Source organism: Odontesthes bonariensis, chromosome 10, assembly GCF_027942865.1.
Source record: "Odontesthes bonariensis isolate fOdoBon6 chromosome 10, fOdoBon6.hap1, whole genome shotgun sequence".
Classification (NCBI taxonomy): Eukaryota; Metazoa; Chordata; class Actinopteri; order Atheriniformes; family Atherinopsidae; genus Odontesthes; species Odontesthes bonariensis.
The window spans coordinates 29825197-30113554 of record NC_134515.1 but is presented as its reverse complement, the minus strand read 5'-3'; the positions used below and the strand labels follow the sequence as shown (position 1 = coordinate 30113554).

Genomic DNA, 288358 nt, shown 5'->3' with positions numbered 1-288358 from the left:
CTCTTGGAAATGTGCCCAGTCAGCTCCACAGACAATATATTTGGCTATGATAGGAACAATGGGCAAAGAGCCTAAATGCAATCACATGATCATATGGGGAAAAGAAAAGTCATGATGTACATTATTACCTGATGAGCAGGAACCCCTCACGAGCAGTTCTGAAGCATTATGCACGTTATGGTGAAAGAGGAGCTATATCCTCAGCAGTTCCTGAGTAAATTCCAGCCATTGTTTCAGAATAAAAATGACCTTCATACGGCCATAATGTGACACTTTGATACAGCGCAATTGTCAACTTTTAAAAGTATGTGTTTGTTTTCCGTTTATGGCTGCTGGCAACACCCTGCGTATGAAAACCTCAGCTGTTACTCGGCTATGGCTTTTTGACAATAGTTGATCAAAACAGTGAGCTGTTGTGACAGTTGTTCTTCGGGCAGATGTTACTGGCTGTGTTTGCTGTGAAAGGTGCTCTTACCTTTCCTGGAAATTTGAAAGCGGTGCTTTCATTTCCCTCTGCGGAAAGAGGGAATATTAATCCACACGGCAAACATTTTTATATTCTCACGTTACCTCTGTTGTTTCCACTTAAATCTCCTCTTCACTTTTCTACACCCCATTCTATCACAGAGCGGAATTCCGACTCATGCTGTTCCTCCGACTCAAACAGACTGCAGTCAAGACATGTCACAGCATTTTTTTTTTCCGAAAACACAACAGACTGATAACAAATTTTATTGTCGTGTACATATCTATATCTATATTGTATATATAAATGGAGGAAAACATACATTCACCTGCACTCCACCCTAATTAATCGTGCTGCATCAATTATGCCCCATCGAGACATCTGACTCATTCCAAGAAAACAGCTCTTGATACCTCTGTTGATCCAGTGAGATCTGTTTAAAGTTTACACAAACGCGCCACCCGGTGTCAAAGAAGAGTACTGCTTTCTGAGGGTTTGTTTACATCAGGAAAAAAAAAAAGTGCGTATGACATAGAAACCTCTGGATGGATGGAGCTGAGTCAAGGTGCTGGCACAACACACACACACACACACATTATAAATAAACAATAAAAACGAGCCTTTGTAAACAATCAGTGATCCTTTTTTTTTTTAAAGAAAACATTAACTAAATCAAGGATACATTTTTACAAACGAACAATGCTCAGAAAAAAAAATCTGTCTTACATAATTTTAACTTTAAGCATATGGACATCTTAAGGCGTCACAGTTTGAATGCAGTGGATTCAGCTGGATAAACAACATGACACACTTTTAGGCGCAATTTCACACAAAATTCCTGGCAATTAGTAACTACACAGCGTTCCATTTGTGAAGCAGATGTTTGGATGGAGTCAAGTGTCTCCTCTTCTTCTGTATATTCCATCTAAACTTACCGGTTCTGTCATTGACCCACTGCTCTGGAAGCTGAATGACGCTTAACAATGGGGATGTGCACAGAAATGAAAAGACTACGCAGAACCGCGTGGATACACGGAGCGCTCACTCTTGTGGTAAATCGAAGTGCGCAACATCCTCCTGCAGTAAGCATCCCGCGCGCCTCTCCATCCCACCCTCTGCCCCTCGCGCTGCCTCCTAGGAAAACGAAGCACACATGTCTTCACGAGGACGCGTCTGTGAGCAAATATCTCGGCTAGTTTCCGGATAACGTTGGAAAACAATGTTGGAAACGCACTACGCTGTAGTGGTCAAATCACGGCCGCGCGAGTTTTTTTTTTTTTTTAAAAACGACTTTTAATAAGAAAGAGGCTTTTTTTTTTTTTTTTTAACTGTTTGGAGAAAAATGACAGCAAAGTTTAACGACAATGTGTTACATAAACACCGTGCTGGAAAGAGCCCAGCAAATTGGAGCGCGTTACCAAACACCATTACAACAGCACCGCCCACCACGCACGCACTGTAACCTATATATTCATGCTGATACATGATGTCCAGAGTAGCTTGTGGATGTTTGGAAACAGTTTATCTTGGAGCAGATGAGAATACTTACTCGCTGCATGCGTCTCTTCGGTCCCGTCACTGTCACTGTCACTGCCATGACTTCCCATCAGCCACCCACCTCCCCCCCCGCCTGAGTTGTTATTGAATCCAGAGTGGTCCCCTGCCCTCCTGAAAACCCCTGTCCATCGACAATTTCACAGCAACACAAGCAGACCACGCCCACCCGCACACACCCCCGTTTCCTGATAGGACGTAACTCCGAAACGCGTCGACGGGATCACATGCTTCTGACGCATGTTTACAAACAGCAACAGAGCGGAAAGCGGGCGCGAGCGAAGCGAGAGGAGTCCCTGCGGAGAACTTCCGGTTTTGGTTGAAGCGCCATTCTGCGTCCCTTTTCGGCGGAGCGGCGTTGCTGGGGCTCGTTTACAGTGTTGCAGGCTTCAGGAAAACGCTCCGAGCTCACATCTGTGTGATGCAAATTAGACCATGAAGTGACGTCGCTGCCTGACTTCTTGAAAACAACAGACTCTGATATCTGATGTTTTTATCCAGCTGGATTCAGTCGATTGGATGATCAGTGGGCTGCCTGTTGCAACTGCTTTTGTGATGCTTTCGTTCCATGTGCCTGACCTGCCTTAATGCGGAAGTTCACTTCGATGTCACAGCTTACACCCCCCCTATTGTTTTATACTTTTAACTGTCCCCTTCCTCACCATAATATTATTGTAAAAGTCAGTGGAAATGTTTGCATCACAAAAGCATATTGAGAATAAAGTACACATATTCTGATTAAGTACAACAGTAGCCCTATGTTTATTTGCATGATAGAAAGCTTGATTTAAAAGAGATATGTTCTGCTGTTTTTCATTCAAGTTGACATCGCAACACAAGGTCCCGAAATGCCTGCAAGATTCTTTGGTCAAGACACCTTGGAGAGACAGTCCATCACACACTTCTTTCACCCTCGATTTGCACCTCTATTCACACCGACCTTTTTTAGGGCCTGGAGTGACCCACTCACTCTACTCCACCCATCTCCATAAAATACTTGAATGGTAGACAAGTTTCTTGTGTTTACCTTGAATAGGGATGGCTCAGGTGATCCTGAAACATCCCATAGTTAAGCTGCTATAGGCCTAGACTGCTGGGGGGCCTCATCTGACACACCTTTCCTCACTTTACTCTCTTTATGTATATGTGATATTATTGTGGTCATTAACTCGTGTTTCCCTGTTCCAACAGATATCCTTTGAATGGTGTTACAGTGCCGCCGTCGCGGTGGCCCCCTGCCCCCCTCCCCATCCCCCCCCCCCTTCCCCCCCCCTTTTTCTGTCTTCTCAAACCCCAGCTGGTCGAGGCGGATGGCCACCCTTCCTGAGTCTGGTTCTGCCAGAGGTTTCTTCCTGTTAAAAGGGAGTCGTTTCTCTCCACAGTCGCCTCAGGCACGCCGCTCAGGCCGGGAGATTGGACCGAAAAACAAAAAGTTTTCAGTGCAATCTGTTGGTTTTCTTAGCTAGGAAATTGTTTATGAATTGGCTCTATATGAACGAATTGGATTATTTTATGAATTATGATTATTATTAATTAATTGAATTCCAATTGGCTTGAATTGGACTTACTATCTAAGTGCCTTGAGATGACATTTGTTGTATTTGGCGCTATATAAATAAAAATGAATTGAATTGAATAGATCAATTCTGAACTATTTGCTAGTCTTCGCTCGTCTGCAGTTTGATATATCGATTCCTCCATAAAGCGTAATCTCATCAAGAATCCTGCATTAAATTGGTCCTGGTTGTTAAAACACCACACAGAGTGTCCAGCCAGTCAGTTACTTCACCAGTTTAAAATCATGTTATTATTCCTTCGTCACACGTCAGTTTCATAAACCTTTAATAGTTTCAGCCTGTTTGAATTCAATTCAATTCAATTCAGTTTTATTTATACAGCGCCTAATTACAACAAATGTCATCTCAAGGCACTTAAATAATAGTCCAATTCAAGCAAATTGGAGTTAAATTCATTGCAATCTTAATCCAATCAAATCCAATTAATTAATTTAAAAATGAATCCAATTAATTCATAAAGAGCCAATTCAAAAACAATTTTCAAGCTAAGGAAACCAACAGATTGCACCGAAACTTGTCTTCAGTCCAATCTCCCGTCCTGATGCGACTGTGGAAAGGAACGACTCCCTTTTAACAACCTCTGGCAGAACAAGACTCAGGAAGGGTGGCCATCCGCCTCCACCAGCTGGGCGTTTGAGAAGACAGAAAGCGGGGAAAAAAACCCCCCACTGTAACACCATTCAAAGGATAGCTGTTTGAACAGGGAAACACAAGTTAATGACCACAATAATGCCAAATGTACATAATTTCCATCCATCCATCCATTTTCTATAACCGCTGAATGCGTCGGTCGGGTCGCGGGGGGGCTGGAGCCTATCCCAGCGGTCATCAGGCGAGAGGCAGGGTACACCCTGGACAGGCCGCCAGTCCATCACAGGGCCACAAACAACCACACACACACTGTATATAATATCATTTGATAAATTAAACGGGGGAAAAAGAGAGTAAAGTGAGGAACGGTGTGAAGGATGAGGCCCCCCAGCAGTCTGGGCCTATGGCAGCTTAACTATGGGATGTTTCAGGATCACCTGAGCCATCCCTAACTATAAGCTTTATCAAAAAGGAAAGTTTTAAGCCTGGTCTTAAAAGTGGAAAGGGTGTCTGCTTCCCGGACAATTACTGGCAGTTTATTCCACAAGAGAGGGGCCTGATAACTGAAGGCTCTGCCTCCCATTCTACTTTTAGAAACTCTGGGAACCTCAAGTAAACCTGCAGTTTGGGAACGAAGTGCTCTGTTAGGAAAATATCTTACAATGAGATCTTTAAGATATGATGGAGCTCGGTCATTAAGAGCTTTAGATGTGAGGAGAAGAATCTTAAATTCTATTCTGAATTTAACAGGGAGCCAATGAAGAGAAGCTAAAACTGGAGAAATATGATCTCTCCTGTTAGTTCTCATCAGAACTCTGGCTGCAGCATTTTGGATCAACTGAAGGCTTTTCAGAGAATATGTGGGACAGCCCAATAATAAAGAATTACAGTCCAATCTTGAAGTAACAAATGCATGAACTAGTTTTTCTGCATCACTGAGACAGGATGTTCCTGATTTTGGCAATATTACGAAGGTGAAAGAAGGCAGTCCTAGAAACCTGTTTTGTGTCAAATGATAAATTCTGGTCAAAAATAACTCCAAGGTTCCTCACTGTAGAACTAGAAGCCAAGGAAATACAATCTAGAGCAGTGGTTCCCAAACCTTTTGTGGCCAAGGCACACCAAAGGACAAGTAAAAATCTCAAGGCGCACCTATTGTGCAAAATAGCCCTTATAACACGTGTTATCACTCATATCATGTAAAATATCTGTAAATGTGCATAATTATCTACTAATGCAAAATAAAATGTGACAAAGACAACTACATTACTCAAATTGCCTGATTTTAAATTCATTTAAATGATTTTATTTGTTTCTCTTTATATTATTTTATGTATTTTTAATGCTTTTTGCACTCCCTGCTGCAATGCTTTTATTTTATGTAAAGCACTTAGAACTGTTTGTACATGAAATGTGCTATACAAATAAATTTGATTTGATTTTGATTTAATTAAATACTAATTAACGAAATATTTCAAAAATAAATTTGAAACTTTATCAAATTAGGCTTCATCAAAGCAGCAACACATTCATTTAAACCAACCAAATGACAAAATTAAAAATGAGGCAAAGGAAACTAAGCAGAAATTCAGCAGACAGAACTGTCAATGCCAGGAAGCTGCATTGTCCATGGTCCTAAACTACAAATTATCAATGCAACATTTCAGCAAACAGCATGGAAACATGTGCTATTGTAAATATTTTGCCTACTTACAAATTAGTGAGATACATGTGCCTGTTAGATTTCTTTAATCCTCGGTGGCACTGATTACACATCCCTAAAATACACGACAACAGGGCAACTTGTAAAGTGAATATTTCACCAAAGGGAGGAAATACTACCAACATGCTAGCCTGGGAATTCCCATGCTGCTTTACGCGCGATTTCATTCACACAGCAAAGGCAGCCTGGAAACCACCGCCCTTATTTTTGCCTGAGTCAGGGAACCAAGGGGGGGGGGGTCAGCAAGACGATGACAACGTCTATGCGCGACACCGAAGCTTGTAGAGTGTTAATCCAACATGGCAGCGGACACAACGTTATCGTTCGATGCAGCTTTAGAAAGTGTTTTAAGTAGCTTAGAACGCAAGTTTACTTTTAAAAAAGAGCAACGTTTGGTGTTGATAGATTTCAATGCCTTCTTCCTCGTCGAATTTCTGTCACTCTACATACGTCATCTGGTATAAGTGATACAATTGGCTATGAATCGCGCGCAAAGCAGCATAGGAAGAACCAGACGCCATTTGATAGACATTCGTAGCGCCCAATAAACAGCTCTAGGCATTTGTAAACCACGCCTCAAATACGAGAAAATGCACACCTAGTTCCCAGACCACCATCTCATCGAGATGTGGACGCGTCAGCCAGGCTACCAACATGCAATAACTATGAATGAATGATTAACGTTGGTGAATCTGAACCCAGCAACGTTAGCAATGTTAGCATGTCCTCGGCTAACACTGCAGGTACTAACTAACTAACAAACACTGCCTATCATGTTAGCGCCATTTGCCTCATTGTAAAACCTGCTGTTAGTAATGGTTAAGGTTAAATGAATGCCTTCTCAGGCATTACATTTAGATGAAATCATGAGAGACAGAGCCTGACTGGCTCAGAGCCAGAGGCTGGTGGTACTACCCCCAGTTCACGTCTACCTCCAGCTTCTCCTTTCACCAGAGCAGGGAAGAGTTAAATTACCCAGGCCATGATAGACTAATGTGGACCTCACCGTTGTTGGGTTTGTGAGGTCATGACTCGTGTTACTTCTAAACTAAACAAAGTTAATGATAATCGACCGGTTTGTTGTCCTTTTTCTCCAAATGAGAATCGATAAGGGAACCGACAAACCGTTAAAGGTGATAGAGAATGGTTGAATGGGCCATTAATCCTTGTTCTGTGATGTGATATGTAGCCCAAAAAAAACTGGTTGGGTCTGTAATGGCTCAGAACCTCCCTAAAAGGCTCTCTGAAACAGCTATGTTACTATGCTGGGTTTAGAATGCGTCTTTTTCCCTTATTGGCGTCGTTTCAGAGCTTATCTGGCAACCTCATTATGAAATGCAGGTAGGTGTTGGCTCTATTCGGTTGCCATTGCTTGATTGGCTGCCCTTGTGCTCACTGAAAACAGAGCTATAGAGTAACACACTGACTGGAAAGAAAGCTCATCAGAATCAGAATTCGTTTTATTGCCATTGTTAGTGAACAGTGTTTACTAACTAGGAATTTGCTGCGACGTAAGGTGCAAACATGTAACATAGGATATAATAATAAAAAATAAAGAATAAAAATATATGAATATAAAATGTACAAGGTGTGTACAACAATACACAGTATCCAATATACAGAGCAACAAAAGTGCAGCTTCATTAGTGCAATTTTAATCATGGTAAAGTGACTGGGGCAGGTTACGAGGTGATTATGAAGTGTTCATAAGTCCAACTACAAGGGGGAAAAACTGTTTATGTGACGGGAGCTTCTTGTCCGAATGGACCGAAGCTTACTGCCCGAGGGGAGTGGAGCAAATAGTCCATGAAGGGTCAGCTGTGATCCAACCTGCTCGCCCCATAGTCCTGGACACGTGCAGCCGATCACCTTCTCAGCGGAGCGCACAGCTCGCTGCAGTCTGTGTCTGTCCCTGTCGGAACTGACCATCTAATGAGCTGCTCGGAATCGTGCAAGGTTTGTGAAACTGTACTCTGTACCGGGGATGTACCGGGGATGCTGTTAAAAATAAATAAAAGCCATTGATTGTGAACATTGCTTTCCGGGGGAAGAATATGTAACGATCGTAGTCCGCTTTCATAGCCTTGGAAGGCACACCTGTTTCTTGCCAAAGGGGCGTGTCTGATGGCTGTGGACTTGGGTGTGTGTGTGTGTGTGTGTGGGGGGGGGGGGGGGGCGATTGCTGAAAAAGTGACGTCACTTTTTCACAAAAACGGATTGGGGGATATTCTGGGGGCTATTCAAAATGGGGAGTTCTTGAAACAGAGGTTCTGACACTTGCTGGAACTTCGTGTGTACTTCCCACAGCGGGGAGACTCAGGACTAACACCAAAAACGTGAAAAAGACGATTTTGATTCTCTATCCCCTTTAAGCAGAATCGAAAATGGAATTGGAATCTTAAAAATCTTATCAATTCCCATCCCTATTGGCAGACTTGTAGTCAAGACCGCCTAAACCGAGACCAAGACACTACCAAGACCAGAGGGTATCAAGACCAAGACCAAGACGAGACCAAGGCCAAGACAGACTGAGTCAAGACCAAGACAAAGTCGAGACGAGACCGAGACCAAGACAAAAAAAAAAACAAAAAAAACAGCTAGTGAACTAGTGTTACACCATAACTTGCATCAATTGAATAAAAGCAGCATACTGGGGTAAGAGGTTCAGTTCTTCAATTCAATTTAAGAAGGTATTATTTCAACTACAGACAGAACAATGCAGAGATTTGTTCTCCAAGTACCTACAACATAAGGGGAAAATAATCTGTAAGTCATCTGTTTCTATTCAACCACAACAAACTACTGTATCTTACAAATGCAGTAATTTTAAATCTATTAATGAGTGCAGGTCTTTACATACAAAATAACCTCATCCAATCCAGTGTGACACATTAACAGAAAATTATTTTTTCACATTGCATTAAAGCTATGGTAGGTAATCCTAGAGAGCTAGCAAGAGAGCTAGCAAGATTCGAAAGTGTCCCCTCCTCTAAGCTCCACCCCCCCCTCCCCATTCCGTCAGTGCTTCATCCAAAACCGGTGGAACCGCATGCGCACATGGAGCAGGGAGCCGGCAGAGGGGGGCGTAGGCAGAAAGCAGAGGCATCTGATTGGTTTTTTGTAGGCGACCAATCCGAGATCAGCGGGACGCTGATCTCGGATTGGTCAGCTTTTTCTCAGTCCTGCAGCTGCCACAGAGGTCTGATTATTTTCGTCCCTTTTTCTAAATACATCTTGTATAGATTTCTCTCAGGATAGACGGACCATTTCACCCAGTATTACAAAATGTGTTTCTGAACAGGATTACCAACCATGTCTTTAAGCCTCCTTATGTGTCAGCCAGCAATCAGACACAGGTAATGACAAGAAATGAAAGAAAAATATATACATATTCAAAAAAGTCTAAAGTTACTATACAATAGAATTGTGTCCCATAGTAGAAGATAGAAAGAAAAAGATAGATAAATACATTACTCTATCGATCCATCCATCCATCCATCCACCTATCTACCTATCTAATAATAACATGCTGTTGTTACTCCACACGCTGGACTGGTTACAGTTAACACAGGACAAGACGCCTAACCACCATAACCACGTCAAACATGATTGTACATTTTGTAGAATGGGTGTCAGTTGCAATTATGCTCAGGTCAACTCAAACTCAAGATTCATGACGAGACAGTGGTAGAGGAGTTGCGGCGTGTGAATCAAACTCGTTGCAAGGAGTTTCGAGCTGTTGCTAAACAATCAACATGTCAAATTGTACTTTCTCCTTTATAAGTGTCTCTGGTTTTAGGACGTTTTTACCTCACAGCTTTTAAGACACAATGTCAGTCGAAAACAGCTGCTCTGATATCTGGCTTCATCGGCGAGAATGCCGCTAGTGCTAACCTAGCAATGTCGAGGCACCCATGGCTCATCCTTCCTTGCGTGTCAGCAACAATATTATGCCAAAATCAACAACAAACCACATGGTACCAGGCCTTAAAGTGCTCACTGACACGGTTTTGATGTACAGTGTTTCGACTCAATGAATTCGCCAAAATGTCTAACGTTGGTGAAAACTGTTAAGTAGCAAAGAGCCACTGATAAGTTAACTACCTGTACTTAGCATTTAGTTCTACTCTCAGCCAAAAATGTTTCAGTAAGTCTGCAAAGAACTGAAGCTTGCAAAAAAATATCCGTCCCTAAATAATTTATACCGCGCGTGTAAGAAGAGCATGTCATGATAAATAATACTAGCACATGCATGATCTGGTCATGTGAGATTGGTACGGATAAAGAGTTTGGAGCCAGTACCGACTAGCTAGCTTACCTCTCCGGGTGTCTCCGCTCCAGGTGTCTGGTGAACGTTGATGTGGTCCCGGCCCAGCTGTTTCGGTGAGAGACACTTTGCAAAACTGCAAATGTCTTTATGGTCCGTAAATGCAAATTTGATGATGCCGGAATTTCCTGGCATTATTGTTAGGCTACTAGGTCTGACTGAGACTGAGCTACAACGTCAAGTTTTGCACTGGCTCTACACTTGCGTCTTTTGATTGGATGAGCGCCAGTTTCTTAATCACAACAAAATACATGCATGTCATTGATTGGTTGCATTTGAAAGGCGTGAAAGGTGAAATAATTTAATGTTGCATTATCGAATGTTATGTTTTGTATCATGGACATTATTTGTTGCAAATCTCCCGAGACCAAGACAGTGAGACCAAGACAAGACCGAGGGATCCGAGACCAAGACAAGACCAAGACCAAAGACGGTCGAGACTGTGACAAGACCGAGAACACGTAAAAGTGGTCTCGAGACCTCGAGACTATATACTATAGTGTATGACTTCAGCGTTCGATTAATTTGTGCGCACGCCTGTGGAACACGGAAGTTGAGAAAGGTAAGTGCGCTGTTTTTGAAATCTCAAAATGTATCATGTCTGTGTTAGCTAATGGTATGGTTAGCCCCAGGGTTGAATTGTATTGCTACTGACACCACGGCCAATTCGGTAAAAAGTATTTTGATACACATTAAGAGCCTCAGGAAAGGTTAAAAGCTTGCCCGATAGAGCCCGCTTTCATGGAAATCAGCGCAATTGGAAAACTTTGCGTAGCGGGCAGGAAAATTTCTCGCGTTTTTCCCTTTGGCCAACTTTCCTTGGTCTCCAACAGATGGGATATGATTGTAAAACAGCCGGAATTCTCCTTTAAGGAAGGGAAACAGGGAGAAAAGGCTGAGCTGTGCCAAAGGACCAACCCATTCTCAAAGAAAAACGTGTGATAGCTACGTTGGTCCACAAGGGAAAACGTGGTATTGTCACAATTTGGCACCTAAAATTGTGACAATACCACATTTTATTTGGCCTATTCATTTGCATTGCTCCATAGCAACCAGGTCATGTGACTATCAAGTTTCCTACAGCTAAAAAAAGAAAATGGCCGACTGTCGACTTTTTTCCTGTGAAAAACATAACATTTTAAGAAAGCATTTGTATACACAATTTTGGGGGCCAAATTGTAACAACACCACGTTTTCCCTTGTGGACCAACATAGCTGTCACATGTTTTGCTGTGAGACTGGCCTTGAAATGGCACGAGAAGTGGACTGAAAATCAGTGGCAGCAGGTCTGATGGAGGGATGAATCTTCCCCAGAGCCTGGAGCTCAACATTACTGAAGCCGGGTGGGATCCAGTCCAGTGTGGGAAGCTGGAGAACTATTGATAAGGACTAGGGCTGGGTAATGATTAAAACTTTGAATCTCATTAATCACAAGATTTCCCTGATTAATCGCGATTAATCGCATTTGTATGCCTGGAATAGGAGCCCAAATCGAGTCGAGTTAAAGAAGAAGAAGAGATGTCCGGGATGCAGAGCAGGAACAAACCTTGAGGAAAAGAAGGAGGAAATTCATAAAATGAAAATGGCCGAGTAAAAGTTTCGTACCCTTCTCCAGGTTTGGTGGAGCCGCCGATTACTTTCTTTTCCTGTTCCGCAGCAGACAGCAGCAGACTTTTACAAAATAAAAGCCTGTGAGCAACAGACTTTAACAAAATAAAAGCCTGTGAGTAACAGACTTTTACAATAATAAAATGAAAAAAAATGTAAAAAAAAAACAAAAAAACTGTGTTAATGCGCGATAAAATATTTATCGGTTTTAAGTAATTAACGAGTTAACACGCCCAGCCCTATTTTTATTTTTTAAACAAAAGGGTTTGGATCGTAGGCGCAGGACCAACTCTTTGTTAAAGCATTTTATTGATTCCTTATCATATAGAGTGCCCTGTAAAGAGTGGAACAAAGCATCCTTCCCTGTGGTCACATATGACGTATATTGTCAAACAATAATAATAATATTAGACCCAATAATTTCTTACCAAACCCCAAAGAGATACCCAAGAGCATAGGAATGAGTTTAACATTGGAGGGGGGCAGATATCGGAAACCTGATAGATATAAAATCATTTTTGGGTGGGACAAATGCGCCTGTCTCCAATGTTGGTGGGGGGGGACTCCCCCCGCCCCGCCCCCCTGGTTGCTAGGGAGACACCCATCATTATGTCCTTTGATGTGGGCAGATTGTGGGTGGAGCTACATGTTCAGAACGTGATGTCACAAGGCGTCCTTTGATGACATCAGATGTGAATATAGGGTACATTCCAGAATGCATGAATGTTAAATTCATTTCTGTTCTGACTGTGAATCAGACGGCGTATCTTCACCAAAATCCACCTATAGTATTTAGCCAAGAGCTTAAACGAGCTACAACTAAAAATGTGTCTGCTTAAATGGTTTCAAGGGCATAAACCCGTTCAGGAAAACGACAATAAGGGACCCAAGAATCTTTTTTCCAAACTCTGTTCTGTTCGTGAAGAAACACGAGAAATAGATCTAAAGAATGGCGCCCTGGCTCAGCAAAAGGATCAAATCAACACTAAGCTGGAAGATACCGAGTATCTACAGGAGAGATACAAAGAACTCAAAGCCGAGAGAAAGGCTGCGAGTGACGTAAACAAGCACTTGAAAAAGCGAGTCAAGCACTTAACTGAGAAATATCGGGCTCAAGCAGCTTTGGAGGAGAAATATCGGATGGAACAGGAGGGAAAAGACAACTTAGTCCAAAACAACACCGCTCTCCAGAGAGAAATCGCTGCTCTCGACTTAAAGCTAAAGGCTTTCGCCGCTTTGGACGAGGAACGCAGGAAACTGAAAATGGAGAACAAAACCCTGACCCAGCAAAAAAATCAACTGCAAAGGCAGGTTCAGGAACTTCAGAAGGAAACATTAAAAGGAGATCACCTGAGAGAGGAGTGTGAGAAAAAAAGGAGGGAGAACCAGTCTTTACGCCACCGCAACGCAGATCTGGGGCAAACGCTTCAGAACTTACAAAGTAAACTTAAGTTTGAAGACACGATGAGGCTCCAGTATTCAGCCGTGAAAGTTAAAAAAAATGCTATACTGAATTCCAACCACAAACTCCAGTTACAAATCCAGGCACTCAAGGGGCAGTGTGAGAGTGTAAAACCCTGGATTGACGAAGTTAACATGAACAAACGTCAGCTGGATGCCGCTTGTGGTAAAAGGGCCGAGCTGGTGGCCGAATACGAGAAGCTCGACAACGAGCTCAACCAAATTAAAACCTTCCACAGCCAGAGTCACGAAATCCAGTCCGCCGCCATGATCGTTCACACCGAGAATCTTTGCCTCTCGCAGAAAATTCAGAAACTCCACAAAGAACTCATGAATTTTAAAAGCACGGAAGACAGCGAAGGAAGGAAAGAGACAAAAGACAGCGAGGACTCTAACAATGGGCTTCAGCCGCACCGTGAAATGATGAAACCGGACCCGACTCTCCCGTGTGTCCAGGGGGCCAACAGGGAGCCTGCTGAACCTATCCAAGGACCTCCAGGGAGGCCAACGAGAACCTTACAACGTGCTCCTCATCATTCCCAACCACCATTTAAAAGTCATTCTGTCTGAGAGTACCTCTACTCTCTAAACATAATCATTTAGGTTTAATACTTATGCATATGCAATTCTTAAGTATCTATTTATATCAGTATCTGCTGATGCTCCAAGTATGCCCCACAGTTGTGACTTTCTTATATTTTCATGATGTTTTATCTCTATTGGCCCTACTACGAATGAGTACGGTTCAAATGGGATATAGTGAGACTGAAAATATTTGAAATCCAAATGTGGGTTGAGTTCTTGGAGCTCGTGCATAGGAATTGTAACATAGATAACTTAAAAGACTTAAAAGTATGTACTGAATATGCATAAGAATTCAAATAAATAAGGAGGAACACCGCAACAACTGTTCAACGAAGCAAGATCTCGTAAAAAAAAAACTAAAATAATTGAGGCCCAACAGGTGCTACTCAAAGCAATAAATGAACACAACCAAAGGAAAAACTAACTTTGAATAATTAATACCAGTCTTACATTCGCCGATGAAAAAACGAACAAGCAAAAACCTGCATAGATCAAAAATACACAGAGTAGCCTCTCTAAAACTAAATAAAATCTGAATAAAATAAAAAACAAAAAGACTAACTATGAGTGTGTGTGAGTTTTGTATAGAGGATTAGACTAATCTCCAGGTACAAACAGAGGAAAGCTATAACAAACTAAACAAGTATCAAGTGGTGCAGGCTGAGAAGCAATTGGACCAAATATATGAATTAAATAAAAGAAAATCAAACATAAATTAGAAATTGAGTTGGTGATTCTTTTTTTCTGTGTATGCAATATGTTTATGTATAGCATTGGCCTGTTGGTCAATTGATCCAGATTGAACTAAGTTCCGAACTGATAAATAGACCTTGCAGATTGGGATTGTACTAACTGCATGTCATAAGCACTGTCAATTGCTTTGTTTTGACTACTCCTTGTTTTAATTTATCTTTTACGGTTTCCAAACAGAATACAAGCAAAACGTGTCTCGGACTTCTGGAAACTGCACATAGCACGCCTATAGAAGACATGTGACTGCCGACTGACAGCTTGTTAATGCACTTTCTATAGGTCACATTAAATGACTTCAACCTTAAATACTTGAGGTACCCCAGTTTCAAATAGTTATGCAGAGGAAAGATTGCTGCTTATATTATGCAACAAACCATTTTTTAAAAAAGGAGTATAATCACAGTAATGTTCAAGCCAACCGACAGTTGATTTGGTGAGTGAAAACCACGTTTTGATTTTTCCATCTCATAAGTAAACTCTGTGAATTCTGCATTTACTGCCATTCCTCTATTTTATTATTTCAACAAGTAATGTTAAGGATGCTTTACCCATTCCACTTAAGAGTCTATATGTATTAATGAATTGTTTAAGCTTTTCATTGGTTCCTTCTCATATAGAGTGCCCTGTAAAGAGTGGAACAAAGCATCCTTCCCTGTGCTCACATATGACGTATATTGTCAAACAATAATAATAATAATATTAGACCCAATAATTTCTTACCAAACCCCAAAGAGATACCCAAGAGCATAGGAATGTGTTTAACATTGGAGGAGGGCAGATATCGGAAACCTGACAGATATAAAATCATTTTTGGGTGGGACAAATGCGCCTGTCTCCAATCTTGGTGGAGGGGACTCCCCCCGCCCCGCGGTTGCTATGGAGACACCCATCATTATGTCCTTTGATTTGGGAAGATTGTGGGTGGAGCTACATGTTCAGAACGTGATGTCACAAGGCGTCCTTTGATGACATCAGATTTGAATTTAGGGTACATTCTAGAATGCATGAAAGTTAAAGTAATTTCTGTTCCGACTTTGAATCAGAAGACATATCTTCACTGCATACTCTGCACAGAGCTTACAATACTGACCAATATCCAACTATAGTATTTAGCCAAAAGCTTAAACAAGCCACAACTAAAAATGTTTCAGCTTAAAAGGTTTCAAGGGCATAAACCCGTTCAGGAAAACGATAATAAGGGACCCAAGAATCTTTTTTCCAAACTCTGTTCTGTTCGTGAAGAAACTCGAGAAATAGATCAAAAGAATGGCGCCCTGGCTCAGCAAAAGGATCAAATCAACACTAAGCTGGAAAATACCGAGTATCTACAGGAGAGATACAAAGAACTCAAAGCCGAGAGAAAGGCTGCGAGTGACGTAAACAAGCACTTGAAAAAGCGAGTCAAGCACTTAACTGAGAAATATCGGGCTCAAGCAGCTTTGGAGGAGAAATATCGGATGGAACAGGAGGGAAAAGACAACTTAGTCCAAAACAACACCGCTCTCCAGAGAGAAATCGCTGCTCTCGACTTAAAGCTAAAGGCTTTCGCCGCTTTGGACGAGGAACGCAGGAAACTGAAAATGGAGAACAAAACCCTGACCCAGCAAAAAAATCAACTGCAAAGACAGGTTCAGGAACTTCAGAAGGCAACTTTAAAAGGAGATCGCCTGAAGGAGGAGTTTGAGAAAAAGGAGAGGGAGAACCAGTCTTTACGCCTGAGCAACAAAGTTCTGGGGCAAACGCTTCAGAACTTACAAAGTAAACTTAAGTTTGAAGACACGATGAGGCTCCAGTATTCAGCCGTGAAAGCTGAAAAAAAGGCTATGCTGGATTACAACTACAAACTCCAATTAAAAATCCAGGAACTCAAGGGGCAGTATGAAAGTGCTAAACCCTGGATTGACGAATTTAATATGCACAAACGTCAGCTGGATGCCGCTTGTGTTAAAAGGGCCAAGCTTTTGGCCGAATACGAGAAGCTCGACAACGAGCTCAACCAAATTAAAACCTTCCACAGCCAGAGTCACGAAATCCAATCTATCGCCATGATCGTTCACACCGAGAATCTTTGCCTCTCGCAGAAAATTCAGAAACTCCACAAAGAAGTGGTGAATTTTAAAAGCATGGAGGACAGCGAAGGAAGGAAAGAGACAAAAGACAGTGAGGACTCTAACAATGGGCTTCAGCCGCACCGTGAAATGATGAAACCGGACCCAACTCTCCCGTGTGTCCAGGGGGCCAACAGGGAGCCTGCTGAACCTATCCAAGGACCTCCAGGGAGGTCAACGAGAACCTTACAACGTGCTCCTCATCATTCCCAACCACCATTTAAAAGTCATTCTGTCTGAGAGTACCTCTACTCTCTAAACATAATCATTTAGGATTATTACTTATGCATATGCAATTCTTAAGTATCTATTTATATCAGTATGTGCTGATGCTCCTAATATTCCCTTTAGTTGTGAATTTCTTGTATTTTCATGATGTTTTATCTCTATTGGCCCTACTACGAATGAGTGCGGTCCAAATGAGACATAGTCAGACTGAAAATATTTGAAATCAAAATGTCGGTTTAGTTCTTGGAGCTCGTGCATAGGAATTGTAACAAAGATAACTTAAAAGACTTAAAAGTGTGTATAGAATTTGCATGAGAATTCAAATAGATAAGGAGGAACACTGTAACTGTTCAACGAAGCAAGATCTCATAAAAACTAAAATAATTGAGGCCCAACAGGTGCTACTCAAAGCAATAAATGAACACAACCAAAGGAAAAACTAACTTTGAGTAATTAACACCAATCTTACATTCGCAGATGAGAAAACGAACAAGCAAAAAGCTGCATAGAGCAAAAATACACAGAGAGTAGCCTCTCTAAAACTAAATAAAATCTGAATAAAATAAAAAACAAAAACACTAACTATGAGTGTGTGTGAGTTTTGCATAGAGGATTAGACTAATCTCCAGGTACAAACAGAGGAAAGCTATAACAAACTAAACAAGTATCAAGTGGTGCAGGCTGAGAAGCAATTGGACCAAATATATGAATTAAATAAAAAACATTTGATTAAACTTAAATTAGAAATCGAGTTGGTGATTCTTTTTTTCTGTGTATGCAATATGTTACTGTATAGCATCATGGTCAATTGTTCCAGATTGAACTAAGTTCCAAACTGATAAATAGACCTCAGTGCCACCTGTAAAAGCTGCCGTCGGCAGATTTTCAAAATTCCGAGTCTAAAGTCGGAAAATTCGAACTGATACAACTTTCAGGTCCCTCCCCCAACCCCTCCCCCTCTGTGGACGAGGTTGTGCACGTGAGTTCACACCAGTGTGAGCGTACACAAGCTGGGGCAGACTCACGCTCAGCAGCGTGTGCACAAGCTGTGATTGACAGGTAGGATTCCTCCACCCTAACTTGATTGGTTAAAAACAGCCGGGAGCGCTCGGTTTTTGCAAGCATGATTACAGGCTTCAGAGGGAGCTACAGATTTCGTTATTTTTCCTAAACAGCCTATTTAATATTCTACTTCCAGAATCCCATGACAGTTCAAGCTAATATGACTAAAAAAAAGTTGCCGACCGCAGCTTTAACGTAATTGGTTAAAAACAGCCGGGAGCGCTCGATTTTTGCAAGCACGATTACAGGCTTTAGAGGGAGCTACAGAATTTGGGATTTTTCCTAAACAGCCTATTTAATATTCTACTTCCAGAATCCCATGACAGTTCAAGCTAATATGACCAAAAAAAAGTTTCCGACGGCAGCTTTAAAGGAAAACGCCGGAAAGTTTCAAATTTACTATTTTCCCTGGTACATGTTCCCCAAAATCGATTTCTCACCTTGTTTACATTTGTCAGCCCGAGAGAGTAACATTTGCAAATGTTTGAAATTCAAGTTATACCGCTCTGGTTCTCCCTCCCTAGCGCCGCCATGTTCACTCAACATGACGTAAGAAATGCAAACATTTTTTCTACAGCAATGGAAGACACTTACGAACTGTTTTGGTCTGACTTGGACCCGGAGATAGAATGCGAAGTTTTGCCTGAGTCCGAGTCAGATCATGATCAGCCTCTCGATCCAAGTTATGTTAGCTTAGGCATCAGCCGAGATGATCGGATAAGGCTAAAAATAAGGATGGACAAGTGGCTGTCGCAGCAGCCGCGACACCGCCGCCAAATGCTAACGACTCACCGGTTGTATCCACGAGCCGTGAGGCGTTTCCGGACCCCATGCACAACCTTGTGTACCGTTTCCAGGCCTACCGGCAGGTGACCTACTTTCTCCATGGGAGACTTGGGAAGCGCTTCCGAAGAGTGATTCCCTCCTGTGTGGTGTGGGCGATCAGGGATAAATATGAGTCGCAGGACGGGACCTACAAGGGTTTCCTTCACGCCGACGAGGCAGTTGTAGACTATCACTACAGATATTTGTGAACATACATGTTGAAATAAAAATAATTTCTAATTCTACTATATACAGGTAGTATTCAATCATTCAATCATTGTGTATTTGTGTGAGAAATCGATTTTGGGGGACAGGTGTCAGGGAAAATAGGAAAATTGAAATTTTCCAACGTTTTCCTTTAAGTATCCATTTATATATGTTTGTTCTGATGCTCCTAATATTCCCTTTAGTTGTGAATTTCTTGTATTTTCATGATGTTTTTATCTCTATTGGCCCTACTATGAATGAGTGCGGTCCAAATGAGACAAAGTCAGACTGAAAATATTTGAAATCAAAATGTGGGTTGAGTTCTTGGAGCTCGTGCATAGGAATTGTAACATAGATAACGTAAAAGACTTAAAAGTATGTACTGAATTTGCATGAGAATTCAAATAAATAAGGAGGAACACGGCAACTGTTTAACAAAGCAAGATCTCGTAAAAACTAAAATAATTGAGGCCCAACAGGTGCTACTCAAAACAATAAATAAACACAACTAAAGGAAATGCTAACTTTGGTGTGACAGATGAGGCCCTCCAGCAGTCTAGGCCTATAGCAGCTTAACTATGGGATGTTTCAGGATCACCTGAGTCCCTAACTATAAGCTTTATAAAAAAGGAAAGTTAAAAGTGGAAAGGGCGTCTGCTTCCCGGACATTTACTGGCAGCTTATTCCACAAGAAAGGGGCCTGATAACTGAAGGCTCTGCCTCCCATTCTACTTTTAGAAACTCTGGGAACCTCAAGTAAACCTGCAGTTTGGGAACGAAGTGCTCTGTTAGGAAAATATCTTACAATGAGATCTTTAAGATATGATGGAGCTCGGTCATTAAGAGCTTTATATGTGAGGAGAAGAATCTTAGGCTACAGCTACACGGAAACGAAACAAGTTTTTTTTTTTAAATCCCTTGCGACCACACGGCAACGCTGCTGTAAAGACTCAGGTCCAGACGAAAACGGATGAAAACGATGAAACGATGCAGTACACACGCCACTGTGTCACGCCACGCTGTGAGACAATAGAGAACTCTCACAGTGTCAAGGTTTGACTGACGCAAAAACGTTTTCGCTGTAATAATGGAAACGAAACGACCTCGTTTTCAAACTTTCCCACTCTGGAACCCGTTCTCAAAAACTATCGTTTTGGGGTAGTGGGAATGCCGGCTCCGTGTGGCCGCGACAGCGAAACGATAAGAAAAAGTATCGTGTGAGATATACGATCGGGTGTTGTGGCTAGGTGAAGGGTGTTTAGCAAACGTTTGCTGACTACCCTCGAACATACACCATAAGGGCCATTTCAGACCAGGGCGGCAAAGCGTGGCGGAACGGAAGCGATTTTCACCGGCGGAGGTGAAAATACATGGAAACAGATCTGTCCTTGCACACCGACGCGGCGGTAGTCGGGCGGTAGTGGTGCGGAGACGCCTCCGTCCCGCGCTGCTTTTGGAAAATAGAACTCGAGCGGAATTTGGCCGGCGGCGGCCGGCGGTGTCCTGTTGAAATGAATGGGGAATGCAGACAGGGCTGGAGCAGAACTACCGCGGCCGCGGACTGTCCGGTGTGAAAAGCCAAGTTGAACACACCGCCTGATAACCGGCGTAAAGGCTCTAGCATGGTTGCCGCGTCTGCTCGCGCGAGCGGTGTTGATGACGTCACGAGTTCGTGCCCTCCATAGGACCCTATATAGTGGCGCAAGTCGTTGCGCGCCAGTAGTTGCAATTTTCTCAGTCACAGAGGTGGTGCTGCTACGTGAAGGTTACCTCTACTCTACAACCACAAAAGTGGAGAAGAAAACAATGCCGCCGTCAAGAGCAGGAATACTGTAATTAATGATACTGCTGCAGTTTTCGGATCATTTTAATTTTTTAATTCAGTTAAAAGAGGTGAAGGTTTGAAGCCCCCGGCATCAACAGAGTCTCTGCCCTCTTCTTTGCCTTCACGTATCTGTCCCGTAGCTTCTTCCACACATTCTTACAGAACTCTCCCTCTTTCCCCAAAGTTCTGCCAATCTCTGTGAGCTCATACGTGCTCCCTGTGCTGTTTCACTGCAGTTTCGTACAGCTGCCTGTACAAACGCACCTCCTCACTGAGCCGGTCTCACATCGGTCCATCCGGTTCGTTGTGCTCGGCGCCGCCAAGTTACAAAAATCGACTGGTGCACGACAACGCGCAGCGCCGTCTTTTTAAGGGAAGCGCCAGGCCTGAAACGTCATTTTGACGTCACGGTCCACCACCGCCGTGACAGACGCGGCAACCATGCTACCGCCTTAAGACTGCCGTCGTTTCACTGCCGTCGTTTCGCTGCCGCCACGCCACGCTCTGGTCTGAAATCGGCCTTATGTATCTGTCAATTCGAACACAGTTTTGACTTCAAATCTGTCGTGACACGTCAGTTTATCACGAGTGTAATGCTTGGCTTTTGAACCATGAGATGTGTGCTCTCTGTCTGCACCAGGTTCACTTTCACTGGCCAGCACATCAAGCGCTCACGTCCAGACATCCCGGACCAGGGATGCTGCCTGCCAGACTGAGCCCATTGTCACTAGGACTGCAGCCACACCGAAGAATGTTGTCTTTCTCTATATTGGAATGCTTTGCAGGTGAAATGTTTTACCTTGTAGTTGTTGAAAGTTTTTGTTGTCTGAAATGTCATAATTGAGCCGGGTTTTTCCAGCACTATAAGGCACAAAACACCTAGACCAGGTCCCCTGAAAAGATTGTCTTGTAAATGTAATTCCTATTTGATTTACCAAAAAATGTATACTTTTAGGGGGTTTTCAGATCATAGTTCCTATGAAACTTCACAATATATGAAAAGCTTTTTCCAAAATGTTTTATACCTTCTTTCAAAAATGTTGTTTTATTTGTTACTACCATTAAAAGCAGCATTTAAATGTTTCAACATGTTATGTAAATCTCAGCTAATAACACTTTTCCTGATGCTTGAAATCAGATTTAAAAAAAGTAATGAGAATAGCTTTTATAGCATTTTGGAAAAGAGCTTTTCATATGCTCTCCCATAATGATGCATGTGTCTCTACCAGCTAACCCCCACCACCATGACAAATGAAAATTCTGTGGGAAACACCGTTTACACATTGTTTCTTGTACTTTCAGACTGTACTTGGCAGCGATCCACTTTAATGAAAATGCAAACCGACCACAGGCCCAGACAGCAGACGGTGTACCTCTCTTCAAAATCTCCTTTCCCAAATCCAAGAAGGGAGAGTGCAGTCAAACGTCAAATGACTAAGCCAACCTTTGGTAAGACCTCAAAAGTTCAAGAATTCAAGTCCAACTACTTTTGCCTTTATCAAATTTACTGAGGTTAATTCCAACAAATAGGAATACAAAAAATGTGAGAAATAGAAATCTAAACAAACATAAATATATATAGAACAAATCTAAATATATAAATAAACATTGAAATGTACAAATGACTAACTGAAATATACAAATGTTGTGCGTGTACAGTGTGTATGAATGTTCTGTGTGAAAAGAGTATGTGGATGTCCTGATGGACCTAATTTTTCACACGCGAGGCAGTCTAAACCCGGTGCAGTGTCCTTCATCATCGGGATACTCGGCACGGATACGCAGGACCACACAGGCAGGAATGACCACTCTGATCCGGCGACCCAAAAAGCCCCAGCACCACGCCACGAACTGCCTGTAGGCCAAATACCTGAAGCGCCTGGAAGAACATATAGAAAAAAACGACACTTGCAGAGAATGTTGTTGTTCTTCTGTTATTGCTATGTTGTACATATTTACATATTCCTATGGATTATTCTTGATTGTGTTTTAATAATGTCTTGTAAATAAATATACAAAAACTCTTCATACTGTCTGCATAGTTGAATTATCAGGCTCTATTGGGTGGGTGTACTGTAAACTCTATGTATGTGGCTATGAGTGATTATTTTACAGCGCTTACCGATGCGTTCTTCTCAGGCGTAAACTGCCACAATGGTGCCTGTAGACTCGCCCAGCGGTTTGTAGCGAATATACATTGAGACAGACCGGCTAAACCCCCTGGATGATCCAGCATACATGCTGGCTCTTCTGCCACTTCTCCTAGTAGTGCTAAGACCAAATAAAGATTAGAACTAGACATGGTAAGTGTCATTTCAGGAACAGGTGGATCCAAATGTTTACAGTGTTACCTGAGGGATCTCCATGCAGCATCTATTCTCCCTTTCTGTGGGCATTATCTCGCAAATTCCACATTGACACCTATTATTAAAAAAAAAAAGGCAGTGTAATGATATTCTGTTTTCAGGTAATGCCGGCAAATGTAACAATGAAACATCTTTAGTGGCAAGTAAATGAGTTAACAGGTGAGCATGGAGAATAATTACATGCTGGTCAGAATACTATCATGTTTTTTGCATACCATAGGCTACTGTATAACTACATGGGCAACGCACAGCTGGCTGTTCCCAGTGAAGACGGGCTACTAAAAAGGTGTACACAGAAATCTGTAGCATAAGTTTCACTTCGTGTAGTTACACTTTGGATCCAGCACCTGGTCAGGATATGATGAGGTATGTTTTTTTTGTATATTATAGCATGTAAACCTTTTTGTCAAGAAAACTTGGTTATAAATCGCTCCCCTTATGTCAACACTGGGTGGAGATTCATTTGCCAAACAGGACATGGTTTGTGGGGGTAATTACAATTGCAATTTTCATGAAATTACCCACCGCCGGCGTTTATTACAGTTGTTTTTCATAACATGTTGGCAATGTGTACTATGGGAAATACTTTGGCAGTATTACTGTTGTACAATGCAAGGCGACATTGAGAAAGTTACTTGGTGTAGAGACTGGAGATGCCAGCAGCCATACTCACTAATGTTAGCACTGCAAATACGTGCCCACATTACAAAATAAGTCGGGAACTTATTAGCCTGGCTGACGCGTCCACAATCTCGATGAGATGGTGGTCTGGGAACTAGGTGTGCATTTTCTCGTATTTGAGGCGTGGTTTACGAATGCCTAGAGCCGTTTATTGGGCGCTACGAATGTCTATCAAATGACGTCAGGTTCTTCCCATGCTGCTTTGCGCGCGATTCATAGCCAATTGTATCACTTATACCAGATGACGACAGAAATTCGACGAGGAAGAAGAAAAAATGGAAAATAAAAGTAAACTTGCGCTCTAAGCTACTTAAATTAACAACAAAGTAGGCCTATATGCTATATTCTACATGATTTTTTATGTTGTAGAGTTGTGAATTTATTTTAATAATGGAGAAATTGAGCAGCCTTGCTTTGTTGTCTACAGTAGTAGATCAACCCTCATCTTACTTTGAAGCTCCAAGCTCCCAGAAGTGACGTCAACGAAGCTTTAGCAGCAGAAAAGCTATCAGGCTTGTGTTGATGATAATAATAAACTCCTGGACTATGTACAAACTTCCAAATGCATCGTTTTGTGAGTACAGACCGTATTTGTACAACTGTAGAAGTTTGGTGTCATGACATGTGATTTTAGTGTGGTAATTTTGGAGATACTGCCAGGATCCGTTAGCGCTTGTACTAAGCTATTCGGGACAACTCGGTAACTCAGCTGATGTTCAGCCAATATCGGAAAAACTTTGGGTGGGCTACTTGGCTGGACAGGCCCGCCGCTCCGGATACGCAGAGTACGCAGAGTGCGTAGGGCCCCAAGTACCTGGCGGGGGCCCCCAAAATTAAGGTTGTAAAAAAATGTCATGATAGTTATTATATTATTACACGAAAGAAATTATATAAATTAGTCATGAACAGGCCCACCGTTTTTCTTAATTCTGTGCCCTACTCGATTCGGGCAAATTAGATGTGTTTACCTTATCTATAACAACCCCCCCCCCCCCCCCCCTTCCTGAAATGGTACAGTCTTCAAAGTTACCGCATCGAAGGTGGTGGAGCATCCTCCTACCTGACGTTTTCCGAGTTATGCACGTTAACAGTGAAGAAGATTTAGAATGTCAAGTAAAAGACCACATGATTCTGGCGCTGACAAAAGAAAGAAAAGAAAAGGGAGAGATGACGCTAGTGCATCCCTTGCCGGTAAGTCCCCCCCCCGTTCTGTGATTGGTTCCCAAACTCTAGCAAAAATAAGGGCGGTGGTTTCCAGGCTGATTTTGCAGTGAGAATGAAATCGAGCGCAAAGCAGCATGGGAATTCCCAGGCTAGGAACTTATACGTTTTGTAAGCAAAAATAATATTTTAGGTAGTTCTGATGTAGTGACTACAATTTCTGCTCTAATTAGGCTAAGCGACTGCTATATCTGCGCACCTCAGTGGTTCGGACCGACCTAACCATAAACGTTTCCAGACATAACATTTCAAACTCACCATTCTGAGACGTTTTGCTGAAGGCGCTGCTGATCTGCAGTTTGTTGCTGAACTGCCTGCGCCTCGGCTTCAGGGTCCGATTCCGGGTCGAAGGCGAACGCACAATGGTTTACTCACCTGCCATTTCTATTTTTTTTTTTTTTTTTTTCCTATTAGCAGGCAGCTAACATGCGCAGAGCCAAAACAGAGGATCAGACACGCCCCCATTCAGCCATGACACACCCCTCGCGCTCCTCCTTGCTTCTCATTAGGAAAACAGGGCACTGGAGAGAGCCCTGAAATGCTGCTTTCTTCTAAGAGGCCAAATCTGCATTTTCCGGGTGAATTTTGAGAACGCCTGGGGGTACAACATCCTGAAGCCTCCGAAAGCCCATTTAAAGTGCCGCTACTATACCATGCCATGGGAACTTTAAGATGTTGTGGGTTGCTTTGCGGATTTGACTTCGATAGCAACAAAACTTGCGCTAACTTTTACTTCCATGATAAGCAAGGTTGCTTATCATGGAAGTAAAAGTTAGCGCAAGTTTCGTTGCTATCAGTTTTAGTGCACCCACAAGTTCATGTAGTCCCACAGTGTCTGATCTTCCCCGCCTTTCATCACTGTTGAACAGAATAGGTTGAGAATAAGTTAAGAATGAAAAATAAGTGTAGCCTATTGATCATAGATGGTACGGTTATGTACTGTGCATAGGAGAGAAATAATGGGAGAGAAAACAATAGCATGGCGATATTACAATAGCCTAACATGCGCCCTACATTTTTTGTAAAAGCAATCTTATCGGATTGTATTGGGTGCGTGATATAACAAATTGGATCACTGAGATGGTGGCTCTTGGGAGGTAGGGGGCTCACTTCATACTGTATGTTGGTTGATTAATACTATATGAATATATACTTAACACTATATTGATGTTCTATTCTGGTCTGTATGTTCTTTGTATTACATGTTTAATAGCTGAAGAATGCAAAAGAAAATGGAAGAATCTCAGGGACTGTTACAGAAGGGATAGACAGAAACAGAGAGAGCAGAAAAGGAGCGGGTCTGCAGCAGGTGGGGCCCGGCCATGGCAGTTTGCTGAGATTATGGGTTTTCTCGACCCTTTTATGGAGGAGCGTCCCACCTCCTCTAATCTCTGTGCCATGGCCGGGCCTAGCCAGGAGGAACAGGTAGAGGAACAGGAGGAGGATGATGAGGAAGATGATGAGGAGCAGGAGCAGGCTCAGACGCAGGCTCAGTCCCAGGGTCAGTCGAGTTCTAGCGGAGGGGCAAAGAAGAGGCAGAAAACCCAGGCTGAGGTCCAGGACAGTCTGCTGAAGGTCCTGGAAAAGATAAGTAACCGGCCCCTGCAGCCGGTCCAGCCCCCCCTCCCCCGCCACCTCCAGAGGATGCAGACTCACTGATTTTCAGGAGCCTGGTGGTGGAGTTCAAAACATTGTCTGTCCCCACCAGGCAGCAACTGAAACTCGAAATCCACAGACTTGTGTTTGAGGCACAGCAGAGGGAGGATCCCTGGGGTGAGAGGGCCGGGGTGCAGCTGACAACACTGTGAGGGGTGTTAGCACTGCGAGGGTAAATAAGCTTACTGTCAGCTACACCTTGGTACGGGGTACCTCTCCCTCAGCTTATGGTTGCTACAGGGCTTTCCCTGTACTTATGTTTAGCTCAGAGGTTCCCTGAGTCAGCCTTTCTGCTAGCCAGAGTATTGTCATTTTTTTCTTGCATTTAACACTTGTTGATATGTAATAAAGTATTATATAGTTGTATATAAAAACGTATCAGTGTGTGTTTTTTGTATAAGATAGGCCTATATGAGTACAATGCAGCAATGCAGTTTTGTGACTATCCTATATTCAGTTTCACTGTGTCAGCATCCAGTCAAGTCAAGGCAAAGGTTACAAAGGTTATGAAAGATCTTGTTAAACACATGCAAAAGTATGTGAGGTAATGCTTTTAAATTACCTTGTGGCAGACAACAAAAGCCTAATTTTAAACTTCACCACACTTAAAGACTAAAATGCCAGGTTTTCTATGTGATGTGTAATAACAATGTAGGCAAAGTGATAAGTAAGTAAGTATTGTAGTGCTCTCAACACTGACGGCATAATTCACTTTCTTATATGTGTTCTGTTATCTGTTATGTTGTTGGTTCATCGTCTTTAATGTTATGATGCATTTAATAGTTGCGGTCTCTTTAAGAGATCCGGTGACGTTTCATGATACCAGCTGTTCTGTTGATGCGCGAGCTGTCAGTTGGAACTGTCAGTTTTTGTCAGTTGGAACTGTGAGTTTTAGTCAGTTAATAAACGCGACTCACAGAGTCTTAATGTGAGAAGTTTTCGGCTCATCTTTTCGCCTAAAGGCAACTTCCACACTGGTGACCCCGACGTTTGTTTACTGGACGTATCCAGATCGCCATGACCGCAAACGCTGTGTCTCTCAAGCTTCCCGAATTCTGGGAATCGTCTTCTTCTGCCTGGTTCGCTCATACTGAGGCACAGTTTGCCTTGCGTCAGATAACGGCCGACTCCACAGTATGCCCTTTATTATTATCCCACAGTGGGGAAATTCATGCGTCGCAGCAGCAACATACACACAGCTTGTGCAAAAAGTAGACATACATACAGACACATAATCAGGAAGTTAAAACTATATAAGGGGGGTAATAAAATATGGATGTTATATAAAAATAGAGATATTCCTGTCTAAATAAATGCGTTAGTAAAAGGGCTTAAAAAAAATTTTAATTTAAAAACCCAGAGGTAGTGCAGTGTTAGCAGCATCATACAAATAAGAAAAAGACTAAAAATAGTAATAAATAAATTAAATTAAGAATTAAATTAAGAAGAGGTGATCACAGTTGGCTATCGCAACACTGGTGGGTTATATTATTGAATTTGATGGAAATATTGCTTTTTTCGGCATTTGGTGGCTCTGAAAAGAGCCGTTTGGTGCTGGATGCTGGACATCACGTAGTAGGCTGCCATGAAACTGCTCCTTCGTTGGAGAAGTAGTCAACGAATTTCTCCCGTGTCCGGATGGCCTCGCGAGTCGCATTGTTGCTGCCCACTCGACGAAATGGAAAGAAGCCAGAGGGATCGGTGTCTCCCGAGGTGGACAGTCCAGTTTGTGGCTGCCTCCTGGTGATGTTGCGCCGCAAGAAATTGTGCAGCACACAGGTTGCCTTCACACAGGTCTCGGCGTTTGCAGGACTGACCCCAATGACTCCTCTGTACAAACGCCACTGGGTTGTGAGAATACCAAATGTATTCTCAACGATCAGCCTTGCACGGGAGAGCCTGTAGTTAAACACCCTGTGGCTGCCAACTTGCCTCCCCGGGAAAGGCCGCATGAGGTTGCGCCGGAGTGGAAATGCCTCATCCCCCACGAAGGCGTATGGCTGCGTCCCAATCCTCTCCACTCCTGGCAGCACCGCATCCTCTGGCAGTCCCAGTGCCCCGTCGCGCATCATCTGGCCAAAGATCGAGTTGGCTAGAACGCCACCGTCACTCGTCCTGCCATAACCCCCCACATCCACCACACGGAACCGGTACTCGGCGTCCACAACAGCAAGGAGGACAATGGAGTAGTTGTGCTTGTTGTTGTAGTAAAGCGACCCAGACTTGTTCGGCGCCTTGATCACTACGTGTTTCCCATCAATGGACCCCACGCAATTTGGGAAGTTCCACCGTGCTTGCGCCCACACGGTAGCTGTCCGCTATGGTGCAGAAGGAGTCTCCGGTAGCCAAGAAGCGCAGGCAGATGGCCAGACGCTCAGCAGGTGGAATGGGCTGCCTGTAATTCGTCCGCTGCATCGTGATCACCGGGCCAATCTTCGCCAGCAAGACATCGAACTGGTCCCGGTCCAGTCTGAAGTAGCGCTGGAACCTCTCGCCATTCAGACGCAGCTCTTGAACGAGGCGGTGGAACTCCCTATGCTGTTCACGGCCAGCGAAGAGGGGGTGCACCCACACCCGGCGGCGACGACGTCTGTCCAAAAGCAGCACAGCGCAGCAAATAGCGATATCCAGATCATCCATCTTCACAGGATGAGAAAACCTGATAAGCGACGGTATTTATAGAACCTATCTTCACTTGTTTTGAGGCGGGAATGTATTTTACTGGTCAGACGGGTGAAGTAGAGAGCAAATGAAAATTGTTACGTTTTGTTTTTGTTTTGAAGCGGGAATGTTTTTTTGCTCTCCAGTCCACCTCTCTGACCAATGGAATTTATTTCAGCAGCATCAATAGGTCAAGCCCCATGCATGCTTTATTTTAAAGTTGATGATCTTGTGTCTGCAGTGTCCTTCCGTCCAAAGCCGCAATTAATAAAAGAAATACAGATGGCCTACGTTCATCTCTCTATTTATGTTATCTATTTAATGAATCGCTCAATCAAGACGATCGGCTAATTGTTTTAACATCACACTTCGGTACTTCAATGTCCCATCGTCCATCACGTTCAACATTAGTACATGAATATTTTGTGTGAGCTTATTTCTTTATTGATCACGGGCCATGTAGAAAAGCGTGCGGCCCCTTTAAGTAAAAATAGCTGGGAAAATTCGATTTCTATGTCATAGTCGCCTTGAATTGCTAGACTCGCTGCGAGTGAAGCGATTCTTTGTCGCTCGCTGACGCCTTGTCGCGGCCGGTGTATTCGCCCGGTCCAAATGAAAATCGATAAGGGAACCGACAAAGAACCGAATCGTTAAAGGTGATAGAGAATGGTTGAATGGGGCATTAATCCTTGTTCTGTGATGTGATATGTAGCCCAAAAAAAATTGGTTGGGTCTGTAATGGCTCAGAACCTCCCTAAAAGGCTCTCTGAAACAGCTATGTTACTATGCTGGGTTTAGAATGCGTCTTTTTCCCTTATTGGCGTCGTTTCAGAGCTTATCTGGCAACCTCATTATGAAATGCAGGTAGGTGTTGGCGCTATTTGGTTGCCGTTGCTTGATTGGCTGCCCTTGCGCTCACTGAAAACAGAGCTATAGAGTAATACACTGAATGGAAAGAAAGCTCATCAGAATCAGAATTCATTTTATTGCCATTGTTAGTGAGCAGTGTTTACTAACTAGGAATTTGCTGCGGCGTAAGGTGCAAACATGTAACATAGGATATAATAATAAAAAATAAAGAATAAAAATATATGAATATAAAATGTACAAGGTGTGTACAACAATACAGAGTATCCAATATACAGAGCAACAAAAGTGCAGCTTCATTAGTGCAATTTTAATGATGGTAAAGTGACTGGGGCGGGTTACGAGGTGATTATTAAGTGTTCATAAGTCCAACTGCAAAGGGGAAAAACTGTTTATGTGACGGGAGGTTCTGGTCCGAATGGACCGAAGCTTCCTGCCCGAGGGGAGTGGAGCAAATAGTCCATGAAGGGTCAGCTGTGATCCGACCTGCTCGCCCCATAGTCCTGGAGACGTGCAGCCGATCACCTTCTCAGCGGAGCGCACAGCTCGCTGCAGTCTGTGTCTGTGTCTGTCGGAACTGACCATCTAATGAGCTGCTCGGAATCGTGCAAGGTTTGTGAAACTACTCCGTACCAGGGATGTACCGGGGATGCTGTTAAAAATAAATAAAAGCCATTGATCGTGAACATTGCTTTCCGGGGGAAGAATATGTAACGATCGTAGTCCGCTTTCATAGCCTTGGAAGGCACACCTGTGGAACACGGAAGCTGAGAAAGGTAAGTGCGCTGTTTTTGAAATCTCAAAATGTATCATGTCTGTGCTAGCTAACGGTATGGTTAGCCCCAGGGTTGAATTGTATTGCTACTGACACCACGGCCAATTCGGTGAAAAGTATTTTGATACACGTTAAGAGCCTCAGGAAAGGTTAAAAGCTTGCCCGATAGAGCCCGCTTTCATGGAAATCAGCGCATTTGGAAAACTTTGCAGGAAAATTTCTCGCGTTTTTCCCTTTGGCAAACTTTCCTTGGTCTCCAACAGATGGGATATGTTTGTAAAACAGCTGGAATTCTCCTTTAAGGAAGGGAAACAGGGAGAAAAGGCTGAGCTGTGCCAAAGGACCAACCCATTCTCACAGAAAAACGTGTGATAGTTACGTTGGTCAACAAGGGAAAACGTGGTATTGTCACAATTTGGCCCCTAAAATTGTGACAATACCACGCTTTATTTGGCCTATTCATTTGCATTGCTCCATAGCAACCAGGTCACGTGACTATCAAGTTTCCTTCAGCTAAAAAAAGAAAATGGCCGACTGTCGACCTTTTTTTCTGTGCAAAACATAACATTTTAAGAAAGCATTTGTATGCATTTCGATGGCATTTCAAGCAAAAACTGCATAATATTTTCATAATATTCGTTCAGAGAATGTAGACGATCTTTTGTTTATTAGTTTTGCCAAAGATTTTAGTATCTCCTTGAAAAAAACGTAACAATAAAACATTTTGTATCGTTGTTATGGTGGTTGCTATGGAGCAATGTAAATGAATAGGCCAAATAAAACGTGGTCACAATTTTGGGGGCCAAATTGTAACAACACCACGTTTTCCCTTGTGGACCAACATAGCTGTCACATGTTTTGCTGTGAGACTGGGTTGAAATGACACGAGAAGTGGACTGAAAATCAGTGGCTGCAGGTCTGATGGAGGGATGAATCTTCCCCAGAGCCTGGAGCTCAACATTACTGAAGCAGGGTGGGATCCAGTCCAGTGTGGGAAGCTGGAGAACTATTGATAAGGACTAGGGCTGGGTAATGATTAAAACTTTGAATCTAATTGATCACATGATTTCCCTGATTAATCGCGATTAATCGCATTTTTATGCCTGGAATAGGAGCCCAAATCGAGTCGAGTTAAAGAAGAAGAAGAGATGTCCGGGATGCAGAGCAGGAACAAACCTTGAGGAAAAGAAGGAGGAAAAAAAAAAAACTGTGTTAATGCGCGATAAAATATTTATCGGCGTTAAATAATTAACGGGTTAACATGCCCAGCCCTATTTTTATTTTTATTTTTTAAACAAAAGGGTTTGGATCGTAGGCGCAGGACCAACCTTTTGTTAAAGCATTTTATTGATTCCTTGTCATATAGAGTGCCCTGTAAAGAGTGGAACAAAGCATCCTTCCATGTGCTCACATATGACGTATATTGCCAAACAATAATAATAATATTAGACCCAATAATTTCTTACCTAACCCCAAAGAGATACCCAAGGGCATAGGAATGAGTTTAACATTGGAGGGGGGCAGATATCGGAAACCTGACAGATATAAAATCATTTTTGGGTGGGACAAATGCGCCTGTCTCCAATGTTGGTGGGGGGGACTCCCCCCGCCCCGCCCCCCTGGTTGCTATGGAGACACCCATCATTATGTCCTTTGATGTGGGCAGATTGTGGGTGGAGCTACATGTTCAGAACGTGATGTCACAAGGCGTCCTTTGATGACATCAGATGTGAATATAGGGTACATTCCAGCATGCATGAATGTTAAATTCATTTCTGTTCTGACTGTGAATCAGACGGCGTATCGTCACCAAAATCCACCTATAGTATTTAGCCAAGAGCTTAAACGAGCTACAACTAAAAATGTGTCTGCTTAAATGGTTTCAAGGGCATAAACCCGTTCAGGAAAACGACAAAAAGGGACCCAAGAATCTTTTTTCCAAACTCTGTTCTGTTCGTGAAGAAACACGAGAAATAGATCAAAAGAATGGCGCCCTGGCTTTGCAAAAGGATCAAATCAACACTAAGCTGGAAAATACCGAGTATCTACAGGAGAGATACAAAGAACTCAAAGCCGAGAGAAAGGCTGCGAGTGACGTAAACAAGCACTTGAAAAAGCGAGTCAAGCACTTAACTGAGAAATATCGGGCTCAAGCAGCTTTGGAGGAGAAATATCGGATGGAACAGGAGGGAAAAGACAACTTAGTCCAAAACAACACCGCTCTCCAGAGAGAAATCGCTGCTCTCGACTTAAAGCTAAAGGCTTTCGCCGCTTTGGACGAGGAACGCAGGAAACTGAAAATGGAGAACAAAACCCTGACCCACCAAAAAAATCAACTGCAAAGGCAGGTTCAGGAACTTCAGAAGGAAACATTAAAAGGAGATCGCCTGAGAGAGGAGTGTGAGAAAAAAAGGAGGGAGAACCAGTCTTTACGCCACCGCAACGCAGATCTGGGGCAAACGCTTCAGAACTTACACAGTAAACTTAAGTTTGAAGACACGATGAGGCTCCAGTATTCAGCCGTGAAAGTTAAAAAAAATGCTATACTGAATTCCAACCACAAACTCCAGTTACAAATCCAGGAACTCAAGGGGCAGTGTGAGAGTGTAAAACCCTGGATTGACGAAGTTAACATGAACAAACGTCAGCTGGATGCCGCTTGTGGTAAAAGGGCCGAGCTGGTCGCCGAATACGAGAAGCTCGACAACGAGCTCAACCAAATTAAAACCTTCCACAGCCAGAGTCACGAAATCCAGTCCGCCGCCATGATCGTTCACACCGAGAATCTTTGCCTCTCGCAGAAAATTCAGAAACTCCACAAAGAACTCATGAATTTTAAAAGCACGGAAGACAGCGAAGGAAGGAAAGAGACAAAAGACAGCGAGGACTCTAACAATGGGCTTCAGCCGCACCGTGAAATGATGAAACCGGACCCGACTCTCCCGTGTGTCCAGGGGGCCAACAGGGAGCCTGCTGAACCTATCCAAGGACCTCCAGGGAGGCCAACGAGAAACTTACAACGTGCTCCTCATCATTCCCAACCACCATTTAAAAGTCATTCTGTCTGAGAGTACCTCTACTCTCTAAACATAATCATTTAGGTTTAATACTTATGCATATGCAATTCTTAAGTATCTATTTATATCAGTATGTGCTGATGCTCCAAGTATTCCCCACAGTTGTGACTTTCTTGTATTTTCATGATGTTTTATCTCTATTGGCCCTACTACGAATGAGTACGGTTCAAATGGGATATAGTCAGACTGAAAATATTTGAAATCCAAATGTGGGTTGAGTTCTTGGAGCTCGTGCATAGGAATTGTAACATAGATAACTTAAAAGACTTAAAAGTATGTACTGAATATGCATGAGAATTCAAATAAATAAGGAGGAACACTGTAACTGTTCAACGAAACAAGATCTCGTAAAAAAAACCAAAATAATTGAGGCCCAACAGGTGCTACTCAAAGCAATAAATGAACACAACCAAAGGAAAAACTAACTTTGAATAATTAATACCAGTCTTACATTCGCCGATGAGAAAACGAACAAGCAAAAACCTGCATAGAGCAAAAATACAGAGAGTAGCCTCTCTAAAACTAAATAAAATCTGAATAAAATAAAAAACAAAAAGACTAACTATGAGTGTGTGTGAGTTTTGTATAGAGGATTAGACTAATCTCCAGGTACAAACAGAGGAAAGCTATAACAAACTAAACAAGTATCAACTGGTGCAGGCTGAGAAGCAATTGGACCAAATATGTGAATTAAATAAAAGAAAATCAAACATAAATTAGAAATTGAGTTGGTGATTCTTTTTTTCTGTGTATGCAATATGTTTATGTATAGCATTGGCCTGTTGGTCAATTGATCCAGATTGAACTAAGTTCCAAACTGATAAATAGACCTTGCAGATTGGGATTGTACTAACTGCATGTTATAAGCACTGTCAATTGCTTTGTTTTGACTACTCCTTGTTTTAATTTATCTTTTACGGTTTCCAAACAGAATACAAGCAAAACGTGTCTCGGACTTCTGGAAACTGCACATAGCACGTCTATAGAAGACATGCGACTGCCGACTGACAGCTTGTTAATGCACTTTCTATAGGTCACATTAAATGACTTCAACCTTACATACTTGAGGTACCCCAGTTTCAAATAGTTATGCACAGGAAAGATTGCTCCTTATATTATGCAACAAACCATTTTTTAAAAAAGGAGTATAATCACAGTAATGTTGAAGCCAACCGACAGTTGATTTGGTGAGTGAAAACCACGTTTTGATTTTTCCATCTCATAAGTAAACTCTGTGAACTCTGCATTTACTGCCATTCCTCTATTTTATTATTTCAACAGGTAATGTTAAGGATGCTTTACCCATTCCAATTAAGAGTCTATATGTATTAATGAATTGTTTAAGCTTTTCATTGGTTCTTTATCATATAGAGTGCCCTGTAAAGAGTGGAACAAAGCATCCTTCCCTGTGGTCACATATGACGTATATTGTCAAACAATAATAATAATATTAGACCCAATAATTTCTTACCAAACCCCAAAGAGATACCCAAGGGCATAGGAATGAGTTTAACATTGGAGGAGGGCAGATATCGGAAACCTGACAGATATAAAATCATTTTTGGGTGGGACAAATGCGCCTCTCTCCAATGTTGGCGGGGGTGACGTCCCCTCGCCCCGCCCCACGGTTGAGAATTCAAATAAACAAGGAGGAACACCGCAACTGTTTAACGAAGCAAGATCTCGTAAAAACAAAAATAATTGAGGCCCAACAGGTGCTACTCAAAGCAATAAATGAACACAACTAAAGGAAAAACTAACTTTGAGTAATTAATACCAATCTTACATTCGCAGATGAGAAAACGAACAAGCAAAAACCTGCATAGAGCAAAAATACACAGAGAGTAGCCTCTCTAAAACTAAATAAAATCTGAATAAAATAAAAAACAAAAAGACTAACTATGAGTGTGTGTGAGTTTTGTATAGAGGATTAGACTAATCTCTAGGTACAAACAGAGGAAAGCTATAATAAACTAAACAAGTATCAACTAGTGCAGGCTGAGAAGCAATTGGACCAAATATGTGAATTAAATAAAAGAAAATCAAACATAAATTAGAAATTGAGTTGGTGATTCTTTTTTTCTGTGTATGCAATATGTTACTGTATAGCATAGGCCTGTTGGTCATTTGATCCAGATTGAACTAAGTTCCAAACTGATAAATAGACCTCAGTGCCACCTGTTAAAGAGGAACTCCGGGGCATTTGAAGCGCAATCCCATTGCTAGAGGTTGTCAAATACTGATAGTAGGACACAGACAGGTGCAAATCTGCGCTCCCTGTGTGGAGATCGCGCTGTTCGCGCAGCCTGTCATGCGAGGCTAATACGTGGTGGCTAAGGGGCAAGTGCTAACCCTTCCACGTAAAACAACAACTTACACACTGCAGAAATGTCACACCACTTTATAACCCATCCGACAATAAAGTCACAAGCCTTACCATCAAAACCATATGCATGGTTCTCACATTACTGGCATGGGGACGTTACAAAACAACTTTATAAACAGCATGTCACTTACCTCTTGTTTGTATGCTCGCGCATGTGAAAGCCCAAAAGAGTCGATGGAGAATAATCCCATATACAAAGCAATTATATTCTCTAGAAAAACTGCGTTCAAGTATTTAAAACATTACAACAATATTACTGGGCATGTATTGTTGTAATGTTTTAAATACTTGAACGGAGTTCAAACTAGATAAGAATGACATTTGTTAACCTCTAAAGAGCCCAATAGGATTATATTGAAGTGTGACTCCACTGTGCCCCCTATATCATTTAAACAGCTATATCTCCTTGAAACATCATCCGATCTGCACCGTATTTTTTGTGCATCATTACGGAGCAGCGCTTGACACGTTGGCGTGGTACATTTCTGCCGTCGCTAAACCCCGCCCCCACAAAACAGCAAGTGAAGGTAACTCCTGTCTGGAAGGTGAGATATCGCTCCAACTTTGAACACGTGCCACTGGTGTCGTACTGTCGTGGACTGAAGGCGATTTGGGAGATTCGTCGCACGCTCCGCCCAGTGGATGGGCGCGGGAGACGCGTGACGGCGTCGATGACCACCTCGCAGTCAGGCGGTCGCGAGGCCAGAGCTGTGCTTGACTGCGAGGGCCAATATCACTGCTCGCAGTTTTAATCTGATACTGATTTCATGCCGACATGTTCTCAACCCTAATTATGAAAAGAAATAATTTGGTCCTTACCAGGTCCTAAAATGAGGCCAATACTACCTCAATTGAACACAAAAAGACATTGCACGGTGCCATTATTCATTTTACAAAAACTGTATGTAAAAAAGTAAATACAACCCATGATGTGAAATCTTGTCTAACCGCTTTTAGCTGCAATAACCTGAAAGAAAAAAATGTATGTAAGACATTATCAGTCTCTCACATCAGTGACGAGGAGTTTCCCTCCAGTGTTCTTTATAATGTTGCCTCAGTTTATTGGGGCATTTATTTATGCACAGCCCTTTAAGGTCGCACCACAGCATTTGAATCAGGTTGAGGTCTGGGCTTTGCAACAACTTGATTCTTTTCTTTTTCAGCCATTCATCAAAGCAAATCTTTCTTTTGAAAAGCAGCAAGAAATAAAGTATGAATTAGACGTGTTTCCATGACTGCTTTTGAGTATCCAGAAGGTGGGGATGTAGCATATATTCTTTCTATCCTAGTAGAAGAGGTGGTTGAGACATTACAACAAATACTGTGGTGGACATCCACAAGAGAAAAATGGAGGAAGCTCCTCTTTAGAAAAAGCTTTAATATCTGTGATGCCGGTCACTTACATCCGTTTCTGTTTGCCGGAGATCAGAAACAGCTGGTCAATAACATCATTTGTAATCTTTGCCAGGTCAAAGTTTTTTAATACCTGAAATGTGTCACAGCTATGGAATAGCCCAGAGCTCCAGAGTTGTGAAACGCTTTGACGTCGCCGCTAAGGCTGTCACGTCAAAACGTTTTATTCTAAAATGTCATCATGGAAAATGTAAAACAAGCCTTGATAAAGAAGTTCTTTTACTTCTTTTTATACTGTTGGGTAGATTATTCTGCAACAATGAACTGTATTTGATAAAATCAAAGAGTTATGACATTGTAGAAATGTGCTGAAGTCCTAATGAGGGTTCATCCATGGCAGCATGACAGCAGCGACCATCTGCTGACCTCCTTGACAACAACAACAACAACAACAGAGAAACAATTATTATCACAGCTGCAAAGTCATGTTGAAATAAAAAGATGGCAATAGGTGTTGCTTTGAAGGAATTAAAGCTGCCGTCGGCAACTTTTTTTAAGTCATATTAGCTTGAACTGTCATGGGATTCTGGAAGTAGAATATTAAATATAGCCTGACTACGTCATACTCACAATTCTAGTCAGAATGTGAGTCTGATACCGCTCAATAGAGTTTTGGGTATGGGGCATGTTTCAACCAAACCAGGAGAAAAAATGCCTCTTCGCTCAATTGGATAGACCTACAACCAATCAGAGCAACGTAGTATGTGACATAGATTAAGCGACACACACTTGTTGTAGGAAGGACGGCAAAAACATCTTTTCTATCGATAAGAGCCTTTATCGCGTTCCTCTGTTCGGCTTTCAAAATGAATGCAATGTGGAGATCCTGTAGAACAGACTCGATGGCAGAATCTACACACCCTAGCTCTCCAGCGGCAGCCATGTTTGTTTCAAACAAAGTCAAACCAAGCGCTCTTTAGTTACGTAGTCGATAATGTCCCTGTTGATCATCTGTCCATTATCGTATGAAGCCCGCCCTGGCAATCTGATTGGGTCGACCAATTCCATGTCGGGCATAATGATTTCCCAACTGAGCAGAGCCAGACCGAACTTCCAGACCAAAACTTTTATGGGCGGGGCTAAGTTCGGCTGGCACCCAGGCTATATTAAATAGGCTGTTTAGGAAAAATCCCGAATTCTCTAGCTCCCTCTAAAGCCTGTAATCGTGCTTGCAAAAATCAAGCGCTCCCGGCTGTTTTTAACCAATTACGTTAGGGTGGAGGAATCGCTACCTGTCAATCACAGCTTGTGCACACGCTGCTGAGTGTGAGTCTGCCCCAGCTTGTGTGCGCGCACACTGGTGTGAACTCACGTGCACAACCTCGTCCACAGAGGGGGAGGGGTTTGGGGGGCGATTCGGAGCTTGGTAGAGGTTGGGGGAGGGACCTGAAAGTTGTATCAGTTCGAATTTTCCCACTTTAGACTCGGAATTTTGAAAACACTAATGATGACACTGGCTGTGGTGTGGTTTGATTTGTCCGAGATGGCGGCGGGGCGAGCAGGTAGGTGTAAAGCGAGCAAGCAGAGTAAGGGCGTATTCACACCTACCTCGTTTGGTCCGCACCAAACGACCAAACGGACCAGATTTTCGTTGGTTCGGACCTTTTGGGATGGTCTGAATACAAACCACCGAACTCTGGTCCGGACCAAACAAGCGGACCGAGACCGAGCTGAAAGGTCGGACTCGGTCCGGATCAGACGAACCCTGGTGCGGATCTTTTGGAGGTGTGAAAGCAGACCGGACCTAATCCCAGACTTTTTGCTTTTTTGTACCTCGGGAGCATCCGTCGTTTGTCTGCTGCTAGGTAACAGAACAGAGCGTCGTTCTTCTAATTACTAGACCGGCTGTGGTAAAGCTAACGAAAGACCGAAAATAATATTTCTAGACCGAAAATGAGTAGGGGACAAACTTGGGCCGAAGAGGAGACCCGTGCTCTTGTGGACGTTTGGGCAGATACGTCTTGCTTGAAGAGCCCGAATTGTCTCAGCTTGAGCACACATCAGCGTTATCCTCCGTAGCCGCCTTGCCCTTTGTCGTCGTTGTTGATAAATTACTTGTACAGCAGCATAATAATTACACAGTTGTGAAAATAGCAAAACGTTGAAAAAACATATAGTTTTGATTATATTAAAAGCAATAACGGCACGGAAAGCGTCCATGACTACATTCACTTTTGAACTTAGCACTTTGTGTTGCGCGTGTCGATTCTGACCAAGCCGAACGACTTCAGGGCGCGTGGCTTTATTGACATATTTTGGTCCGTTTACTGAAAGCGAACCGCACCAAAATGAAAAAAAAAAGGTTCGGACCAAATCAAGTGAACTATCGGACTTTCCTGGTCTGAATACGCCCTAGAATGCAGGTTGTAATCCGGACACAGTCGGAAGAGGAAAGGTTACACTGGGGAACACAGGTAAAGGAACAAGAAGGTTTTACTCGTAACACTGAGACACACTTGTGAGCCTGATTACCAACAGAGACTGTAAGACAATCTGGTGAAGTCTGGAGCTCCTGTAGGTCCTTAAGAGGCCAGCTCTTACACTGCCCTGGACTTCCTGGATTCCTGCTCAGCCCCGCCTGGAACTCAGAACACAACCACCATACCCAAACCAATCATGCAATCATGGCAAAATGCACTAAAAATCTTCTTCAAAACTCCACAGGCACATAAACCTAATATCAAATTAGTGGAAGTTCGGCAGCTGTTGGACAGATGACCTCACGATTGACTTTAAAATGTTTTGGTTTACAGGGGAGTTCTATCAAGTCCTATCGCTGCTAAATAAGCCCAAGTCACCGCCACCGTGCTCGACAGTTGGTGTGAGGTGTTTTTGCTGATATGCTGCGTTTGGTTTTCACAAAACATGCTGCTAAGCGTTATGACCGAACATTTCCGCTTCAGTCTTGTCTGTCACTAAGCCATGCTAAGTTCCAAACAAGCCATACTTGTTCAGTCTTTTTCTAACTGAACTGTCAGGAACTTTAATGTTTAACGTGCTAACTGAGGCCTCTAGAGTCTGAAATTTAGTTCTTTTTGGTGTATTTTATTTCACTAGACCAGGACTGTACATGCATTATATTTTGTGAAAATGCGAGTTGGAACAGTTGAATGCATTTTGAGTCATAAATCTTGAAATCAAAAAAACTTTTATTATTGTTATTGTTGTTGTTTTCTACCAACACATCATTTTATGCAACATCAGCTGTTTTAACAACATCACATTGGGAACAGGATCTTTAACTGATCATAATGAGAACAGCTTGTAAATGACAGATAACATAACAGGTTATAGCAATATGGGTAATAGTGGTCTCTGTGCAGTAATGGTGAACATGCCCGTTGCCCTTTTAAATGCATATGCATATGACATCACCAGAATCAGCCTGTGTACTTTATGTTATTGTTAAAGTTTTCCTGCAAGGCATCCATGGAGAGTGACTTATTGCCCTGTTATCTTTATAGATATATCTCAACCCCTCATGTCACATGAGCTAGACCAATAAGCTTATCAGGTGAATGAGCCACGGTCATCTCAACTATGGTGTCCTCTATCATTGACCACACCTCCATAAACAGAAAGAGCGTAAAGCTGGTAAAGATTGCTTATCTGGTTGTACTCTGTTGAAATACACTTAATGTGATTCAAATCGCCCAGGATCATGTATGACGACTTACATCGGCACCATCACACACTCAACTGGTGCTGTAACATGCTGTAATAAATCTAGAATTTTTTCTGGAATATGTAAGTCATATCTGTCAAATGAAGCAAAGGTTTGCTCTTACTTTAGCTCTTTAAGTTTCTTGAGTTTGATTTTACAGTTTGCCCCTACGGTCACAGCAGGGGGCATCCTAACCCAACAAAATCAAACAGACTTAACTTTCCTATCTATTCTGCATGTTTGTCTTTATGTGTAGTTTAGAATGGCTGCAATGACCAACTGAATGTTGTCCATTTGAAAGTGGGAAACGTTTCAACAGTATTTTGAAATGCTTATGCTTTTTTTTAGCCTCATATATTGGACCTACAGTCCAGTGTTATTATTGCCATATGTCTTCAATGTCAAGTTTTATAAGTTATAGCTACACAGCAATCAACTCGCAGCACTTTTACTACAAGTTAAATAAAGGGTGTAATATGCCTTCGGTGAATAGTTGCATCACTGGAAACAAGAGACAATGTTTTCCAGATCTTTTCCCTTCGCAGATGTTGGTAATTGACAACGACAGCACAGAGAAATGTACAGGAAACAGACGGGGTATCAATTCAAGTTTCCATTGTTATTTGTTGTTGAGGTGTCTATGGAGACAAACTGTGAAAATCCATTCAGACGTTCATAAGTACTTTTCAGAAAAAAAAAAAAATGTCTGTACTGTCAGTCGCTTAATTCAAATGAAATATAGGTGACTCAAAAAGTACGATACAGTCAGATGACCAGGATAAGCAGCAGTTTAAGACTGATGTTGACATCATTTTTCTTAATGTACTGATATCTATATTTTCATTTGTTTATTTTGCCTTGGATAAGGTTGTCGGATTGGACTGTAACATGCACAACGTGTCTGTTCACTCCCTCATGTGTGTGCAGGGGATTAACCAGTGGGGCCCCATGTTTGTCTTAAGGAGGACACCTCCCTGAATGGGGATTCCAGCTTTAAAGCTGCAAAGTGTATTCCCAATGATTTTTTTTTTTTCAAAGACTAAGTTAAAGCATGTTAGATTTATCTCCTGTTGACATACATTCTCCTGGATGATGGATGCAGACTGTTGAGCTCATGCAAAGGGTGTCGCATGAAAAATAAAAGACTTTGCACTGATAAATGTTAGAAATGTAATGAATTCCAGCAAGTTCGAGTGGGGCACATTTCTGAAACTTTCGCTTGTCACTTTTAGAAACCCATTTATTGTATTCAAACTTCAAAAAGTAATGAGTCGATTGTTTCTGCTATAGGTGCAGCAGCTTTGTAGAGTTGAGTTAACTGATTCCAAGTTAGGAGCTAATGATACAAACAGACAGCCAATCACTCATTGTAATCACAGATCTCAGAAATTAAACATTAGAATGCAGCGTGTGGCTCAAGTTATCATGTTGCAACTATTTCCTACTCAAGTTGCTGGTGGGATGCGATCTTTATTTGATATGGAAACAGGTAACCTTCGTGTTTTTTTTTCTGGTGATGCTTTAAGTAAAGCTGTCCGTTTTTTAAGGGTGTGGAAGACTGATATTTACCTCTGTGATTTGAATGTATGCTCATACATGAGCTTTGGTGCTCTTCATTAGAAGAGCTAACTATTTTCCTCAGATTTTTGTAACAACCAAAAACTAAGCTACAAATGGGCATGGTGTTTTTATGTCGCCAACCAACCTCTCCAAGCTCCTTGTAAGTGTTTTGGAATGCTTTTGAGATGTGGACATTACTTAAATGAATGCATTTTTACAGAGCCAATACCTGCTAAGATAAATGTGATGTAACTGACAGTTAAAGGAAGATTTATATGTTGCCAATATATCACCATTGCAGGTTTGCACTTCATTGTGACCCAATGTTTCAAATGTATGCAGGTGCAGGAATAAAAACCTGATGAACTCTGTTTTGAACACCATCTCATTTTTCCAGTAACCCTTTCATGAACCTGAACATTTGGCAGTGTTAAACTTTCATTATACGTTCAACATGCCATGCCATCCACACCTTTTAACCTCAGGGTCTCATTTGGTCTCTTGTGTGCTCTCCTTTACCTCCCACACAGCCATTCCATCTAACACTATCGTACCATCAATGAGTTAATAAGTGGGGGCTGCTTTGGCAATAAGAGGGAAAACATGACGTATTTGGCAGCTGTGACATGCTGAGGGGGGAGCCTCCCCACAATAAAAACAACCAGCTGAGTTTTGTCCATAATCCCAGATTCCACTTCATATACACTACTCTTGGCTAGACGGAGGAGTAGAAGGGTGTGGGAGCCAAGGTCTGGATGAGACGGAGGACAAGGAGGGGAGCAGGCTGGAGCTTATGGACTTATGTGACACTGAAGAAAAGCTGTGAAAGGGGAGAGTTTTGTTGATATTCTGCAGGGGCGCAGAGGCCATTGAGTGGACAATTTAATAGGAAAGTTCAACCAAATTAGAAGTAATAATAAACAAGTAATAATAAACAAGTATTCATTTATGACCAGTAATACAAGGTCATATCTTTCTCTTACCCAGATAATTTAGTTTTTACCTAGCGACAATGTTAAATCATCCACATCATCAATAGTTTTCAAAGGCAGTTGTTCCAATAAAAGACATGTTCACAACAAAATGCCTGTTGGCCTGTTAGCCCATGGCCAGATACTATTAACAGTTACATGGGAAAATATGACTGCCTGAGAAATGTTTACATATCCTTAAGAAGCAATAGAAAGTTCAACTCGTGCACTCACATGCAGTTTTATTCTGTCTGTAAAATGTAACAACACTGCAGGTCAGGTAGGTTGCAGATAACAGGGATGCATGCTATCGTGTATACATAATGCAAAGTCCACTTTCACTGAGACTTTACCTTTTAGATCTGCAACATGCAGCAGTCAACCCATCTCATATTGTAACTGACAATATTCAACTCAATACATTCGTGTCTGTGGTACGTGCTTAATGTGATGGCTTGACTTTGTGACTACTTATGTAAACAAGCACCTTTCTACAGCAATGATAAACGGCCATTGAGGTATTATTTTCCTCACAGACTGTGGAATGAGACAGGGCAGGGTAGGAATCCCCACAGGACTTGATCTTGAAGAAAAAAAGAGTAGGTGTTAATGAACTGGAACTAAAAAGTACATTGACAGATGAATTCTTGAATACATCAGTCTAAATACATTATGAATACATAGGTCATTTCTGTATGTGTATGAACATGACATGGTGTTTGGCTCATCAACATGTCCAGAGCTGTTTATTAAAGACAGCTGGGGGATGTTTTCGCTGCCACACCCACGGAGAGAAAGACAAAACAGTGTGAATGATGTCATTACTACCGCTTATGCAAACCAGCTGTGCAACCTTTTGGCTTGAGTGGGATTTAAATTCTGTTTTGTGTGTCAGGGAACAGATGCATGTATGCGTGTGTGTAAGCTTGCATGTGTACGTGTGTCTGTGTGTAAAAACCTCAGTGCTCTTTCCACTCCCTTTTATGATGATTGATGATGTTTCGTTTTCTCGATAAAATGAGGTTGAACAATCGTAAGACATTTCTTGTCTTTATTGGTTTTCAATTCAATTTACACTGTAAGGCGGCTAGTAACATTAAACATTGATGTTGGAATGAAAGCAAAGAACAGATACTAAATTGCTCAAAAGGAGAAACCCTTTCAAAGCATCCTGCTTGTATTTGTTTATGTTTTTCTGTTGCAGTTATCTAAAGTCTTTCTTTGTAATATCAGTTATGTCAACAAAAAGTGAGAAAAAAAATAAATCCCAGACTTATTATAGTCCTTGAGTACATTTCATCATAATATGGCTAAGATCAAACATTGTTAAAGGTGCCACAAATGCATTTCTAAGTACAGTTATGAAATGAAAATATATAGCACATAGAATGAACATAGCAAGTGTATCTACATAGAATAAAAACAAGACAAGCATTTTCAGTGTACTGAAATGATAATAACTGGCAAATGGACAAATGGAAAGAAAGAGCTGGCAGTGAAAGTTTCTTAGTCAAACAGTCAACTTTGTGACACGTTGGTAGATTCCTCCTTTTCTGATAAAAATAGTGTGAAGCTTCAATTCTCCTTCTTCTTCACCATCACAATTGGTTGCAGTTCAATAAGCCTTCAACTAATTTTTACAAAACTGTACAGTTTTCATGGCTAATGTCACATGCACATTCACACTCATTATTCAAGCAGTCAAAGTCTTTCTCTCATTATCAAGTACTCATACGTACAGTACATTATGTAAGAGCAGGTTAGATGCATGTGTTAATATATACAGCCTATGCATAACAGAGATTTAAGTACATGTAAACTCATACATATAGCACAAGCACACATATTTGCACACCTACAGTTAGGCACACTCAGAATTAGAGCCCAATGCATTTTCTGACAAGTATGTCGACAGATTACAAGGTAGCGGGATGTCTTTTGTCTCTGTCTGTTTTGGCTTTACATTAACTAAGGAACAAGTCTATTTATGTGCTTATGTTGTATTTAGTAGTGGAGGAAGCTTAAAACCAGATGACATGCAGAGACTCTGCAGGGTTTGACAGCACATTGCTGTGACTTCAGAGGCTGCAGTCATCCCAGGAGCCAGTGCTGATTAACACTAAAAACACCCTCCTCACACCCAGAACTGCCAATCTCCTCTCTGGTCTCCAGCCTGACTGCCATCAACAACCCAGGGACTTAGCCTTCGTCATCATCAACGTCTTTCATCTCTGTGAATATTGTCATCATCAGGCAAGTTTTCCCGATGTTTGTTGTGACACGCAGCCAAAGTAGGAGTCAAGAGGCCTGTAACAACAGAGTGTGGATGTAAAGGAGATTGTTATAATCTCTGATGTCCACTTTGCTGTGGCCTCTATGGCTGGGCAGGATTGGATTTAAAAAAAAATCTTTGTATAGACCTGTATGCATGTGTATGGATGAGTGTGTTTGTGGGAGGATATTCCTGGAGTTACTGAGGGACTTTTTCACAGCTCTGTGTCTGCTGTCTTGGCGGTAGAGTGACCATTGGTAGGGGGAGGAGTCTGCGTCTTGGCTGCCTCAGGGGACTCTCCATTTACACTGGGTTTCTCCTGGGTTTCAGGAGGGGGGCTGAGAGGGGCCACAGATAAAAGGGTGTTACCCTGATTCTCTTGATCCACTGGATTGACCTCCTCTGCCTGCAAATTTACCACAAGAAACATTGAATTAAAAGAAAAGAAAGTTTCAGCCAGGTATATTTTAGTGAGGTTTAAGTGAGTTTCACAGTACTGAGCAGCGGCGGTTCTTTCATAGGGGCGATTTGTGCGACGCACTACCAAACACGGAGGTTTTTTTTTTTTGTTTTTTTTTATCTAGTTGCTAAGGCGGGACTGATCTACTGTAGGCAAACTGGTTGTATATGTCATTGTCCAATCAGATTAAGGTCGCGCCTGGTGTTGCCACGCCCATTTGGGGCGATTTCTGTCATGGTCGAATTTGCGCCAGAAATCTGCCATTGACATTAATGGTACGTCAGTTTTTTTTCAAAAATCATGCTCCCAATACATTTTCTATTAGGCTTTATGTGCACGCACAAACGACGCACAACGTGCTTTCGTCATATGTCTGTTGCGCGGGACCATGAACATTCTACGAAGAAGATGGTGAGTGTCGAGTGCAACAATACGGTAGTGTTTCTGAAAGAAGTAAACTTTAGTTGTCGTACTAATGCGGAGAAGGAAGTTTGGAAGAATTTTGCAGGATTTTGGAGCTAGCCTTGCGAGGCAAAGATGAAACCCAGGGCTCCACCAACCCTGGTATTTTTCGAGGTAGCATTTGATGTAGCTAAATAACTTAACCTTTTGTGCCCTGTCATTGACTTGTAATGATTTAAATCTTTTATATAATGTTGACAATAATAGCAGAATGTATAATGACACATTCATTGTTAATGGTGCAGTATTATATTTAAAAAAGAGAGAAATCTCACATAAGTAAGCTGCACTTAACCATGTTTGACAATTGTTTATGCTTTTCTAAGTCATATTTTCCAAAACTTCAATAAACACTTGATTTGGATTTATATGCTGTCATTTTAATTACAATCTTCAGAATGAAAATTGAATGAATCTTATCATTAAGAGCTTATGTGTTTACTTATTTCATAGACTCCTGGAACAATATGAGGAAAATAAATAAATAATGGTTAAGGTGTAATATTAACTGATTGGCAAATTATGCAAAAAATAACAAAAAAATATTAAAAATTATTTCAATAATTTATGCTACCTACACAAATATACCTCAGTCCTATAGACTTTTATGGTACTTATGGACATAACGGGGGGAAATTGCAGTCACTTTGGTTATTTGGCAGACCAAATAACCCCTCGACTCTGCGTTGTGTTTATTTAAGGAAGACAAGGAGTTTCTGGACGATTGGACATTTTATTTCCTGCGTGGGAACATAACAGGTTTGCATCAGTGCAATCGGTTCAGCTTCGCACAGCACACTCTGATGCAGCTTTCACAGACTGGAAATTGCACTACCTAAAAAAAACGTCAGGAGCCGCCACTGGTACTGAGACTGAACTGCTGGCTCTGTTGATTGGTCCATTCTTGTACTTATACTTGAGACAATCAAGTGCAGCTTTTGATAATGTCAACCACTCACTTCTGGGAAGGTATATCTGAAAATAGCCTTGGAATGGTTTTCACAAACCAACATGGTCTCTCACCTCAAACTTTTATCAATTATGGAATCCCTCAGGGACAGATACGAGGGACAGTACTATTTTCTCCAAGCTTCCACTCAGTCAAATTATTCAGAAACGTAAAACTTAATTCCACTGTTATGCTGATGACACGTGCCTATACACTCAAGTCAAACTTCTCCAGTGTCAGAAAATAATAAATCGATAGATAGAACTATAAAAAAATGATCAACCTACATATTGAAAAATTAACATCGTCAAATTTTTAAGATTAAACGCAGATAAAACTGAGATCCTTGTTGTTTTTGGATAATCAGCATCATCCAGTCTTCCCTTGGTCCATTATTAGCTCATGTTAAATCCAGTGTGAGGAACTTGGGTGTTCTTGTTGATATTGATCCCACTTTTGAGAAACACTTAAAAAAAATTGCCAGTTTTTCAGCTGTGTTTTTTTTATGTTTTTTATGCAGTGTTCAACTGACAGTGGGACCATTGCTAGGACTGCTTGTTAGGATGGATACTTTATGTGTTTTTCAAATACAAGAGAGGACTCTTTCTTAGCCTGAGAAGGAGGTGACTTGAAATGCATCTTTAACTTTGAGAAAAACTTTTTAGCTTTGACTGCTAATATGCTAATGTCAGCAATAGCTTGACTGCCTTAAGATATAAGTTAAGTTTTAAAGAGTTTGGAACGTTGTTGTTTTTAGGTAACTTAACTCCTTAAATCCCACCAGTGATAACAATGTCTAATAATTAGTAAGACAATACATATGCAAAATGTTATGTAAGCTCTCTCTCTTTTCAGCTATGAGTGATGAATAATCTACTCAACTTGATATGAAGAGTTGAAGTGTTGTTCAGCTCTTCTCTATGAGGTTCACGATTCTCTTTAAACTGGGCAATTTAACTTTCAATGATTTGGATGCAGTCCATTTCACTGTGTAGGAATTTACTGGTTGTTCCCACCTGAAGATTAAAGGGGACCAAGCACTGTTAGGGTTGTTAGGGCTCCTTGGCTATGGAATGCTCTTTTTAGAGAGAAGAGGATTTTTCCTGAGAACCTCTCCAAAAAAAGCCATACTTTTTCAGTCTTTTCCTAAGTGTACAGTCGCACACTTTAACATTTAAGATGCTAACTGAGGCTTGTAGAGTCTGAGATGTAGCTCTTTTTTGCAGTTTCTTTCAGTATCTGAGCATTTGATGTTGGGGTGAACTTGGTGGGATATCTACATCTGGAAAAATTGGCACCTGCCTTGAATGTTTTCCACTTGTGAATCATTTTTTTCTTTCTTTAGAATGATGGACTCCAAATTATTTGGAAATGGCGTCATAACCCTTTCGAGATTGATGGGCAGCAGTAATGGCTTCTATAAGATCATTGCAGATGTATTTTTTCTTTGCTATTGCTTTAATATACACCTGAATACTCTGGAACACCAAACTGACAAAACTTCTGTATCTGTATGGGTGCTCACACCAGCTGGGTATCAATACATTTGAATGCATTTGATTAGCAGCACCTGGCTGCTACTTTCCCAGTTCATTTCTATGGAAGCAGTTGGATGTCTAGAGTTTTCCACATCCTGCTTTTTGGCCTGGACATTGTTTGATGAATAGTGTAATATATAATGTCCTGTTGCTCTACTGAGATTGTATTTTTTTCTAATTGCAATAGGTTATTTTCATTATGTCCTGTTATGTAAAATCTTAGCATAAAAGCAAGGAGTACTTTTCTTTTTCACTGGATTTTATGTACTAAAATTGATAGTCTCATCGGGGTTCAAATTCAACATTTCATCTCTTGTTGAAGTAATGCACATAGAAACCCATTCATTGACAGACAGATCCACTAACCCAGTGTGTTTCCCATATTATCTATTAACTCATACAAACACCCACTCTTATGTGGTTTCTATCATGGGATTTTGTGAATGTTGCAGAGAAACAGCTGTGTCTGGCTAGTAGATGAAACAGTGGGTTTTGCAATCCATAGGGCGTGGGTCTGTGGATTACGCACACTCTCTTCTTTGCACATTTTCTCTGATGGCTGTCCAGCAGCATCTCTGAATTAAAACACTGGCAGGCATTCACTTAATAGGAAGTGGTGCTGTTTTGATTTAATATGTGCTAATGCATGAACTTTACCCATCAAAATTCATTCAGATAGATTGAGAACCTGTAATAAATGCACAATGGAAAAAAGCATTTCATGATAAGACACCCCGACAGGTGATATGGGAAGAAATTCAATTTAAATTTGTAAATGAAACAGAAAGATTACACATGAGCAAACGAGAAACCTTGCTGACACTAATATGCTCCGCATAATGCACTGTAGTACCTGCAGGGGAAAATGCAAAATTATTTCCAACTTATTGTACTGCTGAGTGAACATGTAAACCAGATTAGACCCACAGCGGAAACACAGAGGACAACAAATTTGAACAGGAAGTGTAAAACTATGCTTACCAGCATCGCTCCCTTGGCGTTAGGCCTGCGCTGGAATTTGAAGTATCCCACCGTGATTGCAATGGCAGCAAGCAGACCAGTGACCAGTATTGCCACAAATACAGAAGAGCCTGATGATGATGGAGTCTCAGTCTTTGTCACACCCAACTACAAGAAAGTTCAAGAGATGGGGTTGTGGACAAAAGAATACAAATTATTCCATCCATCCATCATCTTCCGCTTCTCCGGGAGTCGGGTCGCGGGGGCAGCAGCTTAAGCAGAGAAACCCAGACGTCCCTGTCCCCGGCCACTTTTATATATTTCTAAATAAATTGTGAGTTGTAGAGACTAATCTACTCATGATCTTGAGAATGAACGGTAGTGCATTCTTTCTTATGACATTTATTCAACAAAAACATTCCAGAGCTGCAGGTTGGTGGTTAAAACTACTGATGTGTGTCATATTAACTGCTGGAACAGTATACAATGAAAAATATGGTGTACTGTTGAGAATTAGTGTACATCTATAAATGAGTTAAGACAGGCAATAAGAGTTGCATGTCTATGGCTTACCTTGTCTTTCAAATGTTCGCTCTGGAGGGCTTCAGCCAGTGTACCCAACTCAGCTGCAAGTGCAACAAAGTTTTATAATTACATCATTTCTAATGATACAATCATTGCCACATAATAATGCATGATTAAATATAATCCATGAAGAGATAAAACAAGTGCAAATACATACTATAATATAATGAATGCCATCAATACTCACCATCTTTGCTGGCCACTAACACTGTGTTGCCCTCTTGGAAAATGTCTAGATTACAGCTTTCCAAGGGGCACCAGCCTGCAGGATTCTCTTGAATAATACGCTTTGTTTCCTCCTATAAGTAAACAATTACATTTAAAAGGGTAATGTTCAAAACATGCTCCTGTATATTTACAATATCTGGGGCAAGTTAACACTGATCTTTAACTCAAAAGCATAAACAATTTTTAACCTTTTCCTTCATTTACAGACATTTACAGGGTGACAATCAGATGTGTGTTTCTGTATTAGCCACACAGGCCTTTGTTTTCCAAAATGCAGTTAAATGGAAAACTTGCTGACCACACCTTATTTTTCCCATCTCAGTCATGACTTATGATATCACCTCCTTGCACAACAGCACGCTCGTCATTTTTCTGTAATGTAATCCAGTAGGCTCTCAGAAACCCCTGAAGACCACTGTGAGCAAATTCCAAATTCTCAGTTAGTTGGAAGTCAGCCCACAGCTGGACTCTACCAACACTGAAGCTCTAGGATCTTTCAGACAAGGAGCAAGAAACACAGAAGGGCGGAACTCAAGCTGCAAAATTACTCCCATGGAATTCACTCTGATCTTCATCTTCTACTTGTGAGCGATGGCGTCCTGCATTGCCTCAAGCCCTTCTTTGACATCACATGTAGCACATGCATAAAGCTGATTATTGGTATTTTGCATTGCTTTGCTTTGCACGTTTCAAGTTAACTGTCACTTGAATATGAGAATTGGCAGTATATGTTATACTATAACAGTATATAAGTATAAAAGTGTCCATGTATATGTCCATGTTAAGTTTCAGTTTGAGTTGGACATGTGACCTCTGCAGATGGTCCTGGCTTTGCTTTTTTTGATTTTTGTAACCTGAGGGCAGATTTGAAAAACAGGATGAGCTGCAGGGAAGAGTGTGCAAACAGGTTTGTCTCTACAGGCATGGGTACAACCCATCAAACCCAAGAAGATACGATTAAAACGATTGTATATCTTACAAAAACAGTTGTAGTTTGAACTGAGTTGCTATGTTTGTTTATGCATATTGTACTTTCTCTACGACTTCTCTATTCCTGTGTTGTCAGGGCACCATTTTTTAATAATTCTAACAATTCTGGCATTGTGTTGACTCTACAATTGCTGACATAAATTTTGACACGCGCCAGCCCTTGCTACAGGGGGTGAATGGTGAGCAGTCACATGCGGCGCCCTCAACTGGAGGCATGCGTGTTACATGACCTCAAGACCAACAAATCTTACCTGTTTTTATCAAAGTTACATTCAGTTAATAAAACAACAACACTTATCTTGGTCATAGTTAGAAAACAATCATGGTTAGGTCTAAAGCACTTTTTTTACAACCTGACTGTCGCCTTCTTGGATGTGATTTGTTTAGTTTTAGGCTGTAATGTGACTCCACTAGGGTTAGAAATCAAAACTAGGGTGAACAAGCAATCCCGGATAGAACTAAAAAACATAAATTTTTGGACATAATTGTAATCGCAGGTTTTACACTACACATACAGTTGCCGTAATGACCACTTAGGGTAGTATACTCAAAATATCATCTATATTCCGTAAGGATGCCATGGTAGTAATTAGGAAAATTGTCCTTTTTAGAACAGATTTATATCCTTAATATGATCTTGTTAAAGTCCTATGTATCTAAAATTGCCATGCAATTCCCGGGGAGCTTTGTGTTTGGCAAGTGACCTAAACCTTTATGTTACAGCAGCCCCATAAAGTCATGCATTTTTAGTGACATGACATTTATGCTTAAAGTATCATCAAATTTTTGGTGACTTGATCATTTTAGATAAGGAAATTATACTGGAGCTTACAAGGTAGCAATGAGACATCAAACTATTGTTTTGCTTTGAAGAGTTATGTGTGTCTATTAAAGTCTATCTGTAACATCAGCACCCAGCTAATTAAACCACAAACATTTATCTTGACAGACCTCAGAGCAAAAGCAGAAACATCAGCCATCTTCTTTTAATGTCTTAAACCAGGAGCTCAAGATCTACAACATCCAATAAATGTGTGAGAAAAGATCTACCTTTGTCAGTACCACATTTCAAACTACAGCTCTTTAAAACATTTATATCCTCTTCCTTTTAGTGGAATCAGAAACTTCCTCTGGGCACAAGTGGAAGAGGCTCAGATAAAGGTCTTGGTAGGAGGAAAATTACTCCAGAAAAGAAACTGGAACCAGTTCTCTTCTCTCATTTCACTGTTTGACTGAATATTTTCATGACAAAAACTGCAGCTGTTGGTAGCTTGATATTGCCTGTGGTTGGTCAGGAAGTAAGGGAACGTAAAGGGGTTGTAAAAGATGGACAGACTTGCACTCACACAGTCATCTGTTTTCATTACAGCCTTGACAGCGCTGCTTTCTGGGACATCCTCTTTTCCAACACACTTCACATCAGGCTGTGAAGACACAAAGCAGATCATACTGTGTAACTTATGACCATAGCACAAGTCATCCATTGTAAACACTTGTCCCATCGAAGTGAAACACAGAAATATGAATTAAAAATGGCTGATTTTCTGTTCATTTTTTATTTTTGATCATGTGGTAATAGCGTGCTGCTAACTAAGAAGTGGAGCACTATCTGAAAATGACTCAATCAAGTACTTACCACAACAGTTTTAACAATGAGGGGCTCAACCTGAACTGGAACAGGTGCAGTCTCTTTATCGTCTACAGCAACGGGGGCAGTCGTGCCCTCTGAAGGGGTAGCTTGTAACGAGTTATCATTTGGAGCAGCGGAAGGCGTACTAGGTTCTCCACTGCCTGCAACAATCAGAGGGTCACCTGCATCTGGGGCAGCAGTGACAACGGGAGCAGCAGCTGAAGCAGAGGCTGCAGTAGCGTCTGCAGCATCTGCAGCGTCTGCGGCGTCTGCAGCGTCAGCAGCATCTGCAGCGTCTGCAGCGTCTGCAGCATCTGCAGCGTCTGCAGCATCTGCAGCGTCTGCAGCATCTGTCACTGTGAACACAATGCAAGGACAACACTCGTCACTGCAGCCCACAATAGTTTCCTTTTATATGGAGCAATACGATGTAGAATAAAAAAACAAAATGATCTCAGTGCTTTTGTCAAATCTCACTGCGCATTTATCAATGCTCCTACCAGCAGTGACGCCTGCAGCCGGTGAAGCTGATGCATCTGTTGGGTCATCTTGACACACCACCTTACCTGCAAGACAGAAGAAGCAAATGAAATAAAGACTTTAATTCTGTGAGTGTTGCTCTTTGTTGCAGCTCTGCACCTTGTGTTTTATGATGTGCTACATGAGTATAGACAGGAAGTGTAATGTTGCCATTACTAACGTTACAATCTCATCCTTGATTCATATATAAGGTTTTTTTTAAATTGAAATCTGTATTTATTTACTTGATACAAGATTGATATAATCTTGCTGTGACACTGACCTGAGAAAGATGATATTTTCTAAATGCGGTCCGAAACAACTGGGTGCTAAGGAACTATTATTGCCTTAGTTTGCGTTGCAGTCTCTGCGGCTGTCACGTCCATGGGGTTTTCCCCATGTTTTTAGTTCTGTGTTTCATCATGTTTTAGGTTATTTCACGTCTTAGTTTTTAAGTTCATGTTTAGTTAAGTTTTGCCATTGTTTTTTCCTCAGTCCCCATGTTCTGGTCATTAGTTCAGCCCACGTCACCTGTTCATGGTCTTCAGCTGCACCCATTTACCAATCACCCTGTTCAGTATTTAGTTTCCAGGTTTCCTCTTTCAGTTGTGAATTCCTACCCCGATTACACCATTCTCCTTTCATGCTATGCCACGGCTATCCTAGTTAAGTACGCTCACGCCATGTCAAGCCAAGGCTTTTGTTTTTTGTCACAGTCTTACTCATGAATTATTTTTCCACAGTCTAGTTTTGTTATCCGGCTCAGCCACGCCTTTTGTTGACTCTGTTTTGATAAATAAACAAAGTTTGCTTTTTACCTCTGAAGTCCGCATCCGTGTCCTGCCACCCCTGAGTGACAGCGGCAGCTTCATCTGTCACAGTGTTGGGTTTTAGTTTTGAATTGATTGGTTTCTTGTTTTTTTTTGTTTTACAGTTTATGGTCCAGACGAAAAACGCAGAAATTCCCACAAAAGTTAAAATTTTCATGCCAGGCCAGTAGATGACAATATTGTCAACATTAACAGCGCACGAGAACAGCACCAAAACAGTAGTTTGTGCAACAGGAAGATGAGAAAGACAAATGCATCTTTAAGAAATCTCAGTCTTTCTGACTAAAACACTGAGATTTTTCTGTGAGCTTGAAACTTGAAGATCTGCAAAAGCACCACTGACACATCCAAATTAAATCCAAAAGCAATGCTAAAATTCAATTCAGCGACTGGGAAAATGCAACACACCGAATACCCATCAAACCAAAAGCAACACACTTAGGTTCTTAACTTCATGCCTAAAGCTTGGCACTATGATCCTATATGTCAGGATGCAAGGTGTTTCTTTTGTTCTACCCAGTGTGAATGCAGCCTGCAGAGCCCTGGGGCAAGCACCTAACAATCTGAACAACCTGAATGCATTTAATGTCATTTTACTCATAGATAGAGAGGAAGTTGGAATCCATTTTTTTTTTTTTTTAACTGAATAATCATTAAATCCCATCTAGGCTGCTGTTCTTTTGTAACAATGAACACTATCTTAAGCATGCTCTCAGTGAAACTATTGCAGTAATGAGGTCAGGGCAGAGGGTAGGTTTGAACAGCTTGTCATGGTGATTCAAACCTCATGCACCACCTAATTTGGCACTAGTTCTCAAGGGCACAGAGTAATTAGTAGCCACATATGAGCTTATCCTCACTGTCGGCTGTCTATGCAAAGCAACAGCCTGGTCAAAAGTGTATGACCTCCTGACCACGCATTCATTTTCTGCCAGAGATTCTGTTTCCGCAGTAATTTCTGGGTTCATTTAGGTGGGGTGAAGACGTGGGAAGATTAAAAAGCATTTCCTGAAGATCAAAAATCATGTCTTCATTTGAACTGAGGAAAGCATTTCCTGAGTACATGTGAATAACTTTGACCCCTTTTGAACTCTGTTGATCTCACAGACAGATAGCATTATTATACAGCTTTGTTCACTTTAATTGGTGTTGTTTTATTACAGCCACACATATACACAGAGAACTCTTTCTAGTAGAGCCACACCCATGCAGAATAGCTGTGGCAGCCTCAGTATCAGTATCTGCATCGTCATCTCTAAACACTCGCCACCACATGGAATAAATCCAATGTAATGTGTAAACAGAGGTACGTACAACCAAAACTTTTCTGCTGTTAAAGAAAAATGTGTTTGACTCACCTCTACCATGATTTAGTTAATCACCAGATACGTTTATGAAAGTGCAGTGGAATCAGATGTTTAGAGTAAGTTCGCAATCCCATAAACACAATTGACTTAAACACACTCTGGATTTCATTTCAAGCTCAGTGTGGAACCGTAGAACCACAAACAAAAGGTAGGGTTTCAACCATTCTTCCAAGAGGCCACCATGATATGTATGTCCACCACTGTGGATCAGTTTATGAAACGTATGGTTTTCTCCTCAAGCGTGTTCTACCTGAACACTGGAAACAACATACTAAACATTATCCGAAGTGTTTGATGCGCAGCTGGTTTACTGACAGAGGTGGGCATAATACGTTGGTTTATTTGATTGGGCAATAATGTGGGAGATTCATGGAGACTTTGTAGCTTGTTTATGGAAAGAATTGATAATAATAATGACAGAATATGAGCATTTTCTGATGTTTTCGCTCCTGCCACTTGCGGTGGTGGTACTTTGCAGGTCGCCATTATGGGTATGGTAACCTGTATGGTCATATTAGCCGCATTCGGACTGTAGGAACCTTTGGCAGTTCCTATAACCTTTTAATCCACGGGGCCGTTTTCACCCACATTCGGACTTGCAGGATTTGAAGACTTGCCGCTCTCAGGATAGATAGAATCTTTTGAAAGTTTTAACAGCTCTGTCTGAGCCACTGGTATTGACTGAAATACAATATCTACAATTAAATTACATTTCTTATTAAAATATCAGCTGTTGCACAATGCTTACATGTGGAAATCATGTCCAATATGTCAGACATTTATACACAGGAGCACTCCCCCATTGTGGACACCTCAGACAGCTGTGTGAAAAATCTCACTGTATTCCCAGCTAACACTCCCCTCCCAAGCATCAACATGAACCCATAGAACCTCCAGTCTCAACACAAACACTGAGAAACATACATACTGTAGCACATCTCCATCATAAACACAGTCTTGGCCGCTCTCCGCAGAGTTTCTTGTGGGGTCATAGAGCGGAAAGCCAAAGCTGTGCATTATGTAACCTCTGGGTTCAAGTAAATCTTGCTCTTCACACTCTTCACTACATCAAGTTGATTTCCTGTCCTGGGTGTCCTCCTTGAAGCTTTTTCGCCTGGGTGTTCTATTTTTTGATGAGCTGTGTAACCATGCCAGATGTTAAGAACTAAATCGTAACTTAAAAAGCAATTGTAGGGTAAAACAATGGCAGAGACCTAATGTGCACATGGCAAATAAAATTTGTCACATGATTTAGGCGTCTTACGTCACAAGGCACGTCTGCGGATACATTTAAAGAAGATTCACGGAACCAAAATGAGCTAAATCGCTGGTTTCGATAAGCTGACAGAACTGTAGCTCAGTTGATACTTAGCTTTTAACGGCGTGATGAACAACTCCAGACTTCAGTTACACTGTCAGCATGGTAGATATCAGGTCAAAAATAAAGTCTACATAACCCCTGGGGGTATTGTTAAGAATTTCCCATCTGACTGTAGTGGATAATATAGAGAAATTGATTACAGTAAGAACAACTGAAGTGACACAAGGCACATCATCATTCATTATGTTGGGAATAGCTCTGTGCCGGGAGGTGAATCATCTGTGTCCTCTGCAGACAGAGCCGAGGGCAGATGAGCTCAAGAAAGGAGGCCATGTCTGATCGTTAGTTCGTATACTGATATTGTTATAAAAGCCAGAAGCAAATTTTTTTAACAAGCCCTCCTCCTCTACGGGGAGAACCTTCCACCTCCTCTGAAACGCACAAACAGATCCAACAACATCATTTTACGGACACTGGTCTACAATCACACAGCTAAAGAATACAGAGCACATCACTCCCTCTGGAGGGAGTACAGTCAACAAGTTTGAAATATTGATACTACCAGAGGCCCACATGGGAGGACACACACATTTTACCAGTTATTAAAATCAAAGTAAAGCAAATTCAGAGATTTGAATAGAAGCCTATTATGCATTTTCCACAACGAAGACTTTAAACATGTAAATTGAGAAATGTGTTTTATTGTATTGTGAGGTTGGAATGTAAAACAGTTTTTCAGAAATCTTCTGCTTAGAATCCAGACCTAGACAGGTCTAAAACCACTAACAGTGAGATTGTGTGTATGTGTTATACACACAACACTTGAACTTTATTAATTGTCTTAGGACAACGCATTAGCCTCTAAATAGCTATTAGCTAACCAACTCTTCTACCTTCATCACGGAAACGCGTCTCTCCTCGATGCCAGAATTTTCAGAAGCTACTTACCGTCTATTTAAACTGAAGAGAAATACTGAGAACAAGTAGTAATGCAGATCTGGCAACACACCAGCAGCGGCACATTGAGGAGGACCCCATACTGACTGAGGGAGCCAAAGTTTCAGAAGTAACTACAGGCAGTCGATGCTCTGGGGTTTTAAAAAGAGAACTGGGTGTCAGTAGAAGAGGTTAGCATTTTGTTAATCTTGAGATCACGACAGAAAAAGCGACAATGGCGGTTTCATAGATGGTATGTGAGGCCCCTAAACCAAGCACGTCGTGACAATGGGGAATGTGTCTCACTCGAGGTATGCTAATTATTTTAATAAATATTATCAAAGGGGCTGAGGCCATTTCTTGTTGAATTTGTTTTTCTGGACCCTGATCTAGCTTAAAATAAGTGAACTTACAAAAATCTTTTGTTGTCATATAACTGTTAGCAGCTGCACCCAGACTCTGTGCATGTGTGTATGTGTGCTTCAGTGCTCTCGCAGTTAGTTATTTACTATATTCTTGGGCCACTTATCTTTCACAGCTTTCTTCACTCTGTCTCTCAAGTGTAACTTCTCATTGTGGCTGCCATTCCTGCTTTTGAATCTAGGGTGAGGAAGAAGCAGGAAATTGCAGCAAAAACAAACACTGTCACACCTGATTAAATGGCTGCATTTGAAGAGTGTGGGCAGGAGACAGAGGTTCTTTACTTATAACGTATGGTATTTGAGGATGAGGCCTGCTTCCTCCCTGGGGAGACTGGGGTGGTGGCCTTAAGAGGCGTGGGGGAAGATTGTAGCAGCTGCAGTAAGTTTCCTCAGGGAGCTCTTTCCTTCTCTGCATATGGGCTGTACTGTGAACTCATGAAAAAGAAGAAAAGTTTCAGCCCTACATCTAGGGACTTCATTTAACCTCCACCCTGACTGCAGGGACAACACCTTGGCTGTCATAATAAGCCACACCCTTGTTCCATTAGTTATCCAGATGTCCACAGAGGACCTCAAAATCTGCCTTACTCCTTCCTGCCATATTCCCTATTCAAAGAAATGCTACATTGCTACTTCAGTGCAGACATAAAATTATAGAAATGAAAAAAGATCTTGTCCTATAGTCTTATTCTCATATACTTAAACTGTACATACAGTATTTCAAAATCACTATAATCCAGCAGGTACTCGGCTGAATGCACTGGCAGATGACATATTCTCCAGCAGGACAGTAGTAGCAGAAGTTCCTTGTAGTTGCAAGGCAGTCCATTTTACTACTATTCTGTTGCAATTGGGAAATTCCTCTAAAAACTTAATCCCAAGAACACACCACTCAAAGGCCTGAACATGAGCACTATTTTTGTTTCTGCACGGATGGGTGGCAAATGTTGATTTTTTTTTTTCCCATCCTGCCCACACCCTTCATGTTTTCAAACAAAACACGAGATAGTTTTGAGGAAATAATGAAAAAAATGAATCAACAGCATTGGAATGGTATCCATGCACATCCTATCACAGGATGTGGCTGTCACAGCACGTGGCACACCGTGACCTCAGAGGCAAACATGCTGGGTAGCAGAGATAACACACGTCACCGGGGTCACACTCCTGAGGTGGGATTAAAATCACAATGACTATCATGGGATACAATGCAGAGACTGTCCTCTGATGGAAAAATTTGACTTAACTGAATTATACAGAATTTCTATTTTACCCAGACCTCATTTTTCCTCTGTTTTCTCTCTATCTATGCCACAAGGCTGAGAGCAGCCTTGGAGGAGAGAGCAAAAAATGAAAACATTACATTATGATTGATATCAGCTACTGACTACTGTTTTTATTCTGTCTCTAATTTACTCATTAAAATAGTTTCAGTGGGGCAGTGACACCGAAAACCTGTTTGGTAAACAGTCTGTCCATTTTCTAAGTAGATTAGGAACTGGTAAAACTAGCTGCCTCAAGAAGCTGCCCATTGCCCTACTCTCAGTTACACCAACAGATGTCCACGGACTAATTCCAGCTGCTGTTTTAAAATACCGTGTGGGGGAAAGAGGTTGTACAAAGACATTGAAACCTTTGGCCCTAAGCAATCTAGCTCTGAGACAAAGGAGCCAAAGTGGGATGAGATGATAGAAACATGAAAACAACAATCTGATAACCTTCCACATATTACTGACAACTGCAGTATCTCTGGAAAAGAAAGCACTTGCACGGAAATACTGAGATGTACACATACACAAATGAATAAGGAGTCCAAACTCAGGACCTTAAAGAATGGCAAAAGGGCACAATGTTGTGTTTTCAATTAGGATGTATAAAGTCTGCCTTCAACAAAAGGGAATTTATTGGGCATTAATTACCAGGAGCCATTATTCTGGCAGTCAAAAGGCCCCAGTGAAGGCTCATTAAATGTTTTTATTTCCCTGGGTAAACAGTATAACCCTGTAAGGACAGCCCAGCCCAGTTATCCAACACAGATTATGTTCTTTTTGTGTGCTTTCTGTTTGCTGTCAAATCATAATCAAACTGGAGCGTGGAGCATACTTAAGTTTTAGTTTTGAACCACTGTGAAAACAAACAAGGATGCCACAAGAAGACAAGGAGGGCGTTGTGAGGTCACTTTTTGAGAATTCACTATAATCTCAAGGCTGTTAATTAGCTGACCTTAAAGGCAATTTGATTCTGAGCAGAGGTATTTGATTTAGTGTTCATCAACCTCGGTGCGGCTTGTAGCAGTAAATGTTTTGGGGATGAAGATGAAGGAGAAACAGAAGGATGATGATGGTAAAACCCAACAGCTGTAAAATTGCAGCAGGGTGCCAGGGAAATAAGGAACAACAAGCTCACCAGAACAGCAGTAATTGGAAATGGAAGATTTGAATGCGAGCATGTCTTCTGCTTTTCATTAGGATTTTTTTACAAGACAAATATTGTTGCTAGACGATCTATTTCACAAGTCAAGCCCTTTTCCTGGATGATCAGTTAGTCAATGGCGACAGTGCTTTTTGTTTTCCTAACGTTTCTTTATGTGTTTTCTTTGGAAAAGAGTTGGCATCAGATGGAGATAATTCAAAAAAAGAAAAACAAATTCTACACTTTCCTTGTCTCCTTGCTTGTTTGAATATTCTAGTTTAAGCTGAGCGACCAGGCCTTCACACGCAGAACTCACTAAAGTAAATGGCGTCTTGACGCAGGCTCTGGGGTTAATTACTTTTTTTGCTCACTTCGCTTCCCAGCCATTACTTTGGGCCCAAGTGGACACACACCCTTGCCTGACATAAGACCACTATCTGCCAAGGCTTATATAAAAGACCCACACCCTCCAGATGACGTGATTCAAACTTCAGCATCACAACTTGGGATTGCAAGAATGCCGATCAATAGCTGGGGGCCATAAGAAAGAGACTGGCAATATTCTGTCTATGTTTTCTTTGGCTGGGTGAGGTTGCTACCTGAGAGGCAAAGTTTCAACCTTGTGTGCACAGCAGCATATCACTGCTGATTTTTGGTCCCACTGCAGCATAAAACTGGATTTTTAATTTTTATAATTTCCTTGCCAGAATTCAGAATTCTTTGCCAGTTCTTTTGCATTCAATCAATCTTCATGTGTGACATGCAAAGGGTATCTACTGGGCTTTGATGCTTTTGCACAGAAATTCCAGAATCTTCCAACCATGAGAGGAAATCTTGATTTAATGTGGTCTTTTCAAACAGCAGTTGTCACAGCTTATTCTGCTGTGCCTGAGGCTCTGACTTAGCAACAGGAGGAGTCATTGTAGATGACAAGCTGAAATAAGCGAGACAAGATGTTTTTCCCCTTCGCCGGAGCAGATTTAAAGCTCGGGTTTTCCCCTGAAATCTTGAGAGAGAGAGACTGCCTATAACATACTCTAAGAGGCGTTGAATGACATCACCTAACTCTAGAAAAGCATGCCTATTGCAGAGCTGCATATTTGCACGCCTGCATAACTACTGAACGACAGCCATGGGAGGTTGGAATTTACACCAAATGTCCTTACTGGAGAGTCAGAATTATTGACCTAAATGTGGCAAAGCTGTCTCAACAAAGGTTCTTTTTTCCATCTCTCTGTCTGCTTTATTGCAATCTACACCACTCAATAAGCCAAAACATCAAAAATAACTTTGTCTGTCAGCAATGTGGCGACGTGCGCCTGCGCAGATTTGTGATAAACATCGATTGAGATGTAGATGTAGAAGTTTCATGAATTTCGTAGAAGTCATTTAAATTCTAATTTTATCGTGGAGACTTAGGTCGCATTGCAAAAAACGCTTAGTGAAGTGGCCCAAATTGGAATTGAAAAAGTCAGATTCCAGATTACTTGTGTTGTTCACACTGTAATGAAACAAAATCCGATCCAAGTCACATATGAGCAAAAAAAAAATTGGATTTGGGCCAAATTTCACATGCAGTCTGAACATAACCTAAGAGCTCTTAAAGTGGCATTTGGCTTTGAAAAAGTTGAATCGTTCATATTCTGCTGGAGCAGAATATAAGATATGCAGCAGCTGCAGATAAGACATGTTCCAGTACATCCTCCTGCTCCCATCAGGGCTAAATGTTTTTTCCCCTCCAGAACCACTTTCAGGAGGTCCTCACCAATGCTGACCAGGAGCATTTTGCTAGACTTGTTGTTTTGAAAACACACTGCCCCACTTGTTTGACTCTAGCTCTTGGGGCAGTATTTCCTTCATCTGTGTATTTTCTACCCGGAAAATGTAAGCATGGACATCGCACTAACAATACCATATACTATCTGACTTAAATATGACACATATCAAAAAGAAAAAAATAGTTTCAGTCAGGCTTTTCTTTTGTGCCTTTATTGGTCTCTCACTGCAAATAATAATGATAAAGTTTAGATTGATCCATAACAGTTCCACAGACGTGGAGATGTGCAACAGGGCACAATCTGCATTTATCAGAATGGTTTGACAAAGACTCTTCTTCATTTAGATCAAAACAACCATAAAGAAGCATGAAACATTCCATCTTTCTGTCTTTGAATGACTATTGACGTCATCAGACCACTTATCTGACCCATATACAGTACCACAGCAACCGCATAGGCCTATATTGTGAAAAGCAATCAATAAGGCAACAGATGTCTCTTGTGACTTGGCTAGTTGAGGGGAGGCCGTGTAAACCATATCTAAACAACCACCATAATAGCAACACAAGCACGCAGATTATCAACACAGAATGTTATAGCTGGTAGGATGAAGACACAGTGAGCCAGTGCATTTAGGTAGGAGATGTTCAGTTTTTGGTTTCCTGTAGTAATTGTGACTTTTTAAAATCAGGCCACAGTGCCAGTTGTCCACAAGTGTCAACAATGTATCAATGTATGCTAAGATGGATGAATAAAATCACAGTTGGACTGTTTGTACAACTTAAAATAGAATTTTTTTAAAGGTTTTTCTTGGGCACAAGTAGCCTTTGTTCAACAGTGGTGGACAGAGAGAGTGGGCTGCGTTAAGGAACTACAGCCTCTGAACATTAGGCACCTGCTCAACCACTTGTGCTACATGGCATCCCTAAAAGGCAATTTTTATCAAATTTACAGTACAGTCCAAAAAGTCTTAGGCCACTCCCCATTTCTTTATACTTTGCTTCCAAGGAGCCAGACTGTTTTGTAATCTTTTAAAATGCTCTTGATTAATAGTTCTACAGGCTTTTTGAAGGTCTTTCAAGGCTTTTCTTTGGACATTGGCTACTTTTTCACTCATTGTCCCTGGTCATTTTCAGAGGAATGTGTTCTCTTGTTTGTCAAGCCACTTAACACTGACCTATGAAACATAAAAAAGGCACCCGACTGAGGGGATGAACCAGTGTTGTGTCTAAGCGTAGCAAGGACCTGACACAGGACCTGAGAGATGCTTCTGGATCTTCAGTTGGTCCATCTACTATTCTACTATTCATGCCTCGTGAGAAATGGGAGGGTGGCTGTCAAGAAGCCTTTCTTCAGAAAGGGAAACATGGAGAAAAGGCTGAGATATCCCAAATAACACAAGAACTGGACTGAAACCAGATGCAATAGATCTTATGGAGGTCAGACCTGAAGCAGCGTGGACAGAGAACAGAACAGAAGGTAGCTGACAAGCAAATAGGAAGTCCTGAGAACTGTTTCTGAAGACTGATTATAGAAATGCTTATAGAAGAGTTCAATATATAAAGAAATGAGGGGCGGCTCAAGACATTTGCTCAGTAATGTTGATGTAAATACCAGGCTGTGGTAATATGCAGATTGGACAACAGACAAAGGGGTCTTGGTTTTAGAATTAAATGAATTATCAAGGTAATCCAATATTCACATATTCTTGGAGAAGAGGCTGAAAAAAGACAAAACTCAGGTCCAATCTGTTCTAGAGATCTACAGAGATCTATACTCTTAATATACAGTCTGACAGTAGTTTTGTCATAATATTTGTTCCATATCAACAAGTCTGTTGTCTGTTTTTTCACACTGAAAGAGGTATTTGCTCTCCCCAACATTTATTTTAGTGTTTTACCTGATTAAAAAGCTTTTGAGTGAAAGTTTTATTCAACATCTTTTTTCCTCGTACAAACTAGGTTAAAAAAGTACAGGAGGAGTTGTATGCTGTATGAATCATAAGGGCCATTGAGGCCAGTTTGTGATTTGTGATAATCGGCTGCATAAATGCAAAAAGGCCTTGACTTGATGGGGAGTACCCAAAGTAATTAGATTTTCATGTAAATCTAATTACCATCTGTTACGCGGCTGCTGCAGAGGGTTTGCGGTATGCCATTTTATTGCACAAACTATGAACATGTTCTGCCGTCTCATGATCTTTTCCCTTTTAAAGTAAACCCTTAGTTATTTCCACCAGCCTGGATTACTCCTCCTAGTCCTCCCAAGGTCAGTCCAAATATTTACTGCCCATGTGCCCGTAGATGGGGCCATTACAGCTCTGCAGAAGTCGTTACAAAAGCCTGAACTAGAACTAGTCCCACTTTACTACTGGTGAGCGCCATCCAAGCCACACATCACCCTACAATTAGCATCAGGCCTCAGACTGATTTGGGCTGGATTGCCCATTGAGCACACACACACACACACACACACACACACACACACAAGAGAGCGCACATTTACCGTTGCAGATCAGTACAGAGCACTTTTAAAGGAACTATTTTTGCTCTGTGTTGAATTCACATGTGTTATGTGGTCCGTCTGTGATATGTAGCACCAAAGCAGCTCACACACACACTCACATGGGCATGAAATATTTTTCTAGTTAAGTGGAGAAACAATTCAACAGATCACATTTTGCCAGAAGCATGAAATAAGCTATTTTTAACATGAAAATACAAACACATTCAGGGATACATAAATGTACATATATATCAATAGATATATGTTATGGCTGGGATTTTATGTGTCCAGCTTATATTTGATATGCATTCCAACTCCATTTTGCACATTGCATACATACAACGGAATATAGAACATAATGATTCCTGCAACGGAGCAGATCCTTTGTGTGCAGCCACCCCACCGCTGAGCATGCTTCTATGCATCTGTGTACAAACACATCAAAGCTAGTACTTCTACAAGAGTGTTAGCTATTACTACATGAAACTAAATCTTAGTTACTACGCCACAATTTTAGGAAGTTTCACAAAACAACAAAGAACTAATGAAAGAATTAAAATCTACATAGGCCTACAACATAAAACCCCATCTGGACGGATTAAAGATGTAAAGCAGTCTATACTATAATTGATTAGAAGTGTACTCACTGTTAAGCAACAGAGCGCAGAGCACCAGAACTCCAGCCATGCTTCTGCAAAGCCCATTCATTCTCCACATGGATGCAGCCATCCTCTCTGCTGAGTCTCAGCGCAGATGGCGGGAACTTGTGTGAAACTGAAAAAGTTTGGGAGCTGAAGGCGAGCTGGACGGTCGGGGGAGTTGGAGGTTTCCTGTGAGGTCTGAGTGAGCGGGACAGACAAGAAGGATAAAGCCTGGCTTGTGTTCTGTGTCTCTTTATACGACCCCACTCCTTCAGCCTCTCTCTGCGCTTTCCACACCCCTTTTCTAACTGCCTCCTGTTAACCCATTTCCCCCAAAGCAACCGCCCCTGCTTCCTTCCTCAGTCCTGTTTGTGGGTTAACGGCAGCAGCTTTTTGTTTGTTTTAGTTCTGTTCCCTGAAAATGTTGGCACTCATTTCACAAAAGTTTGTGCATTAGTGGCACTCGTGGCAGTCATTTTCATCCTCAACTTGTCCAGACCACAGCTGGGTTAAATTTTACTTTGACAGAATTTACAAGATGCTGTTTGAAAAGCTCAGTGCTTCCAAACTTTGCTTAAGTATGATACACTTGGTAAACAGAAAGAGTTCCTCCTCGCTGCAAAATGTTGTGCACTTGCGTAGCTGAGAGGCCAGTTAAAGCTCATAGCGTCACACAAAGCTTGGCTGCAGTTTTTGTGTGTCCCTGGACGGAAGGCTGGTGGCCAATAGTGAGTCATCCATTGAGCCGCACAAGTACACACACATGCTTATAGTAAATGCACTATAACACATGCTGTAACACCCATGCACTGACCTCATAGACGAATCACACGTGTTATCAGCAGAAAATGACAAGCTGTTGCCCTGGTGTGTTGCTGGAGTGTGATGAGGGGCGTTCACTGGGCATGTTCACAAGGACATATGCTGTTCCAAAGATTCAGGCAGGCCACATCTGGAAGCACTGCAGTCCCTCTGCTAGGTTTCTGAGGCCCGCCTGGAGACTCGCTTGTCAAACAATGCAACCATATGAGGATGAACTGAGCCAAGATCAGGCTGGTGTCTACAAGTACAGTAAGTTTTGTGGCCAGATGCTTTCTAAAACACACATGGAATCACATCAGTGCTTCATAAAACCGGAGCTGTGATTACAAAGCTTTGCTGTGTTTGATCTGGGATGAAAAATACTTCAAAGTTTAAATACAATGTTTGAAAGTATTACTTCCTTTGAAATATTTGCACTTAAATAAATGGAAAAATGCCAAATTGTCAGCTAGCAGCTTTTTGTTGTGTATGAACTGAGACTTAACATGATAAGATCTCATTCACCAGCAGTATGGGTGGCCAAAGTTTTTGGACAATCATTAGAATAAATATTGAAATCACTGAAACTCAGTACAAATGTATCATTGATGCCTCTCTGTCTCAAACAACTTTCTCAGCTCCACCTGGGGGAGCCTGACTTGCTCTCAGGCCACCTGGGACACATGACCAGATTTATGAACTTCACACAGCATCTTGGAGAATAAACTTAGCCACTCTACAGAGAAAACATGTTTCAGACATCTGTATTATTAATCTTGCTCCTTTCATCATAACCCAAAATATTTGGTCATAGATGAGGAGAGGGACGTAGATCGGCAGGTAAAGTTAGAGCTTCACCTTTTGCCTCGGCTCTTACTTCTCCACTAAGGTATTTTATTTGACTTGGTTAAAATAAAAAGGCTCATCTGCATACCAGCCACATCATTGTCAGATGCAAACCACTCAATTGAACGCCAGTGGCTCTCCTCTAATGGTGCCGGAAGGACAACACATTAGCCCTCCTCTCCAAAGTTGTGTCCTGAAATCACGTCCATGAAAATCATGAGCAGCCAGGTTTACTGTCCAACAGCCTGGACCAGACTGAAATGTTCTGAAATATCATTTACCGGAGAGGGTGAGGAGTGTGTCGACCCAGTAACTGACACACCACCATCACCTCGGTTTGTTAGTCCAGAAGCAATGTCCCAGATGTCCATAGAAAAAAACATACCAATGTTACACCAGAACCGTTACGATGTTTTCACAAACAGACGTAGTAAGAAAACCAGAGAAACGTGCTTTACGGCTTTGGTTGGTGGTCACGACCTTATTTGTTTTTGCGAGTTGAAGCCTGTATCTGTTGACACAATCCAGTTATTACAGTGGGATTCTTTGACCTTTCCTATCTTACATTGAACTATTTTGATTTAAATGCACAAAGAATCTCTGTGTAGTGAGGAGGGTGGGGGCTGGTATTGCCAGGACATCACGAGGATCAGCACATGGTAGCAGGGACTCTGACCCTCTGGGACATGTTTTTTTTTTTTTTTTTTTTTTGGGGGGGGGTCTTTTTTTTGGAGAATTTCATCAAGCACAGAAACAAAAACAACCTCCCATAACACAACTGAGGTACCTATTGTTAACTTGTCAATCAGCAGAGGATGATTCTGATTCTCTGAGCTGGTGAGTAGCTGCTCCAACATCTTGGGTTCTGTATTTCAACTTTGCTCTTCACAAAAGGAATCAAATTCTTCTTCTTCTCTTTATTCCTTTGCAGCTCAAGTAAACAGCCAAATTTTTGTGAATTCTTGTAACCAGGGGACGATGTATTTCTGTGAGGAAGGCAGAACAGTGAACTAGTTGCCAAACATGCAGCTAGATGACATCGTTGGATGGTCCAACTATGTTATTGTAGGTTTGATTTTTGCTTGCTTAAATACTCTTAAATAATTGCTGGAAAAAAGTCAACCTTCACATCCAAAATGATAAATGTACGGCATTTATAAAACACTTTTCTAGTCTTTTGGCTACTCAAAGTGTTTTTACACTACAAGCGCACTAACTTACAAATATATACAGCACTTCTTAGTATAGTCTCTTCTACAGTGTCACAGTCCAAGCAGTACTTTTTTTTCTTCAGTCAAACACACCAATGAATGTATTGAACCTTCATCGTCCCCTATCTACGCCCCCCCCCAATTCAGTAGTTCCTAGTCTTTCACCATGATTCAAGCAACGATTGCCTAACAACTATAACATTTTGTTTTTATTCCAAAGAGGGTAACTTTAAAAGAGAGGTTTAAGAGGATAACTTTTTTACTTCTCAATTTGTTTTACTTCACTAAATTCTTAAAGCCTAAACCCAAATCCTTTGATTCGATTTTTTCTTCTTCACTGTTGGACTTTGCGGCGTTGTGTTGTTTAGAATAATATTTTCTAAACAACAATAATAATATTTCCTTGTGGTAGCATGTGTAAAGCTGATGAGAGTGTACTGTCTAAACGCTGTCATCGTGTTCTGAGGTCACTGGGAAGGCAGCTGTGAAAAATAGTGATAATAATTCCTGTGAGCTGAAAGGCTTTCCTGCTTTTCTTTTGACTGATGGAACTTATATGTGTTTGAAGAGTTCAAGTGCAGAGCGACCTTTTTAGAGAGGTCTAAAACCACTGACAAGTAAGGTTGAGGAAACAAAGAGAAGTCCTCCCTTTCTGTATGTTGACAGTGTCAGTTCTTCCCAATTCAGTCCATCTATCACCACTTTAAATCTGACTTCGGTTTCCTGCTATTCTCCTCACACATGATGTATCCTAATAGCCCAGGCCTGACCTGCTCTGTCCCGAAGTGTGCAGGCAAACCCAGTGATGACAAATGTGGAAATGTGGTGCAATTTTGATGGTCTGCCTTCAGTGTCTGTTACATAAGTCTGTGTGAAACAGGACCACCTTGGTCAAATGTTTTTCTCGTTGTAAGGCATGTGCAGCACCAGACGGATGTTTCTTATCAAGGGAGCTTTGCAACAAAAGCAACATAGGAAGGCAGCAATACAGTTAAGCACAACAGACAGGCCTCTGATAGAATACTCTGGAGAGTTGTTCGTTGAAAAAAAATTATCTAAAACTTCCTGGAAAACTGTCCTACTTCACTCAGTGTGGAATGTGATTCTCTCTTCACGTACAACACCAAGGGAAAAGGTCATCCAGGGTTCAGACCATTTAGAGTTAAGTACCAGTCTGGGGCTGAAAAGTGAGGCCAAGACTTGAACTGCCATTAGAGACTAGCTGCAGTAGTGAGTCAATCCCCATCGACCTTATGCTAAAATGCTTTACATTATAGCGGAAAGAAGCGTTTTTACACTTTGTTTTGAGCTCTACAGCTAATTTGTCCCTTCTATATTTTGTATATTTGTATCATGCGTTGCATCATTGTTTGCAGGGGTTCCTCTGAGTAATAGATGAGCTACATAGTGGACATGTATGGTTCTTGCTCAGATCCATCTCTCCTGGTTGCACTACAAAAAGTGTTTAGTGACTTGTGCCCTCTAGATGGAGGCATTGTCATGTGAACCCCATACCATGCGTGTAAAATGCCCCCCTCCACCGGTGACACATCCTGAGCTAAGCAGACTCCCAGAGAAACAGAAAGAGACAAGAAACAGAGACCATCAACCTCCTTCACTCCATTTTCTGGGGGGAAAAAACAAAAATAATTTCTGTGTAAATACAGTTTTCACAAAAAAAAAAAATCTATTTAATGTGCTGTGAACAAGTGCAATTTTGTCAACACTCACCCCAGTTTGGGTGATAACTTAATTCCTTTGCTTGATGCTTAACCTCTCCACCAAGTTTCATGAAATTTGTTTTTGTAGCTTTTACATGATCTGGGAAGCAAACAGATACACAATGAGAATCATGCACATCCGCCTCAGCCCTCGTCTTAATTTGAGGAAAAAGTCTCGAAAAAATCTTGTTTATAGTTCTTTAAAAAATGTATCCCTCTCTGGCTCTCTTGTGTATTTCTGATATGCATGACCTCTTTACTAAGAGGTCTGAGCTGCTGCACAGCTTTGAGCGCCAAACTTCACCCCCTCCCTTGACTCTCCTTCTTACTCTCTGTTGTCTTGATCCCATGCAGATGTTCTTTTTTAGCACTCCCCTCTGAAGAGAACCTCCTCCTATTGTTCATAAAGTGTGTCTTGTGGTCCTCGTTGACCCAACCCAATGCACGAAGCACGAAGCTGTTCCACGAGCATGAGAATCCAAGAAGTTGGAAAGTTGTCAACATCCTTTCAGGGAGAAAACTCTCTTAGTACCACTCATTGTGTCTTTACACACATTCTGTTGTCTCCTCGTTGTTCCCAGCTTCTTTATGCCCCCCCCCCCCCTTTTTCTTTTTCAAAAGGGCATACTCTACAGGCATGTAACTAGCCCTAATTGGCTCTGATTGGGAGACATCTTGAAGTGATTTATGCACAAGGACGAGAGGGTTGTGAGAGTTGGGAGCGTGTTGGCCTCTCAGAGATTTTAAATCATGACCCCAGGAGCTTTAAATCCCAGATCCACATTTTCTTTCATATTAATGCATGATCATGCAGAAGAAAGAACCCGCAGGTAAGGAGGCCAAATGATGTAATACTTCAAAAAGCATATCACAGCTCACATCTCACCTCCGTCGCAATTTATTTTGTTATGTCGAGCCTCAAAGTATGTGAATATTCTGACATTTATTTACCATAATTGGAAAGATCAAACAATGCAAAGAGGTAGGAGTGAAAAATTAAAGAAAAGGCTCTAGGTTTTTTTCTCCATGAAATGTATTTGTTTTGGTTTTAGAATTTAATCCACCCTTTCAGATGGTTCATTTTTCAGCATCATGGTTTCATCCATGACAATAACCGGACAGAGGAGAAAAAACCAAAAACCTTTCATCTGCATGATAGCGGCAGCGCTCCACACTACTGGCATCCTGTGAGTAGATAACAAACTGTATGTGTTCAGGCAGCACATGGTCAGATAAGGCCTGAAGGATTCATTTATTAGAGTTAGGCTTCTCAGATGCCTCTAATTACATGTATCTAGTTGATTAATCTCCAGGGAACATTCACATAAATCAAACTGTCACCAGGGAAGGTGTTTTTTTTTTTTCTGTATAAACCTGATCATTCTTATCAATAGCAATATTTTTTTTTTTTGCAAAGTTACTCCACTAATACCATCATTAAGTTAAGTCACTTCAAAAAGTTTGTTGAAAGAGATACTTAAGATTTAATTTGGGATCTGCCCCCCCCCCCCCCCCCTAACAAATTAATAATGGAGAATTATTGACAGTTTGGTCACTTTACAATTATCTGTTCTACTTTCCTTCTACAAGAACTTACGCCCAACTAAGGGATAGCATGCGGTGAACCATTAGATGGCACTAAAAGACCAGGCTATTAAAACTATCTCATGCTGGCCAGAAAGACAATGTGTATAACTCAACTGTGCTCTCTTGTGGCACAAGAAAGAACTAAACATCCCTCATTGCTGATACATTTCCTTTTTTTCTAGCCACATGAAACACGGAGTATACTTGACGTAACATGAGTAGATCAGCAAGGCATGAATTAACTTAAAGAGAAGACAGAAGATACATTACCCTTTCTATATGGAGAACCTTGGAGAACCGAAACTAAGCCATAGGGGAAAAGGAAATTGGCAAATAAAAGAAATACTCAGAGTGAATGCCTTCAGGATCAGACTGGAGAGCCTCCAGGCTTTGTGATGCAGACCCTTTCATTCAATAACCCACCATAAAATTCCTGGTTCATTATCTCGGCATGGTGATGCGTGCATCAGGTGGCGTGTGCATGGATAGTGTTCCTGCATATGTGTGTTTTGAAGGAGAAAACTGCACACCTCACCCCAGTTGTTCTCTGAAGTGTTGCTCTGGGCTCGTCAGGAGACGCTCAGGTCCTCTGCATCAAATATTAATTTCACAGAAACTTCTAAGCCTTAAATAATTCTCAAAGAAGTGTGCCGAAAGTGAGGCCTTGTTATCCAAAGCACGTGTCGATCCGGACACTCCCTTGGATTCAAGGGAGTGCGAGGAGGGGGACAAAAGGGGGAGGGTTAAATCTATTGTATGTGTCTGTAAGTGATGGATAGCTTTCAAAGGTATCAACTGGATATACAGTGGTACAACAGGCCATGTTACTCACAGATGTCTTAGAATAAACCAGAATTAGTTATTGACTGATATTTTCAATTGATTTGGAGGACTTTATTTCAAGGTATTTGAAAACCTACATTTGTTCAGGCTCAGCCCTGTCAGTCTGATAAAAACCATCACCAGATCTCATCTGATCTGACCCTGCTCTCATCCAGGGTTTTATTCCAACCACTGTTACACCATACCGGATGGATGATCTCGCACTCATTACCACAACCATATCTGTGTCCCTGGCTGAACAAGTCTGTCCCCGCTGGTGCGCGTGTGGCAGGTGGTTCATTGACTTGGCCCCCGCCCCAGTCCTCTGCCCCGGCGTACTGATAAGAGCTCAGCGTGGAAAATCAGACAGCGGTGCCCTGGCCTTTCAGACGCGAGCAGGAGAAAATGAGCCATGAAGGAAATCGGAGGTGATTATCTTTATTATCATCCAAGGGAGTAACCGTGGAAACAGCAACCTGTGTGTGTGTGTGTGTGTAGAGGGAGGGTGGATGCACAAGCTGTTCCAGCAGCTTGCTGATTGGCCCATACAAGCAGCAATGGTAATTAGCATCTGCATATGCAAACTAGCACTCCAGCTTGGGAAATTTGGCAAGTATTTCTCACCTGCATCATGTGCCCGAAATCAGCAGGGAAGTTCAGTTAGTGTCACTGTGTAGGTGTGTGTGTGGGCGCAAAGGGTGAACAGACACACACATACAAAATCAAATTATGTGTGTTCTGTGACTTTATATTCATAACATAACCCTGTTCCTGGGTGCACGTGTGTATTTTAATGTGGCTGTTTCTTTGCATAGCTGAAAACTGCTTACGCCTGCAATTTTTGGAAGCCCATTTGGTATGGAAGTGCCTGGGGGCAGTGGGTCGAATGGATGCCAGCCAAACACCTTATGGTTGTGCAGTGCCAAGAGATGATGAGACCACACAACAGGAGGCTGTCAGCAGGGCTGCTGAGAGAACCTCATTGCAGTCCCAGGGAGCAGGGACAAGTCACGTCCAGAGAAAGGACGCCGAGCGCCGGCTCCGTCTGTTAAGAGGCAAAGTCACTGTGTTTAGAAGAGTGGAAGAACTTGTTAGCAAATGTTCCCAATGATACACCTGTCGAGGAGGAAAACAACTAACATGCACTTTTCGCATTGTCATGGGAACTTCTATCTCATAAGTTTGTACACTTACGGCTAAAATTCAGGTCTCTGACCTGCAAACCATGGTTTCGTTTCGTTTTATTCAATTTCTACCCTAAATCTTTAAATTGAGATCTGGACTCTTTGCCGACCATATCATTGAGCTGGTGTGTTTCCTAAAGAAAAATTTGAACACTGTGGCAAAATGCATTATCATCCTGACAAAATGACTTAGTCATCATCAAATGTACTGTTGATTGATGGAATGAAAAAAGTGACCACATTTTCATTGTGCACCTGCACATTTATTGTAGAGGTAATTACTGCCATCTCCCCAGGTCCTTTATCTGACATCAACCGCCAGACCATCAATGATTGTGGAAATTAGCTTGTTTTCTTCAGGCAGTTGCCATGTTTCATTGGACCTGGAACAAATACAAAGTTCCACCATCATCTCCTTGCCCAATGCTGATTCGCAAGTCATCACAGAATATCACTTTCTCCCAATCTTCCACAGGATATGATAAGTTGTTTCCATAGCCTACTGGAACCTCGTTTTCTTCTTTTGAGGTCTAAGTTAGATTTTACGTTTAGCTTCTCTGGCTGGAAATTCCATTTCCTCCAGCCTGTGTCCTGCTGTTTGGTCTCAAAATTGTTTTTCACATCTTATGTTGTGCATTTTCTACACTTTGCTGAATTACTTTTTTGAAAGAGGTTTATGATTCTTTCCATTGTTTTCATACTGACAGCTCCTTCGTTGGGGCCATGCTTCCAGTCAATTAGCCAGGTGTAAAAGCTTGTTATGGTCTACAAGCGCTCAATTTTAACTTCAGGCTCATTTGCATTTCAACTTGTGTTTGTATTTGTTTTTCAAATGCAAATTGAAAGGTGATTCCAGTTTTTTTTCCCCCTTTGATTATATGATTCCATATTTTTTTCCTCAACTGGATCTGAAAAGAAAAATACAAATTTTTTATTTCAAGCAATTTTATTAAATTGCTTTATTAAAAGACCAGAGTTCAACAGTTAACTGAGATAGTTTGTATCATATCTATAACTTATTTAGTTTTTAAAAAAAAAAAAAAAAAAAAAAAAAACTGAATGAAAATCCTCCAGAGGCGACTCCAGAATGTTTTTTTTTTTGCAAGGGGTACTATAAATAAATGACATGATGAGTACTTATTTTTTAAACCTGGACTCACCCTTTCTGTCTTCCTTTAATGTTCAGACATTCACTTTATTTTCAGTCAGAGTGTACTGACATACTAGATTCATTGACAGAGCCATGCCACAAAAATAAACTATTGTCTCCACAATGTTAGAATAAAAAATAAAAATAAAGAAAAAACTCCATTGCTGTTTCTGAAAAGAATCCTCAAGTTACAACCTGTGACCTTCTCACAAACATCTCAGGGACAAACTGGAAACAAAGACATTTAAATACAATAAGGATCACTGTCTGACAAAGTAAAAGATTGTTTCATTGTGAAAATAATACCCGTCCATTCTTTGACATAAGGTTGAAATCACCCCTGCCATCCTCCTTTGCTCACTCACATTAATTAATTCAGAATTTGCCTTGTAATCCTTGCTAGGAATTCTACCCAGAACGAATGGGATGTCAGCTTTACGCAACTACTTGTAAAGGCATTATAGGGCGTTAAGTCCCGCATGGATTTGAATTGGTCTCAGCAGTACAGGATTAGAAGCAGCAGGGATTAGACCTTCCCTGGAGAAATACAGGAATAGGGATGGCCGAGGAACTCGAGATATAGAATACATGTTGTTTGGTTCACTCTCTGCACCAGGAAGTTAACCAGTAAAGTTAACACCACCACTGAACCTAAAAAATTTGTGTTAGATGCCTTTTCATTAGCGTCACGTGCATGTTGTCAACTTCCCTGAAAAATATTGTGTCTTCAATATACTGTCAATTATCTATTACCGGTAGGTATTCCTGTCGTTCAAAAAGGTGGTATGGTAGCAAGAATTAATTTTCTAAGAGAATAAATGTTGAAAAGAAACAGCAAGCTAGTTTCACTCTGAGCTGACATTAACATGGGAACAACTCTCGATTTGTTCACTATCTTTAAAGACAATTGGATTACAAAAAAAGTGGACAGATATTAAAAAATATGAGCTGATGCATCACTTATCTTCGATCGCTGCCCTCTGTGGGATCGCTAACCTTAGGGCCATTTCATTCTAGCAAAGCACACTGACCCACGCCTCCAATAACAACCTAATGGGATTGCAGACATAGTGTTAGTGTAGAGAAGCTGAGCCCAGTCTAAGCAAGGAGACTTGCACGAAGACAAATGACGGCAATTCAGCACGTTTTAGCTGCTAGCTATAGTGAGAGAGCTTTGGGAGTGAATGGGAGGGAGATGGCTTGCGTTTCTCTTAATGCCCAACCTGTATTGTTGCATTGGTGGTGGTCATTGTGGTTCAAAAAAGGCTTTAGTTCTCAGTGATAACTTTTTAAACTGCAATTGGAGAAGAAGAGCAAAATACTGATTGAGATGAAAGCACATACACAGCGGTCATCAGAGCTAGCACTAGTGGCATAGCAACATAGCAATTAAAAGATGCAACATCCATGATCTTTACATTAAATTGGAAAAAAACATATATTCTCAAATATGCATTCGTTTTAAACTTGGTAGATAGTTGGAAAATACTACAGACGATGTTATGTCACAAACATATGTTTTATAGCGGAAATATCTTCTAAAGTTAGCATGCTAATTTGTGAACCTGTAAATCTGTGTACCACGTTCTCTTCAAAATGGCACAGTGAGTCAATGGCATTTAGTCTGCCCTCAATTCAACTGGAGAGGAAGATGAAGTGCTGCTGCCCAAAGAGCACCTCTTATATATACAATTGCAACTTCTTGTCAATCATGTTGCAGAACCAGTAGCTTACTCAGTTAGTGACACAGTATATACAACAATGACTCAAGCTATTGGCAAGCAAGAAGCTTGTAAAAGTAAGATGATGGGAGATGTGTTGGTTGGTAAGTTTTGAGACTGCACTCTCTTGCCTCACTTATTTTTTTCTGACACAATGTTTATAATGTCCTCTCTCCATCAAGCGACGCAAAGAATTTGGAGGCCAGGTCCCCTCAGCAGGCCAAAATCATGTATTTATTCAATTATTTCTCTTTTAGTTTTATTATGTGACAAAAATAAAACTAAGTAAATGAAACTTAGAAGTCTTCAAATACTAGTGTAACATTAAACTTGCTTCTCTACTGCAGGTCAAACAGGTCATTGAAATGGTTCAAAAAAGCCCTTTCGAAGATGTTTCCCATGACACCTTTTCTAAAGACCCTCAGGCTTCAGCCACTCTAACTTTCTGTTGTTTAAATATTATAGCTTAGAGATAATTCAAAATATCTCCAATGACTCCAGTATCATTCTTTGTTCCTTAAAGGGACTGTGAGGACTAATAGGCATAAATGTACTTTAATGGGCGCAGCTATTGTTTTACTAGCGCAATGCATGCTGGGTTGATGACATAAATTTGTTGCTTTGTGCCCTGAGTCATCCCACTAGACGCACGTGTAGAAAGCCCCCATAATAGCCCCGGATAACAACAACATGGCAGCTATGAACTAACAGTGCAATAGTACGCGTTCATTCATTCATTCGTCTTAAAGTACTGGTGAAATAAAGACATATAATGCCTTATTTAGTGGCTGTATTGTCAATGCCCTGTTCTCTCCCATTATATGGATATACGCGGATCTCGAGTAATCTAAATATTGTCCGAAGGACACAGACTTTCACCAATAGTGAGTAGATGAACGTATTTTATGCCAGAAATAAGGTCCAGGTTAAAAAAAAACGAACTTCCCCTTTAAGAGCTACACCAGCAGGAGCTTACCCAAGTTGGACAGGTCTGAAGGTAGAGACCTAACAAAGAGCAATCCACTTCTCCAGCTAGTGACGTCACTACCCAGACAGGATTGCGACGTAACTACAAGTGAAATATTTTTTATAATTTTATACAAACTAAGAGATTTTGAGAGATTTTAATATTGTTCATGTTCAGCTGGTACAGACATTGATCAGATAGGACAATAACGTCTTGATTAGCCGGGGTTCCTTTTAACATTGTTGAATTTGTACACAGGCATTCATACACCAATTAATCCCAGCATTAAAACCACTGGCAGCCAAAGTGATTAATGCTGCTCATCTTGTGACATGTTGTGCTGGGAATACTTGTATCCTGCCATTGACATGGATATCTTTTTGAAACTTTACACCGACATGAACATTTAGCAGACTATTATTAAATGATTAGTACTACAGTATTAAAAGATGTTAAGATTTGAGAGTCACTCTTCTCGGATTGCCTTAAATAGAGGAACCCCCCCCACCCATAAATAAGGACTTTGGTTCTATTCCATTTTTAACCAGCAAAGTTTATTTATATATAACAACAGTACAAAGTGAATCCTTGGCTTGCAAAATAGGTGTGCTTCATATTTACAATAGGTACACAATAATATATTATAATAACAAAATCAAAGCAAATAAAAAAAACAAGAGAACAACCTTTTTTTAAATACTTTAAGTTTCTTACAATTTTCACAACACTTTTATAAAACAAGAACAGACAGCCATTATTATTATAATTATTATTATTATTATCATCATCATCTTAATCATCATCATTGCCAGTAATTACTATTTTACAGTACTCCAGTGTCTACAAAGGGTTTTTACAATGTGTTTGAAATGGAAGGATACTCGTTTTATATTGAAACTAATACACTGACGGGATTTCGGTTCTTCTGTCTGATGCCATAAAGCAAGCAAACAAATGAACAAACAGAAAAAATAAGGTAATGCTTTCATTTGGAGAAGGAATGACATGTGCCAATCAACCTCACAACACCGTCAGTTTGGCAACACGTTTTCACTGGAAGCAAACAACGTGCACAAAGCGACTTCAATTATGCATGAGCTGCATCTGAAATGATGTGTTTAGGAACATCTCCTCACATATCACACAACTGGTTGTCAAATGGAATTCTGCACTGCAGAAAGAAACTTTCCTCTTCGTTCAAAATGAGTATACAGCATGGAAACAGAAGCAACCGATTACTTACAAATAAAACAATGAAAAAAAAATCTCTTTCACAAAAAGGTGCATTCAACTGTGATTTAAGACATTTACAAATGGAAGAACTGCTGTCGGACGAAAATTATGGTTCGGATCAATACGGAACACAAGGCATAACTAAAGCATGAATCAAAATGCATGCAAAAATCTCGCTCGAGACAAAGAGAAACATCCCGATATAAATGATCTCTGAGTGAAAAATCAAAAGCCATACTTAACCAGTTTGTGTGCCTGATTTTGTTCATCACACTCCTGTATAAAGGGGAGCTCATCTAACAGTTGGAAGGACTATCAAACATGTAGTTCATTCCTTGGAAGAGGAAAAGGCATTAAGGTCCCGTTAAAATGACAAAAAGCATTACTCCATACAAGCAATGTGAGGTATGAGGAGGATACAATTCTATTTGCTGAAACTGGGAAGACGCCTTAATCGAAAGGAAGAAGCTTTATGTTTTGCTAATGTGCTGTATATGTGCATCACTGTGTACCTAAATATGTTTATTCGAAGATTAAGGAGTGAACAGAGGTGCAATGCATTCACAAAAGATGAAAAAAAAAACAAAACACTGAAGACCTCAACTCATAACCATCGTGTATCTTGAAGTTATATTAGAAGATATCTCAAACGTGAAATCAGGGGAAAACTATGTCATATTTTTAAAAAATAAGTCTTATTAACTAATAGGATGGAACGACACGAATTTTCAGAGTGTGTCCTGCTTTTTTTTTATTAATTGAGGAGGCACCTCTTCCCTTTCCGCTAACCAAAGGTCAGATATTGCAGAGGGTCTAATTAAACTGGAGGCACAAGGGGAAAGAATGTGAGACAAAAATATTACATCAGCCGAAAAGCTGCAGGTGCATTTAATTGTTCTAAAAACAACAACAAGTTTTGAGGTTTAATCTGAACACAGAAGCCTGGTGCGCTTAAAGTTTGGTGTGATTGACCCTTTCTGTGGCTATTCTGACATCCACTGCATTCACTAATCCACTTGACCCAAAGTCAGAATTATGAGATAAGATCCCCATTTTCACTCTTTTTTGTGGGCACTGCGCTTCTTCTGCAAGCAGGTGCTTTTTCGGATGAAGAAACAAATTCCAGCTCCTCTTTCCCACTTCTGCCCCCGTTGGCCAGACACAGTAATAGCGTGTTGATCCTCACCTCGCCTGACATTTCTCCGTGCCTGTTAGTTTGATGTTTTCTCCTGATCACACTGTGCACACAACTGACTCAGATCAAAGAGCAGCTTCAAAGCTGGAGCAGGAAACTTGAGCTAAAGGGGTTCTCTCTCATTCTACCCCTCCATCGCTCCTCATTTCTCTTCAAAAGGCTCGGGAAAGCCGAGCACTGGGCAAGGCAATGTCTGCCTCAGCCAGGCCGAACCCTCGTCACCTTTCTTTTTACTTTATGCCACAGTTCCCAGCTGAGTGCCGGTGCCAGGTATCACAGAGAAACCACAGGGCCCTGTGGCACAGGAAGGACTGTGTCCTTGCCGAGAACACGTAAGATCAGGGACACTAAGCCGGTGGGTATCTAAGGCCACAGAGAAAAGAAGCACCTTTCACCCACCTTTTCCATGCTCTCACCACACACAATTGCAATATGCTGTACTTTAAAACTACCTATTTTCAAGTACTTGATGTAAACAACAAGCGAACATATGTCTTGGAAGAAAATGAAATCACCTATCGACAGGACGGAATCTACAGTTTGTTGACATCCAGCAAAGGTCTGGAAGCTTCTATTAGCCTTTTAGTTTCTGAATGGTTGAAGTCATGAGATACATCCACACAGCATGAAACATACTTGTGGTTTGTCAACATCTGTTTTATGTTTTCTTCCCATCCTCAGTTCCCTTTTCTCCTGCTTATGTTTCGTACCTTTCACACCTTTCAAAACTCAGCATTCCAGTTTTTTTCCCAGCTTCAACTTGAACCAGCTACACACTCAAAATGTGTCCTCTGTAAAGCATAAACCGATTTAGACACATTAATGAACAGTTTGAAACACAAGGATCTTTTGGCACTTAGTCAAACTATATCCACACAGTTTTCTCCTCATCTGGGCTAAAATATAGGTGGTACTGGGATAAAATCTTCCTTCAACTGCAGTAACATCTCAGCTGGCTAACTAAAGCACACATGACTCATTGGCACTTGATAAAATCACAAATGGAGCCTTAAGCACTCTTGATGTGCGATAGCATGCATGCGGTACACATAAAAGTTGATCAGGATCCCTAAAAGATGCACATAGTGGGAATGTTATGGGAGTTTAAGCCCACAGAACCCAACCACTTTCACCTGGGTTCAACTAGCTGCTACTATGTCTGTACACAGCGTTCTTAGCAGGCTGCAGAGTTACAGCAGTGACAGGCACCATGCAGATGCTCACTCTCCTGTTGCAGAAATTATTTAGGCGAAACAAGTTGGAAGGATTGGAGCCAGAATGGACAAAATCGAGTTCTTCACAGGAAAATCTACTGCAAATATCTATGAAGCTCAGTTCAACTGAGCCAATGTTTGTTGCAAAACTCAAAAAGACAAACATACAAACAAATTTAAAAAGAAAAAGTACATTCACATATACTGATTGGCAATTATCGACTGGTACACACACAGATGATCTAACTGCTGAAGGAAGCCTTTGACACCAGAGTGATGCTGAACTGTAGTCACCTCCTAAATACACTATGGACTTCATCTCCATCATCCTCAGTTTAGGTGCAAGCATGCTGGCCGAACTGTGACCACAAGAGGAGTCCCATCGACTCTCATGATGATTTCCTGTACACTTCAGATGAAATACAGAACAGGGGCTTGTCCATGCTGTGCGAAGCATCAGTCCATGGAGGGAAGGAGTATGAGAAGACATGGACCATGACCTGTTACACCACCAAATTGCCCTGATGTAGTGTCAAACAAAAACAATCGTTGTTTGGGATGACTGGTGGATATTTTCTGACTGCAACTGATAATATTCAAATGTACAGAGTAGAAAAATAAAATCTCAGCTGTCCAACATGAAATCTGCCTCCCCCCCCTCCTCTATTTCACACTCAGATGAGAGTTGTGACTTAGTGGAGACTAAATCTGTTTCTCCATTTGCTCTCACAGTCCTCAATATGACACACACTCATGCACACCCACACATGTGAACACCCACACGACATACAGTTTCCTGCCAAACTGAGAAAATGTCCTTTGAGAAAAACTACAAAAACAAAACAAAGCCATGTTGTTGCTTTCTTTGCTGATTTCTCTTATATATACCAAAGTCATTTCCAGCCGCGGAGCCTCTGTCTCAGTCCGGGTGCCCTTCGCTGGCACCATCGTAAAAGAAGGTGGGAGAATTACAAACTAAAGCAGTTGTATTTTTGTCCGACTGTGGATAAAGAGGTCCCAGGTCTGGATCGTGGTTGCAGTTCCCACGCTGAGGGGTAAGCAACGACCTTTTCGCAAGGTCCTGTTTCTCTCTTTCTCTCTCTATCTAAGTAGAGGTCACCCTCAGCTCTCCAGAGACATGGCAGAGATGAGCTGCTCCACCTTGTAGGACAACCTCTGCTTCCTCGCCTGCTCATCCTGCTCCAGGGCTGCAGTGATCTGTGCAAAACAAAAATTAAAAAAACTGTGGTCAAATACCACCTGTAAAAATAAAAAAGTCCCAGATCAGGTAGCAATGAATAGAAAATGGTCTGCTTCCGAACGCCATTGTAGAGCAGAGTATTGTTTTTTTAGGCTTTTATGTGGACATCCCATGAAAGAGAAAGCAACGTATTGCCTCTGTCTGTTAAAACATTCAGATATACTTGTGCATTAGTTCATTTTTGTTTTATCTTCTGAGCCCCATCTTTTAAATTTGGCATTTGTCAAGTTGTGTTCAAAAGACATTCAGACAGGCTTTCCTCTTTGTTCTCTCATCTAGCGTCTGCATTGTCAGGATGCGTCTGCGTTAGTGTGACACCAACATACATAGAAAGGGCCCTTCATACTAATAGAAACCGAAACACTAATGCCTTCATTTCCTTTGATATGGATCCATGTGTTAAAATGCTGCAGCCCATTTCGACACAGGGTTTCTGAATTGCTTGTGTGTATTTGTTTGCTCCCTTAGACTACACCAGAATGGTATGCTTTACTAAATAATTGATATTTCAAAACAAAATAATTCATTGAGCCATCTTTTGCAATATGTAATTCTGAGGTGCTACATAAAATATAAATTCGGGGGAAAAGTGTCAACTAAAATGTTCTTTTCATTCATGTCAAGTCTTATTCAGAGTTACTGAATTCATTTTCTTTGGCTTCTTGCTCATATTCAGGCTGACTCAGAGGTGAATGCGCTGGGTATTCAGCCATGTGAAATAAGATTCCAAACTGTAGGGAGCAGAAATGCTCAGTTTCAAGAAAACTGTGAACTGTGTGGGGAAGAACAGTTCATCACTTCACATTAAGCCAAATAGCAAGATTACCCATCAGACAAACTGAAAATAAAATAAGAGAGAGTTTTCTAAAGATTTGAACATGTTTTCTTCTGGTTATTAATGTTAGACTTATTTATAACATCACACATTTACTTTTCTAATGAAAAATATTCTCTATAATCTTAAAACTAATAACTGTTAGCAAGCAAAGCTAACTTTGGTTTTGCTAGCTTAGCTGTGAAACTAAATTGTTAACGTTAGCTTTTTGGTGCTAAAATTGCTATGGCAGAAGTTACACTTATTTTGGTGATTGAGTAACAAGCATAATGCATAGAGAGTGCGCCGTTTTCTTTTTGGTGATGTTGCAGGAAGCTCCGAATAGAGAATTGTCTTAAAAGAAAAGTTTCCTTTAATGACAGTCCCTGAACAGGGAACAGGGGGAAGGGAGTTGGAGCTTCTCAAAGTCAAGGAAGGATCCTTTATGTCTGGGTTTCTAAGATGCTGTGTCATAAAATCTTGCCAAAGGGTTGTTCTGATGTCAGTGATCTTTTGAAGGACTTAATCCTCCTTTTGGAGAAATTTCATGGATGCTTCTGTGTATCCTTAGTGTTTTCAAAGCACCCACTTTCATTGTTTTATTTGTAAGTAATCGGTTGCTTCTGATTCCATGCTGTGTACTCATATTTTGCATGTTAAGTAGCCTACAAAGCAGATGGAAGATGCACCGAGATTGGAGCAAAATTTATTAAAATCTTTTGTTTGTATGTTTTATCTCTATTAGTTGCCAAGCTAAAGTTATTAGCATTGTCATTTATTTCCATAAAAAGACAGAGAAGTATATATTATGCCTGTTGGGTAGCCAGCTAATGGCTACAAACTATTTAACAGTCTATTAAGCTGAGCTATTTTACTTTTTTTTTTTCCCCCTATTTAAGCTATTTAACTTTTATAAGAAGCATCCTTGACTTTGAGAAGCACCCTGTTGGACACCATATCTGAGTATGATGGTTTGTACAGCTTTACATCACTGCACATAAAGTGCATTGTAAATTTTTCTGCTTTTAGGCAAACCATCATGTCTCAGGTGAAGGGAGTCTCTCTTGCTCAACCAAATAGGACTACACTCTTACATTTTAAGAGTTTAATCTTGATGGGTTGATAGCCCTACCATGTTTTTACAGCATGCTTTGAAAATTGTGCCTGGAAAAAATACCAGGAACTGTCTTTTTTAGCAGAGCAGTCCTTTATATGCTGCCTGATCTGATGAAGAAGAAAGTGTCTGTCTGCCCACCTACCCTCTTCCACTCATCTGCTTAAGTGCTCTTAAGGCTGGCAGCTACAGTCATAACGTATCCTCCTCCTCGTCATGCCCGATTGTAATCTATTATTAATCTGTAGCCCTTTATGCAGGTGCAGCTCCTGCCGCTATCTCCCAAATCCATTTAAGTAGGCTGCAGCTCTGGCCTGGTTAGTCTGACACACACTCTTTGTGAAGGGCTGAGCAAGAATGTAGACCATTAATTGTGCTAGATGATGTTTTTCGCACTGCACTCTGCCGGATACTGCAGGACTGATGGCCCGCAATGTATTTGCAAATGTCTCTATGAATGTGTGCATCAGACAATGACGGCTGCAGAGGCAGCAAAAGAGCATGTATAAGATTCACTGGAGCAAAGGGGAAGCTGACTGGATAATGAGTAAAAAGAGAAGGAATATACAGGAGTGAGGGAGAGAGACAATAAGAGACAGAAAGAGAGAAAAAAAGGAGAGACACTTTGGTTGATTATAAATGTCAGGCTAAAGCTTCCCAAAGGAGGAGCTGACATTAGAACCAGAATGTCTCCATAAATGCTCTTTATCTTACCTCCCTATCTTCCTCCCTCTTTTTCTACACTTCCTTTGATGTATGTGTGTGTTGCCTGTGGTTCTGCTCATAATGCTCCTACTGTATATAACAGAAAGCCAACTCCAAGTCAGCACAGGTGAAAGGACAGCCCAACATGCTGAGAGCATCTAGACATTCGCTTTCTTCTCCTCAGCTAAGACCCGCTGCCTCTGGGCTTTTGGGGAAGCCTACTGAAGACCCTGAGCTGACCTCCCTAACTTTGGGATGAATGGCCAAGTTTCACCAAGGACATGACATTAAAGTGTGCGGCAGTCTTTTTCGTTCAAATTACAATCTGCCTGTAATTAGCGGCTGATTTACGATGGCAGCAGCTGATTACGCAATCAGTGTTCGGGACCGGTAAAATCTGCAAGTGAAGGAGCTCACGTACGTAGTTCAGCGGATAGATTTGTCTGAGGTTAGCAAGCACAGCACAGAAATCCCGCTGCACGTAAACACTTAACATTGAAGATCACTTTCCAAAAATGTTCAATTGGGACACCTGAGCAAAAATGATACAATAATATTTGTACAAACATATAAAATGGTTTCAATCCAACATACTTTAATAGAATACTGAGTAGTTCTCACCTCCATTTTTATTTGTGGCAAAATATGTGGTTATAATATTCACTACAGCTCTATGTTTTCTTTTAGTAATCTGTCCTTAACCACTTTATAGTTACTGGAAAGAAGAATCTGTTATTTACCCAAGCATACTTTGTTTTACATCTAAAGTCATTTGACCTCTGCATCTATGACCCACTTTTTAAAAGATTATTTGTATAAAACTCACATGCAGAATGTACAATTAACCACAATGATATTTATTTTAGCTATTTGTGTAATTTGCTCATAAATACACAAATGCATCAAAGTGGAAAAAAAATCGGTCCTGTTTAATTTGGGGACACCTGTAATTACAGCAAATACAGTTTAATACAACAGGTCACAGAACTGTCGGGGTTGCAAAAACAAACGCTGTCAATTTAACCAAGAGGTCAGGCAGTAGTGTCCCCTTTTCCTATCACTCTGTGAGCCAAGGCGATTTGATTTCATTCAGCACACAGCAAACAGCAGGGCATAGAGAAAGGAGTTGGTTTCCTCTCTGAGAAGTTGAAGGTGAGCGGCTCATTGTAGTTGCTTGTTCTTGTTTTATCCATCGGCCCCTGCATTACAAACTGACCTGCTGAAGATTGAACCGACAGTTGTGCTACTTGACAGCATTTTATAATATTGAAGATATATAAATACTGAAAGACTTTTTGGGGACCCGATCACTATAATCCTATAGGTAATGACTTACCACATGTTCATTTAAATGGAGATCTTTCAGATTTTCGCTTTTAGGAGAGATATGCGCCTCGATTTCTATGCCTATCATTTCTAGCTGTGCTTGACCTCGATTCAGTTCAATTCAGTTTTATTTATATTGCGCCAAATCACAAAAAACTTCACCTCAAGGCACTTCAAAGATACAGCCCAATTCCAGATAATTACAATCCAATTGTAATACAATCACAATCCAATCAATTCCAATTCAAAAAATTACAATTTCAGTTCAATTCATGCAAAGCCAAAAGTTTATGTCTAAATTTGACTTAAAAAAGAAAGAAAAAACGAAAACAAATGATGCATCAGTTCTGTACTCATATCATGGTTGTGTATCCAGGTATCACTTACCTCCTCACTGTACTTGCTGATATAAGAGTAGATCTCATTGAGAGCACTGAGCATGTTGAACTCTGTGGAATGGAGTCTGGCCTGTTCTGCCAAATAGGCATTCATGTCCTGGTCACTAATGGCTGGCAGCCGGTTGATGTCAGCGTAGTACCTGGGAAATCAGACAATATGAAACACTTTGCATCACTTACTGAGTCAATATAATCATTTAACTGAGGTCTAAATTATTTTATAGTCACATTTTTTGCACCATTATACAGCTTTTACTGACAATCGATGCCCGCTAACATTCAATCTCAAAGTGCTTTTACAGAATCTGGTTGAGGCGTGTATGTAAGAAGAAAGAGCTTTGTGAATCAATTTCCCCAAAGATCCAAGTTTTTATTATAAGATGAGACAAAAAAAGGTGTGTTGGGGGGTTTAGCATGTTGGATAAATGTCTGCTCCTACCTCTCTACCCAGCCCTTATAATTGGGAATATCTTTAGCGTAGAGCAGCTTATTTGATGGGGAGTCTTTGCCCAGGCGGTGCTCTGATGTGGAACATGAATCCATAAAGGTCTGAGCTACTACAGATAGGCAGGCGTCTGTGATGCTGCTCTTATGGATGTCAAACACAAACTGAGGGTTCTTGATCACATTCACCCAGAAACGCAACGGAAGGCTAAAAGATGGAGAAAAGGAGAACAAGTTAGGGACACACAGGAGTTCTCAGACTTTCAAAATAAGGTTGAATTTATTTACGTCTTGGTGTAGAGACCTTTCATGTTCCACTGTACTCACCAGTTGCTTTTCCACGTGTGACGTACGTCTGTATCGTAAATTCCGTGTTTGTCCGCCTGCTCATCCAGGAAGTCAAACATGTATTTGATGGCCAGGGGAAGAGTACTCCCTCGGTGGACGGTACTGAACAACGTCTCAAATAGATCGTCGACAAATTTTTGTAGTGTGCCCTGATAATGGAATGAGAGTACATGTATATAAGCAGCACATGGGCACGGAGAGATTACACTAACAGTTTGAAAACCACTAATATGACACATCTAAGACAACTGACTGTGTCCTACAGGGATGTATTATCGTGTAGAAATGTACAGGAGAATACTGATGTACCTTGGTAGCTAGCAGCCTCGTCAGATAAATCTCAGAGACCATCTTGCTGCCTCGATCTCCTTCTTTCTGGTCTCCATGTTCGTGGTTTTTCACCAAATGCCACACCTTCACACCGCTCTCTAAATCGGGGGTGATCATGGGAGCGCGTGAACGGAGGCTGTCGGGGCTCCCTGTGTAGCGGAATGAGGAGTCTGTCCAGAACAGAAAAAAGAAAGTTAAAAGTAAACGACTGTGATAACAAAATGCTTCCCTATGTTGCAGCGTCATGTGAATTTAGCATACGCACATCCATCTCCTCTGTGCTCTCTCTGCTCTGTGGAAACTGATGACTGAGAAAACTGCAGCGATGCATATTTTCTTAAAAACAGCTAAGTAATGAAAAGGAAGGGAAGTCACCGTCCTTTGTATTGTACCGATTAGTATCACTTATACAACACAAGATGTTTGACAACAAGGCTTCGATATCTTTTTGCCTTCCCTCATAAAAGACACAATTAAGTTTGAAGGCCAGAAAGAATACTGCATATTTATTCCTCTGTTTAATTCCTCTTTCTCTGTCATGAATTATGAGATAACTATTGACTTTTTATCTCTCTCATGATTTATTCTCTTTCTTACATAATCCCTGCCTTATGGTTGTGTCTGGCCTCACTTAAAAGTGCTCATCATTGTCTCTTCCCTGGGTGCCATATTGAAAACATCCCTGTCACACTCTAATCAATGTATCAAAAGATCCCCATTTTGTGAAGCACTGTATCCTTCATCTATACGCCCCGTTGTCCACTCTTGTGTTTTTGCTTCCTTTCTGCTCACTCACTCGAAATGATGCCGGTTTCAGTTTCTCTAATTAGTCAGCTGTGCTGTCTACTCAAGGCAGCCGGCATCTCTCCAGAGATTCAGGATCTGAGGATCCCAGTGAGGATATCTCTCACCTGGCTTCAAAGGCGAGCTGCACAACAAAGCATTTACTGCCATTAAAGCCCCTTATACCCTTCAAACAAGGCCAAACTGAACCTCTGGAGTGGCCACTGGGGACGGGGGGGTTGAGATCCCAAATCCTATCTTAATCCAGTCACTGCTTAAATATCCCTCTCTCCGCCTTTCATTCTATCTGCACCCCTAACCTTTTCCTAACTTCCTGAACACTATGCCGTGGCCTGCAGTTCTTTCTTTCGCTGCAGTCTCCAGCTCCTGAACACAGTCAGTCAGTAGGGGAGTGTGTTCAGGCCGATTTTAAAGCAAGATGGTGGTGCTAGGGGGGGGATTGAGTCAAGATGCTAAGTGTTGAACGTGAAATTGGTATGAATCCATCAAGCAGACGTCGAGGCGCAGCTGTGCCTGCTGTGCCAGCCCATGATTGATGAGGGCCAGGCTCATGCTAGCTGAGCGCCTCCTCACTACACCACGCACATCTACTTCCAGTGCCGGGACATCCATAACAAAAAGGATCACTTTAATAGAACTTTTTATGAGTTAAAGCTCCATTATTACATGTAACCACTATTTAGGTGTAAAACTCCACAACTTCACATTAGGCTTTTATATTAGAAAATAACTACATAATACAGAGAAGGCCCTATGTTGGCAATTACCATTATCTTTCCATCTCTACCCATAACTTCTACCATGTATTGTTTTTGACTCAGTGCTCCTCAATCTTCGAAAGATCATCTTAGATAATCTTATTAAGTTGTATTTAATAAGGCCCCATCCACACGTAGCCGGGTATCTGCTAAAACGAATATATTTTTCTACGTTTGGACCTGTCATCCACATGAAAACGCATAATAAACGAATATTTTTAAAAACTCCGGGCAAAGTGAATATTTTTGAAAACTCCGTTCATGCATTTGCGTGTAGACAGAGATAACCGGAGTTTTGCGTTTTCGAACATCACAATATGCGCCAAAACAACAACAAATCTGCTCGGACGTCAAACGTGCGACCTTTGTTTACTGAAGAAGCATGGATGCCTTGTGAACTGTGGTGGTTATTATTGTGCAGGCGCTGTTTACTGCCTTGATTTTACACGCCCAACTACTGCTCCAAGAGCACAGGCGACGGGCAACATTGCGGTCGGGGATTTACCCCCTCATAACAACTCCACGTAGGCACGTTCTTCGCCGAAATCGTCGATTTGGATCAGACCGGGACGCACTGCCAGCTGGTTTGGATGCTTATGAATATGATTGAAAACGCAGATGTTCGGTTATGTGTGGAAGGTTTTTTTTTCGAAAACAAGGTAATGTGGATACAAATTATTTTATAAACAGAGGGGGGGAAATATCCGGTTTTAAAAATACCCGGCTACGTGTGTACATAGCCTAAGTCACTTCTCTTTATTTTACACTAAATACACTGAGAATAAAGGCATTTTCCCTAGTTTCCACAGATATCCACTCTTCCCAGTATTTGTAAATAAACTTAATTGCTCGTAGGGATGAGGATGCTCTTCGCTCGTTTTCCGTGTTAGGCAGTTTAAAGGCAATGTTCACCTTCCATTCCCAATCCTGATAATTGGTCGTGCTCTCTTATCTTTTTCTGTTTGTGTGAAGTATCATTCACACAGAATAATTAGCAATCACGAGATGCCTGGTGCTGCTGCCGAGTCTGTCTGGCAAAGAACCAAATTTGTCACAAGCTACAGGCGCATCTGAAGGATGCGAGTGCTTGTGTACAAGTACTTAGTTTGCTAGTGTGGTGTGCATGCAGCCATGGCAGCTAAAGGTGTACCGCCCATCAAGTCATCTAGAAATATCATGGCCTTCAAGTCCCCATGAAATACAAGTGTTTTAAGTGTTTTTAAAAAACATAATCCTTTCCACAGTGTACATAAACAGCTATGTATGAGAATGTCAGCTAAGGGAACATCCCTTGATAAATTGTTTCTATTGGGAACACCTTGCAACGTCACAGATGCAGACGACAGGCGTCCACCATCTTGCTTCTCATTCATTATGGATGGGGTGACGCCTTACATTGCTTTGTTTTGCTATGGTAGCTTACAGTGAAAGGTTGAGAACAGTTAAACTTCTCCAAGCATCAGCGTATGCCTGACTGTGTGTCTGATCTTCTGACTCATTGTTGCTACAGTTCCAAACACCTACTGTAGAGCGTTATAACAGCCCATCTGTATGAATCCTGCCTTATTGTTGCTATTATCATTTTAGCTGTGAAAGCTTACTGTAACATTTCCACAGTTCAGCTAGCCAAACCAATGTTAGCTAAGCTTGTAGGCTAGTTTTAATGTCAGCAATGGCTTGTCTTTGCTTGTAGTGACATTAGATAACCTGTATAGAGTTTTGAACATTAATGTTTTGAGTTAACCTCCAAACCTTTTAAATCACATCAATAACAACAACATTACTGTCTAAACTGTTTAGTTTAGGCTCTTTCTTTTATTCTTTTTAGTTCAAATCTCAAGCGAGCTACAATGGCTGGTGGGTAATGTTTTTGTTTTTCTTTGTTTTTTTTAAGTGGGGCTGAATGAAGTGCTTATAAACAGTCATTGTCTTACCTGCAGTAGACAACAGTCACAGTGCTATTAATTTGAGTAATCGGAAGCTTTCCTGATAGCTCTTAGCTAAAACTAAAAGCTAATGCCCTGTAGCAACGCAGTGCATTCAGAAACTGTCCAGATTGCAACACAATGTGGCAATATGGATTGTGTTATGTTACCCATTCTGTGTAACTGCTGAGGCGAAAATGGTGCAATGTAAATATCCACAATATAACTCTCACTCAAACTGCTGTGAAATCATTCAGGTTTGAGTTGTTTTAGATGCTGAAACAAAGCTTCTCTGTTGTCCCCCTTCTAAATAGATTTTAGCTTTAGGTCAACTGTCAGGAAAGCTTCTGATTCTCCAAAAGAGAGAGTACTCTGGCCTCTGTCTATTACAGACAAGCCACTGAATACTCATAGAAGAATATGACTTTATTGTGAAGTGATGAACTGTTCTTGCCTAGACTGTTCACAGTTGCCTTTGAACTGAGTGTTTTTGCTCCCTGCGGTCTGGAATCTTAGCTAACAAAGCAGAATACTCCGTGTAGTCCACTTCATGGGGAATAACAAGGCAATTACAACACAACCTAGGACTCATCCTACACATCCTATACAGAGGTGTATACAGATTTTACATCAAATGAAACATGGTCTTAAATTCAGACCCTCCCCTCCCACGTGTTCCCTTTAATTGAAACTAAATCACAGTGGATCAGCTGCTAAAAACTGGACGGCACTTGCTCAGGCCTCAGGAGCTGACTAGTGGGAGCACCCTTGGCTTTTCAGGAGCCTTGTTGCTGTTTTTACCAGATAGTACACAAAGGCCAATGCCACTCCACTTGCTTGCCATAAAAACAAATGATGACCACATATTTGTCTCTCTTGTATTCATCACTCTCTCTATTCTTTCCACCCCTGCACCATCCAGCAGATTTGGGACCTGAACTTTAAGTCAAACTACAGAACACAGTGTTGTAGAGAGAAAACAAAAAAGCAACATACAAACCCTTCACAACCCTCTGCGAAAAAACATTGCTTCGGGGAGAGTGGATTTGGCTTCTCCGGTATGAAAACCATTTTAATGTATTTGTGTGACAAAAACAGCGGTGCACTAGCCTGGGAATTCCCATGCTGCTTTGCGCGCGATTTCATTCTCACTGCAAAGGCAGCCTGGAAACCACCGCCCTTATATTTGCCTTAGTTTGGGAACCAATCACAGAACGGGGGGGTGCAGCAAGACGATGACAACGTCTATGCGCTACACCGGAGCTTGTAGAGTGTTAATCCAACATGGCAGCGGGGACAACGTTACCGTTCGATGCAGCCTTAGAAAGTGTTTTAAGTAGCTTAGAGCGCAAGTTTACTTTTATTTTACTTTTTTTTCTTCTTCTTCCTCGTCGAATTTCAGTCGTCATCTGGTATAAGTGATACAATTGGCTATGAATCGCGCGCAAAGCAGCATGGGAAGAACCAGACGCCATTTGATAGACATTCGCAGCGCCCAATAAACGGCTCTAGGCATTCGTAAACCACGCCTCAAATACGAGAAAATGCACACCTAGTTCCCAGACCACCATCTCATCGAGATTGTGGACGCTTCAGCCAGGCTAGCGGTGCACTTGAATCCAGAAAGAATTAACAGAATAAGGATGCAAATTCATCCAGATTGGCCTCATGTTTATTTTATATGGAATTTATTTGGAATGTATATTTAATAAGGAATCAATGTATTCACTGACAAAGCCATAAGAACAAAGTAATACAAAGTAATTCTGGTCTGTGCACTCACCATATCTGCTGATGGAGGTACGTGATATGCTCGCTGAGGAAGGGATGTTGTATGATGAAGTCTGCTTTGGCACCAAAGCCACAATGGAGCGGTCTGACACCTGTGTGAAGAGACACACAATACACAAATCTTGGTATCACAAAAGATTTAGGCAATATCATACTATAATTAGAAAAGATGCATTTCAGGCAATCATTCTATTTATTCCTGAAATAATGTCTCAGCATTTCTGCCATAAAATCCAAACTACCACATAAACCACATGTATTTGTGTTTAACGTGTTCTCACCTATATTTCACACCATGAAAAATAAACAAAAAAAAACAAGATAAAGGGGTGTAAGACCCTGAGTGAACAATCCCCTGAGCAAAATAAATCTCAAAAGCCTTCATCCATATGTGTCATATCTGTGCTCCCTGTTGTTCTGTACAGCAGCCCCGTGGCTTTTTTCAGCAGAGCAAAGTGCTGTGGCTGCATGATGGCTGCACTCAACATGACTGTCATCATCATTGTCAATCCCTTCACAAACCTTAGAGACATGATGTAAGCTTTGGAGCCGGTAACAGATGCTACGGAAGGGTGAGGAAAAAGGAACAAAGCTGCCAGAAGCAGAGACAAAGAGACTACGATGGTGAATGTCTCATCTCATGTACACTTCACAACCTTAAAACAACAGGGTGTGCAGCTATAATAATAGCAATAAAGCAGCAATGAGTTGGAGTCAAAGAAGAAGAAGAAGCAAGGAGGTGTTAAAAGCTGAGACTGACTCTTCTCCTGTCTGTGGTTTGTTTTTACAAAAGGCTCTTGGTCCTGAGTATCTTGCTCCAGTCTTTACAGAGAAGGTGGGGGAAAACAAACACTTTTCATTAGAGAAGATGTCCTTAAAATTAGTTTGATAAGACGCTTCCCAGCTGAGATCTTTTCGTCAGCCTGACAGTAATTAATGAATGCTAGCACTGTTAGCAAACTAAAACATTTTGTTTCAGAAAAGACAAGACATAGGAAACAAAACTTGCAGCTCTTTGCTGAAAACCAAAACAACAAAGAGCTTGTTGGCTGGCATTTACAGCTCACCCTGAGGAGGCATTTCTGCTTCAGACCCTGCAAAGAAAAGCCGACGAGCCTCCAGTGGAGAAATCAACAAAAGGCAAATGCCAGGCTCCAAAAGCCATACCTCAAAGAAGCTATAGAAGAACAGAAAATACTTATTTTCAATTTCTTCCCACAGGAATGGGTTCTTTTCCATCTCCTGTTGGAAAATACGATGCTGGATTTTGGGATGGCCATCATGGCAGAGTTTGTGCTTGTTCTTAAGAGCCAGCCTCTTCTCATCCTCCCTCGCTCCCAAACTAATCTAGGCAGCCGTGGCCTAGTGGTTAGGGAGGTGGACTTAAGATCAGAGGGTTGCAAGTTCAAGTCCCGCCATTACCTCTCCCTACACCTCCATTCATGGCTGAAGTGCCCTTGAGCAAGGCACCTAACCCCACATTGCTCCAGGGCCTGTAACCAATACCCTGTATCTAAATAGATGTAAGTCGCTTTGGATAAAAAGCGTCAGCTAAGTGTAATGTAATCTCAGCTGCAATATTAGTTTGGGTTGCCTTCAAGCTTCTACTGGCTGTGCTGGAGAGACACTTGAGAATGGCGATGGAATTTGGAAGAATCCTCTTAAAGATGAAGCTCGTGCGGGTCTCTTGGAGAGAGATGAAAAATGGCCTTCTTAACCCCCACCCACGATTGACATCTCTGACCTCTCTCACCTCATCTGTCTCTTCTTTCCTAAATCTAATTTCTGCAGCCTCTCCATCCCATAGCCTCCTCTTGGCTGATGGAGCATAGACTGCCACTAATACACCACCAGCGTAGACTTCCCTGAAGTTTCCAGTGCTGTTCCTGTGATATATTTTCTCCTGGGAGCATGAAATAGCTTCTCAGCACCCCCTCTCCCTTTACATTTCCCTCTGTCTCTTTCTCTCTGCTTTTTATGGCTGACAGAGAAGCTGGAGCAGAGATGGTTCCTTGTGATAGCGGTAAATGATTGAAGGCGTGCAGTTTCGCCCTTCAGGGATAATCCAGTGTGGGGCTGATAGTGGGCAGGTGTGATAAGGGCTGTGGGCGCCGCCTGTGATAAGACCTTCCATTAGACAGTGGCGAGTCGACCATACAGCAGAGTGTGGTCACCCTCGATCATTCTTTCCTCAGCCCTCCCCAAACCTCCTCCCCCTCGGTATCCCATCTCTGCCGCACTCATGCTCGCATTCATGATGTCTATCGTACGATCCGTCTCCACCCGGTAACTTTGAAAAAAAATTTGTGCGTGTGTGCAGTTTTTTTTTTACAGAACTGTCAAAAAGTAAAACTGGCCATAATATTCCAGTATTTATGTTGAGTTACACACCAGTTTGCACTTCATAATGGTATTAAGAAGGGATTTAAATCAAAGAAATGCGTCATTTAAAAATCACTGAGTTTTTTTTACATCTGCAGCATCAGAGCAGTATTAACCCAAACATGTCTCCATTTAAATGCTGAACACTGTTTAATAAAGCATTACAATAAGAGTCTCCTTCCACTTAATAAACCTTTATTTTCCAACCTATAATAGATATGTATCATGATTTGAAATGGAGTGCGGTAAGACTGCCACAGCATTAGATTAATGAACACACAGCAGTGTGGTAGTATCTGTTGTGTCTGGTGCGGTTGAAAATAGCCCAAAATGCCCCAAGTGATGTCTGCAAGGTGGGTAACAGGATCTTTCTGGCAGGCTCTCCTGAAGCAGTCGTGAGTGTCTGCTCACCCCTCTTCCTTTGCCGCAGAGAAGAGGACACACAGGTCAGCAGGCAGGGGTGGAAAGTTTCAAAAGTTTACTTTTAATTTGGATGTGCTCTCAGCTTAAGTGAGAGAAGCAGAATACCTGCAATTACTGTCACTTATCTGCACATTAGGAATAACATTCCAAAAGAAAAAAAGCCTGTGTGCCCCCACAGACCGATGTGGCATACAAATATGATATGCTGGAAAAGGTACTTTGACTGTAATGAGTAAACATTTTGGAAATCGTCAGAGTAATTACTCCCACTGTGAACTGGTTAATGTATGCATGGGCCTGTTTGCAAGTTGAATCATCACAAAACAATGACAAACTTCATTTCATAACGTATTTATGAGAGATGCTCACGCTGCTGAAAAGTGACTAAGGTCTTTACGATGTCTGATTCATGTAGCTGTGGGACTCGTCAGGATCTACAATAGCCGCCAGCAGCAGGTAGGTTAATACCAGAGTGTCTCACGACAGCATATCACGGGGGAAGGAAGAGATGAAAAAAGGCGCAATGAAAAGCTTTGCTTTGACACAGAGGACGATTAATCAGCAAAGAAATATCCAAATCAGCAATCAGTCAAAATCTCTCCAATCTCAGAAATCGTTTATCTCAGTTGCTCTGTTAATAGTATGAGCACGGGGGTACACGCTGGATATCTGCACATGCATTGCGTGTATATTTGATCATGCTTCTATATTCCTCTGTCTTTATCAGAGCATGAAAGTGAAAAAAAAAAAAAAAAGCACTTATCGTGAGAAATTGTTTGTCAGAGGGGAGTTCAGTCCCATGACTGTGAATACAAAGGTGATGAATAAAGATTCTGAACTCAATTTCAGTCTGTGCATTTATGTTTTTAATTTTAGCAGAGTGGAAAGGTGTGCATTTCCATATCCAAGATGTGTAAACCATTATTTCCCATGTGGCATGGTAAACAGCCAATGGCGTATCTTTGGTAGCTGTGAGACCCATGAATTTTAATGACCCTGTGTTGTAGAAATGAGAGAATTAGCAAATACTCAAGGTGATGCTCAGAGTCACTCTGCAGATTTCAGAGCCCTTTTCACGATTTTCTCTTTTCCTCTATCCATTTTTTTTCTTCCAGCTTTTCCCCTCAGCTTAATGAGCTGTGCTCCATTGTTGTGATATGCAACCACATGTGCTGTCATAGCTGCCAATTCAGTGCCGTGGTGACACAAACACAGAGGCTCACACAAGGGGGCCACTGCCAGCTCATCAAAACAGTAATGATGCAAAAAGTGCCTGTGTTGCTCCATCTTACTGTGATCTCTTCAACTACCAACTGCCCTGTTCCTTCATATTTCCCTTCTCTTTCTCCTTTCATCACGTTACCCTGCAGCCTGCCGATATTGTCTCTGAAGTCGCACGGCCTTACAGTGCGTTCTATGCAGGGACTCTGAGTTCCTTGATCAATAGCAGTGCTCTGATCTGCTATTGAGTAAGCGAATAAGTGAAGCGGCCACACGCGTGCCACTGTGTGTTCTGTAGTGTCTCCCTTGGCTAACGATGGCAGACTGTGATGCAAAGGACTGCAAAAAAAACAACAACAGAGGAGCCCATTATGTTGTGGAAGCAAACATACTGAACTGTTTCATCAAGAGAAAAAAAACGCTGGAGAGACCGTTATGAGGTGCTTCCACACGTAAGAGGGAGAAAGGGAGAGAGGTTGAAATGAAGCCGGACAAAATGATCATTTCTTACCAGTGGGTGAGAGGAGAAAAAAAATGGCTAAAAAGGGTGAGAAAAAAAATGTAAACGAGGCCAAAGTAAAAAAAAAAAGAAAAAAAAGAAAGAAAAGTCAAGAGCAGAAGGGAGGGACAGACAAAGGGGAATCAAGCTGTGCGGTGCCAAGTCCTATCTGAAGGACACTATGATGTGCAACTCCTACATCTGTTAAGTTCCTGTGGGACAAGAGTTCAGAATGACTCTCTGTTTGCCTCCTCATTCCTTCTTTCTGCCTGTAGATGGAGCAGCTTCTCATGGCCCGATCTCTGATTCTAACCAAAGCTGCATCTCTGCCATAGCCTCTGCTCTTAAGCAGGCAGCCCAGAATCAAACCTCATGCAGCCTTTAGGCAGATGGCCCCTCTTGGCTGACTAATGAGTAATGGCTGAGCATGCAATGCAAAAAATTCACGACTTGTGGAGATGGCTGCCGTCTTATTCTCTCTTGCTTGTTTCTTTCTTTATTCCTTTTATTCTACTTCATTATTTCTCCTCAGCTTCCACTAACTCTCTCTCGATCTCCCTAATTCTCCCCAATAATTTCTCCTGAAAAATACAGAACGTGTCTTCTTCTCAGTTTTCACCCTCCTCAAGCCTTTAAACAACGAACATTTGGTGAAACTATGGGCCCTCAAATTGATGCCGGTGTTAAGATGAACAGAGAGAAAAAGAAAAGATGAGAAAAGAGAAAATGTATAGTGACACCTTCCTCCTGCAGCATCATCTTTCAAAGGAGGAGGGAAATTGCCAGCTGAGATGCAGAGAGTTCATCTCTCCTGCCACCTGTATGGTAATTGCCCTCCATTCCGTGAGCCAGTCAGATTACACCATGCACGGGCATGCAAAAGAGGGGCTGAAAATTGGCTGCCTTCAAGTCAAGAGCAGGAAACTATGTTTGCCAGTGTAGGTGGAACAATTTCCATAATAAAAGCCAGAAGATAAATTGAACTAAAATGAGACTTTTCTTGAGAAAGAAGGGTGAAGTTTGAGAGTGAATTAAGGGAAACATCACACTAAGGTTGTTCTGTGTGCTTACCTGGTAATGCAAGAGAGCGTTGAGTCTCTTCCAGTCATTTTCAATCTTTGTGGTGATGTCTTCATCCTGCAACACCACGCGAGCCATTCGTCCCTGGCGCCACTCTGATGGCACAAGTGCAAACAAACAAAAGTGTAAACAAAAGTCTATTGCAAACTATGTACCAAAGTGGTTATCATTTCTGTTTGTTTCTGTTTGGTGCAGTCAACCAAACATGTGCGTACCCAACCAATGTGTTTAAGAAGCATGTATGCTTTGAAGGAACTTTTAATCCTGATGACATGAACCAAACTCTCATTTATGTATGTTGTTGTCATGGCCGAGTGGTTAAGGCGATGGATTAGAAATCCATTGGGATTTCCCTGCACGGATACGAGTCCTGCATACAACGTTGACTTTTTGGTTTTGCCTCACCCTTTTGACTTTTACTTTACGGGCGGCCTAGACTCAGTGGTTAGAGTGGGTCGTCCAAGGTCAGTGATTTGATTCCCACTCAAAAAAGATTGATGGACCGACAGCTGGAGAGGTGGCAGTCCACCTCTTACCACAGCTGAGGTGCCCTTGAGCAAGGCACCTTTAACCCCATGCTCCCCGAGCGCTGTTATTGGCTTCCCACTGCTCCAGTGTATGGCATCTGTCTCATTGACTGTGTGACCGTGTGCATGTGCATGGGTGTTCGACAGGTGCCAACCTGGATGGGTGAAATGCGGAGGAGTCATTTCCTGTTAACATTCATGTGTACATGACAATAAAAGTAATCTTAATCTTAATTGCCTTCTACAGCTGTATGTTATCCACCAAGGCTTTCAAACACACTACTGTGAAAACGTTTTAAATTTGAATTTGTGTTTCCAAAGCGCCATCTGTAATCTTTTAAAGTGCTCTTGATCAATACTTCTCAAGGCTTTCTGGAAGTCTTTTTTTTTTCCTTTTCTTGGAACATTGGCTGCTTTTCACCCATTTCCAGACCAGTCCTTGCACCTGACCATTTTTAGGGAATTTTTTGTTTGTTGAGTCAATTAGCCATGAGCTGTGTAAGGGCACCTAACTAAAGAGATACATCGACAAGACATAGACAACTTAGCAAACGGTACCTTTAGGCACTTTGTTTCTCACAGCCTGTTTTCTTTAATAAGTCTGTTTGGCAAAAAATAATCATTTTGCACCAGCAAGGTGATTCCCAAAGAGCCTTTAGCTCAAAACTTGGCATATCTCAGCATGTTGTGGAGTTTGTCCTTCAAATTTTGGTAGGAAAGTGGCTGGCCTGAAAAGCTTTCTATAGCAGATGGACATCATCTGAAAGGGATGTTCTTAAAAAATTGGAAAAAAAACAGCAAGTTCCTGTGTCAGGTCTTTGCTGTTTTTTCCCCAATTTTTTTTACAGAGATGCATCTGGTCCCTCAGTTGATCCATCTACAGTTCACTTAAGCCTCATCAGAAATGGTCTCCATTCAAGAAGCCATTCTTAAGATAAAGGCTGAGGTATGCCAAATGATTCAAAAAGAGCCCGGACCTCAATGTTACTGAAGCAGTATGGGATCATCTTGACAGAGAACGGAACAAAAGGCAGCCAACAACCCAAAGAAAAGCTTAGGGATGTCCTTCAAGAAGCCTGAAGAATTATTCCTGAAGACTGCCTAAAGAAATGGCAGAAAGATTGTCTAAGAGGGTTCAGGCTGTGTTGAAGAATGAAGGTGAACAATACCAATCGTTGACTTTCAAGCTCATTGGGATTGTACAAACTCTGTTTTTGCATTATACCGTGTATTTTGATTTATTTTTGCATGTTGTAAAAAATTGTTGCACCCATTTATTGTTTTCCTGGTCATAGAAAAAGACATGAGTGGTGGCTTAAGACATTTACACAGCACTCTGCTTTTTTTTGCCAGCAACAGTGAATGAGCTCCTTTTCAGTCTGCACACTTCATTTTGAACATGATGATTTTGTCTTCATTTTTGTCTTCTGTTTTGGCACATAAAACATTGCTTCTTGACTTCTTGACTGGAACTGGAAAGCATTTCAGTAATGACACCAATGAGAATGATTTACTACAGGTCCAAACAACGGAATGAGAAAATGGCATTCATTGGTGAAGAACTCTTGATCATTACTAGTTCTGTTGCAAAACAGTTTAAATGTAACCTGATTCACAAAATGGCTCCAAGGTTCCAAGAATCCTGAACAGCACCACTACAAGAAACACAGATTTATCTGAACAATGGTAAGAGACAGATCTTCATGCTCAAACGCAAATGAGTAGATATGGGCAGCTGGTATCGATGGGCTTTTTCTCGCAGACAGGAAATTATACATCATAATTCAACATTCCACATGGGCAATTGTAAGATGTATATGCAGGCAAGCTGCCCACTTTAACTGCAGCATGTCACAAATGCAGCAGTTGGCCCATCATAGTCAGGAAGAAGAGAAAAGTAAAGCAGACAAGCAAGGATGAAAAAGCGAGCAATGAGAAAATTACCTCCTTTCAAAAGGGGAAAAAATAGAGAGCATGGTTAACAGGTAGAGGCAGTAAGCAGTGCTGGTGGAGGGCATTGGGTGATTGTGCGGTAATGAAATGATAATAAGGGTACTGCCAGGGGAGCAGATAACCATTGTAGGCCCCGTGCTGAGAGTGATCATTGATTTTCCCCTTGCTGACTGCGTTTTATTACTTTGTTCCTCTGCCAGATAGTCACGTGAAATTTCTGCCTGGCACAACATCATCTCAACACTGGCTGACCCACACTCAAATCTGCAGTAAAAAGACAAACTCTGAAGCGCACTCACATACTGCTTGAACACATACAGACGGTCTCACACAGATGCAATTATTTTTCAAGAGATAGCCATGTTGTGGAGAGTGGCTGGTGCGCTGATTTGCAGCAAGCAGAGGGGGCCTTTTGTTCTCTTCGCCCGTGCGAAGGGAGAGAAAATGAGAGGGACAGAGGCAAGGTATGGACAGGCGAGGATGGAAGTGGCAGACTGCGTAGGAGTGGACCCTTGTGTGAGGCTGGCAGCTCTTACCTAGGTGAGCCACGTCACTGATGTAACAACACACAAACACAAGACCGCTTCTCTATCTTAATCCACTGTGTCTTATTGGCACCACCAAGCAGCGAAAGCAGGCAGACAGAAAGATGCACCACACACTGTCAGTCAGTTTGATAGAAGGCCTGGCAGCAGCACACTGAGGCTGGCTGGCTGGCTGGCTGGAGGATAGGTTTATCACACAAATGCACTGATAATCTCGACACATCCCGCTGATACATGAATCTATTGGTGTGAAGGACTTTATACGTGCCTACTGCATCTGTGACTGCCTGAGTTGTGTGTTTACTGTACGCGCGTGTGTGTGTTTGTGTGCCGTACCAAGGTCCATGTCGACAGCACGTGGCCGCTGAGAATAGGGCATGTTCTTGTAAACAGCATCCAGTATCTTCTCCTTCACTTGGGTGATTGTGTCACAGTTCAGCACCTTCACTGGAATCTCGGGACTGTTTTCATTGTCTGGGTTCACACAGTTTAGGATCTGGAGTGTAGAAATGGGGATGAAAGGGGAAAGAAAGAAAAAGAAAATATCACAAAGGGAAGGAAGCTCGAGGTGTCCTGTTTCTGTCTGGACTTAGGACCAGCTTGAGGCTTGCTCACATTATATTTTCCTTGGAGCATAGCAGGAGCCTTGAGAAACCATTTCCGCTCTTACTAGCATCCCGGAATCTAATTTCACACCTTCGGCGGGACACCAATTTCCAGCTCTGCTGGGGTATTAGCGCGTAATGAGCCAAATTCCCAGTCAGAGCAATCAGAGCATTGTCACACCACATGCTGGTTGTGTGGGAGCTTTTTGATTTTTTTTCCAAGTGCGTGTGTGTGGGGAGTGGGGGTCTGTTTAGTGCGTTTCAATCCTCACAACCACCTACCCTGATGTTGGACCAACATGAGGTTGTAAGGACCGTTGGTTAATTTAATTCCCTCGAAAACAGGTTTATTTGCAAAAAAAGTAAAACTAAACAAGAAAGCCAAGAAATGGAGTGAATGCATGTTGTTTACCATCTAGAAGAAAAAGTGCTCGTGTCTGTGTGTATGTCCCAGCTTGGCAGCATTGTGTTTGTGTGCGTCTGTGAGCCTTTGTGCAAACTTCTGGTGTGGCTGCTGGAGTGTGACGTACCAGGGTTTTGTACTCGATCTGCTGGCGGATGAGCTTGTCTTCACTCAGGGAGTAACGGGCCTCTCCAGTGATGGCGTCGATGGGCCCCTTTTCCATCTGCTGCTTGATGGCGCAGTACAGCATGAACAGAGGCTCCCCAGCACACTCCTGTGAACACACACACACACACACACACACACACACACACAGACAAAGCCACAGATTCACACATGAGAGAACACCACAACATAAAAAAAGCAAAAAACACACCAGACTTCAGCTCTTACTGTGCACTCACACTTTTTAATTTAGAAACTTTATTAATAAGATACAAAGAAGAGATTTATATGTGTATGTGTTAACACCTACACACTCTACATGTGTTGTTTGGTGCACTGACCTTGAGGAATTTGTGAAGGAGGAAGGCGAACCAGTTTGTGAGCATCTTCTCTGCAACAGACTCTGTTCTGAAATGACAAAATATATATATATATATATATATATATAAATAAAAAATAAATAAATAAATTTAAAAAAAACAGGAGAAACAAAATGGAATTTTATCCTCTCTCTTGATGAAACCAAAACTTTCAAATCACAAAATTGCTCAATAATTCATGAGTTTGTGGGGAAAAACTTCAGGGAGATTATCTTGACATCTTGGCTTGCTGCATCCAGCCTTTGGTTTTGCTCGTGTTCTGCCTGCAACGCTGCGGTCACAGTGAGTGAACAGAGACATGGATGTGGGTGCGAACAATTGCGCGCGCGTGTGTGTGGTTGATTATTCATGTGCGGTTCAACTCAGCGGGACATCAGCAGCTGTGACAAGCCTCAGCTGTTGAGAGAGACAAGCGCTGTCACAGCCAGGTAACGCCTGATCACAGCCAAAACGATCTCTTCTCCCCCCCCCTCCTTCTCTGTCCTTCCCAGTCAATCACAGATGGAGGTACAGCTTGCTGCTGGGCTTGATTGGGCATGAAAAAAAACACAATTGCGCAGTGACCTCCCGACTATTTCTACCACAGAGCTCACGAGGGGAGCATGTATACATCTTTAATAATTCCTGCTCATATCTTTCCCCGAATGCCAGACAAATATCCAGCCTCTGCTTCATTAGCACCATCATGGAACACAAGAGAAACAAGATGCCAAGCAGCTAGGTGGGAATGGTTAACAAGCAGATGAAAGCGGTAGTTCTGTGTGGACAAGCCCCTGAGGTGAATAACAACACCACGCTCCCACATCATCTTGTAAAAAAAGGCGTCTATGTAGCCTGTCTGCCTTTTCTGTTTTACTGGTGCCCATCCGTACATCTGGCATAAAAATGCAACCTGAAAAAACACAAAGCTGCTTTGGATCAGAAAGCCATTTCTCAGGTAGCTTGCTTTTGGTCCACAACATCATCACTGTCATTACTCCTCTGAGATCGAACATAGCTGCTGCACGCACTAATCACAAGTTAACATGCCATGGTAAAGTGCCCCCCCCCCCTGACAAAGTGCTGTTTGAAAGAGTGTGACAGCTTATGATTGTCACCTACTCGCAGATGATCACATCCACACAGCTCCGTACACGGGCGTTGCCAATTTAGATGGCAATGCATTGAAAAAAATGACCCTCTTAATGTAGCAGTAAATTACTGTGATTACTCTGGTGGATATGATGGAGGGGCCTCATGGCGCACTGTGCTGAACTGCGGATTAGCAGAAATCGAAGAAGGCAGTTATTAAAGGCAAGCTAGAAGGCTTCCGTCTCCTCAATAATGCTCGGGTGATTATACCTATTCAGGCTCTGCATGGACCTGAAGGGAGATTATGACTATTATGGAGATAATTGTGTTAAGTTATGTTTTAGGGCTATAGGCAAGAGTCTAGAACCGAAGCAGAAGTACCAGAAGGATTGTCTGATTCAGGGAGGTTACAACAATTTAGTCACTGAGACGAGGAAAAGTGTCAGTCAATCTTTCCCTCTCATTAAATTGGGACACAGGGAGGCTTCTTGCAGTTTTCATTTGCAAACAGGGAGTTTTTCTTGCTGCACGACTGTTGAACACGAGTTTCATTTAGTTTTGAATGATATGTGGCAGAGTTGCGTTGATGTCTTCCATATATGGGGGGCTATTCCCCCTCAAACCGATCCGTGCTCGCAGAGAGGATGGAGAGCTGGGTGACAGCCTATTCAAAGTTTCAGCATCTGGAAGGGATGTAGATTCCTTCCTAGTTTTACATAGAAGTTGAAATTTCAACAGAACTGAAAGAGTGAGTACTTTCTTTTTCGCTTGGCTATGTAGAAATACTCAAGTTTCAAGTTTATTTATTTAACAAAGGGACAGCATATATTACTAGCATTTAAAACAAAATGCAAAATATACAAGATTGTAGCCATAAGGCTAATTTCCATCTTTAGTCCCTTGACAGGTTTGATGTTCCTTAAAAAAGAAATAAAAAAACAAGTATTGCACACAATTGTAAAGTTAAAAAGTCAAAGATATCTCACTCATTTTAAAATAAATTATACAAAATACAAATACAAAGTTCAATACAACAATAAGTTAAAGGACAACACCGTTTTTTTGACATTGGGCCCTTGATTTCACATTATAACATGATGTTCTACTCACCCCTGCTTGTTGTTGGTCATTTGGAGCTGTTCCGAAGATATTCGAGAGGCGTCTGGCTGCTCTCTTGAGATATTCGGCCATGAAACGGTTTCCTATGGGCAACGTTATACAGGCACAAACTACGCTGTTTATAATTTATTAATTACTGTACACTAGCACTGATAACGTGGAGGTGCGTCGCTTACTTAAAAAAATCCCGCTTACTGTAATTTTGAATTTTAGCCGAATGAATAAATAGGCAGCAGGTCTGTGGGCTGTCTGTGGTAGTAGCACGACGATGACGTCAGTAACACCCACTTTACGACAAAAAATCAAAATTACAGTAACCCGGATTTTTTTAAGTAAGCGACGCACCTCCACGTTATCAGTGCTAGTGTACAGTAATTAATAAATTATAAAAAGCGTAGTTTGTGCCTGTATAACGTTGCCCATAGGAAACCGTTTCATGGCCGAATATCTCAAGAGAGCAGCCAGACGCCTCTCGAATATCTTCGGAACAGCTCCAAATGACCAACAACAAGCAGGGGTGAGTAGAACATCATGTTATAATGTGAAATCAAGGGCCCAATGTCAAAAAAACTGTCTTGTCCTTTAAGAACAACTGCCAGTACCAACTATATTGGATTATGTTGACAGTATTGTTTATCCAGTAGCCAGGATTTTACCTGTTTACTAAATGAATTTAATGTTGGCAATTCTCTAATTGTGCTGGGAATTATGTTCCAGGTGTGAGAGGCTCAGGTGAGTACATATGGAAATGGAGAAAGAAAGACACACACACAGTATTCACAAACTCAACAATGTAATGCTGCACAGCTAAAAGTCTCAATTTGAAAACATCTGAAGGAGCAACAAGATCCTCAAGCCGTATTTTTACTCGATACACGCCTGAATTCATTGCGAAACTTTTTGGACAATGCCCCACATCCCTCTGTAATTGTCCTCTTTCCTCTACAAGAATTTGCCCTTCCCTACTTACAATGCACCCCACCTCCCTTTCTGCTTGTATGAGACTTGAGTGTGTTAGAAGTTAATGAAACCTATTAAGCATTTTAATAAGCTCAGCAAGTCCTGAAGAAGGAAGTCAAATAACGCCTTTTGTGCGGGGGCTTTGCTGACTCCCTCCTTAATATCTCCCCTCTTGAATGTCGGGAGGGAGAAGCACTTTGTTCTCCTACTTTTCCTTTCCTTCTTGTCCTCCTCCACTTCTTCCTTCACTTCCTTCTTTCTGTTAATTGAGTTTCATTAATGAACATCAGGATTTCATTATCCCACATGGTGTTTAAGAGGGGCCCTATCTCTGGTCTCCTAATGGTAGCTATAACGTGGGGTGGGGGTGTAGAAAGCTATATTAGCAACCAGTGAAATGTCTTTCAATGAAACTAATGCCAAACACAATACTTGCTCTCTTAATAACGCTGTACACCATTGCTCTGCATGGGCGGAAATCTCATTAGAAAAATGCTGAGAAGAAAAATAATACAAGACTGAAGAGTCCCAAGGTGATGGAGGCAATGTTCTGTGATTCCATTAAAAGAACATTATGAAGAAGATGGGTAAAGAGTGGCAAAAATTAAGAAGAAGATATAGAATACACCTTAATGTGAGAGAAAGTGGCTTCTCCTAGCTGTTTTCATGGCCGTCGTCTTAACACAACACAAGGTTAGAGAAATAATAGGCAGATAAAGAGGCCAGTGACAATGGGAATGAGGAGAGAAGGAGGCCTTGAATGGGCAATGGTTTTATTTCTCACAACGAAATAAAATCCAACATTATGCATTGATTCCACTTAGCACACTGGACCGTGAGGAAATCAAGCACAAAGCTTAGATACAGCCTTTAAAAAGCTTTTACGAGAATGAAAGGGTTTGCAAAGCTAAAATCTTTCCCCATTAAGACATGGAAACCAGGAAGCATCTGAAATCTTTAAATACCAAAGAAACTTGAGTATCTGTGAAAAACACAACGCAGCGGAGCATTGAGTGAATTTGATTCAAGGAACATGACTGACTGAAGGTATGACTTCCCTGCTGCATAAATGTAAGATACTGTATGTACGTGATATAATTTGTTTTTCCTATTTCACCTAGCAGAGTACAAGAGGCAAAATAGTATAAAGTGCATAACAAGTTATATATTCCATTGGGCATTTAAACACAACCCAATCAGCCAATGCCATGAGACATTTTCTCTGTGGCTGTTACAGAGTTAACTACTTCCCCCAATAAATGGCAGTGACTTATTTTCCACCCTGCTTACTCTGTCAAAATGCCTGTCATGCATTCATTTTGAATTCTATGATCTACTACCTCAGCCTATTCTGCTTCTTTGAGAAAAAGAGTATGAAGTTAAATTATATGGAAATTTCTTTGTGAACATTCACATTCATTTAACTACTGCAAGCGTACAGGCCATGAACTCATTCTAATCTGAGAAAATGTAGCTGCCAGATCACAGCAGACACTTGTTTTTAGCCGCCATTGTACTTAACCTATCTTTAACCCAGCAAACTAGGCAAGAGACACACATTCCCCATCACCTCCTATCAAAATCAATTCACTTTTATAAAAAAGTTAGGACTGTGTAAAGAATGAATGTGGTGACTGTAGCATCTCATATAATATTATCATTCCCATTAATGTAAAGATAGTACATTAGTGATTAAGTACTCAAATATGAAAAACATCCTTTCGGGAGATTATCTTCCCATGTGTGAGGAAAGGGACGATGTGAGAGGAATACAGACGAAGGTACGCTGGAGGCAGAGATGGTGGGGGAGAGTAATGGCAAGAGTTTACATGAACTATCTTTAACGGGGTAGCTTGGAAATTTACCTGCTAAATGCATTTACAACCTCTGTTTAATTTGCTTTATCAATATTAACTCAGCTTCCCTCCTGTCTCACAATTTCTCTTCAGTGCAGCACAGCCGTCCGCCACCCCTGAAACTCACCACAGGCTCAATTATTAAGTGTGCTTAGCTTTGCAGCAGAAGCAACATTAAGCTACCCTGGTATTGTGTCGAGCTGTAGTTTCCCTGGGAGCCATGTACACATGCTGCGTTTGCTCTCTCTAACAGCATACGTGTACACTACAGAAAGAGCAGTTATACTCAGAGTACACCTTACTATAAAACTTTACATGAATCATGCAGAGTTTTCATTATGAATACACAAAGTCTAGTTGAATTGGTGGTATTTACTTTGATTGATGCTGTAAGTCAGGTGATGTTCTATCTTTTCTACCATTAATCCCCCCAAGAAAATAACTAAATTAATATTTGCCTGGCTAGCTGAGTGCCTACCTTTTTATTTAGACTTCCATTAGTAATTAAACATATGATAATATATATAGGAAATGGATAATATACCACATCACTGTGATGAATGTGGCCAGAGTAGTTTATGTGCAGTTACCACCGTTTAAAAAAATGCTATCGAAAAAAAACTACAGTCATTGGATGTTTTAGTGAATGACTGCATTAAGCCTGTACTATTCTTTTTTAAAAAATGAAAGAAACAGTGTGTAGTTTATTTCAGTTATAAAAAGGTTGGGTGTTGAAAGCCACAGACAAGCAGGGGTGCCAACATAGATGCAGGCTAGTGCTACATTTTATGGTCTTTTCAGGGCACATGTAAGCAAAACTGGCTGCAAAATCCCTTGATAAAAAAAAAACTACACGGACACTTTGAACAAATTAAACTTTGATGACTACATAATCTACTTAAACTCATATTAGTTTGAATTACTGTTGTATCTGTGCCTATAATACCTGTGTGGCTAAATAGATTTCTCCCAAAAGAGAGCATGTTTACAAGCTAGCAAGCTTCCCTCTTGAGAAGTATTCAATGACAGCTGAGGGGAGGAGTGAGGCAATGCTCTCAAACATGGCTCAAGATTTACTTTCAGCTTGCTGTAATATGAATGAGAGAAGGAAGTGGGTTGCTTGGCTGAGAGGTCCTCCCTTTATGTTGGCACTCTCCTGAAGCCATGCTAACTTTGCCCAGGAGCTACAGTTTCACTATTAGGATTTGGAACAACATTTGGAATGACTCCTGCAGGTTTTAATGTGCTGAGATCATGAGGTTGCAGTCTTGTGTATATTGCTCCATCTGATGCTTCAACATGCTGGTGGGATATACTGTAATATCCATAACTACTAGAAAACAGAGATGAGTCTCATACAAAACAATAGCGAGTATGCCACTATCCTGTTATATACAATATGCTGTATTTGAATATGGTGAGCCAACAAAAAAGACAACTGAATAAAAAAATGACAGTAAAGCACAGCCCAGCAGCCTCTTTCTACACACAGCACAAACACAAATACTGCTTTAAGACATGTTCAATTTGCCTATCATCACAAATGTGTGTGTTTGTGCGTTGGCATATCGGTGTCAGCTGGCTGGCTTGGCTGTCAGCTTTTTTTTTTTTTTTTTTACAGGCGATGAAGACACCAACAACAGCCAAGAGCCATGTCAAATCGGTAATCCTTTAAATTCTAAACAAAAATGGGTAGTGTAATGTAAAAACTGTAGGACATTTACCCCTCCAGGCTGCAATACTGGGGACTCGGGGATTATGTACCACTGTGTTCCCAATGAGATAGGATAATGAAAACTTAGAGGTGATGTGGGGCCCTGCTGTTGTTTGAAATAACAGTTTAATGCAGGTCAAGTTAATGCTGTTTTCCTTTAGTCCACCCCACTGTCTATATGCATGGCCTTTTTTATTTGCCAGCTATTTACTCTGCCTATTAATGCGGCTTTTTCAAACACAGACAATAAAATCTGAATGAAAGTCTTTTCTGATAGTACAGCAGGTGCTTGCTGTCACTGTCTTAGCTTGTTAGTTTTGTAAACAAAACCAAAATCAAACAGAGAAAATAGGTTTTTTGGTAGGACTGCAATTTGCACATATCTTTTAGTCTAAAAATTGTTTGTCCTTCATCTAGTGTTTATATTTACAGAGTCAACAAAAGCAGCTGAGGACACTTTGGCAGTGACTTGGTGGGTGTTTAAACTTTTAATACCTCATCTCAACTCCACATGAAAACAATGTACACTGGGTACATGAAAGAGAAAAAAAAGTTAAGTTGAACCTCCTCTGAATGTTTGATAAGGAACCTGAGCCTGGAGCATAAGTTAGACTGACACTGGCATGAAGAGGCAGCAGTGAGAGAGACAGAGAAACAAAGAGAAAGCACAGCACAAAGATAGCGCTTCTGATTTGGGTAGTGCATGCCATCTATATCAGCTAACTGTAGGTGAACTATAGAACTTATTACAAGACTTAATCTAAAAGTTTGTCCACAGGGAAAATAGGAATGAAATAACATTAACAAAAGAAAAGGTGAGGAACATACAGCGCTAAATTAATCCCCATCGATCTGACAATATGCATCGACATCCTGCAGCGCTGCACTTCTTCACAAAATTTAAAATGAGGACAGCGCTTTCTGTATCTGAAGTCCTAATGTCGACGGCAGGGGCGTAGCACCAAATTTGGGGCCCCAGGAACAACCACTACCATGCATATTTGAACCAACATCGACCCTATGTTAGGCTTTTGGGACACTTGTATAGGCTAATAGTTATTATGAAAATAAATACATTTAAGACAAATATGGCTTCTATTTCACAATTATTATTTTAAATTATATAGTTTTTAATATATAGCAGTGTTGCACATTGAGGCTAGTAGCAAAATAAACCATTATAATGTAACAAGAACCCATAGCTAAAAAGAACCTGATTATTTCCCAATGCAAGCCTATACAAATGTTTGGTACAAGCAAAGGCCATTTGGCCAGGCATAGAGTAAGGCTAACTAACCAATATAAAAAGAGTTAAATATAGATGGATAGATGCATATTTTAGGCTATAGCTGTTGCTAAACAACCTATAAAGATTTATGGGCTATATTGAATTCATTACTAAATTAGATGTGAAAAATTGTCTCCAGCCTACATAAATGTGCATTGCTATAACAAGGTGCTGTCTTCTTTATTCACGAACCATACATGACATCAATATAACAATCATATCATTCTAAAGAGCTTGAGCTGAGCTTTCCGTCAGTATATAGCAATCGCCGCTGCACTGCAGAGTGGCCGAGGAAATCGTTCAAATTCGTCTAATTTTTCTATTACTGATTACTGGTATGCAGCTACTATGTTGACGGTACTTTTCTCACCGAATACGGAGCGCACACACGTGTTATACACACCGTTGGAAAGGGCAGAAACAGACCTTTCAAATGGTACCACGCAGTCACACATTCACGAAAGTGATGTAAACACAAACGTCAATTGAAACGTGTATGCGAAAACCGAGATTAAAAAAATAAATAAATAAAAAATCCCTGAAAATTACCGAGGTCCAGACCTCGCTTTCCTCATAGCTGGCTACGGCTATGGCTGGTATCACAGTGGTATGCAACGGAATGTGAATGGGATAATCAGTTACTGTAGGCTGTAATTTTGACATTTGGGCTCACCTTTCTTGGGAAAGAAATCAGTAAGCAGTTGCTTTCCTTCATTTTGTCTCTCTTGCCTTTCTTTTCTTTTCTGAAAGCCTGATTTTTGTTTTTGGATGACATCTTTCATGTGCCGGCAGCTGCGTTTAATGCCTAATAATGAAGTGAGTGAAATTTATGGCGCATGTACAATCAAAAGTCCGCCAGAGGGCAGACTAAACCAATGCGCACTGATAATGGGGGTGTCTGATATAGATTATAGCCTATTTGCAGGCTGGGATATACATTTCAACAGATGTATTTCCAGAGAACATTGGATTTTTATAAATTACCAACATATATTGATATTATTTAAAAAATGATTTTTAAAAAACGAAAGAAGAAAATTTCCCTTACGGCCCCCCCTGTAGGCTGGACCCTGTGAATCAGTCTGACTTTTCCCCCCTGTTCGACGCCGCTGGTCGACGGAATGGCATTGCATGAAAGGGACAGAACACATTAAGTAGCTCTGCAAGTTAATTTTGACTGATTTAAAAATCAGAAACTATTATAGAAAGTAAACAATATTGCCTAAGATAAAGCACGTTTTATGATGGTATACTATAAATGTTATGGTCCATGGATAGCTATGTTTTGTTAAGATCTTCTGGTTTTGTGAGGTTATTCTTGGTATATTTCTGTTCATTGCTTTTGTGAAGCTCTTGCTCTTTTTTTAATTAGACATTTGCCTTATCTCCATGTTTTGGATTCTAGTCAGCTGTATCTACATTAGAGGCCTGCGCGGGACAGAATTTACAGTCCCGCGCCCGCCCGCTCCCGCCCGCTCCCGCCCGCTCCCGCCCGCTCCCGCCCGCTCCCGCCCGCTCCCGCCCGCTCCCGCCCGCTCCCGCAAAAAGATAGGATTTTTAGTCCCGCTCCTGCCCGCACCTGTCATATTTTGTCCCGCTCCCGCCCGCAATTCCCGCATGATTCAGACGTTCACGTTACTTCTCACGGAAGTTCTTGTCATTGGCTTGAGGAAAGAAACATTATCTTAGCTGCGCACACCACTGTCCGATCCTTCACGTGGGGCACAAGCAGCTGAGGCTTTACAGCAATAAGCCTACCCAACATACCTAACAAAATCTACTGTGAATATTAAGAATAATACATTGTAAGCTACATATGTTATATGCCACTCCTCACATTTCCATTCTTGGAAGTAAAAGTATATATTTTTAGTTAATATGATTTTAAACACAGCGTGATGGAGCCCCGCCCCCTACTTTGAGTGGATTTGAGCATAAATATCTAGGCCTACAGCTCACGTTACATTGATTTAAATGCAAACAAGTGGAATGAAAACAATATGTGTTATTAATTACCCTACCTTTTCTAAACCCAGAATGTTGAAAATGTAACATGTAATCCAATTATTATTTAAGTAGGTTAACCATGCCCTGTCCCTCGTCGTTGTGCAATGCGCATCTCCTGAATAAAAGGGGAGATGGATCGCGCTTTTGAACTTCTTTTAGTTAGGCTTTATTTCTTCTCAGTTTCTGTTTCCTCTCACGATTTTAGTTGGCGGGACTGCAGCTTATCACCGCTCCCGCCCGTTCCCGCACTGGGCACTCCCCCTCCCGCCCGCGCCCGCAATGAGCTTTCAAAATGTGTCCCGCGCCGCACTGCTTTGCGTTGGGTCCCGCGGGACTCCCGCGGGAGTGCAGGGCTCTAATCTACATCTTATTCAGCGTTGATTTTTTATTCTGCAGCTAGGAAAGTTTTACTTGCCATTTCATTTTGTAGAATTTGCTTCCCTTGTGCACTCTGCTTAGCTTTGCTTCCTGCCCTTGCTTCACACCTGGTTGTAGTTACTGATTGCCTCACACCTGTTCAGTGTCAGTGTCACCTCCCTGTTGTATTTACTGTACTGTTTCCTTTCGTCTTAAAGCCTTGTTTAGACCCTTGTTTTGTTTTTCTTTAGATTACTTGCTGTATAGCATGTTTGGTTTCTGCGTTCCTGAAATTATCAAACTTTACTTTTTGTTAAACACCTGGCTGCCTCCTGTGCGCGCCTTGTTTGGGTTCCCCTTTGATCTGCTCATGACAGTAAAGGCTTTTGTTTGTTTATATTACTACAAGTTAATTCATTGCTATGGTTTCTTCTGGGCAATTTAAATGTCAAAACAGAAACATAAATAAAATTGTTTTTCTTTGTTCAATGCTTTTAAGAGTGACATTTACTGTAAATCTACTTGGAAAAGTTTAATAAACAAACCATCAAGATGCAGAAAGAAACAGCTGAACCAAGCCTTTCCCCCACTGAAGCTGATAAATGACTTGTACCTTCGCAGCAGCAGTTTGGGATGGTTCTTGCTCTCCAGGTTTCGGTCAATCAAGTCCGACAGCAGGTGTTTAAGGACATCAGTTGCATACTCCAGTCGCCCCTGCAAGGCGGTCATGATGAGGGAGGCTACGTTTCCACGGTCTCTCATGGAAAAGGAGCGCTGCATTTCCAGTGTTCGGATAAAGGTGAGCAGGAACACTTTGTTGTTGATGAGCTGACCAAACAGCTTTAAGGCCTTTTCCACATTCTGCTGGCCATGACCTGGCACCTGAGGAGGACACAAAAGAACAACACGTCTGTTACAACCCAGGACTACTTAGTCTGGTAATAATTTGAATGAATAAGACTTGAACAGTTTCCAAAATTCATTGTGACCTTGTCTCTTGCAAAATAGAATGCATCAAAATCCTCAGTAATGTTTCCCCTCAGAGAGACAAAAAACCCCAATTTTGACGGGAAACTGAGAAGATCCTCATCCAATATTTATCGGGAGTCTTTTAAAAAATGATGTGCTTTAAGTTAGCCACTTAACTTTCAAGTCAAACATGCTTTTGACTACACCAAGTAACAAAATTCAACTTTTTTAAAAAGGTTTTGACAACTAATTTGAGTGCTTCTGGCAGGAAACCCTGTCAAACAATACCAGGGTTATGCAACTTCTGTTTTACTTTAACCATTCTTAGTTGGCCTAATCTGAACAACCAATCTTCTTATTGCCCATATGAGGTCTCATCTTGGGACATTTGCAGTGAATTGACTATGGTAAACTATTGAATAGTTATTCACTACTTTGGATTTTGGCAATCCAGTTGCTGAGTTGCAGTTTTATAATCTATAGTTATATAATCTATAATTCAAGAAACCTGTCCATTACATTCCTTGATTCTTAACATCGCCAACTAATGGTGAAAAAGATTTTCCATTTTGCATTTTCATTTCATCCTACTTCTCACTGCTGCACATAATCAACAAACAAGACATGTCATTCGCTTTGAATCCCTTTATCCCTGACGGTGGCATCTTGCTGACACTCTCTGCACCCGACATGAAATAAACTCATTTCCCGAAACTACTATGGCCCCATGAAGAGGAGCAAAAAATGTTAACAGGCTAGTTTTTTCTCCTCAATGGAAGAGCCCACACTCCTGCTTGAGGAGTAGGAATTACTCACTTCATTACCCCTCATACTGCAGCCAGTGGTGGATGAAATAGCAATGTGCTGGGACCCTGTTTTCCATGAGGGAGCTTGCATGTGGGGCGTATATATGTGTGTGTACGCTGCCCAGTATGATGGACCGTGTATATGTGTGAGACCACAGTGTAGAAAGGATAACTGGCACAGTGGTATCCTTTCCCCCCTGAGCAATTTCCTGCTTATGGAACTTGCCCTACAGGGGTAATGGTGAGGGAAAGACATACTCTTCAGCTATTCCGGTCCACCCCCCCACCAGCCCCTAAGGCTGACTTCTCTTTACCCTTTCTTAATGCTTTTGCTGCTCATGTGTTTCAGTCATCTTCTTCCCAATTTCTCCCCCTTGTCTCTCCTTGCACTCTGTCCTTAGTTACCTCCAGTTCTCTGAGGACGGGATGATCCTCAATGCCGGGGAAGAGGACTCTCATGGCATATGTTCTGTAGTCCAGATAGGGGATACCTGCTCTGTCGAGGTCACTGGTAAGCTCATTGATATCTGTCTGCAACTCTGCAAAGGCTAGTAAAGAGGGAAGACAGAAAAGAAAGACCTTTTGGATGGGAAACTTGAGAAATTCATCACAGAAATAAAACAGTTCTTTAATCCCCAAGGACCAAATAAATCACGACTTTTTATCTTCAGTATATTTACTGCTGGCATGATGAAGATGACAGATAGCTCAAGACCAACTTTGTGTCAGAAAAACTCTGTATTTCACATCTCACTCCAAAAAGAAAAAAAGAGAACACTTTATCTCCCATACACACACACACACACATGCGCGCACACACATCGCCTTTTTTTTTTTTTTTACTCATTTTTATCTACAAGCCAGTAAATTGGCTGTAGTGAAGGCCCCAAAGAGAGTGTCATCTCAGTGTGAGGCTGCAGGTGAGCACTAGTTAATTGGCTCCATCCTGACGGACTCTCGTTCAGGCCCACAGCTCTGTTGCTCTGCTTGGCTGCCCTTGGGGAGGCTCCCTGCCTGTAGCCTATCACAGGAACAGCAGCAGTCCTCTAACACCCTCCTCAAAACCCTGTCAACCAGTCTTAGGTCCCAGCTCCTGGCCTCACAGCCCCCTGCAACTCAAGGGAAGTTGTGGAGGAACCCAGGGACCTATCTAATCTACCCTGCAAGGCAGGACGCTCCTGGCCAGTGCTAATGGGTAAAACATTAATCTTCTTCTTTCCCAAGGCTGCTGGTGTGATTCCGTTTGCTTACTCTGTCTGTCTGTCAACTCTTTACAGCAAATTTATGTTTTTTTCACTGCTTCATAACACTGTGAGATCTGATCAGGGGATGGCTGGAGGGGATAAATAATAAGGTCCCCTCTGGCTGATGAAATCCCCTGAACAATGTCAAACACAAACCATCTCAGTGATAGGTTTTAATGACCCTGATGATGGCACTAGGGGCAAATCAGTAGTCTATATGAACTGGATGTTTTCTTCTTTTCAGTGTTATAACTGTGGGTTCAGCTGAGGCTGTTTGTTGTAGTAGAGGGGACTCGCAGGGACGTCCACTCTTGTGAAGATTGACATTGAATGTTTTCAACTTGTGATTAATCTTTCTCGCTGTACAATGATGGACTCCAAATTGAAAATGGCCTTGTTACCCTTCCCAGATTGATGGGCACACCTGAGTGCTCCAGACCAGCAAACTGCCAGAACTTCTGCTTTTTTAGAGGTGCTCACTCTTACTGAAGATATATTAATCAAGTGCTTTTAATTAGCACCACCTGACTACTAGTTACCCTCTTCATTCCTTTTAGAAGCAGAGAGGGTGAACTTAGTTTTTCACAAGCAAAAACTATGACACAGTGCCATTCTTTTTTTTTTTTTTATGATGACCTGACACGTAAATCCTCAGACTTAGGCTGCGGCTACACGGAAACGTTTTTCACTGTAAACGATACTTTTTCTTATCGTTTCGCTGTCGCGGCCACACGGAGCCGGCGTTCCCACTACCCCAAAACGATAGTTTTTGAAAACGGGTTCCAGAGTGGGAAAGTTTGAAAACGGCCTCGTTTCGTTTCCATTGTTACAGCTAAAACGTTTTTGCGTCAGTCACACGTTGACGCTGGGAGCCAATTTTAACACTTCTCTATTGTCTCACAGCGTGGCGTGACACAGTGGCGTGTGTACTGCCTCGTTTCATCGTTTTCGTCTGGACAGCAGCGCGTTTCCGTGTGGTCGCAAGAATTTTCGAACCCGTTTTCAAAAAAAACCTCGTTTCGTTTTCGTGTAGCCGTAGCCTTAGCTGTCTTTTTCACATGACAGTACATACATAACACTTTTCTTACATTTGAGATGTAAATAAAATGTAATGTGTCCCTTGCGTGAATGAGGTTGGGGTTACTAATTACACACCTCTTATTCATTGATCAATTTGTGTCATAGCCTGTTCACAGCAAGCAAACTATAGCATTAAGCAGCAAACACTGTGTGGTTTAGTGAATGTGGGGGTCCCCTTGCAGGGTTAACTAACTGCATCTGCTGAGATGAAATACCAGGATGACTTACTGACTCGGATTCAAAGGAAATTTCACTGCATTATCTAACACAGACAGACCAGCAGTAAGTAACTTACTGTATTATTTGCAAAAATCCACATTTATGCTTGTTATGTCATTACAGTCTGCTCAATAGCAGTGCACTCTCCAGCACCCACTGAGCTGCACGTGTTATAGAACAGCCTCTAAAATTACAGTCTGTAAGTGGATATTCCAAGCGAGGAGGGCCTGTAACCGTCCTCACAGTGCAATTAGGTTGCTAGACGCCGCTGCACTTTGTCTGTATGCGCACAGTGCGACTCTGATACTAACCCTCTTTGCACTCTAGGGCAACTCGTGATTCCAGGTTGTCCATTTGCATCTGCAAGCGCTTCAGGGTGAGGTCGTTCTCACGTGACTTTCGCTTGTAGGCGATGAGGACGAGGATGACAATGATGAGGAGGAGACCGCCACCTGCTGCGATGCTAACAATGGCTGGAAGGGTCAGCAGGCTGTCAGACATGATGTGAACAGATCCGGGGGACACGTGGAGGCCACCTACTTGAACCTGCCGAGAGAAGCAAACGCATGTAATTGCAATGAAAATTCTCCGTGAAAATGCACAGAATTTTCTCATGTTTCAACTAAATCTGATAAGTGGCTTTGAGATCTGTTCTATGCCACATGATCGATGATACACAGCAATGCTTGAGCCAAGGCTTGTGTGTGTACATTCTGCCACAACCAAAGTAAATACTGTTGAAATTGATGTTGAGCGTAAACACATGGCCACCTGTGTGATGACGTTGAGAGGAAAACAGCGTGGGCCTTGTACTCAATAAGCAAGGAGAAAACTAAAAATGATTGCAACAGTTTTTGACAGAACCTTTTGACAGCTACAGCACACTCACGTTGCTCTCCCTTTGACCCCTTCCACTGAGGTGAATGAGCAATAATGAGAACACAAATAATTAAGTTGAAAGGCCAGATTCTATGAAAAACAAATCACAAACAAAAACAAAAAAAAGCCAGACAGGAACAAGGAAACTAGAACACAAAAATACTCACCAACACTTTGTATTGTCCTGTGAGGTTGGGCGGCTCACACAGCAGCTGGCTCTCCGACACAGTGACAGAGCAGGGAGTTTCTCCAATCAGTACAGTGTAGTTAAGCTTCACCCCTCCTGATGCAGGGGGAATCAGGTTTCTGCCCTGTATGTACATAAGGATGGACAGAGAGGTGTGAAATAGGGAGATAAACTCAGACACACAAATGCATATCAAAAGCAGGCATTTTTGCAAATGCAAAAAGCCAATATGTCGCCTAAATTAGATCCACTGGTTTGGGGACAGCTGCCTCAAAATATGATTCCTTACTGAGATCTGACATGGTGCGATCTTTTACAGAGCTGGGAGTGGAAAAAGCTGGCATTCTACTGAAATATATCAATATACCATAAGGCTTCCTGTACCCAAGCGATGACAAAGAAATGTCACATAAATCAGCTAAAGCTAATATCCAGAAAACATATCAATGACTGAGTAAGACAAAGAAGAAAGTGAGTACATTTCTTGCACAAGGATGTAAGAGTTCTGTAGATCCAAATGTGTGTATTTCCTATACTGTACCTTGAGAATGATTGGGGAGCCTGGTTTTTGCTCCAGGACACCATTGGGGCTGAGGGGTTCAAAATAAGGGTTTGGGTAGTAGAGGAGGTTGGTGTTGTTGTAGACCAGCAGCGCCTGGACATTGTTAAAGATGAAGCCAAACTCGTCTGCATGTTTTACTGTGTCCAGACCTGGGTGGTACTCTGCCATCAGCGAGGGAGCGAAGCAGTTCATACTGGTGGTGTTCAGCACTTTACACACCTGGGGACAACAAAGCAACAGGAGGAAAATGTTGGAGAAAATCCACTTTATGTCAAGATGCTGTGTTGTGCTGAAACATTTTATTTTTGGCTCCAAAATAAAACCCTAAATGTGACCTGATCTGTTATAAACTCATTTTTGTAGGATAGGAAATGCACTGATGACCCTACAGGGAATAAACCAGGCTAAGAATTGACACATAAAATCCACATTCTTTTCAGAGAAAGGGGTTTATTATTTTGTCACTAAATCCATCTTTATTGTCGAGGAAGCCTCTGTAAAATGAGAAATAAATCGCTGCTACTGCCTCACTGTAAAATGTTTGAGGACAACAACCACAAAGGACTGAGGCACTGCTTCTCTGTTTCCTCAGGTAAAGGCTGAGCTATGGCTCTTTTATTACTTCTTTCCAGTTTGCCTGGATTAGAGACCTGTCTTCCATCCATCCTCCCCGGCTCAGCTCTGGAGGGGAAGGGAGAGAGGATTGATTGTTGCACAGCACTCTGCTCAGAGAGTTTTTTTTTATCTCCTTTCACTCCCTCCCAGCTTTCTCTCTGGGGAAGAAACTTAATTAGAGGTAAATATCATCAAAGTTAGTGAATGCTAGCATCTACCTGTTGTCTGCTGTTGCAGAGAAAGCCAGGGAGATCGATGCAAACTCATCTGTGTAGGGTTCACCAATTGGATTTTGCCATGGTGTAAGGTGAGTTTCAGGAGCAGGTTTGGAGGGGGGAGGGGAATATTTACCTACTTTCTCTTGGATATAAACACGAGTTTGTGAGTTTTCTCTGTCAAGAGAGCTGACTCTAAATGTTAGAATCATTTGTAAAATGTACTGCATTTTAGACTGCAACTAATAATTACATTAAGTATAGATTAATCTCTAGATTGTTTCAATTGTCTGGACTCTTTAACACTGTAAATGTCTTCTACAAGTTGTTGAAATCAGAGGTTAATTTTTCAATACTTTTTTTTTGGCAAATCAACAGTGAAACCAAAAGCAACTGATTTATATTTATGGAAAACAAGGAAAACATTTCAAGAAGTTGAAACTAGATTTTTGGTATTCCTGCCTTAAAAAAAGACACTAAGTCACTAATGGGTGACTAATTTTCTGCCTATTAACTAAATCCTTACACAACACTTTATCTCTATAAAACAGGTCTACACGATTCCAGCATAGAAACCGCAGTATACATTACACGGTAACACATGTAATGGTAACAGCCTTGGCAGTCTATAAGAAACCTTCCCTGGTCTGGACGTTTTTCCTTTTACTTACTGCTTGTACAAGCAACAGCAGCAACGCATGACAAGAGCGAAAAGATAAGCCCTTTTTAGAAATAGATAGCACAGCCCGATAGCACTCCTGACACACTTTCACCAAGTTTGGGTTCTGTGAAATCACATTAACAAGTGAAAAGTTATAAAAAGAGATGAGAGTTAATGAAAATTTCATACAGGCTTTTGCCACGCATGGATGCCACTTTGCAGCGAAGCAGAAGTAATTAATACAATCTGAACAGCATTGTTCCGGAGCCACGAATAAGAGCCTTGCATACTCTTATTTGTAGATAACTGATGTTAAACACTGACTCACTGCTTTGTGAATGATTATAAAGAAATGCGTTGACTATCCCAAGGCATTAAGAATGATATTATTTCGAATAATTTTATCCACTCCATTTATCCGCAAAATTAATCATAAATGATTATCAATTATATAAGTGGACAAACAAGAAATAATTTCTGAAGCTGCATATTGTAATCCTTATGTGGGCATTTAGGTTGATGTTTGTGTTTTTTGGCCCATGTGGTGAGCATGTCATGGTGCAGGACTCTCCAACAGGAGAAATAAAACAGTCAAACAGTGTGTTCTTTAGGTGAGTATATAAGCATTGAGGGTTTAACGAAGAATAGAGCTCAGGTTAAGCTCGATATGTGCTTCTTTTTTACTGCTGGCACAGTGACATGTTCTATAGACAAGCCCAGATGCTCCGGCAGCATCCTTGTGACTGTTACATTGCAACAGCAGGACATTTGCAAGTCAACTAAAGCGCTGAATACCATCTGCTCTGCCGGAGATGGATAGTGTTTTTTGTTTTTTCTTCCCTCACTGTCCTCACATTTTCTCCTCTTTTTCTCAAATCCTCTCCCTCGCTGAATCCTGTCAGGATAGAAAACTGCTGCTATCATCATGTAGGATGTTTTTCAGGACGTGTGGCAGTGAGTCGAGTCAAGTGAGAAAATGTTGATGGGTGAATGGGATATTGGGCATAGTGAGATCTGACAAAAGAAAATGGGATATTTGGGTTCCTCGCTGGGTGGGTTAGTAAATTACTCAAATTTTAAAAACCCATTGATGGCTTTTGCACCACTTCTTTCTTTCAACGTGGTTATCAAGTATCTTTCATTAATTGAAGTGCAATTTGTTTACACTACCAAAGAATTTATGAGGATTTTTGGATTTCTCAATACCATATATAACATTTCATCCCCTAAAACAAGAACTGCATGGAAAGAGCCTTGTGTGTCTGCTAGTGCAAGTTTTTCTAAACTTCTTTGCTAAAAACAATATCGGCTGTTGAGCAAGTGATTGAAACCCATCCGTGGGTAAAACCTGTTGTCTAGTAGCCTCGGTTGGGCCATCGGAAATCAATCAGAGTAATCAGATTGATTGAACGGGCGGTCACTCCCCTCTCTGAAACCACTTCTTGGTTAACTCGAGGTGGGCGGTCTCAGCCAAGTAGAATTAGCTAACACGTGAACGGCCGTTTCCAATTGTACACACAGCATAAAATAAGGGGTTACGCCTCAAGCGTCAGCCATTCACGTGTGAAGACATTCTTGGGTAAAGACATGCGTCTCTACCTGCGCGTGTCCACCGAGCAAGGCCACTGAACAAGGCAAACCTGTCCTACTTGCCTCATCCATGTCGCTCTGGCCTCACCACCTGCTTTTAAAATGTGCCTCAATCCCACTCGCGTGGAAGGTTTCACAGAACCAAACAACACCACGAACTTAATAACCTCCGCTCTCTAAAACACACTTTACTCTGTGACACTCCCTTGTCTGTGGGGTTGTGGAATTGCCAGTCGGCGGTAAACAAAGCAGACTTCATTACGGCTTATGACAACCATCTGTCACTTGACATCCTGGCTCTCACTGAGAACTTGATTAAGCCTGAAAACAATGCTACCCCAGCTGCACTTTCGACCAACCACACATTCTCCCACACCTCTCGTACAACTGGGAGAGGTGGTGGAACGGGCCTGCTCATTTCCAACAAATGGAAATACAACCAACTGCTACCTCATGCTAAATGCAATACCTTTGAATACCATGCCATTTTGGTAAATGCACCGGTCAAAATCTACAACTCGGTGACTTTCTAGATGAACTAGACACCTTGCTCTCTTCCATCCTTGAGCATGACTGTCACATAATGGTTTTTGGTGATATGAATATCCACCTTGACAGTCCTAACTCTTCAGAATTTCTGACATTCATGCACTCGTTTCAGCTACAACTGGTTTGCAGTCCTCCGACTCATAAAGCCGGCAAAGAGCTAAATCTCAGATCCGCCACCTGCTACCAATCTGACAGCAGACACCTTTGCCTCATTCTTTTCTGACAAAGTGGTAGCTATAAACAAACACCGAACTGCCTACACCCGAAGCTTGTACCACAGAATCAGCATGCAGAAGTCCTACTGCATCTTTTTCTTCATTTACCCCTCTCGCTTGGAGCTGTGTTTCTAAACTTCTCACACATGTAGCCGTCCTACTACATGCCCGCTGGACCCTGTTCCTACCAATCTATTCCTGTCCATTGCTCCTACTGTAACTGCAGCAGTCACACATATGATTAATGCTTCACTGACATCGGGCACATTTCCTACCATATTCAAGCAAGCTCCGGTTACACCGCTGCTCAAGAAACCTTCCCTCCCACCAACTCATGTGGAGAACTATCGGCCCGTCTCTCTCCTCCCATTTCTGTCTAAAACCATTGAAAGGACGATCTTTAAGCAGGTCACTGATTACCTCTCACAAAACAACCACCATGATCCAAACCAATCTGGGTTTAAAAGTGGACACTCCACTGAAACGGCTCTGTGACAGAAGTCTTAAAAGAAGGCCGAGCAACAGCTAAGCCCTCAGTATTCATCCTGCTTGACTTATCGACTGCGTTTGACACTGTCAACCATTGTATCCTTTTGTCCATACTCTCCAGCATGGGCATCACAGGGAGAGCACACTCCTGGTTTGAATCGTACCTCACTGGTCGATCATTCAAAGTATCCTGGCTTGGTCACACTTCTGCAGCGCACCATCTCGCCACAGGGGTATCCCAAGGTTCAGTACTGGGACCTCTTCTCTTTGCCATATACACCAACTAACTGGGCCAGATCATCCGATCCCATGGATTCTAATACCAAAGTTATGCTGACGATACCCAGCTCGATGACAACCACACGGTCTCAGCACCAATCTCAGACTGTCTCTCTGACATATCGAAATGGAAGAAAGCCCATCACCTTCAACTAAACCTCTCTAAAACTGAACTGCTTGTCTTCCCAGCCAAACCAACCATACATCTCAGCATCTTCATCCAAACTGAATCCATATCCCTTGTTCCATCAAAGGTAGCTAGAAACTTGGGTGTCATTATTGATGACCAACTAACTTTTAAAGATCATGTTGCCTCCGTTGCTCGATTGTGCCGCTTTGCATTGCTAATCATAAGAAAGATCAGGCCATACCTAACCCAACATGCCACCCAGCTCCTGGTGCAAGCTATGGTCATCTCCCGCCTTGACTACTGCAACGCTCTCCTGGTCTCCCAGCCTGTGCTGTGAAACCGCTGCAGATGGTCCAGAACGCGGCGGCGTGTCTGGTTTTCGATCAGCTGAAAAGAGCACACGTCACCCCTCTGTTCATTGAACTCCACTGGCTACCCATAGCCGCCCGCATCAAATTCAAGTCACTGATGTTAGCCTACAAAGTCCTTAATGGAACGGCTCTCATCTACTTGAATGCTCTTGCAAAGGCTTATGTCACAACTCAATCACTCCGGTCGTCACAGGATTGTCATCCAGCAGTGCCTACACCCCGCTTAAGACGATCCAGACTCTTTTCATGTGTCGTTCCACGATGGTGGAATGACCTTCCGAGCACTACCAGAACAGGGAACCCTGTCTATCTTCAAGAAACTCTTGAAGACCCAGCTCTTCAGAGAGCATCTCCTATCCTAGCACTTACCTTGTACTTCCCTACTCCCTCTACTGCACTTTATCTTTCTGTACTTCCCTCTATGTCTGCACTCTATCTCTACACTGTCACCCCTGTGTCCTCTGACAGAGTCTGACTAGTGGTTTCCTTCTATGTAGCTTTTTGTTAGCTTTGATGTTAGCTGTAATGTTATGTCCTCATTTGTAAGTTGCTTTGGATAAAAGTGTATGCTAAATGCATAAACATAAACATAAAAGCAACAATTAAATAATTTTTGCAGCACAACACAATAAAACTCAATCTTTAAATTATACAAAAACACACTTTTCAATAGCCCTTCTTTTCTTTTAGGGAATGTAGTGTCAGAAACTACTCACTGTACAGCATTTATAAAGTGAATTGAGGTCAACAGAAAGAGAAAATAATTGGAATTGTGGCCTCATCTGTCTACTTCTTCTTTATCTAGTGTTGGATAGAGCAAGGCTGTTTTAAGGCAGTACCACTCCAGCCCCTGTGGCTGAATGCATTACAGTGATCTACTGTGTGGTTACAGCCCACTCAATCATTCAAAGGTCTCTGGCCAGGGTAGTGGTGAGAGAGACTGAAGGGAAGATCTGGCTGTGGAGCAGGGCATAGAAAAAATGTGAGAGGTTCATGGGGTCAAAGGTCATCTGGAGGCTAACATTTAATATGTAGTCAGTAGCTGTTCTGATGTTCCTATTGGTTAGTACAAACTGTGTTTATTTCTCTGCTTGCCTGCTACTCTGACAAACAGCTGTTCTTATACCAGTATCAAATCTATCTTGAGCAATGATCCATCATCTCGAAGGTATCTAAGCTACAGTATATAGCCAATGCCAGTGGTTTATTTTTTCTTTAAAATGTGTTCTCCGACTAAAGTGATATCCGTTTGCTCTTTGCGTTGAAATGTGCTTTGTCTTCTTCTAATACCAGAGCTCCACAGAAGAGACGTGACGAAGGAAACAATTCTAAATCTCCAGATGTATGGCATTATAAGACATGGGTAAACAGCTCTGAGCACAAAATCATCATAAACATGTAAACTTCAAGTTTTGAGCCCCCATTATTTTGAGCCCCGCCCCTCTAATCAGACAGTCTGATTGGTCTTGGTGCATCCCTGCTGTGGAGTTTCTGTGATCGGCAGAAGCCGTAAATGCACCCAATGTGCTGGTGCTGACACCGAATCGGGACATCTTAAGTGTGGCAAATGTATTAAATGAAATTTTTCTGGGACAGGTAAATGTTCTGGAGCCGGAAAATAACCCTTTAAGCCTTAATCAAGATCATGATAAATGTTTCAATTGTAAATCCGCTGACAGATACAGAGCATTTTACAAAGAAAATTGCCTTTTTTTTCCCTTCCTTTCATGGTTTCTTTGTGAATCTGTGTAGATGACACAAGGGACCGAGAGAAGAGAAGCAATTTAGTGTAGGACAGGTGATCATTTGAAGGCAGGCTGACAGACAGCAGCTCTTATTACTACAGGCTACTCTGTTGTTTACCCTCCTCCAGTGACAAAAGGAGAAAAGGGGTGGAGGAGGTTTGGGGGTGGGAATGCAGAATGTGTAATGGTAACCTTAGCATTTAAAATAAATTCATTCTCTGTGGCTGGACAATCAAGATAGTGATATAGGCTTCTTTTGGAAGGTGCTAGTTGGGGAGTTTGGAGAGACAAGGCAGGGTTGAGAGCAACAACCCTCTTTCAAAGCTTCGGAAACTAACACAACCCCCCCAACACACACACACACACACACACACACACACACACACACACACACACACACACACACACACACACACAAGCACAGAAGTCAAATCCCATTTTATTAGGGGTCTTCCCTCACACTCATGAAGGGATTTTTTCCTCTTCCTTAAACAAGAGTAAAAAAAAAACAGATCTGTTTTCTAACTTCTAATTAGGCTGCTCTTTCTGAACTCACACAGATCTTTCAGGGACACTGTAGTCTTTTGAGGAAACACTGTAGCATTAAAACTCTGCCTGCCTTTTTATAAAAGAAACGTTAACCAAACATGACACACACTTAGGACTATTTTTAGATAGATAATATCGGGGACAGGATGTTGAAAATGCAAAGAGGAAGGAGGCATGTTTTTATGGTTGCACATGTGCGTACATGTGCACTACCCTGTTCTGAAATTCTATAAATGAAACATTAGATTTAGGCACAATCTCATTTCACTCCTTGACCTAACTACTTAGCCCTAGCTCACTGGTTTTCACACAGACGCAAAGGGCTAGTGTGTCCTCATTCATTACGAGATGGAGGGATAGGGTAAAGTGACAGGGCTACATAACCCTTCAAATGGAGATTTTCCAGAAGCACACATCAAGCAGACTGTTTTGAGAAATTTCAGTACATTTCATCATACAATCAACACACACACTTTGACAACAGGAGCCCATTACATGTGTATAGCAAATTAATTCATCATAAAGAAAAAACACTGGTGTTATATAGTACTATCTATCATGTGAATAACAAATTTGCTTCACAGTCTATCTTACAGACCACAAACTGATTCACCAGGTATTAAAAATGTTTTAATTTTCTTCTATTAATCTGATATCCTGCAGACAACTGAGAAAGGATTTCTATTTCCCTAAACAGCTTTAAGACACAGTGTAATCAAGTAATCATTCCTTTCTACTTTAGCGATTTTAGAAAAAGTCATGCAATTCTAAGAAATCAAACTATCATTGTGATATACTGTATTACTATATGGTCTTAACCAATACCTACAGTAATGACTTCCTACCACCATAAAGTGACAGAAGAATTCTTCACTATTGCCAGCAACCTTGTAATATGTGTGTGGCACTGTGAGCTTAGATGCTAATAGTGTACAAATAAGAGAAATATGCAAAACCAAGGACCCCAGTTGTGAACCAGTTCTGTGTAGAATTATTTTAATTCTAAAAATACAAAAACTAACTAGGTCTAGTGTAAGTCTACCATTAGTATGCACTGCTGTTTGAGAGCAAAGCGCCCAGTGCACATTTTTCATGGATGTATGACACAGTTTGTCGTTACACTAACACCTTTTGAACTTATGTAAGTCTGCCCTTGTATCCCTAAAGAAGGTGTCAGCAAAAAAAAGGTGTTGTGAAAAGTGTGAATGGCTGAGATGCACTGTTAAGTATGCAAGTGTGCACTTGTATGAGAGGTAATTTAGGAAATAATTCATATTTGCTGTCACATGTTACATCATACTCTCTTACAAACACTACACTACACATACTATCATACTCTCTTACAAACACTACTATAGTCACACACATATACTATCATACTCTCTCACAAACACTACTATAGTCCCGCACACATACTATCATACTCTCTCACAAATACAACTATAGTCCCGCACACATACTATCATACTCTCTCACAAACACTACTATAGTCACACACATATACTATCATACTCTCTCACGAACACTACTATAGTCCCGCACACATACTATCATACTCTCTCACAAATACAACTATAGTCCCGCACACATACTATCATACTCTCTCACAAACACTACTATAGCCACACACACATACATCATACTCTCTCACAAACACTACTATAGTCCCGCACACATACTATCATACTCTCTCACAAACACTACTATAGTCCCGCACACATACTATCATACTCTCTCACAAACACTACTATAGTCCCGCACACATACTATCATACTCTCTCACAAACACTACTATAACCACAAACACATACTATCATACTCTCTCACAAACACTACTATAGTCACACACATATACTATCATACTCTCTCACAAACACTACTATAGTAAAACACACATACTATCATACTCTCTCACAAACACTACTATAGTCCCGCACACATACTATCACACTCTCTCACAAACACTACTATAGTCACGCACACATACTATCATACTCTCTCACAAACACTACTAGTCCCGCACACATACTATCATACTCTCTCACAAACACTACTATAGTAAAACACACATACTATCATACTCTCTCACAAACACTACTATAGTCAAACACACAAACTATCATACTCTCTCACAAACACTACTATAGTCCCGCACACAAACTATCATACTCTCTCACAAACACTACTATAGTCCCGCACACATACTATCATACTCTCTCACAAACACTACTATAGTCAAACACACATACTATCATACTCTCTCACAAACACTACTATAGTCCCGTACACATACTATCATACTCTCTCACAAACACTACTATAGTCCCGCACACATACTATCATACTCTCTCACAAACACTACTATAGTCACGCACACATACTATCATACTCTCTCACAAACACTACTATAGTCAAACACACATACTATCATACTCTCTCACAAACACTACTATAGTCCCGTACACATACTATCATACTCTCTCACAAACACTACTATAGTCCCGCACACATACTATCATACTCTCTCACAAACACTACTATAGTCACGCACACATACTATCATACTCTCTCACAAACACTACTATAGTCACGCACACATACTATCATACTCTCTCACAAACACTACTATAGTCACGCACACATACTATCATACTCTCTCACAAACACTACTATAGTCAAACACACATACTATCATACTCTCTCACAAACACTACTATAGTCCCGTACACATACTATCATACTCTCTCACAAACACTACTATAGTCCCGTACACATACTATCATACTCTCTCACAAACACTACTATAGTCCCGCACACATACTATCATACTCTCTCACAAACACTACTATAGTCAAACACACATACTATCATACTCTCTCACAAACACTACTATAGTCAAACACACATACTAATAAAGTTACACACACTTACTATCATACTCTCTTACAGGCTATTATGGATGGAACGACATGATAGTGAATGTATGAGAGAATGATATGCTATGTGTCCGAGTATGGTAGTATGATGTGTGAGTTTGATAGTAAGTGAACGTGACTACAGGGTTTTCACTGCTCTGTCTTCTACTATACTTCTAAGAAGCACAGCTCTACTTGTACTAAAACACATGCATCTACAAGCTGATTTTTTAATAAAATGATTTATAAGAGATGACAACATGTCATGTCATGTCCGTTTATGTAAAAGTAATTGGTGACCACTGATTACATATTAGCTTCTTAAAGGGATTTCCCATTGCATGGAGGGAATATTTAAGTCGATACACCAGTAACTCAGTTTAAAGGGCCAAGGCGACACTCTAAATTAAAGGTAAGGAGCCATACTATGGAATGAGATTAAGCCTTAGAGGTCATTGTAGCATATGACTGCATGTGTTATAGGTATTTGTTAAGGAGTCAGGAGATTATGCTGTGTTAGTACTGTGGGGTGGATACAGAATTAATTTTACACAAGATACACAGCAACCAACTAGAAACCCCTTATAGGGAACAGAGCACTATTTGCAACTGATATAATTTTCCATCCTCCTCACTCAGCGTCCTCCCCTTTCTGTCTGCCAAACCCATCCTACCCAAAACCACAGGGAGAAAATCCCATTGTCTTAATTAAACGAGGACCCCCAGGACAGCGGCTTGAATGTAATTTGTAATGATTTCCTGCAGCCAGGACTTTGATTGTACGCTGACCAAAGACTTATAACTGGTTAATCTCCTGTCAAAAGCCATCAGGAGTCTCCTTGCCCTTGATGATACACACCCTCAACATTTTCCAAACCTACACCCTACTGTCCACTGTGCACCCTACTGCCCATGTGTGGGTATACAGTCTGAAAATCTTATTTTTTTATCAGACTGTTGGTGAACTGAAACCTGAGCCAAAAAGGTGAAACTGTCAACTCCCTGTTCAATATACATTACTGTTCTCTTTGTCACTACTTACAGCTATGGTCATAAGCTGTAAATAACGTCAAAGATAACTTTATTGTGGATACAAGATAAGCTTTCTCCAAAGAGTATTTAGTTAACCTTTAAAGGTTGAGGGTTCAATTATTGCAGAGTGGCTCGGGGTAGAGCCACTGCTTCCCAGCATCTAAACAACGATAGTTTAGTTTGTGCAAATGGTTAGGATACCCCCTGGATGCCTTTCAGGTAAGTTGTTTTGGACATTTGCAACCAAAAAGAGGCTCCAGGGCATACTGAGAACATGCTGGAGAGTTTATGTCTTTCAACTGCCTTGGGAACTGGAGAGGGGTGGCGAGAGGAGAAAGCTTTGGGAGGCTCTGCTTAGACGGCTGGCTACATGACCCTGACACACATAAGTGGAAGAAAATGGATGGCTGGGCGGATGGATGGTTTAAGTCTTCAATAAATACTACACGCAGATCACTCTCACAGCCAGCACTATTACTCACATGCTCGTTGCTTAAGAAGACTGAGTTGAGGCAGAAGTTAGAGAGGTGGAGAGCGCCAGAGGGACTAAACATCACTTGGTTTGCTTGCATATCCGCATTTGGTGTGTCAACTCGAACAAAACTTGTGTATATTATCCCAAATGAGAACAGTGTACAAAATAGTAGCTACATTCAGAATTTTCTGTTGCACATGCAGCTACAGTGCATGGTGGAGAAAGATTGGTCGTACTTACATTGACAGACTCTCGGCCAGCATACTTCACTCGGATCCTGGGCTCCTGAACCACATCCAGATTGGTCCCTGTCACCATCAGAGGGGTGTGACCGCTGAAAACAAACAAACAACCACAAACAGAAAAAAAAACTTTAATTTCACAACTTTAAATAGTCAAGTTTGTCAATGTATTTTTCTGAATGTCTTTCAAATTTAGCTTTTAAAGTTGAATCTATACAAAAGAATATAAATTAGAAAAGCAAAGCAGTCCAAAAGTCAATTCTCAACTAAACTTTTGAACCTTGATGTACCTCTTCAAAATGCTCCCCATCAGATGAAAATAAATGCATTATAAATCGAATCTCATCATCAGATTCTTTTAAGGGGTAATAGCCTTTGGAGTGGAAGATGATTGAAGAGGAATTTCAACTGATTCTGCTAGCTACAATCAACTGGCATAGATCTGTACAAGAAATACCAAGACAGCTGAAGCATATTAAGAAGCAGTGGTGGTATCACAACAGTGAGGTGTACTTGAAGCAGGAATAATATAGGTCAGATTAGTATATGTTAGGCTCTCGGTCTATGTTCACTTTATTTCAACACCACTGATAGTGAGTTATTGTTGACGGACCTTTCACTGTCTGTAAGCTCTATAAATCTTTCCAGCCTGTGCCATCTGCTATAGATTCACACAGCTCATTGTTCTAGTGAACAGTATTTAATCACCACTACTTAATCTTCATCCCTCTCCGCTTTTCAATTATAGTCTGTTTTGTGTGTGTATCTGTCTGTCATAAGTGTTTAACAAAATGGTCAACACTGGGTTTCATGGGAGAATCTCAGTCTCACTGGCCACCCTCTCAAATCTATGAGAATTTTCTATCAGATCCAGACTAATTGGAAGAAAACCAAACGGTAATTGAAAGTGCAGTATTGACTCCTGTCTGCCTTTTGCCGCTGGCCTAAACTGACTGGCTCTAAAGACTTGGGTGAAGGGGAAATCCTTGACTGGGAGAGTGTGGATAAAATAACTATGGGGTGTGTTTAAGATAGGATAAGATAAGATAAAATAAGATAAGATAAGAAAAATAAGATATTTAAAGATACATTACAATACAATATGATACAATTAGATTTTATTGATCCCTCATTTGGAAATTAACCTGTCACAGGTATTGGTAGTTTATTGTTACCTTGCAATGCTCCAGTCTGGCTCAATGCGCTGGACAGTAGGGTCCTCTATGTACTCGAAGGTGAGACTCTCCCTGATTTGGGCATGATCCACGCTCACGCTGATCTGAACTGGGCCGATCCCAGACAAAGAAGGGGCAGAGTAGCACACTATCTCTGTCATGGTCCGCCTTTAAGTGGGAAAAAATTCTGACATTAATGCATTTTTTCAAAACCATATCAACAAAGAGTAAATATGTATGAGACCGTTAAACAGTGACACGAATAGATGAAAAAAGATAAACTAATGATACCTATTTAAATAGTACATTACTTAAAATATTAATTAATTTACATGAACAAAAGACACCACCTAGAGCAACAGAATATATTATGCAATTTGTTCTACCAGCCCTGTTCTGTAATTATCTGACTTAGAACATGGCGTGAACACAGGTGCACCCCTGCACACGTTACACACACACACACACACACACACACACACACACACACACACACACACACACACACACACACACACGCACGCACACACACACACACACACACACACACACACACACACACACACACACACACACACACACACACGCACACAATAACTTGTATACTTGTGTGTGCTGCTACAATATGCTTCCCCTTCCTCTACAAGACTCCATTATCTACCTGCACACCTTCTGAATTTGTCCCAATTCATTAGCAGAGAAGTGCTTGTAATAGAAACTCCCCCAGCCTCCTCTTCCCCCGTGCCAAGAAAACAGTGCAAAAGCACAAACTATCAATTAGCCCCATATCTCATTAAAGCTGGCTTGACTCCTCAGCAATACAGGCAGACTACCGTTGAAAGGCTTAAAATAGGTATCTTCAGGATTGGAAAGAGGGCATGTGGGAGCATCTCAGTTACAGAAGGAAGGATTTGTAAGGAAAAATGGAAGTAAACTGTGAGAGTGGGGTGAATAAAAATGGGTAGTTTGGGGTAAGGAGGATTGGCGAAAGCAAATGAAAAGGATAATAATGAGAAGGATAGGACTGGACGGAAAAGAAAAGAGGTTTTTCTTTAAGTAGTTTTACAAGGTTTTATTTAGTGGGTGATCAAAGCCTTATTAAGATGTACACTATTTTCTGACAGAGAGAAAGAGAAAGAGAGACTTTCCTTGGGGGAATCTCAGTAATGTCAGAAAAAAAGAAACAGAGATATATAATGACTTATTTAATGGCAACAATCCACATCATTGTTAGAACAAAAGCTTTTTTCTTCAGATTTGCTTACAACATGCCATATATCTAACATTTTGGACAGTGACGTATGTAGCAGGTTCAAAAAGTTACAGCAACTTCATGTTAAGCTAAAATATTAAGGGTAATGTTGGCGTTTCAGAATGAAAATGAAAATAGAATAGAATGAAATACAAGACAAAGCTGCAACCATGACAGAAAACAAAGACAAATGGACTCTATTGTGGTTTGTTATTTGCCTCTGTGCTTTTACTCTGCTTTATGTAGGGGACAATTGTCTTTTTTCCATCTTGAGAGAATCAGTGTAACTTCCTAATATTCATACTATACTGTATTTGGAGAGTCTTGGAACAGTGAGTTTTAAATGTATGTCCCTACTTGCACTGTACTGAACATGAACTTGACATTTCCACCAGATTGTAATGTCCAAGTATAAGGTAAGTATCTGGTAAGGAGGACCAAAACAGTCAAAATCCAAGAGAAATTAAAAAAAGCACATAAATGCCTAAATAAATAAATAAGCCAATAAATGCTTTAATGAGACACACAACCGTGCATGCTCACACTCACACTCACTCCTGGGGACAATTTAGTCACCAATTAGCCTAACATGCATGTCTTTGGACATGCCTGGGGAGAATCCATGCATACAAGGGGAGAACTGGGAAGTGAACCTGGAACCCTCTTCCTGGGGGGTGACGGTGTTAACCACCACACATTGCACCATAACCATAACCCATATATAAATAAATAAAATACATATATAAAAAAAAGTATTTAATTATAAAAAGTGTAAAATAAAAACAAAAACAATATTATATTTAGGAAAATATTAAGGTGAAAATAGCAAAGAAAAAAATACATTAATTAATATATAAATATATTAATAAGAAATAATTAAATCAACAAATGGAGTAAAAAAACTAAATTACAAAAATTCAATAAATAGGAGTATTCAATTAAAGTCTAATCAATGTAGTTAAAAAATAAAGCAGATAAATCTATTTTAAATTTTACAAATGACTTATTGTCTGAATTAAGTGTTTATTTTATTTTTGCAGCATTTATCGGCATATTTCTTGATTAAGCCATGAATTCATTTTTGCTATATTTATTTTGGATTAAGGCCGTTTTGTCCTTCTATAAAAAAAACAGTGTAATACTGAGTATCCAGTGGTAAACAGAAACCCAATAAAGCTGGTGGTAGCAAATAAGAATTTAGTACCTAAATTGCACATCTACAGTATAAATAGGTGCAAGAGGGAAGTATCAAAGTCTCACCCAAAGAACTCGCATGTCTGGTTTCCAAACTGAACGGTCACACTGCTGCCGGCGCCAAGGTTTTCTCCCAATATGGTCACTTTAGTGCCTCCAGACTCTGGACCTCTGTCAGGGGACAGGCCTGTGACTGTCGGAGTCTACAAAACAGAAACCGATGCAGAGAAACAGAGAAGGTTAGACAGACCTGTGAGCAATCTAAAGGAAAAGAGGAGAAACAGAGGGAAGGGACAATGAGTGAGACCAACAGGCAGACTAAAAGATGAATACTGTCGAGAGTAAACAAGGAAGCATCCCTGTGGTAACACTTGACAACTTCATGTATTATCACAGATCCCAAGCAAATTAGAGTTATTCATGTTGCCAGGCTGATGGTAGTGGAGCGCAGTGCTAGTGGGAGAGAAGAGGATAAAACCGGGAGCTCTTAGAATCCCTGAGAGATCCTTCTACTACGTGTTGTGCATTCCTGAGTTGTTCTGAGTGAGGCTTTTTAAAGAAAGTCTGAAAATAACTCGTGTTTACAGCAGCAGGAAGCTAGGTTGCCATCACACAGTCAGATGGAGAAATATCCACGTAGACAGCGGCATTTTTTATATGGGGAGACACGCACAGTAGTGGTCGCCTTTACAGGAACATGTGCACATAGAAAAAAACCACACACTTCTATCTCTACAAAGATGAGTATAAACAACTAAACCTGTCCTTAACACTCACTATTTCCATACACAGAGATGGTGTGTTATCAGGAAAGCTGAAGAACCAGTGTGTGAGTGCGAACTCTTATTTTGCTCTTTTAAATATTAGGTGCAATGCATGGGAATTGACGCGGCAGCAAATTTGGGCTTGTGGAGGAATCTTGGAGGAATTCCACACCCTTACACTGTGGTAATGGTGGAAAAAAAAAAGGAGAAAAGACTGGTGAAGGAAACGCTGTTGTGGTGCCAAGAGCACCACACTGACTCACAAAAACTCACAACTGCGCCTTGGAAGTCAGTATGTGTGACTTCCAAGGTGCAAGATTAAAGCAGGTGCTCTGAAAACAACAGCAGTAATTATACACTGCTGTTAATTGTTAAGGGAGAGTTAATTGCAAAGGTGTAAGGGAGCACAAATGGGAAAGCAGATTATCTGTTAGCTGCAATTTGGCCAGACCGTGGATATAACAGACTGGGAAATGTGAGTGTGACTGTGTTAGGATGGTGGGCAGGTAATGTGCGCAGGTTCTTTTACCAATTGTCTATCTATATCATGAGCCTTTGAATGCATCCGATCACATTAAATCTCCTTAAGTCATCCGCCACGTTGAAAGAAATATCGCTCACGCAGGTGAATTGATACACAAAACGCTGCAAGAGCTGGCATTTAGAAAAAAAGGACACTTTCAAGAAATGTTACAATATTTTGCTTCACCTCCACTTAGTAATGTTTTACTTCTGTAACACAGCTCAGGTGGTGGGTTGTAAAAAGCAAACTCTCAAGTATTGACTTCATGATTTTACTAGAAAGGAAGACAAACAGCATCAATAGCCAAAGAACTGCACATGCTATTTATTGGAACCTCTTGTTCCCGTGCCGTCAGTCAAAGAATTATATTTCATATGTAACATAAAAGCAAGCATTGGGCTGCTTAATTACACTGGTGTATGGAATCTTTACTTGCCTGAGGCTCATAAACAATTAATTTGCATGAAGAAATCCCTTTTCATTGAACTGTCTGCATATTCCGTTTAGAATACAGCTCTTTTGTCTGCCTCAAATTACCGCAAACCCAATAGGAATTATAGAATATTTTCACAATGTAATATAACTGCAGGCATACCACAAAGGAGAAGAGCTGTGAGGAGCGAGCCCTGAGTTCTGGTCTGCACTCGCCAACACACAGCTGGACTGGACCAGGTCTGTTGTCCCGAGGAGCCGCCGCCATCTCACACACGATCCTGCAAAAAGACGGAGAGAAGTCAACGATGTTCAAAATAAAAATAAAAAATGCCACGGAGGAAAAGATATTATCCTCAAACTCAGAATCTTGTTTGCATGCTTGAAAGAAGTTGCGAAAAAGTAATCAAAACACTTCTCTGCTTGACACTGATTTATATTCCACTGCTATAATTGCAATCTTCTGTTGTTGCTTCACTCTGTAATTTCATTACAGGATACATCCAGAAATCGACCGGGACCCCCTTGATGACAGTCTTTAAATGAGACCAATCCCCCTGCTCCCTCGGCACTCCAACACACCCAAACCTGATCGTAGTAAATTTCCGACCAACAACCGCCCGCCTGACTGCGTTGCTGCCCCTAAATGTGGTTGGTTCAAGTCTAATGTAAATCGCACGGCTGGATCAATACAGTTCTATCATACCATGTGAACAGGTGTCAACCAGCACTGCAGGTGACAAGATTAAATGACATAATAAAGAGAGAATGTCTATTGATCGCTGGTGCCATGCAGTAATAAAGTACAAGGAGCAATCACTGTGTGCAAAGTGAGATAGAATATGTGGTGAGGCAGATGGCAGGCCAGGTAGAGTAGAGCTGATGAAGCAGAGCAGATGTGTTGTTTCTCCAGCGTTGAACATCTGAATTACAACAAATGACTCTGGGAGTTTTGTAGTATAGGTTGAACTGTGAGGAAGACAGAGGCTAAAGGAGGATTTACCTGCTGACAGAACTAATATCGTCTTCTGACTAGGCCTAAGAGACACAATTCACTTGCTTTCCCACCTGAAATGCCTGCTGGACTGGTCCTTCGTTAAGCTGCAAATTTTTGGAAATGCATTTCATTGGCTCTCCCCCCTACGTCTATGTAAAAAAAGGCTTTCTTTAAAAGGGAATTCTGAATAACGAGGTCTCAAATAAGGCACTACAAAAAAATGTAGTGTAATTGTATCAGAAATTAAATCCTTTCAACTGTGTGTTTTTCTTTCTTCTTTTTCTTCTTCGCCCAGTCCAGTCTATCTTAGGAGGGCTGGTGACTGAGTTAAGGCTGAAAACAAGCACCAAGAGTTACATTAGGTCATGCATTTAAAGAAGCCAATATGAGCCCAGAGTCCAATGGAAGTCCAGCTCAGAACATCACAAGATCAGTCCAACTCTTTCAAAGTTATAATAAAAAAGTCATAGGTTAGTTTTTTAATTTTACTAAGTCAATTTTTTTTTCATGTGCTACATAAATGAATCCCCCAGCTTGTCCCTACTTAGATTAAAGTGCTGTCAGATCAGTGTGCTGCTGACAAATTGTCCCGTACTACCAAGTGGCACATTGTGAATTTAAATCGCTATGGGCTTGGAGCCGTAGACACATTATGTCATGAGCTATTACTTTACAACAGCAACATCCTGATATGTATATATCTAAATAATCAATCGGTTAGTTGTAACTTTACAAAGACATATGTGCGAGAGTGACATTTGTATTGTACTTATTTTCGTACAGCCCTTTAACAATGAAAGTACGAGTTACAGCAGTGGTGCAAGTGGTTAGCAGTTCTCATTCTGATGGCAGAAGTAGGCCAAGGAAAGAATTAGGGTTAAAGGCTCCTCTGAGAACCATGACTGTGATAGCCTGTATGTAAGCTTGTGTGTGTGTGTGTGTGTGTGTGTGTGTGTGTTCTCATTCTCTTTACTACATGTGTGTTATCTCTGTCAGAAAAAAAATTTGACACTATTTTATAGCTGCCCATACATGACTTCTTCTGGTCTGTAAGTCTGTGGGCATAGAATTACACATATTTATCTTTGAAAATCCTCAAAGCATTTATATAGTATTTTAAGGGAGATGTGATGTTTGGGCATTTTTGTGCTTAATTTTAATCCATATCATTTTTCTTACATTATATTGCTTTTCCACTGAATATTCTTTCCTAATCTACAGTAGCTGCATAATGAGCATTTTGTCCCTGTTGCATACTAGCTTTTAAATTACAAAAAAATCCCAATAACCAAAGGCAATGAACCTATTCCTGATCTAAACACGTTAATGTATATTAAAGGTAAATTAAAGCAGTAAATCTCTGTGTGTCCCATGTGAGGCCTGCATCACCTGAGGATGTTAAACAACCATAAGGCACTGGGTTTCTAAGTCAACACACATCTGCATGTCTAGCAGAGGGGAGATGGGCAAGTTGTGAAGCACGGGCCATGTTTCATTAGTTCAGGGTAAACGGGACAGACCATAACGTGGTGTACACTCAGCATGGGACAATTAAGGAGGTAAACACAAGTAAACACGCACAGCTGTTGTGGGGTTGTTGCTGACTAGATTAGCAGCGGAGAGAGAAATGGGTTAGCATGCTGCAGGGTTAGAAGGAAAACGTTATGACCAGACAGTTTGGCCCTGCTCCAGTCCTTATTCAGACAGAGATGGTGTGGAAAACTAGCTTTGTGTTTCAAAATGCATTTATTTATTAAAGTTTGCCTGCTGTTTTAGCCCATAAATAATGTATCAAAACCGAAGGCTTGATGCACAGTGCAATGAGTGTTAACAACTGATTTAATCCCTATCTGTCATTTCAGATCTCCATCATATGAAACATAAATTTGCGAGTCAACTGAAGAAATGAAAAAAAACTAAAATGAATCTAAAATGAGATTTTTTTTCGTTTTACTCGTACAGGCTCTTTTAGGATAACACCCCGTCCTGACATACAGCGACGCGAGCGATAAAAAGTGATTACAATGCGTACTTTTCAATCAGCCTGTCCTGACATGCCGAAAGCGATGTCGCTCCGTCCAGCGATGACGCCGACCCCTTAAAAAAAAAAAAGCGCTTGCGCTGTCTCTATCTGGACGACATTTCGCGTCGGTGTCCCGCGCCTAAACACTTCTTATTGGTGATTTGAGTTCTTCTTATAGATGATTCCATTGGTTTGGATTCTGAAACAATAGAATCACTCGCGACAAAATTGTCACGCTGCATATCAGGACACCCTCGCGCGACATTTCGACGTCATTTCGCTCGCTCACTGTATGTCAGGACGGGGTGTAAAAGTGTAATCTAGGTTTTTTTCAGTCGCTAAGATTTCCAAATGTCCCCAGTATAGCTTGTGTTCAAACTATATGCATATGCTATCATTACCATTGTTCCATAAACATTTAGTCAGTGACGTGTTAGCGCAACAACAAACACACACACAAACAGCCAAAGTTGATGTTTGGAAAAACAAAAACAGAAAACAACACACATGGTTTGTACCTCTACGGAGGCTGGCAAGTGCCACCAGGAGAAAAAAACAAACAAACAAAAAAAACGGTGGAAAACTGTGAGCCCAGTTTAATAATTTTTGCACACAGACTTCTATCGGGTTTTCTTTTTCTCCTGGTGGCACTTGCTGGGCTCCGTATACTGTGAATAAACTCAAACTGCATGAAGTCAGCCAGAGGAGCATAATTTATGCTACCTAAGAGGGAGCAGAGCTAATGCTAACCGAGGAACAGAACTGATGCTAACAGAGGACCAGAGCAAACGCCACAGCCCTTTTACATACAGCCGTTTCGCTTCCTATTCGCCCCATTATACAAAATGTGGCAGCAGTTTAGTTGATTTTGTCTGGGGGCGCTGACGAGCGAGTGCAGAATGAGATTGGCCATAGGGCTGGTGCTAATAACTCAAAAAATGTCCCCGCTAGCGGCTGAAACCTGAAAATATTACTGTGATTTCTGACAGAGGGATGTGGATTTATATCAAAAGTACAATAACCTGGGAGTTATATCTTTCTGTTTTCTTACAGGTCTGGCATTTGCGAGTCAGTCTCCGCTAGCATCTAGCTAACGGAATCTGAAGAACGCACGGCCATCTGCCTAATTGAGTGGTATGAAAAAGTTTGGGCACCCTTTTAGAAAATCATTTTTAGAGTTTATCTCTCGTTGAGCTTTTGAAGCAGCAATTTCATTTCAACATATGTTAAACCATAGGGAAAGACAAACATTGCAGTTGTGAAATCGTTTTAATAGGTGTAATTCTCTCAGATTACTTATCTACCTTGTATAGACAGCCTGATTCAAATCTATTCATACATTTTCAATGATTGTAAGATCTCAAGATTGGTATGGCCATTTCAAGACATTGTACTTGTACTTTTGCATCAACTCCTGGTTGAATTTTGATCAAATGCAATGCAATCACTGTCCTGCTAGAAGCTCCAAACTCGGCACAGCTTAAACTTTGTGACTGACTAACATTCTCTCGAAAAATCTGCTGATATTTTTAAAAAATTAGCAAAGCCCACAACTTTAATATGCTTTATAGTACCTATTCTAGCCACGCAGACCCATAACAGGATGCACGAGCTGAAATCTGTAACTATTTGAGCTAACACCTCTCTGCTAGCTCAGCGCTAGGACTGACCATGCCGTAAAGTGATGCCACATGCGTGACGTCACTCGTGATGCAATACTGACAATAAATGTGTATTTTAAAAAAATATAGTGAGTCTAAAAAATCAAACCAAGTGCCATTTGAAAGGATAATTTATCCTGCCTTTAGGAAAATTAAAATGAAAAAATATAAAAAATTCTATCCAAAGCAATGGCTGCATCTAAGGTGGATCTCATAGTACCACATTCATTCTGACTGCTCTGCACTGCTTCGTTGGCGCCGCCCTAGAGTGCAGTACCACCCGGAAAAAGCCGCCAGCTTTCTCTCTCCTCATACATAGAAACTCTCTGCAAACGCTCACTGAAGAGAAGAGCGAATGCTAATTGCTACAGTTAGTAATTAATTAAGCAGACACTGTACTTAATAATCATGTGGTTTGATATTAGCGCATGGAATATAAAACATACCTTATGAAAGCATTGATTCTTTAATTTCAAGTATTAAAAGTGCTGGTATTGAACATTACCAATTCTGAGGCTCTCCTGGATAGAAAAAATGTTCCCAGCTGCTTAACTTTTAGCGAATAAATTCAATGGTTTAAAAATATTGTTTTTACATTTTCTGTTTATGTAACTTACTGTTCAGCGATAATGTAGCCTTCCTCTATTGGGGTACACCTCACCCCTGCCACGTCTACGTTTCCCACCATATCAGAGAAAGCCAGACCAAGGTTTGTTCCATAGATGGTCACCCGCGTGCCTCCTTCTGGGGGTCCAGCCACTGGGGTCACCTAGAGGATTTATAAAAGATGTATGTATTTTTTTTAGAGTAATGAATCTCAATAACAATATAGGTAATTATCCACGAGTACATGAGTTTGTTGATGCTCAAGGGTTAATATGGTATTTTGGTTCAGGTGGTTATCAAGCAAGTCAGGAATCATTGTGTCAAGAGCATATTCTAATAACAATAAAGTACCTGTTGGCACGTTTTGTTGTTATTTATGTAAAAATATGCCAATACATCCCAACACACAATCACACACAAGAAAAAACCTTTATCTTTTAAAAATCCATTGAATAAACTCTGCAAAGGTAAACTCAACTGCATAAAAGAAACTTCACAGTAAACTAGTAAGAGCGATTATGAACGCTTGGATAACTGCCTGCTCAGAATCTACTGCTGTTGCCATAGATGGTAAATCTAACAAGGGGCCATATTAATGCTTAATGCAGACTACCTACTCATAAAATGCAATATGGCTGCCCAGCATGACCTTGGCACAGTGTGGCACAGTGCCTTCTGTGCTGCAGAGCCCTGTTGAGGCTCCAACCTGGCTATCATCCAGACCTTTAAAACACAGAGTAAAAGATGAGAGGAAGGAAGCAGGAGACCCGGGAGAAAGAAAAAAACAGAAAAAGAAAAAGAAAGACCAAGAGAGCTGACAGGGGAGGAGAAAATGTTGAACAGGAAAATAAGAAAGAGGAGGACAGCAGGGAGGGGATGACTGTCACTTCACAGTGTGTAGCTGCTAGTGCTATGTAAACAATCAATATGCTATTACTGGCTGTGCAAGCGAAGGGAAAACCCAACAGACAGTAGTAACCTCTCACTGAGGTGCAGGGCGCCACGTAATAGCAACCCTTTAGGAGGTGCTGTACACACTCCCCTCTCTACCTTCAACACCCACTAGGGAATTGCAGCTTCCTGGTGGGATTCCGGCTTTGTAATCTAGATTCAGTGGACATTAATTGCTCTGGATGTAAACTAAGTGTGTCACTGCACCGCCTGAGGGGTCTGAATACATTAATCTTTTAGCACTGCTTGGGCTTGCAGGGTATATAAGGGGAGTTTGGGGGGGGGGGGGGGGGGGCAAAATGGCTAAAAATATCCATGTCAGGCAATGGCAGCATCAATTCGAGTAGACTTAGTGAAGTTACGTAAGCAATGGTCTTAGAGAGGACAGAAGAGAAGAAAATGGAGAGGGAGAATTGCAGATTTGAACTTTAAACAAGAGAAAGGGACAAAAAGAAAAAAGGGAATAAAGAGGATGGGATGAGCAAGAGGGGGGTAAAGTGGATATCGCTCTGTTCAGCCCCAGAAGCCGACATAGGTGAGGCCGGAATGGTGACAGGACAGCAGGGCTGTATCATAGGAGGCCATGCTAAAAGCTTGGGAGACCTCTTCTCTGTACCCTTTAGGCTGAAACAGAGTGCCTCCCATGGTGGACTAAGCACAGGAAGACAGTCTAATCCATGCATGAAACTTATTTGACTGAGCTCCCCATTGGCAGACAGAGCCTTGGTTCATCAGGATCACACAAAATCAAGCACTTCAAAGATGCATGCCACCAATGTCTTCAGGCTGTGAGGAATGAAAGAAGCTACTCTTTGCCTCTGCCTTTCTTACAAACAAATGGGGCTAAATCTATAATTGATGCTTTCTGTACACAAAACTGTTTTTAAATTTCTGCTACACCCGATTCTAATAAAATTGATGATTCACAGGCTAGAGGGAATGTAGTGGAGTTATATACTGTAGATAATCTTTTGAAAGGCAGAGTTTGTCATTTCATTTCAGTGCGATATCTTCATCATTGAATCTTTTTTGCTTTCATCATCTCATCTACTTCAGGCTAAGTGACACATCTTCCTCCTTTAAGCACAAGCTTTCTTGTTTGTCTCACCATGCAGACTTTCAGATGAAGAGGAAACCTTATTTGACATGCATGCACACCCTGCTGCCCTTATTCCCCTGGTTTCCACCCAATCCCACTATTCCATGCTCCCTGTGTAATCCTTTTACCAGCAGTGCTTCTGCCTGTGTGCCATTGTCACACTGTCAATAGAGGGTAATTCCCGGCAAACAGCTTGTCAGCTTTTACGCCTCTATCCCAGCTCACACTATTGCACTTTATCTGGCATAATCTATCTCTCCTCAGCTTAAGGGATCATTTATTTCCTTAGACAATCCATAATATTTGGCCAAAAGCATATTTTTGAAAGACTTAAGAGGGGTGGCCTAAATTGAAAAGAGAAACATTCTAATAAAAAAGAAAGACCTTCCAGAAAAGAAAGATTCTCTTATGGGAAACTAAATCTGCAACATGGAAACAAGGAAAAATGGGCTTCCAGTCTGTCAGTCTGTCAGCGTAGTGTTGATATATTCAGCTGAAATAATTGTTGGGAAAGATGTGCTGATGCAGCTGTGGCTAAACTCAATATATATAGCAGAAAGTAATACCCAAGCAACCCAGCTGCCTTCAGGCTATGCAAGCCTGGCATGTCATTGTAACTACGACCGAGCCCAGTTGGATTCTCACAACAAATCAGCAATGTTTAAACATCATGTCCAGCATTAAAAAAATACAATATCAGCATTTTTACTCTTTAAATCTTTTAAATATAGATCTCCTACTTTTTATAACATGATTTTATCTCCTCAACGCTCTAAAGAACTTCTCTGGCCCAATCCAACAGTAGATGGGTTCTTCTTGCCACAGTAAATTTAGCTTTACAGATAGAAACTGAACAAAATGTGTATCTGTGTCAGGGACTGATCTGGAGCAGCGAGTCGATTGTGCAAACAATGAATGTAGCACAAGTTGCTGAACATAATGGACAACACAACGAATCCTCCATACAACATGCTAATTAAGCAACGGAGTGTCTTCAGTCAGAGGCTTCTTCATGTCTGCTACAATAGTGACCAGTGACTATCCTTTTAATGATTATTTGTCCTCCTTATCATTATCTATTTAGTATGTATACCACAACAACATAATCTCCCATTGGTGATTAATAAAGTTTTACTCAAGTAAATGCTCCTTGATATAATTTAGAAGCTTCCTGCTGATCTCACTGTCTTTGGACTCTGCTCAGACTAATTTGAGCATCTCACATTTAATTGTGAGTAGCATTTAATGGGCTTGATAAAACCCCACTGGTCACTTGTATCCGTATAAACTACATCCTAAATCCTTTATGGGGTCTTAAATGTCTGGTGGTGAGCTGAGAGATATGGGCTGTGATGAGAGGGTTTTAAGGTGGAGGGTCTAATGTAGGTTATCACCCTGATGGTGCAGAAGCACTCGCAGGGCTTCATTAGCAGTCTGATATGGGTTGACAGGTACCATCTATGTGGTATGCAAAAATAACCTTGCATACACTTGCATGAGGGTGGGAGAGAGAAATAGTGGAATTCTACAATTTTCTTTCCTAAGGCTACGGACAGATGTTTATATTCCCTGTCACTTGAAGGCTCGGTAGCCTTCTCGTTTCTCTGTAAACTCATAAAGAAGCCGCGGCCAAGGCCTACTGAAGCGATGCCTTTCATTTGCCCATTCATCTCCCTGCTTCATTTGATGTTGTTCCCTCTGCTGTTAGCAGGGGCTTGCATCTCTTCAATATTAATGGCCCACGGTGGGAGGCCCCATGGCACTTAATAGAAACATTAATTATTCAAAAGGCCTATCTTGTGGTAGGCACATCTACTAATGTGCTAGTATGTATACAAATCAGCTCATGATGGGGGCTTTTGTGCATACAATCAAAACCAAATGTATTAATAAATTCAGCCCACCACGGGGATGTCTGCTTCTTAAAGAAACTGTAATCAATGAGAGACAGAAGGGGGGTGAGGGGTGGGAGGGTGTAAGGTGGAGCTGACTTCATTGCCAATGAAGAGGAGAAAAAAGATGTGTGTATGTTTGAAGTCCATGCTCCTGCAGAGTTGGTTTTGCACCCTATAACCACAAACAAAGATGCACCCCTTCTCCCACTTTCCATCTTTTCATGGCTCCAATTTAAAAATAAAATGTTTTCTGCTGGGCTGCACGGTGGTGTGGTGGTTAGCACTGTCGCCTCACTGCAAGAGGGTTCCAGGTTCAACTCCCAGCTGGGGCCTTTCTGTGTGGAGTTTGCATGTTCTCCCTGTGTGTGTGTAGCCCTGTGATGGACTGGCAACCTGTCCAGGATGTACCCTGCCTCTTGCCCGATGACCGCTGGGATAGGCTCCAGCCCCCCTATGACCTGACCAATGGATTAAGGGGGTATAGAAAATGGATGGATGTTTTCTGCCTTTACTCACACTCCATCTGAATTTATCCCTCTCCCAAACTGAGCCTGAAACACCGTTATCATCTGTCTGTGGTGCTTGAAGTGCATTTGTTTGAGGAAAAGATGTGTGTAAATCATTTTCTCACTTTCTTTGGGGCTTTTTCCTTCTGCTTGCCTATCTACCTTGAATCGTTGAGTGTCTGTGATTGTCTATAATAACCAAAAAGACAAAATTTCATCAGTCTTGGACTTGCACACTATATTTCTAGTTCTGAATACAGGACATTATAGAAATATTCACTGTAATAAATATTTAGATACTTTATGACCAAACCTTTTTGGGCATTGAGGATTTCTTAAGGTGCTATATTGTCAGCTCAATCAGGCGGAAGTTATAATCAAAACTCAAGTGCACCACAGATGGATCCATTCATAAGTACCATCCGTTGTGTACATCTGCTCTGCCTCTCATTATAAGAGTAGACCAAAGCCCTTGTCTGAAAGATGATTAATAAACATTTTACTGACTTAGAGGTTTACAGTGAGCATATCTTTCTCAAAAACCACCAGAGGCTTTATGCTCTCCTTGCAATGTAAAGGTTGAGGGCTTTTCAGTGAATTTCTAATTTTTTTCTCACTTCAAATTGCAATATGTGATACTTAGTACAGGAGCAAACAACAACTTGCAACTGTATGTAAGATATGCAGCGATGTATCGATGCTCTCCATCTGTGTGCCTTGTTTTTCCTGCTTAGTTTACACTCGACAGGCCGGCAGCACATGCTTGAAAACACATTCATGTGCGCGATCATGCATGCAACTGTCCTATGGAGTGCGCAAAGTTCTAGCTTTTCCTCCATTGAGTAATGCATCCTGACAGATATGATTGAGCTGTTTGAGAGACAGCACCTCAGTTTTCACTTTCCATTTAGTTTTCTCCCGAGTTGCATCTGCTCACAACAGTTTCCTGAAGTTATATATCGCCCCTCTAGTCTTCAGAGACAATGGATGAGGATATGGGCTGGTGGTACATTTAAAATGGCATACTGTGATCCGGACATTAAAGAATACATGGAGCTGAATGAGTGATGTTCCAGTGGATGGAATGTGCCATAAAATGACAAACTAAAGGTAAAATGAACTTATTTCACCAGGCTGAGTCGGAGATAGTGATAACCAGGAAAATAATTACGAGTGGAAAACAGAAATCAGGACAGATGGGGAGGGAAAGAACAGAGAAAATGAATTAGAAGAAGAGATGGGCTCTTTTGTATCTTGCCTCTTTTTCTGGATAATCTTTGAATAGTATAGCAAATCAATTAACCAAGCTGTTAACTTCCAATTTTTAATTGTCAGATCAGAGTATGCGGTGGAGAAATGAGGAGCCAAATGAATCAATGTGGAAGCAGAGAGGTCTGGTGGGTTAACCACAAAGCACTGGTGTGTTACCAGGCCTAATTAAATAGTATATCCCTCCTGGCCTGACTCCTTTGTGACAGCAAACTCACCGGGGCGGATGAGAACGTGGCTTGAGCAAGCAAGGGCCCAATTATGGAAAACAGTTAAGCACTTCCAGGTCATGACCCAGATGTTGCTGAGGGGGGAGGATACACTGCTATAGGGTGGGTATTTTGGGCTATCTGGGAAGGTTCAGAGAGCAGGAGGAAAAACACGACAGGTGCCACACATAAACGTATCTGACTGGTAAGATGAACTACAAATGAACTACATTAGGAACAGATATTAAAAGTTTTGTGAATGAAGTTAATTTTTTGTGACATTCGCTGATGCCAAACTTACTTTCAAGGGTTTGAAATAACCTTGTGTGAAGATAGAAAACATTAAAATCTATGAGCAGGCATCTGTGCAGACTGCACAAAGAGAAGGCAGATGTCAAAAAGACAGCTTTTTAAAGCTGAATACCTCAGGCCCTGTTATATGTGTGTATGTGGGTGTGTGCGTATGTGTGTGCACACCATCACCCCTGCCTTTGCATAAATCCTGAAGGTGAACAGAACCAGGAGCCCAACACATATAACACAAATAAACACACATTTTTTTCTCTTAATTAGAAAAACAGTAGGAGAGAAAGAAATATGAGAGGCTGACAGTCAGACACCAAACACTTAAAGATTCTGCAGCAGTAGGTGCGGCAAGTACCTTGGGGGAGATTAGTAAGGATTTATTCTTATTCTGTATGGGTCCAGACAAAAAAGACGAGCCGAGTAGAAAATAAAAGCTTCTCATGCAACGGATGCAAGTCAGACATTTTAAAGTCAACAGTTCTCCATGTCTCTCCAGAACTCTGCTGTTTTCTGATCAAGTTTTTTTTTTTTTATGTTTAAAATAAGAGAGAGAGAAAACAAACTGTGATAAGTTAAAAGATACTGATTTTTACATACTGAGTGCAGGCAGATCAGTGTGGGCAGGCAAGAAGGACTTAGAGCTGATTATGAGTACACACCTCAGTTATGCGTGGGTTGGTGCACTTCACATTTTTGGTGGACAGGTTCAGCCAGCGAGTGGTGTACGGGTTGATGGGAGGGCAGTGGTGCCGCAGTGTACATTTTCCCTCTCCACTGCACCATCCACACTGGAACTTCCTGTCTGCCTTCAGACACATGCCACAGCTGTCCCGCTGGGCTGCACACTTGTACAAGTGCACTGCGGGGCAAAAGAAGCAGACTGGTGAATACACAGCAATTAGGATGGTTTCTGTTTGAGGAAAACTGACAGCATGTCTGCTGTGACTGAAATGTCACATTCTTTAGCGTACAACTGGGATTTACACAGTACAAAAACATGCACACATGATCTCTTGAGAAAGGATAATATCTGCACACAAAGCTCCCAAACAATGGTTGAGAGTTCATCCTGTTTGCGAGCACTTCTGTCGTTCCTACCTTGTATATTCTCGGGGTTATCGATAATGAAGTTGCCGTTCCACACTACTGAGAAATCCACAGGCAGCTCGCTGATCCTCATTCCCTCATACAGATACTGGAAGCCAAGCATAGCGAGGAAGACAGAGAAAGAGATAGAGGTGGGGATAAAGATGTAAAAGAGACAAATAGAGAGGAGAATTTCAATGGGAACTTTAGGAGTTTCAATCCTCATGATACTTGGTACAGTAGATGCAGCTCTAAGTCTCTCCAATGTTACGCCAAACTTACATCATCTCAATATCTGCGCTGACAAAGTGAAGAAAACTATTAGAAATGGGACAGCTTGGCAGAAGCTTGAGCTTTTACACTTTTAAGGAAGTTGTTCTTAACTGCCTCCTATGCCCTTAACTCTATCCTGACTTTCATTGAGAGTGTGTGTGTGTTTGTTCCTCTGGGAATATACCGCAAAAGTCAGTCTGTGCTTGACTGGAGGGCAGAGTCATGTTGCAGTCCTCTCCAGAGTAAGTACTTAGGTTGTATGTGCTGTATCTTTGCCAACTAATAGACATACATACATATACATCGACAGATATAGTATGCTGCACTGTGGTGTAGCAGCCAATTTTGTAGAGGGTTGCATGGAACTGGTAGCCTGGGTGCCAGCCGAACTTAGCCCCGCCCATAAAAGTTTTGGTCTGGAAGTTCGGTCTGGCTCTGCTAAGTTGGGAAATCATTATGCCCGACCAAGAATCGGTCAACCCAATCAGATTGCCAGGGCGGGCTTTATACGATGATGGACAGATGATCAACAGGGACATTATCGACTATGTCACTAAAGAGCGCTTGGTTTGAATTCGTTTGAAACAAACATGGCTGCCGCTGGAGAGCTAGGGTGTGTAGATTCTGCCATCGAGTCTGTTCTACAGGATCTCCACATTGCATTCATTTTGAAAGACGAACAGAGGAATGCGATAAAAGCTTTTATCGATGGAAAAGATGTTTTTTGCCATCCTTCCTACAACAAGTGTGTGTTGCTTAATCTACGTCACATACTACGTTGCTCTGATTGGTTGTAGGTCTATCCAATTGAGCGAAGAGGATTTTTTTCTCCTGGTTCGGTTGAAACACGCCCCATACTCAAAACTCTATTGAGCGGTATCAGACTCACATTCTGACTAGAATCGTGAGTATGACGTAGTCAGGCTATGGAACTGGAGCCTCTCATAGCTGAACGTAAAAGAGAGGCGGTCGACACCTTGGACAGAATGCCAATCCACCACAGGACTAACATGGAGAGACAGACAACCATTCACTCACTCTCAACCAGTCTACAACCAGTTAATAATCACCAATTGATCTACAGAATGGTTCAACTCCATCTTTGGGTTTCATCCCAAAATGTTCTGTTTCTGAAGAGATGAAACATAGGCTGGTTTCCAGTTTAAACGTACAACATGGTTTCAAAACCACTCAAAAAGTTGAGCTATTCTCAGTGGAAATACAGAAGACACCTGACTCTTGAACCCAATTATCTTTTAGCTACTTGAAAAAGCTAAAATTCTGTCCTTTTTTCCCCCCAGACAATATCATGACCAACACAATTTCCTATCTATGCGTGCTCTGTGTACAAACCAATTACACCAAACCTGGCTCAGCCTGACAAACTATTACCTAACCTACCGAGCTGTTCTGGCACTGTACGCTGGAGCTGTTGAATCGGAGGGCGGTGACACGATGGCTGACCCCCTGGATGTGGAGGACACATTCATAGCCTCGCTGGCCAGACTGGGGCTGTGGCAGGTTCTTGGCCTTCAGGGTTATTGGCTTCACCTCCCCAGCTGGGATCAGAATCTCCTCAGAGGGCACCAGCTGGGGACAGTCCTGGAAGGAGCAAGCACAGGGCGAAGAGCACAAGAGTGTCAACAAAGCAGAAAAATAAAAGCACATTTGGGTGAAAAGGTCACCGGCAAGATGAGAGGAACCACATTGCCAGGTGACAGGAGAAAATCAAGGATGATGAGAGGAAGTAAGGCAGAAAATAAGTTGGAAATATCCAAGCGTCTGCATAGCCTCAGACACATGGAAACTTAGACACACAGGCGCGTTTCAAGTTTTCTGACATGATTGATGTGGTTGAAGTGATCTTATGACATCGTTAAGACTTGCTAAGCTCAATAACTCCAGGGATAATAGATAGTTAATTGCTTCTCCTGAGAACAAGGGCTCTGGATGTGAAATGGCATTTTGGAAACAGAAGAGCTTCCATGTCTGTCTTCTGAAGACATGCCTTGAGGCTGACACAGTGCTTCAACAGAGAAAGGTGCAGGCAGTGGGGAAACTGAAGGTTTGTGGGCGTGTGTGTGCGCATGTGTGCTCCACTAACCTCAGAGGTGTTGACTCGTCCTTCCTGGAAGGAACAGCTGGAGGGGTCATGGGTACACAGGTTGCGGTATTTGCACCAGTGGCAGCGGAAGGCACTGTTCACACATGACAGACACCTGCATGAACACAAACCCCCCCCCCAAAAAAACAGACAATGGGTGAGCAGTCAAAGAGGGACAGCGAGTTTGCCAAAGTGGGCGAAGTGCCACAAAGGAAATGAGTTCAGACCCCAAGTGGGCACCTGCTGTTGTTGTGCCCTTGTGCCTGGCACAGAACTCAGTAGCTTCTGCACCCAGTTCTCCCTGCATATTATTTTCTGCTGGCATACATTAACACTGCGTGTCATGTGTGAATGGGAAACTGAATATTCACCCTCGTAACTACAATCAAATGGAGAAAAAGAAGGGGCGAGATGGTGTGGCAGAACTTTGAGTAATGAGGACAAGTAAAACATTGGCACAGCTTGATCCTGCAATTACCATTAGCCCTGCATTGTTGGAGTGTTGCTGTCATTACCAGCTGCTGGAGCATGTGTGTGTTTGCATGCGAGTAGTTTTGCATGCACAAAATGTCAGTATGTGTGTTTGATTCACCATTAGATACATGCTGAACTGACTGGACAGAAAGCAGTATCCAGATCCTTTCCTCAAGTAGAAGTAAAAATATCAGAAAGTTAACGTTACATTACAAATTCTACATTCATACTCATCAAAAATATTAAAAGTGTCCATCATTATGAATTTGATTATCTGATTATCATCAATGATGCATTGATGTTAAGTAGCATTTTAATACCCTAAGTTTAAATATTTTTTTCCACTCAAGTTCAAAAAGTGGCATATTTAACTGATGATATATTAAAGATGAACAAATCAAATAAAGTAATAGTGACGTGAGCAACAAGGATTTGTGATACCTCCTGAATTAATTCACACATTAAATCAACAAGAGTCATGCATTACTTCATTAGTTAACGTAGAAGGTGTACAACATATCTGACATATATCCATACCCATGAATTATACCTCCGCAGAGTAAATATGAAAGTAAAGGCAATTCCCATCAATGTGCCTAAGTTAAATGGATGCAACTTAAAAACACAGTATTCTCTGTGTGTTGCCAAAGACAACACTCATTTTCAATTGATTGTAACATCATTTGCCACACTGTGCATTCATGAACAGTTGTTCAGCAAGTGTATTTAAGTCTCAAATGGCTGTCCCTGTCTTTTACTCACCCTAATATAAGGTTGAGTTATGCACATTTGCTTATTCTGAAATATTTATCGGTGCAAAAGCATGAAAGAGATCTGTGGCAAGCACACTAATTCTGAAGAATAGGACCCGTTCACCTTCAGGCAAGTCAGTGCACAGTATGTGTGTAAAAGGGAGGGAAAGAGAGAGCAGGGGTTGGAACCAGAGCATGCAAAGAGCATGTGCCCTTTTCTAAGTGCATCTGTCTCTGTGTGTTTGAGCATTCTCAGGCAGCAGAAGAAGATGTGGAAGAAGAAAGTGAACAATGGGCAGAGATTCAGAGTGGCCTTGCCCATTGGGTAAAACATTTTCTTTTAATGTCATGGGGGCAATCAAAGGTTTAGGTGACATGCTATGATTCCAGCACCCTTCCAGCTAGTGTCACTGCTGTAATACCCTCACTGTGCTGACTCTTCTCTCCATTCAGTCACATTCTCAAGTCAGTGAGGCCTTCAGACCATACACAAGCTGAAGGATAGCAAAAGCCCTGCTGACATTGAAATCTCCAATCTGGGGTATTCAAATCGACATCACTCAATCAGGGAAGGATGTGGCATGAAAATGGGCGTGAAATCTCAACTGATGACGTGTTAGGCAGAAAGCAGCATGCTTTGTAGTGCAGCATGTTTAAGAAGAAGACTTCATTAGCACATCAATGCAAACATTTGTATTAGTTTTTTACAAAGGGTAAATATAAGGGAGTGGGGCTGGCTGAAAGAAGAACAGATTCTAACTAATCCCAAAGCACTGATTCAGTACTTATGGGCAGCATGTCTTGGTAACTGCTTTAAGAAAAAAAAAAAAGAATGAACTCAGAGAGCGATACTCACAGCTGGTGGACGCTACAGTTGAAAAACTTGATCTCTGTGCTGATAAGCATCTGACCAGTCTCCTTAGAGTTGAGCCTCAGCTCAACGCCTGACCAGTCTGAAAGAGAAAAGATCAACATTTACTGATCAATCTGTTACAATCCCAATTCCCAATTCCAAACAAGTTGGAACGCTGTGTGAAATGTACATAGAGAGGATCCAATGATTTCCAAAACTCACCAAGGAATTTTTCATTAAAAACAAAACATAGAAAACATATCAAATCTTGAAAGTGAGACATTTGACTATTTCACAAAGAGATTAGATAAATTGGCAACAGGTCAGTAACATGATTGCATATAAAATGAGTCTCTCGGAGCTAATTAGCATTTTGGGATTAGTGTAAAAGTCTTTTAGGTTTCCACCAACTTCAGTAAATAATATCATGAAAAAGATTTCAAGAATCTGGAGCCTGCTCTGTCAACAACAGTACTGGTCTTTGGGGTCTCAGGAGGCACTGCGTAAAAATTCTGTCCTGGAAATCCCTGCATGGGCTCATGAACATTTTGGAAATAATTGCCTGTGAACACAGTTCACCGTGCCATCCGCAAACGAAGTAGGAATAAGAGAAATAGAAAGCTCTATTGTCATTGCACCGAAGTACAACGAAATGAAGGTGCATCTCCAAATTGTGCTTATATGTACACATGAAAATAACAAATAAACAACGCAAAAAATTTAACTATATACAAATATAAAAATGCCCTCAAGGGCAGTTCCATTTTGCAACAAATGCAGGTTAAAGGTATATCAAGGAAAGAAGAAGAAGCCATATGTGAACATGATACAGAAACACCTTCATCTTCTCGAGGCCAAACCTAATTTAAAATAAACTGAGGAGAAGAGGAAATACTTTTTGGAAATTTTGTTATCAGCATTCACTTCAAAAGCCTACATCTCTGATAGTTTTTCTTTTTTGGGGGGGGGGGGTATTTGTGCCAATGGAACTGGAAACTGGAAACAACTTAAAAAGGGAACATCAGTGCTGAAAGGTATGTTCCGGTTTTACAGCAACATGTGCTCCCATCAAGATGATATCTTTTTTCAGAGAAGCAAGACAATGTCATACAGCGCACTGCATCACATCTATTACAACAGCATGGCTTCATAGTTCAAGAGTTCAGGTGCTGGATTGACTTGTCTGTAGTCCAGCACCTTTCACCAAATGAAAACATCACGTGCATCATGAAACGTAAAATACGACAAAGAAGACCAGGGACTGCTGGGCAGCTAGAATCCCCTATCAGACAAGAATTGGACGGCATTTCTCCCCCAAAGGTCCAGCAACTGGTCTCCTCGGTTCTCAGATGTTTACAGACTGTTGATAAAAGAGGACTGAATGCTACACAGTAGTAAACATGCCCCTGGGGCAATGTGGGTGTTCAAAGTCTAGTCCAAAGACACTTAGGAAAAACGTCAATCTAATCGAATTCAAGATCGTTTGGACACACGCAGGCATTATATTTACAGTCTCAGATCATCATGAAAAGTAGAAAAGCAGCATTTCTGAATATGTATAGCATATACAACAAATTGTGCAAATGCCCATGTCAAAGGAGCCATTTAATCAGAAGAACATTTGTTTACTTGCATTTTCTGGCTGTGCTCCATAAAGACAGTTTCTCATCTTTTCTCATGAGAATACAAACTCCATAAATCTGCGTGTTTGTAAATGTGTTTGTGGGGAGTTTCAGATGACATTCAGTGTGTAGGAGGCTAGACTGACCCTCAGTGCCCAGCTCTCTCTACAGCACCTGTTGGGAATGAGGGTTTGTTTCACACACGTCTAAGCAGCGGGGCTCATAGCAGACTTCTAATACTGCACATTGGTCTCACAGGACCTGACAACGAGCTACAGGTCCTGTCTGCATAAAACTTCCCCGCTATTTTCTTTAATGAGCCCAGTGTCCTCACAGTTCTATTCTGACCTCTCCTTCTGCCCCAGAGTTTTATTCTAATTTCTACTCCTACTACCTTTTGTATCACGTTTGAGACACGTTCTCCCCTCTTCTCTTCATCTGCTAATTTCTCCTCAGGTCATGGCCATCAATGTTTGTGTGCAACAGCTAGAAAGACTTGCTAAAGGGACTAGAGGCAGAAGAGATCAGCAAAAGGGGCCTCAGGAGAATGGATGTGGACGGGGAAAAAAAGTGAGGTGTGAACAGCTGGGTGGATAGCAAGTTGGATGATGGGAAGGCTTCGAGGGAGGATTGGTTGACATTTACCTGAGGGAGAACATTTATATGAGCGCCTAATGCACCAGCCCCAGTGGGAGCTCTGAGCAAACATGGCTGTCATTTACTCACAGGAGGGAGGATTAGCAAACCCTCTAAAACACACAGTGGTCTCCACACACTGCATAGGATATATTATTCAGGGTGTTTAGTTTGTCACCCTGCAGCCATCTTGGCTTGCAAACAGGAGACATTTACTGTCAAACGACAGATCTTAATAATCATAATGATATACGATATATGCTTGCAAACAAATAGGATGAAAAAGCCACTGTAATATATTCATGTTATGTATGTGCCATGCCGGCAAAATAACTAAAAGGTCATGAGATTTCCATGAATAGTATAACAGAGGTGATTAGCATATCTTTATCTCTGGGCCTAAAAACGTTTTTGTGTTTGTGTGGCAAAGGCAGCTTCATGTTACATCCTTGATTTGTGAGTTAGAATTAAAATGGCCGATTTGACCTCTGCTGGAAAACAAAACCTTAGTGTGAGAAAATGCAATTCTTATTTGCTACATGTTTGTTTTATATATATATATATATATATATATATATATATATATATACATATATGTGTGTGTGTGTGTGTGTGTGTGTGTATACATCAAAAACCACTAGTGGATTACTGTTGCACTATGAGAAGAAGAGTAATCCACCACATTAGCTTCTCTATCATCCCCTCCAATCGCTCTCTGACTGACTTTCATGTCAGACCTTCCCTTCTTAGTCAAATCAGAAGTAGTGATTTGTTGCCCTGCAGCTAGATCACAAGTCATGGGACCTCTGACTGCTACTCCATCAGATCTAATGTGGCCCAGTCTTGTTTGTAGCACACTTCACAATAAGTGAACTGATTCTGAATCCATGGGCGCTTGTTAGATCGACAACCCCTGGTACAAGGAGTTTTGGAAGCCTAAAGAAGTGCCAGTGTGTGTGCAGATAATCAGTTAGCTCACTGCTTGACAAATAAAAGGGACAGACAGGGAATTGAAAAGCCAGTATTCCTCCCTTTTTTTTGGAAGCAAACAACTCTTCAACTTTATAAATACATTATAGATGTGTGTCTTTGCTGCATGTACCTTGGTCAGTGGGGATGAGAGGGACATCCTTGGCAGCAGGAGACACGCAGAGAATCTGGTTGCCACTTACTTGCCCCTCCACCTCTGTTAAGTTGCCAAAGGAGCAGGTGATGCCTGCAGAAAGGTCCGGAACGTCGCTCACCTTCACCAGAAGCTGCACAAGGGGTGTAAGAACATGATCCGTTTTTTTGGTGAGAATGTTGCACACAGAAATTTTGAGCATGAATCGAAATTTGTTTAAAAATGAGGAGTTTTTCTACACTTATACACACCTGATCCATCGATTATTTAAAAACCACAAACATTAACAATTCCATCTCTGGTAAAGTGACAGCATAGTCGGAGTATTAGTGGAAAGCATTGCAGCTTGAGTGCAACAGTATGAGCTCCGAACAGAATGAGGAAAAAGAACACACTGCTGTTGGCTAAACTGTCTTTTGCTATGCCAACAATTGTTTGTATTCCTTAAAAAACATCTAATTACTAACTACTTCTGATTGTCTGTAGAATTGATTATTCCAGGAAGGAACAGATGTCAATATATTATATAAGCTCCATGAAGAAAATTGAATGAAAAGAAAAAAAATAAACACTCTTGTCTCTTCCCCTTCAGTTAAGAGGGTGAAGCAGGTACAGAGAAACTGAGGACACATACAATTTCTAGCATATGTGCAATATAGCATGCCCATTCAGATGCACATAGAGTACAAGCGTTTCAAGTCATCCTCTGGAGAGCAGTGACACTGGGGTTGGACTATTCAGATGCTCTATCTATAAATAAATGTATTCTGCACAGGGTGTGTGATCTGGCTCGCCAGCCAAGAGAGGCAGTCTGGATAATTATCACCATGGCATTTCACAGCCTTGTTCCATTAGTTGTTATTTTTGGGCCATAGCGTTTGAAGTTTTTCTTTGTTTTATCTGCCTCTCACTAAACAGCGCGGGGCTACAGGGACAGCTGAGGCAGCTGAGCAGCTTAACTGCGGGTCTTTCAAGAGATGCCGACTGTCTCGGTAGCCGACTACGCTGCCTCCCTCGTTAGCTGGCTTACTCTGATACCCATCGAGTGGAGGATAATTTCTCTTTTTCTGCTGAGGACCTCTTGTCTTCCCCTGTTTTACTTTCACCATGTTTGTGTTACTTCGCTCTGAGGTGTCAGAGAGATGCTTGATTACAGCAATCACAGCAATCAATGTCTTTTGTTCAATTTAGAATTCCCTGAGCAACCTCTCACATTAATTAGCTCTCATCATTGTCAGCCGCGCATATGCAGACAAACACGCAAAATTTCTCCACGCACACTTTCCTACATGCAAAAACACACAGAGACACAGCAAGGTTGTTACAGAAAGTAAGCATGTCTCTGAGCATGAGTGTTAAGCTGCTGCTCTTTTTGTTCTGCTGTCGTCCCTGATGATGGTGGTTGTGGGTGTTTTTTGCAGCTTGGCAGCAAGCAGCCTAATTGGTGGCAGTTTTTTAGTCAGAGTAATTTGATTTTTCTCTCAGCTTTTCTGTGTGTCCTGGTACCTACAGGAGGAGGCTGTGTTGTCATGGAGATAGCTGTCGGCCCCTCTGGAATTTGTGAACTGTGAGTTTGCTCTGTGAATGCTTTGGTGCGATGATCCCATCACTGGGATGGCTGACGAGGAAGACAACATTAATTGCTGAAATGTAATAAACTGTGGCTTTCAAAGCAGATCTTACGTTTTTGACTAATCAGAGTGCAGTCCCCGATCAGATCAGCATACCCTGCTAAAGCTAATTCAAGGGAAATTTAACATCGTGCAGAAGACTAAGGATGCAGAGTCCTCCCGCTTCAAGGTGGATACCTAAACTTGAGTGGAACTCAGCAGCCCTGAGAAAACTATTTTATGGGCCTTGGATTTGGTTTTGGCCAAAAGGAAGTTTAACGACCTGTTCAAACTCTTAAAACTGATGCAAGCTATTCCTGCTTGTTTTGGATTTTTATTGACAGTGTTATGTTTGGTGTTGAGGCCAAATTATGTTGGGTCTGTGGGTCAGAATTGTGCAGGTTTTTTTTGTTGCACATTACTTAGGTCCTGTTGTCATCTGATTGAGTCTATTGGTTTTCTCTACATCACCTTGACGATAAGCATCGTTTGGATGAGGTCAGGTTTGGGATGTAATTGGCTACTAACCAATTAGTTCTGGAAGAAAATGAAAACTTGTTTAACCCCTTAAACCCTGTCAGGAAAAGCTTGACAAGGTTAAAAGGTTAAAGCAAGTTTTCATTTTTTTCTTGAAAAAAAGGTTGATTCTTAGGGAACTGAACGTAGTTTTCATATGTGTTATCAACTTGCTTCCGTTCTTATTATGTTAAAAGAATAACTGTGGGCCACGTGTCCATGTCCTAAATGAGTACACATCTATCATTATCTTCTTGAAAAGTCAATTAATTTGCGCATTCACTTATGGCAGCTTTTTTCATGTGGTTTGTCAGGATAACTTACGCAGGTAATGAAAAGATATCTTCAGTATGCCGAATTTGCTTAATTGCATTTTGTTAATTTGGATTTAAGTGCCGAGAAATCTTTTTCAAATCTCTAACACTGCAACTCTGGGGCAAAAGCTTCACATTTGAGGTTGCATTAATGGCTGCGAGCTGTATAAAAGTATGTCAAAAATATTCATACATCCCTGCGTCGATTTCTAATAAAATCCCAGTCCTACTGTAAGCAAATCAATCTGGATGGGTATTTTATGCCAAAGAATGTGTCAGTGTGTGTACTGCAGATGAACAGCATTCATCACAACATGGACAGAAAGAGCCTTTCCTGAATGATCTCGGCCCATTTTTACTCAGTCCTTGTGGAAATAATGTACTGGACTCCGCTGCTCCCTGACAACTTCGACACCCACACACCCGCCCACGCAAACACGTCTTGGCACACATATTGACTGCTCTGTAACAAGTGAGCATATGTAAGCCTAAACACCCACAAAAAGCTTTAACAAACCTTCCCATCTCATCTAATGTTTATGCAGCAACCACAATCAAGCCTTGGTGAACTACTTCGTGAGTTCATTTAGACCATTCTGCCTCTGTTACGTGGGTAGCAAAAATGGTGGTCAGAGGTATTTTTTTCATTGTCAAGTTTACAAGGAATGGTTATGACTACAATATTTTGTGTACCGTGTAGGTATATGTGTGTGTGAGTGTGTGTGTTTGTCTGAGCTTACTGGTAAGCTAGGCTCCGACACTGCAATGCTGTCTGGATACACAGTGGCCTTCACACACTGGTTGAGAGAAGCGGCGAAACGATACGGCTCATCTGCACGCTCACATCGATTCCTCTGAGAGCATCTGAAGAGAGAGGAGAGGACAGAGAGAGAAATAAGAATATATACTTTCTTTTCTTTGGAGCCAGTGATTCAGTAGCATTGAGAAAAATTAAACCAGTTAGGTACATAAGCTACCATAAATTGTTCAAAAATGAGGTGATGAAAAGAAGAGGCAAAGTATAAAGACCATCACATGACAATAACGAATACAAATGGATAACTGTGTTAGAGTAAATGTTACAATAAACTGTGCAGCAGTTTCAGTGTGGGGTAAAAAATGACACAGAGACTGAAATGAAAACCCTGTCCAAAATCAGAGGGAATGAGCAGTGATGTAGGGAGGAGATAACACTGTCATTGTCTCATCAACACCATGCTAATAGCTCAGTTTTACGACAGGAATGCCTGCTCATGTTAAAATATAAGGTTTTACAAGATACTGTACAGGCACTTAACTGTATTATGCACCTTTCTGTACCTTCCCCAACCACTGTCTTAAGATATCTGGACTGTTGGAACAGCCATTTAAATGCTTTTTGGGCTTTGTTGTTCTTTTTTTCTTGTTTTGTGGTGTCAATACTAGCCATTTAGATTTGGTTATTTTGGATTGATCGCAGCAGGGAATGTGTCATTCATATAAAGTGCCTCCAAGTTGTATTGTTGCTAGAAAGTATTTATTTTTTTTCTTTACTGTTTTTCATTTTATTTTGCAAAGCAGATGACGTCCTGAAGCACCATTTGAAAGAGTTCTGATGTTTTCTTGGATTGGTGGATATGCATTAACAAATAATAGATTAGATTTTTTGTAGAATTTGAGAAAATTTACCAACTTTTCTGGAAATAGGGTTTGTGGCTTTTTCTTATAAAGATGTGCATTTCATGACAATCATGTCTTCAGTAAACGTTTGGGATTCCAGGAAATTGCAGCCTTACAGGTTTTGTAAACTTGATTTGTGCCTCCAAAAAGATAGGAATTCCCAATAAACTGCAGTAACAAGTGGTGCTACAGCTCTGGAGTCACTACCACCGATGGGTAACATGAGACACCACACAACTACATTATGAAACTTCAGAGCATAGCACTACACACCCATATTATATCTGCCAATCACTGGATAACTTTGGAGAAGTAACTAGTGCAAATTACAAAGCACTTACTCATAAGAGATCTTAATGGCCAGACAGGGTATGGAGTACCAAACGACACCACCACATCCCTCATTAAAACGCTTCCTCCTTCTTCTCATTAAAACTGAATGTTCCCTCCACCTTGTTACACCAAAGGCTCTCTATCCTCATCCAAACCAGCAGCCTTAGTGTGTGGCTAACTGGCTGACTGGTCACAGCAGCTCTAATTGGCTCTCTGTGGGGTCAGCCGCTGTCCATGGTGCTAATGTGCCATTGTGAGAGTGTGCATTTGTGTGTGTGTGCTTTACAGCATGTGTTAGGGCCTGTATCATAGTTCTTAACCACATACTGTCACACATACAGACTCTAAGCTACATCTTAATCCACAGCCTCTGTGTGTAATTATGTTGTCAGAGGTTCAAGCCATATTCAAGATATCCCAAAGCATGGCAAAGCTCTCTTACACACACACACACACACACACACACACGCACACACACACACACACACACACACACACACACGCGCGCACACACACACGCGCGCACACACACACAGAGGCATGAACATTCATATTCAGAAAAGGAAAGTATCAGTGTATGTGCGTATCTTCAATCAATGAAAATAATCTCCTTGCTTCTCCCTTCACTACTTTTTGTGACTGTATTCTTACAGTTTTATTACAGCGTGTTCTTATTCTCTCCACTTTAGAGTTTACGCATTTGACTCAATCACTGCCACATTTACCTTATTACTCCATTTCTTTCCATTTTCTCATCACTCATGTCTCTCACTCTTCTCTCTTTCACAAGTTGGAATTAATAAACATTTCTTGGGCAAGGTCTGTCTGTCTGCAATTTGGCACTTCTTTTACTTCCACAATGGCAGCAGAAAATGATACTTAATGTGCTTTCAGGTGTGGGCCGCGGCACCATGTTTTATGCATGTCTCCAAGCTGTATGGGTAGAGATGCAAATTCTGGGCAGTTATTAAGCGTCAAAAAGCCCTGCATTGATTCACCTCAGTGTACTTCTTTTTTAAAATAAAATTCATTTTGGTGGGGATAAGATGAGAACGCAGTCAGGGGGTGGGGGTAGCAGGGGTGGGCGGCATTCAGGATGGCTGGAGTTGCCATGGTTTCTGGAGACGGTCATTATCTTTGTGTAGTTAGAAGCTGACCCCTTGCCTCTCTCATTAGCTGAAGAGCATGCCACTGAGTGTTGACTACAATCCTGCCTTCCTCATATTCCCACTGCTGATCCCCACCCCACCCTCTCCTTATCTTCCTGTCTGGCCATAGCCTGTCGCTCTGCTGCTTCATCACTGCATACCACATGTGTGCTTTAAATACACACCTTCACACATGCAGAGATAGGCAAAAAAGATAACATGTAGTCGTCGTCCCCCCAGAGGGACATGACCTGGGTGTGAGACTCTCAAAGCTCTGTCCATGGTGCTGAAGCAGCTGCTTCCACTTCCTTCATTGCTCCTCTATGGCATCTACAACTCCACTGCAGAATATGGAAGCGGTTGGGAGTTTGAGTGCCATTATCTCTTAACTCTGCCATGTCAGGTAACTTGTATACTTGTGTGGGTTACAGTGTTGAAGTGCTTAGCAGAGGCCTAAACTAAGGTTAAACACAGCACATATTAATGTGAACAAGAAAGTACACCCTCTTTCAAATCTAAGGGTTTCTAGAATAAATAAATAAATACGATCCTAAAACGGGGTCCGTTTCACAAAGCAGGTTCAACAAACTCTGAGTCTATTCCTGAACTCTGAGTTGAGCTACTCTGAGATAGAAAACTGAGTTTTCAGTTCCAGAAACGCTGATTTGAGTGAGTTTAGACAACTCTGAGTAGTTTCACCTTGAGTTTTGCGTGTGCACCACAACTTTAAAAAGCCAGCATCAATGGAGCCCTGATTCAACGAGTCACCATGGCAACAGGGAAGAGGGCCTACGTTTTTACCCAACTTCGATTTGGAAATCTTAATGCGCAAAGTGCAACACTGCTGCAGCAACAAAAGCGTAAGTTTAAATGTAGTCCTTTACAATCACAATAATATTACAGGGGAAAACTGCTTAAATGGTAACCCATTCATTTATTTCATTTAGGTGCAATCCCGCAGGGGAGAAGCGCACTTGGCAGCAGTTTAAGATGAAATATAAAAACTTTGTTCAAACAGGTGAGACCTCGGCATGGAGGCACCTCATTTTGATCATGTTTTACACTGTAAAGTAAATATTAAGTGGCTATTTCACTGTGCAGTTGTTTTATCCCCGACATAATGCTGTTTTCACACACATAAATGTCTTCTCATGTATATCATGTTCTGTTAAATAATTAAGCCTATTTAAACTAACACAGACTTCTACTGAGCCAACAGAAAGAAGGCAGATGCCCGTAAAACGGGTGCTGCCCAGCACCGCCACCTCTAACGGAAGGCCAGTGGCTGAGGGAATCCCTGGAGGGAGTCCACCCCAATACACAAGTGTCTTTATAAAATATAATAGGCCTATCTATATCTTTTTTTAAGCCTATTCATACATATATTTATTTGTCTTTTATGTCTTTTTTCCTTTTGTCCCAACAAAATTCTGATGGTGCCGCTCAAAAAGATAATTGTCTGTAAATGCTAAAACATCTATGCGCGGTCTGATAACCATCTCCCGACGAATATTTAATTCTCTGCTAAATAATGCTGCGCCTTCATCCACGGGATCGTTGTCAAAAGGACATGTCATGTTGGTGAAAAAAGTTGCCTCCTACTGTGCCTAATGGACTTCTGGAAGTAGAAGAACTCACTCTGCTGACTGAATGAATAAATGAGGAAATAAAATGGCGTGTGTGGCTGAAAAAAGGCAGAGACAGAGAGAAACTCGAGGTTCATTGAGTAAAACCTGGTCCCGACCAGGTTAGGTTCATAGAGTCTTATTACTACGGTAACTGACCGATAGGTTAAGTTACCTCTCTTTGTGAAACAGGCTGGAGTTACCCCTCTTTCTACCTCCCTTTGTGAAATGGAAAACTCTGAATTTCCCTCACTTCAGGGTTAATAAACTCAGAGTTTTCACTAAACCTGCTTTGTGAAACGGACCTCTGGTCTTAATATGAGGTAAATACTCCCTCAGATGAACAACAACACATGACATACTCCACTGTGATTATCTTTTTAACAAAAACTAAGCCAAAATGTAGAAGCTGTGTATTCGAGAACAGTTGACAAAGAGTTGACGTCCCAACAAGGTCAGACCTAGCATTGCTAGGAGAAATTACAAAAAAAAACAAGAGCTACATGTCAGACTCTAAGGGCCTCGATTAGCATGCTAAATGTTAAAGTTCATGACAGTATTGAAAAGAATGGCCTTTTTAAAGGGACGCTAGGAGAAAGCATCTTCTCTCTAAAAAGAATATGATAGCACAGCTCAGATTTGGGTTTGTTTTGAAGCCACAGGACCAGGATAGCTTGCAGTCACTGAGATGATCATGAACTCCTCTGCATACCAAAATATTCTAGAGACAAATTTGAGGCCATGTGTCCAACAGCTAAAGATTGTCTGGAATTGGGTCATGGAACATGACTGTGGTACAGCAGCAAATCTACAACAGAATGACTGAAAAAGAAAAGAATCAAGTTGTTAAAATGACCGAGTAAAAGCTCAGCCGGCAGGAGCTTTAAGAGAGATGTGCATAAACAAATGCCCTTAAACTACAATGAACTGAAGCAACATTATAATGACACATTGGAATATAGAATAGAATAGAAAAATACTTTATTCATCCCCCAGTGGATGCAATTCAAATTAGTCAAGTAGCTCAAAATTCTTACAATATTTACAATGATTGTATATTAGACAGCAACAACAATACTACTACTACTACTACTACTACTACTACTACTACTACTAATAATAATAATAATAATAATAATTAATTATTAAATAAATAAGTACATTTTGTGAAGAACATGTCAGCAGTCAGTGTTAAAAAACCTTTTGGCTGTAGGGACAAAGGACCCCCTGATATCTCAGGCGTTGTTGTTCATCTAAGAATGTATTTACTTAATTTAAGAACATAATCAGACCAGATGCTTTTTATCTAAATTATGTGCCAGTGTATCAATGTGTACTTTCTTTATATGTTCTAATTCAGTATGTACTGTTTAATATATTGTTCGGTGTATATAAAAGTACTTTCTACACTGGGATAAAGGGAGAAGACCTTGGGGTCCAGTTTGCCAATGCCTGTATCTTATTCTGTTGCTGAACAAGGTTTGAAAGAAACATAATAAACAGGTACACACAGCTATTTACAAATCCAAACTCAAACACCTTGACACACAACCCTGCAAGGGACCATGGCAAAGACGCAAGCACACTTAGATTTGCATAATAACACACAGCCCCTTGCACCTAATCCTTCACACATCCGTGGACACTCATATATACATATCCTGGCCTTGAGAACAGATTTCTGCTCTCCCGTGTTCAGATTTCATGATGTGCTTTCTTTTCTAGTTGTAGGAAGTAATCTATAAAGCTAAAGTATCCCTGGCGTATCAAATTTGGTTGCATATGGTCGGCTTTTTTTAAGCAACACATACCTGTGCCAGCACTTCGCCTTCTCAGTATGGTAAGTGGAATAATTAGCATAGCAGACACACATATATACAAAACATATTTTCACACTTCTCTTTGTCTTCTTGTGTTTTGTGGGAAAGTTTTAACCCACAACCAGCCTATTTAAACTGGTAGGACCGCACATTTTAGTCCCTACAATGCAGTCGGACCCTAAAAGTGTAATGGGCTCACTGCTTTCCTGACCCTTGAGTATAGTAAAACAAGCAAAGGCACACACAACCTCTTTCCCTCTGTGTTTCACCATGATTCATTGCCTTGAGCATTTGTTTCTCACTGTTGTGTCCCTAAAGTCTGAGAGTATCTATTCAAATGCAGAGCACAACAGGAAATAGGGAAAGAATAAGAGTTGGCATATGAAGGCGCAGCTTAAAAAGCTAACCTTTTGTCAGGAAACAAACCAACTACTTTAATTCATTGTTCTCATCCTGTGACTGATTTTTGTCAATGCAGGACAGAGAACACAGCAAGACCACAACCCATTCACTGCATCTGGAATGTCCTATCGTATTTAGCTGTAGTGTAAACTAAGTCAGGTCATATACACACCCACTAAGCACTTAATTCACACGTATACACACATACAGGATTTGTGCAAACCTGAAGAATCAGTCTTTTAAAACTACAAAGTGAGGGATCGAGACGGGAAAGAAAGGAAAGATTTAGGAAGACCATTGCTCAGTTTTCTGACTCAAGCTGTAGCTCTCTTGCTGGCTGAGCAGAGACAAAAAGAAAGACAGAGATGGGAGCATCTAAAAAAAAAAAATAAAATAAAATAAAATCAGTGAATAAGCATTACATACTGACACACTGGGCTTTTAGGGTCATTAACTGTATAATATGTAGCCTGCCCACATATACTGTACGTACTGGTGCAGTATACAAGCTCTATGTGCAGGGAATCTATGGAAATATTGATAGACCTGCATGTTTGTGATCAATATCTCATTAGGCACAATTGCTAAGATGGATGCAGCCTCCCTCTGACTGCTAACTGAGGCTGTAGCTGACGAGCGGGCCATTAGACACACAGGCCGACATTTACAATGGACTGAAGCAGCCATTTTCACTGCTGGACTAATTGTTGTTGCCATTGGTTAATTAGAGGGGATTTTATGTTTGTTGTTTGATGCCATTCGTACTGTAGCACAGTGATGAACATGCTCGATATAGCAGTCAAGAAACAAGCTGTATTTTCTATTATAACTATAAGAATGAATATAAACAAAAGGATGGCTCAGACTAAAGGTCAGTGAGTGATCTTTAGGAAGCATGTGTATGTAACAGCAAGAATGACTAAATTGAATCTTAGTCCTTGCATTCAATAGAACATTTAGAACTCTGTGCCGTGTGTCCACCAGTTTGTTGTGACCATGCAGACACGTCTCGGCATCTTCACTGGCTCCCTGTCTGTTTCTGGATTGAGTTTATGATTTTATTGCTTACTTTTAAAGTTTTAAATGGATTGGCACCATCTTATTTGTCAGATCTTCTCAACATCCACACCCCTGTAAGAACACTGAGGTAGACCAGCCAGTTTCTTTAAAGATGGTGGAGGTGATCGAGCTTTTGAAGCAGCTGCTCCACATCTGTGAAACAGTTTACCTTTCCATATATGCACCGCTCAGACTGTAGATATATTTAAATAATTGCTTAAGTGTCACTTCTTCTCTTTTGACCTAAGTATAGAGTATGACACCTGAATTGATATTTTGTATTTATATCTTATCGTGCTTCCATCCTCTTTTTCATCTCCTTTTTATTCTCCTTTTTGTTTTTAAATTTATCAACAAATGGACTTTTTGTAGATTACTAAAAGTAATTAGCCAAAAAAGTTAAAGATCAGGTCATGGGTTTGGGTTGGTTTTCCCTGTTTTTTTCTTTTTTTTTTTTTTTAATCACAAGCCATCAGTGACCTACAGGATATAATATTATCTAACCAAGATTGCTAAGCCAACCATTTGACAATGTTGCATGGATTTGTAAAAAGTTGCCAACTATGCTAAGCTGGCTGTTAGTGAAACACATCTGAGCAGTCTGACACTCTGCTATAATACAGTATCACAGCACGGTATTGATATGCTATTCTGCTCAAAGCATCCCTCAGATGCTGACTCTGTTGGGGCCTTTTACATCAATAGCACTTAGCTGTCATCCTCCCAACAAATGAGCACACGCTGATCAGGATTCTTTATGCACATATTACATAATGACAACACATCATCGTGTGCTCATGATACATTACTTAGAGAAACTCGCTTTATTGGTTATCTGCCGACCTCGGCACTTGAGCGCTCTTGGACACAAGTCAGATTATTCCCGACAAATCTCAAGGAAACCACTCGTCCTCACCCGCAAAGCAGGAGTGAGCTGAGAGCACGGAGACAGAACAGTGATGTGGGACATTCTGAGATAGAAAAGCTGCTTTTGGGCATGATTAGACAGCTAATCCAATAGTGAAGCGATGCAGAGCTACGGGAGAGAAAGAAAGAGAGGGGGAAGCATCAGCCATGTTTTTGGATTGTGGTCAGACGCAGGCTGAACTACCCATTCACACGACTGCGGCTGAAGAGCGCTCGAGATGATGAGCTCCCTTTGAGCTGCAATCGAAATGCTGCTCGGTTTTGTGGGCCGATGAGTGTGCTGCATCAAACACTCTCCCTCTCTCATTCTTTTCTCCTCATTCTTACCCCCCCCCCCTCTCTCTCATTCTTCATGCATTCAGTGGATGCCTAGCAGCTGCTGGTAATTAAAGGACTTTGGAGGCTCAAACCGCGCTGAATTAGAGAGGGAGAAGAAAAGAAGTAGAAAAACAGAGAAAACAGAGATGCCAATCCCGGTCAGCTCGCTGCCTTTCTCTCCCTCAGCAACAGTCTCTCATCCTCACCGTCTCAAACCAAACTGATGTCCTTCCCTGTTCTTAATTAGCCACCTCAGAATGCTGCACCTCTGTGAATGCACACACGCAGACATAAAGAAAGGGACTAAGGGACACGAGGTTTGGAGGAGAAGAACAGAGGATGGATATTGTGGATGGCAGCTGCAGAAGGAGGGAAGAAGGTGATCAAAGAGAGGGGTGTTTATGTGCGGCAAGCCAACCATCTCTGGAGTGTGGAAGAGCCAATTCCAGAGGGGGGGGAAATGTCAAAATAGGAGACAGTGAAACAGTGAGCCCCGCTGAGTTGAGAGGGGATGAGATGAGTGGCATAGTTTAGATATGAGCGGTGCTGAGAGGGGTTTTGAGGGAGGTGCAAAATTGGGAAACAGGGAAAGATAATTTCATAAAATAAACAATGGCCCAGGGATGGGTGATGGAGAATAGAGAAAATGGAGGGAAAAGGGAGTAGAAGGAAGCAGTAGTGATCACAGCTGTGGATGGCACAGCGGCTGACAAGAAATGTAATTCTGGGTAAGTGGGATGTGGGGAGCTCTTCACAAGAAGGATGCAGCTGCTTTTTTTTTTTCCCAGCAGCATTTGACAGATACATCCTTCTATTCTTGATTATATTGTACATTCATGCAGTCTTATGACATCGATTTCCCACACTCATTCAAGATCTTTCCCACATCTCATTTACACTTACTTTTTATTGGACAATATTATTGTCTTAGAGGAAATAACAAAAAACAATACCATCAAAGGGAAATTAACCTTTAATTCCTAGTTGGATTGAACTGGATTATACGAAAAGAAAACATTAAATATAGTCTGAATAAGTAAAAAGCAAACAGAAGAATCCTAAGCCTTAAAAACACGTCGAAGCATTTTTCCATAATAATGAAAGCCCTGCTGTTAGTTGTAACACAATTAAACATTATGAGCCACACTGAGGTCAGCTGATTTATTCAGGTCAAGTTTGGATATTAGATAAGTTGATTATGTATGCCTGTAATACACTTAGATAGTTTGGACTTTTCATTACAGAACAAATGACAGATGAGGAAGATATTTATAGCCAATGCCACTTGATCAATGCATAAGCATTTAGTGCGTGTGCAACTGGAGTGAAGATGTCATTGTTGAGGGCATATCATTACACCACTCTATACCGCATACTTGAGATCAAATTACAGGAAAGCTACCCGAGAGACTTACTTATAATGATGCCGAGAATATTACTGAAGAAAGTGAGACGGTACAGTGCAAGTCAAATGTTGGTGGCCACAGGAGTCAGTAAATTTCTGTCTTAAAATAATTTATGTTAGAAATGTATCTGTATTTCATTTTTAGTCACAGAAAATGAACTATTTTGGACTATGTAATGACCAAGGCAGTGCTATATGACAAGAAATAAAACAACAACTTATCTGGTCCTTACCAGGTCTTAAAAATTAATTAAATACAACCTCAAATGAACAACAACACATTACATATTACACTGTGGTTATAAATTTGAGGAAAAAAAAGCCAAAATGCAGAAGCAGTGTGTGAAAAATGAAAGACACCCAGTGATTCAATTGCTTATAGAACGGACTTTGGCAGAAACATCTAAAGTGTGTGATGTTATTGTGTCAAATCATTCTGGAGGAATTTTGGGTTCATGGAGTTCATGGTGGACTCAATGACTGGAAGGCATGCAGGTCCTGTGGCTCGAAAACAAGCCCAAATCATCAGCCCTCCACCACAGTGCTTGACAGTTGGTATGAGGTGTTTGTACTGATATGCTGTGTTTTGTTTCCTGGTGCTGTGCATTATGACCAAACCTCTCCACTTTGGTCTGTCCAAAGAGCATTGTTCCAGTAGTCTAGTGATTTGTTCAGATTCAGACGCACAAACCTAAGCTATGAGGCACTGAGGCTGTACTTAGCCTTTTTCACACACTGCTTCAGCATTTTGGCTTTATTTGGTGAAATAAAAAATTAGACATTGTAATATGTCATATGTTGTTGATCCTCTGAGGCTGCATTTACCTGTTACTTGTGTTGCGTCCTGATACGCCATAAAACCTTCATACTTCAGTGAGTGAATTATTTTTCACATGACTGTTCATATTTAAAGATATGCTTCTTTTGCATGTATTTGTAAAGTAATTTACTTCAAGTAATGCCTAGTTTTTTTCCCCCAGACCTTAGATCTGTAATGATCCGTGTATGATTACATCTTTAATCTTAAATTCTCTTTGCAATATTGTTGCACATATGGTGGCAGTTGTTGACTGTTTTTACTGTTTTAAATGCTTTTTATATGCTGACTAAAAAATACAAAAAAACCCAACTTGTTTCGAACCAGCTGCTGTACTGACAGAGGCACATAATTGCAAGCGGCAGCATAACATCACAAATACTTTCATATGTAAATGTAAATGTATTTTTTTTCTACAGCCCTTTACAGACAATCCTTATGATGTACCAAAGTGCTTTACAACAGGTAATAAATAAAGAGAAGAATAAGTAAAAACAAATAAAAACAACAAAAGAACAGTGAAAGCAATAAAATACAAAAAGCAAAATCAAATAAGATAAAATAAAATAAGATAAAAGTGTCATCATACTACTGGGTATTAAAAGCAATCCCTAATAAGTAGGTTTTTAGCCTAGATTTGAAGAGGCTCAGGTTACATATGTCTGTAAGTGGCTGGCTGAGGCACTGCATCTATAGGTATATGTATATTAAGTGTTTATTTATCTTTTTAAAATGATAACTTTCCCACCTTTGCTAAAAGTAAGAAGTCTTTTTCTCAGTATTTATGTTAATTTATTCTTGCATTTCCACATGTTTATTATGTGTGTGTTGAAAATGGAATCAAAACAGACACTTCAAAGCACAACTGTTGCAGAGACGGAGGCTCTTTCGGATATTTGTGGGCGTAACCATCTGGAGATCCACAAGAGCAGCAGTGAGAAGAGCTACCTACTCCTCCAGTAACTTTCTTTCCTTGGAGCAGTAATTCAGCCAGAGCTGACAGGGGTCCTGCCACACTTGGTGCAGGGTCAGGAAAGAGAAAGGGGGATTAGGACCAGAGACAGGTGGCACAAAGGTTCCTGGCATTGAGCGAACAGATGGTTGATCTAACAGAAATCAGGCTGCTGACCTTTTCTCCCTACAGTACAGTCCACACAAGTGTTTATCCATGTACACAAAAATCGACCCCATGTGGACTCATTCATGCACACACCCATTCGGACGTCATGCCCCTCACATATACTTGAGAAAGTATTCACATCACGCAGATGTTTCCTTGTCACAGCAGCTTTTAGCACAACAGCTCCAAAACCCATTCATATGGGCATCAACGCCTTTTACTTGGTATGATTTAAACTCCTACCAAGCTGAATTATTCCAGTCCCCACCACACCTACACAAAAGCCTGTGATTAACAGCCTAGCACTGAGGCTCATGTTGTGGTAAATGATCCCTGTGTGAAGGCACGCAGACTGCAGGGAGCACCCGGCTTTAGTCAGCCCCTCCTGCTCTCATGCAGGCACATGCTGAATTACCTTGTCGCTTGGCAATTATTAGTCCTGTTCCTGCTTTGGAGTGATGTAAATTACTTTAAGTGCATTTTGCTGGGGCCGCCATCACGATAATGATAATTGCAGCGGCGCTCTGACACACACAAATATTCAGCTATGCCTTTAGACAGAGGATCTGCATTTTGGAGGGGCAATAAGCAAGGAATTCGAGACATAACAACTAAGAAAAGCTCAGACTGGTGACAGATTGTGTGTACTTAAGGGACAAAAAGGGAGCTAGAGACAGAGCAGACTGTCTTTCAGCTTTTTCTTGTTTTGTTCTGTATTCATCTCCCTTCCCCTTTTCAAGCATTCCATCAAACTGCAGTTCTGTCGATTCCATCTACAGACAAATATTACAATGAATGACTCATACGAAATAGATATTAGATATATCAAGCATCTGCTTCAGTTTTTGCTGTTTTGCCCCCCCCCCCCAGTCTGGCTTTCGAGAAGTTAGTTCTCTTGCAGTAATTGTTCAGCCCCAGCAGGTGTCACTCATAGCTTCTACGCTTATTCTTGGGGTGGAAGGTCCCCAAAAACTTCTGATAGTACAGCCACAGCAGATTCAGAGCACATCCATTAAACATACAAACGGCACAGCTAAATGAGTATATGACTGCTTTAGCTTTTTAATTTCCAGTATATTTACTAAATTGTATAATTTCCTGGAAGTATCAAGTCATGTCAGATCACTATGGCTGCTGCAAGAAGTTCTAAACCAGCTCTGCACCTCTGAGGCACGGCTTTCCATTTGCAGGCAGAAGCTGTCTCCTTTCCTCAAACTCTGTTTCATTTGAGATCATCGTTGGGAAAAGTAACCTGTATGCCTTTCCATTTTGGGAGATGTCAAACAAAATCTGTATGAAAAGGGCCTATAAAGAGATATGATGGGGACTGAGGGATACTCACATATTATGCAGGACACACCAGCCGCAGTGGGGGTCCCCAGAGCTCAGACACTCTCCGCAGGTCCCGTACTGCTCACATGACTCAATGGGAACTTGGGTAACCTGCAAGCACGATAAGGTCACAGTGATGCATCAAAAAGACATTTATCAACCTTTCCATATTTCTAAAACAAAAATACGGATAAATAATCTGTGTTACAATCCTGTTTTTAATTCTTGATAAAAAAAGAATCCTTTTTTTTTTTTTATTTAAGCACACATAGAGCACACTTAAGCACATATAGAGGTTCCCCAACCGCACAGACAACGGTTGTCTTTATCTAATGGCATAAAAACAGCTGTGAGCAGCTGGGATCAGTTGGCTGGAGAAGGCTGTTTCTTTGCCATCAATGGGCTTCTGTCTGCCCCGGGGCACCTGTCCATCTCGGCAGAGCCTGTGCAAACACACCTACACATGGGCGAGTTGTGACAGATGTAGCGACTTGATTACAAAAAACTTCAAACGTGTCAGGAGCTAGCATCAAGATCAACTTTAGATAAGTGTCCAACTATAGTGCGAGACAAACGAGCAACAACAAAAAAGTGTAAATCAATGGAGGCTAGAAATATTTCTTCACAATAAAACATGTCAACAGAGATACATTTACCCCAGCACAAAATGTTTTCCTGGGGTTAGACTGATAAAAACCATTAACTGATGTTTATAAAACAGAAAACTAAAAACTCCAACATTCTTTTGCTTTTACGTTTGCTAACTGGTATCATTTTGGTATTTCTGCATACAAGGATAAGAGAACATCCATTGAACGTGGCACAGAGGCTGACTGGTTTATGCGCTGGACCAGCACAATTATCATTCAGGGCTGAAGATATGACTCCTTGTAGTTTTTGAGACACAGACATTTTTAAGGCTTCAGTTACAAGATGTTTTCTAAATCTCCATAAAGCCAACTGAAAATACAGGTTCCCCTGCCACATTTAGACACAAAAATAACCGTCTTTGTGTACTTGAATGTTAATAGGTTATAAGGTTCCGAAACATGCAAATAAAGACTAACGTCATATTTAAATCAGTAAAACGTACTTAAAACCATATGGGTAATCACTTTCACCTCTTTCAGAGCAAAGCAAATATGCTCCACATCCCCTGTCCCCAACCCCGCTAACACGCGTTACTGCCGGACAACAATAATTTCAATAAAGAACAAACAAATATCCTTGAGCTTATTCTATGAACTTGTGTCTCTGACATCATACTTGCACAAAAGCCTAGTTCCAGATTTCTTTACTGAGTGTGAAAACAACCTGACAGAGAAGCAGAGAGGAACAAGCCTCTAGCACACATCACCTCTGCTAACCAAACACTGAGTGTGAGTCAGCTGAGTGATGCCCAATCTGGGTCTATTTTCAGCTGCTACATAACATGTACTCATCCCTCAATTGTCTTGCATATATACAGTATGAGTGTGTGTTCATCTAGGCGTGTCTCTGTCTGTGCTTAGTCTCTTTTTCTGCCAGACATGGTTCTCCTGGCTCGCATGGCCCTCAGTCTGTTTGTTCATCACAGAAGTCTGTGGACCCAGATGTCAGTTTGTGTGTGTGTGTGTGTGTGTGTGTTTGTATGTCTGTCTGTCTGTCTTCAAATGTCCCACGGGACCGCCGTTCTCACACCTGCATCTCACCATCTCAGCAGGAGTAGCTGTACACACAAAGCTACAAAAACACCACCAGGGCAAAGTAGATTAACAAAGGCACGAGAAAAGCTCGGCCTGACGCAGATTAATTTTCGGATCTGTGTGTCCTTTAATTTTCTAGCAGCTGCTTGTGTGATGACAGCAGACTCTGAAAGTGTGTGCAATGTTCAGATCCTGACCTCAGGCTCCGGTCAAGACTTAATAAGTGTCTCCATGGTAAAACATAGAAGATGGCATGACTGAAAAGTGCAAATCACCAAATCACACCCTTTATTTGTTTTTCTGACCCTGTGCAGATCGCCCACTGGGTGATATCGTGTGCTGTTAGCACTAAAGGGCCTAAATTAACTGTTTGCTGGGAAAAAAATATAATCAAATGTAATCAGATGTAAAATATCAACTTAAAGAAAAGCTGATAGTTAAATCTATAACTTGGCCTGCTGTTGCATTGCCTCTGAAAAGTAAGTCGTTGGCCAATTTATGAGGTCTGTATAGTTTTTCATTATTTTGCCCCCCCAAAAAAAAGCTCAATAAGCATCCACCTGCCTGCCTGGTACTAAACCCCGCGGCAACAGAAAGTCGGTCCCAGAGGACAAAGGAAGCCACTGACACCGTGGGGAGCTGACAGTTTGTGTGGCAGTTCCACCATGAACGCTCCTGTTAGATTAACCCCCTGTCACTTCAACAAACTCTATTTGTGTGCGTGTCTTGCCTAGCTTCAGGACAAACAGGTGGCACGCTGTAATGAGCTGCAGACGGGGTCACATCAGCAGCAGAAGCGGCAACTGATGACAAACAAGCCCACCAAGAACGAGATCTGACTGAGGGGACTGCAGCTCAGCCTGTGTGTGTGCGTGTGCGTGTGTGTGTGTGTGCTTGTGCATCCTAAAGCCGCTTGAGTTCTTAACCCAAAGAAACTCTTCAGATCCCTGAGAAAAAAACATGCATGAGGCTGCTGAAACTTTATAGTATAACTTTCACAGAGGCCCAGCGCCATGAAAGGGTTACAGTGTGGAGACAGCTGTCAGAGAATGGTGGGCGGAGGGGGGAGAAAGGAGGGGGTGGTCTGGGTGTCCCTTATGGAGTAGCGTCTACAGACAGGCAGACACGGAACAGTGTCAGCTGATACAGTACATACTCAACACACACACACATACACACACACACTCAAAGGTAAGGGATGGTGGTAATATGGAAGAAGCAGAACATGGTAAATACTAAAACAAAAAAGGTGCGGACTCAAAGTGTGTATATGTGTGCTGTATATATTTGTGTGCATGTGTCTCTGTGAGTGTTTTGATGTTTAGACCGGCATGGGTCAGTAGTGGAGATGAGAGTGGGGGGGATCAGAGCAGCTGTTGCCCAGCACACGCTACAGTCACTCAACACAGCAGGGCTGCACAATGAAGCCCCTTCTCCCACTGTGTGTGCGTGTGTTTGAATGCACACATGCCCAGCGCCTTAACGGATGTGCAGATTGCTGCTCCTAAGTTTTCAAGAGAGGCAAAAAAGCCTCCTATGTGATCTCATTGTCTCTCTAACTTTCTCTGTCTCTGCTTCCCAAGAATCCATACCAACCCAAAGCTGACGGGAGGGGAGCTGAGCATTGTCAGTAAGAGGTGCTGAGAGGTACTTAAATGAATGCTAATAAAATTCCAGCTTAAGATGACCTTAGCGGGGGGTTATTCAACCAGAAGCTACAGTGGAGTCGAATACTGAAGAGACCTGGGTGACGGAGTGACAGCTGAGGGTTGAAACAGCTTCCTCTCTTATATAGTTCTTCTGTTGAAAAGGCTTCACATTTCATTATTATAGCCAAGCCTTCAATAATGAAGGAGTATTCCTTTTTTTCTTTACTGAAATGTATAGACAGGCATTTAGAAGGAGGTATAAATGTCCAGCCTTCATCATAAGCACACTGACAGGCAAGACTTTTCTGTCAAATTCAAAAATCCAGTGCAAAAGACTTGATCAACCCCTCATTTTTTTACGTTTTGCTTTTGATCTTTCAAAGTGGTCTTGATCATTTATAGTTCTCCCAGCTTTTTGAAGGTCTTTGAAAGTTTTTCTTTGGACATTTGCTGCTTTTTCCCTAATTCAGTCCAGTGGTGGTATCTGACCATTTTTGTCAGGCGAATGTGTTTTTTTTTGTTTGTTCAACCATTTGACACTGACCCATAAGTAATCATGAAAAAATAAATAAACAACAATAACTAAATAAAATAAACAACAAAGATATCACAGTTTGAGAGATATAAAATAGTATTTTTGCACCAACAAGTGGATTCCCAAAGAGCGCTTAGCTGAAAGTTTGTCATATCTCAGCGAGGTGTGCTGTAATTTCTTTAAAGAAAATTAGGAAACTGGACAAGGACAAAAGAGGAAGTTACAGACCTAAAAAGAAACTATCTATAGCAGATTAACAGTATCTGAAAGTGATGTCCTTAAGAAATACAAAAAAAGACCTGAAACAAGACCTGAGAGATGTATCTGGCCATTCAATTGGTATATCTACTGTTGTAGATGAAGCCTCATCAGAAATGCTCCCCATGGAAGGGTGGCTGTCAAGAAGTCATTCTTAAGGAAGAGAAACAGGGAGAAAAGGCTGAGCTGTGCCAAATGACACAAGAAGTGGACTGAAAATCAGTGGCAACAGGTCTTATGGAGGGATGAATCCACCCAATCCGCCCGGACCTCAACATTATTGAAGCAGTGTGGGATCATCTGGACAGAGAACAGAACAAAAGGCAGCCGACAACTAATGCTTTGGAACGTCGTGGCGAACTATTCCCCGAAGACTACTTAAAGAAATGACAAGAAAGCTTGTCTAAGAGGGTTCAGGCTGTGTTGAAGAATGAATTTGGCTATCGGAAATATTGACTTTCAAGCTTATTAGAATTGATGAAACTCTGTTTTTGCCTGTATTTCCATTCATGTTTATGCACATTGAACTATGCTATTGCATACTGTTTTCCAGGCAACATATAAATAATTGAGGGGAAGCTCAAGTCTTGCAAAGTATTGTTCTTCACAAAATGACCCTGCAGCAGTTGACAGAAAGGTATATTCTCGTCTTTAAAGTTACATATATCTTTAATGTTATTGCTTCTTGCTGCCATCTGGAGGCAGCAGCTATGTGACCCTTATGTGACCCTGCTTTGCAATATAAATCATGAACCTAGTCTCTTTTAGTTGAAAGCGAGGAGATATAATTGCCTTTCTAGTATTTAGAAAAATGACCCAAAGACAATAATCCAACTGCACATATGCACCTTAAAAATGGTGTCTGCATCTAATTTTTAGCACCATATTTAAGGGGAGAAGAGCACGACAGAGCGTGACAATATATGTGCATTACGGTGCTGCAAGAACACTTTCATCTGTTCCAGTGTCTCTTTCTGAATGGTGTCTGCCTTTCAGCTCCTCTGCCCCTGCTGCCCTGAGACCGGGCCGTGCTCACTGCATCTCTTTGAAAAATGGGGGCACAAGGGAGCGAAGTTGGGAGAGAAGATGGAAAAGGACAGACGCAGAAAAAAACAAAGTTATAAAGGAAGATAGAGCAGAATGGAAACGGCCCATTGCCTCAAGTTCTGATGGGACCCACTCCATGTGTTGCCAGATGTGGCTCACCGAGCAGAGCGAAAGAGAAAGCGACAGAATGACAAAAAATCCCACCATCACCAGTAATGGAGAGGAAGCTATTTTGCACGCTGTTGTCAAGGCAACAGCCCAGGTTCTGACCTCAGGAACACCCCCACATCTCCCACCACAATCAGGATCCCTCCACCTTTCAAAACCTCGAGCTGTGCATGGTAAACAGCTGGCACCTCTGGGACTCCCTGCCATCTACACCTCCTTTTTAAACACGTACAAACACACACACACACACACACACACACACACACACACACACACACACACTGGAGGCTCCCCTACACCCTATCCATTTTTAATGAGTGTAAGCCAGGCTACCACGTCACTGGAATGAGACACATCGATCATGAACACAATACTCATTCCAGCGGAGAGGAAGAGGGAAAGCATGGGAGGAAGGAATGTGAGTTTGTGTGCGTGTGTGTTTCAGCTGGACTAACGACAAAGGCACAAAAGCAGAGCAAATACTTGCTTCTGAATGAATGAAAACCAATGAAATGTACAGGCCCCCGAGTCTTTCACTCCCACAGTGACCCTGCAGCCACTGTTTCTTGCATTAAGGCTACCAACACAAGGATGTCTGAAGCTTTCTCCCGGCACGTCGCCCTTTAATCTGCTCTGGTAATCAAAATGAGGCTGCTCCTCAGGACAACAGCCACATATCCATCATATTTTTCTCACTCTCTCCTACTCCTCCTTCTTCTCCTCTTCTTTTCCTCAACTCAAAAATCCATCCGCCGTACTCACTGCTCTATAGTGCTGAGAAAAGAATCATCTGTGCATCCAAAAAAATGCCTCCCCTCCGACATTGGTTCACTTGTTTTGGAGGAGTTTTTTTAAGATGGAAGATTAAGAGAAATTACTTTTCAAGGTGTTTCCCCCAATCTGAGACCGAGTTCAGTCAGTTGTTCAACAACAACAACAACAATCATCAATATCCATCCTAAATCTGTCTGGCCCTGGAAAAGAGAGGTGAGAGGTTTTGTTGAAGTGTTGTGGCTCGCCTAAGGATAATTATGCCCCAAGACTCGCACCAATTACACCCGTTTTGATTAAGGACAGAACTGGGGCATGGTCATGATTACTGGGGGTGTGCGGGTGTTGATCTTTTGGGTGCCCTGAGTTGAATGTGCAAAGACACCGCAACAGCTGAGAGCTCTAAGGGTCTAAAAAATACATTCTAGGAGCAAATATGCTACAGCAATTATTGCAGCTTCATGTGCATTTAATGGCGACACACGATCCTCATTGTGTAGATAAAAAAAACCTACAACCTTTATCCTCTGGAGACATGACGTTTCACTCTGTTCTGCGCTCAGTGCTGAAAGGAACTGCTCTTAGAATGCTTGTTTTTGTTGTTGCTCTTGTTACAGATGTCAGAGGGCTCCCTCACAAGTTATTTGAGGGAAACAAGTTTTGTGTAGGAAAACAGAATATTGATTTTCTTCCCCTGCATAACATTTATTACAGGACTGTCTAATGCAGGCTATGTTCAGGATACAGGGAGATAAGCAGAATTCAATGAAAGATGCGCAGAGGTTTGTGTTTTAGAGCCTTTCCTGAAGGTCAGGTCTTTTTAAACTGGGTGGCTTTTAGAATAACTGATTTTGAAGTAGAGGAAATAGGATTCAAGGGAGATATTACTTGCTGATTTCCAGAGGCCAAACATGAGAGAGGAAATAAAAAAGGCTGGCGCGAAATTAATTAATACAGCTTCCCTCACACAAACAGTCATCTCACATCATAGGTGCGAGAACATGTGCTTTAACCATTATTGTCACAGCCAGATTCTCAGTATATATATATTCTTTTATTTATCATTCTTTATTAACCCACTCAAAAGACAGTCATGGCAACTCAAACACATTCTTTTTGCTTATTGGATTTAGCCTGAGCTGCTAGATTTGGGTCAATTGAAAACATCTAGACACTGTAGTGCCATAAGACTGGATTTAAAGACAGAATAAATAAAGATGGGGAAAGAAAAGCATGGCACAAGTCAGAGGGAGGCAATGCAAACATAACAACCCCACATCACAGCCTCACTAACTCCTTCTGAAATGATACAAGGCTAAGGTGGATATTAAGGTAAAATGGATTACTTTCCAAATCCCCACTTGGACTCCTCAAACTCACCCACCCAACCACCACAAACCCATACAAAGCCTTCGGTTCCAGCCAGCACTGGTCCCTGGCAGCTCATCAGAAGTAGCAGACTGGTAAGAGACAAACTGCCAGGCAGGAAAAAAGGGGGGGATCAGGTCAAGCATGCGCCTTCTGACCGAAGTTTGAACTCTGAAGCTTAGAGGCCATTCAGCGTATGTGATATAAAGTGTATATGAAGTCATATAAAGTGCATGAAAAAAGATGCCATAATTAATAATGTAATCACTATATTGACCTTTGTACAGGCTGTACTATTACTGTGTGAAAAAAGTCTTGAGCCACCCCTGATTTCTTTTTATTTATTCATTTAGCTTCGAAGGAGTGAAACTTTTCTCTGATATCTGACAGTATTCTTGACCAATAGTTCTGCAGGCTTTCTGAATGTCTTTCGAAGTTCTTCTTTGGACATTGGCCACTTTTGACACATGTGTTTGCTTTGCCTTTAAACACAAACCAATTAATCATTCAGGCATAAAAAAGGCTTCTAACTCTGGAGATGGACCAGAGTTGTGTCTACACATTACATGACTGCTTAGCAAAGGACTGATTTTGAATTGTGTCCTTAAGAATTTTGCCATTAGCCCGTCATAAAGACACATCGATTGTTCAAAATATCTTTAGAGGCATCCACAAAACGTGCCAAAGATAACATAGTTTGACAGACAGGAAATAGTATTTTATAGTATAGTTGATTCCCAAACAGCATTGAGCTAAAAACTTGGTATATCTCAGCATGGTGTGTAGTGTGTTCTTGAAAGATTTGATGAAACTGGACAAGTGGAGGACAAAAAAAAAAGTGGTAGTTCTAAAAAATATATATATATACCGCAGATGAACAGTACCTGAAAGTTAAGAAACTGGAAAAAGTCCACCAAACACTTGACATTGCATCTTAGAGATGAATCTGACCATTCAGTTGATCCATCCGCTGTTGGTCGAAGCCTCACCAGAAATTGTCTCCATGAAAGGGTGGCTGTCAAGAAGCCATTCTTTTACACAATACTGTCCATTTTTTTGCACTCCAAAAGCATCAAATCCCTTTTTTCTTATGGACATGCATACAAATGCAGGTCGTACACAACAGACATGCTTGTGCAAACATGGCATTGAATTTCAGCATTTGTTCCCTGGAGTGATGGCCAGCTGTATGGATTAAAGACAAATTGGGGCAGCAAGCAATATGGAGAAGATGGAGCTGTCTCCTAATCTCTGTTTATTATGTGTGTTTGTGAGTGTGTGTTTTAGACATCCCAGGCTTAAGGAATAGAGGGAGGAGTCACAGAGGGTTGTGACGCAGTAGAGGGAATGTGAGTGCAGAAGTAATGGAGTGAGGGAATTGACCAGCGAGGAGGATGAAAAATCCAAGCAGTCAATACAGCGAGGAGTGTATCAATTATGTATGGCTTCAATCGTCTTTTTGGTAAGGGAGAGGAGGGTATGAGGTCAGACTATGTTTGTGTGTATTTTGGAGTGTGCTCCCACTGTGCTTTTGTATATACTGTAGATCACTGACACCTTTGGTACTTCAAAATGCCCACCACACTGTTAAAAAACTAACATAAAAAATAAGCATGGCGAGACATCCGATTTTCAGCCACTCCTCGCTGTCTCTCTTTTTGCATTTTTTACTGTCAATAGCCTAACTTAAAGATTTGAAAAGAAAAACATGTTTTTTTATTTATGTATGACTTCACAGCTTCACTTAAAGTAAAATCACAATGTCAAGTACTGCTAATGATACCTTCATACCCTCTATTACCTTTCAAGATACCATATGACCCTTCATTTACAAGCTAAAGATGTTAAATCGGATACTGACGATATGATCTGAAAATCTCGGGCTCTTTTTCCGACCCTTTCTCGCCTTTCTTTTTCACTTATCTCGCCATCTTTGTCCTCTCTCTTTTTCCCCCTTCTGAGCTGACTCCACCACACTCCCCTGTTTGCTCTCCTTTGCGAGCCTCTTTGGTCTGTAATTCAGTCAGGAGGCTAAAAGGAGGAAACTGCATCCGAGCTGCCTGTCCACTTTGAACTCTCAGCCACCCACCCTCTACCCTGCTTGCTCACTTGCGACTGGTTTAAAGGTTTACACTGACATTTAAGAGATGAACACAAGGAGCTGCGATAGTGCCTGCGAGAGTTTGTGAATGTGTATGTGGGCACTCAGGTTTCACAAAAAAAGACACTGATATATGAAGTACCATGACAATAGACCATGGTTTAGTATACTTTAAATGGATTTAACTCTATTTAAAGAACGCAGCTCCATAAATGGCCCTTTTCCTTAGTACTCCAGTGAAGGCAAAGCAATGCATGTCTGTGTATCTTATTACTTTGCAGAAGTGCGTCACTTCCAGGAGGCCCAAGAACCATAATTCTGCATTATATTGCAAATAAAGCCTTTGCATTTAGGAGTTTTGTCAAAAACAGGCAACTTTTCTGCGATGCCAAGGTAATAAAAGGGAACGTTTTTTTTTCTGCTTCTACCATAGGAAATAATTCCAAACTAATGGTATAAGGTGTGGAAAAGCAGCCCCTTCAACTACATGTGTGTTGTTTTTCTGCATGCATTCAAATGTGCCTTTTTGACTGATTTTCTTGTCTTGTCAATCCACCGACCTCAGCCTATTTCTACCCACCTGTCTGGACTGCCTGTCTATGTGACAGCCCTCAATGTTTGTCGCTTCACTGTACCTCTTTGTCTTTCGATCCTTCTCTGCTCCGTCTTTGTCCAACTTGTCTGAGTGTCTCTCAGCGGGATCTCAGGCTGTCGATGCAGCCAGTAATGAGGTGTATGCTTCAGTCAGCAAGTGAGGAGTTAATAAGGAAGCAGCAGAGGCCATCACACATCAACAGGCATGAGCGTGCGTGTGTGTAGATGTACATGTGTGTATGGGGAGGGTGTGAAGGCGAAGGCTAGGGATCCTCCCTGGCACACTTATGGCTGTCTGTCCACCATCGGGGGTATTGATTTACAGGGGAAAAGCAGACAGAAATTAATTCTGATCCACAGAGGGACTCTGCTGTGAATGTCTGAGTGTGTTAGGTTTTTTGGGGGGAGTGTGGTAATATCATCTGTGTGTGTGAGAGAGCATGTTTGTTCTCTTTGTTTCAGTATATCTGCCAGTGTACATGATGAACATACAAATGAAGGGTTTGGATACACCCCACCGCTCTCTGAGCTGTTGCTTGTGGGTACACGTGTGTTTGAGCGATGAATGTTAGACTAGAAAGAATGAGAAGGAGAGACACATAGGGAAGGAGGTATTGATTACTAGACCCAGGGGGTACAGAACATCTAATCTAATCCAAAACTAAGTATGTGTGTGTACACACGGGGTTGAGTGTGATAGGTATACTGTATTTGCATAGATGCATGCATATGTGTGTTCTGTGCATGTCAGATGTGGAACACGCAAATTACTTTTCAGCTGGGCTTCAGTACAGATGCATTAATGAGAATCTGAGGAACTTCTGAGGCTGAAAGACCTCATCAGGTTATTACAATTGTAATAATGCCTCCGATCAATTACAGTTGGACTCCACAAGAAAAATATAGAAAAAATGAAGGTGGGGGAAACTTTTGCACTGAAGAGGAAATTATTAGATTTGCCTGTAAAGAAATTCTGTGGGGTGACAGGGAGAAAAGGAAGCGAGTGATCTCCGTCGGTGTGTCTGAAAGTGCCTGGGTGTCTTTTGTTTGGCAGAAGAGGAAAAAAAATCAACATAATGAGTCCAAACTGCCTTTGTGTCTCACTCCTCTCTCCACCCTCCGTCTCTTTCTCCCCCTCACCGCACCGTTCTCAGACAGCTGCCTCGGTGCAGCCAGATTAACTGCTCCCAGTTTGCTTTTGGAAAGTATGAATTTAATAAACATTTTACTTCCAAGGTGCTTTTGGTTACACGTTCAGTATGAACCTTGAACTGCCCAGAGAATGGGTAACGGTAGTTTTTCAAGCCTAAATCCACTGCATTCCCCGTCTGTCACTCTACGACCATATCTGTTACCACCTTATGATCCTCATGGCTCCAAATATCCGACTTAAAAGTCGGCAAGGAGGGTAATATTTCAACAGGCAGTCAGCAGACACACTGTTGAAATCACATGTCTTATCGAGCCTTTGCTTTTTCTAATATTTTTCCTCAAATATTGTATTAGAGATATGCTATCTCTGTCTGCATCTGTACAAGTCAGGATGGATAAATGTCCGTATGATTCTCACATATCTTAGGACATCCACAACAGTGAGTGTTTTGTCACAATATGGTATTTGTGAGTGTTATCACTCGCTCCTTACTATTCAGGTCTACAAAAGTTTTAAATCAAAGTCCCTCAACATCATCTAGAAGATGCCCAAAAGTAACCACAGCACAGGATCTAAGCCACACACACATCTGAAATGGCATCTGCAGTGTGATTTATGATTTCTGTGCATGCAGAAGTCATTCTTCTGCCCAATAAAAGTCTAAAAGGTACAAGATCGATTTAACATCATCAAACATGCACATCCTTAAATGTAAATCCACACTCACACAAACTGTATAACACTAAATCCATCACTGGGGTTCAGGCTGACAGTTTTGTCAAAGTGAGCCGCAGGGGATAGGAGAATGGCATTGTGGAATTGAGTCCTCCCATCGGACGCTGCTCTGACAGCAGAGAAGAAAGGGGAAGGGGGAGAAGAGAAAGAGGTGGGGAGGGGTGGGGAACACTGGGGAAAGTGTTGCACAACCCCAACAAATGGAAAGAAGAAAGGGTCGAGCTGCCATGGGTAGCCCATCAAAAACCTGAAGCTTTCCTGCTGTAGCCTGTTTACTAAGACTGGCCTTGTGAAAGACAGACAAAGAGCATATTGCAGCCCTGGCAGCATGGCCACATCACTCAGCAAAACACATTCAGACACAAACACACACACACAGACAAGCACAAAAGACCACCTGAGTTTCTGCCAAATGTAGCAAATGAACTTATGCCCTGGTTAAAAGGCACACAGCAACACTCGATGTACTCAGTGACAAATGTATACATGTGCGCACACACACGCTGATTTTCGCCCTTTTAGAGGGCAGCTGATGGTGTCGTAAAATGAGATGTCCATGCCTCTCACACAAAAAAGGACAGGCAAGAGTCAGACTGCGACCACTAGCTCAACACCTTTACCACAGTGGTGATTGAAGTCCCGCGTCAGCATGAAGAAAGAACCAACAGATGCAGAAAGAAACAGCGTGAGAGCGACAGAGAGACCTGCAGACACAGCCTCCCCAATTATAGACCAAACATCGCTGCTTTACTCTTTGCCTGGCTCCTGACAAACCCTGTCGTGATTCCTTCAACCAGCACTCGTGTTTCTCCCTGACACTCTCCAGGCTTTAATTAGGCTTGTAAATAATTATTGCAATTAAAGCCTACAATTAGGGGGACTGAAGCACTGCCATTAGTTTCACAGTAAATGTCACGAGCATTCTGCAAAGGAGGAAACAGACAAATGCAGTGCCATTATAGAAGCAGACAGACAGTGCGAGTGAAAAGCGACAGAATGGGGAGGTGGGTGGTGGTGGTGGTGGTGGTGGGGTGCTTGTATGACGGCAGCTGACGTACTCACAGCTCTTAATTATAGAGCTGATTATTCCTGCAGGATGGCTGCTGGACCGTTTCTTTGGCTTACAGTCACAAAGTGCACTTGCACATAAATTCAACACAATCATTTGTACAAACGCATAAATCATATTAAAGCGTATAATGTATAAAAACCAACAATGAAATCAGCACATAAAAATGTCACAGTATCAAGTTAAGGCTGAAATTTGAACGAGCACGTCTGCAGATAATGAGGGACTCTGAATATATTCAAATTTCCCACTCAACGTGTATCTAGCAATGACTTTTGGGCTAAAAATGTCCGCATCGCTTCAATATTTGATGTCAAACATTTGCAGTTTGTTGCCTTCCTGCTATCTTCTGCACTTTTAAACATGCTTTTGTCTGGTGGATGAATTTTGGATGAATTCATCCCTTTGTCATTTGAGTGAGCTACAGTCATTGACAAAATGTGGCAGACAGAAACATGAGTGTTAGTATCTCTAAGGATCAGGTATCTCATATTATCTCTTTTTTAGGTCAAAAGGCCAGTGAAAGCTGCATGCTGAGGGGTTGGGGTGGGAAAAGCCAAAGGGTTTAAGCTGGTATTATGAGATGAGCAGTCACACATGAACATACGACCTGTCCTCACTCCCAACTTATCACACACTGACAAATGGTCTGCGGTGTCAGCTCTGAATGAAAAGGGTACCTCCAAAGCAACTTTATAAACTGGGAACGTAAGAGTTACAGGATGTCCCTCTGTAAAAATGTTTGCAAAACAGCAATAAAATGTGTTTTCTTGTGCATCTGAATGTCTAACAATGATGATTTTCTATCCTTAACAAAGTATTCCCATGGCCTAATGAAGCACTGCTGCAGAGAGAAGGAAGTCAAAATAAAAAAAGGAAGTGAAAAACAGCTCGACTAGGTGTCTTTCCCCTTCCTTCATTACCAGTACTGCAGATTTACTTTTTCCTGTTGCCGCTCACTGTTGGAGCAGCCAGAGCATCACTTACTGCTGTAGAGGGTTAACTGGTAATATGCAGCTGTAGAGCAGTTCCCTGTGGGTCGGAAATAAATAAAAAAGGTCATTAAAGTGCTATAAAACTGAAGAAAGTGGCTCTTGAATAAACTGTAGTACGAGATTGTGTTGGATCATAAAGTCAGATACAAACCTGCCATGCAGGTCTTGAAATGAATTATTGTGGAGACAGGTTCGCTGCAAGAATAGGTCAACCTTCACAACTTGTTAATGACTATTCTGTGATTTGCTAATAGAGCCTGCTGGTTTCATCTCTGAATTCACAGTTTGTACTGCGCAGTGCTTTGTATTGACCTCTGCTCATTTAACATGGGCTTTGGTGTGAGGGTGAGAGTAGTGAGAGAAACAGGGGATGGATGGGCACATGGGAGGTAGGAGGGGGTTCAGGCTGGGACACTGGTGTGCACAGGCGTCTATTAATTAACAGCTTGATGCGGGCTGACAGGACGTGTGCTGCTATCAAATAATGAGGTTAGGACTCGCCAATGGTTCCAGGCACAAAACCTGATTAACAGTAATCCTGGCTTAAGTCAATTAACGATGCCTGTTCAGGGGCTCATGCAAATGAGGTGCCTTTGTTAGGTGGGCTAGCACGCCGGGGGCACACAGAGCTCGACATTCAGACATGTAAAACATCACTAGAGCATAGCTAAAAGATGGAGGGACACATATCGGTCATCATGAGAAAAGAATAGCCGACTGGCAGTGATCAAGCAGATGGATGATTTTAAAAACACGGCTGAATGTAGGGGGCGTCTCTGGCTGACCTGCAGAGGGACTCCTACAGTTTGATGAACACGCTCAGTCAACCCCTGAACTTCACATCACCTCTGCCCTCGCAATGCTGAGAGACAGCACAAGCAGATAAATGGCATGTGCATAAAAGTAAACACATGGAGCATGTGTGTCAACGTATAAGCATGTAAAGCTCCTCATCAGTCTGTTACAGGCAGGAAATAGGATACACATGGGACTAGTTCATTTATAGCAGTTATTTAAAACAAACAACTTTCCACTCAGCAGCTGCATTAAGTGATACACATCACACAACTGAAAAACAAACAACTAATCAACAGAAATTGTGATTATTAGCAAGAATTGTAAACATACCATCAGTGTATCAGCTGAGAATGAGCCATAACACGAGACGGTTTTTATATAATACCTGAATCTGATTAACAAAACCATAAACTAACCTCTATCTTTTCTGAGCTGTACAATCTGCTGAGAGAAATTCTCTGAAAACTGTGTGCACACCGGTCAATGAATCCATACTTCATGTCTTTCTATGATTGATTTTCTGTAGAGTATGGGCCTCAAAACGTATGTCTGTGAGAAATTATCGCTCTTTTCTAAATGTCTCTGAACAAAGTATCCTCCATGCTGCAGACACGAAATGCTTCATGATCAAAGTTGTGATAATAGAAATCATTATTTTTCAACAAGAATATGATGGGGGGGGGGGATCATCCATAAAAAATATTTGCTTGGATTGAAATTCCTCTTACAATAAAATCAGCATGAAGAGTTCTTGCAATGGATTTTGCAATTAATGATGGACAAAACAAAGCTCCAGATTAGGGGAACGTAACAAGCAGAACAGGATAACCAGTGGTTTCTTCATTATGAAAAGCTAAATGGCACCATCAATAACATTGGATGAGTATATTGACAGTGGAATTTATCCTAATTTGTCCGGGTGTCAATATCAAGTAAGGCTGTCAGGGAGTCAACAAAGAATCTAAGCTGAAGGTTCCAGGCGGCAGCTCCAGGTGCCTTTTTTACAACTGCGGAGCACCTGGGTAAGGAAGCGTGCCATGCGACTGATTTGCTGGCCCTCACACCTCCAGCTGCCAAACTGACCTTGCTGTTGTGCTTATATCCCAGATCAAACCCAGCTGCCTATCTATCAAGAACAGCGCATACTGCCTGACGGATGGCAGGCTGTCCCAAAGATGTCTGTCTGTTGTTCAGGTTTGCTAAAAAAACAAGACACAAGTGGGCTGCAGCTACTGTTTCCCCTCTCATGATAAGGTCAGTGAGGGTGGGATCGGACGCAGATGTGCAGTCCATGTGTTGGCACATGGCTTTAGAGTTTCTCATGCAGATCGCAGTAATGCAAAGTTTTGAACATCCGCTTGGATATGCCGGGCGACAGTAATCGCAAGACAAGGTAACATGAGTAATTTGTTTTACCACCTGCGGGCTAACCATGCTCCGGAATATGAAACGAGTCAAAGCCGGTGTTCTGTCGATTTCTCCTACTTGTCGAGATTTGCTACTTTGTGGTTTTGCGCATGCGCCGAGCCGATTTTCTAAGTTTCGTTTTCACGCCCATAATGTTTTACTACCCCACGTCTCAGCTGGTGTGTGTGTAACGGTAACATCCTCAAAATCCTGATTATTTTCTCTTTTGGAAGACATGCAAAGTAATAAAACACTTATCATATTAACAAGCAGTTAGCTTAACATGCACAAATGGGGTGTCTAAAACATGACGCATATTTGAGCATGTTGAATAAGTGGAAGGCGCCTATGAAAGTTACGTTATCCAAGAGGCAGCGTCTTTTCTCTCACAGAGTTTATTCGAAGAAATGTACCTTTTCTTATTTTTTAAATATAAATATAACGTATATATTTTTTATATTTCCTGTGTTTTCTGTTTTGCACAATACATTTAATTTAATATTGCTGCAAACATCCTGATTGAAAGTGTTTTTTTGGTGCTAGGGTAACCACTGAGAAACTGTTCTGTTGTAATTTATATACAAAAGTACCATACCGCGATATATACCGTATACCGTCAGTGGCTCAAATTTTACCGGGGTATACATTTTAGGCCATACCGCCCAGACCTATTGCCAGGTTATGGGAAATGAGGCGTTGTCAGTTGACCTATATAAAACAAACCTCATCTGACCACAGTAAAAGAATTAAAGGCCCTGTCACACTGTTGCGTATGAGAGAAGCGTATGAGTTGCGTATGAAAATTAATCATACGCACGAAAAGTCCTTGAAAATAAAGAATGACTAGCGTATGAGTAGCATATGAACTGCGCATGCCCAGCGTACGTTTCAACGCGCCTATTGAGAATGAGGAGGCACGTGACTCCGGTCGGCCGGTCGTCCATGTTGGCAGAAGACTCTATTGGTTGCCAGGGGCAACGCCATTAACTCAGCAGCCTTTCCACATTGCTCCATTATTGCAGTATACGACGCGCTATCAACATCTCTCGAGACATTCATCTCGATCATGCTTCCCAAGAAGCAATCGTCGTTTGCCCGGGCCCTGGGCCGAGGAAAAGGCAAAAAAACACAAGAATCATTCTCACCCAAACCTGCTGAAATGCCTGATGCACCTGCGGCTGATGAGTTACATGCTTCTGAGCGATCAAGATCCCCAACTCCTCCTCCTGACCGCTCCCGTGAATCGTCGGCGGCAGACGGGCGGAGGCTATAAATACGCTAGCTGTACGGTACACCTTCATGCCAACATATGGCAATTTATGTCCAGCGTTCTCGACCTATCAGTAACGTACCTATATCGTACCTCTAGCGTATTCAGCGTATGCCTAGCGTATGCTTAGCGTATTAACCATACGCACAAAAGTTTTGAGCATGTTCAAAAATTTATTTCTGCCTCAGCGTATGCCAACGTATGCCAGCGTGCTTGAAACGTATACAACCTATGCCTAACGTTCCCCTGGCGTATGTCAGCGTATACCAGCGTATGAGTGATCATTTTCATACGCTAGTGCCATACGCAACAGTGTGACAGGGCCATAAGATAATAATATTGTTTCAACTCCTATTCATGTAGCATAAAAAGCCAAACCACATAAACCAAAGGGAAATTAGGGAGCATTCAACAAAATACAATAATATGAAAAAGAAAGTATACCTTCTTTTCATTTGTATCGGGGCATTATTAAAAACTCATACTTCAAACTTGGTAAAGACAACCTCTGATGAGCAACAACTCATGGCATGTGACAGTGTGTCTTCTTTCATTTAGAAAACTAAGTCAAAATTTAGAATGTGTCATGTCTAAGAAGTCATGTTGAGTTAAGTTTAGTTTTTGTTTTGTGTGTATGTTGTCTCGTGGCTTCCTGTTTTATTTTGACATTTAACTCTCATCTCGTTTCAGGTCACTTGCCCTTTCCTCATGTGTCACAGGTCTGATTGTCCCATTACCCCTGTGTTTAAGTAGTCTGTGTCTCCCTTTGTCCTGTGCCAGTTCGTCTCGTCTTTCTAGCCAGAGAACATACGCCAGTCTATGTCAAGTTTCTTGATCAGTCAGGTTTTGTAATCTTTGTTATTTTGCTCCCTTGTCATAGTTGCCTTCCTCGTAAGAGTGATTTTTTGTTTTCATTTTTGCATTAAACATTGTTTATTTTGTACTTTGTCTTCTGAGTTGTGCTTTTGGGTTCAAGTTCTAGTGCAGTCCTGACAGATTGAGTCCCCCGCTTAATGTTTCCGCAGACATTAAGAGCGTAAGTAACAGCCTGGTGCTGCTAATCAAATACACTTAGTAAACGGATAATTAACAGGTGTGAGCACCCCTATAAAAGCAGAAGTTTTGGCAGTTTGCTGGTCTAGAGCATTCGGGTGTGTGTTGCCAAGGAGGAAAGACATCAGCAATGATTTTTGAGAAGAAACTATTTCTGCCCATATGAAACATATGAAATATGCCCAATATGGGAAGGGTTACAAGGTCATTTCCAATCAATTTGGGATCCATAATCTACTGTGAAATTATTCACCAGTGGACAACATCCAAGACATTTGCCAGTCTTCCCAGGAATAGACATCCCAGCAAGTTCACCTCAAGTGATTGTACAATAATGAGAGAAACTGCTAAAACCCAACAGCTACATCTATAAAACATCATATAAAAGTTCATGATCGTACGATTTAAAAAAAAGACTGAAGCATGGCCTGTTTTAAAAGTGTTGTCAGTAGAAAGCTTCTTCCCTCTGAAAAGAACATGGCAGCACAGCTTAGGTTTGTAAAGTTGCATCTGAACGAGCTACAGGACTTCTGGAACAACGTCTTTTGGACTGACAAGGCCAATGCGGAAATGGCTAGTCATAATGTACAGCACCACGTTCGGTAAAAACCAAAAACACACACGCCTCAAATGTGAGGCTATCTGTCTGACAGCTAAAGCTTGGGTGAAACTGGTTGATGTATCAGGGCAATGATCCCAAACACAGGTGTTGCAATGGCCCAGTCAAAGTCCAGATCGGAATACTGTGGCAGGATTATGAGCATAATGAAATACGAGCAAACCTCAATGAACTGAAGCAATGTTGTTAAGAAGAGATGGCTAAAATTTATCCACACACAATGTGAGAGACTGATAATGTAAAAAAAAACCCGATTATTTCAAGTCATCACTGCTGAAGGTGGTTCTACAAGCTGTTTAAACATAAGATCATACTCAGTTTTACCTCTCATTGCTACTGTGTTTTGTCTCAGTTGTTCATTGTTCAGTGTATTTTTTTTCATGATGTCTTGATACATAAAACCTTCAAGCTAAAACAGGCCTTACCTTCTTTTTCACATGATGACATGTCAGGGCAGAAATTGCTCTCAACGGCTTCCAAAGAAAACAATTTGATGTCTACTAAACACTCCAACCCTCGTGAGCCACTGACTGCTGCTCCTCTCTTTTTCTCAGTTTGGACAAACTGCATTGCTCACACTGCATGGTGAAAATCATGGGTTCTGTGGTTATATATGCATGTATGTTTAACACACCGTAGTACCTCACAGTAATGATCCGGTAGCATTTCAGCCAATCTAAGGCTGGACGAGGTGTGAATGAATTCTATTTCCTCCAGTATTGATAACCAGCGAACCGACGTCCTCCTAATCTAACTGCGCCTGCCAAACAAAGGTTCTGTGGATAAGGCAACGTGGGAAGGACAAGCAGAATATTCTGGGGGAGGAGAATGTAGTGCTTGGGGGAGAACAGGTTGAGAGAAGACCTCATTCAAAAGAAGAAGAAGAAGAAGAAAGAATTCATGCATGAATTTCAAATTTCACAGCTGAGCACCTGGAAGAAATTGGTAGACCTGAAAAAAAAAAAATAGGTACTCTTTCTTCTTTATAATCTCTGAGCTGTAATGTTTCTGTTCCATACAGCACGTAGAGGAGGCTATGGGAGGGAGGACAGCATACAAGGACTGGAGGCTGAGGGGGTTTAATATTTGCTAAAGAGCAAAGGGTGTACTGAAGAGTGACAGCAGCACATGGTTGAACACTTCTTTATGGATCTGTCCATGAAAGACAAGTCTTTTTTACTAGCCAGCTCAGTATCCCTTAGCTGGTCACGCTGGCAGGAATTTCACACTTATCCTTAAAAAGAGCTGGCAATTAGAGGGCCACTATTTCACTGAGAACTCTATTAAGTCTGCTGAGGTCTATTATGTACTATTTTGGTTCACGTTCATAAAACATGACAAAACTAAACTGAGCTCCATTACAAAGTCAACACTTACCTCTTTTCTTGGGAAAAGGTATCACGATTCATGATTGTTACCCATGAATAATATATTATAGCCTGCTCTCCGTGAACTGACCAAAGCAACTGAAATAATGCACTTACTGATTTTCAGCTGCATGAGATGAGCGCTCGCCCCTCTGCTCAGAGCCAACAGCCATTAAGGCACAAAGGAAACAAAACGGCATCAAAATCTTGATAATCTAGACCACCGAGACCCCTTTCGATACAGGGGCTAGTTTACACTATTTATGCCAGTCAGCTGCGTTAATAAAGCAACAAGAAGCAGAATGAATCCTAGTAAGGGCTTTCACCGAGCCACAGTCAAGTGTCTTTCATGACCCGCTGTGAACCCACTACAAACTCCAAAAATGCAGTGCAGCACACGCAAACATAAGCAAATACAGACCTGGCAACTCTGTTCAAAAACAGCCCAGGTCGTTTGCATTCTCTAGAATTCACATGCTGATAAAAGAAACGTGGGAGACGGGGAGAAAAAAAAACAAAAGGTGGTGATTGAAGAGGCAACACACTGAATTTGCATGAGCTGGCAAAAGTACCAGAAAACAAGCTCTGCTGCAGCTGCCTTTCATATATGACTGCTCTGACCACGTGTTTGATTTGAGAGTCTGCTGGAATTGTTCTGGCCCTGGCGCACTATATTACTGCAGGCAAAGTATATCTGGCTTTATGTAAACATGACCACTGGATGAAGAACAAAGCCTCCTGTCCCCTATGATGCTGTGAAGTATGTGCCCATGTGTGCTTTGCTACAGCAGTGGAAGATGTGGTATTCAGTTTGAAATCTACAGCTTTTGATGTAATATTAAATGCAGTGAGGTGTTTTAGGAATATAAGACATTTCAGAAGGCATTTCACATGGCGTAGACAGAGGAAGAGACAGCGAAAAGGAAAGAAAAAAAAAGCGAGGGAAAAAGTCGAGGACGTGTCCAGGAGGCAGCTCAGCTGAATCTCCCAAAACAGCTTTGACCTTTTCTCTTCATAACTGGGTTTGCCAGTGGCGCAGCTACCCAGTCAAGAACCAAAATGGCAGTATTATTGGTCTAAATATGGAAGCGGCTGCGCACACACTCACACAACATGAGTCACGCGTGACCTGGCAGAAATCCACAAAATGTATCTGCACAATTACAGGACACACAAAGACAATCAGAAGACTCTGAGTGACACTCAAAACTCACAAGTTTCTCACTCACAGCACCACAGCTGATATACACACAGTCCTGAACATAAATTTTAAGAGATGATCCCTGCTTCTTTTATGCATTTCAGAGCTGTCAGTAATGATACAGCACCCAACAGGAGTTTCACACACACACACACACACACACACACACACACACACACACACACAAACACACATGCTGCTCTTGGAGAAGTGAGACTCAGCGAGCCAGGTCTTTTCATCAGTTCCACTTCGCCGCCTCGCATTGAGCCGGTCTCACTCCATCCATTAATATTGCAAGTGCTATTGTCATTACATCTGCAAAACAAAAATGCAGTTTAACATGGCAGCTCCAGGGATCAAATTTAAAATGGGGAGCTCGTAAACATTTTTGCGGGCGTCTTGTAGAAGAGTGTGAGAAAGTAACTAATGACAACAAAGGAAGGCATTGAGTTCACTGAAATGCAACTTGTACAGTTATGACATCCAGGCATATGAAGAAGGTGTAATCTATATGCTGAATATCTGCGAATGAAGCAAAAATGCTGAATGAAACATGTGGAAAAGCCCTACAGAAACACTGAGAATACTGAATGAGAGTCTGATGCACGCATGTGGCTGTAAATCTGCAAGTCTATTTTTTTCTTTTTGTTTGTTTACATGTGATCAAGGGAGCCAGTGCATCATGGCAACATCCATGCAAGTGAATACTTAGCGTGCGCCTCACTGCACGTCTGTACTTTCAAAATATTAACACATCATTTGATTCTCACACATACATACACACACACACACACACACACACACACACACACACACACACAGACAGGTGTGAGGGCAAGAGTTTTTGGTGCATGGCCTTGCTGAGCAAATATTACACTCCCTTTCCCAATATATGTGTCTGCTCCCATCTTCCTGCTTATGTCTCTCCTCTGCTCCCTCTGCTCGCTGTTTTTCCCACTGTGCCAAACACAGAGGACTTCTTTGTTATTCTGAGTAGGAAATGCAACTGGAGCCAAATATGCCTTGGTTTCTGTTTGATATCATCCCTCCTTTGTTCTTGCCGTCTCCTATCCATGTGCTTGGCCTCAGACTGTATCAGTCAGACTCATGGGAACAAGCAGAGCTGAGACAAGATACATCTCATGATGTCCGGGAAATGTTACTTCGGGTCTAGCTCAAGGTGACATTTGAGCTCATCCTTAGATAAAGGTCAAATAATGCCTTCCATTGAGGGTTAGTGTGAAGGGGCTAATTCAAAGGAGACTGCTGTGTATCATACAGATTACAAGTAATAAATAGATTAAATCAATTACTGTTTTAACTTAAGCAGGATCAAACTATGTAAAACCACTTCTGTAGAATCTAATGGATTTTTTAAAAAGAAAGAGAAGCCACACTGAATCCAAATTCAGAAAATCTGTCAGTGTGACTATCGAGTGGCATCCTTGAACATTCAGGGCAACATCCTCAAAGCAGCTGCACGTTTCAGTCTGTGTGTGTCTGTCTGCTTCGATCCTCTCCAGTCCCCGGAGACAGAGACACAGAAGAGTCTACAAGCTGAATACTAATAATATTCATCAATATGACTTCGCATTCACATGACTAGCAGTTATGAGCTCAACATCAAAAGCTTGTTTCATCTGTGGAATAAGTGGGAATAAAGGATTTAGTAAATATGTAAAAGGCATTTTAGGCTCAGTACAAACTCTTCTTTACTAGTGGAATCAGTTCACTGCCATGTTCCCATATTGTGTTTGTGCTTGAAATTCATATATTTGAATGCAAAGCCTGAAAACTTCCAAAGGGAATTAAATAGATACAGTTTGTCAAAGGAAATATTTTGCTGCATACACTCTAATTAAGAGAGATTTGAGATGTGAAAGAATTTGGTCCTCACTGTTGCAAGTCTTCCAAAGAATCTCAGAAGTATTGTTTTGTGTGCTGTGCTCTCTCTGGATGATTTGATGTTTCTATTTGACAGTTTTATTTTTAATTTCACTGCCAGTGTGTAATGGAATCAAACTGGGCAACTTTTTTGTCTGTTTTGGTGTGCACTGAAAGAAATCATATACACATCACAGGCAACTGTGGATTGTACACATTAAGCAATTAACATTTCATCCAGTACAAGATTACGGGGCTAATCCCAGTTGTCACCAGGTGACAGGTGGGGTACGCCCTGGACAAGTCACCAGTTCATAACATATCGACAAAAAGCAATGCACGCTCACACTCATTCTTGTAGTGAGTTTAGAATCACCAGTTAACCTAACATGCATGACGAAGCACTGACAAAACCCACTCAGGCACACATTAACAAGCAAACTCTATGCGTGAGTGAGATTCACACCGGGAAACTTCTTGCCGTCAGGCTGTTTCACGTGCCTCTATGTGAGGGTGTTGTAAATTTGACTTTCCATTGACTAACTTGTCTTCTCTCTCACATGGTTTCGATGGAGACAGTGTCCTGAACTCTCCTCCACCAACACCAGCTGGACAAAGTTGTGCTTTCTGGTTAATTATAATTTGAGTTGGGAATCATCGGTAGTTATTTTTGACCAGAATTTATCATTTGACTCGCATATAAAACAGGTTTCTAGGACTGCTTTCTTTGATCTTTGTAATATTGTTAAAATCAGGAACATCTTGTCTCAGAGTGATGCAGAAAAACTAGTCCATGCATTTGTTACTTCAAGACTGGACTACTGTAATTCTTTATTATTGGGCTGTCCCACATATTCTCTGAAAAGCCTTCAGTTGATCCAAAATGCTGCAGCCAGAGTTCTGATGAGAACTAGCAGGAGAGATCATATTTCTCCAGTTTTAGCTTCTCTTCATTGGCTCCCTGTTAAATTCAGAATAGAATATAAGATTCTTCTCCTTACATATAAAGCTCTTAATGACCAAGCTCCATCATATCTTAAAGATCTCATTGTAAGATATTTTCCTAACAGAGCACTTCGTTCCCAAACTGCAGGTTTACTTGAGGTTCCCAGAGTTTCTAAAAGTAGAATGGGAGGCAGAGCCTTCAGTTATCAGGCCCCTCTCTTTTGGACTAAGCTGCCAGTAAATGTCCAGGAAGCAGACACCCTTTCCACTTTTAAGACCAGGCTTAAAACTTTCCTTTTTGATAAAGCTTATAGTTAGGGATGGCTCAGGTGATCCTGAAACATCCCATAGTTAAGCTGCTATAGGCTTAGACTGCTGGGGGGCCTCATCTGTCAAAGGTCCTCACTTTACCTTTACTTTTCTCAAATGATATTATATACATGTGATATTATTGTGGTCATTAACTCGTGTTTCCCTGTTCCAACAGACATCCTTTGAATGGTGTTACAATATCTGGAAAATTCTAATATAATACTAGCAATATGCAATGCGGCTGAAGCCCAGGGGGAAGAGCAGTCGTCTACCAATTGGAAGTTCAGTAGTTCAACTCCCGGCTTCCCTAGACCGCATGTCGAAGCATCCTCGGGCAAGACCCCACGTTGCCTACCATTGTGTCCATCGGTGAATGCATGTGTATGAATGCATTGAAATAAAGCACTGACTAAGATGTGTTGTATTAATGTGTGAGTGAATGGGTTAATATGGCATGTAGTGTTAAAGCACTTTGAGTGGTCAACTAGACTTGAAAAGCGTGACCATTTATCTCCGTGCTTGAAGTGTAAAATTTACTTTAGCTACCAGTTGTAACACATTTGAACCTCAGAACCTTTAAGTTTCATTTTCCACTTCTCACATATGGGCAAACACAGAGAAGGTACAAAGGACACGCTGCGGCTATGTTGCTTTAAGCCGGTCATTTCTCACAGGAAAATCCTGTGAAAAAGCTTCAGGTCTAAGAAAGTCTGAGTTGAAGCCCTTTACTGTGTGTTATCCCCCTCTCTCTGCCTGCCTTCCTATTATCCTCCACTGGCTGAAAAAGAATTGCTAGTAATGATTGGGTACCTTTAAAATAATAAACAATAAGGACACATTTCCTTAAAACCAATTCTGTACCAACACTTTTCTGATTGCTGTACTTTTAGGGAAATAAATTAGATCTCTTTTTTTCTCTGTTGGAAATGTATTGCTCCTTGTTATTCCTTTATTCTGCAAAGAACACATCTGTCGAAATAAATCCTTGACTTCACATCTGCTCAGTACCATGCTTAACCTGTAAGCTCTGGCTAGCCAGTTGTTGACTATGTTAAAAGAACAGATAAGGAGAGAGGATGGCAATATATCACTTGACAGTGACAGCCTGTCTCTGGGGCTGCTGCGCTGCCACGCTCCCCTGCAGCCGCTCCTCTTTCCCTCTCCTCCTCTTGTCATCTCTTTTTTCCCCCCAATCCTCTTCTTCTACTTTCATCGCCTGACCTCCACTCTGTCCTTGCGTCTGCCTCCACCCTTGTCTGGCCACATCTCTTCTACCTACAGAATATGTCAGCTGCATTGATGGCTATCAGCTGCTTCCGACCCGCCCTGCGATGCCGTGTCACTTCATTAGGAGTGTGAAAGGATGACCTTGCACTCCGTTTCTCTCTCACATTGCTCCTTTTACTCCAAGTCATACACTCCCACAGCTGTCCCTCTTTCTCTCATTACTCTTCCTCTCATCCAGCCAAGATCCCTTCATCTCTCCCTGTAACTGTTCTTCAACCTTATATTTTCCTTGTCTCTCTGTTTCTTTCTTTGTCCCTGCCCTCATTGTTCTGCTTCATTATCAAATGCTGTCAGAATGTCCCCCGCTGTGCAACCCGGGTTATTCATAGCCCACAGTCGCTGGTGGATTCGGTGATGTGAGGAGGTGAGCCCGCTTGGGCCCTGCTGGAGTGCACACACACACACATTCACACACTTTTTCTGACATTTAAACATTTGCATGCATGCACATAAAGACATGCTGAAGCCATCCATTCTCTTGTCCGGACACTTGTTTAATTAGGAACCACAGGTTTGAAAGCATTTATCATCCGACACCTACCTGTCTCTCAGACATGACATAGAGGAAGTTGCGGTCAAGGGAGAAGGCCATGTCTCTGAGGACAGGGCTGCCGTCCTTTATAACCGATATGGTCTCATACTGGATGCCACCATGAGGAGGCCCATCGACACGAATCTGAGAAAAACAGAACACAAACGGGTCAGTGGGAGCTATTTATAGCAGTGTGACAGCAGAAACGAGATGGCTGACAATGAGTGATTGACAGAGATGACAGAGGGGGGTGAGATAACACTTGTAATCGTTGTTATCATTTTTCTTGGAGATTCAGATAAGTGGAAATTCAGCATGAAGGATTGATGAACTACAAATGACAGAATTGCAATGAGTTTCAAATTTCTAGAAACTTATTTTTGATTTCAAACGATGGGTGAAGAATTGCAATATTTCATGGTGTGAGGTAAACGTCAGGCCCCCTGTGAAGTTTCTCGGGTTACAAAAACTTTGAGGAATTAATTGCTGATATTATTAAACCCTTGTGAAACCTTAGCTCTGTTTTCTTTTCTTTTCTGCCTCCTGATGACTGATGTATTCCCCCAGCAAGCTTTGAAACTCAAGGCCAAGACCACCTCACTACTAAAACACAAGAAAAGCTTTCTAATGACTTCTGAGGTATACGACCCTCCCGGACCCAAGAAAGAGTGAAGTTACATCTTTAGTCATCAGATTTTGTTGGACAAATATATAAACAGGACAGGAAATGTTGAGGGGCTTTGAGGGTTCCCTGATGTTGGGCGTGAGAGACATCTCTATGATACCAGATGTCATGGCACCCTGCACCAAACATCAAAGCTGATGGCTCTATCATCTGTCCGTTCCTGTCTGCCTCCCTCCACCCATATATTCATCCGTCCATTTAGATCGTGACAGCTCAAAACAGCCAGACTCTCTAAAAATCATCTCACAGGGGAAAGTCCGGGTCATATGTCTGTGAAAACAAGGTCTACTGGGAGGGTAAAGGAGTATGTGAGCAAATGTGTGCACACACAAGGCGAGATCATGAATGTGGGACAAACCGCTGGTCAAGTAAGGGAAAATTGATGCAAGTTCACCAAAACCCCTCGAGCTTTGCCTCCAGAGCTTGAGGCTTAGCAGGGTACACGGCAGTAGAGCACAAAGTGGTTGAGCTCACCACACACCTGACCTGATCCTGACCTGGGGAGACTAATTCATATGTCGACAACAGCACATATGTGAAAACCATATGTGGGAGGACAGAGGCAGGACGCGGGGGGCTGTGCCAGGTTTCATCTGGTTACGGACACTGCAGTGTGGAGGGAGACCTCAGCAGATATGCTCGACCATAAAGCAAGTCGGCCCCACCAGCGGTCCTCTGCTCACCGCTGGGTTGTGTGTGAGTGCTTTTATGTGTGTGCACCCGCAGGAGCAGTCTGCCTTGCTGTGATATGTTCTAGCGGGCTGCCACTGGGGATCAAAAGATAACCCGACCTTCCTGAAGAGCACCTGAATAAGATCACTATCACTCAGTTTCTCATCACTGACCAGGGACCTCTTAATTCACATTAGGCTACAAGCATACTCACACACACAGCTACCTTGGAATGCACTGGGCATGTGTATAACACTTTTCTGACAAGCACCAACCAGCAAGCACGAGTAATAACTGCAAGTAAAGTACAAATGCCACTCCTCAATTCTTTATATCTATCCATTAAAAAAAAAAAGAATTAGAGGCAGCAGTTCACTGAAAGGTGTACAAACACTACAGAAATACAGAATACAAGGCAAAAATAGAGTTTGTACAGCTTGAGAGTCATTTGTAATGACTATTTTTATTCTTCAACACAGCCTGAACCCTCTTAGATAAGCTGTCTTGTCAATTTCTTTATAGGTCAGTGTTAAGTGGCGTAACAAACAAAAAATTGTCAGCTACAAGCACTGGACTAAGAATAAGTGAAAAAGAAGCCTTTGTCCCAAAACAAAATCTTGAAAGACAATCAGAAAGCCTGGGGAACTGTTGCTCAAGGGCACTTTAAAAGATTACAAGATAGTCTGGTTGCTTGGAAGCAAAACATAAAGACAGGGGTGGCTAAAGACTTTTGCACAGTACTGTAATTGTCCTGTTGAGCAAATACATTTAATCAGGAGTGCAGGGAGGTTGTGCTTCTTCTCAATACCCCCCCCCCAACAGCTTAGGCTAACGGCTCACACAAAGAAAATGGAATTGACTTTACAGCAACTGAAACATTCTATCCCTCCCACTGTGTACACAAAAACACACCCATACCCAGCTGCTTTTCACATTCAAGGAAAAAAAAGGAAAAAAGAAACAGAAAACAGTCTTTCTGTAGTCGCTGCTAATCCTGCAAACAGTGTTACATTTACACATATTTAGTCACAAGCACACACCCACCACATTGTAAAAAAATGGAAAAAAAAATGTGTGCATTTGTCTGAAGTGGGGTGGCTCAGCTCTGTGTGGACCAATGCGACAAAAACAACAGCTAAACAAAAACCTGGGGTGAGTAAATGGAGAAACCAGTGCTTAGTGAACCAAAAATAATTCTGTCACTGCCTCCTTTTAACCACACGCTTGAATAAGGGCAACTGGACTTCTTTTTGGATCTTGAAGACATTGAGAGGTGAAACGTCTTCAAGATCCAAAAAGAAGTCAAGCTGCCCTTATTCAAGCTCTTATGACTACCAGTCTGTAATGTCTACCACCTGAATGAGCAGCACTGAGACCAAAACATTTTGTTTCCTCAGCATTGTTTTTTTTTTTTTTTTTTTTTTTTTTTTTTCAACATTCAGCCTATTCTCTCAGGTACTAAAGCCCGCCCTATCTTTGTCCCATTTGACCCTGCATTATTTATCAGACAGGGTGAGAAGGCTGAAAACAAGTAAGATTCATACTCTCAAGCCACTCTGACAATATTGCTCCCCGTCTATTAAAGGAAAATCCATGCATTGAAACAACCTCTGGTGCCCTAGAGAGCTATCCTTTGCTTTGCCCTGGACCGACACGATCCCCCATTTCAACACTGCAGCTATTAGCCAGCTTCTCTCTATCAGCAGCATCACAGAGCTGCAACAGAGTAAAGTGAGAAAAGGGGGGAAAAGGTGAAGATGGATGAGAGTGCCAGAAAAACTGTCTACAAGTACCCAAGGGGCACCACGAGCTGTAGTTAACGGTTTCATATAGAGAGAAAACAGTGCCATCTTGAATGATAAAAAAAAAAAAAAAAATGTAAATAAATTCAACTGGTGTTTAGATTCACACTTCAGGAGAGGTTTGATACCCTTCACATACAAAACACGAATTTAAACATTGATGCACCAAGTGATGGTGATAGACATTTGGGCAACAGAGCACGGAAATAAGGCTACGGCTACACGAAAACGAAACGAGGTTTTTTTTGAAAACGGGTACGAAAATTCTTGCGACCACACGGAAACGCGCTGCTGGTCCAGACGAAAACGATGAAACGATGCAGTACACACGCCACTGTGTCACGCCACGCTGTGAGACAATAGAGAAGTGTTAAAATTGGCTCACTGCGTCAACGTGTGACTGACGCAAAAACGTTTTAGCTGTAACAATGGAAACGAAACGAGGCCGTTTTCAAACTTTCCCACTCTGGAACCCGTTCTCAAAAACTATCGTTTTGGGGTAGTGGGAACGCCGGCTCCGTGTGGCCGCGACAGCGAAACGATAAGAAAAAGTATCGTTTACAGTGAAAAACGTTTTCGTGTAGCCGCAGCCTAAGTGTCCTCTGGCAGAGCAGAGTGGGAGGCCGCCTCAGCAGATCCGGAAGCGCAGACAGTGTTGCCATATTTAGTTTCCTCGTCCAAACCACTTTCATCAGTTTGACATGATTTTCCTGCTCTGTACTCGGTTTGTTTTTATTCAGCTTGATAATTTGTTGATTCAACCTCCTGGTTGAACAAAAAAATCAGCAAAGTTTGCTTGTTTTGTTGATTTTTGACTGATGATCTTTTGATATCATTGAATGTAATGTGTTATAATCAAGCGCTGGTTTCACGCTGATGATCACAAATTTGACAGGTTATAACACCACATGGATCTGCAGATGGAGGCAAGATAGTCTTGTGAGGTCCACAAAACACTAATAACCCTAATACAGAGTTTATCAACTTGAGTCCCGAGTGGCCACTGCCCTGCATATTTTAGATGTTTCGCTGCTTCAACACACCTGGTTCAAATTAATGGGTCATCAACAGACTTGTGTAGAACTTGAGGACAGACATTTAATCTAAATCAGGTTTGTTGCAGTAGAGAACCACCTAAAACATGCAGGGCAGCGCCCATCAAGTCTCTGATCCACACCTTCATAGTACCGTCTATTTAACTCCAACCTCTCTTCTTATTTCCATCTATAATTCAATTTATATTGAGAAATTAACATGCCCCTTTTCAGGTGTAGTAGACTTCGATGCACCGGTGTATCCTCGCCTAAAGTTCCTCCATTAGGCCTCCTCTCTCCTAGCTCTTCTTTCCTTCACAGGCAGGAGGATGTTGAAGAGAGAAGCAGGCACAAAACTGACAAATGAGATGGGTCTAAAGACTAATGTTGTGCCACTTTCGCTTCCTGAACACAGCTGCTGTTCAACATCACTCCCACTTCTTGAGGAGGAAAGAAAAGATCAGGTTTGAATGCCTTCTTTGGAAGCAGCAACCTAACTTATTAGCTTAGTCAGACTTGAAACTAATGCAGTAGACTGACTGGAGGACAGAGAAGGGATTCAGTGTCAGGAAAGAACGTCTATATTCGTAGTTGTAGACTTGAAATTAAGCTGAGCCTGGCCGTATCAAATAAATGCAGCATTTTCAACAATTTGCCAAGCTGCCACATCCCGCAGAAACAACGAGATTAAGCTTTTTTTTGGTTTTCATTCGCAAACTTTATGTTTCGGTGTGATGGCCTAAGTGAGCAGTAAGTTTGGGCCATCGAAGGAGTGATGGCAGAGGCATCAGAGGACTCATGTTGTGGCTACAAGGGTCCATGCCAGTGGTGTGCTTTTGATCAGTGCATGTAAGTACCCTGTAAAAACGTTTGAAGATTGACCAAACTCCAATTCAAATTGCCCTTCTAACTCTTCCACTCTCCCTCACTCCCTTAGTCTCATTGGTTTTGAACATCGAGCCAGACACTGGATCCCCAACTGTGAGAGTGAGAGAGAAAGCAATTTTCTTGAGTGAAAAGTGCTGCATAAATCCTGGGGTGAAAGAGTGTCAAATGTATGTTTGCAGTCCACTGTGGATGAACGAAAAGGCCCAAACTGTCATTCCCTCAAAAGTTAATGTTTAAAAGAATATACAGTGTCAGAACGGTTTTCTTTCACTGTCCATTCATTTCCCAAATTGCGGAACCGGTTGTGGCCTCCCCCATTAAGACGACAACCACAGTCACAGCACAGAACTGCTCTAGAACAGTTTGAGAAACATGACAAAGAGCCAGACACTAAATGACGCAAAACTGTTAGACGCTCAATTTTTAAAGAATGTTTCTCCTTTTATGGTCCAGCTGCTAACTATTACCTGGAAGCTATTTTCTTTTCAGACTTAGAAGTCCTATTTTCAACCCTTAACCTTGAGGGAGCTTAGAGCTCTGAGACAGGACATGCTTGTGTACAGGTGGTTGCCAAGACAAATACAGGTCAGTCTGAGGGTATACATTATTTTCCCCAACATATTGCAGCTGGCAGAGAGGATTGTAACTATATATGGAAACCTTTACCTTTATGACCCACTCTACACCTTGTATGAGGAAAGAATTAAAACAAATTGTGGGGACTTTGTACCAGAACGGGACAATAAGAGTAGGATTGTAGTGAAATGACGCTGTCTTGGAAGACACTCAAGCTGTTTGAAATAAACAAGATAGAAATAGAGTGAAAGTTGAACGTCCTAAATAGCCGATCTGACAGCTATCTTCTGTATCTGCCCTAATCCAGTTCAACAGTCTCGAGAGCCGGAGTGACAGGCTTTGCCTTTATCTGCTTGATCCCACACACTGGATTAGATTCTGCAAAAGTAAGCCACCACCACACGCCCTCACGCTCTGTCTCAAAGCACTGACCCCTCCCAGAGACACTACAGAGGAGGGGAGTTTGTAGTTAAGTGGGGTTATAACTGTTAAAAAAAACACAGGTCAGAGGGATCTGACAATAATCATGATGAACCTTATCCAATCAAATCCAATTCATCTGATGGAACCTATCTCAGGCTCTGTAAATGGTCTTCAATTTGATGTTGAGATTGTTCAGCAGCTTTGATCAAATAACAAATGATAGACTGACAGCAATTTAAGAGTCAGTGAAGCTTGACAGGAGGCATTCAACATTTCAAGGTTTTTGTGACAGCTAGGTGCTCTGGTCACAAGACAAAGACATTTTCAACATACTCGTAATTAACTTTTAACCCTTCAAAAATTAACTATCACTCGCATGATGAGAAAAGGCAGGATGATGCATGGACCAAGGCCAACATGTTTGTCACCTGGAGGAAATTTGTGAACCCACAGGATGCCCAAAAGATATCCAGCAATTCATTTGACCCCTTGGAGGACATGAAAACTCTAAAATACAGGCCCTGTTTTATATAAACCCAAGACCGTCTTCATATGATGCCCTGTGCATGAAAAATAGGGTTTTATTTATGTAACAGTCTTGTGTTTGAGGATGCCATTTCATATGGGCGTGTGAATAAATGTCAGCCTGTGCGGTGTCAGGTGTGCTGACAGACCCATCGTCCATCCCACTGGATATGAATGCATAATAGTCTTTAAGCATTGGGCATTCATCAGTGTAGTGAGCGCACAAGTAGCATGAGTCACTCTGGGAGAGCAGTCATCACCAGTACACCAAAAGTCTATCAATGAAGGCCTATACACAGCTTTTTCTTGGAAACCTAAATGTGCACACACGACAGATACTAATCAACTTACAGACTTTATATCAACATGACTCATGTCTCACCTAAATAGAAATCTAGACTGCCACTCTATTTCTTTACTTCTGGCGAAATTGATACAAACTATCATCTGCCAAGCATCTGTGTCTCTTTCCTTTTCTTTCCCCTCACAGTGGGAGAAAACATGGAGGCTCTCTCCGCCTCGATAACGCATGTAATCCATCACCAGTGTCAGGCTGAAGAATTCTGGTGTCAGTAGCGAGCAGCATGTAGCGCAGTGTCTATGTGTGTGAGAGGTGGCTCCCACCAGCACTGCATGCTGTCTCTGTTTCAGGTCCTTTTGAACGACATAGCTCCCATAAGGTTCATGTTACCCTGTTTGCCCATGTGCACTTTGTGTCACTTCCCATTCGACAGGCTTCAGGCCTTTGCACGCCAACTTCGTATTAATCGCCCGATATTGTCGCACCTACAAAATAAATACAGCGTCCATATATATCGATCATATTTACTCAAAAACTCAAAAACTGTCATCAAAGTTTCCAGAACAGGTTAAATTTTCTGCATTTTTTTTTTCTCCCCTCAGTTTGCCTTTGACATCTGTATCCAAAACGACAACTGATTCACTTAATTTTCCATCATCAAACACTGTATGGCAAACAATATAAAGATTACAGGGTTAACTGGATAGTTAAATTGGTTTTCTTCTTTAATGCACAGTTCCAGTATTGTCATCATAGCAGCAAAGTGGACATCCTTATATAAATATCTGGAAATCATTGGGATAATTACGCAACTCTTTCATCAGCTTGTGAAACTCGCTTTGCTCTAAACGCCAGATCACATAGACTCTGTATTTACTTTTCCCTGTTCTAAAGTGAAGAAGTCAGATCATCACAAAGTCATTACCACTCCTTGATGGCTCCATTTTGCCTCGTATAGCAAACTTCCACTACGATAAAGATCGATCACCTGTATCAATCAAAGTGACTGCACGTAATGATTTCTGTTGCATGACACAGTAAATAAACTACATACAAAAAATACAGACTTTGCGTGGAGATACTTCAGGTTTGAGAGGTGTGGTGAGATAGGAGAGTGGCATGAAAGAAGAAGGCAAAAAAAAAGAAAATCTAAGGATAAGAAGCTTGAGGAAAAGGTAAAAGAGAAAAAAATTGGGTGATTGTCTGTTTTGGAAACTGGACGATTATCAGCTTTACCATCTTCAAGTAACTGGCTGATCATTTTTTTTTTTTTTTCGTAAATAAAAGCATCCTGTTGATAGTGCTGAGAATTCCAAATATATATCTATTTACTTTTTGGGTCGGTGAACCGACAATGAACCCACATGCATAAAAGGCGATACAATGTAATTCCTTTTCTGTTGAACTGGGAGCATTTTAATGTTTTGATTTCAAGTGAGATAAAGAGAGAACGTCCTGCAATGGAATTGTTCAAAATTGGAATAAGCAAATTAGGCCTTTAAAAAGATGGGGAATCTGATTTAGTGCATTTCTACACGAGAGTGGGGCAGGAATGGGAGTGAATAACAGGAAGTGAAACAGGTTTTAAAGAAAGAGGAGGCAAACGTGTACGTAAAAATGACCCAAGCTTTAATCAATACAAGGGGCAACTGCTTCATATTTTTTGGCTGGATAGCATAAAGTCTATTGATTTGCCTCTCTGCTCTATGGAAGCAGTTAACCCTTTACTCTAATCTTTTCTCATTTGTTTGAATGGTAATGCAAGATACTATACGCAACAAATCACACACGCTGATGTTTCAAATGACCAATTTTTTTACTATCATCGATTGTCTATGAAAATGGAAAGCAAACATCCTGCCAAATTGATCTAGAGTGAGTCTCAATAATGAATCTTGTAAAACCCATCTCTGTAATAGCACAGTACATCCAACTGTCATTCAATTCTATTCCAGTGCTGTTATATTGTCATATCAGGGGGTCACATAACTTACAACCCTAAACATGATTACATCAGCACTTTCCTCCATTTGCCCCCTTGTCCATAAAGAAACCAGAGACTGCGGCATGCATAAGGGGTCTGTGGTTGGATGAGATCAGGCCTCAGCTCTAATCAGCCAAAATACACATATTAGGCTCAGCAGCACAATGTGAGGTCTATATTTAGCCGCACATTAAAACACAAAACACAGACCAGCATGGCGCTGATGGATCCAGGCCAGGGAGGTTCAGGGAGAGCAAACACAGAGTGATGTGGAGGGAGGCACATATTTTATGCTAAGCCCTAGAAAAAAGGGGATGAATTAAAAAAGTGAAAGCATGGTTTGTATTCCAAACTAAATAGCTCAGCCCACAATAACTTTTTCCTTTATTAGCTGAGTGAAATGAGGAAAGGATTAAACAAAAGCTAAATAAAAATGAAATAGTTCATTGAGCAAGAATGAGAAATGGAAGTAAAAAGGGAGCGGTGACAATGAAGTCTCAGCACCACTAATGATATGGTATGACGCGTCACAAGACAATATGATATGATACGATACGATGTACTTCATTACCTCTTAAGGAAATTTGTCTTGGACTTAAATGCTAAGCACATAAATGCCATAAAAACAGAAAATAACTCCAATAAGATACATAAATGTGTAACAATAGAAACATAGCTGCATTCCCACTTGAGCTCTGGTGATGACAGGGACATAAAACGAGAAACAAAAAGACAGTATTATACCAATAAAAAACACATAAGCACACACACAACTGCTGTGACACTTACAGTTAACAGTTCCATGTAATGAGAACAAAATAAGAGACACCTCTTCAAAAAAGCCTGACTTCTGATAAGGGAACCTTGTCTCCAGGGAAAATTATGTTTCAAAGGTGGTATGATGTTCCCTCTGCTATGATGTACATGCAGAGGGAAGAAAGAAACGTTACGCTTTTTTATTTGAGCAAATAAGAAAGAAATACAACAATCAGATTACATGCCTCAGATAGTGAGACAAAAGTTATTATAAGAAAGTCAAACAACCTGAACCAGAGGAAAATATCACACCTCCTGTTTCCTCCTGTGGTATACTTCAAAGTAGATCACAAAGAGATGTGAATCAAAAAGTAGCTCAGAAAAGGTTCAGGTGAGGGGCAAATTAGCTGAAATTGTTTCAATTCTTCCCACTGGTATTGTGAGATTTAAATGTGGAACAAGATTGGCAGGGGGGTGAGATACTTTGAAATTATAGCCAGTGGGATCTGCACCTAAAATGAGAATAGGAAGAAGAAAAAAAAAAGCACTTCAGTCAAGCCTACCTTTTACATCTGTAATGTTTGTGTGAGCTTGAATAGTCTCCCTTTCTGTTTATTGCTGTGGTTCTTATTCCTGCAATTTGCAGCATTTACTGGTGAATTAATGCTTTTGATTAATGTATTATATTGCTGTAAGGCATTTAAACTCAATTAAGACTTCATCAAGTCCAAGTTACTTGCATTTCCACTGCAAGTGCTCAACAAGCATAAAGCTGGCACGGGTAGCCTGAATGACTGCTATTCTAGTCTTTTTGTTTTAATGTTTATTACAGGCTCTATGTAATAAAAAAGAAAAAGATGCAGGCACAGTGACAACATCCATTTGTTTGTGGATGGCAGTTTTAAAGAATGGAGCTTAGCATTATGGACCTTTTGGAACCAGAGGTGACCATATCTGGACAAGAGAGTGAAGCTGAAAAGCAATACCTAAAAAATTATATGACTGGTGGGAAAGATTCTGTACTGACAGCAAGCTAATCTTACAGCGACTGAAAAGGATAAAAAGAAAGGTGCAATTTCACCACATGGAGCAATTCAAATCTCGTAAACTTGAAGCATTTCAAACTAAAGCTGTGTTGTGGATTTTTACACCGCCTTGCTTGGGTCTTAGACTGGTATTTACATTATATTGTCCGAACAGAGGAATGTCTGTGTTGCACTAATCCGTAGTGCAGAACCACTGCACAAGCAACTTATGGCACAACATGGACGTTCTTCGGTTGAGAAAATGCAGTGCCAAAGTAAACAGCCATTTTATTCCAAAGGGAATCAATATATAAATTCCAAATATAACGTTAACTTGCACCACTATGACTTAATAAGGCTTGATTTGTTCTAGCTAGTGAAAATTTGCTCTTCTTCTGTCTCCATCTTGAACACATGCTAGCTTAGATTTTTACATCACTCCCCCTCATTGGAGGGGGATATATCTTGACAAAGATAGCGTTGGTGCTAACTCTGCTAACAAAACTTTTAAAATGTTTGCAGATAAATATACAGTTACAATTCGACTACAATTTCAATGTATTTTGGGTTTATTCAATCACTGTTGAGTTCTGCATGTCCAGCTGTTTCTATGGGGGAGCGACACAGATATACTGACTCAAGATTAACTACATTTCCCTAGCATGAAAATGACCCTGAAAGAGGTCCTGCTGAGTGGAAAAGCCCCCTTTTATCATGGACACGTGTTGGGACATATCACAGAGAGACGTGTGATATATAATGAGACCTGAGTGTGAAGGAGACTGAAGAGAGATGAAAAACAGGAAAAGGAGAGATAAAAAAAACAGAAAGATGGATACATAAGAAAGAAATAGGATAAGGCTGAAATCTGCAAGATCAATATTTTTGTTTATTTTTGGCATCACCCTTGATCAGTCAATAAGTCATTGTTGTGGTATTTTCGTACTCTGCCTGCATGCAGCCTGTAATTTATTTTCCACAAGATTTCCTCCGTAATTCAATTATATAAAAGCTGATCATTTGTATCAGTTATTATCTGATAAATTTCCTATTCTTCCTACAGTTATAAACAAAAGCACAAAAAGACACAGTATGTACCACATATTTTAAATGTCTGTCCAGGTATTTCAGAATACAAATTAAAGACACTGATACAATAATATTACTAATGCAAATGTTATGTCTATTGAAAGTATTGAGGCTCGTGACTAATGACTAAATGATCATCGGAGAAGCCCATGACATGACACCCTAGCCCATACCACATTTAACTCCATAGAGATATACGTCACGCAACCTTTAACCTCCTACCTACCAAATACACAGTAGTCCTTGCGTAATTAAACCTCCTTCTGAAAGTGAATATGGAGGGGTGAATGGTAAGACAGACACCATGTTGTGAATCTTTAACCTTGTCCCCAAACAGAAACAAAGTAAGAGGGGGATGGGATATCAAAGTGGGATGAACTATGAGGGACAAGGGTTGTCCAATCAGTCCTTTTGCAGGGACACATTGATACTACTGGTGAATTGGAGGGGGTTGGATTGTCTGACCCCTTTCAAACTGCTCACAAGAAAAGCAGGCCAAAACCCCTGTTCTGGACAAGGGTTGCCATGGTAACCCCTCTCCCCTTGGGCACAAGAACAGCAGGGAATCAACTGAAAAAATGTGTCCATTTGGATATGTGTGTGAATATTTTTGGAGACTCAAAAAAAGTCTGTTATATCATCACTATTGTTTGGGCCATCTTTGGCTTAAGCTGAACTAGTTTCAGAGAGTGTGTGGATCATTTGTAGCCTCTGGCCTTCAGATTGTTTCAGAGGTAATTTTCCTCAGTGAGAGCATGTGACTAGCCAGGAAACAGTGGCATTCCAGCACAAAACTGAAAACAGGATATGTTGGGCCATGACTCTAGTTAAACTTGACTTTTCTCTTTAGGTTCCTTTGATAGCTTTTTGCTGTGGTCACAACATCTGCATTGTAACTTTGGTATCAGTCTACACTCCATAGAGCGATAATGTTCACCTATGCTTCACGAGTACGTACGTACACCTTAAGATATGATGAAATATTCACGTAAAAAATCTGTGCAACACAAACACAACATATTAAGTCCTGGTTCATCCTTGTAGATCAGAAGAAATGTGTTCTGAATTAGTCATATCACAGAAAAATATGTTGTTAACATCCCCATCAAAAGTGAATAATTAAAAATGAATAGTCTATGAGGCTAATGCAATGTTTAGTGTTAGGGTAACGTTGTCTTGAGCTCGCCTTAAATACCCATTCACCTGCATCACGATACTTGTTAGAATTTTAGAACAGCCCTTAAAATCCTGTACAGAAAATAACTGAAAGTCTGTTTAAGAGTCCAACTTTTAATGCATTTCCATGCAAATCTCTAAATTTGCTTTACTCCAACTTAAACTGATGCTATACGACACACATAAATTATATTATACTTTGGCTTAATTATCCAGCCAATGACATCAATGTACTAAGGACTGAGTGTCTTTGAAGGCAATGAACATCACTAATTGAATTGAGAAAAAAATAGCTTTGCTATACATAAATAATACAACTAAGCCTGAAGAAAAGACGACATTTATACTTCCACTGTGTAAAGTATGTCCAAGCAAGCATGTGTAATGCTGTCCGCACATAAAACAAGCTAATGACTTTTAGGCATATTTGCTCTATGTGAGAGCAGTAAATGGGGCCTTGATTCATTATTCTGCTAATTAGAGAGCCCTGTGAAAAATGACTTATGATCCCTTTTCTCCACATATTTGTGCACATTTATGACATTTAGTGCAAGCGACACAAACACAGGATCAGACAGGCACTCTGCAATACAATACAGCTGTGTTCCACACAGAGATTATACATGCAAAACATCTACAGGCCTCCCTGTTCCTGTAGACCAGGGGGATCAGAGATACACATCAGCAGAGACATGTCTTGTTGACAAAGTATCTTCCTTTATTCCCCAAACGCAACCCACACACCCCCCCATCCCCTCTGATCCCCTCATAACTCATACACATGTTCTGAAGAGGCAGGATAGGAAATTCTGCTGTGTATGCAGAATAGAAGAACAGCACTCAGGTCAGAGTGAGCAGGGGGGAAAAAAGGACAGAGACAGAGAGGTAGTGAGGGATGTGTATGTGTATGTGTGTGTGCGATAACGGCACATTTTGTAGTCTATGAATCTTCACTAAATCTCTTTAAAAATGCCCACCAATCTTACGTTGGGATTTAATGCTTGCTTCCCTCTAGAAGGGATGGAACAGCCAGTTAAAGTATGCTAATTCTCTGGCACTAAATACACTGCTTTAAATGTCAACCTTCCATTATTACCCACATACTGCCTGCCCTACAACTAGCGCAGAATCAAACTCACACAAACGGAGACACAAATCAGGCAGCTGCAAGGACACCATGAATATAAAGACTCATAGATCACAACCACTTTATTCAATCAATACCTGAATGAACAAAGGGCACTGAGAAGCATTATTAAAGAAGCTTTAACCATTTAAAGGGAGAATGATGGAAGAACACAGAAACACAGTTCAGACATAAAGACAGAGAGAGATGAGAAAAAAGACAAAAGGATAAAAATGACAGCAAGAAACAGGTAAAAAAAAAATCTAGATTCGATCCAGAGCATACTAAAGTAAGCAGAAGGTAATCAGCTTGCAAACAGCCATAGAGAAGCCTGACACTCCTCCACAACCAAGGGTGACACCACCATTAATTCCATTAACCCTATTAGTATTCCATCCTCATCACGCCGCTAGGTCAATACACACCTCCATCACACTGCAAAGCTTCTGCTTCTCTTACACATGCAAAGGGTGAGAGGATGGATAATGGAGGGCTCAGGGTTGGATGGGTAAACAGGAGCTCAAACAGTGGCACTTCCCCTGACTGTGACAACCTTCAATCTCTGTCAGACCACCACAGCCTGTGGCACAGTGACAGACACACGGTGCCATGTGGCAACCAGGTAGAGAGTGAGCCGGAGCAGAGCTGGATACAAAACCTCCAAAATGTCTGTGGGTTACACGTGGGCTTTGAGTGTTATAGATCGATGAAGATCCATGTGATCACATAAGAGACAGACATAGTCAGCCTGACGTCACCCACTGGTGTATGAACTGCCATTTTAAAGGTTGGAATTTGGCATTCAGCCATCATCACTTTGGTCATTTTTGAGCCAAAAGTGGTTACATTTGGGCAAGAGGGTGGAGCTGGAGAGTGATACTGGAAAGCTGATTGGATAAAAATATGTATATTTGAGACATTATATCAATTCAGCTTTGAAATCTTTTGAAAGATGACCATCAGCACAATAATCAAAAGGAGTGACTCCAACTTAACGTACCATGATGATCTATTTACTGACTTTCTGAAAGATTACAGTCCTGTAACATACAAAACACATGACAGTGCCTGAATTGGAATAGCATTTTGAAAACATATTGTCAGCTTTGATGACAATTTTACACAATTATACTGTAATATAATCTGTTCAAAAGTTTGGTTGTCTGCGTTCAAGTATTTAAAACATTACAACAATACATGCCCAGTAATATTGTTGTAATGTTTTAAATACTTGAACGCAGTTTTTCTAGAGAAGATAATTGCTTTGTATATGGGAGTATCGTCCATTGACTCTTTTGGGCTTTCACATGCGCGAGCGTACAACTAACCGGTGAGTTACATGCTGTTTATAAAGTTGTTTTGTAACGTCCCCATGCCAGTAATGTGAGAACCATGCATATGGTTTTGATGGTAAGGCTTGTGACTTTATTGTCGGATGGTTTATAAAGTGGTGTGACGTTTCTGCAGTGTGCAAGTTGTTGTTTTACGTGGAAGGGTTAGCGCTTGCCCCTTAGCCACCACGTATTAGCCTCGCATGACAGGCTGCGCAAACAGCGCAATCTCCACACAGGGAGCGCAGATTTGCACCTGTCTGTGTCCTACTATCAGTATTTGACAACCTCTAGCAATGGGATTGCGCTTCAAATGCCCCGGAGTTCCCCTTTAACACCCAGAGGTCAAACCATTTCCTATTCAGATTTACTGAGGATTCTCTGCTTTGTAGAGAAATCAAGCCTGTAGAGAGGGATGAGTGTAGCAACCCCATCACTGTGTAACAGAGACTTGAAAAATTCCAATCTGAAACCAACAATTTCCCAACATTAGCTTGAGATGTACCAGAAACATTCAGTATAACATCACCATACAACTGCAAGGCTACAGTTTCTGATGAATGAAATGAATAGCTGACACAGGAGGACAACAGGCAGATAAAGTGCCACTGTACTTTGTTTCAGGTTGAACAACGAACATGCAGAACATTGAAACTAAAACTAGTCAATTTTCTTTTTAATATGATGATTGTGCTTCAGACAATCACATTTTTGTAATCCAATTAACAACGTACAGTCAGTCTAGTATTAAAGCTGAGTCCACAGGCGGCTGCAAGGGCCAAGTGTAGGGAAAGGAGTTAAGGTGAATGCGAGTGCCTGAAGACAGCCCTCTCCTCCCAGCTTGCTCCCCTCTCCTTCCCATCCACTTCCAGCTCAAGGTGTGTGAGCGAAGTTGCCAACAGACACTAGGGTACCAAGTATGTAGGACAGCGCCATTAGGGCATTAGTGCCGGTCAGCACCCAGCCAGTTTGTGTGTGCCGCAAAGAAGTTGGATGTGCGATAACATCCCGGGGGTGGACACACAACCTGATGTCGTACTTTGATTGGTGGACATTCTCAGGATCTCAAAATTAAACATAACGCAAAAAGATTTTTTCCAAACTTGTAAGCGACTGAACCTCAATGTGTATAATTATGAATTTTGGAGTGGGTTTGCCGGAGAATTCGGAAAGCCTTGTATGTAGACATAGTCTTTCTTCATCCTGCAAGAAATACTACTGCAACCACGCTCATACAAACAAACCACTCTATGCTCTACCCTTGAGCAAGAGTGAGGGTGAATGTATAAAGAGTTGTGACAGCTCTTCCTCTCTCTTTGCTCCACACACTCTGTAAAGCACAGCCACAGCACTGAGGGGCCATCTCTGCTGTGTCTGGAGCTGAGAGCCTGATCTTTCCTGCTGACTGATTCTTGCCCATATTACCTGAGGGATTAGCTATTTCCTCACTTTTGTGAGGTAATGTCTAGCATTAGCAGCAGGGGCCGTAGAGGTTTGTGTTACACTAAAAATCTTCTGCCAAAAAGCATGCAAGACTGGCAAGAAATCCAAAAAAGGACGCACGCTTTACTGTATTGTCGTTTTCTGTTACTATTGCGCTATCCAGACTTAGATAGATTAAGCATGAAATAACTAATCTGAATGTAGGTGATAAAGTGATTCAAGCGTGCCATGCAAATATGAGTTAAGCTGGCATGTCAGAGAGAATGTCATTTTTTTGTCTTTAGAAGGCTAAAGAAACTGAGCAGTAAGACCCACATCAAACAATACCCTTCAGTTTTTTCTCTTTTTCATGAGCTGACCACAGACTCCGGCCAGACGGCTCCATGTTTGGCTACCTCAGATCCAGATCCCCCCATAACTCTCTGGCTTCCTGTTATCCCACAACTGAGCTCTCTCTCTCTCTCTCTCTCTGGAAAAATACACCGTTTCTTCTCCGCTTTCTCTCCATGTCTCCCTGCCTCATTCTTACTGTAACGACCACATAAATGTTTGGGTCCACACAAACGTAGCCGCTTGTTTTTCCAGGTGGGGGGACCAGGGAAGAGTGGAAGACTTGTGGGAAGGATTCACAGCACAATGATATAATGTGTCTACAATTCTCTCCCCCGACCACTGCTTACACTCTCTTTGTTCCTCTTGAACAAGAGGCTAAATAATTGTGTCCATATGAGGAAAGTAAGTACAGGGATAAAAGCAGAGGAGGGAGGGAGGAGCAGAAGGGGTTGTTTGGTTAACGGTTTTTGGCTCACCCGGGGGGGTATTTTTTTCTGTCTTAGAGAGGACACACAGTAGAATACCCATGAGACACACACAACCACCCCCCCAGAATTGTTAAAAAGGAAAGGTCAGAGTGCATTCAAAATGAGCCAAATGAGGACAACAGCTATGCACTTGATTCACTACCCCTTAAAACATTCAAACACAGACTGTGAGAAAAGATAAAGAGAGGCATGTGATCATCACAAGCTCCTGTGGTGACACATATGGCTTTAAAGAAATAGTGTTAGCATCAGTTTAGGCTAGGAACAGAATGATCTACAGTAACTGTGAGGGGTCACGACATCAATCTGGACCTTGGTGTCTGGACCATTCTGGACACTTTTTTTCCCAAAGTACTGTGCAGTGCAAAAGTCCTGTACTGAAGTATGTACAAACATGAATCAAAATGCAGTGTATAAGCCAAAAAAACAAGGTTTGTACAATTCTGATTGTGCTGATCTGATTCTCTGCTTGAGAGTTAATATTTGGTATTTGGCTAATTCTAAACCCTTAGACAAGCCTTCTTGGAATTTCTTTAAGTGGTCTTTAAAAATAGTTTCTTAAAGGACAATCCAAAGCTCTTCTTTGGATGTTGGCTACCTTTTGTTCTGTTCTCTGTCAAAATGATTCCACACTGCTCCAGTAATGTCGAGGTCCAGGCTCTGGGGATGAATTATCACTCCATAGGACCTGTTGCCACTGACTTTTTAGTTCTTGTGTCATTTGGCATACCTCAGCCTTTTCTCCCTGTTTCCCTTCCTCAAGAATGGTTTGTTAATAGCCAACCTTCCATGGAGACCATTTCTGATGAGGTTTCAGTTAGCAGTAAATGGATCAACTGAAGGTCCAGATGCATCTCTCAGGTTCTGTGTCAGGCCTTTTCTGGGTTTTCTCCATTCCTTAAGCAAGTAACTTTCAGACACTGTTCATCTGCTGTAGATAGTTTTTTTTTTTTAAGCCTGACACTTATTTTGTCCTCCAATTGTCCAGTTTCCTTTGTTTTAAGAAAACAATGCACACTATGCTGAGATGTGCCATGTTTTTAGGTAATAGCTTTTCAGGAATCACCTTGTTGGTGCAATAGTACTACTGTGTTATCTTTGTTTTCGTTTCATCCAATTTCAGACTGGTTCTTGGTTAAGTTAACTGTGGTTACACTGGTTAATCCTTTGAGTCAGGTGCCTTTTTTAATCTTTGAATGATTCATAGGTCAGTATCAAGTGGCGTAAGAAACAAAATCACAATTCTATGAAAATGGTCATGTACAAGGAGTGGACCATGAGTGAAAAAGCAGCCAATGTCTAAAGAAACAATTTAAAAGACCTTCAGAAAAACCTCGAGAACTACTGATCAAGATCACTTTAACAGATTACAAGAAAGCCTGGCTCCTGGAAGCAAAATATATAGAAATGAGGGGTGGTTTAATATTTTTGAAAGGTTTGAAGGTTGTAAACAGTGCAGATCCAGCCATTTCAGTTTTATTTTTTTTTCCCACAGGCACAAGGTTTGTCAACATTATTTTTTCAAAAATAATCCAGTATGTCCTGAGAGGATTCTTTAGGGGAATGCCAAGTACTTGGTGTTAATGCAGAGCCGCAGATGTCTTATGTACTTTCATGCAGGTGTAAATCCACCAGGAGTGGGGGGACTTGTTTGAGGTCAAAGGTCACAAAATCCCTTTATAAACTATATCATATGAAACCGGAATGGTATTTGGTGGGAGGTCAAGAGGAAACATAATTGCGGCAGCCATGGTATCATGAACTATTTCCCGGTGGATATAAAGTTAATCCCTGAGATTTAGCCAACAGTGTGCCTTTAACCAGATTACCTTGCAATAATCACTTAAACAACGCTGCAAGGAATCCAATTTGGTGTCTAGCCATGATAGTTTCAAGACATCAACCAATCCTGTGATTCAGTAGAAATTACAGTGTCTAATCTACAGAATATACGTAGGTCCCAGACATCAGCAAAGCCAGGATCACCTCATGTAATCCTCTGGGTGTAGCACAATAGGGAATCATAATCTCACTTCCTTACAAAGGCATGGAGCCGGTGCTGAGCAGATGACACAAATATGTGTGCTCGCGTGCGCATGCAAGTGTGTGTTTTAACATTTATACATGCATAAATGGTTTTGGGTCTCTTGGGTGTCTCTTGGTCTGTGCCCCTCCACTGAGCACATGTGCAAGAGTGGAATCTAATGGGGGTTGAGACGATGGTGAGGGGGATTCAGGGATGGGGGTGAGGAATGCAGAGTCCTGAGGGCAAAGACAGGGATGAACTGGGGTATACTGACAGGCAGTGATATGGAAAGATGGGAACCCTCCACCCATATCTCAGCCCATATGATCCTTCATACACCTCATCTGTCTGCCCCATACTCTCCATATATTTATTCTTTGTTTGGAAAGCTTGGGTATTGCCAGCCAAAAGGCAAATGACAATAAATGGTGCGTTGCTTTGCCATCTGAATGTGTGTGCCCATGTGTCTGCATTTGTCTGTGTATGTGAAACAGTTCTTGTGTATGGTAACTGGGGTTGAGTCTATGAGACTGTAGCAAAATTGAAGGAGGAGGGTATGTCTAGGGGCTTAGGGGGGCGGGAAAGACGGTTACACATCAGCAGTTGCGTGAAGTCCTGCCGTCCCTACTTCCTGCTAGAAACTGGTCTGAGGGGAGGCCCACCATAATTCAATAACAATAATCCCCAATGAAGGCCCAAAAAAGAAGGCTGCTGTGGGGCGGAACTAACTGGGCAAACACCTCCTCCTGCTCCAAACCATCCGTCCATCACTGATTAGAGAGAGAGGCTGGGATAGTGGAATAAGGTGATGGGGGGTGGAGGTCTGGGGAACAAGCCCAGCTGACATGCTGCCTGCAGTCAGCAGCCAGGCAGACAGACTGTCCCTCCCTCTTCTCCAGCCTACACGTCCTCCCTCCCTCCTTCCCTCCCGCTGATCCCCGGCTCACCTCACCCCAGTCCACCCCTCCTGCTGAGCAGGAGACAGAGCGGAGGGCTGCAGCTGACTCCCATAGTTCCCTGGATGAGTGAGCGGCCATGACCACGAGCTTGGCCTGTAAACCAGTACAAAGACAAACACACGTACACACTGACATCTACACAAACTGCGTATAGTGAAGCCTGTCTCAGTAGGGGTCACCTATCGATCTTGTTTTTTTTTTGTCAAATCAATCACATGCCTTTTAATGTGGGGAGACAGCTGACTGACCTCTGGAATCTATAACATTATTATTTATTAGAGCAATTTTCTAAACACCCATGACCTCTTTCCCTTAAAGTGCGGCAATACTTCATCTGAGCTCACTTGGAAAGATGAACGAACCCTTAGAACAAAATTATGTTTGAACGGTGAAGAGCACTAGTTCCTGTATGCATGATATGTGTGTATATTTGAGAGTTAGGCTGTCTGTCACTTAAAGATGATGATGCTGCCTTCATTTTGGGATTATCTTAGTTATAAAAGATTATCTCGGCATGATGCATTGCATTATTTGACTTTCTGTTTGGTTGCTCAGTCAACCCGGTCTGCACACGGCCTTTAAGAGTGAATCAATTCAATACAGTTGGTGGCTTAATTGTCTCAAATGATTTTGTGAGAGCAAGAGATGCAATTCCGACAACAGCAATAACTAAGGTTTAAGAATGTGTAAATTAAAGGTAATCGGATAAAGGTAATTAAAATATAAAACAGTCTCACGTCTTTGATCTTTTTGTGAGCAAATTTGTTGTTTCATGCACAATTTGTGCAGAACACCTGTGGATCAAAATGTTATACTATCCATAAAAAATATCCTTTTGTTGGAAATCTAATTACATTATAGAAACTAATCCATTCTAGAATGGCACAGCACTAGTGACAGCCTGTTGCAGGAGCTCAAGTCATTTTGTGTTTTTCTTTGTTTCTTTTTAGGTTTCCCACTGATCTTTTTCCCTGTGAAAACACCTATTTGAAAAACTGTTTGTGGTTGGTTGCTGTGCTGTTGTATTGACTTCTGTGGGTACTTCTGGCACTTTTCGTAACGAAGGGGAGAGTAGTTTATATGTGGAACCAGTTAATTAAGCTTTTCTAAACAGCCACAGGTAATGCCTGATAAAAAAAATAAATAATCTAGACAAGTTGAAGATGAAATGTCACAGATGTAGGGCAGCACAAATCGGAGAGCAAGGATAAGGAAGTTTAGACCTTTTCTGATTGTCATAGGGAATGTAAGGTCACTGAGCTTGGAGTGTTAACAAGAACACAGCTGGAGACTACAGATAGACCAATCGACAGAGCAAAAAGTTGCTGTCAATGTTGAGTGTTCACCTGTTACCTGCCGATGCTGCATGTGACATAATCAGCTTAATTGTTGCTAAACTACAAACACAACACCCCAATGCACTCAAGGTCATCTCTGAAGATTTCCATCAGGCCTCTTTCCCTGCTCCACTTCCAATTTTCCAACAGTTTGTTAACTGAATTTTATTTTGTTTTCTTATTATGTATTTGATTATCATCCCTCTACAATTGCTATTGAAACGATATAATGTCCCTTTTAGAATTCATGAAGTATTACTCAATTTAATTTGGTTCAGTTCAGTTCAAATGTGTAGTACCCACAGTTCAGTTTGGAAAATTGTTTTGTAAAAACAAAGTTGAAACTGAGGAGAAATGTGTCGCTAAAATCTAGCTCAGTTTAGTTTAAGATCAGTGAAGACATATGGATGACGCAATAAAATGAGACCAATAAATGTCAAACTTTCTTCCAGGCTATTTGTTAGAGTCAGTCTACAACCCAGGGCAGCTGTCTTTAATAAATCAAACAAGAACATTGTTTTTCCCCTCCGGCAAGCTTTGATTTACTCAAAGCTGACCATGAGAGGAAATGAAGACATAATTTCTGATCTCCCACATATTTTCATTTAAGTTCATGAGATGAACAAAAACTTCAGATACAGTCCCTGAGGAAGAACAACTTTTGTTGTGTGTTATTGTCTATTCCCTCTATTTGTGGCTGTGTGTGTGTGACTGTTCTGTGCAGCAATGCAACTGCATGTATATGTGTTTGTGTGTGCGTGCATGCAGATGTGCTTCTCTCTCAACATTTGTGTCAGTAGAGTGCTGCCTGTTGATAGATTAGAGCTATGTTGAGAGGGGTCTCCGGGAGGCCTGACAGATCTATGACAGTGTGTGCCCGGGGAGTGAGTTCTCCATGTTAATCAACTCTCATACATGCTAACCACACTTGGATAGTCCCATGCTGAGCTTCCTTAAAACAGTTACGGTCCAACATGGCCCCCAAATTCTTCACAAGAGCCCAAAAACAGGCCTGCTAAAGCCATTACCCACATATTTATTGCATTATGCCACAAAAAAATTGCAAACACAGACATGCACGCAAGCTAGCAAACACACAATCACTTACAGTGGAAGTCAAAGCAAGGCTGTTATTAAGTAAGCGCACTGAAAATGCAACCAGACAAAAAGCGAACAAAGCATTTTGGAAAAAAAGAAGACACCTTACTTTAACTGTATCAAATAAGCAGTTGTTGTAATGACAGTCAGGCCATGAGCTAAGGCTACATGAAAATAAAAACCCAGTAGAGTCACTTTGTTTTTGTTTTGTCCTGAAAGACCATTAAAAAAAGGCTTTACTATTTTGGCCAGCACTGCAGTGAATGGTTGCTGTGAGGGGAGAGACCCAAGGGGGGAGCGCGTGATTGGTTACAGTTGCATATTTGGTTGCTGAAGACACTTCCCTTGTTGTGGATTTTAGTAGAGAATAGAGTGTTAGGTGCTAGCCAAATGGGCACCTCATTTGGCACTCAAAGCAACTTTGTTTAAACCTAGTCTGGTGCCAGAAGTTAAAAGGAAGCCAAAACATCTTCATTAGACTGGTCCCCGAGCAGGCTTTTAGAGTTGCTGTCAGTGGACTGAAGTTGGCATGAGTAAAAGGGGAAGGTGCGTTTATTTTGAGGAGATGAGTATGTCTATTCCGCTTCTTGTGGGAACCTGTAATGCTGTCTGATATTTGTTAAGATTACAGACACACAGAGGCCTCCGCTTTGGCCCCCGGTCATACCTCAGTACAGCTCTCATTATGAGTCATAGACAGTCTAATGTCTAACTCACTACATTCACGCTACAAGGACAGGATATGGCTGCTGTGGCAAAGTTATACAAACACAATTATGAGCATCCTCACATTAAGTCAGTATCAGTGACAGGAAGATAAAGACGGATCAGACTGTAAGAACAGGTTTTGAGCTGTTTTCAGTGAAGAAAGGAGTGCTGACCAACACTAGAACCACTCTATAATCGACCGAATGAGCAGATGCAAGATAATAAACTGGAGGGCAGTGCACAGAGCTGTATATGAGTATTTTTTGCACAATTACTCTGTGGTGCGGAAATCTACTGTAATGTGCTGTATTTTGAGTGAAATTAATTGTGCTGTGTTTTTTTCCTTAAGGGCCCTAAAGCTCTTATCAATAAGAAAACACCACCAGAACAAAGACCTTGGGATGTGCCTGGGCCTGGGGCATTCCACTAGCCTGACTAGAAACACTGTGCTCTGCATGTTGGTGGATGATTAGTATGTGTGTGTATATAGATGTGTGCGCGTGACACGGTAAAGCCGCTGTACTCACATGCCTACAAAACAAACACATCTAATAGTGCTGGTGGTCATGCATCAGAAGCACAGAGCTGATACTGGCAAACAGAGTACTCTAAGAATGTTGATGTTTTAATTACGTCTTTGCGATCTGCAGGCCAATTCTTGTAATTACTTCAGTCTCTCTCCTTCAATTCCTCCATCCTGGATGAAAAACCGAGGGATGGAGAAGAGGGACTGTAGCATGGCGGTCCTACAACGATATTACGGAAAATAACCCTCCAATCAACCGAAGAGGTGGCGTAATGAAGATGTGATTGCTTAACAGTGCAGGCAGGTGTGTCTATGTGTCTCCGCTTGTGTGTGTGTGTGAACACAAATGTGTGTTTATCCATCTAGAAAGAATGAAAGGCAGATTTCAATTGCCTTTACACTGAACAATAGGGCCAATCAGTTGCCTGGATCAGGCCTGATTAAAAGATGAGCTCGCTGTAGGTGAGTATGTAGCTGTGATATCTCAGCAGGCATACAAAGAACTGTAGTTGTGTAAAGATTCAACACTATCACCTATTGTTTCTTCAAAGACAAGCTGATTGAACCAATGGGCAAAAACAGCATAAAGAGTGAGGAAACAAGAAGCCATTTCCAAAACAATCAGAGTGTTCCATCTTGATAGCCTTGGAAGGAGTGAGCTGAATAGCAATAAGTAAAATTGTGCTATTCTCATTACCCTCTGTGGAACAAATTGAGAGAAAGACTGTCAAGCAGGCTAATGAGCTAGTTAAGGTGGCTGTAAATGCCAGTCCTCCTCTGGTAGACCCCAGGCTGCAGTACCGCTACAGGCCATTACCTGGAGAGAGACACTTATAGCTTGCATCAGCACTTACTGTACTGCCTGGAATTCATACACACACACACACACACACACACACACACACCTACCCTGACACACACAGGAAGAGGCAGAGAGGGGGAAAAGGAAGAAAGAGAGAACTGCATGGTTAGTAACACCCCAACACACCAAGCTTTATAACATGCGTTACATTAAAAGCTTAAGAGGAACTTGTTGATGAAAAAGTATGCAAGATAAAGAGACACGATCTTCAGCCGTTTTTTAATCTCATCTCCATCGACAGAAACTTTAATGAGCAAAGAGCTTTTCTGGCTGCTTTCCACTCACATGTTGACAGTGGTCTGTTGGCTTGTTCGCTGCTTGGCCCGTTAGCTTGACCTTTGCTAATTTATTCTCAAGTCCATCTCGAAGAATTAGATTTCCAAAGTGGATCCCTTTGAATTTATAGGAGAGTGGGAACAAAGTGTGAGGGCATTTTGACCTGTTCGCACGGTTAACAGTGGAGGAAATGGAGTATTTAGGTTAAAGAAAAAGTCAATAATAGTCACAGAACTTTTCGATAGCCAGTTGTTTGAAAATAGATATCTCCTTCAGATAAGTTAGTAGAAAAATGCTCCGCTTTGCGAAATAATTTTTCCATGAAAAAAGTCCCTTGTCCTGATTATGTTAGTTCTTAAAATAGGACATAAGCCTGGAAGATATATTTTCAAAAAAAGTATTGTGATCTCAAGATATCTTAAGATAATCTAAAGGCTCTGATATCACCATTTAATGGCATAATGTGCAATTACACATATTTAAAGAGGAATTAACTTTTTATTTCTGAGAGATTTTTTGTTTCCAAAAAAGTTCCAATGGAGTGCTGCCCATTTGGACTAATTTTCCAAACATTCTGGTTAGAATTATGTACGAGGGGCAAACACTTGTTAGCCTCAAGTATCGTCCAGTCTAACAGCTGAACATGAAATAGTCATGAAAAACTTGACAACTGACATTTTAAAGTGACTTCTTTTTTTAATGTAATTTTAGGACTCAGTCTCTGTTTCCTTGCTCTTTCAGTCCTTGACTCATCTCGCTGTTTTATACATTACAAACATGGTTACATGAGGTCTAGATAGTGCCGCACTCGTCGCAGCTTGTTGCAGCTTGTTGCAGCTTGTTGCAGTTGATCAGGTCATACTGAGTACATTTACATGACAATAGAAAAATAAACAACAACAAAAAAAGATTATTGTGGTTGTCAGACCCAAATCACAATTCAAAATTACATGTAAACATGCAAGTCAGACCCAAATCATAGAAAACTGAGCTTTTGAAAACTGCAATAGCACATGCAGATAATGCGGTTCAGAGTCTAATCCCTCCTGCATGTATAAGCTCAACTAGACTCAAATGGGCCTTAGCGCTCCAGACATTATCCAAATGTCCCATCCAGTACAGGAAAGGATAAGAAACCAGTAACCACAAAGAAAAACCATAAGGGATAGTGTACATCTTTTTGTAAAAACAGTAGAGTAAGAGAATATCAATCCAGCTAAATTCACCATAAAGCTGCTCTCATTCACATGTTTTTTTATTTCTTCTGTCAGCTGACTAAAGGCACCTGCGATTGAACTACAACTCATTAGGACTAAATGTCACTTAAAGTCACTTTAAGCATTTCCAGACTGCTCGAATAAAATCCAACTTTCATTACTGTAACATCATCTGACAAAATCACCATTCAAGTAACTTCAAGACATCTGTGCAGTGAATTCCGCGATACTTATGTACGATGATCTCCCACTGAGAAGAATAGAGACAACGATGTTTTGAAAATTTTCTCACACAGTCCTCAGCGTCGTGGCATCAGACAAACTTCAGTGAATTACTCGAGTCCAGCTGTAACTGTAGCTCAGCTCAAGAGCACATGTAACTATCCTGACTGACTTTTTTAAAACATTTTTCTATGCTGGTTTAGATGCTGTGGCACTGGATCAATTTCCACTGATCATTCTGGCACTTTTTTACATTTATTATCATGACTAAGTATGCAAACAGGAAAGGTGTTTACATGTGGGAGCAGCTTATTGAGCTTTGAACAACCCAAGAAATGCCTGGAACAAGACCCCAAATTAAGACGAGTTGAAGAGGAGATGTCTATCCGGTGGGTCAAGATCAAAACACACTAAACTCAATGTCTACTGAAATACATTCTTTTAAAATTTGTACTGTGTTCAACACAAATAAATAAATACTGAATTTGTGTTAAGTGGTACAGAATTTTCTGTTTCGTGACTATATTTTTCCATTCCATTTTTCAACTTTTCCATGAGATCAGGCTAACATGTTAGCTTCTCGCCACCTGGTTCAATGTTGTTGTGTGTGTTTGTGTGTGTGGAGGGGCTGCCTGAGCACCACTCACAGTGAAGCAAAGGGCATGGATGCGGTGTGTCCAGAAATGACAGTAGTACTTGTGTCAGCAGTTTTAGTTTTTTTCTCTAACTTTGGTTTAATTGCTCTAAAAATAAACAAAAAAACATTGAGGCTGGTGACATTCATGAATCAATGAAGATATATGTAAACACAAGAGGTCCTATTGGGTTAGATCATTTGATGAGAGAATATAGTGAGATGTCTGTCACGGTAATAGAGTTATTGTACATATTAGATATACCACTGTCAGAATACCACTAATAATTTGGCTTAGGCAGATCTGTATTATGCCTGAATCAACAGTATAACAGTATTAAGGTCACTGAATGTAATTCAGGATCTAGACACATTAATGGACTTGGTAATTTCCTGTTTGGCGGCCACAGTTGGATCTGTGTGTTGTACCCCGAAAGTTCATTTGCATAAAGTGCAGGAAAGCGAGATTACAAGTGGTCACTTGAGATGCATGCGGAAATGGAATCTACTGCCAGGTGTAAAGTGATTCACTTCATGCCGTCCACTTGTGATCAGTTCAGCAGTGTGATAATGCCAGGTGTAAACAGAGCTTAAACTTAAGGGGGCTTTAACTCATTTCTTTTTTTGTGGGCACAGATGTCTAGGGTAGGTAATTACATTCTTTCTATCTACTTGAGAATTTACTTGAAGCATATTTGTTCAAACAGACAGCAGCTCCTAAACATACACTACAGACACTTTCCTTTTTGGGGCAAAATAAGGTCTTGAATATAAACACAATATGTGAAAATAAATTCCTGTCAGTTTAAATGTGACAACACTGCCGGTGTGTCAAGTGTCAGGTTTATTTTACTCTGCTGATGGTTAAGATCAAGACACCATCTCACATGCTTGAGAAAGTCAGCTGCTTTGGTGGTCCCTTGGGTGGGTTTTTTGTGTCTAACTAAGTCACACAAAAATCCATATTTGTACAAAGATGTGGAAAAAAAAACTGTTGATGCTAGCTACCAAATGCACAAACTCATGTACACATTTTGTATACTTTCACACCTTAAACCCAAGTGGACCGTAAAGCCAGCTCTAGCAAAAGAAAAGTGCCCTCTCTCCAGTCTCTGACACCCTAAGACAAATAAACATTCTTTAGTTTTAAATAAAGCCTTGAGTTCCTCTGGATTTAAATACACTCTGGCTCTGCTTCCCATTGGTTTCAATGAACCTCTGGGTCCAGCATGTGGAGTCGAGCTGCTGCCCATATGGTCATCATTGGATTAGGCTAAGAAGCCCGGCCACATAATGGTGAGGCCCAAGGAAACATTAAAAAGCTATTAACAGTGAAGTCTGACGATCCTTATGGCAATGCTATGCTAATATTTTTTAGCACTTGAGATGGACTGAATGAATAAGAAGCTCTGAAAGGGGAAAAATACGCTGAGTAAAGAGGAGGAGAGGAAGGGTCAACTGTAACTCCACAACGTCTACTTGCCTGCTAGACATACACACACATGCACACACATGCACACACACGCACACACACGCGTATACACACAACACAGGGTGAGAAAGAGTTGTGGAGAAAAGAGAAAATGGGAGAGCAGAGGACAGAAAATCTGCAGGCGGCAGAAGACAAAGAGGTCAGTGTAGTGGAAAACATGGAGTCTGACATTAAAGTGCAGCTCAGCTTACACACTGTAGTGCCAGAAATGCATGGTTGAGAGTCCAAAAGCAAAGGGAAAAAACATTAAATACAATAAGAGGATGAGACAGACAGAGAAAAAAGACGTACTGAATATTAAACAAAGATGGACAGAAAAGCCTTCCATTTTCACATCTTTTCATCTCAAATTATAATAAAAGCAATTGATAACCTTTACTTGTTTTGTGGCAAGGTGGGATAAGGAATGCTATTTATCTCTGCAGTCCTCTATATTGTGGAGTGAATGCGAGAAATGTTGGGGAGGCAAAGTCCCCACCGAGCAGATTAACCCGAGTCGGCCAGGGAACCAGAACACAGATTTAGGATGCACTGCCTCAAAAAAGTTCAGCTTTTCACTGGCAGTTATTTGCCATCCGAGTATACATTTCATGCATAACCAACAGTGTAGCTGATTCTGACAAGGACTTTGGGGCTAATCTGTGAATTTCCACAATACAGAGAGCTTACAGACTCTTTGAAGCTGAGCAGAGCTACCGCGTGTAACGGCTTTGTTGTTTACATTCAACACTCCTCTGATTTTCTTTAAAGCGCAAAGCGTTGCAACTTATTATTCACTTGTTGGAGATTCACTTGTATATAATGTGGATGTCGTTATTTCAATGTGTAGCATGCATGTCACATTGCAGTGCAGCTGAAATGACATGAGAATCAACACGGCAATAACCACTGTAGCCAGAATAAAACTCAGTGATGAATCCCTTGATAATGTGCATCCCTGGATGCTGATGAAGGAGAAGAAGACTGGACTTGTCATTTCCCTGTTGGGCCCCCAGGAGCCAGGTGTCTCTCGTTAATGGAGGCATGTGGAGACTAACATAGGTTAATGAGCTCTACAGGCCCCAGAGGGGAGAAGCATTATAGGCTATAAGAGATCCCCTCTCATCCTTACATCCCTCCATTTGTGTCAGACCCTGGGAGAGAACTGAAGAACAAAGGACACTGTGGTGGAATGGAAGTAGAGGTGCAAGTGAGACTGGGAGAGAACAGAGACAACGGCAGGCAAGAAGACACAACAGAGCCAAAGAGAATGCCAGGTCTGCCAGCCTTTTAAAACAATTAAGGCCCGGATGAGATTCACTCTAACGCCTCTGCTGCCAACCAAGGCCCAAATGTGTCAGGGAAGGGAAAGCTTAGGGAGAGCCGGCCTAATCAGAAACAGACTCTATACGACAACAAACCAAACCACACAGACACACAGGAAAGTCGACACTTTACATATTAAAGCTCGGCAGGGAGGGAAAAAAGCCTGTGGTAACATGAAATTGTAATGAGGAACAGGATCCAGGAGCGAGTAAAGCATAAAAAAGCATGACGGAGGATTGGAATGAGGATAGAGGGAGAACTTTTAAATATAATTGGCACGTAAGCCCAAACTTCAGATGTCCTGTTAGTTTTAAGGATGCTAGTTTGTTTTGCCGTGTTGTATGGCTTTAGCACATTCCTCCATTTATCGTCCTCTCAGATGTGGCTCGGTGCCTTGTTTAGATGTCTGCCGCTCCATTGCTGTATGAGCCGCCATCTGAGTATGCGAGTTTTGCCGTTAATGTGTTTAAAAAAAAAAAAAAAACTGAGTGATGGGTAAGACACAGGTGGCAATAGCGGGTAGGAAGCAAAAAATACACGGAAAAGAGGATGAGAAGGTGCGCTGAGGAGAATCGTGGGGTAACAAGAGGTGAGGAGAGTGGAGCAGAGGAAGAGCTGGAGGAAGAGGTTTGACCAGGTTTGTGCTCAGGAGCGGAGAGCATAGAAAGGTCTGTGGCACAGCCAAAGGAAAGGCCGCTTCACATTCCAGCCATGATCCTGTATAAACCATGTCTGTTACTGCAGATCATATGGAAATAAGAGGCCAGATGGGAGCTTCCATCGGCCTTATAAGGGATTGTGCCTTGACCTGGATTGATCGCATGCGTGAAAAGCCATATAAAAACAAAAAAATACAGAGAGGCACAGAGACAGGAACAAGAACTGAGCTTTTTAGAGAGAATTAGACAAACTGAGGCATAGATGCTAAAAAGGGGCAAAAGGGAGGATAAGATGAAGAACGTAACTAAAGTTTATTGTTCATTGTGACTGTGATGTTGTTTCAATGATCTCTGGTCTTTTAAGGAGGGATTCATCAGAGCCCAAAAACAGAAACAATTTTCTCCTTGCCACACAACAGCAAATTTAACAAAAGGGCCCGGCATAACTGGAATGGTACAATTCATCCTGCGACCATTGTTTCACACTGACTCCCATAGGTCCATTTTATTGTAGGGTTTTTCTCTGCTGTCAGAAACAATAACTTCGCCCTTGAGAAAGACTGCAGATGCAGAAAAGCAAAGCCGGATGAACAAAGGGATTTTTTTTTTCACCAAGTTAACAGCTTAGATTAAATTTCTAACTAAAGCCTTAAAACAACAACTGTGGGTGTACCCTTTAATTTTTCTCCTTTTGTTCTACAGTGCGTTTAGCTCCAACAGCCAAGATGTTCAGACAGTAGGAGCCAACAACCTGCTGAGAAACCTGATCAGCCACGCTAATCTGATCAGCTGCACTTTGTTCCAGTGTGTCTTATTTAAAGAGGACATCCCTACCAGCGTGTTGAACCCAAACAACATCCTATCCGCTTTCAGCCGTGGATTCCGAGGAGCCAACGCAGGCATCTATAACACTATTTGGCCAAACCACCCAACCCCCGCCCCCACCGCCCTCCAATCCAGCTCGCAGCCTAAACACAACATACTTGCACCCAAATGTTCACCCAGCCGCAGCAGTCTGGGCTGAAACTGGGGTGAAAACTCATGACACAAGTGTTTCTCATTTCCTAATCAGTTAGAAGGCAAAACCTCTACCCTGCCCCCCACCCCAACCTCTGTAAATGAGTGCGTGTACATGCACTTGTGTGATGAAATTCTTTTGAAATAGGATGAAACATGAAGTGCCTTTTGAATGTATGATCAAGGGAGTTTTCACACACCTCCCACATACAAATAAGTGTATAACATTTCAACCATATCTGGACCACAGCAGGGAAAAGGATCACCATACGGACCAGTGGTAAAACACAAACCTTGAGGCACCTTAGAGAAGCCCTATGCAATTCAAGTAGACCACACGTTTGCCCTCCAATCCCCAAGTCTGACACAAAGCCAACCTGAAACCCGTCTGTGTTTTTCTGCTAATTCATGACCGCGGTCAGCTAATATGCACACACATGCACACAAACACAAGGCACACCTCCTGTGTCCATACACCCCACTGAGCAAACAGCTGCTTCAGCAGCACCAATTTGTGGCTGCCAAAAGCACCAAGTCACTTTACTATGACTGACAGTAACACGGTATTCTCCACAGAAACTTTCAACTGTCTGTGAGGATGAAGGTTTGTTGCCGTGCAGCGATTTTTATTAAATTATCACGTCTGTGCTTTGACTCAAAATCCAGTCTGACACTGCGGGCACAAGTCACCGAGCTTGGCAATGTCTCGCATCAACTCTGGCCCTGACCCTTACATTTAGTCAAGTTAGCAGGGGCCCTGATAATGTTTTCCCAACCGCTAACCATTATGGTTTAATGAATAACAGCAGTGGCTGAGTTGACCTGTGACTGAAAGAGGACTGTGACTCCTGCTCTGTTCTTTGATATCATGACCTTGTTCATGCTCTCTCAGTGGTCTGGCACAGGTTTTTGTGCCAATGCAGGTGCTTCTCAAAAATCACACACAGGACCATGCTATTTTCTCCAAACCTCAGGTCTTCATATAAAATGTTACACTTTTCCTCTTTCCTGTTAAACACAATCTTTCCGGCAGTGCAGCCACCTAACCATCCTTACATAAAACATGTTGAACATGGACTCTATGTCTTCAGACAAAAAATATTTCTGGTGTTTGTAGCCTCTCATAAGCCACATTCCACTATGTGTTACGACTTCAATCGAGTCAGTGCATCGTGTGTAATGGCATTCTATAGCCATGAAATTGCGCTTTATATCATTGCTCTTGGAGGGAAATAGTTTTCTGGACTCTGGAAGGAACATAATGAAAGTGAAATACAACTTTTTTGATCAAATATTTACAAGGTTTGCAATGCTTAAGTTTAAATTCAGTGTGACTACACATCATCAGCCCATTTATACATCTGTAATACTATGAAATGAGAATTATAAAAAAAAAAAACCTGCCATCATGTGGTAAATCATCTTTTAAAGCTCAGGTCTGCGACCAGAGGCCTGCTTGATTCTGCAGTTTTTCGGCCACCACAATGTCCTATTGTTTCAATTGGTCCATTTAAAACCACAAGAACAATTTACTAAAAGATGATGTCACTTCCTCCTTGGGTTTAGGTAATAACATTTCTTGGTTATGTTAGTAATCAAAACTACTTGGTTAGGGTTAAAATACATTATTTTTACAATGTGGTCATTAACATCATGGATGCCATTTTTACAATTCACATGCAGATACTTTAATGACCACTAGAGACCACGTCACATATTCTTCTAAAGTAACTCTAGGTGTTTTTTGTCAGTTAAGGGTTTGGCAGGACTCAAGAGGTGAAAAGCAAACTTTGTTATTTTACACTGACAACAACTTAACTGTGAGAAAACAAAAAGACTTGGCTTGACAAAACCTGACATAACTTGACTTAACTTGGCTTGGCTTAAACTTACTATGACCATGGCGTGGAGGGTGAATGCAGAGAAGGAATTCACAAAATGAAAGGGGAATCTGGAAACTAAATACTGAACTGGGTGATTGGTAAATGGGTGCAGCAGAAGACTAAGAACAAGTGACGTGAGTGAACTAATGATCTGGCATGAGAAGTGAGGGAAAAGCAAATGGCAAAATTTAACTAAACATGGACTCAAACTAAGACATGAAAACACAAAACCAAAAACATGAGGAAAAACCCCATGAACGTGACAGTTTTGACTGACGAACAAACACCAACAAGGTTGTATTTTGGAGGAAGAAACACTCAGGCAATATATTTATCTGCTCTGTCTTGTTTCTATTAGTTTAACTTTGGCATGAAACTGGCAAGATTATTACATCTAATTTTGTTGGACATAAAAAAAGACAGCTGAATAGTAGCAGTAGTTAGGGCCGGCACGGTATATGTATTCGTACCGAACCGTCACGGTACGGGGGTCACGGTTCGGTACGCGCATTTCCACGCAGAATACACACGGTACGGAAGTTTTCTGAACGCGGAACTGTTATTTTGCAAGAGTTTCCTTCAGGACCCATTTAAACACTGCCACATGCAAGCTCTGATTGGTCCATAGAGATGTACGCTTTCGGACAGAGTAGTTATAAGAACGCAGTTATCAGAACTGTCCTACTCGAATTTCGTTCCGATAACTGTCCTTCCCCAGCAGAGCTGTTTCAGTCTGCATTGCACATGAGTCGGGACTGATGCCGTCCGCGTCAGTGACGTGTTAGCCGTTAGCAGTTTAGCGCCACATTCAACACCAAAACGGAACAAAACAAAACCCGAGAGAAGAAAAAACACCACAAAGAAGCTAATATGGAGAGCGGGGAGGCCACCGTGTTCATGGTCTGCATGATGGTGATATTAATCATGGACATCACATCAGGCATCTAACAATGAGGCTGGAAGAGCTCACAGAGAGTCAGGATCAAGCGCAGGTGATACTTCTTCGTTTCATGAAGGAAGAAAGGAGAGCAGCGCGCTGCAGACAAAGGAGACAACGTGTAAGTTTAACTTATTAAACACGCCAAGGTTGTGTCTGTGTGGTATGATGAAACATTTCAGCCGTGATAGCATGACATGGGGCGTAGCTACCGACCACCACACACCTCCGTCAGATGTGTTCTATAGAAACCATGAAAAGACCCGACCAATTACGTCTCCCAAATGTATTACAACAACCCCTGGATACGAATACATGCAGAGCAAAAAAAATTACCGAAGCAATTGGAATTTACATCGCATCTGCTATGCGCCCATATTCCACTGTAGAAGAGGCATGATTCAGATATCTATTACATGTGCTCGAACCTCGCTACACGCCTCCTTCGGCACTGTACCGAAAATGTACCGAACCGTAGGGTCTGTACCGAGGTACGTACCGAACCGTGAGTTTTTTGTACCGTTCCACCCCTAGCAGTAGTAGTAATAGTAGCAGTAATTTTTGTTGTGTTTTTTTTTCTTTTAACAGACAGAATCTCCATCTGTGAAAGGTTATTATAGAGGTTTTTGATACATTTCTATAAATGAATTTATACTCTTTTAAAGATAGTGTGATAGACACATGAAACAACTTAACAGTTATTTTCTATAAAGCATATTTAATCGTTTCCATGATACCAATTGGAAAATACTTTTTTTTTTTTTTTTTTTTAAATGGCCATCAGCCAAATTCCTTTTTTTTAATTCACAGGTGTGTGTGTATTTTTCATATTAATTTACTGGTTTCTTTTCTTTCTAAAACCTTATTCAATCACTATACTCGTAGATAAATAAACAATGAGCTCTTTGAAAAACAAACTGGAGATTGATGCTTGCGTAGCTGTTCTGACCAGAGCACAATTTGTTACAAGCCTTGCAGAAGGAACTGTCCGGTCCCATTAAGCCATCTTTACTGGACGCCTGGAGTGTTAAGAGGGAGGGTGGACTGACAGCTTAGTCTCATGAAAGCATGAGGCCAAGACCTGACATACAGCTGTCAAGGAAACGAGATACCCCTTGTGTATATGTGTGTGTAAAAGGAGCAGAAGTAATGGGCAGGTAAAGGCTGAGAGAGCGGTGATTACTAGTGGCTTGAAATATTATCACATGCTATTAGCACTGTATCACTGTTCATTAGGCTGATGGCGAGCTAGAGTTCCTTGACAGTCCTGCGATAAGGAAGGGAGATGAAGGCAGTGAGAGCAAGAGCGAAAAAAGGACAGAGAATCCAGGGAAATTGTGCATGGACCAAATGTAGAGAGGAAACTGGAGAAAGAGGAAGGTCTGGGACAATGATAGAGGACTGCTCGCCTTGATCCTTCACTGTGGGAGCAAAGGTTTCAGAGGTGAGCAGCAATCTCAAAGGGAAACGGGATGGTAGTGGTATCTGCTAGAGGAAGGAACAAGGCATATTTCTACAATCCCTAATTCTGATTGTCATAACAGCCACATTAAATGATAACCAAGTAGCTGTTCAATCACAAAAAGCATATATCAAAGAAAAGTTTTGTATGTAGGCCATAAAAGCTCCCTGTAAACACTGTGTGATCATAGAAATGCATTAAACAATGTTGTCACCAAGACAAGCTTAACTGTAAGGGGACTGATAGCTGCTGATGTCTTGTATGAAGTAAGAGACAGAGCAGCAGTAAAGCTGTGTCTCTATCAGACAGAAACATTAGTCGCTGTCACAGTCACTTTGCCTTGGCATAGACAACAGTTTAGTGTTTCATCAAAGCCAAAACTGGTGCTGTGCAACTTGAAAACACACTTGAAATGGAAGCACACATTTGCATAGTAGATGATAGCTTGCTGTTTTGGTTGCTCGAGTAATCTAGAATTATTATGCATGTTATCAAACATATAAACAATGCATGATTTTCTTTTTGTTCTTTTTTATTTTGCAACAGCTCCTAATGAAGATGATCATTACAAAGTGTGTAAAAAAAAATGGAAAACTCATGGAGGACTTCTACAAGATACTATGACTGGGGCCCCTGAGAGTTTTTTTGTGCAAGTTTACAAAGTAATAGTTTGCTCTCGCTCCCCCACTCTCCTTCCTACGACCCCCCCTCCCTCTCTCTTTTTTTTTAAATCTAATTTTGGACCACTCTAGCCAGCAGTAATGAATTGGCTAATCACAGTTATCTGGCCCATTCAAGAGCTTTGTAAAGCAAATCAATAAACCCTGGCACAGAGCCAGCCATCTACTTTGACAGATGTTGCTCACTTATCTATCTCTGTTTTTTTTTTATTCTTTCCTAAAGATGTTTACTCTTACTCTGTCTGTCCCTATTCACTCTGTGTATTTCAGCAAGGTCAATGCAGTAACTGCAGAAGAAAAAAAACTCATATCCCATGCCAGCTGGCAAATCAGAGGACAAAGGGCTAGCGCTTAGTAGTTCCAGTTCATTTGACAGAGAGAGAAATTTACTCTTTGATTGGTGGAACTGTTGAAAGTCACCAGAGTTTTATACCTTAGGCTATGAAAAATAACAAGCCCTACATTCGTACTACACGGTTTCCACAGTAACAGATCAATAAAAGCGATGCAACAACTGATAAGAAATTCTATGAATTTCAGATTTGCTCCCTGTGGTGCCTTCATTGGCTGCAGACTAAAGAGGAATATTGATAGGCTCTGAGGCCCTGCCTCCCAGCGAAGCTCCTTTGCATAATGTTTCACACATTTGTTGTTTGTTTTTTTGCACATGGACCATTCAATTGCCCGAATGTGTGTGCTACAAAAGAAATGCGCTAAATATCACAACTGAAAAGGCCACGTTCCAGTAAATCGAGCATTAGGAAATGTTCAGCATTGTTTTCACATTAGTAAACTTTACTTTTTATCTTGAAATGTATGGATCAGTGTAACCAACCCAATATGTTGACATCAACGTTCAGCGACGTCAACAATCACAACGTCAGGGTTCGATGTCGTGCAACGTGATGATGCACACATTCACTGTTGCTGATTTGCCAAAAAATGTTTACAGAGGGGTAGCAGGTCGGTCAGAGGAGTTACAGGAGTCAGTCCGCAGGAGAGCTGAGTTTAACATCCACATGCTTTCCACTTCCCTTTTCCTTTTCTACTTCACCCTCCCTCACAAATTGTAAGAGTTAGGAGTTAAAAGTACAACTTTGAATGTACAAATTAACACACTGTACATGGTCAGGTTTAGGTAATACACAAAACAAACAACAACAACAAAACACAAGGATGGGACTAGAATTAATCTAAATGGTCAAGAGTTATACATTTCACTATTTACGGGTGACAGTTTACTTCACGTCACATGAACGCTGCACCACACAGCAGACCAGGGATGTGTTGCCATTAGCGGTATACTACTATTAATAATATGGGTGACATTAAAAGAATACATTAGATACAGAGTTGATAAAACATTTATGATAATATCGTGATTTGATCTCAACTGATAAAATCCAAATATTATTTATTTCAAATTTGTCAATTGCAAAAAAAAAAAAAAAAAAAAAAAAAATTCTGTTGATTTTGCCATAGTACAGTATTGGTATTGTGAGTGCTTTTGGGCACAATAATCATGTAGTGAAAATCTGATATTGAGACAGTCCTAGTAGCTTCACAATCCATAAAACACAGTTGCTCCTGACATTATCAAAAACCACACAACTGACTTCCACAGACTATGTATTAAAGTAGATCTGTCTTCACTCTCATTAAATTTGAAAAGTTGTGTAAAACTAGAAAGAAAATGTTCTTGGTAAACGTAAACAAAGCTGCCATCAATTTTATTTCAGAGCCCCGTCAACAAGAAAATGTGCTAAAAGGACTGGATTACAGCAAAGCTCTTTCCATGGGCAGTCTGTAGGAAAAAGTGCCTCGAATCAACAATGGGTTAATTAATCTCACTCATGAAGTTAAGTCCAATTATGGGAAGCACTCAAGAGAGTAATTTGTTTCCTAACAAAAGAAAAAGCATTACCAATAACACATCTAATAAATGAAATAAAGTGCTCTGCTCAGAGTAAAAAGTGATCTCTGTGAAAAATGAATGAATAAGAAGAGCAGACAGAAGAAATGTGCTTTTTGGGGTTTCAGCAATACTAGCACAAATGTACGCAACTGCACATTTTTGGGATAACTTAAGCATACATGGATAAATCCCATCTGAAATAAAATGCATGCACAGTATAAGTATTTGTCTGTTGTTGTTAGAATAATGAAAAACACTTCCTTCAAGACACTGGCAGAGAAAAGAGAAAGCAATTAGAGGAAGTGAAGGGAGAGGGAGACACATCGAAGGAGAGACAGCAATAGAGCTCTGTTTGAATGTGATTAATGAGATCACTGTAGGGTAGGCGGTGTCTCTGTAATAGCCGGAGCAGGGAAAAGCAGCAAAAATAGACTAGAAGAAAGATGAAGAAATGGCTGGAAAGAAAGAGGGAAATCAGAGGGAGGAATAGAAAATAGAAAATAAAAAAGGTCTACCGGCAGACTGAACAGGCTACATTTAACTCACTGAAAGGAGAGGAGAAATGCGACAGAATGATGGACAGAAAGAGTGAGTTGACGGGGCTAAGAAGAAAAAGGCAGATATAAAGCTTGGATGAATGGAACGGCAGGAGCTCTCAGTCTTCCGCTGGCCTTTTAACAGTGAAGTGTTTAGAGAAGCTTGGACCAGGTCTGGCAGATAAAGAGGCTTGTGCTCTAAAGACAGCTATGAAAGGCACAGCCTGCTCCTGCAGTCTGGGGCTGCTGCTGGCCACGTCTTCATCTGGCCCAAGGTTAAGATCTGAGCAGCGGGGGGTCAAGTGGAGGCCAGGTTCCGATAAGGTCACACAGGCATCCTGCCAGTCCACAACGTCATGAACAAGCTGGTAATTAGCTAGACTAGGTAGTTGTTTCTGGTGATCTATGACTACTACTTCCACATCCAGCCTATACTTGTGTCTGCACATTCAAATAACCTTGGAGCAAAAGCCCTCATTGTTACAGATTAAAACTGAAGTGCAAACAGCATTCCTCTAACAACATCTATTTCTTTTGAAAAGATAATTAACGAATAAAGAACTATTTACAAAAGACGAGTTCAATCTTCTAGCTCTTCCAAAGGTCCTTTAAGATGTTCGGGAGCAGTCAGACCACCTACTCATCTGAAGTCCTACCCACACACTGGGCCTTCATGGAGGTCTTTGGTTGGTCAGCCTATATTTTTTGTAAAAGGATCAAAAGAAGCTTGACACTCCCTGTGAGCTTCCATCCACTGATCCCATAAGTCTATATTATCAAAAACAAAACGGAACACTTTTTTTGCCTTTTTTTTAAATAGCTTTCAGTTAGTTCAGCCTTCCAGTTGGAAGGGAAAACTATCTTTTGCTTGCTATAGCAATTTCTGCAGGCTATGTCAGGTTCTAAGTTATTTTTAGTATACATACATACATATATAGTAACATCATTGCTACTATAAGTAAAAAGATTGCTGTAGTCAAGAGAGGAGAATCCTGAAGATTCATGTAAAACATTGATGTCAAACTCAGGCCCAGGGGCCACATCTGGCTCGCTGTGTAGTTATATGTGGGCCGCAAGATAATACCAAATGTCTACGAGAGCTGGCCCACCGGCCCGCCTCATGCTACCAGTTGCATCGGCCCATCCCTCCCAAAAATGGCCAAAGGAAAGGCTGCAAACAGGAGCTTTCTAGACAGGTTGGAAGCAGAATATCTGTACACAAAAAAATATTGAAATTTAACTCAGAAGGCTACAAGTAGAGAAAGAAGCAAACGATTTTTTTAAAAATTTTTACTTAAGAAATGAATGCCACAGATGTGTCTTTTATTTGACATTTGATTTCGCATATGTTCATAGTATTAAGCTTGTTCCAGATTCAATGTTTAAGCAAAACTTACATTTGTTTCCAAATGAAAAGGTTCATCGTTGTTTATGAAGAGAAGGAAAAACGTCCTCAATTGTAGACATTTTTTCAATAAATATCAAGGCTTGTCCACGTTTTTAATTTAGGCTCACTGTGTATGAGTTTGACAACCCTGATGTAAAAGATACAAAGTAGCAGCTGTTAATTAAGCTAAATCAATAATTCTGTGTTAACACCATGTGTCATTGGATCATTATTTTGTTGCCAGCTTCCTAAACAGGCATTTTGAGTATCTGTTTTTCATTTCATTTTCAACAAGAAAGACAAAAAAAAAGGCAATGCTTTAACAAAGGAATGCAGTTATTTGTTCTGTGTGGGATTAATTAGAGCAAACCATTCAATCTGAAACAAAATGATGCAACAGCTTTAACAGAAGGCATTCAATGAGAAATAACAATTTGTGACAATGATGATTGGAAACAAATTCTACCTGGTGGCAATTGTGATAGTTCTTTTCTTTTGTAATTGTGTTTCTGTTAATGGCACCTCAAGGTTAATGCACACCATTTTCTGACAATGGCAATGTATAATAAAGTAATTCAAAATTTTTATTCTCTGTAGCTTTAGGTTGTTTACTGCAATCTCACGAGAAACCACTAATGACCAACTGTAAACAACAACGGAAATTTGCTTATAAAACTAAAGTGAAAAGGTTTATAATTATATTCTATTTAATATATCATAATACTGTGTGTTTGTTTGTGTGTGCACCTCTCAGTGTTGTTTTTAGTTTCTTCTCTCAAAGGCAAAAGAATGGGCTACGATTCAGTTACTGTGCAGCCCTTACCCGTCAGTCCTTCTCTCTTCTCTTTAATTTCTATCCTAACATCCTTCTTTGTCTACTATACAACCTAGATGGGTTTCAGTTAGCACTGAACCTCAGAGTTGAAGAACACAGTGACAACAAATCGACTCAGTTTATCACTCACTTCCACATGAAAACCACGGCCAGGCAAACCCAGGCCACACCAAAGCAGGTGAGCAGCCTCTGGGCTTACAGGCCAGACAGGCAACACTCTTAGATCGCATTCCCTCTGAGGGCAACCAATTGAAGGACTAATTCTCTGAAGCATGTTGTGGGGTGAAGAGAGCATAAAGGTGTAGGAGTAGAGTTGGAGGGGTGGGGGAGGAGGATTGACCACTTGTCCATCGGGGCTCTGTAGCAGCAGCTGCCTGCTTTTACAAGCCTTTCAAGTCTGCAGTATTTTATGCACTATGATCAGCTGCTACCCTCAGTGACACCACACACAACCCTGCTGTAATTCAGGGCCAATGTGGGAGCCATGTGACTCGACCATGCACCCTCTGCTACATTAACCAGTTCTACAGGACATTTGTCCAGTTAAACACCTGAACCACCCTTTTAAGTTGCCCCCCTCAGCAGCAAGGCAAATCATCTGAACCACTTCCTGATTATCTATCAATGCATGATGAAAAGAAAAGCAGCACATGATGTGTTGGATTTTTTTCTACATTTATTCTTATGCAAACAAATGTCTACAATTACTGAGATAATTTTTTTTGATCAATTTATATTTTTTTATGGAATTAACATATTGTGATGCCAATCCTTCATGACTCATGTATACAATAATTTAAAAACATCTATACACCTTAAAAGCGCTTTTGAATGTAGAAGTTAGGAAAACTGGGAATGAAGGTCTTCGGTACATTTCAACAGTTCATTCAACATGTCATTTTGAATAACAAAAATAGGCAACATGATCTGTCAAATGTCAACAGAGCAGCTATGGCATTATGTCCAAAACATGATTTTGATTTCACTGAAGTTAGCATGCTAATCTGTAAGTGCATCATATACATGAGGATGTTGGTTGGGACAGGGAGTCACAGTAGAGTCTCAACATAAAAGGAACTAGAAGTAGTACTGCTCAGATGTTATATTTTTCTTTGATATAATCTAAATTTATGCCTCCTTGTCAATAATGTTGAAGGGCTGCAACAGGAAACGGAGTAGTTTAAGCTAACATTTGCATTTAGCCTTAGCACAGACCACTGTTTTTTTTCTTGCTGTAGTCAATTACTTGACTTCTAAACTGATTTAAGTTGCCATTGAATCAGAAATAAAAAAAATGTGTTCATTATATAAAAGGCTATTCAACAGGAAAAACAGCAAAACCCTCTTTCTTTAAATTTCTTTAAAATTCACATTTAGCCTCTGCTGCTGTTGTAAGTTAACTTGGCTGGAAGATGTTCACTCTCACTGTGTGTGAATTAACTCTGATCAGTGGTGGAATCCTGATGTGACTCTACTGAGCATGATTTAACCTCCCGTTTTAAGTATTGCTGTGGTGTCTTTTAAAAATCCAATTTTACATGTGAGCCCCCAATCTCCATCTGTATCAAAGACAAGGCTCCCCTCTCTCTTCTTCAATGCTTTTGTTGAATCCCGCCAGTCCCGGTCCCCATGTGGGAGATGTCTGTGCTTAAGCAAGTGAAGCTAATCACACACAGCCTATCTCAGTTTAGATAATGCAATTGTTGAGTTAGTGTATCCAGAAAGTACTCATTCTATAATTTGACCTGCAGACCCTGCAGGTCTTTGGGCAGTAGATACATTGGTGTGATGATGGAGATGTATCTTGATCACCAGTCTGGTGAATATTAATGTACAACCAAAGTCAAAAATTGAATTATGAAATAACTCATGAGCAGTAAACTAACTAGAGGATGTTTTACTATTAGTTAGTTTTACAGTCGCGTATAGGTCCGGTTTTGGTCCTGATTGGAATTCATTTTAGTGTATTTTGAAAAAATTCATGAAGGTCTGGACTATTGACTGGTTTCCTGGAGCTTTCTGCAGAGGTAAACAACTACTGCCTTCCACCATCAATCACTGCCTCCAAGGATGCCACCCAGAAATCAAAATCACTTTCTGTGAGTTTTATGGACACGTAAACACGTAACACATATCTGGAGAATGACAGAAAGTTAATTTGTTCAGAGTCACAAAGTACAGACTGTATTTGATCCAATGTCTCACAGAGAAATGTAATCGCTTTGCTTTGTACACATCACCCCAGAATGTGAGGGCTGCACTGAATCTGGGTAACAAATGTTGTATTATTGTTTCCTGTAGTCTATCTGACTATATATGCATTCTCCTTACCATGGCGTCTGCTTATTTCCCCACCCTCTTAACCCCTCTTCCTCAATCAATCCCTACAAAAGCCTGCCACAGGCAGCGATATCCACCAACACCATCCCTCATGCTTTGCAATGCTCCAGCAAAGCCCAGGAAACAGCAGAATATACAGGAGCTGGTCTGCGGGGAGAGCGAGAGAGAGGTGGAGGGAGGGAAGGAGGAGCGGGATTGAATGGGGAAGCGGTAAATGGAAAGATGGGGAGGGGGCAACTTTGGGATGGGAGCCAATCCAATTACAAGCAGTGGTGCAGTCCTGGTTTCTCTGGCGGCACTAAATTCACATTTCAGTGGTCTCTTCCTTCCTCCCCCAATACCTTCTTCCTTCTCCTTTTATCTCTGCCCATTCCTGCTACTCTGTTTTCTTATTCTTGCTCATCAAGGCTCATACTCACACCCGCTTACTGTGCATCCCTGCACACAACACCCTAGCCATTACTCATTTTTTCTGTCTCTCTGGGTTGCATGGAAGAGGTGAAAATATATAGACTGTGTCACCAGGAAAGCATCAAGCTTGCCACCTTCGCTGTGTCATGCTCAGATCTAAAGGAAGCCTGCAGCACCCTTCTAAAACTCTGTCGGAGCGTATCATCCTTCTGCAGAGGAGCCGCAGCCAGGACTCATCAGGTCATTCTATACATCTGCCCTACCTGTGACACCTGAGGGGGCACACCTTGATGACACAATGAAAGTGTTTCAAGCAGTCCTTTTCTAAACAAGGCTGTTATGCAGCATTATTGATTATTCATTACCTATTATAAAAGTTACGCTTTCTTTTTTCGTGCTGCCACAGACAGCTATAGTGGGTAGGCCGATTGTGGTCATCCTCTCTTTCATGCACATGAAGTAAACAGTCAGAGCTCAGTGAATCATGTGCTTCCATGCAAATCATGGCTTCTCATTTTCCATGAGCACACCGGCATGCATATGGCGGCACATTGGCTGCAGTGCCTTTTCCAGTCAAATGTTTTCAAACAAATTTGTTTCCCATAAGGTGTATCATACCTTCACTTTAAAATAACAACTCCAATCAACAGTCTGACAGTGTTTTATGTCTTTGGAATCTCACTGTTTCTCTTATACCTTTAAAATATATAACTTTCCTCATTATCATTCATGTAATCTATTCTTTAAGACATTTAAAGTGTTCAGAGGCTAAACTTCTCTCATTTGCTCATATGGGATACATCACAGTGAGAGGATGATGACTTATTATGCAGACAATGATAGATTACTGGAAGTTCCTTTGTGTTCTGTTGTTGAAATTGGCATAACTGCCTTATTCTGTCTGTCATGTGATCAATCTCTGTGGGTGTGTGCTCTACCAGGATATTTGTGCTGTGAGCACTGGGCTGTGCAGCTGCTTTTTGTCTAGGTGCTCCTCTCATATCCTGTTCAATTCCTCCTCCAGCTTAGTGTTACTGTGGTTACATGCGAGAGGCAAGTCTGAGAGCCAATACGGCAGCACGCGTGGCTGTTTTGCATTGGAATCTCAAAGATAAAGCAGAGGATATAGGGGGAGAAGCACAGACAGAAGTGTAGGAGGAAGCAGAGGGATAAAAACAATATGCAAGTTAAAGCAGCATAGTTAAAAAAAAAAAAACGCTCTTTGATCTAATTTAACCAAGTAGAATAAAAGTGCTGAATTTTTAAACAGCTCAAACAGGGGGTCACATGACATGAATATTTCTTTCCAGCACAGTCACCACAGCCTGACTGTTGACTTGATCAATAATGGACAAAGGGAGACCAAGCAACCTGGGCAAGCACCACCAATGCCAAACTTACTGAAAGTAACAAGATGTTCATAGCAGAGGGTTGAAATTTTTGATAGTGTGTGTTTAAACGGGGACTTTTTGTATACCCACATATCAGTTGTGTTATTCAGCTATTGTACCCACACAACCTTAATGCATCTAAAATAAAATATGCTAATAACATATTAATGCACAGTGTACAACCACATTTCTCATCCCTGAACCCAAAACACAGCACTTCAGCTCTTCCACTATCCTGTCAGTGCTATCTCATCTACTACCTTTATTCCTCTGGCTGGGGTGTGAAATCTATCATTGCAAACTATCCAGGAGCTCTCTAACCCTCTGTGGCCTCTGTATTCTCTCATACCAAGACTTGGAACTTTAGCGCATGAGTCTGCTCTCTCTTTTTGCTCTCAGTGGGCCATGAGCAGAAAGGTGCCTATTAAAAGTAATAGGTCAGCTCAGGTTATTCAACACTGCAACGCTGAAGCTTACTTAACAAGGCACCAGTAATGACCATTACAGTGAGCTACCCATTGCCATCACCCTTCCCCGGCAGTTTGACTGCAGGCTTTGATCCATCTGCTCGGAAATGGGAGCTCTTCACTGTGTCTGCGCCCCAGCGACCCCTGGACAACCTTAGCCCCGATGTATCATCTGTAATCTCTAAGAGATAAGGGGTGGGGTGGTACTTACCTTCTTTAGTCGTCCACTCTTTGTGCCCACAAAAGCAACGCAGTAGCCATTGTAGACATAGGAAGTCACAGAAGTCATGCGGTCTCGAGTCTCAGTGTAGAGAGTGTGGCCAGTCACCAGCTGAGAGCCGCCAAGTGGCTGGTTGATGTCCAGACCACAGAACGAGTCATCAATGGGCACCGGCTGCGGACAGAGCAAAACAAAGTTTATCGAATCGAGCATAAATAAAAGACAAGAGGACAATTGAAACTGAAAAAAAGCTGGAGACGAAAGAAAGGTGAATGTGGCGCTGAGACAAATGTTTCAGTGTAGAAGCAGGGAGAAATAGGTCATGCAGACTTAAATTACACTAAATTAGTAAAGAGGAGAGACTGAGATACAGAGCATTAGATGAGCAAAGATTAAGCTGGCATTGACATGAAGAGACATAGACAAAGCTATGGAAATAGTTCCAGAATCAGAGTCCTACATGGTAATAAGAGAGCAAGAGAGGTAAGCCTAGGACATGGAGGGAGGTCTGAGTGAGTTTGAGGGGTACATGTGAGTTTCCTGGCTAAACAATTTTTTGTCTTGTTGTTATACTTGCAAAAATATGCATCAGCTTCACCTGACTGAGCTCCACCTTGCTCTCAGTGTGGCTCATTACCCTGCCCTATTATCAGCCCTATGCAGGAAGAAACACACTATATGAAAACTATGTGTACTGACTATCACACACTGTGTGATAACCATGCAGACATGAAGCATGCATGCATCCGAAGAGGCTGCAATTATATGTTTTCCTAAGTTTAATAAAAAATAATCTATACCATTCGGTCTTACTACAACCCCAAATCAGAAAGTTTGAAAAAAAATGCAAAGATTCTTCAGGTCACTTTTCCTTTCATTTCAAACCGGACTGGATGAACACAAGATATCTCATGTTGTGCCTTATCAGCTTCATTTTATTTGTTCATATAAATCCACCTCTGCATTTCAGACCTGCAACAGATTCCAAATTAAGTTTGGATGATCACGTTTTTACACCTTTTTAAAGTTGCTATTCCGTTTCATAATACTCAAAAGATGTTCTGGGCACTGATGATAGTGTCTCAGGCGTTATTTTGTCCCATTCTTCCTTTTTTGCAATCAAATATTGAGGTGTTCAAGAGTGTTGTTGCATTTTCTGTTTTAAAAGTCTCCATATATTCTCTATCGGGGACAGGTCAGGACTGCAGGCAAATCAGTCCAGTGCCTATACCCTCTTCTTCCTCAGCCACGCCTTTGTAGTATGTGCAGAATGATTTCTGTGTTATCTTGTCAAAAAATGCATGGATATCCTTGGAAAAGATGTTGTCTTGAAGGCAGCATATGTTGAAGTTAACATTAGGCTTATACTGTACTGCACAGTAACATTTTAAGTGGCCTTTGTTAATGTAACTCTGCATTGACAAAAGTTTCTCACAGTAACCCGCTGCCCGTGTGGTTATATGAGCTGTTTATGAATAATGGTTCTTGATGCAATGTTGTCAGAGAGATCAAAGGTGTCCAGCATAGGCTTTGCATCCTTTAGCACTAAAACTCTTCAGTCAGCTGTTGACATCACCTGTTTGAAATAACATAGTTATTCTTTTTAACCTCATTACTAACCCTAAATTGACCTCATCCAAACTTAATTTGGAATGTGTTGTTGGTCTGAAATGCAGGATTGGGTGCGTGTTAACAAACGAAATTAAGTTGATGAGACGGAACATGAAATGTCTTGGGTTTGTAATCTCTGCAATAATGTAAAAATCTAAGTACAGAAATCATTTATTTGTTTCTTTGTCTGTTTTCATTTTATTCTTCCCATACCATGCTTAGCTTTTCTGATTTGGGGGTGTAAATTTAACTTTTGTTACAAAGGAAATTTGGCCGTAAGAAAAACATCTTAAGACAAATGCTTGGAGAGCATTCCTATGTCTCGTACTTTCCTAGATCAGTAGAGGAAGAGGAGGTAAATGGTGATGTTGAATCAGGTCAGCTGACACTGTCTGAGTGGCAGTGACCTCAATGTGCCATGTGGAGTAAAGTGAGACGGCCAGTCTATACCCCAAGATGTATATATCCCATAACCCCGGCTCAGAACCCTCTTAATATTCATTCCTCTGACAACAACTCATTAGTTCTCTTTCTGCCACTATATCTATCTCTCATCTGTGTCCTCTTTGCCTTGGTTTCTGTTTGTGTCTCCCTGCCAGTAAGGGACTGTTTATACAGACTATGCTGAGTGACAGTTCCCACTCTGTGAGGAAGATCAGCCTCTCACCACACACCATGGCTGTAAAACCTTTCCACACAGGTTTTCAAGAGCCATACAGCTGACAGTGAATAATCGCATCCACTCTCATACAGTCCCGCCCCTTCACTTTATGGCATTTTCCTTTTATTTCCTATTCCAAAAATAGCACAGAGTGTTAAGGGGTTCTATATTGCAGGACTTAAAATTGTCAAGCTTTCTTTATCCTTTTATTCTAAGGTTAAAGACATACTGGTTTGATGTCTATTCTAAGCATTTGCTTGTGGCCAAACAGAATGAATCGGATGGGAAAGCTTGGACTTATCTGGAGGAACAGCAGTCAGTTCCAGATTCAGTCTGGAATAGAAGATCCCTAAAAATTGTGCAGCTATTTTACATATGGTCAGTTGGACTCTCGACCATTTGGTTCCGATTATATGTAGATTGTTCAGATGATGTACGTTTTAGCAGACTTGGCAGACATCTCAAATCCCCCTAGACTCCATGTAGTCGAGCTTTCTTGTTCAACATCTTGCAGATTTATTTTTATTTTTTTCTTGTTTTGCTTTTTCCCCAATTTTATCATACATTTCACAATAAGTAAAGAAGTGCTGTGGTGCTTTGGCTGAGCTGTTGTCAGACTAACTGTAGATTGTAACACAATGTAATTAATTCTTATCAAATAACTCGCAGTACAGCATCATTCTTAATTTTATCCTGGGCAAAGAGTGGTCAAAAGAGTATGAAGACAGTGCTGCCACACATAATTCCATTTTGTGTGAAATCTGAATGAAAAGGATACATCTGATGTGACAGGATATCTGCTTTCAGAGTTTTGCTCCCAGGGTATACCAATGTTATCAATAGCTCCCCTTTGCTCCAGCCAGTCGTTAATTAGTTGGTAGGGCAAAAAGCACGACAGGAAGATAGACACACACTTAGACAGCCTGATACAAAAGAATCCCATCACGGCTCCCATAGGATTGACTACAGAAATGGTGTGACTCTCCAGATGGCAGAAGGCTGGACAGCTCGGTGATAAATCTTTGATTGGCTGCTGTATCTGAATCCCCTGGCTCAGCCTCAGTTCTATTCCCATCCTGAATGTAAAAGCATACACACAGACCAATGACCACAAGAATGAGATCTGGGCGTACAATTAAAGTTCTCCGCTTTGAGCTTGCTGGCTACCTGCTGCTAGCATTGAAACGGATGAAAAGCAAAAAAGACCAAATTTGTGATTCACTCAAACAGTTAACCAAAAAAGAAAAAATACAGTCTCTAAGGTGGGTCTAACCTTGAGTGACCTCATATTGAGAGGATTTGATGGATCTAAGACATCTCGGCTCTCTAAAAATACCACACATAGAGACTCAAGAACACATTCATTGAAGAAAGACTAGATTTAACACAAGTGTACTTGAAAGCAGCCACACAGCTTGAGCTGAAGGCTTGAACATCAGTATTGTTGACATATCTGGGTGCCATTTGTAATTTGTAAAGATTTAAGAGTTCCTCATCCATTGACATCTATCTGCATAATCCATAATGTGCTCAGGATTTATCGGCTGTTTATTGAGCAGGAGGGCACGGTCTTAAGGGCTGAATTTGACATCATCTCGTCTTGTGCAGCCCTGGTGTATAACATGAGAGGACAGCAGGACATAACCGGCAGTGCATGCCTGCAGAGTGGAGTGGGAGGTGCAGCTTTGCAAGTAACAGCTGGCAACCTTCAATGCACACTGAGATGATAGGGGATTCTTCTGGGAAACTGGAAAAAATGTTCTAATTTGAGCTCCCACAGTTAATAAGGCTCCCAACCACAGCACTGTCATCACTATACACCACCGGCTCTCCTTTTGACGCCTACGCTGCTCTTTCCAACATCTTATTTCACCTTCTCAGTGGAGCTAATGAAACCCAGTAGCCAGTTCCAGATAACATCTCCCTCCTCCTGACAATCACCTCTGACACTGGGCTAATGGTGAATTTACTGATTTTAATAAGAGGGGGTCCATTGAGTTCCCTGAGGGGGATTAGCAACAAAAGAAGCTAATCAGTGCTTTTCATCACAATGAGGGACAGAGATATCATTAAACCCCAACACTACACATGCATATGCCCCATTTTAAAGGGCTTCTCCCATGTACAAGCAGCACAATATAGTAACTTGCTAGTTATACACTTAGCCAGTCATTAATTCTTAATAATCTTAAATTCCTATTAGCAATTACAGAATGAAAGCACAGAGGACGGCAGCCTCCTGGGAACAGAGGAAAATCAAGAAACTTAATTCTACTTGACAACATGCAGCAGATCATGGCCTTTTATTATGGGATAATTGGGGATTTTAGGAGGAATAGGCTGGTGTGTGATCTACACCAACATCACAAGTGGAGTAATTCGAGCGACCCCACCCCCCCTCCCAAACCTCCACCAAACCACACACACACACGCACACACACACACACACACACACACACACACACACACACACACACACACACACACACTCATGCTTTTCAATCTAAAAATGGAGTGTTTATTTGTATTGTGCTAGTGGAGAATGTTATGACTTTCATCCTTGCAAATGCCTTTGTAATTTATGAATCTCTATCACAGAAATACAACTAAAAGTGGAGTCTCTCTGATGTCAGGGCTACAAAATAATTTGGCATCGTCACATGTGGAGTGAGAGTCATTTGTTAATGGAGTGCAAGTAACACAAGGCACTCTGTGTTGCTGTGTTTATTTTCCTTAAAGCACACATGCCCAAAACTCACTGAGATGTCTAGGCTCATTGAGAAACTTGGGTCACTCTTTTACTGTCATATACAGTACAGTGCAAAAGTCTTGAGCTCATTTCTTTATGTTTAGTTTCCAAGTGCCAGACTTTCTTGTAATCCTTTAAATTGGTGTCAGGCCTAAAAAAAAATATCTACTGCAGATTAAGATTATCTGACAGTGATCTCCTTAATAAATAAGAAAAAAATCCAGAAAAGACCTGACACTGGACCTGAGAGAAGCGTCTGACCCTTCAGGCTTCTGTTCATTGAAACCTCATCAGAAATGGTCTCCATGAAAGGGTGGCTTGAAAATCAGTGATGACAGGTCTTATGGAGTGATGAATCCTCCCCAGAGTCTGAAACTCAACATTACCGAAAATATATTAAAATGACAGGGTTTGTCGAAGAATATGTTTAAGAATAAAGGTGGACATACCAAAGATTGACCTTCAAGCTTGTCAAAATTATACAAACTGTATTCTTACCTTATTTTCTGTATTTGCATTCATGTCCACACATAATTCAATTGACTGCTGTTCCTATTTCATGTTTGTATGATACATATAAAGAAATGAGTGAAGGCTCAAGACTTTTGCACAGTACTGCATTAAAGAAGTACACTAGATGTAAATGTTGTTGCACCGTCCAATAATTTTGGCCTTACTGATATTGAGATGAATGTTTGCTTTGTCGTTGTTTGTGGGTTAATTAAAGGAAAACAAAAATTAAATATGAAAACTATGATCCTGCTTTATCTTTTAGCAACTACAATTGCCATTGTTGATTAATTTGTTCAGCATTGTTATCCAATTGTCACACTGCCATCAAAGGCATATTTCAGTACACAGTACGCATGTACAGTATGAATGGGTTTGAATGTTTTTTTTCAAGCCTTAGGTACAACTCACCGCTTTAGTACACTGCACATCTTTGCCAAGGAGCCAGTTGAGCTCCAGGTTTCCTTCCCCTTGGTAGCAGGACTGAAGACGCTCCTTAATTCGTGCATTGATGTCTCGGATCGTGAAGACGCAGAGTGCTGAATCATCTGGTGGTCGATGGAACTGCTTCTGGCCCTTAGAGAAGATGGTGAAGACGACATCATCCTGGGCGCTGATGTTGAGTGAAGCAGCGAGAATGCGGCCTGGCTTGCCAAGGTAGGCAGCCTGCAGTAGCCGATACTCAACACCGTTCTTCACGCAGCCAATAGGCAGGGAGACGTAGGAGTGAAATTTGCGATCATCTTTGCAGAGGCGAACGATGCGAGAAGTGTAGAAGAGATCATTGCTTGATCCACTGGATGACATGCTGTTCTCTGGTGTCTCTGGCTGAACGGTCAGAAAGTAAACGAAGCTGCCGCTGGCGAAGCCATAAACATAGTAGATGTCAAAGTGGGAAACCAAGGCCAGCGTGTCTGACGGAATCTTGATGAGAGAGGACACAAAGTCAGTGTGCAGTTCATAGTCCAGCATGGCAGAAGATTCTGGATCACGTGGCAGTTTTCGACTGGAGATTGTGGGAAAGTAGTCCTGTTTACCATCCACTGCTGTGCCGATGAACAGGGTGCCGTCCTGGCCCTGAGAAGGCACAATGACTCCATACATGGTCCCCGTCTGGTTGACACTGGAGAGGTAGTGCTCTTTTTTGTGGGAGGGCTCCACTAAGATAAAGAGGTCATCCAATCTGAGGAGTTTACAGACCCCCTGGTAGAGGCTGCCACAGGCCAGCAACCGATTTTGGGAATAATCAATGAGCAGAAGCTTGTTGACATTGTTGGTAGAGACAAGGGGCTCAGTGCAGGGCTGAACAATCAGAGGTGGGTAGCAGGCCTTATTGTCATCCTCTGGGCCGGTATCATGGGAAACAAGGAGAGTGAGGTTGCCTGACAGCTTGTACACGCGATTGACGGCTCCGATATACAATGCGCCTGTGGTTTGGTGAACTGTCAGGTGGTTAAAAACCCATTCCCGTCGCTCAGGGTGGAAACTAGTGAACGCCTGCCCGCTTGACATGGCAGGAATTGCAAAAATCCAAAAGTTTAGAGCTGCTATTGCTCCTATCTTGGCGTAAAGTGAAAAAGTTCTGCAGGTAGCCTGTTGGCCCTCCATGTTTAACGGGCCTCCAAGGAAACTGCTGAGTGAGCAGAGAGAATAGATGAGAGGAAAAGGAGATGTGACCTTTTCTTGTTGAAGGCTAACTTTCAGGCCGAAGCTTCACAAAGGTTTTCACATGTTTCTGGAAGTAAAGAAGAGAAAAAACAGAGATGTTAGATTTCACAGCACAAGTCACTCGTCACACGAAGAAACTCACATGACCTAAGGTTTGCTGAGTCTTAGTAAGGCGATGTGCTGTGGGGAAGGAGAGTGGAGGTTCAAAGAGACAATTTGTGGAAACCATTATGGTGCACATTCCAAAGGAGTTGCAGGACTGGGCAAGACAATGCAGGAAAGAGAGGCAGGTTACAACAGCGGAAATTAGCTGGATCTGACTCATGCTAATGCTGCTGCCGTCACACACTGGGCGAGCGGTTTCCAAGAACAGACAGTCCAACACAGACAGCACTTGGACACATGGCAGTGAGTCACTACATTTCAGGTTGTCCTTGAAACTAATAACAGCATTTTAAATCTAATGTTTTCTCCAAAGATTAAATAAGCCTTATTTTGCTGCTCGGCTGTAAAACAAGACATTGAGTTCAAGCTCCAATCACATTTTACTCTTGAAATCATTTGTGACCATACCATCTGACTTAAGATGAAAATCCAACAACAAATGCGCTCTCTTCTATTTAGCATACCCCTGCTCATTTGAAATATGCATTTAACTCCCATTTTACTTGAATAAACTTATCAATTGATGCCCTGAAATCCACTGTGCCCTTTCTGTCTATCAGTAAAAACCTTTTCAGGAAAATTCTGCAATATGTGTGTTTTGTTACAATCGGTAAATCTTTTATTTTGAAACAGGAAATGCATGTCGAATTTCAGGTGACTCATTTCCTTGCTTATAAACAGGAAGTGAGGAGAAGCATGCTGCAGAGTTGTTGTATTTGTTAGTTTTTTCTACCATGTTGAATCTGCCTGCATCTTATGCTCTTTGATGGCATCGTTGGTATGTATCAAGTAGTTTTATTGTTATTAATGATTGCAGATTCACAGATTATTTTTGTGTCAATGTTTTTGAGAAGTTTATGCAGAAAGTCTATTGAGTCTTTATAGTTACTGTTACTGTTGTTAAAATTCATGTAAGGGAAGAAATGTGAATAAATAGTTGATTATACGTTAAAATATATTAAAAATACAATGGTTTTGCAGGTAAAAAAGGTAATAAATACATGAAAGGTAGCAGTTAAAAACAAGCACTTTAGTTAATTTAAGAATCAGTATATTTACATGGTGTGTGTGTGTAAGTATAAAGACGAAGCAATTTTATTTGTATTCATGATGTCTTTGTGTGTTTTAGTTTTACTCTTTCTTGCGTCATTAAACCTGTGGACAAGGGACAACTGTCTCCAGAGTCGTGATGTTGGGAAGGAGTTTGTCTAACTGCCAAGGTGTATCACAGCACATATACTGAGGGCAGCATAATGTGCAACTATTTGGCTTACAGTAGCTGCAGAGATCTCTTTCAGCAGGTGCCATAAACCCAAAGACAGAGCTCTATGCGGTCTGTCCCCAGGAGTTAATTATCTCGTCCATTGGAAGAGAAGGCCTGGATCTTATTACTGGAACAAACTGAGAACAAATTGGAAACCACTTCCACACACACCTCCCCTCACTCCCTGCCCTTTAAGGGGCACAATTTACAGAATCTGAATCTATTAATTATAATTTTCTAAACGTTACATTTCCTTTCATTTCACCTGCTTGCCTGATCAGATTATAGAGGAATTAATCACCGGCACAACAATCATATTTAAATAAATTAGCAACCGTGATATATCTGTACATAACTCCCTCATAAAAGCACCAGCCAAGAGAATATACACAATGTGTGTGTACGTGTGTGTGAGTGTTTGTGTGTGGCTCATTGCTGCAGTATTATCAGTGTGCTCTATCAGAACCAAGCAGTGTGAGAGGCTAACAAGTGGAGAGAATGGCAGTGCATCCCAAAATCAAGTATGATCAGGCGTAGCGATCCAACAAGGGTAATTACTGTGGAGCTAAAGGAGGTAAGCTGGGGAGCGACACAGCGATGCCAGGGGCTGGAACGTGTCAGAGACGGCCCTACATCATTTGTCACGCTCCAGATTTGCATTTGCAGCAGAGAGGGCACTGAGAATCAAGGGTGAAAGATGTGGCTGGAATAATCAGCAACTGCACCTTGAATTAACATGCAGCTGAAGGTAGGAAGGGAGTGTTACAGGGCAAGAAACAAAAAGATCTAAGTTATAGCGGCGACTGCAGTCAAGCCAGGATTGGTTTGCAAAGTTGACTTGGAATTCCCTCTGAACAGTGTCAGCCCTCTCGTGAACCTCATGTCTAATCCAATAATGGCCATCTTGGGGTCCCTTCCCACCCCCTTTTATCAACGGGTACAGCTCTGTCTCTAAATATAGACCCTTAGGAGGTGTATTGATCCATTGGTCCATAAACATAGGTCCTAAGGCTCAGTCAAGCTGTTCTAGGCGTGTGTATAGGCGGAGGCGTGGGAGGTGCTCTGTCCCAGAGGCACTTTATTAGCATGGTCATAAAAGTGCCATTGCTACTAAGAAAAACAGCGAGGGCTAGACCCCAAGCCCCACTTTCAGCTGCCTGCACGCTGCTACACTCCTTTGTTTGAGTTTGTACAAGCTGGATGTGCGAAGTGGATCCCTTTGGTGGCATAATCAGCCTCCTGCTGAGCTAGCTTTTTCACTCAAACACCACAGCCTTTTGCCCTTTAGGGCTTTCGCTACACCCCCGCCCCTTAATCATATATACAACATTTTCTCCCCACTATCTTTTTTTTTTCCCTCTCCCTTCTATTTCTCTCTTCCTCCCAAATCGCTGCAAGAAATGTATGCATCACTCCCTTAAGTTGTGGCAACAGCTGCAGAGGCAGAGAGTGTCTGAATGGTGTAAATAAAAGGCTCCACCAAGGTTATCCATTCATATTGCTTTTGGCTTTCAATGCAGGGAACAACGTCTTTGTTTAAGTTGATTGCATGACCACCTCTTTGTCGTGCATGACACAGACTTCTCAGTACTATGCAGCTGTGGAGGAGACTTGAAAAGAATAAGAACAACATCGGATCACCCCTTGCGCTCTGTAGTTCAAAGCCGCGTCTCTCTTTTGTTTATTAGGAGTCAGAGCTACAGAGAAGTACATTAACATATAAATGCAGCCAGGAATGATTCATGCTTAAATACAATTACCTACTGACCTAAAAAAGCAGAGGGCATGACTGTTGCAGCAATAAATAAGATTGTGGGCGAGGTAGAAGTCAAAGATAGGGCAGCATTTTCACCTCTGATATAAGTCAACAACACCATTTTTTTCTCACTGATGCTGTGGCTGCAAACGGTAATCGACTCATTCTCAGCAGCATTTAAACGCAATGAAAAATCTCCACCGTCCACGTGTGCGTACATTTATATTCTAACATTCATCTTACAAACACGAAAGGCAAAGAAAGAGGAGCAGACAGTCCAGAGAGACTCACATTCCAGCGTACACGCAGGCTGTGATCATGGCTTGGCGAAAAGACAGTTTGTCCAAAACTTCCCATTCATAATGAATAGTCAGGCATAGAAAACACTGCGTTGGCACACTCAGCCATGCAACTTCCGAGTGCTTGTTAAACAAACTGGTCCCACTGGCTCCCTGTGCTCTGTCACTGTGTCTGATTGTGGGTTCCCTGCTGAAATGCTGGTGATTTCCCCTGCCACTGGGCATGATGCAGTGGCAATGCCAACCATGGTCAAAGTAGTCACATTGTGGTAAACTGAAAGGATGCTAAGATGCAGCAGGAGCCACAGAAAAAGCAATGAAGAAATTAGAAAATGCAAAGTGGTAAGCTTTGCAAACAATCACTCAGGGTTGCGGACAAAACAGCCTGACGGCAGTCTAGGAGTCGGCAAACTGACAGTGGAAAGTAGCTTTGGGAAGTGGGAACAGCTCTATCAGCCTACAATAGACAGCAGGTCTGCTGCTTTTGTGCTTTTTTTCTTTTTTTGTTCCCACATGCTAAGCTTCTTAACAATATAGCCACATTTGTTTGATCTCCTAAATTCATATTCACAGCAATTGTACTGCAAAAGATAAAGAACACAAACCAAATCCGTTTACGGAGCTAAATCCATTGTTGTTGTTTAAAAAAAATGGAAATGGGAGATCATAATTTCATGCCTTGGATTAATGTGTTATTCTCAGTAGGATTAATGTAAAGCGTGAAATCTAAATGCTTAAGTAAAAGTGATACGCTACAAATCAAGAAAATCTGGGGAGAAAAAAAAAAGAATCAACAAACTAGCTAGTCAAGAAAAGTGAAAGTTTTTTTTAACATTTTTTGTCTGGTAAGCTTTTTACATTTGACTTGGCAATTTGCATAGTTGAAACAGAAAAGTTTAATCCTCCCTTAAGGAAGATCCTCTATAGGAGCGCAGCTGAGGTAAGTCCATTAGTCCTCTCTCTTCACTTCCATGAAGAGCGAAGCTAATGAGACGACTCGTTGACATCTTGTGTTGTTGGACGTGAGTTATATTTATACACTCTTTCGGCTCAGTAGGAAAATGGATTTCTTTGCTCCAGTGCCAGTTCCATCCATCCTTCCTTCAAGCCACCACATGGAAATGACATGATAGCAAAGCGGAGAGATAGCATCCTCAAAAACCAAAACCTTGCCTGTAATTGCATTCCCTTCACTCTGTCTGGTTTTATGTTCTGCGTTGTTGGAGCAGGCTGAATATGCCCAATATGTCTCTGTAACAATTAATGATGCTAAAAATGAAGGAGGTGGAAATTACAGTGGCACAAGTACCACAAAGGCTTGCTCACAGCTTCAGAAGACAAAAATAATAATGTTACTGCTGATTTAAATTCATCACTGTGCAAATTTCTAACTTGACCTTTTCTAAACTGTTTTGTTTGTCTTTTGACGTGATATGCACGAGGCTCTGAGCTATGGCTAAAAGAGCTGTAAGTCAGTGACGCACAGTGTATTAATGCACACTTATCCACAATTAGGCATGTGCTCTAAGGGCGCTCTCACAGAGCACTTTGCATTCAGTGCTTAATAGCACGATCTTTGTTAGTGACCCATATCAGGGCACTTGCTCATGATCGTATGAGTTTAGAGGCCTGCAGCGAGGCCCTCACTCGCCTTTCACTGAATTGCACCCATTGAAAGCAGTCACAGTGTATCAGCCTGCCTCAGCCTCTTAGAATAGTTACTCCAATGAAAGCATATAAGAGATAATTAACACCACACTACAAACACAAAAGATTGGGCAAAAAAATTGAGCCAACCATCGTTCCTTTACATGCTGCCATAGGAAATAGGACATAGGAAGGGACATATAAAACATATACAAAGACAAATAGAAATACAAAATGAGACATAAACAGTTTGTAATATTCTAGCTAATTTGATTAACTAATATTTGGTATGACCACGCATATTTTTTAGCCTGAACTCTTACTTACTTACTTCATACTTTCTTTTAGTAGTCTTTAGGAATAGATATCCAGGCTTCTTGAAAGACATTCCAAAGCTCTTTTTTGGATGTTGGCTGCCTTTTGTTCTGTTCTCTGTCAACATGATCCCACACTGCTTCAATAATGTTGAGGTCCAGGCTTTTAGGAAGATTCATCACTCCTGTTGTCACTGATTTTCTCTTGTTCTTGCCTTATTTGGCATACCTCAGTCTATTTTCTCTTCTTTAAGAATGGCATCTTGACAGCCACACTTCCATGGAGACCATTTCTGATGAGGCCTCAGTAAAGGACCACATGCATATCTCAGATCCTGTGTCAGGTCTTTGCTTAAGTTTTTTTCTTGTTCATGAGGACAACCCTTTCAGATGCTATTAATCTGCTGGAGACTGATAAAAAGCAACCAATGGCCCAAAAACACCTTTGAAAGATCTTCAGAAAGCCTGGTGAACTATTGATGAAGACCATCTTAAAAAGAAAAGTCTGGCTCCTTGGAAACAAAATATAAAGAAATGAAAGGTGGATAAAAAGTTCTGCACCCTACTTTAAAAACATCTCATCATGACGTAGGAATAACCACTCTCGGCATCGCTGCTTATCTCTAAGCGCAAACAAAAGCACATGTATCTAATCTTTCCCATTTCCCCTCTGCTGAGCCCCCCTCCCACTTCACACACCTCGAACTCTGTTTGAGAAATCACACGCTGATATTACGCCTAAAACCTATGACATCCACGAGAAAGATTACGGTTGTCATTATAGTGATTTTTGGTTCCCCTCCCACAGCTAACACCTTCTTAAAAATGCACAGCCATGCTAATTTGCACCCTTATACTCCACAAGCTTCCAACTTCCACAAAGTGAACATGAGCATATTCATGCACACACAAAGTCTCACACTCATATAGACAGGGGCATACAGACACCCATTCTGATGTACATAAATCATCCCCTTTTTTTCCCCCAATCAATCCTTGCTTCGTTAACTGGCCCTGTATACCTCTCCTATTAAATTGGTGGTTGAATCCCAAGGTGTGATCCTCTCAAGCACTCCCACTGGTGGTGTAGTAGTATTTGGTGTTCACCTCATCATTTCTGTCTGTCATCCAGTGAGAGCAGATTTTTATTAGGAGGCATTTCCATAAATCTAAATTGTAAAGGACCCTGGTGAGAGAAGAAAGAATCCTCAGTAGGTGAAGGAAGCAAAGAGAGCAGGATGTCACATGATCAGATATCCCACCTCAGCTTGTACACAGATTGGAAGTGAATCTGGCTTTTTGATTGACACTATACACTGAATATCAAATTGCAGGGCCTTAACTATTCTGGAGGCATGTTGCCAAAGCTGCATTGTCCTGTCACTTTGAAAGTAAATATAGTGGTTTAATTTAAAGCCAGGGAAGATGCAGTTCAGGTGAAGTAGCTGTGATGAGTAACAGCTAGTGGTGCATCTGAAATTGAACAATGCCTATATGCAACATTAAAGACAGGACTTACAGCAACACACAGTGTCCTAAACACCTACAAAATTGAAGAATCAGGTATATGGAGGGAAGAGTGAGGATTGAAAAGTGTATTTTCAACTGGACTGACTGATCCTCTAAATCAAATTATTCCTTTCGAGCAGTTTTAGGAAAGCTTCTATTCATAACTGTGACCTTCAAAAATGCATTCTTGCATTTCCCATATCTGAATCTACTTCTTTAATGTCAAATCTTATGGGACATTTAAGAGTTGCTGAAGCAGACAAATGGACTTGGCAAAAAGAAGAATTTGGCTTGTGCACTGGGTCGCAGGTGCAAAAATTTGGCCTGAGGAATGTTGGTCTGAATGAGCGACCGATTGAAGTTTGTAGAGGGCTCAGTTCAACTGGCCGCCCTGCAATCAGATTATATAAGCTCTAAGTCATTAATGTCCTGCATCACGGGTCATAACACCACATCAAGAACATGCAGGTGACATTAACCTAAACAGGGTCAGACCACAGCAGTGTGTGCATATGTCCACTAAAGTACCAGCATTTCCATAGCATTTGTCTCACTGGTTTGTGTAAATGTTCATGCTTTCTTTATAAGTAGACTAACCCAGCAGAGGTGCTATCTGCCTGTGGCTGGACTCTGTCCTCGGCTTTGCAGCTGTCCAATCAGATTGAACCAACGATGGAGGCAGCAATAAAATACAGCGAGACAGAAATTAGATAAGGGGACAGAAACAGTGAATGATGCCCTGTGAAAGTGGGCGAAAAAGACAAAGCACACACATAAAAAAACTACTTAAAGTTTGAGAGTGTGAGGGAGGTAAAAAGATGAAGGTAAGACAAGGACAGCAGGGGAAGAGAGGAAGGAAGAAAGGAGAAGGAGCCATGCAGTCATTATTCCAGCTGGGTAACAAGCCGTTACAACCACAGCGGCAGCCACGACTCCAGAAGTTGGCATGCTACATCCACCATTATCTGGAGCAAATTTGTAGCGGCTGACTGGTATACTCGAGTGACGGAGGGGTCAGTCACAAAGTGAGAGGAAACAGTACTGTATAACGGCATGTTGATAAAAGGAGGTGAACATAAATCTTTGTAAGATCATTTTGACCTAAATGTAAATTATATCTACTCATTAGACAACAAAACCTGTTATTTCAGCCAGCCAAAATCCAGAATAGTTATATAAGAGTTTCTAGGGAGAGGAAAAAATTATGGCAATCCTGTCAGTCAAAGTAATCCCTTCAATTTTTCCTGCAACTGTTTCATCTAAGGACTGTATGATATAGCCTGCAGCTCCCTAATCACATGCTGGCTGAAAGGATAAAGGTACTTTGGATTGGCTAACAGCCAGGTACTGGAAACTCAGTAGGAGGTGCACTCTTCATCCGATCTTCACCATCAAAAACATAGCAAATGTGCACATACAGCTTGGGGAGGACGTGCTATACAAGTGAGGTAATATGAAAGGTTATTTCCACGTATGGTGACAGACTGTATCTATAAAGTCGGGCTGTGATCTATGCTGTTACAATGACAATGGAACCAGTGATGTAATAAAAACATGTAACAAGTGCTTTGCCAGCAGCAGCTCTATCAATGCTAAAATCAATTATCTGTCAATGCAATTAACATGACAGCAGAGAGTGCATAGCCTCCCTTTCCTTCACTGATTTGAATCCTGAAACCGTTCTATGCACCATGCAAAAGCTAAAAGAAAAACCCATAGCTTTCTCATGAAGCTTATTGGTCAGTTTTTAGTGCAATGATGAAGCAGAAATCATGCTAATCCCAGTTATCATGAGACTGACTGACGACATCTACAGCTGCAGTTAGTGTGTATGTGCTGCAGCTCAATCTAACGTCAGGACTTGTTATACCTACACTGGTCCACAGGCTCAAAAAAGGAAAGATGTTGTAGTGACACAACAAAGGCTCAAAACTGTGAGAAGGCAACATTTTTGTTTCTATATAGTTTTGTGTAGGGCAGCATTCATGTGACATGTTGGCACACTTAAAAAAAAAAACAAATATAACAAATACAGAGTGACAGCAAAGTTGAAAAGTGAAAGAACTTTAGAAAACAACACATTCTCATTTCCAACTTGTCACATCCTGCCAAGAGCCCCGCACATCAGTTTTCACCACACAGGGAGACTGCTCTTAAGCTGCATATTGCCAAATGTGTTCTTCTTCTGTGGTTACTGATGGAACGGCTGCGCCAACAGTAAACGCCGACAGGAAGATGTCATTCTACACTACTCGGTTATCAACAATTAACACGGAATGTGAAAGGAGGTCGACGGGAAGGAGGGGTGAAGATATCTGACACCCAAACAGGCCATCATGCTTGAGTCCAGCTTTAACACCACTGTTTTTTAATTTCTTTTTTTAATTTTTATTTTGACCTTCTGCTGTACTACTTTTTCTCCCATTAAAAGGACTTCGCTAAGATTATACAATAAAAGTAAATGCTTAAGATTACCAATGAAAATACTTAAAGGTTAAGAAAACATGATTAGGTTTTAAAATACAGAGTTCAACATATTTAATTGAAAAACCAAAAAGAAAAAAATTCTGCTAACTTCTTCCACACTGCCACCCAAACGTGACCTGATACGTTACCAGCCTGGGAAACTCTGCACATCCACAACTCGTGCTTTGGGGGTACTCTCTGCAATTAAAAGAAACATAGCATGAAAAAATTGTTCTATCCCTTATTGTTAAATGATACGTTGCACTTTGTACCAATTTACTTATCAGCAGGCAGTTTCCAATACCTTTTAAAGGAAATTTCAACAACCACAGCAAAGACAAATATTTCTTCGCCTGACAGACAGTACTGGCCACTTGAAAATATGGCCGCCAGGTCTGTAATTCTTTTCATTTCAGGCTTTAGTGCTGGCCGAGGTCCTGCTTAGGATCATCAGTCGAACCTTAAAAAGACACTCGGCGACTTTATCTAAAATGCACAACGACGATGACTGATTGCAATGGAAGAGCTTGCGAGGAGTTAAACTGTCTAACCCCAACGACCTCGCACTTCTTCCCTCCAGACTGAGTGTAAAGGTATAAACATCTTTGTCATGTCTCCACACCACCCATTCATCTGTTTTCTCACCAAACTCAATTAATGATCAAAGAAGGATCAACATTATAGTCTGACCAGACCCAGACAGCCTCTGTGAGTGGATAACACAGATAAGGCTTCAAGAAAAACACGAAGGAAGAACTGGCTGCTTCGGAAGTCTGCGACTGCTCACACTAGCAAAGGTAAAAACAGTTGAAAGCTGGAACTGTGAAAACATTTCACACGCTATTTGTCAAGTAATCTTATCATTTCCGCAGAGACGAAACAGAGGGAACATTTCAGTTAATGTAGTGTTTGTATTATTATGTAAACTCTTCCAAGAGGAAGGAAACCTTTTCTCATTGTGTTCAGGACCTGCTGTGACCCCAAGCATAATGTAGCCTCCCTCTAAAATACACACAGCCGTCTGCAGACCATTAAAGCCTATTTTTTAGGACTTCTCCTCTGAGGTGCATATAACAAATGCATTATCACATGGCAGCAGAGGGCTCAGCCTCTCGCTGGCTTGCTCTCTCAGTTTGTTTCTCTCCACCTCAGCCTGATAGCGGCCCCTCTAATTTCATCAGATGTGATAAAGCACCACAAAATCAAGTCTGCAGCTAGTTACTTAACCCAATCTCCCTTTGGATGAGAGGCAATAACAGCATGTGGTGAGGAAATTGGGTGCTTACTCACACGGAAGGATACATGCCTTGCAAGCAGAATGTGGTGGATAGTGTGAAGACTCTTCAAACAGAAGAACTGTACTCTTAGTGTGCATACAGCAGTATGTGACTGCTAAACGAAAGGCAGCCTGTAATATGCATTCCACGAAAGAATATTGACTTTTATATAAAAGAATAAAGGATTTTTTTGGGTTTACTCACCACGGAATTGAGGCATGTATTATGTAGAGGCCACAAGGACCAATTCATGAGCAGTAAGAAAGAGCGAGATCGTGCTTAACCACAACAACTGTTGGAAAGGTTTATATAGTTTTCCTTGAAATACTAACAGTACATACAAACTATCTTTTAAGTGAAGTTTGAGCCAAGTTTAAAAAAGAAATACTGCTACAGACCACAGCTATTAGAAAAGCTTGCATTACATTTGTATGCAAGCTTACATTTGTATGCAAGCTTACAATGAATATGAATAATGAAAAAGCACCGAGCGCTGCAGTAAGTGTTAATTCAAGCCTTGTCCGCAGTGGGTGTATAAAAAAATGCACCTGATCGTCCTCCGGAGTGCGGCAGCTGCTGCGCGGCTATGCCAGGACACGAGGGAATAGAATGGCACTGAGCTCAGAGACCAAGCTGGCTGAGTGACAGCATGACTTGCCGGATCAGAACTGAAGCGCACATGCATGCCCTCCAGCCTGTTCTGTGTGAGCTCCGTACAGGATGTAGTGCTGGCTGTGATACGGTGGAAAATCAGCATTGGCCGATTTCCTGTGAGCCAGTGTTCTGAGAGTCGAGCAGGCATATCGCCACAGCAAGCACTTTTCTCTCAACACAGGAGGACTGTCAGATACGTTTACTCGCATTTTTAATTTGAATTAAATAAAAACATATTGCTCAATAACATCATACTACATCAAACTTATATTTGACAAGGATTTAAATATTTGAAATTCAGCATGATGGTAAAGAAAGGTTAGTGTACACACCAGTGACATATAGCTTGTGTCCTCACCTATAGAAGCGCATCTATTACACACGTGGCACAGTAGTTCCCTCCTGCTTAAATTAAGATGGGTGAGCAGAGTGAGGTGGGAGGTGGGAGGTGGATGGAAGGAATTTCACGGTGACCTAGAAGGTCTGGGATTGAAACAGTGTGTTGGCAGAGTAACACCAATTCATGCTCTTAATCAGAATTGCTGTGAAGGCTGAGTACTGTACTGTATTGTACACAAGAAAAGGGATGCATCAAATTATTTGAGCTCCACTGTGATGAAGCACGCAGAATGGCAAAGGATCAGAAGGAGAACAGGTCCAATACTTTTTATGTTCAAAGCCACTGGAGGCAGGAGAGAAAAAGAAATGTCCCTGTGGACTTAAATAGACAGGCAATATTGAAAAACCTTGCTCTACACAGTCTATTAATCACCCAGCATACTTAATTCTTGTTTCCACATCCACTCCTGTTACTATTTCATTCATTATACCAGCAGTAACTCAAGGCTGGTGATCTGGCAATTTTTGGTTATTCAAAAGAAGTCATGCAGTCTGAAGTACAACAAGTCCTCCCATCAATAAAACCCTGTGGGTAGGTTTTTTTCACTCCCCTACATACGACCCATAATGGTGACCTGTAAAGTGCTGCGCCTACAAATGGCAGGAGGGCATTATGACTCATAAAAGCATTTCCACATCAGAACAGATCTCATTCTCAAACCACAAAATTCTCATTAGGAGGAAATAGAAGTGTGAAGAGCGCGGTTACACAGAACACTTCAAACCATACCCTTTTTACTAAAACACCTATGTCACTGGCTTGTTGGACTTACAGATTAACATCCCTTGGTTAGGGTTAAAAATAGAAAAACAATCATGGTTAGGGCTAAAATAAGTTCCTTTTACAAACTGTCCATCGCCTTTTTGTTACGACAAAACTTTGTCACATCCTGGTTTGGCGGTAATATGACTACTTGGAATTGAAACGACTTGGGTACGGTTAGAAAACAGGGCATGACATGTGTGCGGGAGAAGGACAGTCTCCTGAAACGAGAATGAGGTGACTAAGGCATCTGTGGCAAACAACTCATGTGAGATGCCTATACAGGACAATTATTTGTGAGTCTCGGAGCTGCTCTGCCATAACAAGAATCCCTACAGCCCGCTTGTGACATCAGTGAACCTGGGAATCGGTGCTTCACACTCATTTTCACAGGCCAGAGATTCCTGAGTCTGTTCCCTGCTATGCTGCAGATTTAACACAGAGACAGTCAAGCCATCCATATTCTTGAGACAGACGTTGGTGAACATCTATTATATATGGCCGCTGAGCCTGTGTCAGTATTCTTCTTATGCTATATCTTGATACAGTCGCAGGCAAGTAGGCTTGAATCTCTTGGAAAGCATATAACTGATGTATTCGCACATGCCTGCATGTGTGTAAGTAGGTCTTAAGGAAGAGAAGAAATTGATTTCCAGAGCAGAACCTGTCTTAAATCCAGCACAAGTATGAAACAGAGCGTAATTCTTGCAGTGATTTGAGTGCATGTAAAATGTTGGGCAAGTGAAATACTTGTATAAAGTGCTTAAGTGTAACAGCTCTCTGGTGGAGTACCCTGTCTCTTGCTTTAGTCACCAAATCACATTCACAAGCACAGTCCCTCGCCTCTCCTTAAGCTGAATGCAGCATTGCTTTCCGAGCATTACATTTGATCAAAGACTAATCTCTAGCTGGTTATATGATTAAAATTAGCATCAGTTTCTTTGTTAAGGAAGTGAGGCTGGCTGGGACTAGATCCCACAGGGCCAGACAGGAGAGGGACGGAAAGACGCAAAGTCCCAAAGAAAGGCGAGAAAAAGAGGACCAAAGAGGAGGGAGAGGAAAAAAGCAATTTCAAGGGGGAGAAAAAAATGATATCGCACTAAAGGACATGAGCAGACAGAGCAATAATAACTGAAAATAAATAAAAAGGAAAGAGCATTCCCATGCTTGGTCAGTGTGACCAATGCCAAACCCAGGCAATGTGAATTCCTCTGTGGTAGCTTCTACCTCGTATTAACTTTTTTCCTCAGACCGCACACATAGACGATGAATATGAGAGAGGGAAGCTGTGGGTTGACTGCTTTAAAAGAGATCATACGGATCCACGTGTTCGCTGAAGCAGGGAAATGAGGTTTCGACAAGCAAGCCAGCCTCTCTTCATCCAATTAGGAGATGAAACTAAAATCTTTCACTGATTAAAATGCAAAGGCAGAAAGGAAGGTGATGACGTTAGAGCCTGCTTAAACACAGCAGTGGGCAGCCTTAAGTATTTCCTTCTGTCATCAAATTCTAGCTTTTCTGAGTAGAGACTAGGAGAAAAAACATGGATTGGGGTACTCGGCAGTCCCTGGTTTTGACCAAACAGCCCCGCTGCTGCTTCTCCCTAGAAACTGTATCAGCGATAGTGAAAACATATTTACTCCAGCGGGGAAAAAAAGAGAGGCAGGAAAGAGAAAGAGGATAAAATCAAATGTTTCTTACCCTTGAGAAAATGTAACCAAGGGGAAAAAAGGCCCCATTCAGCATTTCATCAGTAACATAAACAGGAGCAGCTGGGGCAGACTAACACGCTGAAGTGGGATAATTAGGACACTTTGGTTGGTTTACTGCTGTTTCAGTCTGGTTGGGACCAACTGTGACCAAGAAGGTTTTCACATTATTCTCAAAGACTACACTTCGCACCTAATGCTTATCTTGTGTGGTCACTAAAGCAAACCCAGGAGGTTAGCCATTTACAAGCCTTCAGATTGCTTTAACTAACCGGCGAAAATAGTCTCACTTAGTTATATGTCTTTCTGCAACACGGCACCCTTCACTTCCACGAAAAACAGTTTTGCCTTCCTGTTCCGTCCCTCCCTTACAGCTTCCCCTGCTTTTCCTGTCTGACTCAATATAACAAGTGAAAATCCCAGGCCTCCCTGTTTCTTCCGTTGTTTTGTACCAGAGGCTGGGAATGCTGTGCTTCCATGCTCTTGAACTGGGACACTTAATCAGATGTGGCTAAGGTAACGACCAATAGGAAAATTAAAGCAGTTTCTCCATTACAGTGGCTGTCATTTCAAACGTTTTCACACACATCCTTATACCATCTTATCATCTGAATAAGTCTCTTTTATACATGTGGCATCTCATTGACATGAATTGCCAGTGACAGTATCTGTCTCAAATGCACAGCACTCTTTTGACACCTCTCAGTGTTAAGGTAGCGTTTCAGTCATATTAAGTCACACATCCAAGTCGCTAATGCATTCAAACAGTGCAGTAATCCTGTAACTGATACTTTCATAAAAGACTTTCCTAGTAAACACCCTTTATTGCCATATGTTACAAGCAGCTCAGATATCAAATAGAGAAACTGATTTTCTTGTCTTGTGGCTCTGATGCTGTTTTAAAGGAACTGTGGTAAAATAATGTCATCATGACTCCTGCAGTAGAATCAGACTGGATCTGCATCTGTCTGCTCTGTTTTCTTTGCTTTCCATTTTCTGATTGGCTGCATCAGGCAGTAGTATTCAAAGGGAGGTGGGGTTGTTTACCTTGACACAGAGCTACTGCACATGTTCAGCGCCTCGGGGAGCCAGGCGAGCAGACACACTGCATTTCAGCTCTTCAGACCTTAAGCCGCTGAAGCAACTAATGCTTTGTACAACACAACCCACAAACACGGTAGCCTTGGCTGAATAAACAAAGGCAAGGTATCCTTTATTGGGCACGTCAGTGTTTGCACACAAGGAATTCAATGAAAGGTTTACAGCGGTAAGAAGCATGTGTGTATGTATGTGTGTATCTCTGTGGAGTGACACGTCGCCCTTCCTGTTTTAAAACCATATTGTAATTTTAATTTTGTTTTCGTTTGAGGATGCAAAGCAGAATGCAGCCCCTACTGCTGACATACAGGTGAATGTAAAAAAAAAGGTGCTGAAATTTCCCAGCATCTAAGCCATTTGCCAGTCCCCTCTGGCATGCCTCCACCCAGGTCCCTGTTTGTCTCTCTTCCAACCCCCAAAACAGGCTGGAAAGAATGAAGAGAGAAGGCAGGAGATAGGGTGGAGGGCTGACACTGAGGAGACGACACTGTAAATGTTCATCACTAGATGTAGGAGGACTGTAGTCCTCAGAAAGACTAACTGTAATGAGCTCTTAATTGTGATAATCAAACCCCGTCTACAGCACTGCAAAAACAGTGAACAAAAACATGAATAATGGGGCTTGAAGCAATGCAAAAGCAGGCAGAAATAATGCCTGAAACATTGTGTATGCGTTGTAATAACATGCAAATCCCCCCTCACCTATTCACCCCTGTCAGGTTCAGCATGTTTTCAGAGGCATGTGGGGGAGGACTTGTGGCAGCAAAGGCAATGAGGCTTGTGGAAAGTACTTAATAGCAAACATTGTACCTACAAGCTCAGAGATGCCTTCTGCATTCATAAAAAAAGAAAAAAAAATCATAATTCTGTTTTCATCTAATTCTTACTGTGAGATGAATGAAATAATAAAGGCGTATCTGGTAAAACTGCATCTGTAGTGGCAATAACATGTCAAATCTCCTTTGTATTTGCCTTTCGTGTGGAAAACGGTTAACAGCGTCACCTCCCATAGTGTATATAAATCCCTAACTGTTGCAGATTAAGACAAGAATGGATGCTCATTCATTGCTTTCATGTATAAACCTGCCCAGTCTCTTGCTTTTCTCACTCTTTCTACTCTCCCTCTCCTCTTTGCCTTATGGCTCCCTTAGACAGGCAAATGTTTCAGAGCAGTCATATTTAATCAACATCTTCACGGACAACGTAGGAATATAAAGTCCTCTGCCGCGAAAGGCTTGCTTGTCACACTCAGAATAATTGCCTTAGATACCCCGCTTCATTCCCCTTAAACACTACAGAAAAGACAATGCTCCTGACTGACACTGTGGTTGATGTGTAAAAATGTGTTGAATTTGGATTTTGTGTTATGCATGGAACGATATTGCATTGTATCATTTCCTCCACATTAAAAATATTATTTGTATGTTTCATGAAGACGCTGCTGTCATGTTTCACATTTCATTGGTTATGACAGAGGAAGAATAATGTGTCTGTCTGGGTGAGCTCCCGCTGTTCCGCTGAGTACTCCCAGTGTTTCCGTTTGATAGCAGACGGCACTCGGAAGTATGAGTGGTGGAACAACAACACCCAACTTCCACCATGATGCAACCCCGTTTCTAAAGAACTTGGGACAATGTGGAAAAAGGTAAATAACACCAGAATGCAATGATTTGCAAATATCATATACCAAAATTTTATTCACAATAGCACATAGAAAACATCAGTTGTCGAAAGTGAGACATTCTTCTATTTTATAAACAATATTAGCTCATCTTTGAATTTGATGAGAGCAACACATCTCATATAAGATTGAGATGGGGCACCAAAGGGCTGGAAAAGCAAGTGGGACTAAAAGAAACAGCAGAAGGATCATGTTGCAAATAATTAAGTTAACTGGCAACAGGTCACGAACATGATTGGGTATAAAAAAAAAGCACCTCAGAGAGGCAGAGTCTCTCTGAAGTAAATATGGGCAAAGGTTCAGCAATCTACAAAGAACTGTCTACCAATTATGGAGCAGTTTCAGAATAATGTTCCTTGATGTCAAACTGAAGACTTTGAACACTCTATCATCTACAGTAAGTAGTAGCATCAAAGGATTTTGAGAATCTAGAGAAATCTCTATGCACAAGGGACAAGGCCAAAAATCTATATTGGATGTCTGTAATCTTTGGGCCTTCAGGCGACACTGCATTAAAGACAAACATAATTCTGTCATGGATATCACTGCATGGGCTCAGGACATCCAGAAATTGCTGTCTGTGAATATTCCATCCACAAATGCAGGTTCAAGGTTTATCTTTCAAAAACAAGGTCATATGTGAACATTATCCAGAAAAGCTGCCATCTTCTCTGAGCCAAGTCTCTTTCAAAATGCACTGAGGCAAAGTGGAAAAGCACTCTGTGGTCACACTAACTGAAATTTGAAATCTGGATTGTTAGCACTCAGTTTAAAAGCTGGCATCTCTGATGGTATGGGGGTTCAGTAGTGTCTACAGTATTGGTAACCTGTACACCTGGAAAGGCTGCATCTTTTTAAGGGAAGGTCTCTTACATTTCAGCAAGACAATGCAAAAAAAAACGTATACTGCATCAATTACAACAGCATGGCTTCGCAGTAGAAGAGTCAGCGTGCTGGACTGGCCTGCCTGCAGTCCAGACCTCTCACCAACTAATAACTCCCGGTGCATCGTGAAATCCAAAATATGACAAAGAAGACACAGGGCGGTGACAGCTAGAACAGTTTGGAGCAGCTAGAATCGTATATCAAACAAAATACTGGTTTCTGTTTTTATTGACTTTTTACACAACATCCCAAGTTTTTTGGAACAGTGACTGGAAATTCACATTGACATCTTAAACATGGTACAGCTTATTTTGTTCATTTGGCATGATAAGCCAGGCTCCCAAAAATGCATAAAGGGGAAAAGATGGTTAATTCTTTTTTTAAATTGCACAAAACTCTATAATCTCTGATGGGGTCAAAATCAACAACAGCAATTACATTCATGACTGTTATTAACAGTTTTGCCCTGAGCCAACTAGGAAAGCAACTGCACGTTCTCACAGACTCTGTGAGGCCTTTATGACAAGCTGTCTCCCTTCTTAAGTACCTTTTATCCCTTTTCTACAGCTGGTTTCATTGTGTGGATCAGAGTCATGTATTCTTGCATAAATATTAATGTTATCCCTGAAGAGAATTAATTTCCCCTGACCAGGACACAATGAATCACCTTGGGCCAAAGCAAAGTCTGGAGTTTTAGGACTTACGGCGGTAGTTTTGGTCTAAACTTTCATGATCTATCCCAGATCCTTCTTCCTAGTGCCTTCACAGCCTCATCAAGCATTCAACTTGGGAAATATGGACTCTAGAGTTTTGCAGTAAGAAGCCAACTCATTCTGTCATTTTGTGTGATTGTCTGCTTTTATGCCACTGTCAACATGGCAGGAAAATAAGACACCACAGTGAGCCGTGCTCCACGTTTTGAAATTGTGGGAGTTTCAAGGTCTTTCATCATCAATTTAGCACACTTTACTTTGGTCTACAACAGTGGAAAAAGTTAATCAAGAGGATGTGTGTGCACAAGAGACATGGAACAAGATACTACAGCAGAGGAAGGGGGAGGCCTTTTTCAGACCCAGATTTCTGTTTGCTATCTGACACAGGAATGAATTTGGAAGGCCTTGTTTCCTCTTCTCTTTCCTAGCCATCTCTTCTTTGCTTAAGGCTGAGGATGAGTTAAGGCTCCTGCTTCACACCGAGAGAAGCTGTTCACCCAAATAAGGCCACGGCTGACTGGAAAATAGTAACAATGAAGTGAGCAAAAGTGCAGGTACCCTACATGTCACTGCCACAGAGCCCAAAGAGGGAAAACTTTGTGATGTTTTGCCTACAAACCCAATAGAAGAAAATTCTAGACATTAATTTAAAATATATAATTAAACCAATTATGCAATGGTCACCACAATTGAAAAATTCCTGCAAAATAGTGACAAGACAATAATTTAGGAAAATTACAAAATGTTTTGAAATAGCTGAGAGGTAATGGCCATAATAGGCCCCTTAGAGTTGAAAGTGGTTCTAGTAATTGGGCCGCAGTTTATATACTAGAGGAACATAGCTGCCCTATGGCACATGAGTTGACTAGACAAGCAATGTCTGCACCCTTTTTCCTGCAGTAACCATGGCGACAGGGGCAGGCAGGGGCATCCTCATCACCAGGGGGCAGTGTGGGCAGCACAATGTGTTATTGTCCATAATGCCAACCCGGCACCCCATGTTCCCCACACACGGGCACAGTCACGCAAACAACACATGTTGCCACGCATTCTAACCATTGTAAATGAAAATGGATACAAACGCACGCAGCCAAGCACGAATCACACACATGCACAGTGTCATCTGCTCCTGACAGATGCCCCTTGGCGTTTAACACAAGCACCCTCCCACTTTGCCTCACTACCGCTCCCTTTTGTTGCTCACTTATTGTTGAGTTTTCCACCAAACAAAAATGCACATCCTCCCATGACACCAGCTAATTGATTATTTATGGTGCCAAGCTAACTAACTTATAGCTGACTGATATTCAAATGGATGTGAAAGGATATGATAGCAGAGACAATACATTGAGTGCCTTTAATGAAAATGAGGACAGCTAAAGTATTTGTGTGTAAAACTTTCTCGTCTCCCTTTTTCGTTGCTGTTCTTCACAGATAAGCTGCTCAGGCTGCAACTTTGGGACCGAGGCAACTGAGGGGAAGGGATGTAGGTAGCGATCAGGAAACGAGCTGTTGAAAAAAAAAATCATGAGCTCTTATGGCTTGCTTGGATAAGAGTCTGACTTCCAGCCGGCGTGAAGATCAGTGACAAACAAACAGCCAGACTTGTTATTCTAAGGGTCTCTATGCCAGGATTCGTGCCCTTATCACTGGCATCGAGTAATTTTGTTACATGTGGCAAATGCACGATGGCTTGTGACAGCAGAGATCAGATAAAGAGTAAAAGTGTCTAGGCAGGGGGATGAGGAGATGGGGCTGAATGCCTAAACAGGCTGTTGTGTGAAGGAAGGAGAGTGATGATTGTGGTGGACAGATTGAGGCACTAAAAGAAAGGCAGAGGCGAGGAATCCTGTCCCATGGAAATGTGTCATGAAGGCAGTTCTATTAACATCTTAATAAAAGATTCCCAGGCCCTGGAGAGCCCTCCTGAGTAGACTGCCTTCTCCACTCACGCAGGGGCACCAAAGCTGCTTTTTGCAGCAAATCAACGAGAGAACATTTAGGTTCTGCCAGTCCTGCATTGTGAGGGTGTTAGGCTTCCCAAAGGAGTAGCCTAAATGCCTATCCACAAACATGCTCCACTAAATTCCTTTATTCCCCTTTCCCTCTACTTTCATTTACTGTTCATTTCTCCATCTGTTGGATTTAGAGCTCCAACAAAAGGCTTTGTTTCAGCAAGCTGGCAAGCCTTTGGGACAGCATAGTGCACCACTGGGGTTCAATGCTAACTTGCTGCCATCAATAGAAAGAGCAGGATCTGAACTGGCCACATCTGAATTAGGCAGGGGGACGACTGCTATCCGTCCGTCCCCCCGGTTGGTCCTCTGATGAGGCTGGCTGGAGCCTGTCTGGGAAGTGTTGACACACACTTCTTCTTGCAACAGTCAGCAGCCTGACAAGGATGGGCAAACAAACTCTGAACAGAACTATAACAGGAAAAAGAAATCCCAGCACGGTAACCACCATAACAGCAAATTTCTCACAGCATTTCAAAAAACAAGAGTACAACGTGGCTGTGTACAGTAAAAATTAAATGCAGAGAGGCATTGATTTTTGCACTCTGTGCCATGTGTCGCTCATACCGGGCAAGCTGCTACTTAACAATGTAGTGGCCGACAGTCATCAATTTCAAATGGTTTCAACGATTGAATAAGTCACTGGAAGCTACGCACACAACTACTCAAGATGATGAGATCAGCTACAGCAGCGTGACTAGACCATTAAACATAACCCTGTGGTGGATACTGACAGGGTAAGATTTATCAAAGCCTCAAACTGTAGCTTAGATCCAAAATATATAGAATGACAGCATTCTTTTATGTAATTCTTTCCTCATACTTGCCAAATATTATGTATATATATTCTTTTATACTCAGCTTGTACTCCTGAGCCAAGAACCAAGTGTAGTTTGTAAGGGAATGTTTGTTGGGATGCTGATCATTTAAAAGAACCATCTCCACTGTGGGATCAGTTTCTAGACTCTTCTAGGAGAAGTAGTGAACTCCTGATGTTTAGCATTACCATAAAGAGGAAAAACGACAAGCACAGAAGATGTAAACTGAGCAGCCTGTGAATTGGAGGAGAAAGAGGCAGTTCTGATCTGCTTTTCACAGACGCCAAACCCTTCCAAGACTGAATGTTCTCCGTGGCTGCACTCCACTTGATCACTGTCACCACAGATCCAGATCTGCGTTACGTCAATGCACACGCTCGCCATAAATACGCATCCCCGCAACAGACATGTGCATAACAAGGCTGAGTGAGCGGAGCGCGTGTGGGTCAAGGAGATTGAGATCTCAGCTGTGACAGCTGGACAGTTGAGAGGTTTAGATAAACAGCCCATAGAGAGGGGAAGATTGGAGGCCAATTGCATTAAAACAAACACTCACTATTTGTAGACTACAGCAGATAGGAGAGGGAGGGCCCATATCTATGGGAGAGTGAGTCAGTGAACCCACAGCAGCACAATTATCTGCATGTGTTCGCATGTTTATGTGTGCGTGAAGGCTCAAGACAGTTGGGATGGTGGTGGGGGGGGGGTCAGAATACACAGCACATTTGTAGCATTCAGTCATTAAGAAATAGGTCAAGGATTCTGCCTGCATGCGTAGCGACTTGTCAAAATCTCTCAAGCTAAACTGCAGCGAGCCTGGCTGCCTTAAGGGGGGAATCCATGGGAGAGCATGCGGTGTGCTGTGCGAAAGCTGGTGGTGACATAGCACACTGAAAAACACCTATTCAGAGGCAAATCATGCAGTTGAAACATTTCATAGTAATGTCGCTAAGTGGAAGGTCCTGAATGGAGAGAGGCTGTGGGCTTGCATCGTGGGCCCATTAATTATACCACAGTTCATTGTTTAGGCTCTTTGCTTTTCATCAACAGAGGACGCTCTTGAGCCAGCAGAGTTTGTCGCAGATGCTGATGGCGGCAGTGGCCACTGTGGCGACAGGCAGCTTTGTAATGAAGATTGGGAAGACTTTACTTCTCCAGTACATGAAAGGTCACTTTTCTAAACGAAGCAAGCGACCGTAATTCTGAAACCAAAGATAAAAAAAATTTCACCTCAGAACAAATTCCACGACGCTCTGGACTTAAATCCGTCTCCACACTGACCCACAGCTCCACTATTAAAAGAATACAAGACTGGATATATTCCATGAGGAAATCTGGTAGTTCTGAGTAGACTCACAGAAATCATTGCCACATCAAAAAAAACTAAATACAGAATACTTTGTTGACCACACAGCATCACAGTAAGCCCAATCAAAAATACCGCGGTCCCCTACAGCGAGGTGAAGTGAAACAAAGCTCGATCTAAGTTTGTCCAGTCAAAGCAATTTCTCTCCAGCTTGGCGAGGTTAACCTTATTGATCGGCTGAACGTGTGATGTTGGGGTTCACGAAAGGCTATCTCAGACGGCATGCCTTCAAAGGCATCACTTGAAAGCAATTCTTCGAGCAGAATTCTTAACATCACTGCATATATCCTGCATTATTTACAGAGAGACTGGCTGCTATTCTTTGTGATACTCAGTAAAAGTGGCAACAATAGCATAAATGTTTTTTAACTCAGAAAGGAGTTAGAAACCAATCCTTAAAGGGTGCAGTAAGTTCCTAAGTGGCACGCTAAATAAATCAGAGCCAAAGAGGGATAATAGATCTGTGCAGCAATGATATGACAGCTGCCGAAGAGCCGGCTGGTCAGACAGAGCAGCACCACACTATCAGACTATGCTGCTTTTTCTTCATCAGATTGGAGTTAATTAGGTGAACATAATCAGCATGTTAGAATCAAACCAATCCTGAGTGCTGGTTTGGTGTTCCAAAGGCAGCAATTTCCACCCTGGTGGTTGCTTTGGGGTCAAACTGCTTTCTCACTTTGAGATGGATATTAAAATAATTATGTGTGTGGGTCATGCTTCAGATGCACAAAAAGAAAAAGAAATGTGATTTCACGAAGAAGGAATGGGTTTTGATTGCAAGGGCAGAGGGATTAATATGCTCCCCATCAGTCGTGGCAGATGTAAGTTATTTTCATGCAAATGTAAGGCAATTTTCTACTCAAGACAACATTTATTTTCTTTAGAGTCATTGTCACGGGTGCTTGCCGGAGCACTGGCAGCCTGACAGAAAATTAAGATTTGTAGGTGCATCTGCTGAATTGGACAGACTAGGTCTTAGAGCCGATCTGGAATCCTAAACGGATGCCAGTTGGTGACAATATATTGCAAATTTCTCTAACAAAGGCAGCAGATGCTACTGTAGATAATGTGAGCTAGATCACTCACCTCATGCAAATGCAAAGTGAGATATTTAAGAGGGTGAAAACCACTCTTGCTGCCGACTCGTGGCTCACTTGTTGCAGGGAAATGAGTCCAGGTCAGCATCTACAATGCTTTATGTGTGGTCTGAATTTTGCATACATATTTAATGGACTCTTATTTTCCAGTGGAGGTGAAAAACCTTTCTAAATTCAGATCTTCCTGACATGAACCACTGGAAGCTAATAAGCAAGAATGCTGCAAACCTGAAGTCTCATCTCTGTAGAGCAGGTGGGAACTCTGAGATTCTGCTGAAAAGGCAGCCAAATTCTAATGAATGAAAACCACAGCAGAGATGACACTCATATAAAAGCTCCAGTCTCACAACTGTGTGTAATCCCTGCAGATTACAGGTCTAAATGTAATGCTATGAGGGTGTGTGATATTTGTGATCACACCTCATCGTTTATTTAGGCGCGCAAGTGTGAGCTGTGACAACGATACGATGCAATAGAGAAACAAGCTGCCACCTTCTCAAAGCCTGCAGCCTGAGATGATAAATGTCCCCTTGCCCGGTTGTCTCTCCGCAGTGTCGGAAACGAGCTCTAGGCAGAGGACAGTGGCCGTTTCTTTTGACAGGCAAATTTCTGCACCCTGTAAAGCAGATTTTAGCAGGAACGAGCGAGCGGATCATCACTCACCTCCTCCTTTAAACTTGATCTGCCGGCTGTCCAGTTCCAGTTCCGTCCAGCGCGGCTGCTGTCTTCTGGCTTTATTAACTGACGCGCTACACTCACATCCACAGTAAAAAAAAAATGCTTCCAAAATGCGCCAATAGGATCTAACACTAAAGACTTGCCCCGGTTCCTCTGGCACAGGATATCTGCTTGGTGGACCTGTTAAGCGGCGGTGTCATTCATTCAAGCGGAGACCTTGAATCTCGCGTCTAATTGTGAATTCAGCGCGTAAACTTCGCAACGGAGCCCCTCTCCACCTGAACTGACCTCCTAACGTTACTTTACTGGACCGCCTCGGCGCAATGGCACATTCCTTCAGTTCGGCTTTCAACGTCCTCCGGGCTCTACAATGCGCGTAGATTGTGTGCAGAAGCCGCGGTCAGGCTTGCCATCCTCCGCCGGCGTAAATTCGCAGCGTCGCTTCAGACCCGCAGCGTGGCTCTCTCACAAGGCTGTGCCGGACTCACGCAGACTGGCGGCTCCATCAGTGTACAGTAGTGTGTATGCATGTGTGTGTGTGAGTGTGTGCGCATGCTGCCACTGGCACACTGCGCGTTTAAAGACAGCCCCCTCACACTCGGGATCATTACGGTGTTAACTGTTTCCGCCCAAAAAGAGATATTAAGAAATAAATTAAATCAAAGTGAAACTCAAAAATTTTCTTAAGGCAACATTCATGTTAAGTAAAATATATGTTCTAAACACTCAGGGCATCTGAGAGCATTTCTGGGTTGTTTTTTTTTTTTTTTTTTTTGCTGTATTGAAATTTGCAGAGGGCCATTTCAACACTTGCCAAAATACATTTTACCAGAAAAGAAGGCTCACTGAGCAACGGCACTCTTAAGTTTTCCTACGTATTGAGCACCATGACTGACAGTTTGAGCAATGCTATATAGGGGTCGAACATAGACCGATTTATATTTCCTACCTTTCCTCACCAGTGACACAATAAAGACACAATAAGACTATACATCACATGAATAATAATAATGAAAAAAAAAGACATGTCTTACCTATCACAGGATTTTCTGCTCACAGCTCATACTGGACTCAGCGACACACTCTCTTCCAGCTGTTTCTATTAGAACGCTGCCATCTATAGACCAAACTCGGAACATACTAATGCTGTCTCTCTTTCCCTCTCTCTAACTCTCTCGGCCGTAGACACGCACACAGCTACTCATTCACTTGTATTTCTCCATTTCGACTTTACTTTTTAGACATGTTTTGCTTTGTTATTTGACCTTCTTCCATCCCTGTGTTTATGCTGAGATGAGCAGCTCTGGAGATTATTATCACAAAAACAAAGAGTTTTCAAATCCTTTAAGCTTTTCCTAAAATGCCCGAATGTATCATGAAATTAGTGGCAAAGTGCCTGACAGATGGGGGTGAAAATTTTAAGGAGGTGTTGTATATACACATAACAGCCAACTAATGAAACAACCAAGTTTAAACTATCTTAGGCCCTTTGTTACTAGCAGCTTGTTAGAAAGATGCATACGTCGTCCCCTTTCTTTACCACAGATTGACAGACATAAAATACTATATTTGCACCAACAAAATGATTCACAAAGAAAATAATCCATCAAACATATGATAAAGATTCTTTTGGGTATGATCCATCTGCTGTTTGCTAAAGTCTCATCAAAACACAAGAAGTGGACTGAAAATCAGTGACAATAGGTCTTATGTAGTGATCAATTGTCCCCAGAGCCTGCAGCGCAACATTATTGAAGCAGTGTGGGATCATCTTGACAGAGAACAGAACAAAAGGCAGCAAAAATCCAAAGAGGAGCTTTGGAAGGTCCTTCGAGAAGCCTGGAGAACTGTTCCTGAAGAATACTTGAAGATGTAACTCAGCTAACTTGGCTATTTTCTTATATGCTTTTAATTTGTTTACATGAGTTTTTCAAGTATCTCTCCACCTATTTCCTGTTTTCAAGGCAATATTTAAAAAATTGATGGTCTAAGTATTTTGGACAGAACTGTAGTTTAAGTGCACATGTAACACATCTCAGAGAAAACATGCATAACGTATGCATAGCAAATTCCCAAGAATATCATTTTAATCATCAACTGTATTACAAATGTATTTCTCTATATGATCATAACATAATCACTTTAAAATAGTTCTAAACATAACAACACCCCCCCCACACACACACACCCCACCCCTCCACAACATCTTTCATCTTTGCCTTTTCTGGGTTATCACAAAAAAGGAGGCTATCCATTTTCTCTGATGCATCAATAATGCAGAGTAGGGAAAAGGGAGCCAGTGTCTGCCATCAAAAGTATTGCAAAACTGCCGAGAGGAAGAAGATGTGGAACAACCAGTGTAAGTACACTAAAAGCACAGCGCCCACTTAAAGACAGGGTCAATAGCTGGAGGGCGTCCATATTGGAATTCCACCGCACTGCCTCTCAAATGGATCTTAGTCAACTCTAGGCAGCAGGGGTAATCAAATACAGACTTTTTTCCCAATCCATTACTCACGGTCCTGTTTGGAGCAAGCCATGATTTGTTTGATTGGAACATAACTCAATTCATACTGAAAGAGCAAGTTGCACACAACTGTCTGGAAGAGATTTTGCCTGTTCTGTGTAGAGAAAGATGATAGATTAACTAATTTTGCAAGGTGAAGCTCGGTTATTACATACAGTACGATTGCATCAGTCATGTTTCACTTTAGGACACCTATTGACCGGCTGAGGCTGGTTGTAGAAGCAGTAACGATGAAAAAAGGAAAGGCACAGTGAGGAGAAGAATACGTAGCTCAAATTATTGACATTTTTCAAAAGTAGCCGCATGAAGCCAGATTAAAACAATATTTACATCATATTAGTTCATATACTTACAAAAGTTCTGTAATCGATGAACTTGCACAAAAACCGTGTGGAAGATTATCCAACAGGGAAATATTGACATTTACTCACCTGTGCACCATGCTTAGCTCTGTGAGCTCTTTGTTCCTCTGAGCAACTTAAGTCGATAGAGAGATGCAGCAGTTGCTCATCGATATGTTCATAACTCACATGCGTTCTTGCCCCAGACCAGAAAGAAATCCCTGATCTCACACTGCTCAAAACTGTGTCAAAATGATCCAGCTTTTCAGCTATTGTCAGTTTATTCTATACATGAATTCAAGGCACACAACTGGTCATAGGGAGTTAAACTGGATTTATATGTATTTACTTTTGGACTCTGGCAAACTGAGAATCCCAGTGGGTTTAAAAGCTCATGAAGGTTCATTTGTGGGATTATGATTGAGTGATATGCTGTATCTACTGTTTATCAATTGGTGGGAGCCTGTGTGCATGCAGAGAGGAAGGTTGATGCTGCAAGGCATGTGTGAGAAGATAAAGAGGGGTCATTTGTGGCAAAGCGTAAAGCTTAATTGTTGGAAGAGTGTTTCAGTGAGCAAGTAAAATGGTGGTCAGGTGGATGGGTGTGCGCATTGCTGAGAATGAGGCATCCAGCAGTTATGTGGAGAGATGGCCAACTGCAGGACTGGCGCTTGACCCTTTGCTGATCAAAGGGCTCACACGCAGTGATTTCATACTAAGTTGGAAGATTTCAAAGGGGCCTCTTGTGATGCCTTTAATTCCCTCTCCCTCTGGCCATATTTGAAACTATCACGAGGGAATGGGGCAACCTGTCCATCCCCTCTCTTCTCTCACCCGTATAAGCAATCAGGCTGAGCGGAGACAAAAACAAATACCAGGAAACAATTAGATTAAAAACAAAAATTTCACTCATACATTATTCATTAATTCATACAAATAATACGATTTTTTTGCTGAATATGTGCAAGACAACAACAAAAAGACAATAGGTTAATATCACATGAAGGCATACGTATAGTGTAAGTAAGCATTACACAAACATATATTCAATTCTCATTTCAGAGTCTGAAAAGAGATGTCATTGTGATATTGTATTACATTTTTGCAAGATTACTTGTTTCAGGGGCTTCTTTACAGCATGATTTTCATTTTTATAAATGATGGTATGTTTATTGGTGTGGCTATTTTATTGCAATCATATTGTTGTGTACAGTTTTGGCAAGTTCTCAATTAGAGCCAACCCCAGTACGGCTTCTTCATTTAAAATGAAAAAAAGACGATAAAGGCTAAAATGCTACACTCCGAGTATTAATATGGGAGATGACAAACTAGTGGGTTACATCTTAATTAAATATATTCATCTTCAACTTGTTATCACTCTCATGCTGTCAAATACTGCCATTTTGTCGATACCTCTAACATCTCAATAGAAAGAGATTAAGTGAAATAATGAAACATATAAAATAGATGTAAGAAAAGATTCATTTGAATATAAGATTTTTTTTAAGCAGAGTAAGCAAGTGTCTGAGACTTCATCGTAAAAAGCTGAGAATGTGGACTATTAGGTTAGGTATCAGGTTGATTCCTGATTTCACTGTGTGAAAACAGAGTGACAAAGAGAGCAGTTGGAGAAAGGCCAATACACTCTGGGATAAGAGCAGGTGAGATGGAACAGATCCTCCTTATTGAATTTAAGCCAAAGGCTTTATGTCTGATATCTACTAGGTGGTGGCGTTGGTGCTATGAAGAACCAACCGTGACAATATTTGGTACTGCAACAAGATGCTGCCTTATCAACAATCAGCAAAGTCTGTATCTGAAGGTCAGAGGTGTGACAGTGGAATAAGTTACCTAACAATTATTTTAGATATCTATTGTTTTTTTACTCACTCTTTGCCATGGAGACTGCAGTTCCCGTTCTTTGGGAGCCCTGTCTGGGTTTTTCAGCTTCACTCTCATCTGCTGTTTGGTTTAAAACTGGTTCAGTTTGGGCGCACAAGTTGTTGGTGAGGTTTAAAGCATGTTCGGGTTCACCCTTTCTAATCTGACAAGGAGGAAAATCTTTGGTTTAAAACAGAAACAAAAGTCTACTACTTACTGCAGAGAATTACAAGAGGGATTTGACAATGAGTGGTGTGGATCTTGGAACACAGACTTGTGTGCCATTTGAACTGGATCCATTATGGTCCACCCTGGCTGTTTACTTCCCACCATCCACCTGTTAGCAAGTTCCAGATACATACTCATGAAGCTCTAGGGATCACTGCAATGCATTTACCAAATACACACATACACACTCTTACTCACAGAATTCAATTCAATTCAATTCATTTTTATTTATATAGCGCCAAATACAACAAATGTCATCTCAAGGCACTTAGATAGTAAGTCCAATTCAAGCCAATTGGAATTCAATTAATTAATAATAATCATAATTCATAAAATAATCCAATTCGTTCATATAGAGCCAATTCAAAAACAATTTCCTAGCTAAGAAAACCAACAGATTGCACTGAAAACTTTTTGTTTTTCGGTCCAATCTCCCGGCCTGAGCGTGCCTGAGGCGACTGTGGAGAGAAAGAGAGACCACATTTGTGCAGGTGGCCGGTTACGTCAGTAATAGCCCACTGGTGCAACCTCCTCTACATAAATATTCACACAGGAAATCAGGGGCAAAGAAATGTTATATCCAGTATCATTGTGTTCAGTCCAAATTTCAGTCAACAAATGGCAGCTATTTGTAGATTATGAAAGTGCTGAACTCAGTGAGTGTACACTGAGGAGCTTTCATTGCACTGATTATGTTTTCGGTCACCTTTACAGGGAAACAAACCCACCCAGATGTTCAAGTGAGGACTATGTGCCCTCCCTCATTTTTTAAATGATTTTATTTTTGGTCCTTGCTTGGAGGCATTCCATGAGTGGCAGGCTCATACTATAATCTCACACATCAGATTTCAACAAACCATGGACTCAAATGTCATCAGTATGGAATCATGGTTCTACAAAAATAGCAACAGAGAAAAAGAAAGTGAGAAAGTGGCAAAAATACAGATGGTCTATCTTTCAACACATTGCCACAATTGAGCTGTCACTTGACATTAATGGTGATAACATTAAAAAAAAATGAATTAAGTACTTTGTGCTCGTAGCAATAAAATGATTTACACTCCGTCTAACTCCTAGGTGATCAAAATCCAAAATGTCTAATAAAGTAGGATCTTCCATTTTGTTGCACTTTTTGTTTCTTATGCGCAAACACAGCCACCGTGTAAACATGAATGCTCATAACTATATATGTGCACACACAGCATGGGGGCTGGGAAGGGGATGAGAGTGAAATCAGCAAAAGTCCTTTTAAAATGCAAAGCAATTCCATCCTAAGACGGTGGATTGTTTTAATAAGATGCTTATCAGCATTTGAATCTCAGGAAATCGCTGGCTATTTATTTTACCAGGGCTGCTCATTCTGTCTTAGCTTTAGATAAAGCATTTTGTTTTAATTAGAGACATTTCCACACTCCACCAGGGATGACCTCTTATTATTGTGAAGTGGGCCTGCTTAGCCGAGCAAGCAGGCAGGAACAAGCTCCTCTGTGCATCTCAATCATTCCTCATCCGTGCTCATCTCAGGGGCCTCTGGACTAAATCAAAGGAGTCGCTATTAAGCAGAACCAAATTGTTTAATGCAGTAATCTCCGGCATATTTTTCATTCCTTCCCCATTTCCAACTGAAAATGAGACATGGTGAAAAATAAGATGCATTGTTTTGCATACTAACAAGGGACCTTGGATATCCTTATCCTTCATGGTTATGGGAGAGCGGATATGTTCTGCAACAACAAGAAACATATTTTCTGACTCATGAGTGTGAGACAATCACTTTATCTGCAGTATCTGTAGGGGAGGAGGGCAATCCAGACTAATGTGTTGGTGTGGATTACTGCTCCACCTTAGCTCATTGTTTGAAACTGTCAGTTTACAGTCCTGAGGAGCATGTCTGCTGAAATGAAACATGATTTTGGGCGTTTGGAACAGCATACGCCATCAGTATGCAGCATCTGCTACTTTTTGCTTTGCATGCGGCTTCTAGATGTACACTGGTGAGGAAGAAACACTGCCAGATACACCAACAATATATTGCTGGATTGCAGCCAATCTGACATTTACTTATGGATACGAGGCAAAGATCACTGGGCTCTTTGAGAAAGAAAGAGCTCATGCTCTGCCTCAACTCATTTCATTTGGTCACTTCCAACTAAAGGCGAGGTAGAGGGAAAAGATAGATGGCAGACAAAGCAATTATATCAACCAGTACATGCCATCATGCCTGATCCCCTTGGTATGAGAGAGGGAGAGCTGTGAGGGAGAGGATGACACTGATGAGAGCTTACAGGCAGCTTGAGACCTGCTCTGCTCCAGACAGGGATTTAGATCTGCCCGCCTGCCTGTCTGCGAGGTATCATACAATCACAGAGATGCCTTAATCCAACTTGGCCTTTCACATCGGACGCTAGTAGTTCAACCTGATATGAAATGTAAATGGGGGATGGAAGATGTCAATGGGGAAGTTTCATCCTCACAACTTGACATAGTCATTAATGTCTTCGTTTTTGTTCTTAGAGCCCAAAGCTGTAAAATAAGGCGTGCACTAGTCTGTATGTGCTCAAGTCACGCAAACATTTACATGCCAGATGTACAGGCAAAACTAATGGTAATGCCCTAATGGTGCGTTTTTGAGAGGAATTTACATTTTCATGCTCACTCAGCCGGACTTCTTCATGTGTTTTGACGGTTGAGCTTTGAGCTTCATCTTCCTTTAGGCAGAGAAGGCCTAACAGCAACACGTGAAACACCATCTGGATGCTTACAGGTCCGCAAATCAATCATTTCTTTACCGAATTAAAATTCAAACCAGATTAATTCACAGTTTCATTTCTCAACCATGAATTATTCACCCCTGAAATAACCAAAGCACTGCCAAATGTGTCCTGTAGGAGTTCTGGGCTATCATTAC

General features: G+C 41.4%; 2 protein-coding genes and 1 long non-coding RNA gene across 3 annotated transcripts; 1 reads left to right on the top strand and 2 right to left on the bottom strand.

The window, feature by feature from the left end:
• The first annotated feature begins 21652 nt into the window (after window positions 1–21652).
• On the top strand, window positions 21653–22772 carry LOC142390370 (uncharacterized). The gene is made up of 3 exons (XR_012770454.1): window positions 21653–21685; window positions 22203–22349; window positions 22560–22772. It is a non-coding gene; the product is annotated as an uncharacterized LOC142390370 (long non-coding RNA).
• A 21728-nt stretch (window positions 22773–44500) lies between these two features.
• Window positions 44501–67298, bottom strand: cd34 (CD34 molecule). The gene is made up of 8 exons (XM_075475781.1): window positions 67010–67298; window positions 54773–54838; window positions 54279–54628; window positions 53989–54066; window positions 51612–51723; window positions 51413–51465; window positions 50861–51007; window positions 44501–46876 (listed from the first exon to the last, which is right to left on the bottom strand). The coding sequence occupies exons 1-8, from the start codon at window positions 67089–67091 to the stop codon at window positions 46685–46687; spliced, it is 1080 nt and encodes a 359-aa protein (XP_075331896.1). The 5' UTR covers window positions 67092–67298; the 3' UTR covers window positions 44501–46684.
• A 12263-nt stretch (window positions 67299–79561) lies between these two features.
• Window positions 79562–281003, bottom strand: plxna2 (plexin A2). The gene is made up of 32 exons (XM_075475207.1): window positions 280459–281003; window positions 254641–255964; window positions 248690–248872; window positions 202249–202383; window positions 175447–175547; window positions 162212–162335; window positions 159011–159164; window positions 155654–155750; window positions 153572–153686; window positions 152869–153069; window positions 151207–151303; window positions 150768–150967; window positions 143885–144036; window positions 138750–138867; window positions 136934–137070; window positions 134422–134589; window positions 133245–133338; window positions 121154–121393; window positions 120593–120736; window positions 119858–120092; window positions 117409–117551; window positions 115842–116110; window positions 104818–104884; window positions 104439–104585; window positions 103640–103799; window positions 100270–100373; window positions 94666–94765; window positions 89375–89565; window positions 89045–89214; window positions 88713–88925; window positions 88263–88413; window positions 79562–83873 (listed from the first exon to the last, which is right to left on the bottom strand). The coding sequence occupies exons 2-32, from the start codon at window positions 255835–255837 to the stop codon at window positions 83778–83780; spliced, it is 5703 nt and encodes a 1900-aa protein (XP_075331322.1). The 5' UTR covers window positions 255838–255964; window positions 280459–281003; the 3' UTR covers window positions 79562–83777.
• Between the last annotated feature and the right edge of the window lie 7355 nt (window positions 281004–288358).

Coding starts and splice junctions, on each gene's coding strand:
- cd34 (XM_075475781.1), bottom strand. CDS start 67,091: ATGGCTGCATCCATGTGGAGAATGAATGGGCTTTGCAGAAGCATGGCT. Junction 54,629..54,772: donor GGCTGCAGGCGTCACTGCTG/GTAGGAGCATTG, acceptor TTGTGTTCACAG/TGACAGATGCTGCAGACGCT. Junction 54,067..54,278: donor TCATTGTTAAAACTGTTGTG/GTAAGTACTTGA, acceptor GTGTCTTCACAG/CCTGATGTGAAGTGTGTTGG.
- plxna2 (XM_075475207.1), bottom strand. CDS start 255,837: ATGGAGGGCCAACAGGCTACCTGCAGAACTTTTTCACTTTACGCCAAG. Junction 150,968..151,206: donor TAACCCCGAGAATATACAAG/GTAGGAACGACA, acceptor TTTGCCCCGCAG/TGCACTTGTACAAGTGTGCA. Junction 137,071..138,749: donor CACAGCTCTTCTCCTTTGTG/GTATGCCTGCAG, acceptor TCTGTTTTGTAG/ACTCCGACAGTCACAGGCCT.